Source organism: Balaenoptera ricei, chromosome 19 (genome assembly GCF_028023285.1).
Source record: "Balaenoptera ricei isolate mBalRic1 chromosome 19, mBalRic1.hap2, whole genome shotgun sequence".
Lineage (NCBI taxonomy): Eukaryota > Metazoa > Chordata > Mammalia > Artiodactyla > Balaenopteridae > Balaenoptera > Balaenoptera ricei.
In genome coordinates this window covers 150,477-392,399 of record NC_082657.1, presented here as the reverse complement: position 1 = coordinate 392,399, position 241,923 = coordinate 150,477, and the positions used below count along the sequence as shown (strand labels likewise).

Here is a 241,923-nt window from a genome sequence, read left to right as displayed (position 1 = left end):
TAACAGGAGTGAGGTGGTACCTCATTGTAGTTTTGATTTGCATTTCTCTAATAATTAGTGATGTTGAGCATCTTTTCATGTGCTTCGTGGCCATTTGTATGTCTTCTTTGGAGAAATGTCTATTTAGGTCTTCTGCCCATTTTTGGATTGGGGTGTTTGTTTCTTTGATATTGAGCTGAATGAGCTGTTTATATATTTTGGAGATTAATCCTTTGTCCGTTGATTCATTTGCAAATATTTTCTCCCATTCTGAGGGTTGTCTTTTCGTCTTGTTTATGGTTTCCTTTGCTGTGCAAAAGCTTTGAAGTTTCATTAGGTCCCACTTGTTTATTTTTGTTTTTATTTCCATTACTCTAGGAGGTGGATCAAAAAAGATCTTGCTGTGATTTATGTCAAAGAGTGTTCTTCCTATGTTTTCCTCTAAGAGTTTTATAGTGTCCAGTCTTATATTTAGGTCTCGAATCCATTTTGAGTTTATTTTTGTGTATGGTGTTAGGGAGTATTCTAATTTCATTCTTTTACATGTAGCTGTCCAGTTTTCCCAGCACCACTTATTGAAGAGACTGTCTTTTCTCCATTGTATATCTTTGCCTCCTTTGTCATAGATTAGTTGACCATAGGTGCGTGGGTTAATGTCTGGGCTTTCTATCTTGTTCCATTGATCTATGTTTCTGTTTTTGTGCCAGTACCATATTGTCTTGATTACTGTAGCTTTGTAGTATAGTCTGAAGTCAGGGAGTCTGATTCCTCCAGCTCCATTTTTTTGCCTCAAGACTGCTTTGCCTATTCGGGGTCTTTTGTGTCTCCATACAAATTTTAAGATGATTTGTTCTAGCTCCGTAAAAAATGCCATTGGTAATTTGATAGGGATTGCATTGAATCTGTAGATTGCTTTGGGTAGTATACTCATTTTCACAATGTTGATTCTTCCAATCCAAGAACATGGTATATCTCTCCATCTGTTGGTATCATCTTTAATTTCTTTCATCAGTGTCTTATAGTTTTCTGCATACAGGTCTTTTGTCTCCCTAGGTAGGTTTATTCCTAGGTATTTTATTCTTTTTGTTGCAATGGTAAATGGGAGTGTTTCCATAATTTCTCTTTCAGATTTTTCATCATTAGTGTATAGGAATGCAAGAGATTTCTGTGCATTAATTTTGTATCCTGCAACTTTACCATATTCATTAATTAGCTCTAGCAGTTTTCTGGTGGCAGTTTTAGGATTCTCTATGTATAGTATCATGTCATCCGCAAACAGTGACAGTTTTACTTCTTCTTTTCCAATTTGTATTCCTTTTATTTCTTTTTCTTCTCTGATTGCCGTGGCTAGGACTTCCAAAACTATGTTGAATAATAGTGGTGAGAGTGGACATCCTTGTCTCGTTCCTGATCTTAGAGGAAATGCTTTCAGTTTTTCACCATTGAGAATGATGTTTGCTGTGGGTTTGTCATATATGGCCTTTATTATGTTGAGGTAGGTTCCCTCTATGCCCCCTTTCTGGAGAGTTTTTATCAGAAATGGGTGTTGAATTTTGTCAAAAGCTTTTTCTGCATCTATTGAGATGATCATATGGTTTTTATTCTTCAATTTGTTAATATGGTGTATCACATTGATTGATTTGCGTATATTGAAGAATCCTTGCATCCCTGGGATAAATCCCACTTGATCGTGGTGTATGATCCTTTTAATGTGTTGTTGGATTCTGTTTGCTAGTATTTTGTTGAGGATTTTTGCATCTATATTCATCAGTGATATTGGTCTGTAATTTTCTTTTTTTGTAGTGTCTTTGTCTGGTTTTGGTATCAGGGTGATGGTGGCCTCATAGAATGAGTTTGGGAGTGTTCCTTCCTCTGCAATTTTTTGGAAGAGTTTGAGAAGGATGGGTGTTAGCTCTTCTCTAAATGTTTGATAGAATTCACCTGGGAAGCCATCTGGTCCTGGACTTTTGTTTGTTGGAAGATTTTTAATCACAGTTTCAATTTCATTACTTGTGATTGGTCTGTTCATATTTTCTATTTCTTCCTGGTTCAGTCTTGGAAGGTTATACCTTTCTAAGAATTTGTCCATTTCTTCCAGGTTGTCCATTTTATTGGCATAAAGTTGCTTGTAGTAGTCTCTTAGGATGCTTTGTATTTCTGCAGTGTCTGTTGTAACTTCTCCTTTTTCATTTCTGATTTTATTGATTTGAGTCCTCTCCCTCTTTTTCTTGATGAGTCTGGCTAATGGCTTATCAATTTTGTTTATCTTCTCAAAGAACCAACTTTTAGTTTTATTGATCTTTGCTATTGTTTTCTTTGTTTCTATTTCATTTATTTCTGCTCTGATCTTTATGATTTCTTTCCTTCTGCTAACTTTGGGTTTTGTTTGTTCTTCTTTCTCTAGTTTCTTTAAGTGTAAGGTTAGATTGTTTACTTGAGCTTTTTCTTGTTTCTTTAGGTAGGCTTGTATAGCTATAAACTTCCCTCTTAGAACTGCTTTTGCTGCATCCCATAGGTTTTGGGTCGTCGTGTTTTCATTGTCATTTGTCTCTAGGTATTTTTTAATTTCCTCTTTGATTTCTTCAGTGATCTCTTGGTTATTTAGTAACGTATTGTTTAGCCTCCATGTGTTTGTCCTTTTTACGTTTTTTTCCCTGTAATTCATTTCTAATCTCATAGCGTTGTGGTCAGAAAAGATGCTTGATATGATTTCAATTTTCTTAAATTTACTGAGGCTTGATTTGTGACCCAAGATGTGATCTATCTTGGAGAATGTTCCGTGCACACTTGAGAAGAACGTGTAATCTGCTGTTTTTGGATGGAATGTCCGATATATATCAATTAAATCTATCTGGTCTATTGTGTCATTTAAAGCTTCTGTTTCCTTATTTATTTTCATTTTGGATGATCTGTCCATTGGTGTAAGTGAGGTGTTAAAGTCCCCCACTATTATTGTGTTACTGTCGATTTCCTCTTTTATAGCTGTTAGCAGTTGCCTTATGTATTGAGGTGCTCCTATGTTGGGTGCATATATATTTATAATTGTTATGTCTTCCTCTTGGATTGATCCCTGGATCATTATGTAGTGTCCTTCCTTGTCTCTTGTAACATTCTTTATTTTAAAGTCTATTTTATCTGATATGAGTATAGCTACTCCAGCTTTCTTTTGATTTCCATTTGCATGGAATATCTTTTTCCATCCCCTCACTTTCAGTCTGTATGTGTCCCGAGGTCTAAAGTGGGTCTCTTGTAGACAGCATATATATGGGTCTTGTTTTTGTATCCATTCAGCCAGTCTATGTCTTTTGGTTGGGGCATTTAATCCATTCACGTTTAAGGTAATTATCGATATATATGTTCCTATGACCATTTTCTTAATTGTTTTGGGTTTGTTTTTGTAGGTCCTTTTCTTCTCTTGTGTTTCCCACTTAGAGAAGTTCCTTTAGCATTTGTTGTAGAGCTGGTTTGGTGGTGCTGAATTCTCTTAGCTTTTGCTTGTCTGTAAAGCTTTTGATTTCTCCGTCAAATCTAAATGAGATCCTTGCCGGGTAGAGTAATCTTGGTTGTAGGTTCTTCCCTTTCATCACTTTAAGTATATCATGCCACTCCCTTCTGGCTTGCAGAGTTTCTGCTGAGAAATCAGCTGTTAACCTTATGGGAGTTCCCTTGTATGTTATTTGTCGTTTTTCCCTTGCTGCTTTCAATAATTTTTCTTTGTCTTTAATTTTTGCCACTTTGATTACTATGTGTCTCGGCGTGTTTCTCCTTGGGTTTATCCTGTATGGGACTCTCTGTGCTTCCTGGACTTGATTAATTATTTCCTTTCCCATGTTAGGGAAGTTTTCGACTATAATCTCTTCAAATATTTTCTCTGGTCCTTTCTCTCTCTCTTCTCCTTCTGGGACCCCTATAATGCGAATGTTGTTGCGTTTAATGTTGTCCCAGAGGTCTCTTAGGCTGTCTTCATTTCTTTTCATTCTTTTTTCTTTAGTCTGTTCCACAGCAGTGAATTCCATCATTCTGTCTTCCAGGTCACTTATCCGTTCTTCTGCCTCAGTTATTCTGCTATTGATTCCTTCTAGTGTAGTTTTCATTTCAGTTATTGTATTGGTCATCTCTGTTTGTTTGTTCTTTAATTCTTCTAGGTCTTTGTTAATCATTTCTTGCATCTTCTCAATCTTTGCCTCCATTCTTATTCCAAGGTCCTGGATCATCTTCACTATCATTATTCTGAATTCTTTTTCTGGAAGGTTGCCTATCTCCACTTCATTTAGTTGTTTTTCTGGGGTTTTTTCTTGTTCCTTCATCTGGTACATAGCCCTCTGCCTTTTCATCTTCTCTATCTTTCTGTAACTGTATAAGTAAATATTTTAAAATAAATAAATAAATAAAATGATACAAATGAACTTATTTACAAAACAAACAGATTCACAGAGTTCGAAACAAACTTGTGGTTACCAAAGGGGAAACGTTGGGGGGAAGGGATAAATTTGGAGTTTGGGGATTAACATATATACACTACTATATATAAAATAGATAAGCAACAAGGATCTACTGTATAGCACAAGGAACTATACTCAATATTCTGTAATAACCTATATGGGAAAAGGATGGATAGGACTTCCCTGGTGGCGCAGTGGTTAAGAATCCACCTGCCAATGCAGGGGACACGGGTTTGATCCCTGGTCCGGGAAGATCCCACATGCCGTGGAGCAACTAAGTCCATGAGCCACAACTACTGAGCCCACGCGCCACAACTACTGAAGCCCGTGTGCCTAGAGCCTGTGCTCCACAACAAGAGAAGCCACTGCAATGAGAAGCCCGCGCACCACAACGAGGAGTAGCCCCTGCTCACCACAACTAGAGAAAGCCTGCTCACAGCAACGAAGACCCAACACAGCCAAAAATAAATAAATAAATAAATAAATAAAGTAAAAATAAAAAAGAATGGATATATGTATAACTGAATCACTTAGCTGTACACACAACATTGTAAATCAACTATATGCCAATAAAAAATAAAAAATAAATTTAAAAAAAAAAACCTCCTTCCTGGTGACCTTCTTCCCCACCCATAACCCTGGCAACCACTGATCTGTTTTCCCCAGTATAGTTTTGCATTTTCCAGAATGTCATATAAACAGAATCATAGAGTATGTGGACTTTAGAGATTGGCTTTTTTTCACCAAACATAGTTCTTTTAAGATCCATTCAGTTCATTCCTTTTTATTGCTAAGTAGCATTGATGCTAAGGATATACCACAGTTTGTTTAAACATTCATCACTGAAGGACATTTGGGTTGTTTCCAAAATTTTGCTATTACACATAAGGCTGCTGTAAACATTTGTGTACAGGTTTTTGTGTGACCCTTCGTTAGTCTTCATTTTTCCGGGATAAATGCCCAAGAGTGCAATTGCTGTGTTACATGGTAAGCACATGTTTAGTATTAAAAGAAACTGCCACTCTTTTCCAGAGTAGTTGGACCATTTTACACTTCCACCAGCAATGTATGTGTGCACCTGTTTCTCCACATCCTTACCAGTGTTTGGTGTTATTGTTTTTTATTTTAGCCTTTCTGATAGATGTGTAGTGACATTTCGCTGTGCTTTTAATTTGCATTTCCCTAACAGTTAATAACTTTTTAAAAAATTTCATTGAAGTATATTTCATTTACAATGTTGTGTTAATTTCTGCTGTACAGCAAAGTGACTCAGTTATACATATATTTTTTTTCCCTTTCATATTCTTTTCCATATTATGGTCTATCACAGGATATTGAATATAGTTCCCCGTGCTATACAGTAGGACCTTGCTGTTTATCCATTCTATATATGCTAGTTTGCATCTGCTAATCCCAAACTCCCAGTCCTTTCCTCCCCACTCCCCTCCCCCTTGGCAACCACAAGTCTGTTCTCTTAACAGTTAATAATGTTGAGCATATTTTCAGGTTTATTTGCCATCTGTATATCCTCTTCAATGAAATGTCTGTTCATGTCTTTTGCCCATATTCTAGTTTTCAAAAACTGTTGAGTTTGGAGAGATCTTTTTATATTCTAAATATAAGTACTTTGTCAGATATATGGTCTGTGAACCTTTTCTCCCAGTCTGTAGTTGTATTCCCTTAACAGAGCCTTTAGCAGAACAAAGTATTTTAATTCAGAAGATGTCCAATTTATCAATTTTTCTTTTATGGATCATGCTTTTTATGTCAAGTTTAAGAACTCTTTGTTTATAAGTCCCAAGGACTTCCATTTTACTTTTTACATGTAAGTCAATCATCAATTTTGAGTTAATTTTTGTATAAGATGTGAGGTTTATGTTGAGGTTCGTTTTTTCCCCCTATTGATGTTGGGCATCTTTTTTCTGACACTAATTCCGACACCGTATGTGTAGTTTTTTTTCAACACCAACCAATTCTCTAACACAAAAGGTGCCCAACAATTCAATTCTGAGACTGACTGCTTACAATTAGCGCAGACTCCACAGGTCAAGGGCTCAGTCCCACAAGACTGTCCCCACTTCAGATGCCTGCCACGGGCTACGCACACTTCTGCTCAGCAGACTTCAAAATCAGTGGTTCCCACAACACGCAGGCCCCTCAGGTTGAAATTCACTAGAACTCAGGAAAACACTACTTAATGTTTACCAGTTTTATATAAAGGATGTAACTCAGGAACAACCAAATGAAAATAGGGCAGCGTTTGGAAGGGGGCAGTGTGCAGAGCTCCCACGCTTCCTCCCGGCATGCCACCCTCTCAGCACGACGATGTGTTCAACAGCCCAGAATCTCTCTCTCAGTCGTTAAAAAGACTGGGGCAGACATACATGCACACACGGAATGGCCTCCAGAACACACCGTGAAGAGAACAATCAAGGTAGAACACAAAAACCTACAACCTAGGTGTCCAGAGATCGCCCTTTCCCCTGCCCCCATTAAATGCCTCTAGAAGGATACACAAGAACACATCAACAACTGTGGTCTCCAAGGAGGGGCCTCAGGTGAGAAAGAGGCTCATTTTTCATTCATCTGCTTCCCTCCTTTTTAATTCTTTACCACATGCATGGGTTGCTTTTTCAACTAAAGTAAAAATATTTGGTCCCAAACAGAGAACTACAAAAGCTAGATTGAGGGACAGTTAAGGCTCTCTCCAATGACAAGCAGTGAGAACACACCTGGATGAGCATAGTGATACAGGAGAATCCACTGGCTGTCTATCAGGGCATCTCACAATGTGAGCGCAGCCTGACCCCCGGCGGGGAAGTGCCAGCCCTCCACCCCGTTTGTCTCAGCCACTCCTCTCTCTGAGGCCTCACATTCCTGTCTCTGCCCCCACCATCTGCTCTATTCTTATCCCTGCCCACACCAGGGAATGGCAGCCCCAGCCTCCAAGATGGCCTGTTCTCACCAGTCCAGCAGTCTCAGCTCACTGCTCAGAATCCTGGAGTCCAATCACACATGTATAAGGGAAGTGCCCACACTGGGGACCCCAGCTCCACTGGAAGGAAGTTAGGACACCAACTTGCTGCTCTTCCAGCACAGCAATCCAACTGAGGCCCTGGTCCTGACTGCCAAGAGGCACACAAGGCCAACCTTGTTCAAGCGGAGCAGGTCTCAGTCTTCACGTGAGCCCCAGGGAGGCACCATCTCATGAGAAGTCTTGCTCCAGACTGGACGGCACATGTGTGGCTCAGTTACCCTGGGAGCGGCAGTTACCATCTGACTGTGGTTCAGCCGCTGGGGCAGGGCCTGTGAGGAGTCTTGGGTGAGTGAGAGAAGCTGTGATTTGGGGCAGAAGTCCTTGTGATACTGAGTCCAGGAGCTTGAGGCCCAAACAGGACCAGGCTCTTGCAACTGCTGTGGGATGGACGTGTACCACAGTGGAATGAGCGCTGGGCAACATCTTCCTTCTCAGCACAGTATGCGCCATCACTCTGGGGCACGCGTGCCAGAGAGCTCGTCTTCACAGCACCTGGAGCCCCACCTCCACTCCGTTCAGGCCTCCGCACACAGCCCAGCTGCCATCATCCACATCCCGGAGACTCTAGCCCTCTCCCACGTAGCTCCTTCAGAGGCTTCCAGCCAATCACGTGCACCAGGGTTTGGGAAGCAGTGCCAGCTGTGAAGTACTGGCGACAGGGGCCCAGGGTCTACAGAGGTTGGGAAGGCTGCTGATGTCCCTTCTCTTTCAGTCTCCTGAGTCAGAGAGGAGTAACATGAACATCAGCAGCGGCAGCAACAACAAAAACATGGGGAGTTCCCTGGCGGCCTAGTGGTTAGGACTCCGGGCTTTCACTGACATAGCCTAGGTTCAATCCCTGATCGGGGAACCGAGATCCTGCAAGCCGCATGGCTCGGCCAAAACAAAGCAAAAACATCAATAACAAGAGCAGCAGTAATGGCAGGAGATGCAGTAATAGCAACAGGGGTGGGAGCCGGAGCAGCTAATCCACACTGAACACTGTCACGTCCCAAGCACTCTGCATACCTCACTTCTCCTACTCCTAATGAGGTAGGGCTTATCCACATTTTATAAGTGAAGAACTAAGGCACAGAGAGATTCAATAATTCACCTGAGATCACACAGCTACTGAGATGTAATCCCATGAGAAACCCAAGTCTGACTGAAGTCAAGAGATGTACTCCTAACCATGACACTAACATTCACGTGGTGCAGTCCAATGTTTTCATGCAATTTCGTACAATTTTTCTTTAACTGGGATTAACTTTCCTGTATAGGCCTTCTGAGCAGCCAAGGAATTGCCACTTGAATGAGCGTCTACTGACCATCAGGCACAGCGTTTTCTTTTATAACTAAAAGGCCCAAAGTGTGCACACACATATATACGCACAATACTAAACATAAAGATATTTTGATATATGAGCTAGAATAGAAGACCCATGAGCTCAGGAACTCTTTCCTGTCTAACCAGCTTGTTAAGAGCCTATGCACACTTCTGTGTTTTGCTTCCCTCCACCTCAAGAGAATTTTCAATCTTGTAATAAAACAATTACAGGTGATACAGGCTACAGGAAAGGAATAACACTTAATATGCAGCAACACGACAGGGACTACATCACCATCTTTTGTTCCAGCAGGTAGGTCGTTAATCATTATCTCAGCAACAGTCTCTTCCTTGAAAGTTCTACTTTCCTCAAATGAATGAATCTCACTAGTCATTTAATTCCTCCTCCTGATATTAGTTATTTTATTAGACCTAAGACACAACTGATGGTAAGATGCACATTTTGTGAAGACAAAATGCAAACGAGAAGACAAAAGACTACCAATTAAACTGATTTCTGAGATGTTACAACGTGAAAAGAATGTGCATATTAGAAAAAAATGGAATACAGTTGAGTCCTTAGGGTTCTATGTCAGGACTAACTTCCAGGCACACACTTTTTCTAGAAATGTGTCAAAAACCTGACTGTGGATTTGTAATGGGACAATTGCTCTATAGGGGGCTCCTCTCCAGAATTCATTCTCTGATACACTAGAGTCGTGCTGTCCGATGAAGTAGCAACTAGATGTGCAGTTACAGAGGATCTGAAATGAGTGAGTGTCATATGTTTAAATTATTAGTATTTGGAATATAGGTGGTAAAATAAAATGTTATTGACATTAATTTCACCTCTTTCTTACTACTTTTAAAAACATGTGGCCACTAAAGAATTTGAAATTATACATGTGGCTCACATTATATTTCCAGCAGACAGCATTACCCTGGAAGATCAGATCTCCAGGTGGAAGCTTTCCCACATCAAGTGTACGTTTTCTGTCCATCTCTAGTATGAGCTTTCTTTCACGATAAACTTAGTATCACCTTAAGGGACTTTCCTGTATTATCACTCCATATTGGCTAATTCAAAAATACGTTCCCTTTTACCTAAGAGTTTCAGCAAGGGTTCTTTTTGTTTGTTTAATATTTTATTTATTTATTTATTTGGTTGTGCCAGGTCTTAGTTGTGGCAGGCAGGCTCCTTAGTTGAGGCACGTTGGCTCCTTAGTTGCAGCAGTCAGGTTCCTTAGTTGCGGCATGCGTGTGGGATCTAGTTCCCTGACCAGGGATTAAACCCAGGCCCCCTGCATTGAGAGCACAGAGTCTTAACCTCTGTGCCACCAGGGAAGTCCCTCGGCAAGGGTTCTTACTGAAACCTCAAACTCATCACATTAACCAAATCTTCTTTCTAATGCAAATAAAAGCAAGAGTTCCAGTTTAAACGTTTCCCACGTTAATTCCATTCCTAGATTTTGATTTGCATATCATATAAAAACAGAGAGAAACGCCACGAGAAGTTTCCCCCTGCCATCCTGGTCCCCTCTCTCAACTGTGTCACCATCCTTCAAAAGGTTTCATGGTGAGGTGTCACAGTCTCATGTATGTTTAGCACAATCCCTGCAGGTTTTAACACATTTGTTATGTTTCTAGAGTTTCTTTCCAATAAGTTCAGCAAAGTGGCAGAAGAATTCTCCCAGCTTATTACACAAACACAACGTCTCAGGATTTCTGTTCCGAGGAGTAAGGGATGAGTTATACTATTTTCAAAGAACTGCTGTTCAATATGAAGTCTCTGACATGGCATAAGTAAAGAGAATCAGCCAGAGCCATCTTCCCATTCGCTGACTCTCCACAGGTGTCTCTCCAGTGAACTCTGATGTCCAGTAAGAGCATGGCTGCTCTGGAACCCTGTTTGACACACAGGTACAGGGGCTCTTGACCCTATATCCTCTGATGCTTGGTCAGACAGGAGCTGTCCCTGAAAGCTTTGCCACACTGATTACACTTGTAGGGTTTCTCACCAGTATGAATCCTCTGGTGATGGATGAGGCCAAGGATGTTCCTGAAAAGTTTCTGACACTGGTCACGGCCATAGGGCTTCTCTAGGGCCTGATGAGGTAAGCACTCTCAATGAAAGTTTTCCCACATTCTTTACACTCACAGGGTTTCTCCCCAGAATGGATTTTGTGATGCACAATGGGGTAACCATTGCAGGTGAAAGATTTTCCACAATCCGTACACTTAACAGGGTTTCTCTCCAGTATGAATTCTCCCATATTCATGGGTGGAATCTAAAATATGACACAAATGAACTTATCTACGAAACAGAAACAGACTCAGATACAGAGAACAGACTTAGGGGTACCAAGGAGGAGAGGGGGTGAGGGAGAGATGCACTGGGAGTTCGGGGTTAGTAGATGCAAACTATTACATATAGAAAGGATAAACAACAAGGTCCTACTGTATAGTACAGTGAACTATATTCAATATCCTGGGATAAACTGTAATGGAAAAGAATATAAAAAACAATGTATATATGTGTATAACTGAGTCACTTTACTGTAGAGCAGAAATTAACATAACATTGTAAATCAACTATAGTTAAAAAAAAATAAATTTAAGAAAAAGGCATTAGGGACAATTGGGAAAATTTGAATATGGATGGATTATCAGATGATACAGAGAATTATTGCTAGTTTTCTTAGCAATAACAGTATTATGGATGTGCAGAAGAATGCCCTTATTCTTGGAATTTATGTCCTGACATATTTAAGGGTAAAGTGTCATATCTGCACTTACATTCAAATGGTTATACATACACACATAAAGAAATACACATATTATACACACAGTAAATATACATGCACACACATAAATATACATAGACACACATACACTCATAAACATACATACATACACATATACCAATATACACATATGCACATATAAACACGTGTACATACATATATACACACATGCACACAAATACACAGATTAAAATACATATACACAAATATGCAAAAATATGCATTCACATATACACATATTATAAATACATACTATATAACTGTTATATATTGCATACATATAAATCTAGATGATGGGTGATGGGTGTTCATTATACTCTTTTTTCAACTTTTCGGTTAATATTTTAGAAACTTGTTAAAATAGAAAATAGGGGAAACGTTAATGCTCCTAAGGGAGAGGTACTACCTCAGGATCAGCATTCATTAACACCCAGGTGAGAATAAATTTATAACAGTTTTCCCAAAAGGTGTTCAAGAGATGGTTACAGGCATTCTAACGGGGAAAATATGATACTAGCTGGGACCTGTATGAAAACCATGGAGTTACCACCCTAGCAAAATGCTGACTTGTAAAATCCTTTCTACACAGTAGATTTTGATGCAGGAGAAAACAGGAAGGCTGGGGTGGTATGGACATCTCCACTCTGCCTCGAAGAACTGGGGTCGAGCTGTCCAAACCACTCAGTTCCCTCCAGCCAGCTCCAGAATCGCGTGGCCCTCCGGCTGCTTGCAACAGCTGGCAGCTGATCCAAATTGAAAGCTATTTTACCTCTTTGTTCTATGAGTTAAATATGTTTCTGAAAAGTTGCAAGTAAATGAAGTAGGGCAAACAATTCTATTTTAGATTCAACAGGGGAGCATCCTATTTAAATAAAACCTGTATCAAATTCCATTTAAATATTTTACTATTAAAAATGTCACTATAAAATTAATATAATGAATTAATATAATACACACTCAATATGGAAAACTTGGAAAACATAAAATACAAAGAAAATTGTCTTGGGTGCATTTACTTCCTGTTTTCTTCCTGCAGAATCTTTTACACATACTTAAAGTCAAACTGTACAGACAATTTCGGGCCTTCTTTTTGTTTTTCCCTGTTAACATTATATTATTGGTAGTGTCCATATCATTAATGTGTCTTTATTAGCATAAAAAAATGACACAGCCTCTTTGGATGATAATTTTGAGTTTAAATCAAAATTTAAACCACACAGCAGGGAATTCCCTGGCGGTCCAGTGGTTAAGACTCAGTGCTTTCACTGCTGTGGCTCAGGTTCAAAAAGTAAACCACACAGCAATGTAGTGAATCAACACTGGCTTTCTTTTTAAAATGATGTAAATTAAAATTCAAAACTAACATAAGAGGACCTCACACATAGTGTTGTTTCATCAAACTTTTCCTCCAGTTACATATGTATGGGGGTCATGATGTAAATGTGTTTCTTACAACGCCTGGGTTAAAAAACCTTGAGAACCACCAGGTTGAAGAAATCCTTACTCATTTCACAAGGACACATGTTCAAGATGCTCCCTAAGGCACTCTTGGGAATGTTGAAAAACCGTAAATTTACAAGATGTCCATCAACAGGTGGTGGGAAGGAACAAATAAATTGTGGCAGCCTCACAAGGTGGAATACTGTACGGCAGTGAAAACAGTATGTGCAGAAAGCTCCACTTAGTACACAATAGGTTGGTGAGAGAAGCAGGCAGCAGAGTTTCACACACTGAACATATCAATTTCAAACACACACACCATATTGTTCGAAGCTACGGATATTATAAACGGAAAAGCTGTAACGACAGCCTGGAGACAACAGATGAGTGTTTGCTAGATGTATACCACACCCCCTCTATGATCTCAAGTCTCTTGGACAAGGACTAGCTCCTTCCCATTGGCGCACAGGAACGGCCCTTTTCCACTCAAGCAAATGTTTACGGAACACCTACTGTGTGCCAGGCCCTGTTTAGGCAGGGATGATTCATCAATGGATGAGACAGATGAAGACCGCCACCTGGGGACATTTCCCTGGTGGCGCGGTAGTTAAGAATCCACCTCCCAATGCAGGGGACACGGGTTCGAGCCCTGCTCTGGGAAGATCCCACATGCCACGGAGCAACTAACCCCATGCGCCACAGCTACTGAGCCTGTGCTCTAGAGCCCGTGAGCCACAACTACTGATCCTGCGTGCCACAACTACTGAAGCCCTCATGCTTAGAGTCTGTGCTCTGCAACAAGAGAAGCCACTGCAGTGAGAAGCCCGCACACCCCAACGAAGAGTAGCTCCCGCTCACCGCAACTAGAGAAAGCCCGCGGGCAGCAACAAAGACCCAACGCAGCCATAAATTAATTAATTAAAATAAATAAATAAATAATAAATAACAATAAATAAATAATAAATAAATAAATGACAAAAAAGAGAGAGACCTCCACCTGGTGAAGCTAGCATTCTGGTGGGGAAGATGCAGACAAAGGACAGAATGCAAAATCTGTCGCTATCAAACACTCACTGCAAACTCAGGAAGCACACAGACCTGGGTCAGTTTTTGGAGTTACGGCTGGTGGCCCTGACTGCTCCAACTTCCAGCACTATCCACAACTCAGAAACCAACCAGATTCAGGGAACACGCTGCCCAAGGAAGCAGGCAGGGCTCTGATTTTCACTGTGATGCAAGCTCCTTACCACCCGGAGTCCAGGAGCAAAGAGCTCCTGGCCAGCAGCCCCAGTCCCTGAAGGATTCCGGCTGTTACCGAGCAAGGGGAGCCGTGGGGGACTTGGAGCAGAGATGGGACATGATGTGACACATAAGCTGACGGGCTCCTGCTGGGGAACTGACGGGGGGGAGGGCAGAGGCAGGGGAGCAGGGAGCAGTCCCGTTACAGGGAGCAGGGGTGGTGCAGGGGCTGAACTCTGGAACTATATTGGAGGTACAGGCATGGGACTTTCAGGCAGAGATGATGTGGGGGTTGGTGAAAGGGAAACATCAACGCGGACGGTGAGGAACGTGGGCAGAAGGCGGAGACGCCATTCACAGAGAGTGGAAGGACTGGCTTTGGGGCCCAGAGGTTCTGCTGAGGACCCCATAGTCTGAGGTGTCTGTCCCGGGGGACCGGGGGGGGGCGGTGAGGGTGGATGACAGCTTCAGGGGATTAGGGGCCTGTGGGTAAGGGCAACTCAGTCCACGACCGGGGTTTGGGGGTGAGGGAGAGTTCCCCGTGGGCAGGGGGGAATCGGTCTTTGGAAGAGCAAAGGGGGGCGGGCAGGAACAAGGCTGTTGGGTGAGGAAGACGAAAAGAGGGGAAAGCATCCTTGGGAGTGCGACACAGGAAACTGAACAGGTTGTGCAAGCCCAAACCTTGTGAGGCGGGGGTGGAGGCGTTTGCACCTAGGCAGGGGCGCGGAGGGCTGCGCACCTGAGAGGGTGAAGACAGGCAAGGACCGGGAGGAGGTTAGGGAGTCGTGCCCAGGGGGAGGGAGAAAGAAGGGGAATCCGCCCACGCGGGAGGAGAAAGGACGAAGGGAGAGGAGGGGGATCTAGGGGTCCGCGCCCCATGGGAAGAGGCGCATGGGGGTCTGCATATCACGGGGAGGAGCGAACGGGGGTCCGTACCTCACGGGTATGGGGGAAGACTGGGGGGTCTGCGCGCCATGGGAGGAGGGAATAAGGGGTTCGCGCCCCATGGGGAGAACGGGAGATAAGGGGGTCCGTGCCACTCAGGCAAAGGTGTTCCCCCCCCACTCCCGGGCACCCGCGCCCACCCCGCTCCCGCCCCGCCCGGAGGTGGCCGCCGCGCAGCTCCCAGTCGCCTTGGACGCCCTGACGCTCCCCACAGCCAGGCCTAGGGCTCTCTCCCCGCCCTGGGGTTGAAAACCGAGGCCCAAGAACCACCTGAAGGGAACTCACAGTGCCGGACACCGGACCGCCGACTTCCTCGTCCCTGTCAGTGCGCCACCTGGCTGTGCGCATGCGCAGGTTCCGAGCTGCGGCTTCGCCGGGCGCCGGGGGCGGGGCCGGGCGCCGGGGGCGGGGCCAAGCGGCCGGGGTTCCTTCCCAACTCTGTAGGGGGTCGTGGTGACTCACTGCTCACATTGTCTGTGCTTACCTGGACTATGTGTCTTTGATGAACTTTATGTACAATATCAGTGTATCATTTTGATGTACGTTCCTTTGTCCCGAAAATGTGTATGAATGTATCTTTGACTTCTAGTAGGTGGAACAGTTCTCAGAGCTTTTTTTTTTTTTCTTTTTTTAAAATTTTTTATTTATTTAATTTATTTATTTATGGCTGTGTTGGGTCTTTCATTTCTGTGCGAGGGCTTTCTCCAGTTGCGGCAAGTGGGGGCCACTCTTCATCGCGGTGCGCGGGCCTCTCACTATCGCGGCCTCTCTTGTTGCGGACCACAGGCTCCAGACGTGCAGGCTCAGTAATTGTGGCTCATGGGCCTAGTTGTTCCGCGGCATGTGGGATCTTCCCAGGCCAGGGCTCGAACCCGTGTCCTCTGCATTGGCAGGCAGACTCTCAACCACTGCGCCACCAGGGAAGCCCTCAGAGCTTTTTGAGAGTCTGTCTCCTGGGTTATAATCCTCAGTTTGGCTCAAATAAAATCCTCCTCTTTCTCTTCTTAGTTTGATTGTTCATTGAATTTTCATCGACAGGTTAAACAGAGTTGCCAAGTAACCCAGCAATTCCACTCCAAGGCATCTACTCAAGAGTACTGAAAGCATATATTCACAAAAAAAAATTTGTACATGAACAATTATAGTAGCCTTATGCATAAGAGCCCCAAAGCGGAAACAACCCAAAGGTCCATCAACTGATAAACAAAATGTGGTATAGCCATATGATGAAATATTATTCAGCCATAAAAAGGAATGAAGTACTGACACTTGCTACAACACGGATGAACCCTGACAACATTATGCTGAGTGAAGTCACAGCACCTGTCGTATGATACCATTTATATGAAATGTCCAACGTAGTGAAATCTGTAGAGACAGGAAGTATATTCGTGGTTGCCAGGGGCTGGAGGAAGGAGGGAATGGGGAGTGGCTGCTAATTGTGGGGGGGAGGGGGTAATGAAATGTACTGGAATTAAAGAATGGTGATGACTGCATGACCTCATGAAAATACTAAAATCCATTGATTTGTACACCTACAATTTTTTTCTACTTAAAAATTGTTTAATCTATTTTACCAGAAAGGATTCAGTTGAATTCCTTTGGTCACTCCAAGCCTAGACATTCTAGACTTATGTATTTGCTATTTTCTTCTGGGTTAAACACACTCTCAACCCATTCATCTCTTGGGGTCTTAAGTGCTGCCCTTGTAAATGTGGGTTTTTTTAATTTGGCAAAGTCAGCCTTGAACCCTATACCCACCTCTTCTCCAGTGAAGCCATTTCGCCAACTGCTGTTCACGAAGGGATTTCACCTATGGCCTTTTGCCCCTCCCACGGTGGAGGGGGTCTTTCCTCCCTAAATTCCATTCTCTCTTGGTCCATAACATCACCCACCCTTAGCTTCCCTCCTCCCTTCTTGGCCATTTCGTCTTCATCTGGCTGCCTCCTTTCCCTGTTTTTCCCATGGTTGCTTGCTTCCTGGGTCTCCTCCCTGAGTGTTCCCCTAACATAATCTGAGGTCTACAAGGCTCTACCTACCTCATCCTGCCCACTCCCCTCACCCCTTTCTCCCTGATGCCCCTACTTCCCCTCCCACATCAGCACATACCACTCCCTGTAGGGGCAGTCTTCCTTCTCTACCCCTTGGTTAATCACTCCTCACAGCTCTCTGCTGTTATTTTGTTTCTTTTTCCTATTCAAGTTCACGTGGATGCTTTTTTTTTTTTCATGTCGATGCTTTTGTGATAGTTTGATAAATGCCCATCTTGCTAACTAGCCAGTTCCACAAGGCTGGACACACTGTCTGTCGTGCTCCTAGTTAGATTCTACAGGGACCAACGTGCTGACATACATCGGAGATGCTCATCAAGTGTTTGTGGATTGAATGAACTGGAAGATGTTTTCCAAAACATGAATCATGATTGCTGGTGACAGCTGAGACTCTGGACGTGATTACTTATTTTCATATTTTTCCGGACATTGCAAGTCTTGGCTTTCAGTGAGCAAGGATTACTTTAGAATCAGAAAACAACAAAGACATGCACCCAAGGTGTGGCTGCCCACTGTTCACTTGTGCTGGTGTACCTCCATCTAGCTCTTTTAGTTCAACAAACACTTATTGAGTACTTGTTGCAGTATTCCAGCAGCCAGGGATAAAGCAGAAAGCAGAACAAGGTGTTTACAGTCCAGCAGGGAAAGTAAACAAGCACAATGCATCATGTATCAGTCGGATGGGTTGATGCCTTGGAGAGACATAAAGCAGGGAAAGAGGACAGAGTGTGACTGTTGGGCAGGGGCAGTTGCAGTTTTAAATATAGAATTTGGGGAAGGCCTCACTGAGTAGGTGCTGTGTGACTGATGAATCGCAGGAGGTGAGGACCTGAGCTAGAAGGTGTTGGGGGAAGAGGATCCCCATGGAGAGAACAAGGATTGCAGAGGTCCTGACATGAGAACATGCCTGGCGTGTATGAGGAAGAGCAGGGAGGCCACTGAAACTTGAACAGAGTGACCAAGGGGGAGATGGGAGAAGAGGGAACAGGGAGGTGACAGGGGCTATCAATTAAAACATTATGGGGCTTCCCTGGTGGCTCAGTGATTAAGAATCCGCCTGCCAATGCAGGGTACATGGGTTCCAGCCCTGGTCCAGGAAGATCCCACATGCCAAGGAGCAACTAAGCCTGTGCGCCACAACTACTGAGTCTGCGCTCTAGAGCCTGCGAGCCACAACTACTGAAGCCCGCAAGCCACAACTATTGAAGCCTGCGCACCTAGAGCCCGTGCTCTGCAACAAGAGAAGCCACTGCAGTGAGAAGCCCGCGCACCGCAACGAAGAGTAGACCCTGCTCGCCGCAACTAGAGAAAGCCCGCGCACAGCAACGAACACCCAACGCAGCCAAAAATTAATTAATTAAAAAAAAAAAAAAAAAGAGGCTATGCCCTGGGTCTCTCTCAGATTCAGCTGTTAGCTCTGGTGTAGAGAAGCCCAACATCCAGTTGCAGCATCTCCAAAGCAAGAGCTGCTCCAAGGAGAGAGTTTTCCTCTTGCATTGCCCTGAGGGGGGTGGGGGTGGGGTTGGTGTTCCTAATTTGTATGAAGGTGAGGTGTAGACTATCAGCGGCCCTGCTGCAGTCTTAGCCAGGAGCAGGCTGAAAGAGTGCAAGGAGGACCAGAAGAAAGGGAAAGGGCAGGCATGAGTTTTCCTTAATGCTTGTGCTAGTTTCTATTGTTGCCATAACAAAGTACCACAAACATAGCTTAAAACAACGCAGATTTATTATCTCATAGCCTTAATTAGCTCAGTGACCTTCCCTCTGACTCTGCCTCCATAGGAACAAGTCAAACTTCCAAGGGGAGCCACCCCGGGGCTCCGAGGCTATGCCAACCAGTGTGAGCAGCTCTCAGCCAGCCAGCACTGCAGGGCCTCAGGAGGGATGCTCCCAGGTCCTCCCAGACCTCTCTGTAGCCTCCTACTCCCCATTCCCGGAGACCCACCCTCTTCTTCACAATAACACCCTCTCATTATCCAAGTCCCAAAGAAAGAAGTTATTCTTAGGCCCTGAGCTGTGGGATGCTGATTCAGAGAAGTCTCTGCCGAGATGCCCCCATCCATGCTTACAACTGCCCTGCGACCCTGCCTTAGCCACTTCTGGTTTTAAAAAGGTCCAAAGAAAACCCAAACTCACCTCTTTTTATCTCCACCTCTTTATTCCTCATCAAATGATTATAACAATGTATGATTTGTGATAGAGGAAAAATCATACACAAGTAACAGTCACTTAGGAGACCCCATGTTTATTTCTCCATGATCAACTCCCAACCTACATCCGTATGTGTGCACACTTTACATGGCAAATCTTCTATTTTATGCTTTTGGTTGCCGGCCATATTATAAGCGTTTTCAATATGGCAACAAAACCTTTATCATCATGGTTTGGCATGGTTGCATGGAACAAATCACAAGTGTCTGAAATGAACAATGAGGGATGACAACGTAAACATAACAACTCAGTGTTTTTCTGTTTGTTTGTCTCAACAACTAAAGCAACGCATATTTATCAGCAGCAGCCCTTTCCTTCTTAGGAGAACCTGCTTTGTTCTCCACATTAAGAGGGATAACATCACTGTTCATTCACAAGCGACTTCCTCACCCAGGTGCCCCTGCTGAAACGAGTCCTCAGCACCTGGCAGGAATGTAACGCGGAAATACATTCAAATGTCAATCCGCTGTAATTCTGTGGTTGCTGTGAGCTGGAGCACTGTGTGGGGTTTCTCACCAGCATGCCTTTGCTACACAGCTAAGACAGCAAGGGCTCCTGCCGACAGCTTCCCTCGCTGGATTCCAGTAAGAGTTTGCTTACGTACAGTAAGGCAGACACTCCCTCTTAAAGGATTCTTCTTCCCGATTACACAGGCTCTTTCCAGTTTAAGGACCTGGATGTACGGATAGGTGAGTTCTCCAGGGAAGTATCTACCTGACTTTCTCAGGTTTTATTCCAGTGTATGCACTATCATGTTTGGTACAGGCTGAATCATCCCTGAAGCCTTTGCCGTATTTATTACTATCCTGTATCCTCTGCAAGAGTTCCCTAATGTATAGACTTAACAGGATGGCTAAGGAATGTCTCACATCCACCAGTTTGCTGGACAGCTCAGAGCAGTCTTTTCCACTGACAGGGAGGAGCCACCCCTGAAGACACTTCTCCCTCACATAGGTTTTTGAGAGCCAGTCGGAAGATGAGCGTGGCCCACGTTCATTAAATATCCACGGGTTGTTCTCCAGGGTGTGATCTTTGGTGTCGGATGAGGGAAGAGCTCCTTCTGAAAGTTTTCCCACACTGAGGACAATGACTGGGACCCTCCCTGCTGTGGAGCCTCTGATGTACTGCCAGGTGAGAGTTCTGCTTGAAGGACTTTCCACAATCTGGACACTGGTACGGGGTCTCCTTAGTGTGAATTCTCTGGTGTTTGGTCAGACAGGAGCTGTCCCTGAAAGCTTTACCACACTGATTACACTCATAGGGCTTCTCGCCAGTATGAGTCCTCTGGTGACGTATGAGGCCGGCAATGTTCCTGAAAAGTTTCTGACACTGATCACAGCCATAGGGCTTCTCACCAGTATGAATCCTCTGGTGCCTGATGAGGTAAGCACTCTCAATGAAAGTTTTCCCACATTCTTTACACTCATAGGGTTTCTCCCCAGAATGGATTTTCTGATGCACAATGAGGTGAGAGTTACGGTTGAAGGATTTCCCGCATTCCACACATTCAAAGGGCTTCTCTCCAGTGTGAGTCCTCTCGTGCTGGGTGAGGTATGAGCCATCTCGGAAGGCCTTTCCGCATTTGCTACATTCATAAGGCTTCTCCCCAGTGTGTATTCTGAGATGCACAGTGAGGTGGGAGATGTCGGTGAAAGGTTTCCCACACTCATTACACCTATATGGTTTTTCCCCTGTATGAGTTCTTTGATGCAGAATCAGGGATGAATTTCGGTTGAAGGTTTTCCCACATTCTAGACACTCGTAAGGTTTCTCCCCAGTGTGAATTCTCTGGTGTTGCGTCAGAGCTGACCCATCACTGAAGGCTTTCCCGCATTTACTGCATTTATAGGGCTTCTCTCCTGTATGTATTCTTTGATGCACAATTAGGTTATAGTTCTTGGAGAAGGATTTTCCACACTCATTACAGGTATAAGGTTTCTCTCCAGTGTGAGTTCGGTGATGCAAAACAAGAGAAGAGTTCCGTTTGAAGCACTTGCCACATTCAGTACATGTGTACAGTTTTTCTCCAGGGCTGTTCCTCCTGTTTTCATTAAGAGATGAACTGAGGGTAAAGATGTCCCCAAAGTCCTTACCTTCATACAGTTTCTTCCCTCTTTTCATTATTTTTTGTTCACCAAGAGGGGTAAAATGGTTGAAAGACTTAACACTTTCAGGGTATTTATAGGGTTTCTCTCTAGTTTGAGTTCTTCCAAATTGAATAACTTCCATGGAATGGTTGAAGGCTTTCCCACAGGTGTCACTGTCACCCGTTCTCTTAGCTACATAACTTTTCTGACAATTGTGTAAAGCTGGGTCACAATCCAGGCTTTTAACACCTGAGCCACGTACATGGAAACCATTTCTTGTGGAAACTCTCTGACGTCGTGGAAGGTCTGGGCTCACGCTCAAATGCTCCCCAAATCCGGGATATTCACGAATTGCTTCCTGAGCTCCTGGTTCCTCCTGAGTTAAGGCTGATTGCCTCAAATGTCCCTCCTGGTTCTCACAGTCCCAACTGTTACCTAGAATGGAGAAATGAGGACCCTCTCGTGTAAATCCTTCCACCTCCATGTCACAGGACAGTTCTTCCTCAGGAATGTTCTCAGCTGTCATTTTCAATCTTCTGTCCCAGGCTGGAAAGCAAAGAATGAAAAAGACAGACTTAAGCACATGAAGCCGTGTGTGGAAGAGGAATGAAAGATGGTGACAGGGCAAGTGTGTGGGTGTGTCTTTTTACTTGTTTTCTCTTTGAAATTCAGATCTATATGAGGGGGAGATACTGTGAGAGTCGAGGGATGGAGCCAAGAACAGGTTCAAGAAGAGCCACATGGCATTTCCACCCTCCTAGAGAACAGGCAGGGGGAATGGTGTTGGGGGTAAATATCACCAAAAGGATTAGCCTGAGACGTGGGAGATCAGAAGCCAGGTGTCACTCTGATCACACAGGAACACATCTCGGCCACTGTGTGCTTGTCTCCACCACCCACTTCCCCTACCAACAATCAGTACACACTCCGGATCCTCCACTTCACAATGGGCTTACAATAGCATTGAACGAGCAGTTTTCACCCCACCTTTGTGGTCAGAGTTCTGCCTTCGTGGATGGGACACAACACAGACCTGGTAACCTGAAAGTTCTGAAATTCCTAGATCTGTCAACGACCTTCCTGCAGGGTTATTATGAGAATTACGTCATGTGTAAGGCTGGCTCTGAGCTGGGGAACAGACAGTACTGTAAGTGGCTGCCAGCGTCTTCACTGTTATGGATCTTTCTCTAACCATGCTCCCACCCCTTTGACTTGAAGATATCAAGAAAACTGGCTCTCGGGCTTCCCTGGTGGCAGAGTAGTTAAGAATCTGCCTGCCAATGAAGGGGACACGGGTTTGAGCCCTGGTCTGGGAAGATCCCACATGCCACGGAGCAACTAAGCCCGTGTGCCACAACTACTGAGCCTGCGCTCTAGAGCCCACAAGCCACAACTACTGAGCCTGCGTGCCACAACTACTGAAGCCCGTGCACCTGGAGCCCGTGCTCTGCAACAAAAGAAGCCACCACAGTGAGAAGCCCGTGCACCACAATGAAGAGTAGCCCCTGCTCGCCGCAACTAGAGAAAGCCCGCGCGCACCAACAAAGACCCAGCACAGCCAAAAATAAAATTAATTAATTAGTTTTAAAAAATTTCTAAACAACAAAAAACACAGTAAGAGTCAAAATACAAGTGGCAGGTGGAGAGACGATACTATAAAGTATAAAAGAGACAAAGGAATAGTGCCGGAGATCTATAAAAAAATTCTTACAGAACAGCACATAAAAGGGAAAAAAATGGGTAAAGGATACAAGGAGGAACTTGATGGAGAGAAAATAGAAATGTCCTGAATTCATGAATTCTTGCTCATTTGCACCTAAAGGCATTTACAAACTGTAACTTTAAGAATACAAAATATGCACATTTCACACGAGTAAATGTAAAACAAGGCATGATAATATAATGCTTGAGCAGGTCATGCAAGAAGAGAGTTGGTGGGCACGTAAAGAGGTCAGTCCACTTGGCGGTGTAACTTGGTAGTGGCCATCAAAACATAAAACAGGCGCATTCTGCCACCTTGCAATTCCACTTGGTGGTGTCTTAGATTCAGAAAGCCTGAGTCCCAAGCATAACTGGACATCAAGCTATACCTAAGGAAATGGTCTTAAAGTCCACCAGGAAAAAGACCACCAGTGAAGGAATGAACAGTACTGTGATTAACTTGGTAACAAAAATAGAAACCTGATAGTAATGGAAGATTACCATCAAAGTGCCAAGGGAAAAAACTGTCAGATACATGATTGTTCAAGAGTGAAAGTAAGGGACTTCCCTGGTGGCACAGTGGTTGGGAATCCGCCTGCCAATGCAGGGGACACGCGTTTGAGCCCTGGTCCGGGAAGATCCCACATGCCGCAAGCAACTAAGCCTGTGCTCCACAACTACTAAGCCTGCACTCTAGAGCCCACAAGCCACAACTACTGAGCCCTCATGCCACAACTACTGAAGCCCATGCATCTAGAGCCCATGCCCTGCAACAAGAGAAGCCACCGCTTCTCACTGCCCGCGCACCACAACAAAGAGTAGCCCCCGCTCACCACAACTAGAGAAAGTCTACATGCAGCAACGAAGACCCAACGCAGCCAAAATTAAAGAAATAAATAAAATTTTTTAAAAAAAGAGTGAAAGAAAAAAAAAAAAAGAGTGAAAGTAAGATAAAGGCAGCTTCAGAAAAGCAAAAGCAGGGTTTAAATCCAAGGACACTTGCCAAAAGAATTAGAAAAAAACTGTTCTTCAGGGGAAAAAAAAAAACCAGAAGGAAGGAATGGAGAGAACATGTATTTAAATAAAATCCAGCGCTGACCACATAAAATGAAGCAATAACAATGACTCAGGGGTTAACAGTGGGATGGACTAAAATACTGAATGGCAGTGGCCTGTGAGATGAAAACAGGGTAGCAAAATTAAGTGTCCTTACATTCTTATCTTGTTCATGATTCATGTTAGACCTGGTCAAGTCAGGAATAAAAGAATAAATGTCATGTAAAACTTCCAAGCCCACAGAGCAGTGGTTCTCAACCAGAGACGCTTTTACCCTCAAAAGACACTTGACAACATCTGGGAACATTTTTGGCTGTCATGACTTGGGGTCAGATGCTACTGGAATCTAGGGATGCTGTGAAATACCTTTAAAACACAAGACAGCCTCTCACACATAGAATAACCAGCCTCAAAACTCAAATGTAAATAGTGCTGAAGTTGAAAAACCCTGTTACAGGAGAAAAGAATAATAAAGAAAAGGAAAAAAAACAGATCAATCCAGAAGAAGGTGCTAAGGGGGAAAGCTCAAAAAGGACAGGTTAAGATAGAAAGTATAAAATAGGACATTACCAATAACAATAAATGTAAGTGGCTTTGATGGGCAAGATAAACACTGTGTCAGACTGCATTAAAAAATGTGTTTGTAACAGACACCAAAAGCAAAAGGACACAGAAGACAAAAGCAAAAGTTTGGAACAGACAAATGCTAACCAAACAAAGATTGAATGGTGCTTTGCTAACCAACAATAAACTTCAAGGATGATAACAGGGCAACATAACAATGGCAAAGATGTCTACATTAACAGCATGCCTCCAAACACAAAGCAAAGTCAGCAAATCCAACCATACTGGGAGGGTTTATGAACCTCTATCAGGAATGGAAATGTAGAAAGACTGAATAGAGACAAGCATAAGAGAATGTAATTAGCCAGCCTGGTCACACAGCTGAATGAAGACCCACTACCAATAATTAGAGCCAAAGGCTTTCCAAGCACAAGTGGAACATTTGCTAACACTGGTCATAAACCAGGCCAAAGAATGTGGTCAAGTTACAAACCAGTAATGGAAAGAACGCCAAATACAAAAAATAATAGTAAGTTTTTTTTAAAAAAAACCCTATTTATTTGGAAAAATGAAAATCTTTTTCTCAGTAATTCACAGATCAGAGAAATCTTGATGAAAATTAGAAAGCATCTACTTAGAAAACACGGAGAACTGAACAACTGATGATGATGGCACATCTCAAAACACATAGCAAAGGAGGATGCAGCTAAAGAAGTTCCTAGGTGAAAAATGCTGGTCTTTAATGCATGGGTTTTTTTTTTTGGTTTGGGTTTTTTTTGTTATTGTTTTTTGTTTTTGTTTTGTTTTGTTTTTGTTTTTGTTTTTTGTGGCCATGCCATGCGGCTTGCGGGACCTTAGTTCCCCAACCACGGATTGAACCTGCGCCCTCAGCAGTGAAACCACAGAGTCCTAACCACTGGACTGCCAGGGAAGTCCCTAATGCTCGTATTTTAAAGAGAAGACTGAAAGTTAGTGAGATCACTGTTCGACTTCAGAAGTAAGGGAAAGAGCCACAGAGAAAACCAACAGAAGGTGAAAGGAAGGTGATAATAAAGGTAAGATCAAAAATTACAGAAACCGAAAACAAGGAAACAGCCAAGAATATGAAGAAAACCAGAAGTCTGTTATTTGAAAAGACTAATGAAATTACCTTTGGCAAGAGTAATCATAAAATAAAGAACAAGAAGGCATACATAGGTGATATTCGTCATAAAAAGGGGATTTAATTAAGAAACAGAAGAAAGTTATCAAAATGGCAACATTGGATTTATCCTACAAAAGAAGGCCTATGAAACATTAGAACATCTACTGATACGATTCCTGACATTTTCAAATTAAAGTAGAAGACAACCCCCTACATCCTATCTCAATAAATTCAGAAAGTAATTTGAACAAATCTCACCCAGACTCTTGATCAAAATGCTCTCAGATTAAAGTAGTAGACCCCTTTACCCTACGTCAATAAATTGATAAGGTATTTTAAGGAAAGCTCCAACTCATGATGAAAATTCTTATCAACTACGAACACAGGGAATTAAGGTAAACATCACATGTGAGAAAACATGAGAATTGTTCAGTCTGAAGCCAAGGCCAAGACCCCAGATGCCTGCTAGGTCCACAGCACTCAACAGTGATGCGGAGGGGCCAGTTGGCCAGGAGGACCATATCCCGAGCTGTCACTCCTGGCTGCTCCTACTTTTCAGACCTCCTGAGGCTGCCGTATTACCACGCTGCATGTTTCCTCTACTGAGCCTTCTGAGTAGACTGGGGCCTGGGTGGCCTACAGTTGTCCTGTGGAAACAAGAGATGGAGAGCACCTCCCTACAAGTCTGTAAGGGCAGGATATATGTGTGCACTTAAAAAATATGAGGTAAGTCAGACACATATAGGATGATACCACTTAATGAAAATTTTTAGACACACAAAGTATTCTCTAAGTAAAAATATTAAAAGGCCCTGGCAACACATCTACCAAAGCTGTGATCATGACTGTCTTGGGAGTGTGGAAGGGAACAGCCCTAGAGGAGCAAAGGGAATGTCCATTTCATCTATAATAGATACTTCCTTTATTGAAATAAGACTTACATACCACTAAGAGAGTGAAAAGACAACCTACCAAACAGGAGAAAATATTTACAGAGCATGTATCTGATAAAGGACTTGCAGAAGATATAAAAAACTCTTATAGCCCAATAATTACAGGACAACCCGAATTTTAAAAATAGGCAAAGGATCTGAATAAACATTTCTCCAAAGAAGACATACAGATGGCCAATAAGCATATGAAAAGATGATCAACATCATTAGTCATTAGGGAAATGCTAATCAAAACCCAGGCTTTCACTGCCATGGGCCTGGGTTCAATCTGTGGTCGGGGAACTAAGATCCCACAAGCCGCACAGCACGGCAAAAAAAAGGAAAAAAAAAGACAATAACAAGTGTTGTGAGCACGTGGAGAAACTGAAACCCTCACACACTGTTGGGGGGAATGTAAAATGGTACAGCTGGGACCTCCCTGGTGGTGCAGTGGTTAAGAATCCACCTGCCAATGCAGGGGACACGGGTTTGATCCCCGGTCTGGGAAGATCCCACATGCCATGGAGCAACCAAGCCCATGTGCCACAACTACTGAAGCCCGCGCACCTAGAGCCCGTGCTCTAGCCCCTGCTCGCCACAACTAGAGAAAGCCCGCGAGCAGCAACGAAGACCCAACGCAGCCAAAAAATAAATAAATAAATAAAATGGTGCAGCTGCTTTGGAAAACAGTCTGACAGTTTTTCAAAAAGTTAAACAGAGTCATCATATGACCCTGCAATTCCACTCCTAGGTATCTACTCAAGAAAAGTGTAAACGTATGTCTACACATAAACTTCTCCATGAATTATGAGTACATAACAGCACTATTCATGATAAACAAAAGCGGAAACAACCCAAATAAATGTCTACCAACCGATGAATGGATAAACAAAATGTGGAAATACACACAATGGAATATTCTTCAGCCTTAAGAAGGAGTGAAATACTGATAAATGCTTCAATAACACAGATGAATCCTAAAAACATTATACGCAGTAAAAGAACTCAGACACAAAAGACTCCATATTGTATGATCACATTTAAGTGAAACATCCGGAAGAGGCAATTCCATACACACTGAAAGTCAATTAGTGGCTGCCAGAAGCTGGGAGAAGGCAGTATGGGGAGTGATTCCTAATTGGTATGGGGTTTCTTCTTGGATTGATGAAAACGTTTTGGAAATATATAGTGGTGATGGCTGCACAACTTCGTGCATATACTAAAAAACCACCGAGTTGTGCACTTCGAATGAATGAATCATATGATATATGAATTATATCTCAATAAAGCTGTGATAAGTAATTTTACACCTATAAGGGGACAAGTTTCACCTAGCCTGACCTGCAGCGCTTGACCTTTGCAGTATTTCCCCTGGGGGCTTCCAGAAATCTGTGGAGGTGTCAGGTGGTCACAAAGATGGAAGCAGGGGGAACTGCTAGCATCTGATGGGCCTGGACCAGGGATGCATATTTGCTAACACACTTGGGACCGCTCCACGTGATGTTTGACCAACCTGTGGACCAAAGTCCCTGCAGGTATTAACCTGGGGTACTGAACTACAGAACAATACTTCATGTGTTACAAGACATCAGGGAAAAGGTGCCTTCATTTAGGGGAAGGAAGTTGAAAGGAAGTCCAGATACAGCCCTGAATTCATGAACTCATTCCCTATTTTGCATCTCTCTCCTTGACCAAAACTGGCCATTCCAACTCTATGCTCAATCAATGAGGGCCTGAGTGTCATAGCGGTTACTGCAGAAAGAACAAACAATCACAAGCATACAGGAGGACATTAGGACAGACATCAGGGAAATAGTATTAAATTAGGGTATTTAATGCAGGAACTACACTGAATTTCATTAATTAAGGTTGTTTTAAAAATCTCGTATTATTGTCCTCATACATATCTGTGTAGCTATTTTTGGCAGTACAATGATACCAAAACTATGTTGTAAAAAATTCACCTTGATGCTGTTCACAAATTTGGGGGGGGGGGTCTCTATTCCCCCCCACCCCACTCGTCCTCTGACCTCAGATATTCACAATACCACTTCTCTGGAGCCCCAGTATGACTCATTTTCCCCAGCCTGTCCTTCTCTACCCCATGGCCGCCAAAGAAGGTGGTCTCTAAGGCTTTCTATACACTGAAAGTTGCCCCAGCACATGATGAGACTTCAGGTCTGTTTGGAGAACTGTTTTCTGTGATAAATTGTCCTGATGTTGTTCCAGGTCATAGCAGAGGGGGTGACTGACCCTTCACTTGTCACCCCAGACCATCCAGACAGCCTGGGTTGCCTTAACTAAGTAAGTGCTTAGAACCTGCTTCCACCAAGGTACTTTCTTCCGTTCCTATTTAATACGCCTGGTCTGGATCCACCCACAACACTCACTGTTCCAGCAGTATCCAGCCATACCTCACCTCATTCAACTTCACTGAAGACAATGAATTCTGACTGTCCTATTTCTCTTAACCCAAACCTACAATCTCCAGCAGCAGACTGCTTCTTATGTTTTCAAGGTAGCTGTGCCAAACATTTAAATATAGAAATAATTTTTTTAATACAAATGCCTTTCCTTTTATTGATTCTTTACATTTAATTTTTAAAGTTATATGGATATTTAATATTATCTATAAAATTCTCTTCAGGACAGTAAAAGGCATATTGCAACTATTGATCATAAAGACTGAGCATTGGGCGTCCCTGTTGGCACAGTGGTTAAGAACCTGCCTGTCAATGCAAGGGACACAGGTTCCAGCCCTGGTCCGGGAAGATCCTACATGCCGCAGAGCAACTAAGCACGCAAGCAACAACTACTGAGCCTGCGCTCGAGAGCCCGTGAGCCACAACTACTGAAACCCACGCGCCTAGAGCCTGTGCTCTGCAACAAGAGAAGCCACAGCAGTGAGAAGCCCATGCACCGCAACGAAGAGTAGTCCCCGCTTGCCACAACTAGAGAAAGCCCGTGCACAGCAACAAAGACCCAACACAGACAAAAATAAATAAAATAAAATAAATAAATTTTTTAAAAAAGTAGAACTCCTCCTGTGGAAAGAGCAGAGACAGAATGACTTCAGATAATCCACCTTTAAAAAAAAAAAAGACTGAGCATTACACAAAAAATAACTCAAAATGTATCACAAGCTTAAATATATAAGCTAAAGCTATAAAACTCTTAAATGAAAAACATAGGCATAATTCTGCAGAAACCTAATACAACACCAAAAGCACAAGTGACACAGTAGATAAACTGGACTAATCAAAATTAAAACCTCTGTGCTTCAAAGAATGTTACGAAGAAAGTAAAATGACAATCCACAGGATAGGATAAAATATTTGCAAATCATATATCTGATAAGGCACTGGTATCCAGAATAAATAAACAACTCTTAGAGTTCAATAATTAAAAGACCAATAACCCATTTCATAAATGGGCAAAGGATCTAAATAGACAATTCTCCAAAGAAGATATACAAAAGGCCAATAAGCACAATGAAAAGAAGCTCAATATCATTAACCATCAAGGAACTGCAAATCAAAAACATATCGAGATACCATTTCACACCCACTAGGGTGGCTACAATCAGTTCCACTCCTAGGTCATCCAAGAGAAATGAAGACATATTTCCACAAAAAAAACCCCACAAAACTTGTATGTGAATGTTCACAGAAGCATTATTCGTAATACTCCCAAAATGGAAGCAACTCAAATGGCTATCAACTGATGAATGGATAAACGAATTAATATACTCATACAAGGGAATATTATTCATCCATAAAAATGAACCAAGTACTGATACACTGTAACGTGGATGAACTTTGAAAACATTTTTAAGTGAAAGAAGCCAAAACAAAGGACTACATATTGTATGGCCATTTATATGAAATGCCTACAATAGGCAAATGTAGAGACAGAAAGTAGATTAGTAATTGCCTGGGGCTAAGAAGGATGGAGGAAATGGGAAGTGAGTGCTAATGGGCAGGGGTTTTCTTTTGGGGGATGATGAAAATATTCTAAAACTGATCTGGGTGATGGATGCACCACCTGGTGAATATACGAAAAAGCATTGAATGGTATACCTTAGAGGGTGAATTATATGGTATATGAATTATACCTCGATACAGCTATTTAAACAATTAAGCACGTGTTGAATCTGTTGGAGTCAGAACTACTGGTCTAGACTCCACTTGGCATGTTTCTGGTATCTTGGGATTAAAGCTTGCGGAGAGGGCTTCCCTGGTGGCGCAGTGGTTAGGAACATGCCTGCTGACACAGGGGACACGGGTTCCAGCCCTGGCCCGGGAAGATTCCACATGCCGCGGAGCAACTAAGTCCGTGCGCCACAACTACTGAGCCTGCACTCTAGAGTCCATGGGCCACAACTACTGAGCCCACGTGCCACTACTGAGCCCATGAGCCACAACTACTGAGCCCACGTGCCACAACTACTGAGCCCATGTGCCACAACTACTGAGCCTGTGCTCTAGAGCCCACAGGCCACAACTACTGAGCCTGCACTCTAGAGCCCGCGAGCCACAACTACTGAGCCCGCGTGCCACAACTACTGAGCCTGTGCTCTAGAGCCCACAGGCCACAACTACTGAGCCTGCACTCTAGAGCCCGCGAGCCACAACTACTGAGCCCACGAGCCATGACTACTGAGCCTGTGGACCACAACTACTGAGACTGCTCTCTAAAGCTTGCAAGCCACAACCACTGAGCCCGTGCGCCACAACTACTGAGCCCATGTGCCACAACCACTGAGCCCATGAGCCACAACTACTGAGCCCGCACGCCTAGAGCTCATGCTCCGCAACAAGAGAAGCCACCACAATGAGAAACCTGTGCACCAAAATGAAGAGCAGCCCCCGCTTGCCACAACTAGAGAAAGCCCGCGTGCAGCAACGAAGAGCCAACGCAGCCAAAAATAAAAATAAATAGATAAATAAATAAAATAAAGCTTGTGGAGAATTCCACTCCCAGGCACTCACCTCTGAAGGGCTTTATACCCAGTCTCTATGACCCTGCAGAGGGATCCACTTAAGCCCAATGACTGGATGTTTGACATCAATGGTTGCCAGACCTCAGATGCCTGACCCCATCTGCATGGTTCTTGCCATCTCTGTGGACTACACATGATAATGTTTACTTCTTCAAATGATACATTCTTTAACAAAAATAAATTGTTTGCCACTAACTTTAGTCGTGTCCAAATAAAGTTACCCACCTCATTACCAATTGTGATTAACAGCCTGACTTCATTTTTGATGACTGACTGCTGACAGCTTTCAACCCCCCCGTTCTCACCACCACCTACTGCCCCTTCTCCTTCTGCAAACCAGGCAAACTAACAAGAAAGCCTGAGTGTTTTCTCCTTGGTGTTGGCAGGACGTTCAAACCATGCAAGCCCCAACCAGTGCAAGGCCACCCTCATCCCAACTCCATTAATCACTATAAAAGCCCAGTGAGCCTCCTTTTCCTGCTGTCTCACGATTTTTGTTTGTTTATTTGGTTTTTGGCCGCGCCACATGGCATTCGGGATCTTAGTTCCCCGACCAGGGATTGAACCCACGCCCCCTGCAGTGGAAGGGAGAAGACTTAACCATTGGACCACCAGGGAAGTCCCACTCACACTTTTTTGGATCATCATGGGAAGTCTGCCCTGCTCTCCAAGACAGTCTCATTACGTGAGTAATAAACCTTTTGTCTTCTTGTGGGAGGGTGTGTAAGATATAAAAAGATGTGTGTTTGAGGCAGGGAGAAAAGAAGGGTAAATCTAATGAGGCAAAGTATTAATAACTTGATAATCTGGATGGTTTTACAAGTGTTTATTGAACTATTCCTGCAACATTTCTGTAGGCGTAAAACTTCAAAATAAAAAGTCGGGTGCTAAGGGAGAGAAACAATCAATAGAAGGGAGAAAAGTTACTTGCTGTGGGTGGAAAAAATAACAAAGTCTTAGTGTTCAAAACATATTTTTACAAGCCCAAGTCGCTAACAAGCAATTTTTTAAAATTGGCAAATGATAAGGGATCTTTCTGGGGTGATGGTAATTTTGATAAAGGTTTGGACTGCATTTGTCAAAACTCATCCAGTGATACAATGAATATCTGTGCATTTCAATGTAAGTCAGTTTTCCCTCAAAAATTTAAAAAGCAATATTAAACTCTGATGTTAAGCATAGTAAGGTGTTTGAGGGGGGAGTGGAGTGATATCTGCCATTTACTTTGTATCCCAAAAAGGTTGGTGGGTGGCTAAAAGGGTGGACAAAGGGAACAAATATAGGGCATACACCAAGTAAAGCAGAGAGTTAATGAGTTGGTATAAGGACGCACAAGTGTCTCAACTTTTCTATATGTAGAAAAACTTTTATCATAAACTATTGGGGGAAGAGGAGCTAAGGAAACGAACCCACTAAACCAAGGAAGAGGAAAGCGAAGTGGCCACTAACAGTTGGAAAAACGCAGCCCTCATTGAGAACTGCAGCAAGATCTGATTTTGCAGCTATTAGGTGCGGAAAAAACAGGTGATCTGACACCTCCCGGTCTGCCGAGTGGTGGGAAACGGCACAGTCTGCGGGTACAACGCGGCCACCTCGGCCCGAGACCCACCGACGCCCACACGGGCCCTCCCACCACCCGACAGCAGAAGGGCGGCAGACCCAGGGCTCGCCCCAGCGGCCGGGCCAGGACACCCGGCAGGCAGGGGCAAAAAGGCCCCTATGGAAGGACAAGCGCAATACGAGCGCGGAACCGCCGGGAAACGCGGAGGAAATCGCTGGGGTGTCCTCACCCGAAGAGGGAGCTTCCACACCCGCCGAGGTACGTCCACACCCGCAGCGGGGCGTCCACACTCGCCGGGGGGCGTCCTCAACTGCATGGGACGTCCACACTGCTGAAGGGGGGCGTCCACACCCGCCGGGGGACATCCACACCGCAGAAGGGGGGCGTCTACACTGGCCGGGGGCGTCCTCACTCGCTAGGGCCGCCGCGCCTCGGGCGGACCCCTGGCCCTGCGAGTCGGACGCGCCCACTGCCCGCGGGAAACCCGCCGGCAGACGCTCCGCTCCTGCGTCACCAGGACCCAGCGGACACCGCCTCCCGCGACACACACACACCGCCCTCGGGGGGAAATCGGGGCACCGAAAGAGCCAGGGGCGCAGCGGACTCACCCGAGGCAGGCCAGCGGCACCTGCGGCAGCGGCGGGGGCTACCGCGGCCATGTTCGGTGCAAATGCGCGTGCGCGCGCCGGAACCCGGATGTGCGCGTCCCAGGAGACTCCGCGGCCACCGCTGGACCCGTGCGGTGTAGAGACCCGAGTGCCTGCCTTTCGCTTCTGCTCGGCACCGCGCCGGATCCAGTCCCCTAGCCCTGGGCGGGGGTCGGCCGCAGGGTTCCGGGCTCCCACCGCCCGCCCTGCGCCCAGTCTTCGCCTCCAGCCCAGGGACTTAAGAGCGGTGCTGTCAGGAAGAGCTGTCCCTTCGCCGCATTTACTTACTCAGTTATTTACTGATATCGATGTGGATTCGCTGACATTTATTTTCGCTTTATCCCAGGACATCATTATTCTGCAGCCTTATCTTTATGTACTGCATAGTTTGCTGAAATAATTCTATATCATCACATTTTTTTTAAGAAAAATATGTTAACATTCAGATAAGGGCAACTCATTATCCATTGACAATATAGTTATTTCCTTAGAAATCTAAACAGAAGCTACACATAAATCAATGTATGTGTTGTGGAAAAATCAGTATATAAAAATTAGCAGCAAGCAGTTAGAAAATGTGCTTTTAAAAGAAATAAATGTTCTCAGTTTTATGTATGTGTATAAAATAAAACAATTCCAAAAAGAAATAATTAGTATATGTACAAAAAATAATAAATACTCACACTTCCACTATCCAGCATGAATGTGGGGGGGGCAACCCCCAGAGGAGCCCAGGCAGCATATGTGTGAGGCCTAGGGTACCAGGCACAGTTCCTACACAGCCTAAGTCAAGGTGAAGGAGACAATTCTCAAAGAATCTCGCCCAATATATACACTTTTTTGTTTTCGTATTGGTGATTGTAGGTTTTTTTTTAATTGAAGTATAGTTGATTTACAATATTGTGTTAGTTTCAGGTGTACAACAAAGTAATTCAGTTTTTTTTCAGATTCTTTTTCCACTATAGGTTATTATAAGATATTGAGTATAGTTCCCTGTGCTTACAGTAATCCTTGTTGCTTATCTATTTTATGTATCATAGTTTGTATCTGTTAATCCCATACTCCTAATTTATCCCTACTTCTCTCTCTTTCCCCTTTGGTAACCATAAGTTTGTTTTCTCTGTGAGTCTGTTTCTGTTTTGTATATAGATTCATTTGTATTATTTTTTAGATTCTACATGTAAGTGATACAATATTTGTCTTTCTCTGTATGACTTACGTCACTCGGTATGATATTCTCTAGGTCCACCCATGTTGCTACAAATGACAATATTTCATTATTTTTTTATGGCTGAGTAATATTCCCTTACATATATATACACATATATGTATATGTAATGTGCACGTATATAATATATACATACCACATGTATATATGTAATATATACATACCATATCTTCTTTTTTTAAATATTTATTTTATTATTTATTTGGTTGCACTGGGTCTCTAGTTGCGGCAGGTGGGCTCCTTAGTTGTGGCATGCAAACTCTTAGTTACGGCATACACGTGGGATCTAATTCCCTGATCAGGGATCGAACCTGGGCCCCCTGCATTGGGAGCATGGAGTCTTAACCACTGCACCACCAGGGAAGTCCCCATACCTTCTTAAACCAATCGTCTGCTGATGGGCACTTGGGTTATTAGGGTTTTCCTCTTAGTCCCCTCCCAGGGGCACAGGTCCCATCGTGGCCGCTTTTCTTCCCTTCCTACCGGATTACTTGTGGATCTCTCTTACAGCCTTGGATGTACAGGAGTCCTTCTACCAACTTCCAGTTAGTTTTCAGTGAGAATTGTTCCACATGTAGATGTATTTTTCATGTGTTCGTGGAGGGAGGTGCGATCCATGTCCCTCTTACTCCACCATCTTGATCTAGCACCAATAATCTCCCTTTTGATTAGGTTAAGGTCAACTGATTTAAAACCTAAATTACATCTTCAAAATCCCTTCATCTTTGCTGTACAACCGAAACGAATCAGGGTGTAATACCAGGAGGTGGAAATCATGGGCGCCATCTTAGAATTTTGCTTACCACAATGTCCACTCTAGAAGTTGAGATGCATTGATTTCACTTGCAGGCCCTTGACAACCAGCAAGTCTGCACACTTCCTGTATGTCTGTTCATTACCTACCCAATCTTTTTCGGGACTGGTCACTTCATATTGTTTATCCATGTCTATGCTGGAGTCTATCTCACAACTGTGCATGAACTTCTATGTAGCAGCTCCCCTGCCTCCTTTTCCTCTGATGTTCCTGTCTGGCTTCTCCAGGTGTCATAGTCAGGGTCAGCATACACTGAGATGGAGTCAGAAGTACAAAAGGTTATTGGGGAATAACACTAGTAAAAGAATGAAAAGTGAAAAGGGGAGAAAGCAGGATTGGCCAGGAGGCACTGTGAGACCACCACGCTGCCCAGCAATAAGCTCAGGGCAGACTGCCGGTGAGAGGAGTCTTGTGTGGGGTGCAAACATCCAGGCCTGTGGACCATGGCCTTGTGTGCTTGGTGGCCAGAGGCTGCTGGGAAAAGAGTGTGACCTGGGCTCCGAAGGAGCTCACAGCTGACAGCAGGTCCCTCTTTGAAGGCAAGTCAGGGTAGCAGCCAACCAATAGTCTATCCTTGGTGCCTTGTCCTCTGTTGGTGCACATAGTGCCCTTAAAGAAAAAGATCCTTCACTCTGGTTACAAAGCCTTGCCTGGTCGAGTCCTGCCCCCCAGCTCCATCAGGTTCTAGCCCCTTGGTTTCTGTGGCCTCTGATCCTCTTTCAATTCCTATACTTCTCCATCAGGAACAGAAGCCAGAGTGCTCAAGATTCCTTAAGGGTCTGCCAAAATGGTATCATTCCTTTTAAAATTAGAGGAGAAAAATGAATGTAATCCAGTCTGGCTTATGTTCATCTTTATACCAATGTAGTCATAAAATGTATTTTTTTCTATTTTTTGATGGAGGAAGGAGCCCACGAAGGCCAAAATGCCTCAGGCTTGAGAAAGAAGGTCGGGATCTGCCCCTGCCTTGCCCCTCCTCGCACCAGGTTCTCCATTATCAGACTCCTCTGCTCTGCAGAGCACTCTCCTCTGTACTCCCTCTTCTGGTCAGTGCCTCATTTTTTAAGATTTTCTATTGCTGATGATCCCCAAGTACATCATACCAGCCCAGGCCCCTCCCTGTACTCCAGACTAAAACAGTCTCCTGCCTCCTTGACTCTCCACTGGAAGGCCTGATGAGCAGCTTACATGCCCCAAAGCGAAGGCCAGTGCTGCCCTCAATCCCAGCTGCTCTCACAGCGTTGCCTGTCTTGGTCACCAGCATTTCCATTCTTTCCCCGATAAAGGCCAAATCTTTTTTTTTTTTTTGTAATAAATTTATTTATTTATTTATTTATTTATTTATTTATTTATTTATTTTTGGCTGCGTTGGGTCTTCGTTGCCGCGCACGGGCTTTTTCTAGTTGTGGCGAGCGGGGGCTACTCTTCGTAGTGCTGCGCGGGCTTCTCATTGCGGTGGCTTCTCTTGTTACAGAGCACGGGCTCTACGTGCGCAGGCTTCAGTAGTTGTGGCACGTGGGCTCAGTAGTTGTGGCTTGCAGGCTCAAGAGCGCAGGCTCAGTAGTTGTGGCACACGGGCTTAGTTGCTCCGCGGCATGTGGGATTTTCCCGGACCAGGGCTCGAACCTGTGTCCCCTGCATTGGCAGGCGGATTCTTAACCGCTGAGCCACCAGGGAAGTCCCAGGCCAAATCTTCTTTGGTGTCTGGACTCTGCTAATTCATATCCTACCTGTGACTGGACAGCAGGTCCTGCCAGCATCATGCTCAAACCTACCCAGAATGCAGCCAACTCTCACTGCCTGCCTGACAGCCAGCATCTCTTACAGTGATCATGTCACCAGCCCCCCTGGTTCTATCCTTCTCCCCAACTAAATTTCCCCATAGCAGCCAGAGACTTCCCATGGCAACTTCCTCCTTTGCTCAAAATTTTTGAGGGCTCCCAGCTCCCTCAGTGGGGAAAGTCCACACACAGCCTGCAAGGCAGCCAGGTCAGCCCTGAGCTCACTGTCCACAGCTTTCTTTCTCTCTGCCTTACTCAGCTCCAGCCACACTCGTCCTCTCCCTGGTGCTCACGTGCATGATATGCTCCCACGTCAGGGCCTTTGCACATGCTGTTCCCCCCTTGCCTGGAATACGTTTCTGTCAGATATCTGCCCAGCTCATTCCTTATCCTCTTTAAGTCTTTATTCATACCTGGCACATACTAGGTACTTAATGAATATTCATTGACTGAAAACCAGTCAGTTGAATTGCTGGTCCCAATTTTTCACTGCCCTCCTTGAAGAAGGATTACATATCCTTACATGTTGCTAGTGACTTGCAAAGCCTCCCTGTGCAAGTGGGAAGGAGGCATATATATGTGATATATATGTATATGTATATACACACACACACACACACACATATGTCTATATTTGTATAATTATTTATATTTTTTCCAGGTTTGGAAACTGGATTCAAAAACAAAGAGTTAGCCAGAAATCAGGGCATTTCTCTTAGAATCATATGCTGTCCTGAAAATAGAAAGATTCACAAAGGCTGAACTACATCCCTCCACATTTGGCAGAGACCAGGAATGTGAGGCTCACTTAAAGAAGCAGCAGGAGAACCAGAAGAGAGGGGTGGAACACTTGGCCCTTGAGGAAACACTGATTCAGGACAGAGGCGGCAAGAATAATACATTTTGGGGAAAAGTTAATTAGAACTCAGTCCTTCCTTCTTCTACTACATAATGACATCAGAGAAGTCATACTCAAGAGAGATCATACCAATGTGTTGAGTGTACAGAAGTCTGAACAGAGCTCAACCCTTATAACCATGAGCAAATTCACTCAGGAGACAAATCTTACAAATGTGTTGAGTGTGGGAGAGTCTTTACTGAGAAAGATTGTCTTTCAGTACATTTTAGAACTCATATAGGAGAAAAATTCTATAAATGTATAGGCACAAATTATCCCTTACTCAGTATGAGAATTTATACTTATGAGACACTTCATATTTGCAGTGAATTCAGGAGCTTATTTTCAAGGTGTGATTGCTTTATGTTACATCCAAGGATCTATAAAGGAAAGAAACCCTACAATGTAATCATTCAGGGAAAAGTTTCGTGCTTTTCTCAGTTACTCAACATCACAGCACACACACTGCAGAGAAACCTATGGATATATTCCTTGTGGGAAAACCTTTAAACATAGCTCAGCACTTATGATGCTACATAAGAGAACTCATACTGGGAAAACCCTACACATGTAAATGGTGTGGAAGAGCCTTCAGGAGGTGTTCTCACTTTATCCAACACAAGAGGACTCATACTGGAGAACATTTTGAATAGAGGCAATGTTGGCAGGCTTTCGACTATGGCTTTCACATTATTTGACACCAGGAAATTCATATAGATTAGAGAAACTCATTGAACATAATATGGAAAAGCTATTGGTTGGAATTCCATGTGATTTGATATCAGAAATAAACCACAAAGGAGGCAGAATCCACAAGTTATTTTTGACCCATAAACAGGTACCTGAATGTAATAAGACTCTGCACTTGTAACTCCCTGCAGTCACAGATAACGAGATATGAGCAGTTATGCTCTGCATACGCCCTTGATTTCCCATAGAACGTCATTTAATGGGACTCGGGGTCTAGGCCTGATGGACAATGTCTCATAGAAATGACTGCCATAGATAATAAAATGTAAATGTTTCAATGACAACAGCATATTTTTTACATCATATAAAAATCAGAGAACCACCAAATTTGAAGTGTCACGCAGAGATCATTTATCTTATAGTATCATAGGGATCAATATATGTACAATTTTATAGTAGTCACAGAAGAGAGCTGAAAAATATGCCAACCATTTCTTTCTTGCATAGTCCTGTCACGTCAAACAAATTACAGACTTTTATAAAAACTCACAAATGTTTCACAAGTGGCATTCCACTACTAACTTTAAGAGAGGTATCATAAAGAGTTGCCTGCATCTTCATGTTTCTAGGGACATAGTCAGTGTTCAGGCAGAACTAAAAAGACATACCACACACAAAACTATGAAAACTCATCAATGAATTCTGTAAAGTTGCAGGATACAAAATTAATATACAGAAATCTGTTGCGTTTCTATACACTAACAATGAACTATCAGAAAGATAAATTAAGAAAATAATCCCATTTACAATTGAATCAAAAAGAATAAAATAACTAGGAATAAATCTAACAAAGGAGGTAAAAGACCGCACTGGGAAAACTATAAGACACTGATGAAAGAAACTGAAGATGACACAAACAGATGGAAAGATATACTGTGCTCATGAATTGGAAGAATTTATTTTGTTAAAATGACCATATTACTCAAGGTAATCTACAGATTCAATGTGATCCCTATCAAAATACCAATGGCATTTTTCACAGAACTAGAACAAATAATTCTAAAATATGTATGGAGACACAAAAGACCCCAAATAGCCAAAACAATCTTGAGAAAGAAAAATAAATCTGGAGGTAGCATGCTCCCTAATTTAAAACTATACTGCAAAGCTACAATAATCAAAACAGTATGGTACAGGCACAAAAACAGACATATAGATCAATGGAATCAAATAGAAAGACCAGAAATGAACCCACACTTATATGGGCAATTAATCTACAACAAGGGAGGCAAGTATATACAATGGGGAAAAAGATGGCCTCTTCAATGAATTGTGTTGGGAAAACTGGACAGCTACATACAAAAGAATCAAACTGGACTACTTTCTCACACTATGCACAAAAATATATTCATAATGGATTAAAGACTTAAACGTAAGACCTGAAACCATAAAACTTATAGAAAATACCATAAGCAGTACACATTTTGACAATGGTCTTAGTAATTTTTTTTTTTTTTTTTTTTTGCTATGTCTCCTCTGGCAAGGGAAACAAAAGCAAAAATAAACAAATGGGACTATGTCAAACTAAAAAGCTTTTGCACAGCAAAGGAAACTATCGACAAAATGAAAAGGCTGCCAACTGAATGGGAGAAGATATTTATAAGTGATATATATGATAAGGGATTAATATTCAAAATATTAAAAGATCTCATAGAGCTCAACATAAAAAAAAAACCCGATTTTTAAAAGGGCAGAGGATCTGAATAGACATTTTTTCAAAGGAGACATACAGATGGTCAACAGGCACATGAAAAGATGCTCAAAATCACTAATCACCAGGGAAACGCAAATCAAAACCACAATGAGATATCACCCCACACCTGTCAGAATGACTATTATCAAAAAGACAACAAATAACAAGTGTTGGCAAGGATGTGGAGAAAAGGGAACCCTTATCCACTGTTGATGGGAATGTAAATTGATGCAGGCACTGTGGAAAACAGTATGGAGGTGCCTCAAAAAATTAAATCAGGGAATTCCCTGGCAGTCCAGTGGTTAGGACTTCGCACTTTCACTGCTGTGACCCAGGTTCAATCCCTGGTCAGAGAACTAATATCCCACAAGCCATGCAGCACTACCAAAAAAAAAGAAAAAAATTAAATCGAACTGCCATATTATCTAGCAATTCTACTCCTGCGTACTTATACAAAGAAAATAAAAACACTAATTTGAAAAGATATACGCACCCCTATGTTCACTGAAGCATTATTTACAATAGACAAGATATGGAAGAAAAACTAGTGCCCATCAGTAGATCAGAGGATAAAGAAGATGTGGTATATATACACAATGAAATATTACTCAGCCGTGAAAGAATGAAATCTTGCCATTTGCGACAACATGGATGGACCTAGAGGTATTATGCTAAGTGAACTAAGTCAGACAGAGAAAGACAAATACAGCATGATTTCACTTATATTTGGAATCTAAAAAACAACAACAACAAAAAAGAACAAACATAACAAAACAGAAAGAGTCACAGATTCAGAGAACAGGTGATTGCCAGAGGGGAGAAGGGTGGGAGGAGGAGAGAAATAGGTGAGAGGGATTAAGAGGTACAAACTTCCAGTTGCCAAATAAATGAGTCATAGGTATAAAATGTACAGTGTGGAGAATATAGTCAATAATTATGTAAATCTTTGTACGGTGACAGATGGTAACTAGACTTACCATGGTGAACGTTTTCAAACATATAGATATATCAAATCACTATGTTGTGTATCAGGAACTAACATAGTATTGTATCGTAGGTCAATTATACTTCAAAACAAACAACCAAATAAACTTATAGAAAAAAAGATCAGATTTGTGGTTACCAGAGGGGGAATCGGATGAAGGCAGTCAGATGGTACAACATGATAAATATACTTAATGCTGCTGTATGCTATATAAGATGTTAAGAGAATAAATCTTGAGTTCTCATCACAAGTAAAAACAATTTTTTCTATTTATTTAATTTTGTATCAATGTGAGACGATCGATGTTCACTAAACTTATTGTGATAATCATTTCACGATGCATGTAAGTTAAATCATTATGTTGTACGCCTTAAACTTATACAGTGCTGGATGTCAATTATATCTCAATAAAACTGGAAGGAAAAAAAATAAAATGTTTATTTTTAAAAAGACATACCACAGCCTGGTGAAGTGTCCGTACTCCAAGGGTGATACTGGGACTGGGAGCAACCTCACCCATAGCTGCTCAAAAGGGTATATGGTTCTGGGGAAGGGATGAAGGGAAATGTCCCACACATGAACTCTGAAGACCTTCCTCTCCCTCTCCCTTTATGAGAATCCTTTGAAAATCTGGTTTTCCTCCTAAACCCAAGGGAGAGCTCCTGCTCTTCCCTTATACTCCATGGAATACCACCTTTCCTTTCCAGCACTACCATCAAATCCTCCACCAAGGTCCCCATCTCCTTGCTGCTCCCTGGATGTTGTTCAGTTCCAGATCTCTGCTGGTAGCAAGTCCAGAAACTTCCAGCACCAGCTGCTCTCAGATGGGGCATATGTCCTTACAACTCAACTTGAAGAGAGGCTTCTGGGGCAGATGAGCTTCACCCAAGCTGGCTTTTGTGCCAGCCACTGTGGAGGGGTCACCTTCAGATGCTAAAATGTGAGCCACTCTTTTCCAGCTTTTGTCACAGCCAGGACACGGACACTTGTGTCAACCTGAGCCAACAGGGCCTGAGGAAGTCTACAAGAAAGAGTGCTTCTGAAGAAAATGTATTCCTTTGTTGAGGTAGGCAGAGTAATGGCTCCCCAAAGCTGCCCACATCCTAATGCCTGGAACCAGTGACTATGTTATCTTACAGGGCAAAAGGGGCTTTGCAGATGCAATTAAGTTAAGGATCTTGAGATGAGATTATCCTGGGCCTAATGTAATCACAATTGTCCTTGTTTTAAGAAGAGGCAGGAGAAGTCAGAGTCAGAGAAGGCAATGTGATGAGGAAGCAGAGGTCAGAGCCAGAGAGAGACTTATATATGCTACACTGCTGGCTCTGGTGATGGAGAGAGAGGCCATGATCCAAGGGCTGCAGGACGTCTCCAGAAGCTGGAAAAGGTGAGGAAATTGATTCTCCCCTAGAGCCTTTAGAAGGAAGGCAGCCCTGCCAATATGTTGATTTTCGCCCAGAAAGACCCATGTTGGACTTCTGACCTTCAGAGCTGAAATGATAAATTCGTGCTGTTTTAAGCCACAAAGTTTGTGGTAATTTGTTACAGTGGCAAGGAAACAAACACACTCTCTGACGGCTATATCTTCAGCCAAATGTTGTATGGCTTCACGTGATGCGTGAAACTGTGACAACCTCCTTGAGGCCATGAGGACACGAGCCTTGGGAATAAGCAAGACAATACACTGAGGAGAGCTGAGCAGAAGATGCAGAGCACCTGAAACCATCCTTGGAAGCCCTTGCTCTGGATTTCACGCAACGAGATAGTGAATGGTGGCACATTCTGTTACTCATGGCCCAAAAAAAAAAAAGAAAAAAAAAAAAAAATCTCACATGATAACCCTTTCTTGCTCCCAACCAGCTTCTGCTCTCAAGTCTCTTGTTTAATCATGCTGAGACACAAGTCAGGGACTCCTAGGAGCAGCCATCACAGGTAATAAGGTTCTGCAGGCTCAGGCTGACGCTTGCTTACCTGACTTAGAGTCACTCCTCGGGAGGTGGACACCCCACAAGGAGCAGAGACCCACTGTGGTCAGCAAGAAGGGCCAGCTGCAGCCTGAGAGGCACTGCCAAGGGGCTACAGAGGAGGCAAAGAAACATTCCAGAGTTCCAAGGATATGATGTGAAAACACACAGGACCAAGGGCATATGGTGGATTCATCAAATTACACATGCAGACATGGGTACACTCTCCCCCTCAGTCTTCATAGTCCTGTGTAGAAAAAAAAAAAAAAAAAAGGTGCTTGAAGAAAACCATACCTCCATTTAAAAAAAAAATTGTGTCAACTTGCTGAACAAGATGAATCCCCTGCCACCACACACACACACACAATTCTATGATTATTACTGCATGCTATTGATGGCTTTGAAGTCTAAATTTATTGGAAAGAAAAATAATTTTTTGAACTAGTACTTTCTGAGGGCATTTCTCCTTAAGATGAGTTTGAATCCAACTTGATTGTTCTTGTGAAGATGGCAGTCAGTTCCTTCCCTCACATTTTAAAGAGGAAGGAAGTACAAAGCAAAGTCAAGGGCCCACTGTAATCCCGTAATCCCATTTGTTGTTGTATTGAGCCTAGTGATGATTTGGGATTTATTTGGGATTTATAGTTGGCCTTCCCAACCTGGAACATAATACTCATCTTCATTTATGCAATTTTACTTGTAATTCTTTCCAGAAACTTATCTTCCTGTAGGTTCCTTGCATTTCCCAACAAATTAATCCCAGACAGTTACGTCTTTATGCTTCTACTCTGAATCTCCTTTTCAATATACTTGTTAAGGTTATACAGATTTTGTGTGTACCTGTGTGTTGATTCATGTATCTTTATTTCTTATTGTCTGGTTTATTACAATCTTATGGATTTTTAAAAATTTCCAATTGGATTTTTAAAGTATTCTAATGTTATCTATTTTTTAAAGTATTTATTTATTTATTTAGGCTGCACTGGGTCTTAGTTGTGGCATGTGGGAGCTTTGTTGCGGCATGTGGGCTCTTAGTTGCAGCATGCATGCGGGATCTAGTTCACTGACCAGGGATCGAACCTGGGCCCCCTGCACTGGGAGCGGGGTGTCTTACCCACTGGACCACCAGGGAAGTCTGTAATGTTATCTATTAATAGAAGCATTTTTATATTTTCTTTTCTAATAGTTACAGCTCTTACGTCTGGTTCCTATCTTTTTTGTGGTAACAAGGACATATAGAAATCTTAAACTTCAGATTGCTGAAAGCAGATATCCTTCTATTCTGGATGTGTATATCAATCCATGGTTATTGAACAGAGGAGTGAATAAACAAGAGAATGAAGAAAGATGGGCGTCAATTTTCATCAGAGAGGAAAAGGTCAATTTCCTAAGGCAGAGAGAAATATTGAAATGGGTTGTATTCAGGACCAGCAGTAAGCAGGTTGCTGGCTTATCCCTTGTCTACATCCTAGTGGCCAAAGGATGAGACACTCCTACACTTGATGATACCAAGAGGGAAAGTAGGAGCCTGGTCCTGGATGACACTGGTGGCAGCTTAACCAGTACCAGGAACCTCCTACTTGTAGACATTCATTTCAGTGAGGAAATGGTGTTTATTTATGGTAGTTGGATTTTCAGTTATTTACAGCTAAACACACCCTATAGGATACAGGGTACAAAGCTTTGAACTGGATTATTCCGAAGTCAGCTTACTGGTTTGTCCAGTATTCTGTGGACTTCCTACACTCCTTTTTGAAACAGATCACTTTCTGGAAGCTGTATGTGGTCTGTCTCTGCTCAGAGCTCAGGTTCTTCACCTTTCCCCCATGTGCTACATCCAGTCTGGATTATCGTGATTTTGAACTTATTCTTGATGTGTGGGAGAACAGGCGAAGGACAAATGTGTAGCAGTAATAAATAGACCCCAAAGCCTATTTTCAGGAAATAGTTATGATACTAATAATTTACAGGTAAAATGCTGATTAATTTATTCCTCCTTCTCCAACCTGAAGTTCTTAAGCTCTGAGGAGTTGAGAAGTGTCCTAGAGGCTCATGTTTTAAAGACAAAAATATACGTCTTTCTTCGTTTTCTTGTTTTTTAAATGACTTTTAAACACGTGTTCCCCTTCACATGGAACACTTTGAGATGCTATGTGTGATGAAATAATAACGGTGAATGGAGATCAAATTGTAGGTCCATGATTCAGTCGATTGAATGCCACCAGCTACCATAGTGATTTGGTCAATATATAGTTTTATATCTCTTATTCTTAGTCATATATTGTTTAAATTAAACCAATAGTGGACTACTGATTTTAAAAAGCATATGAAAGAATGTTAATATATTTCAACAATTCAGTACCTCAATAAACATGTTTGTCAGACTATACTAAGAGAGGAAAAGGGCAAATTAAACTTTGCAATTGAATGAAACAATTATTACTGCTAATCCAGCAATTTTCATAAATGATCCACAATGCCTTTTCTGCAATTCTAAATTCTAAAACGTTTTCTAATGAAAAGCTTCTTTCTCTAACTTAGTGGGACTCCTCATATATTTTGATACAGATATACCCAGACGGTGCCCCAGACCTGTTGGGATGTTACATATTGAGCAGTGTATGCACCTTACTATACTGCTAAAATCCAAATGCTTGTGAATTCCAAAATACTTCTGGACCTGAAGGCTTTGAACAAAGGATTAGGGTCCTGTATGCAAACAGGATGCATAACATTTTTGACATTTTACATGCATAATAGTTAACATTTGTTCAGAAATGTTTTTTAATGTAATCAAATTACAGTAAATTAAATAGTATGCTTAATTTGCTAAATGGAAAAAGAACATGCAATTTATTAAAAGTTGTATTCAAGTGGGTTTCATGAATCAATCTGAAATAATATACTTATTTAAAAACACTTTTTAACCTAAAATCATGTTTTTATTCTATACCATACAAACAGAAAAAATTGAACTTCCAAGAAGGCTTTCTTTCTTAAGATGTTAAGGCCTCCATCAAACTTGATGGTGAATCACTGGAAGCATCTCTAGTCACATCCAAAACAAAACAATAATATGGCTAATTAATTGCCCAGTCCCACTACCTAGGGCTATAGAACATCAATTTTTTTAAAGTCAAAGTATGGAAAAGAGGCCTAAATTATTTAATGAATGGGATGTTGTTTTATCAACAGCCAAGTAAAATCCAGGGAAGTGCTGTTAGAAGTAAAGACATCTGCATAGTCTCTAAATACTAATATGCAAAAGTCAACAGATATACTGTCTTAATTGAAACAAATAAGATGAACAATGTGCAGCCTGCACGTGGATATTCTCCACAGTGGCCATAGAAATGAACAACTCCTGGAACAAGTTTAGCATGCAGTGGACAGGATGATCCAAACAGAGGCACAGGGCTGCTGAAACCTGCTAGGAAACCCCAGGGAAGGGGAGAAAGAGTACACTGAGCCCTGGGTCAGAGTAGGATAAGAGAGCCCCAAGCACCAAGGAGGAGAGAGGACATCAGAGCCTGGGCCTTGGAACCTGAGGAAGATGAAAGGACACCAGATACTGGACTCTGAGGAAGACATGAAAATAATTTGCCCTGGGCTCCCAAGAAAGATGAGAGTGGGCTTGGTTCAAGGAAGAAGAGCACACACCAGGTCCTGGGCAGCGAAAGACTTCTCCCACTTCCTAGATATGGGCATCTCGCTCATAGAAGAGGACACGGGGCAGAGAATTCTGTCCAGCCCACTCCAACTCCCTGATTCTTTGCTTAACCAAACATCAGACAGGCTACCCTGAACCTTCTCCCCAGTAAGCCCCATACGTGTACTTCCTCGTAGAATCCCATTTTAGCAAGAATCCTAAGTCAGTTTATCAAGAATTCCTTACTCTTGATATCTGATCAAACTCCTCATCCCCACTCTCTATCCCAGGTGATACCCCATCACCTGGGCCTGCCTTCAGTAAAAAAGCCTATTATCTTGGTTCAGCCAGAATCCCCCCCAGACTTGATGTCTCCTTTTCTTCATTTTCTATCCACCAGTATCCCACTCCCCCAATCCTAGGCCATAAATCCCCACTTATTCTGGTTGTATTCATAACTGATCTCAGTTCTACACTGGAGTCTCCCTTCCCCGGTTGCAATAGTTTATTGAATAAAATCTACTTTCACCGCTTTAACTTCCGTCTAGCTCTGGTTAACCGTAGACAACAGCCACCCCCCCCCCAATCCCTGTGCCTTGGGTCCACTTAACCCTGCCCTTCGCACAACTTGAGTAGACAGTCCTGGCCCCACTCCCCTCCCTGGGCATGGAGGACATTTAGTCTCACCCTCTGCACACTTTGGGGCAGGCCCGTCCCTCTTTTCCTCCCAGGACCTCTGGCTGATTTCAGTCCCGCCTCCAGAACATTTCCCACCCTCCCAATCCGCCCCTTTTTCCTCTCCATTAGACGTGGACGCACCTTTAGCACCGCCCTCTTCCCGGAACTTGGCAGGACTTTAGCCCCGCCCCTCTGCACTTCCGGCCCGCCCCGCCTCCCCCTACGTTGGGTGTGAGCAGAAGCTCGCCCCGCCCCTCAGCACTTCCGGCCCTGCCCCTCCCAAGCTTCCCTTTCTCCACTTCCGGGCGGCCCCATGCTTTGCAGCCCTCGTGGCAGGGCGTGGATCCCTCCCGGCCTGCGTCGCCGCGCACCCAGGTGCTGGGGCCCAGCGGCCTGACTTGCCCCTCCCAAGGCCTTCTCCTGCCCAGCGGGACTGCCGAGGGCGCTCTCCGCCGCCTGGGCTTCGCCTGCCGCCCCGAGTTGGCCGGCCAAGATGGCCACCGCCCGCGAGGTGGGGGCGCACCGCGCCGCGGGGATGCCTGGGAGTTGTAGTCCAGGCCGGCGTGCTGACGCACTTCGCCGCGGGCCGACGGGCGCCATTGTGCGCCGGGCGCGGGGTGAGTGCGGCGGGAAACTTGCGCCCGTCGGGGGCTCAGTTCTAGGGCCGCTCCGCGGGGAGCGCCCAGCTGCGGCCCCTACCACACCAATCGTAGAAGCCTAGAGCCAGCCTGGCCTGCCGTCCTTCCGCCGTGTGGCCTTTAGGGGCAGTGGGAGTCGGGGACTCGGGGGCCCAGAGGACGCGGGGTGGGCAGGCCCACCCCCTCCCGGCGCTTGCGGGCAGGTGGTGGTGGGGGGCGACTCCCTCTTGGTGAGGAAGGTGGGAAACCGTCCCTCTGCGTGTTCAAGAGCAGGTGGAGACTTTCCTTTAGGGCATCTTCCGAGGTGGGGAATGGACTTGTCATCTCTCGTTGATTGGGCCGAGGGGGGCGGGGGGCCTTGGCGTAGCACTCACGCCCCTCCCACCTCCCAAATTCGACCTTCTCAGGACTCTGCCCACTCCCACGAGACACGTTGAGGAAGAGGAAGGTATGGCCACCGGGCTTCCGACGGCCTGGTTCCGTGTGAGTAGAGGCTTCTTTATGAGTTTCTGAGTCTACCCCTGGATTTGGGAGCGGGGGTGGCGGGATGATGGTGGGACACCACCTTCCCTGAGATGCCCCCGGGCCCCGTGGCATCTCGGGAAGGGGAGGAGGATGGGAAGAGGAGACCCTAGTGAGTGGAGGGATAGCAAGTTACTTTCCAAGGGAGTGGTTAGAATAGAGGTCCAAGTATGGGGGATACTAATTTACCGTTTAAACTGCGGGTGGGGTGGGGGTATGCATTGTCAGGTCTAAGCAGGGCTCAGGCTTATATTTAAACAGTAGTTTGGCATTAGAGCTTAGTCCCTGAGAGAAGAGAGCTGAGGATGAATCCTTGACAGGTGAAGGAAGTAGAAGCAGTATGGGCAGTGGGTGGGGGCTGAAGGCTCGGGTTTGATGATTCAGCTCACGCAATCTCCTAGCAGGAGGTATACACACTGATACAAATGTTGGAATCCCCAGGTCAATAAAAAATGGAGAGGTTTTCAGAGAATGAAAAACCTTCTCCAGCCTCATGGGTTGTCTTCCTTGCTGTGACCTGATAGGGTCAAGCTTGGGTTTGCTGTTTCAGACAAATGCAGGAACTCATGATGAGACACATCTGGAATGCTCAGGTCACCTTGTTGATTGTGCCCACATGTGCTCAGTCAGCCTCCCCCTCCTGTCAGCATGGGTGACAGCAGGCCCTGGCTGAACACGCACCTGTGGGTTTTAGGAACCAGTGACCTTTGAAGATGTGACCCTGGGTTTTACCCCGGATGAGTGGGGAATGCTGGACCTCGAACAGAAGTCCCTGTACAGGGAGGTGTTGCTGGAGAACTACAGGAACCTTGTCTCAGTGGGTAAGGATGGCCTCTGTGTCAATAAAGATCTGCGCTTTGCAGCACGAATGTGGTGCCTCTGAAGTGTGTGTCTGCTTCGGCTCAGCCTGCAGGGATCCGAGTTCAAGTGTCAAGGCCCTGGAGCCTGAGGGAGAGGGCTTTACTTTGTACCCTTTGGAAAAGGGCAACTTCACATATAACTTCTGAAGCTTTACCTAGTCCATCCGTCAGAGGCATTGAATACCAGGGAGGTGGGTCTATCAGGGATGTTTCCAGCTGCCGCAGTGGATGTTTACTATGTTTGTAACAAGAATTTCAGGATGTGGTGTCTGTCTGACAGCTCAGGAGTATCATCAGAGATCCTGATCCTTTCCATCTCCCTATGGTTAGTGTGAAGTTTTCCATTCTTAGGTTAGTATATGCATGGCCATGATGCCAAGCATCACGTCCATGTTCAAGGCAGAAAGAAGGAGAGACGGCAGCCCTGGCTAGTTCTCTTTCTACAGCTGTCATACTTACAAAGAAAGAAAAATGCCTTAGGCCCCCAGCTGACAAACTTCCCTTTGAGTCTTGCTGGCCAAAACCAGGTCCCAGTGCCTCCTTTACTGGCAAAGGAGTCCAGAAAAGCAAGCAGCTGGCAAATGGGATGGGTGGGGTTATTAACACTGCCCTAGACCAGAAGTCATACCCTAGCAGGGGAGAACACAGGGACAGAATTGCTACAGCAGGAAAGTATTTTCTCCCGAACACAGACCCCCCCCAAGCACTGTCTCTTTTCCCTTGGGCAGAACATCAGCTTTCCAAGCCAGATGTGGTATCTCAGTTAGAGGAGGAGGAAGAGCTCTGGTCGGTGGAGAGAGGAATTCCTCAAGACACCTTTTCAGGTGAGAACCAGGCACATGGGAGTCCTGGCACGGGAGTCCTGGTTAGTGAGGAACTAGTGTCTTAGAAAAGGAGGTGGATGGGGAAAACCCCAGTGGGGTGTTGTGATGAGTAGCTGCAGACATGCTGAATCAAGCCCTGCATTTTCCTCTGGCTTCAGAATCAGGGGTGTACTGCTTGGTTGACCGTGAACCTGTTGCCGGTGCCACATTGGCAACAGGGGCTCCCTCACCCTGCTTCACTCATTGTCTGCCCTTCCATCCTGTAATCTCCAGTAACTGGTGTGTGTCTCTGGCTAGACTTTTTAGATACGTTTACATGTATGGATATATGTTTGCTTTGGGGGGTGTTTCCATACTCAGTGCACACAGGTCTGCATCATTCATTTTGACAAATGCAATGTAGTCCACATTTGATTTTTTTACTCTTGATGGACATTCAAGTTGTTGCAAAAAACTTCCTTGCATACTTTTTTTTGCAGTCAAGTTGGATTTTTGTAGGTAAGGATTTCTAGAAATGGAACTTAGAATCAACCAAGATGTAACTGAAAAAAATCTGGTAGCAACAAACTGCTAAGATCTTTTAAAATACATATAGCTGCTCAAGAGCATGAGAGCTCCTTTTCCTTTTCATAATAAGATACCAGTGATTTATAGTCCTCTTTTAAGATTTGCAGATCTGATGGGAAAAGATATGTTCAGTTTAGTTCATATTTCCCTCATGAAGTTGCACGCATTTTCATAAGTTTACAGATCATTTGTATTTTTGCTTTTGTGAGTTTATGTATTTTCCTTTTTTTCTTCCTATTGGTTTGTCTTTTGTGTGTGTGTGGTCAGAAGGACTCTATATACTATATGTTATGGATGTTAATACTGCAAATACCAGTCCAACATTTATCTTTTACATTTAGTCTCCATAAAGAAGTTTTATGATTTCAGATATTTTTTCTTTCAAATCTCTTTACTCCTATTCTAGGTTTCATGTCATACATAGGCAGGTTGTACAAATACTTTTGTCAATTCTGGTATTTTTGTGGGGGGGTTTTAGCTGTTTCCTGTAACTGGGTTTCCTTGTGTATATGATGTGGGGCACAAGTTTTTTCAACACCGTTTTCTGAGTTGGTTCTTCTGATTATTGGAAACGCCATCTTTATCATAGACTTAATTCCCATAGTCATCACCATGTGCAGGCCTTCTTGGCCCCTTATGCTCCCTTGGTCTCTGTCAGTGTCTGAGTAAACACCATATTGCTGTACTTACTGTAACTTTACAACAAACTTGGATAAATGGTAGTTCCTCTCATTTAAAAAAAAGAAAACACACCTATTATCTGTTCTCAACCAAATGAACACTCACCATCAGCTTGTCAGGATTCATTGAGAAAATCTTGTTAGAATGTGTCTTAACATTTGATTGGATTCAGACATTCCTTGATGCAGAACTGGTCTCAGTTGAGTTTTGGCACAGGTGTCCAGAGGGATCTGCTCACCTCACTGTGCTAGTCAGGCCTTCCAAGTGCTGTTGGGAGTTCACTGTAGTTGCTGTTAATCTGCTCAGGTTAATCGTCCCTTGCAGTCTTGCGTAGTTGTTGCAGATGAACCTGTCATGCTGCTAAATTCTCTTATTATTTGTAACAGTTTTGTTAGAGTCTCACTAATTTTCTCAGTACAAAGTCATCTTACTGGCAAGTATAAAGGAGGAGGCAGTTGTATTATTTTACTTCATCTGCACGATCATGTAATTGCATTCATCTTATCTGGTACTTCCAAAACACTGGGCTGAGTGTGTGATGATTTCAGTATCTGGTCTTAGACTTAAAAGGGCAAGTCTCTGGGTTTTGACAAGCATGCTGCTGGATTCTGTGATTCAAATCAGTTTTTATCTGGATAAAGAAATAGTCACCTCACCCTTTCTAATAAATGAAAATTAGTAATAGCCCCAATTTCCCCCCTCCAAAGCGACCATGGGGATTTTCTCATTTGAACAATTAACAGTGACATAATCATAGAAGTGTCCTTGTTGTAATGTGTTGCTGGTGTCTGTTAACTTATTTCTTTAGGGTTTTTGCATCAATATTCATAAATTAGGTTGGGGAGGTGGGTGGTTTTCTTCTTTGTGTTTGTTATTTTTGGACACTTCTGTATCCGAGTGTACTGGCTTTGTAAGGAGAACTTTGGGTGTTCTCCCCGCCTTTGTTCTCTGCTCTCATGAAAGTGGCTTCGGAGCAACCTGGCAGTCTTCAGCTGTGAAGCCTGCACCTGGCCCCATCTTTGGTGATGACGTTCTGTTTGCCACAACATAGACTAGAGCCTCCACTGACTCTTTGTCCCCCTTTCCTGGACTCCTTTGTTAGTCTGATGGCTCAACATTAATAATTTGTTTTTCTTTTCCATATTCATGTCATTCCTTTCATTCTCTACAATGAAAACCTCCCTTCTAACCATGAGCACAGGTCACTAAACCAAACCTTACCTGGAAGGTCCCCAGCAACACAAGCACTTTGTATCCACCCAACATGGTTTCTGTTCCCCCGGTTGATCCAGTCTCCTAAGGTCTCCTCCCATCTTTGTGGCTCTGGCTTAGGTCTGTGTCTCATCCTTTCTGGAACTTAAGTCCCATGTGGGCAAACCTCCCAGCCATGCAATTCTGGATGGTCTAGTAGTTTCCTAAATCTAGCTGCTGTCAGGGGGGCATTGGGCGCCTATGGTTCTGCACATCTCAGGGGAGCTGGCTTGACAGGTGACAGGAGATTCAGGGGTGGTGCCCCAGAATGAGAGACCTTGTGCAGGGAGGCTTACCAGGACACTTGCAGGCTAGGCCTGAGGTGACAGGTGCTTAACACGTTTCTGCTGTGTCACAAAGATTCCTTTATGTGATTTTTTTCCTCCATTGCCTCCCCTTTACTTCACAAATATTTGTGGAAGGCCTCTTGTGTCCTATGCAATATAAAAAACAAACAAACAAAAAAAACTGTACACTTAGGTAGTAAGCCAAAGAACTAACATAATTCCTGCCATTGTAGACTCCTTAGTCCAATAGATGACAGCCTTCTACAAACAAGCTACACAGATACAACTGTGTAAACACAAATAGTGGTAAGTACTGAGAAGAAAAAGAACATGGTGTAAAGTAGGGAGCAATGGGGAATTACTCTAGAGGAGTTGGTCAGGTGACAATGCAGGGGTGAGATTTAAGCCGATTCCTGAAGAAAAGAAAGTCAGCAGACGTGTAAGAGTGGTGGGGAAGAGCTTCCAGATACAAACCCCACTTGAGGTTACTGTGAGAGTGGAGCAGGCTTGGCATGTTCTGGGAATGGAAAGTCACCCACTGGGCTGGGAGGAGGTAACCGAGGTGTACTGACGTGCAAGTTAAGTTTGGCAGAGCACACAGGGCTTCCACTGTGAAGGGGGTTTGATTTTCATGGAGTACGTGTGTGGTGTGCTTTTCACAGCTCACTCCGTGAAGATGGAAGGGCACAGATGGAAGCAGGCAGCAGGCTGTGGTAGCATGTAGGGAAGAGGTGGCAATACCTGGCCTGCGAGAGTAGCAGCAGGGTTGGGGAGAAGCTGGCTCCTCCCCATTCGTAGGTGGATTCAGTGGGGCTAGTTGAGTAATTGACCCAAGAGAGCAAAGGAAAGGAAACTGCCAAGAACTGCTCATAGGTGAAAGCTTCAAGGGATTTCCTGTGACTATTCTTTGTAACATATGTATTTACTATATACATTTTTTTTTAACGTATCAGTATTTCATTTTAAAAATACAGTAACAGCGATATTACGCCTCTGGAATTTTTGGCATTAGTCAGTGACGTGGTAAGTCTGATGAAGGCAGAGACTTTTGAAGGGTGGAAATAGAGGTTTTCTTTGGTTTTTATTTTTATGTTGAAATAATTTTAGGCAAACAGTTGACTAGTACAAAGAACTACCTAATAGCTTTCACCTAGATTCAAATGTTTTTGGAACTCTCCCATGTCTTGACTGGTTCGTTAATGAAGTATGAATGACAGGACTTAGAAACACCCAGGTAGAGGTTTGTGAAACCAGCTGAATGTATCTGCCTGGACCTCCTCCTGAGGCAGTGCATAAAAACATGGGAGTCATAGGTGTTTGGAATGGCCTGCTTTACTATTAAGAGAACCATCTCCTGCAGTGGTCTCTTTCTCCCAGCACTAACGTAGCTGTGCCTCTCCTCAGTGCAGAGAACTGGAACTGAATGAAAGCTAGGCCTCTCTGATGCAGCTCATTTTGCATGTCTCTTCAGCTCTCCATGACAGTAAAAATGGCAGCATAGGCATTGGTTGAAGTAGAAGGGAAACTGGATAAATGCTGAAGACAGGTATTCATCTTCAAGAAGGCACTAATTTGAAAAGAGGCTATGAAGATAAGGAATGTGGAGAAATATTTGATGGCACTCAAATCTTCTGCCTTCTCACTCAGTGTTCTTCAAGAAAGTATTACTATATGTGTGGTTTGGGTGGAAAACTTGAGACATAATCTAGATTTAAACATTAGGAAAGCAATAAAGACACTATTTTGAAGGTCATGATTGTAGGAAAGCCTGCAGGATATTTAACTTTTTTTGACTGGTTAAGAATTTAAGCAGGAGAAGAGCCCTGCAAATATGAACGTGGCAACTCTCAAATTAGTACAAACATCAGTAGAAAAAAATAGCTTGTACAAGAAGATTTTTTTGTTGGGAGGAAGAGAAGGAAATTCTTCTCCAGATTTCATCCTTTGTGTAGCCTGAGAGGACTCACATGGGCTATATAAAACCAACGTGTGGGGGATGTAGGAAATCAATTGTTTTATACAAAGGATAATTCTTTCAAGAACAAGACTAGTGTGAGAAAGCCTATTCTCAGCTCAGCCTTTAAGAGAAAGCTCACACAGGAGACTCACATGCAGACTCACAGAAGACCCTGAATGGAGGAAGTCCTTTTCATCATGAGTTTTCCAACATGAGAACTCAAACATGGAAGAAATCTCAGGAATATAATCATAGCAGGAAAGGCTTCTGGCCTGATATAGTCTGATTTGAGAGAATTCATACTGGACAAAAAATTCCAGTTCTGTTCAATTTGGAAAAATTCTTATACCAAATAATTATACCTGAGAACTCTGAAATCATGGGAACATGATTGCTATGGAAAGGTTTCATGAATACCTCTCTTTTTCAGCATCATGGAAGTCATAGTGGAGAGTGTCTGAGAAAATAATCAGTGTTAGGAAGGTTTCAGGAGTCACAGAACCCACCGGCAAGAAGCCCTTCAGTAGGAGTCCTCGTTGTGTTCAGCATCAGAGGACTCATATGAGAGTAGACTCTCAATGCAATATGCGCAGGCAAATCATTAATCTTAGCTCTCACCTTATTTGACAGAACAACAGAAAAACTTACACTGAAGAGAACCACACTTAATAATATAAATGAAATGTCTCGTTCTGTTTTTATATCAGATAGGTCATAAGGAAGGCAAACCCTGCAAAACTTTGATCATATAAGGATAGCCATCCCTTGGTATCCATGGGGGATTGTTTCAGACTCCTATGGATACCAAAATCTGTAGATGCTCAAGTCCCTTATATAAAATGGTGTAGTACAGTGCTCGCTTTGGCAGCACATACCCTAAAATTGGAACGATACAGAGAAGATTAGCATGGCCCCTACATAAGGATGACATACAATTCATGAAGCGTTCCATATTTAAAAAGAAAGTGGTGTAGTATAGTCAGACACGAAGGGTCAACTGTACAAATATATAGTAAAACATTCTGTTTTTCCAATTTGGGTTCTATTATCTATCTGAACTGAACACCTAGAACAAATGTTAAGTAGCATGGGTGAGAGCATGCATCCTTATTGCAGTTTCCCTTGCAAGTCCCCAGTTGCTAGGACAATGACTGACTTTCTAGCTCAGGAAACTGTTGAGAGAATAAATGGTTGGAAAATTTTCAAGAGACAAGAGGGAATCTTCAAAGAGGAGACTGAAGACTAGGCCAGGCTCTGAGACAAGAGAGTAGGTAAGGGATGATAAAGGGAAATCTTAAGATACTGCTACAAAGAACTTAGAGGGTCACATCCTTGGGGACGGGGCAAAAGTCTAGAATCTTGAGTGACCATCAAACATGTTTTGGCAGGAATCCAGCCTATCAGGGTGTGGTCACGTACTGTGCAGTCTTTATTCAAGAATACTTTATGTTCTCTGTTACCATCCATCTATGTGTTCTCTAGGACCATGTAATCTTAATCCTTTTATCTGAGGACCACTCTCTCTGGTGTCCAGATACAGTCCCTGGAGTAATTTCAAAGCCTGAAGTGCTTTAAGTGTTAATTGAATAAGAAGGAAAATAAATGAACTAAGCATTTGACTCAAACCTTTTTTGGCAAAAAAATACTTCCAAAAGTCCTGAGGGAAAATAAGATAAAAGCAGGAATAAATGAGTCAGAAATGAAGAAGAAAAAAAGCCCATTTTCTGGATAGACAGAATAAATAAAAGGCAAGCTAAAAACCTATACAGGGAAAAGAAACTCTATTCAGATATTCAGCAATACATGTAGTTCTCATTATAGTACTTTACCCAACTGTCATAAAGAATAAACCAGCTCTATGTACTGATATGAAACAATCTCCAAGAAATATTTCTTAAAATATATATCTTTTAACATACGTATCTTCATATATATATAGATGTACATGGTTTTTTTTTCCTTAAAAATATACACACAAACACACACCAAGTATTAATGTGTCAATTGGTTATCACTGGGAGAATATAGAAACTGATAGGATGTAACTGTCTCCCAAGAAGGAAACTGGGTGGGAGGGTGACTTTCCATTTTTAGAGGTGCTGCCAGTAACTATGCTTATAAAATGGAAACGACTGTCTTCTTCCTGCTATGTCACCAGTTCCTGCCACAGCGTAGGTGCTCAGTAATTATTTGTTGAGTACAGGAATGAACCAACAATAAGATGGAAAGATTTCTGGAAAAGTGTAAAGTTGGCAAAATTGGTCCCAGGAGAAATGTTAAAACCAACTTTTTCTTAGAACAAAGTGGCCACTTAGTTGTGTTTCTATATTGACCTGGGCAGTGAATATTTTCCAGCTTCCTGTTAAAAGACTGTTTCCATGGAACATGAGCTACTCAATGACAACACAGGGTGCTATGTTAACAGGTTCTTTCTGCAGTGTATACATAGCATCATTCTCACCAAAGCACAAAATGAGAAAAATATTGAAAAGGAGGAAATATTTGTAGCTTATAACAATTAACACCTTTCAAAAAAAAGCTAATCCTCTGAAATAGTTATAAGAGTTGAGCAGTTGCAACAGATCGCAAAGTACAGAAGCGAATAGCTCTGGCTTAAACCAGGAATAACCAATTTAACACAGAGGAAAGATTTTGTGAGTGATACTTTTTTGAAAGGGAACCTAAGAATACATTGTTAATGACCAGGCTCTCTTTGGAGAAAGTTATGTTCGAATGCCATGGAAGACTTAAGTAAGTACTGTAAAAGCATTGACTTCTTTTGAGGGCTTACAAAGGCTAGAAGTGTGTGAAGTCCCTTTCTTAAGTCCTATAAGTCCTCCACAGAAGTGCTGCTGTGGGAGCATGAATGCAAGTCCCCGACCTGGCTGGTCTGGGAAGAAGCAGGTGGGGTGCAAACCAAGTGTCCTCTTACCCCATGGCCTGCTTAGGCTCCTGAGTAAAAGATGGGAACTTTGTAGCAGCAGCCATCCTCCCATGATAACTTCAGATGGGACACTCACAGTGCCAGTGAGATTTCCTGAAATTTGAAATATGGGTAAATCCTGACATAAGGCTAAAAGGCCCAAATGTCTTGGTGAACCATTCACCAAGGCACTTAGTAGCTGTGTTGTGTCAACAAATACTGCTTGAGCACCTGCCAAAATGCCAAGTACTGTTACAGGGGTGGGTCACCACGATGAACAGGGTGGAAAGGCCCCCTGTCTCACTGGGCTTTCATTCATTCCAGAGTAGCCACTAGCACATGTGGCTGATTAAATGTAAACCGACTAAAATGAACTTACCAGTCAGTTCCTTAGTCGCACTGGCCAGCTTTCAAATGTTCACTGGTCACCTGCAGCTAATGGCTACTATGTTGGACAGTGCAGATCTAGAACATTTCCTTCACCAAAGAAAGTTCCACTGGGCAGTGCTGTTCTAGAGAAGGTGGAGAGAGAAATTAGTGAGCCAGATACTTTAAGGTTGCAATCGGTGCTATGAAGAAAAATGAAACAATAGGATATCTGTCGGGGAGTGGGGAAGCACGGGTGGGCAATACTAGTTTAGAACTGGGCGGGAAGATAGCTCTGAGATGATGACATCTGAGCTGAGAGCTGGATGGGGAAGGAGAACCAGGTGGAGATGCTAGGAGAGACTTATCAGACAGGCAAGTGCAATGTCTTCTGGATGAGACACATTTGGGCACGTTTGAGGAAAAGTAAGATAGTTGCTGTGTGAAGCCCTCTTTGGTGTAAAGGGCATAAAAGAAGAGGGTTTGGATCCCAGCTGCTCCCTTCCCCAGTGTGTGGCCTTGGGCAGGTTCCTGTCCTCTCCCAGCATGGAGTTCTTTTGTGTAAAGGTTGGACGCTATTGCTTAGTGGGGCTGTGGTGGTGTAAAAGCCCAGGTCCTGGGGGGCCTTCATGAAATGGTAGCTACTGTTACCGACTGAAAGACTTGACCTGATGTAAAGATCGTCGTAAGTGGCTTTGGCAGATCCTCCTCTGGGTCTGGCCTAGGGGTTTCCGATGCACGAGACCCAGTTAGCGGACTTAGCAGTGCAGCGGGGGAGACACGTTTAGAAGGCGATATAGCAGGGTGCCCAGCAGAGCTGAAGAGCGTGGTGGGGAAAGGAGGAGACAGGGTGAGAGCTGGGGGCATCCTGGACAAGGAGGAAGAGGGACAGGGGAGTATGCAACAGGGGCGAGGGGAGCTGCCCCTGCCCCCCACAAGCTGGTAAAAGATCACTGTAATTAGTTACTATTATATTTGTGGACTGATAGCCCTAGTGTACCTGGTTCATCAGTCCGCGTTCACTAGGAAGTGGGCACCATGAAGGAGACAGCTTACCTGGAGAGGAGGCAGCAGAGAGAACATGAGAGAAGAAAACAGCAGCTCACATCAGCCTTTACTGTTGTTCGTGCAGTATTGGCTTTAGGTCCCTAATCACTTAGGACTTAGGGGAAACTGAGGCCCAGAAGAATTAAGCCCCTTGCCCAAAGGCTCAGTGAATTTGTTTAATAGCCCCCTAGCTAGATAGGGAGTTGCAGGGGAGGGGACTAAATTGCCCAAATTCCCCCCAGGGTCATTAAGCTGGTGGGTTGAAAGCCAGTACTTGGAGCTGCAGCTGATAGGGATAATTTTATGCAGCCCCAGGCAGGTAGGTGGGCAAGTGGGTGGCTCAGTCAGCCCTGCCTCAGTGAGGTGGGGATCCAGTTTCAGCCTTGTTAGCTGGTAAACACAGCTGTCAAGTGGGGCGAATACTTTTCTGGAACGGACAGCCGTGAGGATTACCTTAGAGGTTTTGGGGAGTGGTCCAAGAGATGAGACGGTTAGAGGACTGAGGTGCCTAGGATGACATTTACCCATGGGTTTAGAGGCTTGTGGCCATCTCACGTACTGCAGAGCACCCAGTAGGTGCTTTATGACAACTGCAGAACCAGTGTCCGCCTGAAGGGCTGCTACAGCAGGGAGAGGGCGGATACACTGGACTCCCAGCACCAAAAACATCGGCAGAGTTCCTGACATCCAAACCCAGACAGGCTCTACAGTTTAAAACAGTTAACATTTTAAGTGAGCATTCAATGCAAGACTCTAAGAAAACACCCTGGTGCCCCCGAGGATAAGAGGAGGAAGTAAATATTTGATCAAGATTAAAGGAGAAGGGGAGGGGATAGAGGGGATGAAGTAGAATAAAAAGAACCCAACGTGTTTTTTTTAAAGGAGAAAGCATTAAATAAAAATTCCTTTGATTAACCAAGGAGTACAAAACGGAAATTTCATAAGTTAAAAAGCTATGAAGCAATCCGGAGAACTAAGTTTGTTCTTAAGTGTCATGCATGATTATTGCTCAAAATGGTGCCTGTGGCCCAGCACGGAGCCGCTAGGGAGCCCCACGCCCACCCCTTGTGGGGGCTGCTTCTCAGGCCAGTGTTGCTGAGATTCTGGTAAACTATCCCCGGCTTCCCAAGTTATCCTCAGAGAGAAATTCCAACCAAGCCTTAAGAGCTGTTAAGAGCTGTAAGTGAAAGAAAAGTGAACTAAGATTTCAAATCAAGAATGACTGGGTGGGGGTCGGGTGGGGGTCGGGTGGGGGGGGGTGGAGATAACCCTCCAGAAATCCTAAGGAACAGGAAGGGAACTAAATGCTCAAGATAACGCAGATATGAATTGGGCGGGCAAGCCTCCCGATGAAACTAACTCAAAACCTCGTTTGGGAGGAAGTGGGGGGAAGAAGTTAGAAATGGGAGATCAAATGCCTGTCACGATTTTTATCAAGGAAAAAGTCACTTTAAACCTAGGAAAGAAGTGACTGGCAGCGGCCGATAAGTCATAGTATAGCCCAGGACCTGTTTTTCAACCCTGGAGCGCCCAAGGCCAGTCTGGGGTGGCGGGGCGGCCCCACCCGGCACTGGGCGACTCCTGACCCCGAGCTGACTCACTCCTCGCATCGCGCGCCAGCAACGGGCGACGCCCGTGACGTCCGTGGAGACCGCCGCCGACCCGAAGTGTGTAGTCAGGAAATTCCGAGAAGGGAAGACAAAGCCGTAAGGAGACAGGGGAAGAATGTGGAGGCGGGGGAGGAAAGTGGGTGGGGAACCCGGGTGCTCGTTGCTCTCGGGGAAAGCGGCCGCGCTCCCCTCACCCCGCGTCACCCAACGGGGAAGACCTGTAGCTCGGGAAGGTGTGTGTGTGGAGGCTGCGCCGGCGTCGCCCCAGGACGCGTCCACCGTCGCCGGGGAGGCCGGGAGAGAGAACGCGAGTGGAGGCCAGAGGCGAGAGCCCCACCACTAGCCGAGCGGCCACCATCCTGCCAAGGGCCTCAGGCGAACCCAAACCCTCAACATGGCGGGGCCGGAAGTCTGCGGCGTGGAGGCTCCTGGGAATTGTAGTGAGGAGGGTGCCTGACGCGCTTCCGTGCAGGCCGGAAGTCGCGGCCCCGCGCTCCTGGAGCTCTGAGAGGAGCGAGTGAGGCTTCAGGGGGGGTGGGGGGGGCATGGGCTTTTTCCCGCTTCACCCTTTGGAGGAGGGGCCGGACGCGCTCCGCGACTCTGCCAAAGCCGGCTCCCCAGCAGCCAATGCTGTCTGATAAATGCGCCCGGTGGCCGATGTGGCAGGTGCTTGGGAGGCCGTAGACGGCGAGGAAAAGCACAGAGACGGCGTATGCAGGGAGCCGCTGCTCCTAATCGCTTCCTGAATTTTTTTTTTTTTTTTTAACGCAATTGCAATTACTCCACAGTAGTGTGAGCAAAGTTGCTTCTGTGCTCCAGGCATAGAAAGCCAAATTCTGACAGCAGTAGTTTGCAGCAAAGTAAGGGTTTATTGCGTGGAGGCAAGTCTCAGATCCACTCCAACTTGGTCTTTGACTTAGGAGTGTTTTAAAGGAAGAACTGGGAGGCTAGGATTAATCATCGCTTTGTGACATTACTTAATTGTGGTTTTAGAAGTCATCATGTCTCTGGTTTAAGATTCTCTGGCCAGGTGGTCCATGGTTCCAGGATCTGTTAGCTCATATTACTGTGAGGAGACAACTTGAATTTGTACTTTAATGATGTTATCAATCACAGCAGTCTTGGTCATCTGACACTGGTTGATTGATGTTCAGTTAGCGCAGGATTGAGGTCAGCAGGGACAAGAAAGGGGATAAAGTTTTGGATAACAGAGGTTAATCATAAACTCGGCAGGGGAATCGGTTTTAGGGGGACTCATTCAATAGTAATTTCCTGCTCTGCTTTTTATTTCATGTGACAGGAACATTTCTATGTTGTCATAATCTCCCTAAAACCAGTGTATTAATTTTTTTAATGCTTACATGGGAATCTTTCACAATTTTCTTGACCTGTGTTTTAACACTACCTGTGTCTTCCAGTTTTATTCCATCATTTACCACATTGCTAGGAAGTGAGTGTTTTGGAAATAAAGACCACTCAGAGGAGGACATGCAGAGGCTTCTTACTCAGAGCCCACCCTAGCAAGGGGGTCAGCCACCGTCCCTTATGTTTGGTAGAGACTAAGGCAGGCTGGGAGTGGGAAGATTCATAGTGGAAAAAAGGAGAAGGTTCTGATTGGAGATTATTGGCTTGGGGTCAAAAAGAAAACTCTATAAAACAGAAACCTAACCAAAAATAAATCATAGTCTGTGTTATTTACTTTTTTTTAATTTTATTTTTTAAATCTCTAAGTCATTTAGAATTAGCATTTCTTCTTGGAGTTATAGAGAGCTTTCCTTAGCATTTCAGGACCATCCTGGAGTTCTGTTCAGCAAATGCTCTGTGGACTCTGTGACAAGACCCAGCGTCCCTGCCTTTCCCGGACATCCTTGTTCTTGGCCCGCATGGAGGTGGGATCAGGTTCTCTTCCCCTCATGGCTGCAGGCATATACAGCATAACAATTCTTGTTATCTCTTGGTCTTTTTTTTTCTTTCTATGTGGAGATATAATTTATATACCATAAAGTTCACCCTTTGAAAGTATACAATTCAGTGGTTTTTACTATGTTCACAAGGCTGTGCAACCATCAGTATGACCTAACTTCAAAACAGTTTCTACATCCCAAAGAAGAAACCCTGTATCCATTAGCCATCACCCCAAAGCCCTTCAATTCCCCCATCTCCTGGAAACCACTCATCTGCTTTCTGTCTCTATATATTTGCCTATTTTGGGCATATCATATAAATGGGATCATACAGTATGGGGCCTTTTGTGTCTGGCTTCTTTCACTTAGCATAATGGTTCTTTTTTTTTTTTTTTTTTTTAATTAATTAATTATTTATTTATTTATTTATTTATTTATTTATTTATGGCTGTGTTGGGTCTTCGTTTCTGTGTGAGGGCTTTTCTTTCTAGTTGCGGCAAGCGGGGGCCACTCTTCATCGCGGTGCGCGGGCCTCTCACTATCGTGGCCTCTCTTGTTGCGGAGCACAGGCTCCAGACACGCAGGCTCAGTAATTGTGGCTCACGGGCCCAGTTGCTCTGCGGCATATGGGATATTCCCAGACCAGGGTTCGAACCCGTGTCCCCTGCGTTGGCAGGCAGATTCTCAACCACTGCGCCACCAAGGAAGCCCCCACTTAGCATAATGTAGTCAAGGTTCATCCATGCTGTATAGCTAGACCATATTTTGTTTGTCCATTTGTCGTTTGATGGACATTTGAGTTGTTTTCCCTTTTTGGCAATTATGAATAATGCTGCTGTGAACATTCTTGTACAAGTTTTTGTGTTGACACATGGTTTCAATTCTCTTCGATTGAAACTCCTGGATCATGATATAACTCTGTGTTTAACCTTTTGAGGAGCTGCCAGACTGTTTTGCAAAGTAGTGTAGCATTCTGTATTCCTACTAACAGTGTACGAGGGTTCCAATTTTTCCACATCCTCACCAACAGTTGTTAGCACCCATCTTTGATAACAGCCATCCTAGAGAGTGTGAAATGGTATTTCACAGTGGTTTTGACTTGCATTTTCCTGGTGGCTAACGACGTTGCTCACCTTTTCATGCATTTTTTGGCCATCTGTCTTGCTCTGCTTTTGACTTACAGAGTGTCCTGAGGCTCAGTTGGACCCTCAGTTCCATCCTTTTCCTGCTGGGAATCCCCTGATGAAGATCGAGGTTGTTGAAATCCTCACACTGAACGAGGAGGTGGCTCTTCCCCGGAACGCCCAGATCCGCGCCCTCTATGCTGAAGATGAGGGCCTGAGCCCAGACATCCTCAGGGAGCCCACTCAACATCTGGATAAGCATCTAACTGACCCTGAGACCGCTCGCCAGAGGTTCCGGGGGTTCCGCTTTGAGGAGGCGGCAGGGCCCCGCGAGGCGCTGGCCCGGCTGCGCGAGCTGTGCCGCCAGTGGCTGCGGCCCGAGGTGCACTCCAGGGAGCAGGTGCTGGAGCTGCTGGTGCTGGAGCAGTTCCTGGGCGCGCTGCCCGGGAAGCTCCGGATGTGGGTGGAGTCGCAGCACCCAGTGGACTGCCAGGAGGCAGTAGCCCTGGTGGAGGATGTGACCTGGATCTCCGAGGAGGAAGGTGAGTGCAGTGGAAGAGCGAGGAGACAGCAGTTCCTGGGAAGGCATCTTGGAGGGTGGGGGCGAAGGAACCCCAGGCCTCCTGGGAGGGGTAGGGGAAGGCTGGTGCCCACTCCATCTACGCCAAGGGCATCTGCTTCCCCCCTGTCCCCCCAACCCCAGTTCATGAATCAGAGCTTTAGATACTTGCTTGCTGACGTACCTGTCGCTACCCCTGCGCCAAGGCTCTGAGAATGGCCTCCTCTCTGGACCCTTTTGTGGAAATGGAAGGTCTCAGGCCCCACGTCAGAGCTGCTGAAACCCTTGGGTGCGGCCTGGCACTGCGTTCTTTAATGAGCCCTCCACACGTTTCTGATGGAAGCCAGCAGATAATGTGCTTCATTTTCATCCCTCTGGGATCCCTGCCATATCAATATCAGTCACACAGGTTTTGTATTTCTGGTACGCCTTCTCTTTTTTTTTTTTTTTTTTTAATATGTATTTATTTATTTTACTATTTGGTTACACTGGGGCTTAGTTGCAGCAGGTTGGCTCCTTAATTGCAGCTCGTGGGCTCCTTAGTTGCGGCAGGCGGGCTCCTTAGTGACAGCATGCGAACTCTTAGCTGTGGCATGCGTGTGGGATCTAGTTCCCTGACCAGGGATCGAACCCAGGCCCCCTGCATTGGGAGCGCGGAGTCTTAACCACTGTGCCCCCAGGGAAGTCCCCTGGTGTGCCTTCTAACATCATACACTCAGTGGAGGCTGTGGATAAAGTGGTGACCGAGATAGACAGGACTCATGGACTTATGAGCTCAACAAGCCTCCGATCTAGCGAGAAAGACAGGAGTCTGACAAATGAACGTGTATTTGACAGTGGTGGGGTAGAGAGGGTAACGGTGGTGGTGGGCCAGGGAGACGGCACAGGTTCGGGATGTATTTGGGAGCCAGCCTCCATGAGGCTTGATGTCCATTAGGCTGAGTTCCGTGGAGCACGGACACCACTTTCTGTGTCTGTGACGGGTACCTGGAAGATGTTTCTTGAGTGAATGAATGATTGACTGATTGATTTTGATGCTTGAGGAGGAGGGGGGAATCTGAGGCTGGATGGTGGGATTCAGAGAAGAGGGCTTCCTGGAGAAGCAGGTGCGGGGAAGGAGAGGGGCAGGCGGCAGTGGGAGTGGTCTCTTCCACAGGCACCGAGTCTGGGGTGCTGTTGTCTGCAGGGTGAGGGCCCCAAAGTTATCCACATTGGAACCCCTTGAACCTCACATGGCAAAAGGCACTTCGCATGTGTGATTAAGTTAAGGATCTTGAGGTGGACGGATTATCCTGGATTATTTGGATGAGCCCAATGTCATGAGGGTCCTTATGAGAGGCAGGCAGGAGGGTCAGAGTCAGAATAGGAGATGTGAAAACTGAGGCAGCGGTGATGCAAGGAAAGCATCACGAGCCGTGTATTTTACATAGCCTCTAAAAGCTGGAAGGAGCAAGGAGTATGTTCTCCCCGAAGCCTCCGGAAGGAATGCAGCCCTGTGAACACTTTGATTTTAGCCCTGTGAGGCTTGTGTCAGGCTTCTGATCTCCATAATTGTAAGACAGCAAATTTGTGTTATTTTGAGCCACTGGCATGGCAGCTTGTTACGGCAGCACCAGGAAACTAATATAGGTCCCAAGGAGGCAGTTGTCGAGCTCATTGAGATGAAAGGCAGTGAATCCGTTTCACACCTTGGGGGTGAATGAAACCAATTAGTGTTACAGGGGACGATGAGGCCTTCCAGGGAACCCTGTGAGTCCTGCGTTTGTGGTCAGCATGTCCATTGAACCTCTTGGGCATAACTGCCACAGGCCTTACACAGAGTGGCCCAAGGGAGAAGGACAATATATTGAAAAAATCCAAGGGTGATCCAGCTTCAGGCATGGCTAGACCCAGCAGCTCCACTCGTCTTCAGGACTCATCCTCTCTGCTATATCATACTTCTGTTGGCCTCTGATGGCTTCACTCAAAGGCACTGTTTCCATGTAGGGGCTCCCAGGATGGAATTTCTCTTTCCTAAATGTTCCAACAGATGCCCCTTTGGCTCTGATTGGCTGGCTGGGGGGCCCATGTTCATCCCTGATCCAATCATTTTGGCCAGGAGGAAGCAACGGCCTGGTGGGCCAGCCTGGGTCACATCGTGTGTCCTCCTTGATAGTGGGGTGGCATCATCATTATAGAAGCCCAAGGACCATGTGGGGACACATAAGGAAAGTCAGATATCAAAGAGCCATGGGCAAGAGGGGCCATAAAGCCAGGCAGAGCTGTTTTCTGAGGTGGAAGAAACTTGGTAAAATTTGCATCAAGATGGGTTTGGTGGAATGAGTCTGGTCCTGGGGGCCAGGGGAAGTTCCCCACTCCGTGGGGCAGCAGGAAGGAAGGAGGAAGGGGTGGAGGATGTGGAGGCCAGAAATGGGGTCTTTGTCTCTGAGGAGGAGGCGTGAGGCCAGCTGCTGAGGTGAGCGTGGAGGTGAGGCAGCTACTTCAGTGGAGGGACTGGGTCCAGAACAGTCCTTGGAGGGGGAGTGGGTGGGACCCGCAGTGGGGACAGTGGTGCCCTGTGGTCACACACGTGGGGATTTGGGCACAGGCTTTGAGAGGAGAATGGGGGGCACAATAAGCTGTGCGTCCCGGAGACAGACGTGGGCTGTCCTTGCCCCGCCTAACCCTGCGCTGCCATCTCTTCCCAGCACCACCCACCCAGGGCCCCACCAGCTCTCTCCAGACCACAGCTCAGCAGCAGGAGGACATGGCCACCAGGCTGGCGAAGGCACTGCCTGAGGTGAGTGGGGAGTGTCACCCTCTCCTTCTCTGGTCCCAGCATCCCCGGCAGGCCTGCCCTCTGGCGACTGTGGTGTCATTGGAGACCGCGACAGGGCACAGTGACCAGGAGTCAGGAAATCTGGAGGGAAGAGGGGGAGGGGCCGGGCGTTCGCAGCCCCGGGCCCAGGCGTCCAGATCAAGGCTGGATCCCGGTTAGAACAAAAGAGGCTTCATCCTTCAGAAACGCAGAGCTGGGTGTTTATAACTGAAACAAAGCCTGGGATTTGCTTCAAAATAATCAGAGCTGGGGTGTAGACGAAATAGGCCTGGCCCTGTCTTGCTGACTGTTGAGGCTTAGAGAGCAGCCAGTGATGGTGTCTATGTGACCTTGGTCGGGGCTTACATCTGGCTTGAGCATAGGAGTGAATTTATCAGCTCTCTTGTAATGAGTGGTCTGGTGCAGGCTTCAGGCACAGCTGTATTCAGGGGCTCCAGCCTCTTGCTTCTCAAGCAGGCTCTGCCCCTTTTGGGCAAAATGCCTCCCAGGTCCAGACAGAGGGCAGTGGGAGGCCCCTTCCTCCCGGAGTGCTGGTCAGCTCCTCGGAAAGAACTCATCACCGTGTGGCCCAGGCAGCCACCCCACCCCCAGGCAAGCCCTGTCCCCATGGGGAGGGGCTGCTCCAGAATGGGGTATGCCCAGGGAGGGGCGAGGCTGGCCCGAGAGGTGGTCTCCGGTGGGAAGTCATGGGGAAAAGGTAGAGGCAGTTTGTTTGTGGCACTTTGTAGTTCCTTGTGAAGTAGGGCTCTTCCTCCAGCCTGGGCCCCAGACTCTGGTTTTGTGAGAACAGACCCATTGGACTTTTTACAGGCCCCAGTCAGTGTTTCCAAGCAAACCCCCAAAGCTGGGGCATCCCCAGCACAGCGAGCTCTGTCGGAATGTCCCCGCCAGCCCCTCTTCTGTCACCACCAAGGACTCCCTGACCCTCCTGCTGAAATACAAGGTGTGTGACATTGCAGGAACCGGTGACCTTCCTGGACGTGGCTGTGGACTTCAGCAGGGAGGAGTGGGGGCTGCTGGACCCGACACAGAGGACCGAGTACCACGACGTGATGCTGGAGACCTTTGGACACCTGGTCTCTGTGGGTAAGGCCCCTCCACGCTTCCGGGACGGGGATACCATGGGGGCTCTGAGTCAGGGCTTACACCCTCTCTGGGCCCTGCACATGCACTCGAGTCCCCTGCACCGTCCGGGGCCTTTAGCTGACACTGTAGGTCTGGAGGGGTGGGGCTCGTATGAACAGAGGCAGCCTGAGGTCCACTGAAGGACCGATTTGCTGTCCACCCTGCGGGTGAACGAGAACAGGGTCTCTGAGGGCTGGGAGACGCTCGCAGCCCTTGCCCAAGCTCGGTGTGCCTCTCGTGGCTGCTTCACTGCCTTCAGTCTCCCTCCGCAGGGTGCATGACTGTACTTGGGGGAAGACACAGCTTCTGGATATTTAATTATGTCGTACTGTCCACCCGTTTCAGCACTTTCTGTTTACAGTATCTGTACCTCTGTTTCTTTCAGGGTGGGAGACTACTCTGGAAAGCAAACAGTTAACTCCAAACCCCAACACGCCCGAGGAAGAGCCAGCCTGCCACCTGAAAGTGGAGGAATTCTCGAGGGATGGCGCCCAGCCCTCTGCCTCAGGAGACACCTTGCAGGCTGGGGCCCCAGAGGTCTTGGACACAGCGTTGAAACCAGTGGTGCACACTCAGGAAAAAACCCTCCCTCAGAAGCCAGCCGGTGAAAGCCCCAAACCCCAGGCAAGCACAGGTCCCGACACAAGCCACATCTCCCTTCAGAAGAGCATTCCTAGAAAACGCTTGCGCAAGCGGGACCCCAGGGTCAAAAAGATGACACACAACCCCTGTGTAAAACTTCATCAGAAGAGCTGCAGTGGGGGAAAGGCCCAGGAGAGTGGGAGCTGTGGGAGAACCTTACCCCGGAGTGCTCAGCAGATCACGTTTACGCGAATTCACAAAGGGAGCCAGGTGTGCCGATGCAGCGAATGCGGGAAAACCTTCCGGAACCCCAGGTACTTCTCCGTGCATAAAAAGATCCACACGGGAGAGAAGCCCTATGTGTGTCCAGACTGCGGGAAGGCATTCGTGCAGAGCTCCTCCCTCACGCAGCATCAGAGGGTTCACACTGGGGAGAGACCCTTTGAGTGTCACGAGTGTGGAAGGACTTTCAATGACCGCTCGGCCATCTCCCAACACCTGCGGACTCACACCGGGGCCAAGCCCTACCCATGTCAGGACTGCGGCAAAGCCTTCCGCCAGAGCTCCCATCTCATCAGGCATCAGAGGACTCACACCGGCGAGCGCCCCTACACCTGTAACAAGTGCGGAAAGGCCTTCACCCAGAGCTCGCACCTGATAGGGCATCAGAAAACGCACAGCGGGGTGAAATGCAAGAAGAAACAGCCTACCTCGTAGCCCTCAAGCCGGGTGAAGAGACATCGCCTTTGCAGTCTGATCCTGCAGTGCCACATGAGCGAGCCTGGTTGGGATTTGGGACTGAACGTGGAAGGCCTTGAGTGATGAAGTTCTCAAGACCAAAGGATGACCAGGGAGACCGCCCTGCACATAAGTCAGTAAGAAAAGCAGTGGGGAGTATCGCTAATGAATGCATCAGTTGGAAAAACATTTAATTTTTCGCTCAGTTGATTTGCCATTTTAATTTGTTTGTTCGTTGGTTATTAAAAGTGATATTAGTGAAACCTGAAAATGCTTATAATCTAAGTTTAAAAAGCCAGGTACCAAAAAGTCTGTGCACTGATATTATATTTGTGGTAAAGTATTTATGCATATGGACAAGGATTGAAAGAGAACATAGATAAATAAACTATATATTTCTGTGGTAGGATCTCTGTGTGTTTTTTCCCACCTATTTGATTAAACGTCTTTTCACTAATGACTTGATTAAAAGAAGCAATGTTAAAACAAAAGGGGTGGGCCCTGGGTAGACCTGGGAAGTTGTGCTGGGGTAGATAAGGGGAGTGGGGGCCGAGGCAGGTGAAGGAAATGCTCTGGGAGCATGATTGGCAGGTGTCAGGGCAGGTGGTTGCACGAACCTCCTTCAGGTGAATGGACATCTGTCAGGATTACATGAGGAGCCTGGATGATTGCTGACTGTTGAGGCTTAGAGAGCAGCCAGTGATGGTGTCTATGTGACCTTGGTCGGGGCTTACATCTGGCTTGAGCATAGGAGTGAATTTATCAGCTCTCTTGTAATGAGTGGTCTGGTGAAGCTGGAGGATGATCAACCAAGGGAATGGTGGACGACGCCACCAGGAGGGCCAGCAGTGCCCTAGTCTCATGGCAGGAGCCTCTGTACTCACCACTCTCACTAAAAGAAACCTGAAGGTAATAAATGCTGAGTTAGGAAAGATTTAAGACTATGGATAACTTAATATCATAAGTTGACTGCTTCAGGAGGTCAGAGAAACTCATCTCTTAGGTGAATGGAAGAGTTTCCACTTTCCTTAACGTAGGATGAAATGATGCAGGATTTGAATATACATGCGACTTCCCTGGTGGTCCAGTGGTTAAAACTCCACACTCCCAATGCAGGGGGCCTGGGTTCGATCCCTGGTCAGGGAACAAGATCCCACATGCATGCCGCAACTAAGAGTTTGCATGCCACAACTAAAAGATCCCCCATGCCACAACTAAAGATCCTGCATGCCACAACGAAGATCCTGCGTGCTGCAACTAAGACCCGGCGCAGCCAAATAAATAAATAAACTGGTGGCTCCTAATCTTTCCCCAACCCCACGTAATTCACACTTGTACCACCCAGCATTTCAGTCATAAATTTGCCATCAGGGCTCAGGATGTGTCTGAATATCCTGGGTGGAGGGTTGTGAGTGGCAGAATGATGGCCCCTAAAGATGTTCACTGCTAATCCCTGGAACCTGTGAATATGGTACCTCACGTGGCCAAAGAGACTTTGCAGATGTGGTTACATTAGGATTTTGAAACAGGGAGATTATCCTGGATCATCCCAGCGGACCCAGTATCATCACAAGGGTTGTTACAGGAGGGAGACAGGAGGATCTGAGTAAGAGAAGATACGGTGACAGAAGCAGAGATTTGAGTGACGCAGGACCATAAAGGAATGTGAGGGGCCTCTAGAAGCTGGAAAAGGCAGGGAAATGGATTCATTCCCTAGCTCCTTCAGAAGAAATGCAGTACTGGCAACACCTTCATTTTAGCCCAGTGATAGACTTCTGATCTCCAGAGGGTAAAATAATAAATCTGTATTGTTCAAGCCACTGGATTTGTGGTAATTTGCTTCTGCAGTAATAGCAGGGGGTGTACATGATTTGAAAGTTTCCACCAATGGATACTGTACCCAAAGGGATGGTGTATCCCTCCAGGAAGCACTGGATCTGGGAAAGGGAGAGAGGGCAGGCACTCTGCCTAGGGTTGGCAAACCGCAAGGAACTAGGGGCTTGGAATTGTGTGGAATGGTTCTCTGTTCTCACAGAAACATGGAGATTGTGTAGGAAATTCCAACAGTCTGGAAGAGTAGGCTGCTCAGACTGTTTGGTGAGCCTGGGACTTAGACTTTTGTCTGGTGGAAAAGGGTGCACATGTATCCTCTGGGGCAGAGGCAGCTGAACTTGTAGAAATAGATGAGGACAGTAACTGGGAGAATTACAATGAGTCAGCTGAAAGCTGGAGAAAGTGGAGAAGGGTCCCATTCACAAGGTAAGATGTGGCTTTCCGCTGCCTCAGATTCCTAGATCACAGAACATAGAAACAGCCACCATTACGGTTCCTTTGGAGCTGGAATTTAATGAAAGCCAACCAGCGGATTCTTAACCACTGCGCCACCAGGGAAGCCCACTGTGGTAAATCTATTAAGTGGAGTTCTCATCTGGTTGCACATTAAAGAACTCATACCTAAGAAAAACTGTATAATGAAATCAATGTGGGAAGTCTTTCACCTGGTGCTCCCAACTTGTTGACATTACATAATTTGTACTAGAGAGAGACTCCATGAATGTCGTGAATGTGGGAGAGCTTTCAGCAGGAGGTCTTAACTAATTAGGCATCAGAAAACTCACACTGAAGAAAAACTGTTCTGTTGTATTCGATATGGGAAGTTTTTCAGTCACATCCTTGATTTTAATGTGTATCAAAGAAAGAATAATGGAGGGACTTCCCTGGTGGCGCAGTGGTTAAGAATCCGCCTTCCAGTGGAAGGGACATGGGTTCGAGCCCTGGTCCGGAAAGATCCCACATGCTGCGGAGCAACTAAGCCCGCGCACCACAACTACCGAGCCTGCTCTCTAGAGCCCGCGAGCCACAACTACTGAGCTTGAGTGCCAGAACTACTGAAGCCCGCGCACCTAGAGCCCATGCTCTGCAACAAGAGAAGCCACCTCAATGAGAAGCCCGTGCACTGCAACGAAGAGTAGCCCCTGCTCACTGCAACTAGAGAGAGCCTGCGTGAAGCAACAAAGACACAACGCAGCCAAAAATAAATAAAATTTTAAAAAAACAATAATGGAGAGAAGCCTTATGAATGTAGTTAATATAGGACGTGTTTCCTTCAGAGCTCTGGCTTTATTTCACATCAAAGAACTCACATTGAAAAGAAAAAGCCTTATGAGTGTAATCAGTGCGGGAAATGCTTCAGTTGGAGTTCTCACTTTGTTACTCTTCAGAGAACTCACACTGGAGAGAAATCTCATGAACGCCGAAAGTGTGAAAAGTCTTTCCACCAGAACTGTCACCGTATTGGACATCAAAGAATCCATATTGGAGAGAATCCGTATAAATGTAATCAATGTGGGAAACCAGACGGAGCTTTTATCTTATTGTGAATCAGAAAATTCATAAGGGTGAAAAACCACATGAGGGACTTCCCTGGTGGTGCAGTGGTTAAGAATCCGCCTTCCAATGCAGGGGACACAGGTTTAGTTCCTGGTTGGGGAACTAAGATCCCACATGCCTTGGGGCAGCTAAGCCTGCACACTGCAACTACTGAGCCTGCGCTCTCTAGAGCTTGAGCGCCACAACTAGAGAGAAGCCCACTCCTGGCAACAAAGATCTGGTGTGCTGCAACTAAGACCCAACGCAGCCAAATAAATAAATGTTTAAAAAATTTTTAAAATAGGGGCTTCCCTGGTGTCACAGTGGTTAAGAATCTGCCTGCCAATGCAGGAGACACAGGTTCGAGCCTTGGTCCGGAAATATCCCACATGCCGCAGAGCAACTAAGCCTGTGCGCCACAACTACTGAGCCTGTGCTCTAGAGCCCACAAGCCGCAACTACTGAAGCCTGCATGCCTAGAGCCTGTGCTCCACAACAAGAGAAGCCACTGCAATGAGAAGCCTGCACACCTCAACGAAGAGTAGCTCCCACTCGCCGCAACTAGAGAAAAAGCCCGTGCACAGCAACAAAGACCCAACACAGCCAAAAAGAAATAATAAATAAAACAAATTTTTTTAAAAAACAAAAAACTTGAATGTACTGTGAAAAAGCCTTCAGCAGACCATCTGACTTATGGAACACCAAAGAATTCATAGTGAAGGAAACCTTATGAATGTAATCAGTGCAGAAAGGCTTTCAGATGGTGCTCTCCCCTTGTTGGACATCAGAGAACTCATTCTTGAAGAAAACTGTTAACAGTTTTTAGTGTAATGACATATGGTCAATCTCTGCTCTTATGACACAGTCCTACAAAAGCTGATCTGCTAGGCAGTGTTCTTAATAGCACTGAGGCCTAAATCTGAGAAGGAACAAGAACACGAAAATGAATAATATAAGCACTGAGGTGGGGAAATTGTTTCCTCAGATGGTGACATTATTTGTACAGAGATTGAAACAGTTGATGGAAATGTAATATCAATGTTCTTTTTTACTTAGATATTTTACCATTTGGGGACATTTGTGTAGTTTCTAATCTGTTTTATGCAGATTCTGTAAGACATTATGATGTGAAGTGAAAAATGCATGATGTGCATGATTGTGCTGTCTTATTAAAATATGTTTGTACATGAGCGAGAATAAAAGTGGAATGGATAAATAGTTGATTTGATTTGTCCCACTTAAAAATATTTAAATGTTCCTGTGATAATTACTTAACAACAAATTTTAAAAGTCCAGAACAAAAATAGAATCCTGTGGACTATTTACCTCCTTTGAGGATATCAGGAGGAAGGAGGACAAGGAACTAAGAAGTTAAGTGCTACCTGGCTTCTGGGAAGTATTTCTAGAAAAGTGTGTGATGGCCACACCTCCTGTCATTCTTGGGTTCCCCAGAGAGTCACCATAGAGGACCCAGTAGTTTCTCAGGAGGTGACTTGAAATCCATCGGAGAATCTCATCACAGAAGTGAAAGTGCCTGGGCAGCACAGAAGGTATGTATGCTCAAATCATTGTACTCACTAGTGCCATTTACCCAGAACGTCCTTACATCCTTCTGTGTTCAGCCTGGGGAGAGTGACCAGTGATGCAGGAAACCTAGAAAGGGGAGTGCTACCACCCAGAGTTCTTGGCCTCCTTAATCAATAGAAACTGATAAGAGGCCAGCTAAGAAATTCAGGTAAGTCTTGATTAGGACTCATGCTGCAGTACAAGGAAGCAAAAACAAGTAACAGGTGCCCTTTCTCGCTCCATGATGGGGAGCCAGCTGGTTCCTTACATGGAGTGAGTGTAGGGGTGAGTCCAGCGGTTGGCCCGGAGGGGTGGTTTAGGTGGTCTGCCCGCCCGCTTGGCGGTGGTGTGTGCAGGGTGCATGTGCGGTACCCTGCTCTTGCTCCCAACACCCTGCTTTTGCTGAGTTTTTGGTCTTTTTGTATCTTGTCTATAATTTGCCCCCACTGCACATGCATGCAGCTATTTTCAGTCCCTTATAGTTTCTTTGCATTTTGTTGCTCGAGGAGACATTTGTCCAGGTGCCAGCCCTGCAGCAGAGGATCCTAGGTCCCAGGTTTCAGGTCCCAGCCTGTCTCAGGAGGGAAGAGCTTCAACCCATTGCCCATCTCCTGAGTCTATCTCACTTGAGTGTCTGACATGAAACCAGAGTGAGATTCATTCCATAAGCTGGCTGTAGTTTTCCTAGGGGTCAGTGTTTGCTGCTTTCCCTTAATGAAAGAAATTTTATATTTTAAGGCAGGATGAGAAAAAGTTAAACATAAAATTCTCTGTTTGTTTGCGCCTCCTCTCTTCCTCCCTAATGTGCAGTGTGCATTTGCATTACGCATTAACCAGAGCGCCTCAAAGATGGGAATGCCTGCTCAACCATTCTTCTGACACTAGCAATGAAACTTCTTAAGAGAATGGCTTTCATTCCCGGCTTTGTAGGGGGTCTAAAAGATCCTTCCCTACACTAAGCCCATAGGATCTTGTTTTTCACTGAAATCAAACCCTCAGCAACAAGAAGCCCTCGGTCAGGTTCACTCTGCACCACCCCGAGGTGCATCTTAGGTATTAAGTTAGTGTGAGGCTCTGACTTTCAAATTCTGTTTAAATAAAACATGTAGGTGCTTCCCTGGTGGTCCTGTGGTTAAGACTCCACACTCCCAATGCAGGGGGGCCAGATTCGATCCCTGGTCGGGGAACTAGATCCCGCATGCTGCAACTAAGACCCGGCGCAGCCAAATAAATAAATAGAACATCTAGCAGAAGCCTGTAATTCCATCCCAGGCATGGGGCTTCTGGCAACCACGGTCTTCTGGGGCTTTAACAAAGGGAACTCTCAGGATCTTGCAGGTGTCAAATGAAAATAGCTCTGACCACAAGATCTGCGTCTCAAAGGTCAGGCAGAAAAAGGCTTTGCTTTTACAGGGATGCTAGAAGGAACAGGCATTGGGCAGTTGATCAAACAATTTTTTTTTAATTTTGTTTTGTTTGTCAGCTGATTTTCTGGAGGAGTTGTTAAGGAGGGGAGGGGCTGATCAACATTCTGACGCTGGCCCAGGCTGACGTCAAAGTTCACGGTCCTGTGGGAAGGACAGAAGATTAACTAAAACTTGGTCAACAAAAGTTCCAACTGACCAATGGGACAAACAGCTCAGTTAATCATGTGTGAGACAAAGAATGGAAAAGTGTCTGGTCTTATCCTAGATGAACAAGGGGGTTATCTGCAAGTCTTACCTAAGTCAAGTGTGGAAGGGTGGTTCTTTGCAGTAAGAAGTTTCCAGGAGCACAAGGTAGAGAGGCTTCTTCTACTGCTGCTGTTTCCCTGGAATACAGGGCTGGGTAGCAGGGTCAGCGTTCTCAGAAGTATATCATCGGGGCCACACTGGTGATAAGACAATCAATCAGAATTAGAGACTTTACTTAGAGGTTAACGTTTACTCACACAGGGGATAGCAACAGCTCCTATAGTCCAGGTGGCTGACAAGTCTCCTTACCTCTGCAAGGTGATCCCCTGATACAGCAGCGTAGCTGCTGCAGCTCTAGTGGCAGAGAATATCCCTGCTGTCTTCTCGCTGAGAACAGCCAAAGGCAGGAATTCCTTTCCTTTCACGACACCAAGAGAAAGAAAAGCTGGTTTGAAAAGCTAAACACCCACAAAATGGGAAGGAAAGGGATGTGTGAGCAGTGCGTGGGAGTGGCGCCCCCTGGAGTTTTGTGAGGGGCTGCCCAATGGGGCAATGTTTTGTTCCTGGAACTAGGAGCACACCCAAGCCTGCGGGGGCCCAGCTGATGGAAGGTGAGCTGGTCAGCAGTGTTCCGTCTGGTCCTGGGTGGGGTGCTGGGCCTCTTCCGCCTGCAATATTCCCTCATCCATGTGAGGCAGAGTGGTTCCTGACAGTGGCACCAACACTCAGCTTTTACACCCCAACTTTGAGGGCTCCCCCAGTAGTAATGAGGAAATTGATCTTCCAGAGAAGAGGAGACATGACTTAGACCAAACCAGGAGTTGAGGAAATCTGGGATTTCCAAGTCAGTCTGGTCTAAAACTGGCAGATATTTGAAAACAGACAAACAAACAAACAAACAAAAAACACAAGCTCTGCAGCAAGATGGCCTCGGTTCAAATCTGGGCTTTGCGTCTTACCAGCTGTGCCCTTCGAGTTAGTTACTTAACCTCTCTGTGCCTCAGCTTTCCTATCTGTTCTAAGGAGAAGTTCATATAGAGTCTATCTTATAGGGTTGCTAAAAGGAGAACTGAGTCAATACACACGTGCGCTTTACCATGCTGGTAGTCAGTAAGCCCTTAATCTATTACTATTGTTATTACTATTATTACTAGCTCCTCTTTCAACACTTGACAATTTGTAAGCACTAAATAATAATAGAGAAAAACCAGAAACACCCTGAAAAAAAAAGGCAATGAGGGAGGACAAGCAGTCCTCGATAGTAAACTGTATTGTGAAGCATCTATAATTTTAAAGTTGTAGTATTGGCACATGAGTAGATAGACATATTCAACAGAAAAGAAAATCCAGAAAATAGACTCAATTACATATGGAAAGTTAGTGTATGATAAAAGGAGCACCTCAAACAGTGAGGAAAAAGTAGACAATTTTGCTAAACTACTTAGTCTACCTGTGGCAAAAGATAAAATGAAATTCATTCCTCACACCTTACACTAGGATGAATTCTGAGTGGATCAAAGATTTAAATGTAAAATATGAAGCTATACAAGTACTAGGAGAAACATGGGTGAATGTCTGCAAAACTTGAGAATATTTCCTACCCATGAATCAAAATCCTGAAGCAATAAAGGAAAATACTGATAAATTTGATGGTGTAAAAATAACCATTTGCATGAAAAAAACCCCAACAACACTATTAGCAACATAAAAAGATTACAAACTGTGAAAAATTGCAATTTGCAAGGTTAATATTGCTAATAAGGAACTTCCAAAGCTAGAGTAAAAGACCAACAACAAAAAAAAATGGCTAAAATATGAAGTTCACAGAACAAGAAATGTAATAGTTCTTAAACATATTAAAAGATGCTCATAACTAGAGAAATTCTCACTCATTAGAGAAACACAAATTAGAACTGTATTGAAATACCATTTTTACCTATCAGATTGGCAAAGATTCAAAAGTTTGGTGCCATACCCAGCTGATGAGACGGTGGGGAACAGGTCCTACCATACATTGTTAGTGGGATGCAAAAGGTATAACCCCAAAGGACAGGAATTGGGCAAAACTAAAAACACATTTACCTTTGACCCAGTAATCCCACTTCTAGAGATCTATTCCAAATATACACTGTCAAAAATGCAAAATGACGTAGGCACAGGAGTATCCATTGCAGCACTGTTTGTAATAGTAAAACACTCAGTACAGCCTACATGTCATCAGTTGGGGGCTGGTGGAAGGAACTGTGGTCCTGCAACACAATGGTGCCCTAGCAGCTGGCAGAGAGTGATCGCCCACCAAATCATTAGGTATAAGCAACGAAGTACATCAGAGCACTATGTGTGGTATGGAATATTTTACCCAAGGAAGAGTGTGGGATACACATGCAGAATGTATTTGCTTAGATACTTTTTTAAATGGAAGGATAATCCAAAATTAATATAAATGTTACCAGTGGGAGAGGGCAGGGATAGAGGGAGGAGCAGCCAAAGAGGCTAGGCTTCTCTAAGTGTAATTTTGCTTTTGTAGTTTTCATTTTGGAACCATGAGAGTGCTTTGCATAATTAGAAATTAGTTAAGTTTTAAGTGATCTCTAAAAATTGAAAGTGTTCAGTGAAAAGCTTATCACATGAATAATTTCCATTAACTTTAAAACACAGCAATTTCACTGTAGAGATAGATCCTAAGGACAAAAAGAACTGCAAATAACTCTTGAACTGTCAGTAATAAGATTGGAGGTAATTTGAAACACAAAGCAACTAAGTAATTCTGCTGATGTAATTGGGAGCCAAGATTTTCAGCTTTTAAAAAAAAGATCAAAGCATAAAATAAATAATTAAAGCCCTGTCACACTAAATTTGATATAGAAATATCAGGATAAATCTAAAATGTTTCTCTTTAAAATATATATATATGTATCCCAATTTTTAAATGTCCACTGAAGAGGTTTTTAACAATAACTACCATAGTAGCAATGAGTACTACTAGTACCCAGATTGTGGTCTCTAAAACACATTTCCCATTAAAAAGAAGCAGGGTTCCTCAGCAAAATGGCCAATTCCAAGGATGGGACTGGAAATTTACAGAATGATCCTGTAACGTCTTCTCAGACAGGAAAGTAAATAAGCTATCAAAGGCTACTGAGGTCATGTCAAAAGGACACAGGAGCCAGACTGAAGGAGCTGACCTTGGCCAAAGTTTGGTTAATTGAAGCATCAAATTGTTCACTGAAATAGGTTAAAACACAGAGAATATGTTTAAGATCCATGTATATAAAACAAACTCACTGGCCACCTTTGAAGGATGCTAACACATCTCAGTTTTTTCAAAGCAAAGGGAAAGAATGAAGCATTTATCCTCTCTCTCCTGTACATCTTAGGGAAACCAAAAACGTTGGTAAGGGAAAATTTTTCCTTATGGAAGAATTCCAGCAAGTAGACACAGAAAGAATGATATAATTAGAAAACCACTATTTTGTAACTCCTAATGAAATAATGGGTGTAAGGCAACGATCATCAATGACTGCTAGAACCCATTCTGTGAAAAATGTTGGAGAACTTTGTAATAGACGGATCAGGCTGTCAAAACCTGAATGATCAAAATAAACATCAAAGAAGCACGCCAGATATCACGTGCCTTCTGATATGATGCAAAAGGAAACGTGCACCACCTATGAAAGACTGTCAAATATACATACAAATTTGAATCTAATTAAGCCTCTAGATCCAACTACCAGTTTACAGGAAAAACAAGGGAAAGAGAAATGACACCATAAGGATACCATTACCAAAATCCAAAATGTAGTAAAAATTTACAGGAAAAATTTACCTGGTTTCAACAAATAAATGGGGCTTCCTTGGTGGCGCAGTGGTTGAGAATCTGCCTGCCAATGCAGGGGACACGGGTTCGAGCCCTGGTCTGGGAGGATCCCACATGCCGCGGAGCAACTAAGCCCGTGCGCCACAACTACTGGGCCTGCGCGACTGGAGCCTGTGCTCCGCAACAAGAGAGGCCGCGACAGTGAGAGGCCCGCGCACCGCGATGAAGAGTGGCCCCCGCTCACCGCAACTGGAGAAAGCCCTCGCACAGAAACGAAGACCCAACACAGCCAAAAATAAATAAATAAATAAATAAATTTATTAAAAAAAAAAAAACAAATAAATGGAAATAAAAGGAAAAAGCATTTGTGGAGGAAATCCATAAACTATAAGATTTAAGCACACATTAACCAAATGCAAGGTGTGAACCTTTTTCAGATCTCAATTTGAATAAACAAAAAAATTTTTAGAAAGACACAGTTTGGGGTAATTTAAACACTGGATATTTGACATTAAGGGATTATTGCTAATATTTTTAGGTGTGTTAATGATTTTGTAGTTATATATTTAAACTCATTTTTTCCCATGATATCTTTTTTTTTTTCAATTGCTCAGACATCCCAGGAAGTTGTGCCATCATTAGCTCTTTTTTCTTTTTTATAACCTTTTATTTATTTATTTAAAAAAAATTTTTGGAGTATAGTTGATTTACAATGTTGTGTTAGTTTCAGGTGTACTATCTTTTTTTTTTAATTAATTAATTTATTTATTTTTGGCTGTGTTGGGTCTTCGTTTCTGTGCGAGGGCTTTCTCTAGTTGTGGCAAGCGGGGGCCACTCTTCATCGCGGTGCGCGGGCCTCTCACTATTGCGGCCTCTCTTGTTGCGGAGCACAGGCTCCAGACGCGCAGGCTCAGTAGTGTGGCTCACGGGCCTAGTTGCTCCGCGGCATGTGGGATCTTCCCAGACCAGGGCTCGAACCCATGTCCCCTGCATTAGCAGGCAGATTCTCAACCACTGCGCCACGAGGGAAGCCCTGTACTATCTTTTTTCTGATAGATATTGGTAATCTTATGTACTGATTATTAACAGCTTTATTGAGACATCATTCACATAAAATTCACCCACTTAAACTGTACAATTCACCCATTTAAACTGTATAATTCAATGGTTTTTAGTATACTCAAGAGTTTTACAATTTTAGAACATTTTCATCACCCCCAAAAGACACAGATATCTATTTAGCAGTCACTCACATCGCCTCTAAAACTCCTCCAGCTCTAGGTAACCACTAATTTACTTTCTCTATGGATTTGTCTATTCTGGAAAAAATCATTATCTTTTAGAGATATGTTCTTAGGCATTTACGCGTGAGATGATGTGTCTGGGATTTGCTTCAAAATCATCCAGCAGTGGCTGAGAGCAGGTAGGGATAGATTAAATTTAAAAAGCAGAATGCTGACAGTAAATGCAGCTGAACAGTGCGTAGAGGAAGCATGGGGTTTCATTATACTATTCTCTTTACTCTTGTATGTTTGTAATTTTCTGTAATAAAAACAAACAAGGTCGTCTCTTTTACCATAATGAAAAGTCCCAAGGTAGGCATAGGTAATATTGATTCAGTGACTCCGGGAGGATCCCATTACTTATTCTGGTTCTTTCCATCTTTCTGCTCTGCCATTCTCAGCATGTTGACTTTGCCTCTTGGGCTGGTTTCCTCATGGTGCTGGCATGGCAGTACTTTTCTATACATCACATGCAGACAACACTGTCCAGAGGCAATATAAGGGGACACACTAGTGTCTTATGTCCATTTTTAAGAGAGAGGGAAACTGCCCCAGAAGCCCCCAGCAGACTTGTCATTTCTCCTTGGCCAGAATGCCCCTGACTAATTCAATCGCAGGGCAAGAGGCATGAAACCACTCCATCAAGACTCTCCTTTGGGAAGTTAGGTTCCAGACATTCTGGAAGAATACACAAATTGCAGGGTCATGTGAGCAAGTATGAAGTGTGCAAATAAGAAGCGATGGCCTTGGGTAAAGCAACCAAGAAGGTCAACTCCAGGAGAGTCAAGGCAAGGAAGACTGGTCACAGGAGCAACCCAGACACAAGAGCACAATCCAGGAGCTTAACGATGCCTGAGGTTCAAGTACAGCCAGAGTGGTTCCCACCAGAAGGCAGGCCTGGGAAGGTTTCCTGTGGTCTCTCCCTCCCTGAAGAGCCAGGGCAGGTTAGCAGGTCTGTGGGTCTTAGCCCCACAAACAATGGCCAGACCACATATAACAGAACTCTCTGACCCACAATCTCTGTAGCAACAGGCCCAAAACAGGACTTGGTCACTAACTGCCAGCTTCCCTATTTTTTGCCCCTGTCCCACTTACGACCCACGGGAGAAAGCCAGATAAGCTCCCCTGAGCAATCACATAAGATGGCCCACTACTAGTTAGCCGGCCTCCAACTTCCATACGCCACACTCAGGACACACCTGAGGCCATTTCTGTTCGTTGCTGTCAAGCTTTCCCTCTCCTGTGCCGGCCTTTGAGCCTTTGCCAAACGCAAAGACTGTGGTGGACTCGCCTGCTCTAGCGGGCTCTGAAAAAACGTCTTCTGTGGTCCTCATCAGGTGGTCTCCCTTCACTTCCACGGCAGGTCTGGCCGTTGCAAAGGCCCACGAGGAAAGCACGAAGCCGTGCACGGTTCAGACACGAACGTCGCGCCCTCGACCTGTGTCGCAAACGCCCATGAGGAGAATCAGAGTCGTCCATTAACTCGGGGCCGAGGGGCAGAGCTAAAGGGGAGCAACATTCTCAGCCACAACCCGAGCTGTTGTAAGAGATAAAAAGTTGGGTCGCCGACGCCCAGACACCAAAGATCTCGACGCTGCCGCTGCCGCCGCCGCCCGGAGCAACGGCCGCAGCAGCAGCTGGAAAAACTACCACCGAAGCGAGAAAAACGGCCGCTAACCCGCGGCCTTCTGGGACTTGTAGTTCGTTGCGCCGAGCGCGCGCACTTCCGCCACCCACCGGAAGTGTCGCCATTACCCGCGCGCGCAGGTGAGCCTGGCCCGGGAACCCGCGTGGGGGGTCCGCTGTACCCCCGAGGCCACCCCAGCCCCAGAACATGGACACGTTTTCTTCCACTGGTACGCGGACTTTGAATTCAACTTGAAGAGAAAGCGTATGTTGTCCAGATGAACAAAGAATTAGGGGTAGTCCTGGCAGAGCAAATGGCATCGGGCAAACTCCGGACCAGGATGTTGGGGGCCTGTGTTGGTTGTGTTTGGAGATGCCCCAAGTTAAGGGCTCGGTGTGAGAAGGGGCTGTATTGGTGAGCAGGACTAGTGGTGTGGAGAGCAGGGACACAAATTCCCTTGTGCGTGAGGGCTGGGGTTTGGATTACAGAGCCTCAGTAAGTAGACGCGTCAGGCGGTGGATAACTCAGTGCAAGGGATAGTGCCAAGGGAGTAGAAAGAATGAGGAGGACTCTGACTTTCCATGTCTAGTGAGGAGCCAGGATGGAGGCCGCAGTGCAAGAGATGAGGAATCCGTGGTCACTCTCAGCTGTGTTGAGTCCAGGAGTCTTGTCAATGATAGAGTTAATCCATGGTTGATCTAAGAAAGGAATGGAACTTTAAAAAAAAAAATTATTTGTTTTATTTATATATTTTTGGCTGCACTGAGTCTTCGTTGCTGCGCGCGGGCTTTCTCTAGTTGCAGCGAGCGGGGGCCACTCTTCGTTGCGGTGCGTGGGCTTCTCACTGGGATGGCTTTTCTTGTTGCAGAGCACAGTCTCTAGGTGTATGGGCTTCAGTAGTTGTGGCACGCAGGCTCAGTAGTTGTGGTTCGTGGGCTCTAGAGCGCAGGTTCGGTAGTTGTGGAGCACGCACGGGCTTAGTTGCTCCACGGCATGTGGGATCTTCCTGGACCAGGGCTCGAACCGGTGTCCCCTGCAGTGGCAGGCGGATTCTTAACCACTGTGCCACCAGGGAAGCCGAGAAATGGAACATTTTATTCAAGCAAACCTGAGGATTATAACTCAGGAAATAGTCTCTCAGAAAGCTCTGAGGACTGTTCCATCCTAGAGGTCAAAGCACAGTTATATACCTTTTTGAGACAAAGGGTCATATATCACATGATGAATTGACAGTTTATGTAATCCAGAGCTGCAGTACAAAGCCAGTAGTGGGTCACTGTGACCCCTTACAAAGAAGGAAGTTTGTCTTCTAAGGAGATAGGATTAATGCAGATACAGGATACACACTAAATGGGAGGGAAGAGACCCAAACAAGCAGAGAAAAAGTTTATGTTTAAATTTTTCTTGTCTGGCCATAAAATATGAATTTTATTTCATCAAGTCTTTAGAGGCATGGCTGGATGTGGAGGAGGGAATGGCAGTGGCAGGGAACCTGGGAGGGAGGTCTAGGCTGGACATAAAGCCTGGGGCAGCCCTTGAAACCCCACCCCCTCACAGGCAGGGAAAGAGGAAACTAGAAAAGGAAGGAGAAAGAGAGGCCTCTGGAAAGAGGGACCCCTGCCAGACCAGCCGCCTCCTGGGTCCAGCATGAGGAAAAGAAGGGGAGTTTTATGTCCAACTATAACCAATATAATTAAATCTGCTGTGCCCCTACTGTGTGTCAGCACAATGTTAAGCAATTGTAAATGCAGCTCACATAATCATCACAGCAGCACCACAAGGTAGGGCCTGCTCTTCCCCCGGATGTCTACAGATGAGTCCTGGTGGAACTAGGACTTTGAAAGCAGGCAGTCTGGCTGCGGAGGGGAGGTGTTCCCAGCCCTCACCCTGGGGTGTCTCCAGACTAGGAAGAAGAGGATCAGAGGGTGGAAATGGACACGGGTGGTAGGAGATTGCCTGTGGACGGACGGGAATGTCAGAACAAGCTAGCATCATATAGAGTCTTCAGCGGCCTTCTTAGGTGTGGTGAACATCTGTGTGTGTGCATGGCATGGGTGTGCTTTTGAACAGGCAGGGTGAGAGGGAGTCAAACATAGGGAAGGGTTTGGGGCAAGATTCAGGAGGATTTTTGCCTGGCAGTCTCAGTGGGACTGTCACGTGACTACAGCCAAGATACTAGGTGAGCAGAGTATGGGAAGCAACAACAGTGTTAAGTAAAGCAGGGGATAATAGGTGTGGCCCACGGGCAGTGGGGCAGCACCCAGCAGCTCCAGAAGGATGATACCCGCCTCTCAGCGTGCCCTTAGCTGTCCTCCTGGTGATTTTCATTTCCTCCTTGCCCCCATCCCCCACCTCCATTTTTAGAAACCAGCTGATGTTTCATTGGGATTTTTTTAAATTGTACGATTAATTGTTTTGACACTGCCTCCACTTCTCCCTATTTAGCGTCTTGAAATAAGAGGAAAAACTGGTCCCTCCTTTATTTGAGTGTTGAGGGACTGCTGTGTATCTTTGGGCTCATGGTTCAGACACCCCAGCATGTGCCTCAAGGCATTTACCTTGAGTCTGGGGTAGCCCAGGCCCGGACCCAGGCAGACTGGCCCTCTCCGCAACTGGAAAGCTGGCTCGGCCACCTCAGCTGACCTCAGAGCCTTGAACAGGAAGAACACGTGGTCAGAGCCCCGCCTCCCTGCCCCTCACTCCCCAAGGGGTGGTCCTCAGCTGGCATTGGCCACCCTCTCCTTTGGGGATGGGCATGGACTCGGGAGCGTGGAGATAATGAGGTGGGGCTGAATCCCTAATTGTTCCCCCAACCCCAGCCCTGCCTTCTGAGGACCTCTGCCCTCTTCAGGACAGCTTCTCCAGGTATGAGGAGGAAATGGAGGCATATTCTCAGCAGATCCTGTCTCAGGTGAGTTGGGGACCTTCGCTTTCATTACCTTAGTCTCCTCGGCTGTAAAATGTGTCCAAGGATAACACCCAACTCCTCAGGCCAGCACACACGAGAGTTCTGTAATGCTGCCCAATGCCTTGGGGTGAAGTCTACAGGCTCCCTGCGTGAACAAGCCAGGAGCTCCACAAACCTGGTTCCCTGGGCCAGGTCTCTGCCTCAGAGTTTTTATTTGTGGTTTTTGCTCAGTGGGCCCTTGAGGGCAGGCAGAGCTGAGCCTCCGTAGACATGCAGGCACTCTGGGCCCACTGATCCTCGCTGAGACCACTCAGGAGGGCAGCTGAGAGTGTCCCTGTAAAGAGCCAGAGTCGCCCTTAGACGGCTCACGGTGCAGCACATGGCGGGTGGAGGTGGGTCCCTGACCTCCTTCAGGGTCCCAGCACCATACACTTGCCTGTGCTTCCTGGGTGCCAGGGGTCAGTTGCACTCATGTCCTGTGAGACTCCCCGGTGCAGGAGGCTGTCTTCATAGTCGCATCAGGGCAGCTCATGCCGAGAAGTTCAGGGACACGTCCAGGTGTCCAGCTAGCAAGTCGTGAAGCAGAGAGGCCAACTTGGCCTGGCCCCCAAGGCCAGGGCATGTGGCCCCTTACCTCCTGGCCTCCCTTGAGCATAGGCTTGACCAGCCTTTTCTGTAAAGGGCCAGGTGGGGACTATTTTAGGTTCTTCAGGCCACATACAGCTTCTACTTCATATTCTTTTTTTTTTTATGTGGTCCTTTAAAAACAAAATCCTTTCTCAGCTCTATTAGTCTACTTGGGCTGCTGTAACACAGTACCACCCGCTGGGTGGCTTGGACAACAGCCATTTGTTTTCTCACAGTTCTGGAGGCTGGAAGTCCAAGATCAGGGTGCTAGCAGGGTTGGTTTCTGGTGAGGACTCTTTCCGGCTTTCAGATGGTGCCTTCTCTATGTCTCCACATAGTAGAGAGAGAGAGAGGCCTCTGGTTTCTCCTCCTCCTCTTGTCAGGACACCAGTCCCATCACATTAGAGCCCTGCCCTATGATCTCCATTAGCATTAATTACTTCCATAAAGGCCCTGTCTCCAGATAAGTCACATTGTGGAGTAGGACTTCAGCATGCGGATTCATGGGGGAACAATTCAGCTCATGGCATTAGCCTTCTAAAAACACACCACAGCCCTGATTTCTCCCATGCGCCACTGTGTGCTGACCCCTGATTTAGAGCATCCTCTTTGACTGGCTTCCAATCTGTGATTCTGTAGAGAGGCTGGGGACGGGGATCTCCAAGAGGGGTCCCCGTTGTTTTCCAAAACAGAAAATCGGGATCACTGGTGTGACCAGCGGTAGATGAGATACCCAGGCAGAAATGAAAACGCCACGGGCCTTAGTCTGAGTCTGATCTGAGCAAGGGGTTCTCCCTCCCCTGTACTGTCCTGTCCCCCCAACCTCCTCGTCGAGAAAGCAGGGTCCCATGGTAACACCAGTGATGTTTCAGCCACCTGTGAGCTTCAAGGACGTGGCTGTGACCTTCACATGGGAGGAGTGGGGACAGCTGGACCTGACCCAGAGGATGCTGTACCGTGAGGTGACTCTGGAGACCTGCAGTCACCTGGTCTCCCTGGGTAAGGCAGGCACTGCCCATCGCAGGACCCAGAGTGCGGCTCATCTAAAGGGTGTGCCCAGGCTGGGCCGAAACGTGCTGGAAGTGGGTCCCTTTGAGATTTGGGTCCTGGTATTGCCGCTCATTCCACCTCCAGAGCAGGTCTGTGGCTTGTGGTTCAGGGAGTGGGAAATCTCGGGAGGGTGCGGGCGCCCTCCTAGTCCATTCACGTCTGACCCCAGGGGTGAGGGCTGGGCCTGTCACCAAGCAGAAGACCAAGCCCTCTGTTTTTCCTCCATTGACCAGGGCTTCTGCTTTCAAAACCGGATGTGATCGCCCGACTGGAGCAAGGGGAGGACCCATGGAGGGTGGAACAGGGACCTCCCCGAGGTGAGAACAGGCCAGCGGCCCAGTGGTTAAGGTCCGAGGAGCAGGGAGGCCGTTTGCTCAGTTGTTCTCTGCTGCCTCGTCGTCTCCAACAAGGCAGCTATGTTCTCATCCACATCAGCGTGTCTCTGTGCCCAGCCCACCCATGGAGAACACTTGTTGCTGTCGTCAGGACCTGTCTCACACATGGGTTCATTTCTGTCCCCGTCTTCCTCTGGTCTTCACCCCTCTGCTGCCGCATCTTATTCCCATGTCCTCATGCCCCCTCTTTTCCTCCATCCTCTCATCCTGACTTCTACCCAGGGTGGAAGCTCCTCAGCCCTCCCCTTCAGGCTGGTCTTTGCTCTGCCATTTGGGTGATCAGCCCTCCTCCATGTTGGACGTTCCCATGTCTTCAAGATGATCCCAAGGTGTGGTAAAAACTTGTGCATCCAAGCCTTCCAGAAGGATTCCTACTAAATCTTCCTGGACCTGCTTTCCCACCTCCCCTCATCCCATAGGCCCACCTCCTACCCTGTGTGTCAGCCTAATTGGAATTTTTTCTTTTTCTTTTTTTCTTTTAGAGCTGTATCAAAATACAGTTTACATACCATACAGCTCACCCATTTAAAGTATGCAAAGGCTCTTAGTATATTCGCAGCATGTGTATCCATCACCACAATCTATTTTAGAACATGTTCATCATACTGACTAATTGGGCTGCTTCTGATCTTTGGTTGTTTTGTTTTAATTCATACACTTTATTTTCTTATTTAATTTATTTATTTATTTAGCTGCGCCGGGTCTTAGTTGCGGCATGTGGGATCTTTAGTCATGGCATGCGAACTCTTAGTTGCGGCATATGGGATCTAGTTCCCTGACCAGGGATCAAACCCCGGCCCCCTGCATTGGGAGCACGGAGTCTTAGTCACTGGACCACCAGGAAAGTCCCCATTGATAGATTTTATTTTTTAGAGCAGTTTCATGCTTACAGAATGTACAGAGTTCCCGTATACCACCCCACCCCACACAGTTTCCCCTATTATTAATGTCTTGCATTCTTTGGCACATTTGTTACAGTCGATGAACTTATATTGATACATTATTATCAACAGAGATCAACAGTTTACATTAGGTTCGCTGTGGTGTTGTATGTTCTGTGGGTTTGGACAAATATATAATGTTATATATGCACCACTATAGTATCGTACAGAGTAGTTCCACTGCCCTAAAAATCCTCTGTGCTCCACCTATTCACCCTCCCTCCACCCTAACGCCTGGTAACCACTGATTATTTTACTGTCTCTGTAGTTTTACCTTTTCCAGAATATCCTATAGTTGGAATCATGCAGTACGTGTTCTTTGCTGAGTGACTGCTTTCATTTAGCAGTAAGCAACATGTTTGTCCTTTATAACACCTTGCCCCAGCCTGGAGGTGTTTAATTTATCTCATGTGTTCCTGCGCCTTTTTACCTTGTTACTCTCTTGCCTGCAGCTTCTGTTATTTCTTACTTCTGAACTCTTACCTACTTTTACTTACCTGTGGTTCTCAAATGACATCATTCTGAATTTAATTTACCAGCAGTGTCTTTCTTCTCTTCTGTCAAAGATGTTACTTTCTTGCTGACCCGCACAATCTGTCTTCCTCATTTCAAGATCTTGGTGCAGATGCTACTGTAGAATTTTAACCTCCTTTGCCCAGTTTCCAACAGCCAGGCAAATCTTGGACATATCTTAGCCACTCAAAGATTTCTTTCCTTTCCTCCACTATCCCCAAATACCCTTTCACTCCCCTTCGTGGGGCTGTTGTTTCATTTGAAAAGTTCTCATCATCAGAGATTCCAAGTCAACACCCCAAAGGAACACAGCAGAGTCTTGGGAAGGAGAACAGTGCTGGTCGTGGGAGGGGTTGGGCATAGATAAGGACCTTCCCCAAGAGGGAAAGAAGGTCTTTGTTGGGCAGAAGGGAAACGTCCTCCTGGAAGTCAAAGGATAGCTGGAGAGTGTAGGTCATACTTTGCCAAATGGAGGATACTTATCTCCTTGGCAGCCATAGGGAGAGAAGCATGAGACCCTGGGCAAAGGCCTTGATATTACTGGATGTGGGTGGCTACCCGACTGAAAAGGACAGTATGTGGGCAAAGTGACAAGTAAAAAGGGAATCCTGGAGGACGCAGGCGAGGATCCTGAGCTGGGAGCCTGTGGCACTCTTTGTTAAAGGCCCAGTATCTTCAACAGGCGGAGGAATCCCCTTTAGAACAATAATAAGGGTGATGACATCAACAGTACCGTGTATAGCAGTGCACCGTGTGCCAGACATGGTGGGAGGCTCACATGCTGATTCGTTTACGCCTCGAAGTAACCCTTGTTAGCTAAGCATTCGTATTCCTGGCTTACTGCCAAGGAAATCGAGCCTCAGAAGTCGCCAGCTGGTGGAGTCCACTTGTGGCCCAGTCTGGCCAAGCACCCTGCTTCAGGGACCACAGCACTTTTCTGGGGAGTCTGTGACATCAATTCTGGAGTGGTTAAAGAGCCTTTTTTTTCTCTGTGGGCAGCCTGAAGCGATGGTAGAAATGGTGCATTAAGAATATTAAATTAGTGTTGGTATTTGGGATCTCGTTTCAAGATCCAGCACCAGGAAATGGATAGACTAAGATTGTGGATCATAAGGTTGAAGCACATGTTAAGATCCTGTTTCCTGTGACTGCTATTACAGATTACCAGCTTGGTGGCTTAAAACAACACAAATTGATTCTCCCACAGTTCTGGAGGCTACAAGTCCAAAATCAGTATCATTGGGTTAAAATCAAGGTGCAGCAGGGCCATGCTCCCTCCGGAGGCTCCAATAGGGAATCCATTCCTTGTCTCTTCCAGGTTCTGGTGGCTGTGGGATTCGTTGGTCTGTGCCCACATCACTTCAGTCTTTAAGGCCAACACCTTCAGATCTCTTTGCTCTGTGTTCAGAATGCTTTCTCTGTGTGTATCAAATCTCCTTCTGCCTCCTTCATATAAGGACACTTGTGATAACATTTGGGGCCCATCCAGATAACCTCCCCATCTCAAATCCTTAACACATCTGTAAAGATCCTTTTTCCAAATAAGATATCATACTGACAGGTCCAAGCAAAGAGAATGTAGGTATCTGTTGTGGTGATTGAGGGCTTTATACCTTCAGACCCAAATTTTTTGTGTGAATTTCTCCTTTAAGCTTCACCCTTCCCTGCTTATTTTATTCCTCTGCTCCCTCTTTGGGGACCAGTCTTCCTGAGTCATCTCTTCATTATCTTTGCTTGCTTTTTTGTATTTTACCACTGATTTCCTCTTTGCTGAGCCATCCCTTCCTTTCACACCCTGCATGAAATTACAGTCCATGGATTAGAAACAGACCCAGAGATACCTCTCATACTTGGTGGTCTCCTTCATCCCAGTCTCCCCTTCTAATGCTTCTCCAGTAATTCAGGCAATTTGGATTTCTTTCAGACTGGAAGACTACACTTGAAAAGAAAGAGTCAGCTTCTGAAGAGGGTATTGCTGTGGAAGAGCCATCTCACCACATGGAAATGAAACACTGTGTACAGGAGGAGGGCCCCTGGTTGGTGTCATTAGGAGAAGTGCAGCATTGGAGGGACCAGCTAGGGAAGCACCAGGAGGACTCTCTGAGTCAAACAGTACTTACCTCAGAGAGACTTTTTGCTCAAGGGGGTAGTTATCTGAGTCTAAGCCTTCTACCTCCAACATTACCCACAAGAACACATTTCCATAAGCTCAACTCACAGGTTAAAAGGTTGAAACAGAACTCGGTTTTCATTAATCATCAGAAAAACTGGGCTGATCTGAAGTCCTGTGAAGATCATCAAAGTGCTAGAGCCTTCTGTCAGAGCATTTACTTGAATAAAATTGCAAATGTTGAAACGGGAAATAAAAAACCTTATGATTATACTGTCAGTAGTGACTCTTTCAACTGTGGTACCTCCCTTCGTTTTCTTAATAGAATTTTTTCAGCAGAGAATGGCAATGACAGTAAGGATGGAAGCAGCATTAATCATAGCATGTCTCTGAATGAACACAAGCCAATGAATTTTGGAGAAAGTCAGTACAAGTGCGATGAATGCCTTGTACAAACCAAAATAAGTGATCCTGGAGAGGCACCATTCAGATGTCAGGAGGACTGTGGTGCCTTCCACGTGGCCTCATCTTTTCCTGACTGTGACATCATTCAGACTGGAAAGAAGTCATATGCATGTAATCAGTGTGCAAAATCTTTCAGCTGTTGCTCTAAGCTTGTTGTACACAAGAGAACACACACGGGAGAAAAGCCATATGAATGTACTCGGTGTGGGAAGTCTTTCAGCCAGAGCTATGACCTGGTTGTACACCAGAGAACTCACACTGGAGAAAAGCCCTATGAATGCAACCAGTGTGGGAAATCCTTCACCCAGAGTTCCAAACTTATTAGGCATCAACGAACTCACACTGGAGAAAAACCATATAAATGTCATGAATGTGGAAAATCTTTCAGGTGGAACTCTAACCTTACTGTTCATCAAAGAATTCATACTGGAGAGAAACCTTATGAGTGTGCGCATTGTGGAAAGTCCTTCAGTCAAAGCTCTGACTTTGTTGCACATAAAAGGACTCACACTGGAGAGAAACCCTATGAATGTAACCAGTGTGGAAAATCTTTCATTCGAAGCACTCAGCTTATTAGGCATCTGCGAATTCACACTGGAGAGAAGCCATATAAATGCAATCAGTGTGACAAAGCCTTCACTGGGAGCTCTCACCTTATTGAACATCAGAGAACTCATACTGGAGAGAAACCGTTTGAATGTAATCAGTGTGGGAAAGGCTTCACTGGGAGCTCTCACCTTCTTTCACATCAGAGAATTCATTCTGGAGAGAAACCGTATGAGTGTAATGACTGTGGGAAAGCTTTTCGGCAGCGATCTCAGCTTGTTGTGCATCAGCGAACACATACTGGAGAGAAACCTTATGAATGCAGTCATTGTGGAAAAGCTTTCAGCCAGAGGTCTCCCCTCATTGTGCATCAGAGAATACACATTGGAGAGAAGCCCTATCAGTGTAACATGTGTGCTAAAGCCTTCAGTCAGAGGTCACGCCTTATTGAACATCAGAGAACACATACTGGAGAAAAGCCCTATGAATGCATTGACTGTGGGAAAGCCTTCAATGATCGATCAACGCTTACAAAACATGAGAGAACACACACTGGGGAAAAACCCTATGAATGTAATCACTGTGAAAAGGCCTTCAGCCAGCGGTGTCAACTTACTAGGCATCAGAGAATCCATACTGGAGAGAAACCCTATGAATGTAATGAGTGTGGAAAAGCTTTCAGTTATAGTACATCCCTTATTCAACATGAGAAAACCCATGGGAGAGAAACCCTATGAATAATCAAGATGGAAAAGCTCACTGCCAGACTTTCTTTACTAGACATCAGATGACCAAGGTATGATTCTCAGAGTGTAATCTAATGACCACATACATCAGAATTGCTTGGAGTGTGTGTGTTGAAACTGCATATTACCAAGCTTACCCTCATTTTACTACATCAGAATATCTAGCAGTAAAACCCAGGAGCCTGCAGTTTCCAAAAGGAGCACACGTGATTTGTATGTATACTAAAATTTATATACTTCTGCATTTAGGTCATGAATATGACCACTGATGAAAAACGTTCAGTCAGAGCTCTCAGCAGAAGTTAGAAAACTCAGAATGGAGCTGTACCCACCAGATAATCTTTTTAGTGTATACAGCCACCCAAACTCAATCAGACGTTGTCTCCACATTCATGGAAATGATGGGGAACTGAAAGATACTCTTTACACAGAGCCCCAAACACTCAACCTAAGAAGAAACCATTGCATGAGGAAGTTGGTGTTTGGAAATGAAATTTGAAGCCAGCCATGTTCAGTGTAAACCACTAATTAAAAACACAAATTGGGGAATTTTTTGGTGGTCCAGTGGTTAGGACTTGGTCCTTTCACTGCCGGGGCCTGGGTTCTATCAACGGTCAGGGAAATAAGATCCCGCTGTGTGGCATGGCAAAAATAAACAAACAAAAAACAAATTGAAGGAGAACTAATGATGGGAAGTCTTCTAAAATGATTTTTATTGGAATTAAAAGTAGACTCTGAATCTTTCAGGGACTCTATCATGCTCTAACTTAAGGTTGTTGCTCAGTTAGGTTGACTAATCAAAAGATGTCAAGTGAAGTGAAAACAGGGCTCAAAACAGTATATACACAGAATGTTACAACATATAAAATCATGTGCACAGATGGTTGGTTAAGAAGGTCAACTCGGCAGCATGTTCAAAAAAGGCTGAAGTGTAAATCAATGGTGAAGCAAGTAGGAGAGGCCATTATTGCAGGTTTGAGCAAGGTGAAAGCAGGTGAGAGCATCGCCTGGAGATGCAGAGTGGGAAAGGCTGAAGCTAGGAACTTGCAAAGAGGGAGCTGCTGGAGTGGAGGTCACAGCCCCCCTGTCAGAGCTGTAGACTGACAAGTGGGGCAGGAAAGCAGGGTTCATAGAAGGTCTGTCCGTGAAACTCCCTAATTTGCTCTCCCTTCTCTTGCATTAAGTATCTGGCCATGGGTAAGCAAAAAATACAGTAGAGAATGAATTATGTGCTATAAAAAAAAGTCTGAGGGACTAGGGAATCTGGTGTATTATGCTCCAGAACAAGTGCTGCCTTATTTTGGCATTTCAAGGATCTTCATCCTAACAGCTGGTTCTTACTCTTTTAATCCTAAAGCAAAGTGTGCCATTTAACCAGCCCCACCCCTCTGTGGAGCTTACCCTCTGCTTTCTGATAGCTTCTTCAGTATCATGAGAGCTAGGGAGTGAAAGATTAAGAAAGCCTCCAACATGAATGAAAAAATATCTGGGACTTCCCTGGTGGTGCTGTGGTTAAGAATCCGCCTGCCAATGCAGGGGACATGGGTTTGAGCCCTGGTCCGGGAAGATCCCACATGCCGCAGAGCAGCTAAGTCCGTGTGCCACAACTACTGAGCCTGCACTCTAGAGCCCGCGAGCCACAACTACTGAAGCCCACGCACCTAGAGCCCATGACCCGCAACAAGAGAAGCCACCACAATGAGGAGCCCCCGCTCACCACAACTAGAGAAAGCCCACGCACAGCAATGAAGACCCAACGCAGCCAAAAATAAATAAATTAATAAAATTATTTTTTTTTAAATCTAAGATAAAACAGAAAAAAAACACCACCAAAGAGAACAAATATTCAAGAGAAATAAATATTTTAAATATTTTATTCTAGGAGTGAGTCAAGAAATAATTGCAAATGAAAAATAAATCCAAGATGCTCTTTTAAAAAGAATAGACTTCCTGGGCTTCCCTGGTGGCACAGTGGTTGAGAATCTGCCTGCCAATGCAGGGGACACGGGTTCGAGCCCTGGTCTGCGAAGATCCCACATGCCGCAGAGCAGCTGGGCCCGTGAGCCACAACTACTGAGCCTGCGCGTCTGGAGACTGCTCCACAACAAGAGAGGCCGTGATAGTGAGAGGCCCGCGCACCGCAGTGAAGAGTGGCCCCCACTCGCCACAACTAGAGAAAGCCCTTGCACAGAAACGAAGACCCAACACAGCTAAAAATAAATAAATAAATAAATAAATAAATAAATAAATAAATAAATAAATTTAAAAAGAATAGACTTCCTGAAATTAAAAGTAAGACTGTTGGGCCAAAAAGAAAAGAAAAGAAAGAAAGAAAAAGGGAAACTTCCAGAGCTGAAAGATCTTCATATCCTGGATAGATCCATGTAGCATGAGAAATTGAGAACACAATTAAAAAGACATCACAGACTGGGACTTCCCAGGTGGTGCAGTGGTTAAGAGTCCGCCTGCCAATGCAGGCGACACAGGTTCGAGCCCTGGTCCGGGAAGATCCCACATGCCACGGAGCAACTAAGCCCGTGCACCACAACTACTGAGCCTGCGCTCTAGAGCCTGCGAGCCACAACTACTGAAGCCCGCGTGCCTAGAGCCTGTGCACCGCAACAAGAGAAGCCACCATGAGAAGCCCATGCACCACAACAAAAGAGTAGCCCCTGCTTGCCACAACTAGAGAAAGCTCACGCAGCAACAAAGACCAAAGACAGCCACACACACACACAAAAAAAAACACACAGAAACTTCTGGAAAGAATTTTGAAAGTAGAAAAGGAATATTTTTTTAAGAAAAAGGAATGTTTCTTCTAATTAAAAAAAAGTTAATCAGAGACTTCAAAGTAAGCAAATTGTTTGAGAAAATGTACAGATTGTACAAGACAATTGCAGTCCAAATGTGAAGCAAACTTTTTCTTTTATAAATTTATTTATTTACTTTTGGCTGCATTGGGTCTTCAATGCTGCACGTGGGCTTTCTCTAGTTGCGGCGAGTGGGGGTTACGGGCTTCTCATTGCCGTGCAGTGCACGGGCTTCTCATTGCCGTGGCTTCTCTTGTTGGGGAGCATGGGCTCTAGGCTCGCGGGCTTCAGTAGTTCTGGCACTCGGGCTCAGTAGTTGTGGCTCTCGGGCTCTAGAGCACAGGCTCAGTAGTTGTGGTGCACGAGCTTAGTTGTTCTGCAGCATGTGGGATCTTCCCAGACCAGGGCTTGAACCCATGTCCCTTGCATTGGCAGGTGGGTTTTTAACCACCTGCACCACCAGGAAAGCCCCTGAACCAAACTTTAGAAAGGAGTATTCATTTGACCCTTGTGTTAATAATTCTTCCTGGAAGAGGCAGAGGACTCAGGAAATTGGAAAAAAAGAGGGGGAAATATAATCGTTGTTTTGATTGGCCCTTCACTGAACAGTGTTTGCATAGCTCTGATATAAACAGTAGATACTGTTTATTTTTATTTTTATTTTTCAATTTTAGGAAGAAACCCAGATCTATGACAGAATAGATTTCATAATGGCAACAGAGTGGAGTGCCATTGTCCCCAGTCCTGTCACCAATAGTAATGGCACAGCCTGTGACTGTTACAAAGTAGAAAGGGGAAGAGAAGTAGAAAGGAGGGAGTGTATCCCTGTATCATCATCTTAGGAAGCAGGCTTTTAAATACAATACTTTAGGTTACTTAGGAGACCAAAACTAGAGCTCAAAACAGTAATATAACAAAAAGTTGGAAGCAAATAGAGGAGCAGTGACGTGAGTCAAATCTAAATTCCTTATCAGAGCAGGAAGCCAGTAAAGTCTATAGACTGAAAGATCAGAATGGCAGAGGTGGCCTCAGGAAGAACCAGAATAGAAATGGCTAAAAGTGGTTGATGGGATTTGTGGCTGTTGGGTAAGGTGGGGCAGGAGACAACTGCTTTCCATTTTAAACCTTCTGTAGTGTTTTATTCCCTGGTGGTACACTTCTTATTTGAGTAACAAATTATTTCAAATGTGTACCTATAGGTGAGCAAAACTACAGTGCATGAAGACACCTGCAGTTGATTTGAGGGTTATGTACATGTTTCCTTTTGACTCAGTGTCACTGTAAATTGAAGATTAAAGAAACAAGAGCTTAAAGAAAAGATGTCAGGCTCTTCTGTTTTTGCCAATCAGAGTTGATTCCAGTAGAGTAGGAAGGCTCCTTGGCTTCTTAGAATTCCTTGGAGTCCTTTTAAGGCTCTAAGACTTGATTTTCCAGAAGCCTTATCACCAGGAAGTCAGTGGGTCCCAGAGAGGTGCTGGTATCCTGGGACACCTGGGTGGACAAGACAGGTGTGTGAATTTGTATAACCACCAAATACTGAATGTACTCCCCCAAGGTCACTCTGGCAGTTACCTGGTATTTACTTTCCATAAGACCCTATAAGTAACGGCCCGCATGATTCATATGAGACTCGGAGTTTGAGACAGGGAATGCCTTCTTACAGTGGCCTGGACAGAACAGAGGGGACTTTGCTGCCTGGTTAGGCAGTTGGTCCTGCTGCTGAGACCAACCTTGTGTAGCTTTCAGAAGATGCTGGGGCCTGGGAGGAAGGACTTGCGCAATGGATCTAGCAAAGTGAGTGTTGTTTGACAATTCTTGTTGACCAAACACCTGAGAGACATTTCCATTCAGCAAGTCTTAAAAGTAGCCTCGTTCGGTGAAGGCACTATTTAGGGACTCAGTACGGAAGATGCGTGTGATGCCGCAGTGCCCTCAAGTCCCTTCTTCCCAAGATGGGGACGCCACACAGGAGCATAGGGGTTATGGGTTCCTGGAGACCACACCCTGTGGGAATCACACAAGAAGGATGCATGTAGGGGGCGGGGGGGAATGGAAGACGGAAGTTGCTGTGTACACAGTGAGTGCTTCAGGCCCTGCTCTGAGAGGGGTTCTACCCTTTCATAAATCGGAAACCGGAGGCTCTTAAGGACCCAAGAAGTGGGCTCATTTGAAATAGGAACCTGAGACCTTTCCGCCCAAATGATTCTCATACCCAGTGGTTCCAAATCAAAACGTGCATAAGACCCACCTGAAAGGAAGTGTTAGAATTACGGCTTACTGGACCCATCTTAACATGTTGTGAAGAGTAATCTCAAAATTGTATATCCATATATCTATTTCCTCTTTGTTGGTTTCACTTACATTTGTGGCTTAATTTTTAGAAGACCCTAAACAGATACCACACCTGTGTTACATGTGACCCAGGGGCTCCTTTTAACAGAAATCCATTCTCCCTGCCCACCCCCCCACCCCGCTTTTTAAAACACAGATACCAAAATAATCATAATGTATTTTTGATACAACCAGTAGTGAATCTATTGGTGGCCCACAGGACCACTCCCACATCTAGAGATTTTTCTAGAATTCATGGGGCTCAGCATCTAACTGTACTCACGGCTGAGATTTGCGGCAGTGGTGTATTAAGGATACACAGTTGTTGGGACTTTCCTGGTGGTCCAGTGGGTAAGACTCTGTGCTCCCAATGCAGGGGGACCAGGTTCGATCCCTGGTCGGGGAACTAGATCCCACATGCATGCTGCAACTAAGACTCCGTGTGCCACAACTAAGAAGTCTGCATGCCACAAATGGAAAAAAAAATATCCCGTATGCTGCAACTAAAGATCCCGCATACTGCAGTGAAGATCCCATGTGCCTCAACTAAGACCCAGTGCAGCCTAAATAAATAAATAAATGTTTTTTAAAAAGATACACAGTTGTAGGACTTCCCCAGTGGTCCAGTGGTTAAGACTCCACGCTTCGACTGCAGGGGGCACGGGTTCAATCCCTGGTAGGGGAACTGAGATCCCACATGCCATGTGGCACAGCCAAAAAATTAAGAATAAAAATAAAGGATACGGGGCTTCCCTGGTGGCGCAGTGGTTAAGAATCCACCTGCCAATGCAGGGGACATGGGTTCAAGCCCTGGTTTGGGAAGATTCCACATGCCATGGAGCAACTAAGCCCGTGCGCCACAACTACTGAGCCTGTGTGCCACAACTACTGAAGCCCGCGCACTTAGAGCCCGTGCTCAACAAGAGAAGCCACCGTAGGAAGCCCGTGCACCACAACGAAGAGTAGCCCCCAGTCGCCGCTACTGGAGAAAGCCGGCGCGCAGCAACGAAGACCCAACACAGCCAAAAATAAAATAAATGAATTTATATATTTAAAAAACTTTACTTAAAAAAAAATAAATAAATACAAGAGCTGTTCCCAAGGAGAAGATAATAGACTCAACACCCCACCACCACCTTCTCCACCCTCTGGGGGGCTGCTGCTAAGGGGAAGGCAATAGATCCTCCTGGGACCTCCTGGGTCTCTCCTGGGACCTTCTCTGCCCACGGAGAAAGGAATACCACCAGGAAATTTTGTTGGGCTCCCAGTATAAGCCAGATTCGGTCTCCTGGAGGCTGCCTGATCCGTGGTTCCCACAGCCACGGCGAGTGGTGAGTGAACACATGCTCCTCCTGGTACCGCAGACCTGGTGGGGTTGGGTCCTGGGTGGGGTTGCAGGCGAGATGCCCAGCATATTGCAGAGCGGTGGTTGGACTGAAGCGGAGAGATGCAGGAGCAGCAAAGGGGCTGACAGGGATGGGAGTGAGTGCGGGAACCGCGCGCCCCTTGGAAGCCGGCTGCCCCATCCCCGCCGTGACCACGGTCATTCACCCCTTTGTCATGTTTGTGGTTTACTGTCTGTCTCTCCCCACTATACCAACAGCCCCGTGGGGGCGGACGAGTATCTCTGTTCTCTGCCTTGCTGTGCCTGGTTCCTAGCACACAGTACATGATCAAATAAATATTTGTTCTGGTTCGACTGCATCCTGGTAAACATCTGCTTTTCCTTTCTTCTTTTCTAATAAACTTTTTAATGGACTCTAACAGAACCACAGATATGACCCTTCGCAAAGGGAATACCCCAAATCGAGAAACAGAACGTGATCAGCTCTCAGAACCCGCCTGTGCCCCCTCTGGGCCACTAGCCCCCTAAACCTATTCTATTAACAAAATCTTTAAACGTTCATGTAATTGTAAAGCATAGAAATATTTTAAGCACAACGGCAGTATACGATCCACAGACAAACAAGGAAAGCCCCAGGCCTCCTCCTGCGCCTTTCCAGCTGGGAAGAGCAGGCCCAGATTTCAACCCGGGCCGTGGCATTCCAGGTTGCAGACTGGCTTTCCGATGCCAGGCCACAGGGCGCAGACTGGCATTTGGAAGCGGGGCCTCAGGGCGCGGACTGGCATTTGGTCTGGGAGAACGATTCCCCCACCACCGGGGTCCGCAACACCATAGCGACTGGCGCTGGACCCCCGCCCGCCTAGGCCCACAGCGCGGCGGCCTGAGGGGCCCCATTGGCCGAAGGGCAAGCGAGAGGAAGTCCCCATTGGTCGAAGGCTCGATGAACGAAGGCTTTCATTGGCCGGGGCTGCAGCGCGCTGCACAGCCTTCTGGGAGCTGTAGTTGCAGCGTCGCCGGCGCGGCCGCCATTGTCCGGCGGGCGGCGAGTCCCGCGGTCCCGGTAGCGGGAGCGGCTCTCTGGTTCAGGTTCACATCGGGCGCCTGTCCTCGACCTGTCGGCCCAGGATGGACCCCGAGGAGGAAGCGGCGGCACTGGAGATGGCTACGGGGCCGCCGGCGGAACGGCTCCAGGTACGGCGGAACAATAATAGTAACAATAACAACGACGGCAGCGGGCCCCAGGCCGGGCATCTCCCTCAGATATTGACCCTTTACCCTTCGCAGCGCACGGTGCGCAGGGTCGGGCGTTATCCCCTGGTCATACGGGGAGACTGAAGCCCAGGTCGGGCGCCCCGACTAGCCCAGCTGGTGAGGGGTGGCGTCGGGAATCGAACCCAGGCCTTCCAGTCCCCGAGTGCGCATGCTCCGCAAGTCCTCCCGCCTTTCCGTCCCGGCCTAGAACTTGGGGTCATTCCCGAGGACCGGGCTGGCCCCGCCCCGAAGGCCGACCACCGTGAGGATGGATAATAGTAACTGGAGTAGAGATGCTTCAACATGCGGAGTCAACCGACATCCACCCAGAGCCCCGCTCCCCGAACCCCCTGGCCCGCGGCCGGGTTCAGCCTCTGGGGTGAGGACAGGTGACCACACACCGCGTTAATGGGGCGGGAGCGACCACCGGGTCTGACCCCTGCGGGGCTGTGGGGGACTGCAGTACAGGCTAGTCTGCTTGCAGGGCCGTCTGGGAAGGCGCCTGATTCAAAGCTCCAGCCTTTCTAGACAAAGTGGCCTCTGTTCTCCATGTAGTGCTGACTCCACGTAGCGGGAACCAAAAGAAATTCATAATTCCTGAAGCTCCGGGTCTTTGAAATTACAGACTTTCTGTCTTTTTGTGGTTGTCTGCGGGGGTTTGCATTTATTTCACATTTGGTATGCAGAGTGAGACTCTTGACAATCCTAGGTGTGCATGTGTTCAGAGACGTGTTGTTGCAGATTGGCAGGAAATGCAACCACGCTTTAGTTTGCTTTTGCTGTGGATGGCAGGGAGTGAGCAGTGTCAAAGAATACCAGAGCTGGACAGTAGTTAAAGCAGTAAAAAACAGATTTTATTTGGGAACTGTTGCAATAGGGGGAAAGAGACTTCTGTATAGAACTGGGCTCTATTCCGAATACAACAGGGAAAAGTGGGTATTTATAGTGGCGGGGGGGTGCGGGGGTAATTCTTGCTAAACTGACCTAAAACAGGATTATTGCTGAAGCACCCAAATGAGGGGATGTTATCTGGAGGATTGTGGGGGATGAGGACTTTGAAAAGATATCAAGAGTGATCAGATATGGAGGGTGGGATTCTGGCTAAATCAGTGGATTTTTGGTAAAACTGAGTGATGCGGAAACGGACACAGAAGCCCAGAAGTCAAAGCTTAGTTGGGAAGAGGGTTGTGAGGAGCCAGACTAAAGTTTGGTCAAGGAGAGAGTCTTTGTCAGCAGTGAGAGGCTTAAGAGAAAGTGTGTTCATTATCGGTTGCTGTGTAACAAATAATGAAAAACGTAGTGGCCTAAAACAACAATAAATATTATCTCAGTTTCTGATGATAGGAATCCTGGAATGACTTAGCTGGTGGTTTTGGCTTGGGCTCATGGCAGTCAAGGTGTCAGCCTGGACTGCTGTCACCTGAGACTTGACTGGGTCTGGAGGATCCACCTCCAGGGTGGCTCCGTCACATGACAGGCAGGAGCCCTCTGTTCTTCTCACGTGGGCCTCTCTGCGGAGCTGCCTGGGCGGCCTCACAACATGGCACCTAGCTTCCCACAAAGTGAGCGATCCAGGAGGGAGCTATGTGGCAGCTACGGTGTCTTATGACCTGGGGTCAGAATTCACACTCTACTATATCCTATTGGTTACGTAAGTCAAGCTTGCTCGTATAGGAGGGGGCTACAAAGGGCTGGGGATCCTTGGGGGCCATCTTGGAGGCCAGCCACCACAGGAGGCGAGGACCAGAAGTGGAGGGCTTTGAGGTCCAGTGTATTAGCGTCCTCTGGCTGCCATAACATTACTACAAATGTGGTGGCTTAAAATATATACATTTGTTCTTAGAGTTTTGGAGGTTAGAAGTCTGAAATCACCTTCACTGGGCTGTGATCCACATGTGGGCAGATCTGCCCTTCCTGTCAAGGCTCTAGGGTAGAATCTGTTTCCTTGCCCTTTCCAGCTGTTAGAGCTGTAGACCTTGCATTTTTTGGCTTGTAGCCCTTTGTCCATCTTCAAAGCCAGCAGCATAGCATTTACTTTAGTGGTCACGTTGTCTTCTGCCTTGTGTAGTTAAATCTCCCTCTGCCTTCCCTTCAGAAGAACATTTGTGATTGAATTTAGGGACCTCCTGGATAATCCAGGATAATCTCCCTATTTTTAAAATCCTTAATCACGTCCACAAAGTCCATTTTGCCATTTATGGTAACGTTCACATGTTCCAAGAACTAGGACCCAGATACCTTTGGGGGCCGTTTTTCAGCCAACCATAGCCAGGCTAAAAGGGGTCGTCCTGTATCCAAAGATGGAAAGGAGCCATTCAAGTGTTTTAAGCAGGAATGGCATGGGTTTGAGAAAAACATTCAGGCATCTCGGGGGTGGGGGTAGGAGAGACACTGAGAGCTAACTAAGGCACTGGGTGAGAGGGGAGGAAGGGGTCTGACAAAGCCCATCCCTCCAGGACCCAACAGTGCAGAGGAGGAGGAGGTTTGCGAGGGTCTGAAGACCTGGTGGCTGGGCTGTCACTGGTACCCCATGCAGGTTAGGTGGTGTGGGTGGGGGCAGGAGGCACAGGGAGCATGTTGTCAGGATTGGAGGACCTTCTGAGTGGGAGGTGAGGATATGAGGACAGGAGCGGAGACCTCCGTTCCCAACCAAAGGGTTCTGCATATTTGCTGCACAATTTTTGTCAGAGCCATATGCCACCTGTACTATATTTCTTTAATATCTTTAATATTTTTAAATCTGACTGTGTTTTCCTTAAAAGAAAATACAATTTTAAAATTGAAGTATTTGGTATGTGATTTTGACTTGCATTTCCCTGGTGGTGAATGATGTTGAGCGTCTTTTCATGTGTTTATTAGCTATTTGTATATTCTTTTATATCTTCCTGAAGAAATACCTATATAGATCCTATGCCCATTTCAATTGGATTGTCTTCATTATTGAGTTTTAAGAGTTCTTTATATCTTGTGGGTACAAGTCACTTATCAGATATATGATTTGCTGTTATCATCTCCCGTCATATGGGTGTCTTTTCACTTGCTTCATAATGTCCTTTGGAACACAGAAGTTTTTAATTTTGATGAAGTCCATTTTACTTATTTTTTTATTTTATTGCTGGTGCTTTTGCTGTTATATTTAAGAATCCTTTGCCAAATACAAAGTTATAAAGATTTAGCACTATGTTTTCCTCAAAGAATTTTTTTAAAAAATATTTATTTATTTATTTAGGCTGCACCGGGTGTTAGCTGCAGCACGTGGGATCTTTAGTTGCGGCATGTGGACTTCTTAGTTGCGGCATGCATGCAGGATCTAGTTCCTGGACCAGGGATCGAACCTGGGCCCCCCGCATTGGAAGCACAGTCTTACCCACTGGACCACCAGGGAAGTCCCTTCTTCTAAGAATTTAATAGTTTTAGCTCTTACATTTATGTCTTTGATCCATTTTGAGTTCAATTTTATATATGGTGTGAGGTAGGGGACCAACTTTATTCTTTTGCATGTGGCTATCCAGTTTTCCTGTAAGAAGTGTTTTACAGCCACTTAATCCCTATCACAGCTCCCAAGGAGTGATTCTTTGTAGACAAGGAAACAAGGAGGCAAAGGTGGGTACCTGCTCTCTGCCTCTCGAGGAAATGGCAGAGCCAAGCCTTTGATTCAGCTTTTAATCATGGCCACAGCCAGCCCACAGAAGGGTTTCATTTGTGGGAAACATTTTAAACACATTGCATAAACTTACCAAAATTTAAAGTTTTCACTTCATAAAATGTGACCGAATTTTCAGCTTCTCACCAGAGATCGGGAATTCTGACCACATGGGGCCTGTGTTTCCCCACAGTCAACTGATTCTGAGTCCCAGCCACCCCTTCAGACAGGTCACACATATTACTCATCACTTCCCGTGTCACCTCTTATAGGTTAAACCCTCGTAAGCTCTTACGTGGGCCCACTTTAGTCACTTGTGAGCCTGCCCAGTCTCTCAAGGCCAGGGAGTTTCTGACCTCAGCTGCACATCCCTCTTTTCAGGGAGGATGATAAGCCTTGCTTTGAATCTGAGGATTTCTTAGTGTGTCAGTTAGTTGTTGCTGCACAACAGACTATCCCAAAATTTAGTGGATTAGAACAGTAGTCATTTCTTTAGCCCACAAATCTGCAAGTCAGCAGTTTACACTGGTCTCTGTCGGCACCGGCACCTGTCTGAGATCAGTTGTAGGTCAGCTGTGGTGGGCTTTGATCTTGCCTGGATACTTTCTCATGTCCTCGCCATACAGCCCACCCCCGCATGAGGCAGCCCAGTAGGTGCCCAGTGAAACCTGACTTGCATCGCTCAGAATGTGCCCTCTCTGGACACTGGCCTGCTTGTCTTCACCTTCTCCTCTCCTCCTCCTCTTCCCGAGCACGTTGATGAGGACAGTCCGGCTGATTGAGAGTGTGTGTGATGTTTCAGGAGCCGGTGACTTTCCGGGACGTAGCTGTGGACTTCACCCAGGAGGAGTGGGGGCAGCTGGGCCCTGCCCAGAGGACCCTGTACCGTGACGTGATGCTGGAGACCTTCGGGCACCTGCTCTCTGTGGGTGAGGCCCACTTCCCAAGCTGACAATCAGATTCCTGTGGTGACCTATTCTTCATGGGTTATGGGTCGTAGGGCCTCTGGTGTGAGGACTTGACCTGGGCTAGGGATCAGAGACCTTGAATTCTCATTTCCTGTGGGACATGCGGGTGGGAGGGTGTCTGCCCTTTTCTGTCCCAGTGCAAAAACTCATGAGGCGCCCCCATGTCCTGACGGACAGCAGTCTAGGGCTGGAGCCTGGGCTGGTTCTTTTTCTCCGGAGCAGGCTCCCACCTCCTTTGTCTTCCTCTGTTTCCAGGGCCTGAGCTTCCCAAACCCGAAGTCATCTCCCAGCTGGAGCGAGGGGCTGAGCTATGGGTGGCAGAGAGAGGAACTGCCCAGGGCTGCTGTCCAGGTGAGAACCCGCCAAGTGGGAACCCCTAACAGGAGCAGTTGTGCTGCTTGGAAGGGGTGGTGTGTCGGGATCCCCGAGAAAGGATACAGAGGAAAGTCAGCAAAGGGAAGAGGCCAGTGGGGCCGAGTCCAGAGGGAGCTTCAGAATCCCTCCCTGGACGTGCAGTGAGTTGTGGCAACAGGGGAGAAGTGTTGGCTGCCGGGGAGGCTCAGTATAGGCTCTGTGCCAGGGGGTGTACTGGGGGCTGATCACGTGGGCACCCCCCACCTGGCACAGACCGAGACTCCAGGCTCCCAGGAGGAAGCAGGTGTTCACCCTAAACCGTATTGTTGTCGCAAAGCTTGGGCACAGTGAGCCTCTCTGACCAGTTAGGTCTGTGGCAACCCTCCCCAACTCCAAGTTCCCAGACCCAGCCAAAGACCAGCCTTGAAAGCTGGCCCTCTTAGGATGGCAGCCTGGGGCCGGCCCTGTAGCTCTTTCCTGCACGGGCAGTCTGGGCCTGTCCTCCCGTCCCCTGCCTGGAGGGCTCCCGGTGCTCTGAGGCCTCCTCACCCGTGCTCCCCTTTCTCTGAGCTCAGAGACCTCCCGCCTCTCCTCGAGGGGTCAGAACGCACCACTTCTTCCCTCTCTCAGCAACCTTCCCAGCGTGCCCTTACCACAGGATCGTTTCTGATGTGTGAACTTGCCCTTCATCCTCTCCGTTTCATTCTTGCACGTCCACAGTCTGTGAACCTCTTCCCTACACCCTTCTGTTCTCTCGGGAAAAGGTGTTCAGCCATAAATACCTGACAACTGGGCTAGAGCACCTCAGAGCAAGAGAGCAGCATTTTTCTCACGAAGCAGGAACCCAGGGGTGGCCATTGCTGGTGCTGGCTTGGCATTCCAGGAATGCCAGGGCTGATGATTCTGATTCTCCTGGCGTTTCCTTGGGATTCAGCGTGGCTGCAGCAGCTTTGGCCGTCACATCTGTGCTCCAGACAGGGGCAGGAGGAGCTGGGAAGAATGGCGCCAATTACATTTGTCCCCTTTTATCAGAATTCCAGATGTTGTCCATTGAGGTCTCCTTGGTCAGGAGGGGTCACCCCAGCTGCTAGGGAAGCTGGAAGGAGGGAGTCTAGATTGTCATCACTGGCTTATCCATCCCTTCCCTGGGGCTGGTGCGTTGGTACCCTGACTGCTTTCTGAAAGAAGTGGGCTCTGGCCACGGGATACGTAACCAGCTGTACCTGCAGCCCAGCCTCCCACCTGGAAGCCTCTGACACCATCTGTAGGGAAGCCCAGGTACCTCCACAATAGGGTGTGGCCCATCCCCCGGGGGCAGGACTGACAAGTACCCTGTCTCCTCTGAGGCCACGGAGCCTGTCTGACGTCTTCCAGCCCCGAATGCTGGCCTTCACCCCCAGGCCCTGAACTAACTCTCATCAGGCCAGCCCCCTTCCAGCTGCCAGGTCCCAAGCATGCCATAAAATTCACCCATGTAAGGTGTACGATTCCATGGTTTTGAGCGTATTCACAGGTTGTGCCTCCATCGGCAGCGTCTAGTTCCAGAACATTTCTGCTGCCCAGAAGTTGCCCATTAGCAGTACCATGGTTGGTTTTTACCCACAGAACACTCCTGGCACCAAACGTGTGGGGTTTCCACATCAACAACCAATTCTCCACCCCTCCAGACACTAGCCGCGTGTCCCAGCGATTCAGTCCAATTCTGACACTGTCTCCGTGGAGCTGGTGCAGACCCCACGGCTTAAGGACTCAGTCCCATAAGGCTGCCCCCACTTCAGACACTGGCCACAAGTCAGGGCCTCCCATACTTCTGACCGACTGGCTGTAAATCAGGAGTTCCCCACGGCCCCCTCAGGTTCAGTAATGTGCTGTAACAACTCACAGACCTCAGGGAAACACTGCTTACATTTACTGTTTTTTGTAAATGATAATATAAAGGATACAAATGAACAGACAGATGTCAGGGGAGAGGGGCTGAAGCTCCCCATCCTGAAGCTGTCCAGGGGCCCACCAAGAGTCACCTCGTTAGCATAAACTCATATGGTTGAGGGGGACTTATTACAATTAAGAAAAGACACTCCTGACCCCACTCACTAAGGAAATCCCAAGGCTTTTAGGAGCTGTGTGCCGGGGACCAGAGATGAAGACCAAATACATATTTCTCATTAAATGACAATATCAAAGGCAGTCACTCTATCGCCTCATTCCTCCCAGCCCCCGGCAACACTAATCCACTTTCTGTCCATGGATTTGCATATTCTGGATATTCCATTTAAATGGAATCTTACAATATGTGGCCTTTGGTGTCCAGCTTTTTCTTTTTTTCTATTTGTGTTTGTTTTGTTTTATTTTTTATTTTTTTATTGAAGTATAGTGGGCATACGATATTATATAAGCTACAGGTGTACAATATACTGATTCACAATTTTTAAAGGCTGTACCCCACTTACAGTTATTATAAAATGTTGGCTAAATTCCTTGTGTTGTATCAATACAATATATCCTCGTAGCTTATTTTAATACCTAATAGTTTGTATGTGTCTAGCTTCTTTCAGTGAACATCTTGTTTTCAGGGTTCAGTCATGTTGTAGCGTATGTCAGTACTTCATTCCTTTCCATGGCTGAATCATATCCCATTGTATGGATGGACCACACTTATGGGCATTTGGGTTGTTGCCACTTCTTGGCTCTTGTGAAAAGTGCTGCTGGAAACATTCCTGTAGAGTTTTCTCGTGGGCTGGCCGGTGTTTTTGTTAAGTACCCTCTGGTTACTGTGCATGGAGTCCGGTTTGGGGGGCTGGAGGTGAGCGAGACAGGCGCCTGCTGCCTGGCCAGGTTCCTCTCCTCCAGGGTGTCCTCAGACAAGAGGGCACCTGCGCTTGGGGATCTGGCCTGTCACACCTGGGTTTTCTGTACTGAGCTACTCGTTCCGCACCCAAGCCTGCTTCTTCTGCGCTTTGTTCAGTGTCTGCCTCCCCAGCTCCGGAGGGTCACTGCCTTGTCCCCAGCATCTAGGGCCAGACGGTAGATATTTTAGGCTTTGCGGGCAACTTGCAGTTGCAGTGTTTGTTTTCTGTCACTGCTGAAACAGATTGCCACAAACATGGCTTAAGACAACATACGTTTATTATCTCCCAGTTCTGTCAGACCTGACTGGTTTATCTGCTGTGGGGCCCACGAGGCCAAAGGCAAGGCGTCAGCGGGCTGGGGGTGGGGGTGCTGATTTACTGGGAGGCACAGGAAGAATCCGCATCTAGACACAGGCAGGATCCAGTTCCATGCGGTCACAGGACTGAAGTTCCTGTTTCCTTGCAGACTCAGCCGAGAGCTTCCCTCAGCTTTGAGAGGCACCCGCATTCCCTGGCTCATACCCCCTGCCCAGCCAGCCTCTCCCTTCTACCTCCTTCTGTTTTTTTTTTTTTTTTTTTCCTCCTTCTGCTTTTAAAGCTTGAGGGGATTGCTTTGGGCCCAGCCAGCTAATCCAGCATCATCCCCCTATTTTGAGGTTTAAGGTCAGCTGATGAGTAAACTTCATGTCACCTGCAAAATCCCCTGATAGCAGTACCTGGATGACTGCCTGAACAGCCACCGACAGCTTCAGAATCCCGCCCATCTCTGTCACATATTTTTTTCCTACAGCCCTTTAAAAACATAAAAAGCATCGGTCGCTTGGGGGCTATAGGTGGCCATCTCCTGATCTAGGCCAATATCTGGCCCATGGCAGGTGCTCAAGAAGTTTTTGTTGAAAGGATGAATGAGTGAAGCTGTGTTTGCAGACAGGGCACTGGGGTCAATGTGAGAGCAGAATTGAGAGGTGGGGCAAGAGGTTAGGTCACAGGCCCAGGGTGTGTCCACCAGCCCCTCACAGCTCTTGGGTTTTCTTTCAGGCTGGGAGCCTGGACCTGAGGGCCGAGCACCGCCCCAGGAGCAGGGCCGTCCTGAGGAGAAGGGGCGGGAAGGCTTCCTGGGGGAGGCTCCATGTCCCGCTACACCGGGGGAAGACTGGGAACGTGAGGGCCGGGTACAGGGGCCCGAGAAGGACCAGGGTAATTTGAGGCAATTGGAATTCAGCCTCAAGGAAGCACTGGTTCAAGATGGAAGCCACGAAAGTCTCAGACTTGGGGAAAACTGTGTCCTGCGTCCAAACCCAAATCCCCTCGCAGAGACTTCCAGGACAGAGTGTTTGTGTGCTCCCGACTCAGGGCTTACAAGCTCGCAGCAGAACCCGAGTCCAGCCGGTGAGCGGATGGGCTCCTCGGGAGGACAGCCGCGTGACAACAGTGACCGCAGCAACTCTTCTGGTCAGGCGGTTCTGGAACCAGAACCCGAGCCTGCGCGCAGCCAGGTGCCGGACAAACCCTACAAGTGCGCGGACTGTGGCAAGTCCTTCAACCACAACGCGCACCTCACGGTGCACCGGAGGATCCACACGGGTGAGCGGCCGTACGCGTGCAAGGAGTGCGGCAAGGCCTTCAGCCAGAACTCCTCGCTGGTGCAGCACGAGCGCATCCACACGGGCCACAAGCCCTACAAGTGCGCGGACTGCGGCAAGTCGTTCTGCCACAGCACGCACCTCACAGTGCACCGGAGGATCCACACCGGGGAGAAGCCCTACGCGTGCCAGGACTGCGGGCGGGCCTTCAACCAGAACTCGTCCCTGGGCCGCCACCGGCGCACGCACACCGGGGAGAAGCCGTTCACCTGCAGCGTGTGCGGCAAGGCCTTCTCGCGTACCACGTGCCTGTTCCTGCATCTGAGGACGCACACGGCCGAGAGACCCTACGAGTGCAGCCGCTGCGGCAAGGGCTTCCGGCACAGCTCGTCCCTGGCGCAGCACCAGCGCAAGCACGCCGGCGAGGGCCCCTACGACTGCCGCCAGAGGCTGGCCTTCGAGCCCACGGCGGCGTGGCCGGAGCCCCTGACCCCTGGGGAGGGGGCTCCCCGCAGCGACAGGCCCTTCAGGTGCGGCCAGTGCGGCAAGTGTTTCACGCAGAGCTCGCACCTCATCCGACACCAGATAACGCACACCAGGGAGGAACCCCGAGGCCGGGGCCGGCGGCGTCCGCAGCCCTGCGGCCGGAGCCCGCACCTCGGGCGGCACCAGCTCGGGCCCACGGGCGAGAGCCCCGGGGCCGGGACGAAGGCAGGGCAGCCCGCAGGCAGGGCACTGGCCCTGTTTGACATCCACGAAATCATGCAAGAGAAAAACCCAGTGCACGTTATTGGGGTGGAAGAGCCTTCTGTGGGCACGTCCGTGTTGTTTGACATCAGAGAATCCACCTAGGGGAGAAACTCTGCGGATGACTTTTGAACCACAGGTACAAAAATGTGGTAAGTCCTACAAGGTGTATTTATGGAAGGGGGACTGGGGTAGAAATGCCCTCTGATTTCCTAAGGAAATGACGCTTCCCAAACACCTGAGATCAGTGGTTCTCCAATCTGTCAAGCCCAGTACCCTGAAATGAATTCACAGGTAATGTAACCCACACACGTGTAATGTTGAAAAATCCATACGTGCCCCCATTTTGTAAAGGATAATTAAAGCGAAAGTAATTTACAGTAGGGTAACGTGTGCTGAGTTGGTGGTATCTCTCCCTGTGACCTTGTGGCCATTGTGCCCGGAGACCTGGGGCATTGCCTGTTGCCGTCCGGTACACGGGGTGTAGTGTTGACCATGGAAACATTACGAGAGGCGTTCCTGTGTGGGTGTGATTTCCCAAAGTGGTGACTAACTCTTGGAAAAGGTTTGAACAAAACAAAATGCGAGTGCATTTCTGGAAGGTTTATGTGTAACATTTAAACTTGCAGGAGTTAATTGGTTTGTACATGGAGTCGACCCAGGGTCTCAATTCATACATTACAGACAGGTGGTTTCACACATACATACACGGTCCCTGGGGGCCAGTTCTGCACTTCAGAGTCATTAGAGCATACGTGGCAGCCACACTCATGCCCAAATCAAGTGTCAGAGGAGCCCCCGTGAAATTCCACAGCGTTCCCTGGGGGTGTCACAGCTCCCGCTGGAAACCATCGCCTTAGAACAGCAGTGTGGCCTATGATGGAGGTTCTCACTCAGAGTGCTTTTGTTCCCCAGGAGACACTTGATGATGTCTGGACGAATTTTGGTTGTCATGACTGGCGGAAGGGAGGGGTGCCCCTGGCATCCAGTAGGGGAGGCCAGGGGTGCTGCTGAACATCCTATAAAGCCCCAGACAGCCCCTCAGCAAAGAATCACATGGCCCTGAGGTGGAGAAACCATGCCCAGCACAAGAGCCGATTTCCCCCAGACTCTGTAAATTGATTGATCAGGGCTGTATTAACAATCCTATACATTTGATTTTAGCAAGTGATATCATGAGCATGTGCACAACATGTTTTTTAGTAATTTTTTTTCACTGTTTTGTAGCATTCGTAGTTGGTATGAAGGAAAAGAATCCACTTATTTTTCTGAGTAATCTAAATTTTAGCATTTTATTTTGGACATTCCATGTAAAACGTGGATAATACATTTTCACTGCCACCCCTGCGTGCCACGGGATTATTTTTACATCAGCCCCAGAAATCTTGTCATTTCATCCATTTTTCTGGATATCTCTAAAAAGCATGGACTTTTAAATATGTATATAAAATCATGTTAGCCCATGCTGACAGAAACCATTTTCATAATCATTCTGAGGCATCATTTGCCTTTTTCACCAAGTTGATGTTTGCACTGATAGTGCAAAAGCAACAGTGGGTAAAATTGCCAGAGCCTGAGTGGGAATCAAGGAAGTGGTCCCAAGGTCATTGTTCATATTTTTCCTTCCCCGGCATTTCAGTAAAGGAAAAAAAAATGTTGGTTTCATTTAAGAATGTCTGTGATGAAGCAGGAAAAATGATTAATTTCATTAAATCTCGAGTAAAGCTATATTACCATTTTCACATCTAAACAGAAATAACAGTAATTCCTCAATATATTATTAAATGTCTAGTGTTCAGATGGTCCTGGTTGCCTCATAAATTTTGTTTTGTTTTCTATTTGGTTTGTTCTAATTATGATCTAAACAAAAATCACACAGTGCCTTTGCTTAATATTTTTCTTAGGTCTCTTTTAATCTATAGGTCTCCCTTCTTTCTTTTTCTTTTTTAGTCTTTTATATGTTGGGGGAAACAAACAACAAGATAACCTAAATTTTGTCCCCATCCCAAGCCTGCCCATCAGACCCTCCTTGGCCTGGTGGAGTGACTTCTGATTTGGCGTCAAGTCACCAGGCTGTGCTGAGGGGCTGTGTGAATGGTGTGACTCACTGTTCTGTTCTCAAAGTTCGTCTGCCCCATCTCAAGCACGGCTCCCCATCTTGCTGGGGTCTCTGCTGGAAGACCTTCGGAAGACCTTTCAGCTGTCAATGCCCAGGAGAGAGAGACGTCTGAGAAAGTGGTTTATTTGTATGCGATGCAGAACATTCTAACACGACCATTTTCATGTCCACAATTGGAAACTTCATCGGGATCATCTTTTTGCTTTCCTCCAACTTTACTCCTCAGGAAAGCAAAGCCTTGTGACCTTTGTCTATGCTGTTCTTGACATAAAGAAGAACATTGTGTTCGAGATGTGATCCTTGGTATCTCATAGCAGAAAGGATGTAAAAACCAAGGATTTAAACCTGCCTGCTTTCTAACCTACACTGAAAGAGCGAAATGCCCATCCCACCGGGACACTATGTCGTGTGCTCCAGTTATACAGCACGGTTGCCTCTTTTTGTTTGTTTGCTGTTCCCACTGCAGCTGAGTTCTAGTGAAGTTAAACACAAACCATAAACATCAGAAATTGGAAGGAAGGAAAACTGGTCATGGCACATCTCAGCTTGTGGAAATTGTTCCTAACAATATCCACAGAAGGAATGTTGGATTGGCAGAGCGTCAAGCGGAATGGAAGAAGTATCATCGTGGAAGGACACAGCGGCAGTTCTGAGACCTCTGTCAGAATGACAGCACCAGAACTCTCACTGCCGAGACGTGATGGCTGAGTGTCAGGACCCCGTCAGAACTTGCTCGTGTCCGTTTCTGTTCTTTGGGGGCTGTGGGTGTCCCAGCAGCGGGGTCTCCATCCCGGCAGAGCTGGCCTCCAGGACGCTCAGAGCCAGCCTCCCTGCTCGTCTCCAGGGCCCCACAAGAGCCCTCGAAGCCGCGCGTTTGCTTCTCTGCGCTCACCTGTCCTCTGGGCTTGTCCTCACGGACTTCCCTTGTCAGCTCTCCCTGTCACAACACCTCTGTCCTCATGGCTTAGCCTGCACCACCTGCCACTTCATTCTTAGCAAATAACCTTCTATTTCCATGGCTCAGAAAAGCTGTGTTTTCAGACAGGCAGTGCCTCACAGTTCTGTGAGGCGGTGCCATTTTACGTACAAGGAAAATGAGGCACAGGACCAAAGCAGCCATGGCCAGCTCGCACAGCTTAGGAGCCAGCACTTGAAGTCGGCATCCGGTTAACAGCGGCTTAAACAGACCATGCTGCGTCCTCAGGGCCTCAGCTACGTCAAAGGCAGTGTCTTCTCTCCCACCCCATCCCTCCTCATCGCAGGGAGACTGCTGCAGCCTCAGCAGCGCTTGCGTCCACAGTCAGGACTGCAGGACGGGGGAAGGGCAGGCCTGTGCTCATCTCTCCAGTGAGGTTTCAAAGAAAAGCCTTTCCCCGAAGCTTCCAGCCGGTGCTCCTTATGTCTCATTGGCCAAGCCTGGGCCACAGGGCGCCGCCTAACGACGAGGGCGCTTGGAAAGCTAGTGTTCAGCTTCTCTAACCTCTGTGGCTGAGACTGCACCAGAGGAAGGTCTCGGGAAGCGGGTAGTGGATAGGCAGCTGGCAGCGCCCTCAGCCCTCCTCCTCCAGCCTCTTCTTGGAGGAGTCGCTCGTGCTCCCCACTTCCTGATCAGATGCCGCCACCGCCTCGCGGCTCCGCCTCTTCATCCCCTGGATTGTTCAGCCTGCCGGCCAGGCCCCCTTCCCTGTAATGCTCGGTCCCCTGGCATTCTGGAACACGCCACTCTTCCAGATCCCCTCTACCTCTCGAGGGGCTTCTTGCCCTCCCCTCTTAAATGTTGGGGTCCCTGGGGTGTGGTCCCCGAGGCCCCTTGCGTGCGCCGCTCACTCCCAGATGTCCTCGTCCACACCCATGGCTCTGTGCTGCTCACGCCCACGTCTTGGTCTCTGAGCTTCAGGCTAGAACAGCACCTGCTTGCTGCTGGGCAGTTCCCCTAGATGTCCTGCGAAGTCCCGGAACACAGCCTACCTGGAGGGAAAGGCCACTTTCCAGGCCAAACCTGTTCCTCCTCCCCTGGGCCCTTGCACGGGGATGGTTGCCACCCGCCACCCCACCCCTCAAGCCAGAAGATAGATATCCTGTTGGTTTTACCATCTAAACACCTCAGCCGTCTTCATTCCGTTCCATTCCCACTGCCACCACTGGTGCAGGATGGCCACGAGAGGGGGAGTGACATGACACCAAGTGGCCTGGCCACCAGAGCCCTCCCCACTTCTGACTTTCCCTCCTCACGGCCCCATCAGCGGTGTGGGGTGCAGACTCGGAATGCTCCCCCCACCAGTGTGCTCTGAGGAGGGGAGACCCCGCGGTAACTTCACAGCTCTGGACAGCTTGGAATCCAGGCCTGCATTTGCCCCGTTCCCTCCGCCTTGGCCCGAAAAATGGCAGCTGCCGAAGGGTCATGTTTCCACAGTTCTCAGAGTGGACACTGGGTGGGCTGAGGCTACAGTGGCCTCACCAGGTAAGCCTGGAACAAGCTTGTCACCGTTGCCATTTGCCGCCCTCTCCCGTGCACTGCAGATCTTTGGAAATTTTCCATTTCTCTTTTCGGGTCACATTTTCTAGGCATCATATTCCTACTGATTTCCTTACAGATGCTTTGAAACCAAGTCAGATAAGAAACTCCTCAGGGGAAATTACTATAAACTAGGGAAAATATATGGTTTTATCAGTTTGTCAAAGTAATGCAAATTCTTTGTAGCAAAACCTGTAAAATGCACAAAAGTAAAATACACGTAAGTATGGAGATTTATTTAAAATTTAATTCCTCATACTTCCACCATCCAGAGACGGTCATTACCTTAAGATTTTGTTAATTTTCCTTGTAATTTTTTCTTGAAATATACATGTGTGTATACATAGAGTGAACACTAAATCTTATACACACAACAAAAATATTTATGTGTAGTTATCTTGTGTTTAGAAAATTAGAATCCCTTCTGTTTCTCTTGTAACATGTGCTTCTTACTCTATCTTGAACATTTTCCTCTGAAAATGGATTTCATGTAGCTTTTTAAATTACCTTTCAGGAGGATCGTAACAATGTGACCTCCACCCAGCATCTTACCAGCCTTGACTTTTAGCCAAAAGGGGGAGGAGGGATTCATACACATTTCTGAAGGAGCATGAATTGATACAGCCTCTGTGAAGGGCACTTTGTTGGTTGCTGTCTAAATTACAAACAAACACTTTGTCTCAGCAAGCCAGTTGCTGATGATGAATCCCACAGATATATTTGTACCCGTGCAAACTGTTTGTATGTAGTTTTAACCGTGGCATTGATCTCAAAAGTGAAAGTTTGGAAACAACCTCAGTGTCCGCCACATGGAACTGGCTAAGTGATGTATGGTGAACTGGCTGCCTTTTACACAGCCCTTAAAGTGGGGGCTGTCTTTATGAACTGTGGAAAAGAGCACCAAGATTGTTAAGTGAAAAGGTGTAAAACAGTTTGTATGGTGTGTTTCCATTTGTGTAAAGAAGAAGCCATTGCTTACGCACAGACACACACACACACTATATCTGAAGGGTATAGAGTGAACATACTACCATACTACTTGCTCTTGGGGAGGAGAAGTGAGGGGAAAAGGATGAGGAATAATTTTCACTCTATATCTTTTGATATTTTTGGAATTTTGAAACATGTAAAAGTATTACCAGTTCAAAAAATAAATTTAAACAAAACCTTAATTCTTTCAAATTAAACTAAGTTTGTTCATTTGTTTCATTGTTCACTGTCTGTCTCCCCGCAGTTAAATGTCCCCATGACTGTGTGTCTTGGCCACACCTGTTCTGTATATATGCACACGTGTGTGTTGAGCTAACAGGACCAACTGAGTGTAAAACAGCCTAGACTCCATAAAGTTTCCTGCAAGCTAGTTGTAGCACATACATTTCCCATCAATAAACCAATCTATAGTAGGAATAGAAGAAAGTTTTATTTGAGCCAGACTGAGGACTATAGCCTGGAAGACAGCATCTCAGATAACTCTGAGGAACTGCTCCACTGAAGCAGGGTTTTCAGTGCAGTTTTGTATCTTCTCAGAACAAAGAGCGTCAGACAAGTCAAGGATACCTTCCTTCAAGGTTTCAAAAAACATAAACAAAACCAATCAGATCAACAGTGAGTCAGGGGGCTTCCCTGGTGGCACAGTGGTTAAGAATCCGCCCGCCAATGCAGGGGACACGGGTTTGAGCCCTGGTCCGGGAAGATCGCACATGCTGTGGAGCAACTAAGCCCATGAGCCACAACTACTGAGCCCGTATGCCTAGAGCCCATGCTCCACAACAAGAGAAGTCACCGCAATGAGAAGGCTGCGCTCCGCAACGAAGAGTAGCTCCCGCTCGCCGCAACTAGAGAAAGCCCGGGTGCAGCAACGAAGACCCAACGCAGCCAAAAATAAATAAATAAAACATAGATTTAAACAAACAAACAAAAAACAGTGAGTCAGCATGGCCTTGGCACTTGGGAAGGGAGCCTTATTGAAGGAGGACCGGCATTGCTGTCCCAGGAAGGAAGGCATTTAATCTTTATTTTTAACATGGACATTCTTTACTTCTGGTCAGTGCACCCTTTTCTTTGATGATTAAAGCAGATGTACAATATGTGTGTGATAGGCTGCAAACAGGCTTAAGTTTTAGTTAGCAAAAAAGTAAAGTTAAACCGTGTGCAAGCCAGAATGACTTCCCCGTACCTCAATACATGAAAATTTCTTCCATTAATACTTATACACGTATATGTGTGAGGAGGAAGAGGAAAAAAAGTACCTACGTTGCATATCTAAAAGGACACAGGAAACTGTGCCTGTCACTGTATGTCCAGTCCTCCAGCCTCCCCCCCCACCCCCGGGGAAGACGGACTGACACGTCCCCACGCTCTTTCTTTGGCGGTGCACTTGGACTTCATTTCCCAGAAGGCCCTTCACCCTATGCCGGCTGTTTCCAGGCACGGAGCGCGCGGGGGCCGCTGGGAGATGAAGTCCCCAACCACCGGCGCTGGGCGGAAGCGGCCTTAGTGAGCCTGCACAGGGCGGCATGCGCGAGAGTGGGGGCGCCCTCCCACTCTGTGGTGAGTCCGCGGTCCCAGCGGGTTGGCGGTGCGAGTGTGAGGAAGGGGGAGGCCCGTGTGTGCAGGCGGTGGGGCCCAAGGGGCGTGGACCGGGGCGGCCGGGCTGTGGGGGAGGGGAGAGAAGAGGCGGTGATGCGCGTGCCAGGCGGTGGGGGTGGGGGAGCGACCTGTGCTGGCAGTTGAGACCTCAGGTATGCAGCCGAGCGCGACCCCGCATGTGTGACACCGCCTATGTACGCAGGTGTGACCTCAGGTGTGTGCCTATATGCCCTGAACCCGTAGCCACCACTCCCCCGTTCACCTCCTCCCCAGCCCCTGGCAACCATTAATCTACCTTCTGTCTCTGTTCTGGACATTTCATATAAATGGGGTCCTACAATATGTGCTTTTGTGTGTGTGCTTTTCTCACTGAAAGTAATGTTTTCCAAGTCCGTTCATGTTGTGCTGTGTATCAGTACTTACTTAATTTTTGTAGTTGAATAATATTCCATCGTATGGAAAAATAGACCAGTTTGTTTACTCAAGCGTCGCTGCTGTGAACATTCACACACAGGTTTGTGTGCGGACATATGTTCTCAATTCGGGGGACTGAGGCAGTTGGTCTGTCCCAGGGGAGCCCATGTGTCTGGCTGTGGCCACACCCACTTCCTGCTGCCTGTGCCCAGCCAGCAGTACTTCATTTACCAGAATCCCAGCCCTGGGCCCCAAGGTTCAAGCCAGAAGCTTGGAGCCCTGCTGCTGTGTGAGAAGTAGACTCTGGGGACAGGAATCCATCCCTGCCAGTGTCACCTACAACCTGGCTCCTCAGCCTGAGACCAAGACCACTGTCCTGTATCTGCTGAGGCCAAGCAGCCCAGAGACGGAGCAGAGTGGCAGGTGATGGAGCCCGAGGCACCAGGTGAGGCAGACGGCAGGGTGGTGGTCACAGGGCTGGACATTTTTCAGAAACCAGATCTCCCTCGAAATATGTCCTGCTCCTTGCCTTCCTCTGCCTGGTCCAGACCACCCCCCCCCTCACAGGTCTCTGCCACCCTTTGCCCCTTCCATCTCTCTCCACATAAGACTGGAGGGGTCTTTAACCCTGAATGGTGAGGCCACCCCTCCCCTTAAACCCTCTGTCACTGCCCAAGTCATCAGAGCAGGGTCAGCAAACTCTCCCTGTAAAGCACCAGATAGCAAGTATTTTGAGCTTTGCAGTCCAAGAGGCAAAATCATGGAGGTCATATAGGTTCTTATCTAACAAGAGAGAAAACACACATCCACACTGTTTTCTTTTTTCGTGACGAAATCCACGACTTTGTTGATGGACACTGAAATCTGACTTTCATGTAACATTTGTCTTCTTTTCACCTTTCCCCCCCAGCTGCTTAAAAATGTAAAAACTATTCTTAGCTCATAGACCGTACAAAAACAGGCAACGGGGCTGTGTTTGCTGACCCCTGATTTGAAACGAATTCACACTTCTTTCCATGCCTTCCAGGCCCTGCATGACCTGACTTCTACCTGTTTTCCAGGCCTTCCCTATGGCTCTCCCTTTGCCCATCATTCTCCTCCTCCACCCCACCGGCCACTCGATAGGGTATAAGCTTAGCCATTCAGAGGCCTTCCCTGGCCACCCAAACCCACATTACGCTTTTATCTCTTACCACGTTTGAACACTTTACACTTGTTCCCATTCATCACAGACTGTAAATTTCATGATGTGGTGCCCAATCCGTGGAGTACTTGTTAAATGAATGAATGAACAAACAGCCTCCCACAAAAGGTACTATTACCCCATTTTACAGATAGAAAACTGAGGCCCCAGGGGAACTGAGCAGCCCAAGGTCACCCATCAGGGAGTGGTGAAGGTGGGTTTGATCCTAGATCTGACAGACTCCACTTACCCACCTCTCTCGCTGTCCCCAGCTTAGCAATGACACCGGGAGGAAGGAAGGGCGCACTGGGCCCCAGGGATCTGCTCACCACTCTCACCCCTGTGGGGAGGGGCAGAAGGCCTCAGTCAGCCGTTCCCTCCTGGGAGTCTCTGTCAGGACCTGAATTCAAGACAGCTGGGACTACGATTTTCAGCCCTCTTGAGTACTCGCCCACCTGGTAGCTCCGCTTCGTCCCCAACCGTCCCGGTAACAAGGGATCCTGAAATGTGCCTTCTGCCGCTGCCACCCGTGAGCCTGAGAGAGCTTGGAGCCGAGACTTCAGACTGTTACACAGCACATCATTCACTTTGTACGAAGTTCAGGAATAGGCACAACTCATGCGCTGTCAGAAATCCCAGCAGTAACCACCTCCTGGCTGGGGAGGCATTGCCTGGAGGGGAGCCAGGAGGGGCCTGTCCATGGTGCTGAAACGCCCCAGGGCTGAACTTTCCAACTGGTATCTTTGAGCCACGTTGTACGTATTGAAATCTGAATTAAGTAAATAAACTTAAAAATCACAAATCTAGTTTCTCAGTCACACCACCTGCGTTCCTACTGCTCAGGAGCCACATGGGGCTGACGGCTGCCAAATTCCATCCTCACAGAAAGTTCTAGAGCTTGATCTGGACGGTGGTTACACAGGTGTGTGCATTGCTCAGCACTCATTGAGCTGAGCCCTGACATCTCTCTTTTTAAAAATTACTGTTTTGAAGGCACAGACTCAAGTCTGACTGCCTTGTTTCAAATCCCCACCTACCCATTATTTGCTTCACAACCTTAGATTTAACCCCTCTGTGCCCCCGTTTTCCCCCACCTGTATAACAGAGGGTAGTGACAGTACCTGATTGTCCCCACATTAGGGAACTGGGCCAGTGTGGCACAGAGAGCCTTTGAGAAGCTCACAGGCTGGGGGTGGCATGGGGCTGCAGCTCAGGGACTCAGCCTAGGCTCAGGGACAGGTGAGGCCCAGCCCCCAAGCATCAAATCAGAGGGCTGCTTTCTATGGAGCCCTGAGCCCCATGACCCCTTGCCCAGCCTAGGAGCCAGGCGGGGATGCAGGGTGTAAAAGCGGTGTGGCCTTGGGCAGCAAAGGCCCTGTGAGCTGTTCCTGTGTTGTGTTTCATTTCACAAAGACTTTTCACAGCGTAATGCTGTCCATCCTCCCGGAGACTGTCCCTGCTGTACCTGAGAGGAAACAGGCCCAGAGGTTCAGGACTTCCTGGTCCAAGTGTGCATCTTCCCCGGGTCACCCTGGATCCATGGTGGCTGTGCAGACCCCTGCACCAGAGCCGAGGTGGTGTGCCACATCCCCAGACTAATTCCAGGGGCACAGATCACCCCATCTGTCCATGTGAACTCAGGCGTCTTCCCCTCTTGATGCCTCAGTTTCCTTCCTGTCAAATGGGTCAGGTAGTGTTGCCTCACTCGTAGGGGCAGAGTGACGATCAAGCAAGCTGATGGAAGGTTCCCACAGCGCGCCTGGCACAAAGCAAACGTTGGGGGCTGTGGTTCCGTGAGCCCTGGAGGGCGAACAGGAGGGAGCAGGCCGAGGGCAGGCAGCACAGGAGCAAACGCCTGTGGGAGGGTCTGGACTGGGAGGGCCAGGGTCCCTGGGAAAGGGGCCACTGGCTGGCAGGGCTTCTGGGTGACAGGACTTTGAGGCTGCGGTCCCTGGGGTCTGAGGGCAGATCTGGCCTCCCTCAAGCCCCTGCCCTGCCCTCCCCCAGCTCCTCCCTCTCAGGGGAGGATCGAGGACCATAAGCCTGAGGCCCAGGACTCCACACTCCTGGCAGATGCCGTCCACGTGAGTCTCCAAAATGCCAGTGTCCTCAGCAGGCACACCCGTTTCTGTTCCTGCTTCTGTGCCACTTCACCTCCGAGCTGAACTGGAGCTGCAGCCCCCAGGGAGCGTGGGTCCTGGGGCAGGGCCAGCCTCCTCCTCTCCCTCCATCAGCCAGTGCATGCCTCCAGACGGTGAGCCCTTAGGGGAATTCAGGATGGAGAAAAACAGGAAGCATTCTGTGGATAACACAGAATGTTATCCATTCCGTGCTTTGGATACTGGCCCTGGATAGTTAAGATACATATCTAAGGAATAATTTCAATGAACCCAGACTCTTGCATCCTCCCATACATAGAGAAGCACTAACGTTATTAACTTGAGGTGTCTGTTCTTTGCGATTAGCAGTGATCTTTTGATGTTCGACTACATGTTTTGTTGTTTGTTTGTTTTTCCAGCAAAAAGACCTTCTCTATATCCTGGCTCCTCCCTTACCTCTTTGAACAATGTTACTGCGAACATTTCTGTACAAGATTTTGTGTGGACCTATGTTTTCATTTCTCCACTAAACTGTTTTCCACAGAGGCTGCATCATTTTACGTTTCCACCAGCAATGTATGAGGGTTCCTCTTTCTCCACATCCTCACCCACACTTGTTACCTGTCTTTCTGATCATAGCCATCCTCTCCGGTGTGAAGTGGCATCACAGTGTGGCTTCGATTTGCATTTCCCTGATGACAAAGGACGTTGAGCATCCATTCATGTGCTTATTGGCCATTTGCATGTTTTCCTTGGGTAAATGTTACTGTCTTTGCCCATTATTATTTTATTTATTTATGTAGCCACACTGTGTGGCTTGCAGAATCTTTGTTTCCCCACCAGCGATGGAACCTGGGCCCCCAGCAGTCCTAACCACTGGCCCACCAGGGAATTCCCTGCCCATTTTTAAACCGGGTTATTTAGGGGCTTTGTTGTTGGGTTATTTGAGTTGTAAGAGTTCTTTATATATCCTGGATGCAAGTTGTGTGTTTGTGTGTCTGTGTGTCTTTGTGTGGGTCTGCATGTCTGTGTGAGCCTAGGTGTGTGGCTGTGTCTGAGCAGGTACAACTCTGCCTCCCACCATGGACATGGAGAAGCAGAGGGCATCATGATCATCCGCGAAGACGGGAGGGTTTATTATCTCCGTGTTACAGAGAAGGAAGTAGAAGGCCAGATAAATGAAGTCATTTGCCCATAAAAGAGTTACGAGGCAGAACTGGGAATTGCAATCAGCTGGGTCCCTCTCCATAGCCTTTGCTTCCTACTGCATCATGCTGTTTCTTATCCAGTGGCTCTCAGCCTTGCCTGCACGTTAGAATCATCTGGAAACTTCTAAAAGTCTGGATGGGGGCTTCCCTGGCAGTCCAGTGGTTAAGACTCCACGCTTCCACTGCAGGGGGCACGGGTTCGATCCCTGATCGGGGAACTAAGATCCTGCATGCCGCATGGTGTGGCCAAAAAAAAAAAAAGTCTGGATGCCCAGGCCAAACCCAGACCAATGAAATTAGGATCTGTAATAGGCAAAATAATGCCTCCCCTGCCCCCCAAGTTGTCCACATCCTAATCCTCAGAACCTGTGAGTATGTTACCTTACATGGCAAAAGGGAATTTGCAGATGGGGAAAGTATCCTGGATTACCAGGTGAGTCCAGCGTAATCACAAGGGTCCTCATAAGTGAAAAAGAGATGCAGGAGGGTCAGTCAGAGAAGGGGATGGAATGACGGCGAGGCAGGTGCACAGAACAAGGAATGAGGGCAGCCTCTAGAAGGTGGAAGAGGCAAGGAAATGGATTTCTCCCTTAGAGCCTCTGGAAGGAACACAAATGCCAACATGGTGATTTTAGCCCAGTGAGACCCATTTTGGGCTTCTGACCTCCAGAAACCTAAGATAATAGATTTTTGTTGTTATGAGCCACTGCACTTGTGGTAATTTGTTACAGTAGTGTGATAGGAAACTAATACAGCCTCTTTAGACACAAACCAGACCAGTTAGCAGAGCCAACTGCACCCACGTGTATAATAGGAAGAAGGACATGACGGTTCATAGAAGTGATGAAATAGGAACCAGGAAAATCCGCGGTTCCCTTCACTGGTGGGAGGCAAGTTAGGCTTGGAGGCGGGGAGGTATCAAGGCAAGTGCCGCAAGACATCAGTGACGTGAAGCTGGGCTTGGTGGAGAGGGCAGGGCTGGAGGGTGGGAAGCAAGAGCTGCCAGAGAGAAAGCCTTTGGTGGTGCAAAAAGGGAGCAGATCATGGGCAGAGTTGACAATCTGGATGAATGGACTAGGCTCAGTAATTGCCTGGTGTGCAAACGGGGCTCAGTGCAGATGTGGTTTATTGTTGTGATTATTGGGGGTGGGCATCATGGGGCTGTGCCTTTGACAACAGAAGTGGGACAGCAGAAGGCAGAAGACCACAAAGAAGGCCAAGAAGACCCGAAGAAATGAAGGCCACCAGTGCCACCCACAGGCCAAAGCCCAGCACTTGATGGGCGAGATGGGTCTTTGTCGGGGAAAGTGAAGTATTCCTTGGATTAGGGTGCCCATGGTGTGCCTACCAGTGGTCAGGAAATGCAAAGGGACCATTTACATAAAATATCCAGAACAGACAAATCCCCAGAGCCAGGAGGCAGATTGGTGGTGTCAGGGGCTGGGGGCAGGGGGAATAGGGAGTGACTGCTAATGGGCATGGGGTTTCTTCTGGGGGTGATAAAAGTGTTCTGGAACTAGATAGTGGTGATGGTTGCACAGCCTTGTAAAGATACTAAAAACCACTGAAAACCACTTTAGAAGGGTGAACTGAAGGTATGTGAATTACAGCTCCAAAAAAATGGTAAAAATTTTTAAAGGGGAAAGAAAATGGAAAGAGGACCAGGTAAAGAGGCACTGTGACCACATGGTTGCAGTGGGCCACACACATTACATACATGATACACACCTTCCCCCAGCATCCACACCCCTCACACCCCCTCAACACCTCACTTCCTCACACACCCCTCACACCTCTCACTTCACACCCCCCTCACCTCCTCACATGCCCCTCACCTCCTCACACACACCCTCACCTCCTCACACACCTCTCACCTCCTCACACCCCCCTCACCTCTCACCTGCTCACACAGCTCTCACCTCCTCACACCTCCTCACCTCCTCACACCCCCCTCACAGCTCTCACTTCCTCACACACCCCCCTCACCTCCTCACACCCCCCTCACAGCTCTCACTTCCTCACACACCCCCCTCACCTCCTCACACCCCCTCACACCTCCTCACACACCTCTCACCTCCTCACATACCTCTCACCTCCTCACACACCTCTCACCTCCTCACACACCCCTCACACCTCTCACCTCCTCACACACCTCTCACCTCCTCACACACCCCTCACACCTCTCACCTCCTCACACACCTCTCACCTCACACACCTCTCACCTCCTCACACACCCCTCACACCTCTCACCTCCTCACATACCTCTCACCTCCTCACACACCTCTCACCTCCTCACACACCTCTCACCTCCTCACACACCCCTCACACCTCTCACCTCCTCACACACCTCTCACCTCCTCACATACCCCTCACACCTCTCACCTCCTCACACACCTCTCACCTCCTCACATACTTCTCACCTCCTCACATACCTCTCACCTCCTCACACACCTCTCACCTCCTCACACACCCCTCACACCTCTCACCTCCTCACACACCTATCATCTCCTCACACACCCTCCACCTCATCACACACTCCTCACACCCCCCTCACCTCCTCACACACCCCCCCTCACCTCCTCACACACCCCTCATACCTCTCACTTCACACCCCCCTCACCTCCTCACACACACCCCTCACCTCCTCACACCCCCCTCACCTCCTCACACACCCCTCACAGCTCTCACCCGCTCACACAGCTCTCACCTCCTCACACCCCCCTCACCTCCTCACACACCCCTTACACCTCTCACCCCCCACGCACCATGCACGGTTCCGCCTCCCGCACACCCTCCGGCCGGATCATCCACACACCGCCACCACTGCCCCACAAAGTCACGGCCGCTGTCCCCACGGCCCACGCACCCTGCCGGACTATAACTCCCGGCGTGCCCCCCAGGCTGCTGGGGTGGCCGACGCGGCGCCTTCTGGGAATTGTAGTCCAGGCGGGCGGGCAGTCGCACGAGCCGGGGCGCCTGAACGCGGCGCGTTCTGGGAGCTGTGGTCCCGGCTGGCGCGCGGACTCCTCACTCCAGCGCCGCCGCGTCGCCTCCCGGAAGCGTCCGCCCGCGCGCCAGCGGGTGAGGTGGGTCTGGGTGGGGGGTGGGGGGTGGGGTCCCCCCGGGTGGGGTCCCCCCCGGGTGGAGTCCTGGTGGGGTCCCCCCCGTGGGGTCCCCCCCCGGATTGCCGGAGAGAAACTGCGGGAAAGCCCGAAGCGGCGAACGCCTGCGGTGGTCTAAGCGAGATGTGTGGGACCGACACGCGCGGATGGGGAGCGAGGGAGGGGCTGACCTCGAGCCGCGCGTGGACCGACAGACGGACAGACCGAGTGTGGAACTCTGTTCCAGTGCGGGACCGGCTGACTGACCAGTTGTGTGTGTGTGTGTGTGTGTGTGTGTGTCTGGTTGTGTTTCTGTGTCTGACTCGTTTTGGTGTGTTTCTGACAAGCTGGGAGCGTGTGGTCGGCTGATAGGATGTCTGACTGACCCGATCAAGTGTGCGACTGACAACGAAGTTGAGATTTTGTCAGAGGGTTGTGTGTTGTTGTGCGTGAGAGGGTGTGTCTGTGACTGACTGTGATTGCAGGCGTAACCGAGAGTCTGTGTATGTGAGTGGCTGAGACAGTGACTGATGATTATGAATGACTGGCGGTGCTGTGAGCTCCTGTGTTTATTGGGCTGACTGTGAGTGACGCTGGGAAAGTTTGGGCGCAGGGGTATATTTTGGGATGTGACTGACAGACTGTGCCCGAGGTAGGGTGTATGCATGTTAACTACGTGATTGTCTGGGATTTGTCAGGGGGACTATATTTGGATGATTTGCGGGGAGTTTACCAAGTATGTGACACAGAATTTGTCTGCGGCTGAAATTATGTGACCTGCAGTCACCCAGCTGGGTTGACGTCCACTCGCACCTTCTGTGGGCTTAAGCCTGGCAGGGCCTGTGGAGTCGTCAGATTGGGCATCTACTGCATGTCTGCTGTGTGCCAGGCCTGCTGTCAGGTCGGGTACGGTAAGGAGCAAGAAATGAAGGAACTGCTCTCCTAAGCTGGTTAAGCAGCTGTGGACAGGGGACCTCGACCTGATGTGAGGTCAGCACGTTGGGGGTGAGCTGAGCATGATTCATGCCCCTGTGTCTCAGAGACTGTCCTCAGGGATTTTCCAGAACAGCAGTTTCTGGGGTACGAAAGGGAGCTTGGAAACTGTCGCTGTACTTATTGTCAGTCCTGCCACCCCTGTTCCCCCTCCTCTGAACAATGATTCCCTGCCTCAGACTCCGCCTCTCCTGGTGCCTCCGTTTTCTCAGCACCTGTTGTCTGTGCACTTGCTATAGGCACTGCGGCTCCAGCATGCCCAGGCTCTCTGGGGAAACAAGGTTAGAGCACAGAGCTGGGGGAGGGTGACCCGGGGCACTCAGAAGGATACGTAGCCTGCTGCCAGGTGGTGGGACAGCTCTTGGAGAAGATGACAGCTCAAGTGGGGCCTGGAGGACTAGGAGGAATTGCTCAGGTGCAGAGAGGGATTTTAGGACGAGAGAGTAACAGGGACAAAGGAATTCAGGAATTGGGATAATGGCAAAGGCAAGGTTGCAAGAGGCCCAAGTGAGCTTTACAGTGGAGTTAGGGGCTAGAGCACAGCTTTGCCAGAAATCACCAGCTGCCACTGAAAGGTTTCAGGATTGAGGTCTTGTTTTATTCGTGTTCACTTCTCCCTGTGCCCAAGGTCATGGCTCCAGTGCCAACAGTTGTTATCTGTTATTTTGAGTATTACATCCTCACAGGTGTAAAGTGATATCTCCTTGTGCTTTTGATTTGTAATTCTCTGGTAGCTGATGATGTCAATCATCTTTTCATGTGCTTGTTGGCCATTTGTATATCTTCTTTGGAGAAGTATCTAGTCAAATCCTTTGCCCATTCTTTAATTTGGGATTGTCTTTTTATTACGGAGTTGTTCTAGATACAGGTCCCTTATCGGATATATGATTTGCAAATATTTTCTCCCATTCTGTGGGTTGCCTTTTCACCTTTTTTTTTTTTTTTTTTTTTGCCTTGTCACACAGCTTGCACGATCTTAGTTCCAACTCCTAACCACTGGGCTGCCAGGGAATTCCTCTTTTCACCATCTTGACGGTGTCCTGCAAATCACAAAGGTTTTTAATTTTGATGAAGTCTAGTTTATCTATTTCCTCTTTTGTCACTTACCTAAGATGGCTTTGCATTATTTTTGAGTGTATGTGGAACACTGACCACAAAACCATACACTGGGTCACAAACCAAGTCTCAAACCAGCAAATATCAAAGGATTAAAATTGACCAAAGCACATTTTCTGAGCACAACAGAGTTAATCTGGAAATCAGTAATAAAAAGACTATCAGAAAACTCTGAATTGTTTGGAAATGAAGCAGCAGAGTTCTAAGTAGCCCATGGTTCAGGAAGAAACCAAAAGAGAAATTAGAAAATATTTTTAACTAAATGATAATGAAGATGCAAAACCAAACTTGTGGGTGTACAGCTAAAGCTATGTTTATAGGGAAATTTATAGCCTGAAATACATGTATTAGAAAAGAAGAAAGGCTGAGTGTCAGTTGTCTAAATATTCATCTCAGAAACTACAAAATAATTAGCAAATAAAGTAAGGGAATGCCCCTGTGGCTCCCAGGGGAGTGGGGTGTGTGTGAGATAGAAGACAGACCCACTCTGTGTGGGAGGAGCGTAGGCCTGAAGCAGACTGGCCATGGGGTCAGGCTACTGGGGTTTGTAGCTCAGCAACCGCCCTTCCTTTCACTATCTGGGAAACTTTGGGCAAATCTTTTTCTCCTGTCTGTTTTTATACCATATAATGAAAGAAAGCTCCCACCTCCTGAGTTTGTTGTGAGTTTTAAACGAGTTACTATATGCAAGCATTTAGAAAGGTGCTCAGCACCAAATGGGCGCTGCCCTGATTATTTTGATCATCTGTGACTCTGTGAGAGTGAGTCACATCTCACAGGCCCCAAGCCCGCATCTGCCCTACTCGGCAGCCACAAGGCAGGGCCCCAAGTTCACAGGATGACCAAGTTCTGATCTTCCTGCAGACCCAGTTCCAAGGCTCCAGCCATCCCATATCTCACTGGAGGTCTGCTGCCCGATGGCCATCCCCAGGAGCCTTGTGAGCCCGGTGCCCTAGGAACAGGATGACTTTCTGCGAGTGAAGGTCGAGGATGAGGAGGCCAGCTTCTCTCAGGCCCAGGAGTCTAACTTTGGCCACCCCTCCCACCCTGAGGCTGCCCATCTGCGCTTCCGACACTTCTGCTTTGAGGAGGCATCCAACCCACGTGAGGCCCTGGCCCGGCTCCGGGAGCCCTGCCGCCAGTGGCTGCGGCCCAAGGTGCGCTCCAAGGAGCAGGTGCTGGAGCTGCTGGTGCTGGAGAAGCTCCTGGGCGCGCTGCCCCCCGAGATCCAGGCCCGCGTGCGGGCTCGGTGCCCCGAGAGTGGTGAGGAGGCTGTGGCGCTCGTGGAGGACCTGACCCAGGCACTGGACGAGAGAGGTGAGGGGGTGACAGGCAGGTGCCCACGGCACACAGGGCAAAGCCTGGACGGAATGTTGGGGGTGCAGGTTTGCACTTGGGGGCACTCACCCAAACCCTCACACGCTGCGGTAAGCAGGTCTGTTTTGACGGCCATTGACCAAAAGCCCAGCTCAAACTGACAGAAGCCAAGGAGGGAGGCTTCATGGCTGTGTATCAGGAGCTCAGGTGACGGCATCAGGATTCTCTCGTTCTCCTTTCTTTCTCAGTTGCGTTTTCCTACGTTAGGTTCATCTTTAAGTAGCTTCTGTCCGCAAGGGAGACACAGTTGGCCCAGCAATCTCATGCTTGCGTCTTATCAATGTAGAAACCTCATGGGGAGAAGAGCGAAAGATCCCCGAGCTGAGCTTCACTGAGCTGAGCTTCACTGAGCTGGTCGGGGTCTTGTGCTTGTCTTTGACTGACCAAAGCCCCAGGGCCTGATGTGAGCAAGGGAAGTTCCCCAAAGGAAAACCAGGCTGCTGCTGCCAGATAAGGGGGCTGGATGCCTGGGGCTGGGGAGGGGGCAGAAACGCCCTGTGTCCCGATGCACCCCCTTGGAGCCCTCCCTATGCTGACCTCCAGCATCTGGGTGAGACAGACCTGCCCCAGGCCAGAGTGGGCACCATTGCTTAGAGACCCACTCAGATGTCGCAGCCCAGGGAGATCCGATGGGACACCAGGAGGACCCAGCCCCACCTGATGGGAGCGTTTGGTGGGGTGGGTGTGCCAGCAACCAGGGCGGAGGTCGTGGGCGGGGAGACCATGGAGTTTGGGCTCAGAAGAATCATCGAGGCTTGGTACGTCCAACCACTGCTCTGCCGCCTCCTGGCTGTGTGTTTCTTTCGTGCCTCAGTTTCCCTGTCAGTAAAATGGGGATTGTAGTCCTAATACTTACCTCAGTGTCATCGAGAGGTGTGAACAAGGCAGTCTCTGCGGCCTGTGAAACGGTGCCTGCATGAATCAGACAGGTGGTAACTGGAGCTGTTCGGAAAATTTGTTCTGCTCCCTGAGAAACGAACCTTTCTGAAAGAGCTTGTCAGATGCGCTCCCTTGGCCCCATCAGCCATGCCGAGACATGGGCATCACAAGGACGGGGGAGGAGGGAGGGCGCGGCCCCATCCTTCTGTAGGGTCAAGAGAGTCTTCAGGGAAAATGCAAAACGGCACTGAAACAGCAAGAAAGAACCACACTCCAGGCAGAGGGAATGGTGAGAGGCAAAGGTCCCTGGGGTATGATATGCACTGGTGCATTCTGGGAAGAGCAGGTGGTGCCGTGTTTCTGGAATAGAGGAAAAAAGGGTGGTCGGGACCCAGCATGTGGCTAGGGGGGTTGAGGGACTTAGGGAACACCTGTGGGTCTAGAGGAGGAGGAGAGTCTAGAGCTGAAATCCCGACTTGGCCACTAGCTAACTGTGTGATCTTGTACAAGTTACTCAACCTCTCTGAATTAATCACGTGGTCTTGTACCAATTACTCAAGACCTCCCCTCAGCTGGGCCTCAAGTTTCCTTGCCTGAAACACAGTTGTCAAAGTGCCCCTTTCTGAGAGCAGAATGAAGCTGAAACGAGGCAATGGGAGTTACCCATTGCACTTGGAGCCGAGCACAGAACAAGAGCCTAACAGTGGCCAGCAGCCCTGGGAGGCAAGCAGAATAGCATCCCCCTCTTGCAGATGAGGAAACTGCGGCCCAAACGAGGGCAAGACTACCCAACCCTTGGAGCTGGCGAGCGGCAGAGCTGGGGCCCCATTGTGGACTTAACCAGCAGTTATTCCGGCCACCCCCCAACCACTTCCTGGAATCTGTCCAGTAAACGATGTCCAGTCAGGCGTCCTAAGGTGCCCTGTGTACCCGTCCAGGGCAGGTCCGTTCAAGAATGCTTCTACCTCGTACACAAGCCAATCTCCAGCTGCCACTCAGCCATGCTCTGCCTTCACAGCGCATTATAAAGAGCAGGCCTCAGGCTTCCCGGGGGCTCAGGGAGGCCAGGTAGAGGCATCACCCACCCACCCACAGCAGCAGGTGTCTACCTGGGGTTCAGGGTAGAGTCTACTGCATCCTGGATTGATTCCCTCATTCAGCCGGTATTTACTGAGCATCTGCAGATGCGTCCAGATCCAGGTGGCAGGGACAGAGCTCAAGCCTGCCCAAGGGAGCAGGTGCATAGGCGCCTGGCGTGCTTGCTCTCTCACTCTCTCCCTCACTCTCTCTTTCAGATCCATTCAACCTCAGGGTTTTCCTCCTGACACTTGTGACAAAATCAGGAGCCTTAAAGAATGGAGAGTTTGCGGTGGGTGGTTTGAGGGGTGGATGGAAACATGTGATGCAGGGTTTTGTTTTTTTTTAATTGAAGTATAGTTGATTTACAATGTTGTGTTAATTTCTGCTGTACAGCAAAGCGATTCAGTTATACACATGTATACATTCTTTTTTATATATATATAAATTTATTTATTTGTTTATTTATTTATTTTTGGCTGCATTGGGTCTTCGTTGCTACGTGCGGGCTTTCTCTAGTTGTGGAGAGCAGGGGCTACTCTTCGTTGCAGTGCGCGTGCTTCTCATTGTGGTGGCTTCTCTTGTTGCGGAGCACAGGCTCTAGGCTCACGGGCTTCAGTAGTTGTGGCACGTGGGCTCAGTAGTTGTGGCTCGCGGGCTCTAAAGCGCAGGCTCAGTAGTTGTGGCACACGGGCTTAGTTGCTCCGCAGCATGTGGGATCTTCCTGGACCAGGGCTCAAACCCATTCCCCTGCATTGGCAGACGGATTCTTAACCACTGTGCCACCAGGAAAGTCCCATACATTCTTTTTAAAATTCTTTTCCATTATGGTTTATCCCAGGATATTGAATATAGTTCCCTGTGTTATGCAGTAGGACCTTGTTGTTTATCCATTCTATATATAATAGTTTGCATCTGCTAATGCCAAACTCCCAGTGATATCATATGGTATTTGTCGTTCTCTTTCTGACTTACTTCACTTAGTATGATAATCTCTAGGTGCATCCGTGTTGCTGCAAATGGCATTATTTCGTTCTTTTTTATGGCTGAGTAATATTCCATTGTATATATGTATCACATCTTCTTTATCCATTCATCTGTTAATGGACATTTAGGTTGCTTCCATGTCTTGTCTATTATGAATAGTGCTGCTATGAACATAGGGGTGCATGTATCTTTTTGAATTATAGTTTTGTCTGGATATATGCCCAGGAGTGGGATTACAGGATCATATGGCAACACTATTTTTAGTTTTTTGAAGAACCTCCACACTGTTTTCCACAGCGGCTGCACCAATTTACATTCCCACCAACAGTATAGGAGGGTTCCCTTTTCTCCACACCCTCTCCAGCATTTCTTAGTTGTAGACTTTTTGATGATGGCCATTCTGACTGGTGTGAGGTGATACCTCATTGTAATTTGGATTTACACTTCTCTAATAATTAGAGATGACGAGCGTCTTTTCATGTGCCTATTGGCCATCTGTGTGTGTGACGCCGGTTTTGATGGTGTGGGAGGACAGCACTGTGCCCTTTTGTCATCCAAGACACCAAATGAGAAACTTTCCTTTGGAAATGGGCCAAATATCAGGAGTGGCCCACATCTCCCCTTTCAGAGTGAGGCCAGGGCCCAGCAGAGAGGGGAGGCCTGGTATGGAAAAAGTGGTGACACTGTGGTTCGGATTGTTGCAGGCTGGGTGCTGGGATCTGAGCTCTCAGAGGCGAGCTGTAAGCAGAGCAATTCGGACGAGTCAGAGCCGTCAGACAGGGCCACTGAAACCCTGGTAGGAGGGCTTTCCCCAGGACCCACCTTTGGTGATGCCCGCGAACCTGAGGGCAGCTCAGAGAGGCAGGCCGGACTCTCAGGGAAGATGTGGACAGAGTCTGTCACCCAAGAGATGGATTTCAGGAAAACTTCAGGGCCTCACAGGGGCGCCCTCACAGACCAGCCTGGCTGTGAAGCTGGTGCTTTGGGGGACAGTCCCAACGTGTGGCCAGACTTCACCTCCCAAGAGAAGACTCCTTCCAGAGAGAAAGTGGATCCACTGGATGGTTATGGCACAGAGCCTCCAGGCACATACTTGGGGAGGAAGCCCTCCAAGTGTGGTGAGTATTGGAAGACGTTCCGGAGCCCCTTGGCCCTGGAGGCCCACCAGAAGAGCCGTGCTCAGAAGATGCCCCACACCTGCAGTGAGTGTGGGAAAGCCTTCAGCCGGAGTGCACACCTGGCCCAGCACCAGGTGGTCCACACGGGGGCCAAGCCCCACGAATGCAAGGAGTGCGGCAAGACCTTCAGCCGGCACACCCACCTGCCCCAGCACCAGAGGATCCACACCGGGGAGAAGCCCTACGCGTGTGAAGAGTGCGGCAAGACCTTCAGCCGCAGCACCCGCCTCAGCCAGCACCGGTGTGTGCACACGGGCGAGCGGCCCTACGCATGCGAGGAGTGTGGCAAGGCCTTCCGCCAGAGCACCCACCTGCCCCAGCACCAGCGTGTGCACACGGGTGAGCGGCCCTACGCATGCGAGGAGTGCAGCAAGGCCTTCAGCCAGAGCACCCACCTGACCCAGCACCTGCGCATCCGCGCAGGGGAGAAGCCCTACAGGTGCGACGCCTGCGGCCGAGCCTTCAGCGACTGCTCGGCTCTGATCCGGCACCTGAGGATCCACTCCGGAGAGAAGCCCTATCAGTGTCAGGTTTGTCCAAAGGCCTTTGCACAGAGCTCGTCCCTCATCGAGCACTAGAGGGTCCACTCGGGGGAGAAGCCCTACAAGTGCAGCGACTGTGGGAAGGCCTTCGGCCGCGTCTCAGCCCTCAGGGTTCACCTGCAGATCCACATCACCGTCCTGCAGTAGCCGAGGAAGCCTCCCCACAGCGGCTCAGCATCGAAGAGAAACCTGAGTTCTGAAAGAGCTGGGAGGGACGGGGCGGGTGACTGATGAATCCCCCCCAAAGGACCGGGTGCTAAAGGGCAAACTCTGGGGCTGTCCGGGAGCAACTCTTCATTCTGGGACCCAGATGGCGGCCCCTGATGAACATAAAGCTATTCAGGTCAGCTGGCGAAGCTTCCAGAAGGCTCCTGCTGCCCTCCATACCCCACTCAAGCCCATCTCAGAGAGAGGACAGCTGAGCTGAGGATGTGGATTGGTCCTCGGAGCCAAGGCAGTCAGGGTCAAGTTGCTCTCAGGACAGTGGTCCCTGGATGCTTGGGGCGGGGAGGCTCCAGCTTCACATTCCCACATGGCGTCTCTTCTTGCCCGTTCCTCTGCCGCGTAGCCCAGGAGGGACACCTGCCCGTGCCCACTTCTGTGCCTTCGCACGTGCTGTTTCCCTCCACCTGTTCACGTTGACTCCAAGGCCAGCTTGTGAGGCTGCCTTTTCCAGACCCTCAGCCTCTATCGCATTTTCCGTGTCCTGAGGGTACGGCTGGCCACTTGCCAGGCATCCGTTTCTACCCGCCTCTCCTTCCACATCCCACCATCAGTCAGCCCTGTTGCTCTTGCTTACAGCCACCTCTGCTCCATCTTCTCCACCACTGTTTCCTTATGCGAGCCCACATCACCTGTCACCTGGATTCCAGCAGGGGTCTCCTTCCTGACCCCTCCCTGCTTTCATCACACACACATGCACACACCACACACGTCACAGACCACACGTCTACACGCACCACACACATAATACACGCACCACACACATAATACACCACACCACACATAATACACCACACACATAATACACCACACACATAATACACACACCACACATAATACACACACCACACACATAATACACACACCACACATAATACACACACCACACACACCACACACATGCACCCCCCCACACCACGTACATACACACACCACACACATACACCACACATGATACACACACCACACACATAATACACACACCACACACATAATACACCACACATTATACACCACACACATACCACACACCACACACATGCACACACCACGTACATACACACACCACACACATACACCACACATAATACACACACCACACACATCACAGACCACACGTCTACATGCACCACACACATAATACACACACCACACATAATACACACCGCACACACACACCACACACATGCACCCACACACACACACGTACATACACCACATACATACACATACCACACACATACACACACTACACACATACCACACACCACACACATACACCCCACACACACACACCACGTACATACACACACCACACACATAATACACCACACATAATACACACACCACACACATAATACACCACACATAATACACACACCACACACATAATACACCACACATATACCACACACCACACACATGCACACACCACACACAAACACACACCACACACATACACCCCACACACACACCACATACATACACACACCACACACATACACACACCACACATAACACACACACCACACACCACACACATCACAGACCACACGTCTACACGCACCGCACACATAATACACCACACACATAATACACACACCACACACACACACCACACATAATACACCACACACATACCACACACCACACACATGCACACACCACGTACATACACACACCACACACATACACACACCACACACATACACACACCACACACATACCACACACCACACACATACAGCCCCCACACACACCACGTACATACACACACAACACATGTACACACACCACACATAATACACACATAATACACCATACATATACCACACACCACACACATGCACACACCACGTACATACACACAAAACACACATACACACACCACACATAACACACACACCACACACCACACACATCACAGACCATACATCTACACACACCACACACATAATACACACACCACACATAATACACACATCACACACATACACACACCACACACATGCACCCCCTCACACACACCACGTACATACACACACCACACACATACACCACACATAATACACACACCACACACATGCACCCCCTCACACACACCACGTACATACACACACCACACACATACACCACACATAATACACACACCACACACATGCACCCCCTCACACACACCACGTACATACACACACCACACACATACACCACACATAATACACACACCACACACATACCACACACCACACACATACACCACACACATGCACCCCCACACACACACCACATACATACACACACCACACACATACACACACCACACACATAGTACACACACCACACATAATACACCACACACATACCACACACCACACACATACCACACACCACACACATACACCACACATAATACACACACCACACACATGCACCCCCACACACACCACGTACATACACACACCACACACATACACCACACATAATACACACACCACACACATACCACACACCACACACATACACCACACACATGCACCCCCACACACACACCACATACATACACACACCACACACATACACACACCACACACATAGTACACACACCACACATAATACACCACACACATACCACACACCACACACATACCACACACCACACACATACACCACACACATGCACCCACACACACAGCACGTACATACACACACCACACAATACACACACCACACATAATACACACACCACGCACATACCACACACCACACACATACACCCCACACACACACCACGTACATACACACACCACACACATACCACACACCACACACATACCACACACCACACACATGCACCCACACACACCACGTACATACACCACACACATACACACACCACACACATACACACACCACACATAATACACCACACACACCACGTACATACACACACCATACACATACCACATACCACACACATCCCAGACCACACACACACACACACACCACACACAAACCATCGTTTTCTTTTCCACACCAGCCTCCAGCAGGCTCTTTCCACAGCCTGAATCTGATTGTATCTCTCCATGTGGGAAGCTCTCCACCGCGTCACCTTCTACAGCAAAGCTTCCTGAATGGGTTACAAGCTTGCCAAGATATAAGTTGCTTTGGGTGCCAAGCCGTCTCTCCAGTTACCTTCCTATGTGTATAGGAATACTGTCGTTTTTCTGTGTGTGCAGTGGAGTGAAGACGGTTTCAAAGTACTGCCCTGTGTAATAAACCTCAGATCCGTCACCTGCTGTTCACGGTCATCCGTGACTGGCCCCCAGCCTTTGTCTCCCGTGGCCACACCTCCCACACACCAGCCACACGGAACAACGTGCGGTTCCTGAAGAAGCCACCCTTTTTCCCGCGAACGTGCCTTTGTGCCTGTGCCTGGAACCCGCCTCTCTTCTTCCCTCTAAGATGTTTCCAATATCCCTCCCCAGCCACCTCAAACAGACTCCAACTTGCCCCCTCTGCTTCCAGAGTGCCTCCCCCTTACTCCTCTTAAACCTCCTATCATATTATAGTTCTCCTTACAGAGCTTGGAGACGGTGTTTCCCAAGGACACTGTGAGCTTCCAAGAGCACGGGCCATGTCTTATTCTCAGCATCCACAGCACACAGGGCAACAGGCCCTGACCCATGTCTGCTGAATGCATGACCGATGCCTTCATGGTGGCGGTCACCACGCTCTGCCCTACGTCGTCCTTATAGATGTTTACGTGGCTCTCTCCCCCGTGCCAGCTGTGGGCCCTACAGGGCAAAACAATCCAGTTTCTCCAGGGCCCCAGCACTCAGACCAGCCTGGCACGCAGCAGCCTCAGTAAAATGTTCCTGTATTGAGTGCACCCTTTCCGTGGCCCCAGAGCCCCCCTGGTGCCGTGGGCTCTGGCAGCCAGCATCCTGTCACTGTGCTCTCTGCCTTCTCTCACAATGCTGTACCCCTGCCCCTCTTGCAGGGTCCAGGTCTGTAACTGGATGTCGCAGCCTCTGTTCCTAACTGCCAGGGCGTCGGCCTTCTTTCCTCTGTTTCTCTGATGACCCCATCGCGTGTGAACCATCTGACACCACCCCCCATACTGTTGTGTACTGGTCATCGTCACCGTCTCTCCCTGTGTTTCTCCCTCCATATTGGATTCGTTCCTTCTGTGTCACGAGTAAACAAAGACCGACCGACGTGGGTGGTTCAGAACAGGAAGGCTGAGACCCAGGGAGATGGAGATCTTGTGTCAGCATCTCCGAGAGAGTCCCAGGTACACCTAGACACAGGTCGACTTCCACACAGAGTGCGGCCGAGGCCGAGGGACTGAGAAAGTTGACAGATATGGGGGGAAACTCAGAGGCAAGAGATGCATGTTCCCAGTGCCCCCAGGCCTCCAACAGGCTGCAGGGAGTGGCCCTGAAGTCAGGCTGCTTTGGGGGCGTCGGATAAGTGACCTCCCTGAACCTCAGTGACCTGCTCAGCCTGGAACGAGGGGATGACAAGACGTGCTTTGTGCAGTACCTGATCCAGGGCCTGGCCACTTGCGCTGACCGGTGGCATTTGACTCCGCCTCTCTGCCCCCACCCTCCCAGTCTCTGTCGCTGAGGAACCAAATCTCCTTCCCCTCGGCGCTCTGAGCATCTCTGACACCCACTCTGCCATGAGAAGTGTGTCTGCCCATGTTTGTCTAAAGGGGAAGGAGGTCAGGGGAAGAAAGGAATCTTTATTAATGGCCTGCTTGTGTTGGTCAGTCTGCCAAATAATTTATATACAGCATCTCATTTAATCCTCACACAACACTCTGAGGGCAGGACAAGCATCCCCATTTTTAAAAAAATTTATTTATTTATTTTTATTTATTTTTGGCTGCATTGGGTCTTCGTTGCTGTGCGTGGGCTTTCGCTAGTTGCGGCAAGCGGGAGCTACTCTTCCTTGCGGTGCGCGGGCTTCTTATGGCGGTGGCTTCTCTTTTTGCGGAGCACGGGCTCTAGACACGCGGGCTCAGTAGTTGTGGCACACGGGCTCAGTAGTTGTGACTTGCAGGCTCTAGAGCGCAGGCTCAGTAGTTGTGGTGCACGGGCTTAGTTGCTCCGCGGCATGTGGGATCTTCCCGGACCAGGACTGGAATCCGTGTCCCCTGCATTGGCAGGCGGATTCTTAACCACTGCGCCACCAGGGAAGCCCAGCATCCCCATTTTATAGAGGCAGAGAGGGCTCAGAGAATGTAGGATGGAGGGATGGAAGCCCTGGGATTTGAGAGCACATCCAAGTATGTCAGTGATTTCAATAAGCATGACTATACTCCACACACCAAATAAGACAAATGCTAACAGACTGGATTTCTTTCAAATCCAGGCATATGTTTTCTATTTTTGTATTTTTATGTTTTTGGCCGCACCACGGGGCTTTCAGGATTTAGTTCCCCGATCAGGGATCGAACCCATGTCCCCTGCAGTGGAAGTGTGGAGTCCTAACCGCTGGACCGCCATGGAATTCCCCAGGCATATGTTCTTTAGAAGACACACACCTAAAACAAGGATATGGGAAAGTTGAGGGTAAAGGAACACAAAAGGATATACAAGGGATGCATGAAGCTGAAGCCAGCTGATGGAGCTGTATTAATTTCAGACAAAATAGCTGTTAATGCAGAAAAACATTATTAAGATCAAAGGATCACTGTATTTTTATAAAAAGAACAATGCATTAGGATGACATAATAGTTTGAAACCAGGAAGGTTATAACAGCCTTGTTATAGGACAGAATCACAATGAGAGACTCATGAAACCATAAGTATAGTCGGATATGAAATCACATTCTTTGTGATGATGGTGGAAAGAATATTTGAAGAAATAATGGCTGCAAAGTTTCCCAATTGGCAAAAGGTATAAACGTACAGGTTCGGAAAGCTCAGTGAACCCAAAACAGCAGAATCTCAAAGAAATCCATGCCCAGACACATCCTAGTCAAAGCTGAAAACTAAAAACATTTAAACTTTTTGAAAGCCACCTGAGAAAAACTATGCCTCACATAAAGATTAATACAAAAGATCATAGATTTCTTTTTTATTTATTTAGCTGTGCCACGTCTTAGTTTCACAGGATCTTCGTTGCCTCGTACGGGATCTTTAGTTGTGGCATGCTGGATCTAGTTCCCTGACCACGGATTGAACCCAGGCCGCCTGCATTGGGAGTGCAGAATCTTAACCGCTGGACCACCAGCGAAGTCCCGTAAGATCATAGACTTCTTATCAGAAATCATAAAGGCCAGAAGGCAGGGAAACAACATTTTTAAAGTGCTGAGAAAAAGAACTGTCAGTCTGAATTCTATACGCAGTGAAAATGCACTTCAAGAATGAAAGCAGGGGCTTCCCTGGTGGCGCAGTGGTTAAGAATCCGCTTGCCAATTCAGGGGACACGGGTTGCAGCCCTGGTCCGGGAAGATCCCACATGCCATGGAGCAACTAAGCCCGCAAGCCAGAACTACTAAGGCCACGTGCCACTACTACTGAAGCCTTCGTGCCTAGAGTCCGTGTTCCACAACGAGAGAAGCCACCACAAGGAGAAGCCCGCGCACTGCAATGAAGAGTAGCCCCCGCTCGCCGCACCTAGAGAAAGCCTGTGCGCAGCAACGAAGACCCAACACAGCCAAAAATAAATAAATAAAATGAATTTTTAAAAAAAAAGAAAGAAAGCAAAATAAAGACATCCTCAAGTGAAGCAAAACTAAGACAATCTGTTGCAAGCAGGCCTGTTCTAAAAGAAATGCTAAAGGGACTTTAGATTGCATACATTTGATCTTTAAGATATGTATGATGGTCGAAAGTAAAATTTATGACATTTTCTGGTAGGGTTTTCAGTGTATGTTAACGTGGTATATATGACAACTGCAGCACAAAGAGAGGAGGGTACCAAAATTCATTCAGTGATATATTTGAGATTTGTACATTTTACTGTCTATAAATTATATCTCAAAGAAAACCATTAAGGTACAAGATTTTTTTAAAAAAATTTAAAAAGGGGGGGCTTCCCTGGTGGCACAGTTGTTGAGAATCTGCCTGCCAATGCAGGGGACACGGGTTCGAGCCCTGGTCTGGGAAGATCCCACATGCCACGGAGCGACTAGGCCCGTGAGCCACAACGACTGAGCCTGCGCGTCTGGAGCCTGTGCTCCGCAACGTGAGAGGCCCACAATGAAGAGTGGCCCCCGCTCGCTGCAACTGGAGAAAGCCCTTGCACAGAAACGAAGACCCAACACAGCCAAAAATTAAAAAAAAGAAAAAAAAAAAAGAAAAAAAAATTTTTTTAAAGGGGAGGAAAAAGAGACCTATATAAAGTTTCTAAATCCCACTTTAAGTGGTAAAATATTAATTTTAAGTTGACTATGAAGAGTTAAGCATGCATACTGTAATCCTTAGAGAAATCTCTAAAAAAGACTATACAAAGAGATGATCAAAAACTCAGTAGATGAATTAAAATGGAACCTGAGAAAAAATAACCGAAAAGAGGGCAGGAAAGGGGAAACAGACGGAAAACAGAAGGAACAAACAGAAGAGAAAAAGGTGGACCAAAACCCAAGCATATCCATTGTTACATGTAAATAGTCTAAACATACCAATTAAAAGGAATTTTTTTAAAAAGAAAATAAAAAACCTACTTTAAATATAATGATATAGTTAAGCTGAAAGTAAAAGAGTGGGGAAAGGTATATAATGTGAAAACTCCATCAAAGAATGCTGCAGTCACTATATTAATATCAAACCAAGTAGACTTCAGAAAAAGGAAAATTACCAGGGATAAAGAGAGAAATTACATAGTAATAAAGGGCCAATTCACCAAGAACACAAAACAATTCCAAATATGTATGCATCTAACAACAAAGCCTTAAAATACAGGAAACAAAAACTGGTAGAGCTGAAAGAAAATAACAGACAAATTCACAATTATACTTGGAGACTTCAACACCCCTCTCTCTAGAGTCAGCAGAACAAGAAGACAGAAAATCAATAGGGATACAAAAGACCTGAACAACATATCAACCAACTGGATGTAATGGATGAACTGCCAATAGTCGATCTTTTTTTTATCCACAAAGAAGTAATTTCCCATGATTTAAAGTAACACAAACCTATTTTTAAGCCTAATATTAGGCTGTTACTAATGTTTAACCCCAGAAGCCAATGATCTAAGTTTTCACCTGAAGAAAAGGAAAAAGAAGAAATTAATTCAGAAGTAAGTAGAAGGAAGGGACCAGTAACGATACAAGAAGAGATTCACAAAGTAGAAAAGAGACAGTACAAAAATGAGCAAAGTCAAAATGTAGTAAGTTCTTTGAAAAGATTAATGCAGTTGATGAGCCCCTAGCTAAACTGACAGAGAGAGAGGGAGAAGGGACACCACATCAGTCATGAAAGAGGTGACGTCACTACGGACCCTGCAGGCACTAAAAGAATGCAGGAGTGTTATGAGCAACTCCATGCCAGTAAATCAGACCTCTCAGAAGAAATAGGCAAACACACAGTTTATCAAGTATTAGTTGATAATGCTAGCCTAATACACAACTGCTGTATGCCAGCACCTCGAGGGCCAAGCTCCAGGCAGGGGTTGGGCAACAGTCCAGGAGGGCGTCGGGTGGGGTAAACGGGGCTCAGGATCGAGGGACAGTGGGGAAGGACAGGACTCCCACTCCTCCCACAGCTCCAAGCTCGGATGTGGGAGACCTGGCCTCTGGTTGGAGACACAGTCTGGCACCACCACCTGGTGGCCACTCAGACTGGGAAGACAGAACTACACAATGCAGCCTCTGAACTGCCTCCCAGTTCAGTCAAGGTATGTCTGGAGCCTCAAGCTGCCCACCCACACCTGCTGGGGACTGGGCAGAGGTGACTGGGGAGTAGCTTAATGGAAGAAGGCAGAAGAAGGCAGTCTTGAAAAGTGGGGGCCCGGAAGCCAATCCTCGGCACGCCTACCCTCAGGATCCAACCCGGAGCCCATCCACCTTCAAGACCCAGGATCCCAGCCCGCTTCCTTCGGCTCTGGGACTCCAGCCCCACTACACCGGGGCTGCCATTGGCCAAAGACACATTTTTAAAGTCTGTCTTCACATTTATTGATTCTGGCATGGTTGAGGGAGAGCCGTCCCTGCCCTCTCCCCCCAGGGCAAGTCCAGCTTCCAGCTGCAGGAAGAGGGATCAGAGCCAGACTGGAGAAAGGACTTCCCAAGGATACCAGCAGCAGCCTGGGTCTGCAGCTGGATCAGCTTCCTAGACAAATTTGACAGAAGAGAAATGCTAGGGGGAGGAGGCTCCCTGGTGAGTCAGGGCAGACCTCACTGAGACCCCCCAGGAAGGATGTGGCTTGGTCAGCTGCCAGCTAGGACCCCCCCACACACACACCTGGGCCTCCCTCCAGGTGCTCCAGCTGGCCACGCCACTCTCTGCCTTAGGGCCTTTGCCTATGTGGTTCCCTGCCTGCAATTCCCCCCACGCACCCCAGCAGACTAGGCCAGTGTTAGTGCTGGGAGGAGGTGCGGGGAAGGGCACTCCTGGAGGAGGGTACAATCCGGGCAAAGGCCGGGAGCCTCGACGCGCCCACGGAACCGAGCTCCACCTGCCACTTGGAGCTCCACCGGGTCGCTGAGCTGGGACAGCAGGGAGTGGGGCCAGTTGGAGCGGTAGCCGCAGCTGTAGTTGCCGGCGTGTTGGGGCCCCACGTAGGTCAGCACGAGGTCCGCGGAGGGGTGGGTGGTCCAGACCACCGCCGAGGGCTCCTCTTCGCCGGACCGTAGCAGCAGGAAGGAGACGTCGGGCACGTGGCCCTCGCAGCGTAGGACAGCGTCGCGGCCCGGAGTCACGGCCCCCGTCCACAGGGGCCGGAGCCGCGGCCTGGGCAGGGGTCCTGGGCGAGAAGCGGGTCGGTCAAGTGAAGCCCCTCGCCCCAGGCAGCAGCGGCCCAGCCCCGCTCCGCTGCCAGCCCCCTTCTCCAGCCCAGGTTGCTGGCCTCACACCGCGGTCACTGCGCTGTAACCGTAGTGTCTCCCCATACACGCCCCCGCCCCCAGACCCGGGCCTTCTCTGAGACTTCCTGGGGTCCCCAGCGAACGGCACTCAGGGCTTCAGGACAGGTGAGGAGAAGGAAGACAGGATCCAGGGGAACGGGTTCCCGCAGAGGGCACAGCGCAGTCAGTGGTCTGGCGGTGGACGCTGTGCCGGGGGCTCTGCCTGACCTCCGACCCCAGGAGATCCGGATGAGGAAATCAGAGGAACACACAAACCCCAGGGCCGGCGGGGGCTCGGGGAGAATTACAGCTCAACCCTCCACCGTGGGCACCTGGGCGCAGGCAGCGGTGCGGTCATAATCTGACTACAGCCGACAGGCGTGTCGCACAGGGAACCTGAGGCGTGAGCCAGTGCAAAGCCGTTAGCACTCTGAACCCTAAGTTCTGGGGCCTCTCTCCACGACCACCACCAGGGCGCTACACGTAGCCCCGGTGCTCACGTCGGTGGGAAACAGGCCGAAAGGCTGGGTGTCCCCGGGCCCTGGCGGCCGACCTCGCGCTCCCCTAAGGAGCCGACTCCGCGGGCAGGGCCGAGGCCCAGAGCGCTTCCCTTCGGCGTCCTGGGACAGGCGGGCGCCCTCGTGTTGCGCACGGGCAGAAGGAGGCTCCGGGCCGCTGGGCCCGCCGCTCACCGTCCACGCGCAGCTCCACGGGCGCGCTGGGCGCGGAGCCCGCCAAGGGCGGCGCCGTGTCCGTGTAGACGCAGCTGTAGTTGGCCGAGTCGACCGCCGAGACGTCGCGCAGCTCAAAGTGGGCCTCCGTCCCCGCGGGGCTCAAGAGACCGTGCACCCGGCGCTGGCCCGCGCCCTCGCGCACCAGGGCGAAGCGCACGCCGGCGCGGGGGGCCCGGCACCGCAGCTGCACCAGCGTCCCCGGCTCGGGCCTCAGAGTCGCGGGCTCGGCCGACAGCTCCGGCGCCGGGAGCGTCCCTGCGGGGAGGACGCGGCAAGGCTGACGCCCAATGCCGCATCTTTCCGCCGGAAAGAGTGCGCCCCGCTGCCTCTGCTCCCTCCCGGGAGGCCCGCCCGCACCGCCCTGCGTAAAACCGCGCCATCCGCCCGACGTCCCGGCCCCCGTCCTCCCTGGACGCTCACGCGCGCTCCTACGCTGTGCCTAAGTAATTTGTGTGCCCACCAAATGAGAGGCGTGTGGGGTCGTGTTTTGTTGGGGGAGCATCCGCGCCGGCCTCGCCCGCCGGCGTCCGCTCCTGGGGTTTACGCCCCTGGTCCGAGTCCTTGGCGGGTCCTGCAGCCCCAAACCGGCCACCCTCAACAGACAGGCCTCAGCGCCCACCCGGACCCCGGAGGCTGGGGGCCCCCGTGCATGTAGCGCCTGCATGGCCAGACTTGCGCGTGGACCCAATTATTCTTCGCGGGGCCACGAGGCTGGGCTCATTTTTCTATCCTCAGCTGGGGAAACTGAGGCCGGGCAGATGAGTCGGGATTGAGCCGTGCAGTTACGGGGACCCTTCCCTGGGTCTCCTCCCGCTGCCCCGAGGGCAGAGCGCCCCCGCCCTCCCTGCCCGCTGCCACACCCCCCAGGCTCACCATCGCTCAGCACCAGCTCGGCGGGCGCGCTGTCCAAGGACCAGGGCGCTAGCTCGTCTCGCAGCCGGTAGCGGCACGTGTAGACACCGCCGTCTCCCGGGGCCAGCGTGTTCAGCTGGAAGAAGACGCGGTCTGGGCTGGTACTGGCCATGGGTACCCGCAGCACCTCCTCGCCCCGCCGCAGCTGGAAGTCCACCCCGCTCAGGGGCGCCACGCAGGTGAGAGTCGTGCGCGAGCCGGGGCGCAGGAGCCCGGCGAACCCGCTGTTCAGGGTCAGCGTGGGTGGCGGCGGCGTGGCTGCAAGGCAGGGACACTCACTGGGCGGCCAGAGTCCCAGCCACCCCCGCTGTGGGAGCGTTCCTTGGGGCCCAGCCTCCAGACCTCGGCCCCCGGAACAGCCTTCCTTGTGGCAAATTCCCACGCCACTATCAAGGCGGGGCAACTGCGTGGCCACTGTTTCCCAGACCCAGTCCTGGGCAGGGGTATTCAGGGCCGGGGGTCAGGGTAAAAGCTACTCTGTCTCCAGGAGCCTCCGCCCCCAGGAAGCCCTCTGGGATGGTCCACACACTCACCCAGCTCCTCTATGGTCACAGTGGCACTGGGCTCCGAGGGGGCGCCTGATGCGTGGGTCCGGTAGCTGCAGCTGTAGTTGCCAGCCCGGTGGACTGGGAAGGTGGCCTGCGTGTCCTCTGGGGCCTCAGCCACCTCCAGAAACTGGTCGTCGCCTTCCCGCCTCAGCAGGAAGGTCACACCGCGAAGTCCCCCGAGGCACAGCAGCGTGGTGTTCAGGCCCCGTGTGATCCAGGGCACGGGCTTGGTCGAGAGCAAGGGTGGCGGCAGGGGCTCTGCGGCGGGGGCGGGGGGTGGGGCGCAGGGGTCACGGGTGGTTCTACCTGAGTTGGAAGATACAGGGCCCCAGCCGGACCTGGACCTCCACACTCATGGGAATGTGAGGGAGCCAGGAGATGGAAGGCATTGGCGGGGGTGGAGGGGTGGAGGGGTGACAGGCCGAGACGGGGACAGGGGACTACAAGGGGAAGTCGCGTTCAGGGCCCACCTGTGGCCAGGCCTGCCCTAACCGCTTCCTGGGGATTCAGTCATTTATTCCTCACAGCCTTCTAGGGTTGCTACAAACATCACCCTCATTTTACCAGTGGGGAAACTGAGGCTCAGAGATGTCACCTGACTTGCCCGAGGCCACCAGCCACTCGGGGAGGGGGCCGGAAGAGAGCAGGGAGAGTGAGGAGTGGAGGAAGGGAGGCCTCTCCAGCGGCCTCTCTTCCGGCCTCGAGGCCCGTGAGCCCTCCACTCACCTGCTCCAGTCACCTCCACGAGGTTGCTCAGGCTGGTCCTCCCACTGTCCATGCTGTAGCGGCAGCGGTAGAGGCCCCGGGTGTCACCGGTCACTGCTCCCAGCGGGAACCTGTACTCGGTGGCAGGTGAACCCAGGTGCACCAGTTCCTGGGCCACCCCATCCTTGAGGAGCTGGAACTCCAGGGTCCACAGGGGGCTCTGGCATGTCAGCGTCACGTTGGCCCAGGGTTCCAGCAGCGATTCGACCTCTGCCCACAGGGTTGGCCTTGTGTCGAAGACTGCGTGGGGATGGGTGTCAGACCTGGGTGCCCAGGCAGGGGCTCACCCCGCAGCGCCCACCATGCCCAGGCCCGGCCCACTCACATATGGCCTCCTCGGTCACTGGGTTCAGGGCGAGACCTGCGGAGACCCACCACCTGTGAGGCCCCATGGCTCTTCCTTCCCACCCCTCATCCCGGCCCCGGGGACCCCAGGCCAGACGCCTCACCCCAGAGCAGCAGGAGGGCCACCCGTGCGGACATGGTCAGCCTCAGTGCAGCCCCAGGAGTGTCTGCCGGGTGATAAGGCCCAGCCAGGGCGGCCGGGAGGGTGGGGCGGTGGAGGGAGGGCGCGGGGCACTGACCTCGCAGCTCATTCGTATTTCCAGGAAAGCAGGGCTCCAGGGGGTCGGGACAAAGGGCAGATGTGGCCTCAGGAGTCTCAGCTATAGCAACAATCAATACTTACATGTATTTGTTATTATTTATTACATTACTTGGTTTAGTATTTATTTTATTTTATTTTAAAAATTGTACTTATTTTTCTATTTACATCATTTTATTATTTATTAATTTTCTTCACTTGTTATTGTTTACTGTTATATCATTTATTTTGTTATCTTTACTCTTTATTATTAATTTAGTTTATTCATTCTGCATAGTTATTGATTGTTGCTATAGCTGAGACTCCTGAGGCCACATCTGCCCTTTGTCCCGACCCCCTGGAGCCCTGCTTTCCTGGAAATACGAATGAGCTGCGAGGTCAGTGCCCCGCGCCCTCCCTCCACCGCCCCACCCTCCCGGCCGCCCTGGCTGGGCCTTATCACCCGGCAGACACTCCTGGGGCTGCACTGAGGCTGACCATGTCCGCACGGGTGGCCCTCCTGCTGCTCTGGGGTGAGGCGTCTGGCCTGGGGTCCCCGGGGCCGGGATGAGGGGTGGGAAGGAAGAGCCATGGGGCCTCACAGGTGGTGGGTCTCCGCAGGTCTCGCCCTGAACCCAGTGACCGAGGAGGCCATATGTGAGTGGGCCGGGCCTGGGCATGGTGGGCGCTGCGGGGTGAGCCCCTGCCTGGGCACCCAGGTCTGACACCCATCCCCACGCAGTCTTCGACACAAGGCCAACCCTGTGGGCAGAGGTCGAATCGCTGCTGGAACCCTGGGCCAACGTGACGCTGACATGCCAGAGCCCCCTGTGGACCCTGGAGTTCCAGCTCCTCAAGGATGGGGTGGCCCAGGAACTGGTGCACCTGGGTTCACCTGCCACCGAGTACAGGTTCCCGCTGGGAGCAGTGACCGGTGACACCCGGGGCCTCTACCGCTGCCGCTACAGCATGGACAGTGGGAGGACCAGCCTGAGCAACCTCGTGGAGGTGACTGGAGCAGGTGAGTGGAGGGCTCACGGGCCTCGAGGCCGGAAGAGAGGCCGCTGGAGAGGCCTCCCTTCCTCCACTCCTCACTCTCCCTGCTCTCTTCCGGCCCCCTCCCCGAGTGGCTGGTGGCCTCGGGCAAGTCAGGTGACATCTCTGAGCCTCAGTTTCCCCACTGGTAAAATGAGGGTGATGTTTGTAGCAACCCTAGAAGGCTGTGAGGAATAAATGACTGAATCCCCAGGAAGCGGTTAGGGCAGGCCTGGCCACAGGTGGGCCCTGAACGCGACTTCCCCTTGTAGTCCCCTGTCCCCGTCTCGGCCTGTCACCCCTCCACCCCTCCACCCCCGCCAATGCCTTCCATCTCCTGGCTCCCTCACATTCCCATGAGTGTGGAGGTCCAGGTCCGGCTGGGGCCCTGTATCTTCCAACTCAGGTAGAACCACCCGTGACCCCTGCGCCCCACCCCCCGCCCCCGCCGCAGAGCCCCTGCCGCCACCCTTGCTCTCGACCAAGCCCGTGCCCTGGATCACACGGGGCCTGAACACCACGCTGCTGTGCCTCGGGGGACTTCGCGGTGTGACCTTCCTGCTGAGGCGGGAAGGCGACGACCAGTTTCTGGAGGTGGCTGAGGCCCCAGAGGACACGCAGGCCACCTTCCCAGTCCACCGGGCTGGCAACTACAGCTGCAGCTACCGGACCCACGCATCAGGCGCCCCCTCGGAGCCCAGTGCCACTGTGACCATAGAGGAGCTGGGTGAGTGTGTGGACCATCCCAGAGGGCTTCCTGGGGGCGGAGGCTCCTGGAGACAGAGTAGCTTTTACCCTGACCCCCGGCCCTGAATACCCCTGCCCAGGACTGGGTCTGGGAAACAGTGGCCACGCAGTTGCCCCGCCTTGATAGTGGCGTGGGAATTTGCCACAAGGAAGGCTGTTCCGGGGGCCGAGGTCTGGAGGCTGGGCCCCAAGGAACGCTCCCACAGCGGGGGTGGCTGGGACTCTGGCCGCCCAGTGAGTGTCCCTGCCTTGCAGCCACGCCGCCGCCACCCACGCTGACCCTGAACAGCGGGTTCGCCGGGCTCCTGCGCCCCGGCTCGCGCACGACTCTCACCTGCGTGGCGCCCCTGAGCGGGGTGGACTTCCAGCTGCGGCGGGGCGAGGAGGTGCTGCGGGTACCCATGGCCAGTACCAGCCCAGACCGCGTCTTCTTCCAGCTGAACACGCTGGCCCCGGGAGACGGCGGTGTCTACACGTGCCGCTACCGGCTGCGAGACGAGCTAGCGCCCTGGTCCTTGGACAGCGCGCCCGCCGAGCTGGTGCTGAGCGATGGTGAGCCTGGGGGGTGTGGCAGCGGGCAGGGAGGGCGGGGGCGCTCTGCCCTCGGGGCAGCGGGAGGAGACCCAGGGAAGGGTCCCCGTAACTGCACGGCTCAATCCCGACTCATCTGCCCGGCCTCAGTTTCCCCAGCTGAGGATAGAAAAATGAGCCCAGCCTCGTGGCCCCGCGAAGAATAATTGGGTCCACGCGCAAGTCTGGCCATGCAGGCGCTACATGCACGGGGGCCCCCAGCCTCCGGGGTCCGGGTGGGCGCTGAGGCCTGTCTGTTGAGGGTGGCCGGTTTGGGGCTGCAGGACCCGCCAAGGACTCGGACCAGGGGCGTAAACCCCAGGAGCGGACGCCGGCGGGCGAGGCCGGCGCGGATGCTCCCCCAACAAAACACGACCCCACACGCCTCTCATTTGGTGGGCACACAAATTACTTAGGCACAGCGTAGGAGCGCGCGTGAGCGTCCAGGGAGGACGGGGGCCGGGACGTCGGGCGGATGGCGCGGTTTTACGCAGGGCGGTGCGGGCGGGCCTCCCGGGAGGGAGCAGAGGCAGCGGGGCGCACTCTTTCCGGCGGAAAGATGCGGCATTGGGCGTCAGCCTTGCCGCGTCCTCCCCGCAGGGACGCTCCCGGCGCCGGAGCTGTCGGCCGAGCCCGCGACTCTGAGGCCCGAGCCGGGGACGCTGGTGCAGCTGCGGTGCCGGGCCCCCCGCGCCGGCGTGCGCTTCGCCCTGGTGCGCGAGGGCGCGGGCCAGCGCCGGGTGCACGGTCTCTTGAGCCCCGCGGGGACGGAGGCCCACTTTGAGCTGCGCGACGTCTCGGCGGTCGACTCGGCCAACTACAGCTGCGTCTACACGGACACGGCGCCGCCCTTGGCGGGCTCCGCGCCCAGCGCGCCCGTGGAGCTGCGCGTGGACGGTGAGCGGCGGGCCCAGCGGCCCGGAGCCTCCTTCTGCCCGTGCGCAACACGAGGGCGCCCGCCTGTCCCAGGACGCCGAAGGGAAGCGCTCTGGGCCTCGGCCCTGCCCGCGGAGTCGGCTCCTTAGGGGAGCGCGAGGTCGGCCGCCAGGGCCCGGGGACACCCAGCCTTTCGGCCTGTTTCCCACCGACGTGAGCACCGGGGCTACGTGTAGCGCCCTGGTGGTGGTCGTGGAGAGAGGCCCCAGAACTTAGGGTTCAGAGTGCTAACGGCTTTGCACTGGCTCACGCCTCAGGTTCCCTGTGCGACACGCCTGTCGGCTGTAGTCAGATTATGACCGCACCGCTGCCTGCGCCCAGGTGCCCACGGTGGAGGGTTGAGCTGTAATTCTCCCCGAGCCCCCGCCGGCCCTGGGGTTTGTGTGTTCCTCTGATTTCCTCATCCGGATCTCCTGGGGTCGGAGGTCAGGCAGAGCCCCCGGCACAGCGTCCACCGCCAGACCACTGACTGCGCTGTGCCCTCTGCGGGAACCCGTTCCCCTGGATCCTGTCTTCCTTCTCCTCACCTGTCCTGAAGCCCTGAGTGCCGTTCGCTGGGGACCCCAGGAAGTCTCAGAGAAGGCCCGGGTCTGGGGGCGGGGGCGTGTATGGGGAGACACTACGGTTACAGCGCAGTGACCGCGGTGTGAGGCCAGCAACCTGGGCTGGAGAAGGGGGCTGGCAGCGGAGCGGGGCTGGGCCGCTGCTGCCTGGGGCGAGGGGCTTCACTTGACCGACCCGCTTCTCGCCCAGGACCCCTGCCCAGGCCGCGGCTCCGGCCCCTGTGGACGGGGGCCGTGACTCCGGGCCGCGACGCTGTCCTACGCTGCGAGGGCCACGTGCCCGACGTCTCCTTCCTGCTGCTACGGTCCGGCGAAGAGGAGCCCTCGGCGGTGGTCTGGACCACCCACCCCTCCGCGGACCTCGTGCTGACCTACGTGGGGCCCCAACACGCCGGCAACTACAGCTGCGGCTACCGCTCCAACTGGCCCCACTCCCTGCTGTCCCAGCTCAGCGACCCGGTGGAGCTCCAAGTGGCAGGTGGAGCTCGGTTCCGTGGGCGCGTCGAGGCTCCCGGCCTTTGCCCGGATTGTACCCTCCTCCAGGAGTGCCCTTCCCCGCACCTCCTCCCAGCACTAACACTGGCCTAGTCTGCTGGGGTGCGTGGGGGGAATTGCAGGCAGGGAACCACATAGGCAAAGGCCCTAAGGCAGAGAGTGGCGTGGCCAGCTGGAGCACCTGGAGGGAGGCCCAGGTGTGTGTGTGGGGGGGGGTGGTCCTAGCTGGCAGCTGACCAAGCCACATCCTTCCTGGGGGGTCTACAGTGAGGTCTGCCCTGACTCACCAGGGAGCCTCCTCCCCCTAGCATTTCTCTTCTGTCAAATTTGTCTAGGAAGCTGATCCAGCTGCAGACCCAGGCTGCTGATGGTATCCTTGGGAAGTCCTTTCTCCAGTCTGGCTCTGATCCCTCTTCCTGCAGCTGGAAGCTGGACTTGCCCTGGGGGGAGAGGGCAGGGACGGCTCTCCCTCAACCATGCCAGAATCAATAAATGTGAAGACAGACTTTAAAAATGTGTCTTTGGCCAATGGCAGCCCCGGTGTAGTGGGGCTGGAGTCCCAGAGCCGAGGGAAGCGGGCTGGGATCCTGGGTCTTGAAGGTGGATGGGCTCCGGGTTGGATCCTGAGGGTAGGCGTGCCGAGGATTGGCTTCCGGGCCCCCACGTTTCAAGACTGCCTTCTTCTGCCTTCTTCCATTAAGCTACTCCCCAGTCACCTCTGCCCAGTCCCCAGCAGGTGTGGGTGGGCAGCTTGAGGCTCCAGACATACCTTGACTGAACTGGGAGGCAGTTCAGAGGCTGCATTGTGTAGTTCTGTCTTCCCAGTCTGAGTGGCCACCAGGTGGTGGTGCCAGACTGTGTCTCCAACCAGAGGCCAGGTCTCCCACATCCGAGCTTGGAGCTGTGGGAGGAGTGGGAGTCCTGTCCTTCCCCACTGTCCCTCGATCCTGAGCCCCATTTACCCCACCCGACGCCCTCCTGGACTGTTGCCCAACCCCTGCCTGGAGCTTGGCCCTCGAGGTGCTGGCATACAGCAGTTGTGTATTAGGCTAGCATTATCAACTAATACTTGATAAACTGTGTGTTTGCCTATTTCTTCTGAGAGGTCTGATTTACTGGCATGGAGTTGCTCATAACACTCCTGCATTCTTTTAGTGCCTGCAGGGTCTGTAGTGATGTCACCTCTTTCATGACTGATGTGGTGTCCCTTCTCCCTCTCTCTCTGTCAGTTTAGCTAGGGGCTCATCAACTGCATTAATCTTTTCAAAGAACTTACTACATTTTGGCTTTGCTCATTTTTGTACTGTCTCTTTTCTACTTTGTGAATCTCTTCTTGTATCGTTACTGGTCCCTTCCTTCTACTTACTTCTGAATTAATTTCTTCTTTTTCCTTTTCTTCAGGTGGAAACTTAGGTCATTGACTTTTGGGGTTAAACATTAGTAACAGTGTTACTTTTTAAAAATAAATTTATTTTACTTATTTTAAAATTTTTGGCTGTGTTGGGTCTTCGTTGCTACGTGTGGGCTTTCTCTAGTTGCGGCGAGTGGGGGCTACTCTCTGTTGCGGTGCACGGGCTTCTCATTGCAAGTGGCTTCGCTTGTTGCGGAGCACAGGTTCTAGGCGCGTGGGCTTCAGTATTTGTGGCACGTGGGCTCAGTAGTTGTGGCTCACGGGCTCTAGAGCGCAGGCTCAGTAGTTGTGGCTCAAGGGCTTAGTTGCTCCGCGGCATATGGGATCCTCCCAGACCAGGGCTCAAACCCGTGTCACCTGCATTGGTAGGAGGATTCCTAACCACTGCACCACCAGGGACGCCCTGTGTTACTTTAAATCATGGGAAATTACTTCTTTGTGGATAAAAAAAAAAATCGACTATTGGCAAGTTCATCCATTACATCCAGTTGGTTGATGATGTTGTTCAGTTCTTTTGTAACCTTACTGATTTTCTGTCTTCTTGTTTTGTTGATTATAGAGAGAGGGGTGTTGAAGTCTCCAAGTATAATTGTGAATTTGTCTACTATTTTCTTTCAGCTCTACCAGTTTTTGTTTCCTGTATTTTAAGGCTTTGTTGTTAGATTCATACATATTTGGAATAATGTCTTCTTCGTGAATTGGCCCTTTATCACTGTTGTAATTTCTCTCTTTATTCCTGGTAATTTTCCCTGTTCTGAAGTCTACTTGGTTCGATATTAATATAGTCACTGCAGCATTCTTTGATGGAGTTTTCATATTATATACCTTTCCCCACTATTTTACTTTAAGCTTACGTATATTATATTTAAGGCATGTTTCTTATATTCTTTTTAAAATATTCATTCTGGCACATTCCTTTAATTGGTATATTTAGACCATTTACATGTAACAATGGATATGCTTGGGTTTTCATCCACCTTTTTCTTTTCTGTTTATTCCTTCTGTTATCCATCTGTTTCCCCTTTCCTGCCTTCTTTTGGGTCATTTCTTTCTCGGTTCCATTTTTATTCATCTACTGAGCCTTTGATCATCTCCTTTTATAGTCTTTTTAAGGGGTTTCTCCAGGGATTAGAGTATTCATAACTCTTCACAGTGTACTTAGAATTAATATATTACCACTTAAAGTGGATGTAGAAACTTTAGCACTATATAGGTCTCTTTACCTACTGCTCTTAAACATTTTTTTTTAATTTGGTACACTAATGGTTTTCTTTGAGATATTTATATACAGTAAAATGTTCAAATCTCAAATATATCACTGAATGAATTTTGATACCCTCCTCTCTTTATGCTGTAGTTGTCATTTATACCACATTAAAACCCTGTGGTATAAATGACATTTCATTGTCAAGAAAACCCTACCAGACAATGTTATAAATTTTTCTTTCAACAATCATACATATATTAAGGATCAAACGTATGCAATCTGTTACTCTTCCTTCATTCCCAAGGTTCAAATTTTCCTTCTGCTTTCATTTCCCTTCTGACAAATGCTAAGCTCCCTATTTAGCATTGCTTTTAGAACAGGCGTGCTTGCAACAAATTGTCTTAGTTTTGCTTCATTTGAGGATGTCTTTATTTTGTTTTCATTCTTTTTTTTTAAATAATTTTTTATTTACTTATTTGGTTGCATTGGGTCTTAGTTGCGGCACGCAGGCTCCTTAGTTGCAGCTTGCTGGCTCCTTAGTTGCAGCACGTGGGCTCCTTAGTGGTGGCATGCGAACTCTTAGTTGCAGCATGCGTGTGGGATCTAGTTCCCTGACCAGGGATCAAAACCAGTCCCCTGCATTGGGAGCGCAGAGTCTTAACCCCTGCGCCACCAGGGAAGTCCCTATTTTGCTTTCTTTCTTGAAGTGGATTTTCATTGTATATTGAATTTGGACTGACAGTTCTTTTCTTCAGCACTTTAAAAATGTTGTTTCCCTGCCTTCTGGACTTCATGATATCTGATAAGAAATCTATGATCTTTTGTATCAATCTTTATGTGAGGCATAGTTTTTCTCAGGCTGCTTTCAAAAAATTTAAATTTTAGTTTTCAGCTTTGCTTATGATGTGTCTGGGCATGGATTTCTTTAGGATTATGCTGTTTTGGGTTCACTGAGGATGCCCCCTACATCCACAAGGGTTCTCCCTAGCAGGAAGTTAGAGAGAGAGGGATTTTGACTGGGCTCACAGCCCTCCTTGCCCACATGGACTGTCTGGTGCTTGATGAAGCTGAACCACCAGCAGAAGCTTTTCCACATGCTTCTCACTCAGACAGTGTAGTAACCAGCCTTCGAGACAACTGCTAATGACCCTCATCTCCTGGCCTCCACACCCTTGTTTGCATATTCTTCTCTGCATTGAATCCGGGGTGGTCTGTGGCACGAATATTATACGGCATGAGTGACAGTGTGTGACCTGGACTCAACTCACTCGCTCTGGGGAGAGTCAACTGCTGTGTCATGAGGACACTCAAGCAGACATGCACAGAGGTCCACATAGAGAGGGACCACCTGCCAACCACACTAGCAGCCAGCCATGTTTGACATAGTGGCCGCTCCGTTGTCAGGGGCCCTGGTGAGTGAGTGGGGGCGAGTGTTGCCCTTGCCAACCCACAATGTATGGTGGGAGTGGGGGGTTAGTTTTAGTGTTTTCAGTCGGTAGGGCATCAGCGTTGTCACCGCAGCGGAGCTGAGCCCACCTGGTCACATTCCTAGGCTCTCTCCAGAAAGACTCCCCTTGTGTTCAGGCTTGATGGAAACTGTCACTACACTTGCATATCAACCGGGTTCCTCTTTGGTTTGAACGTGTTTAGGTCTATCACGACGACTGACGGGTGTGCATCACCCGTGACACACTGACCACACTGGGAGTCTGCCTCCCTCATCAACCCCCTCGCGTCCACCAAGGATTGCATTCTCAACAACAGAACGTCGCTTCAGAATAAATGTCCTGGGTGTCTGTAAAAGGTTGAGCTGTCCTTGGGGGTACCACTCTAGTTGGGTTTCTCCTCAGGATGAATTGTGTGGACAGTAAAAAGAAAAACCCCAAGTTCCACTTTTGCCTGAGGTGCTCCATTGGCCGCAGGGGTGGGGAGACTTCCAGGTCTCCTGAATGGCCTCTTCCACTTGCCCCACCGCACTGCTCTCTGGAATGAGCTGTCAGGTGTGCCATGTGGGTGGCAACTGCAGCCTTCCTCACAGTCTTGCACTACCCAGGGTATCTGTCCAGCACGACTTTGCTGGTGTTTAGTAAGTATACAAGGAAGTGTAAATGCGCCCCTAAAATGCTGAGAATAGAACGGCAGGGGCATGTGTTTTCATTTCTGCTGGACTTGCGAAGAGACCAGCTTTGCGAATTTTAGCCTCTACTCCCGGGTGGAATGTGACGTGGCCAGGATAGCTGCAACTTGGGAGAAACCTCTGGAAAGAGTACTGGGTGACTGGGTCCTGCCTCATGGGGGCAGGACAGGGGAGGGTTTCAAGGAGACCACCTGGCAGGACACAGTGGGCTGGGCTTGCCTCAAGAAGGACGGCTTGCCGCAGAGCATGGGAACTCAAGCCCTCGGGAGGTGAGTCCTGAATTAAGCAAGACACAATAAAGGGCTGGATGGTGTCCTGCAAGCCAGGCCTGGGAATGGAGAGCCAACAGCTTCCTTACCCCAGGGGACCCACACATCCTCCCTTTCCCAGGCGACAGGATTTCGGGACAGGAGACAGAAAGTGAAGGGTGATTCACCAGGGCTTTGCTGCAGGGTCCATGGCCACATTCAGGGAACCCCTTTGGAAGCACGGAGGCCCAGACGGTGAGGGACTTGGTGCTGAGCCCAGCTCTGCCCTCCCTCCAGGAGGCTCTGGCTGGGCCCCCCGCCCATGGCCTCTCTGGGCACCCTGATATGGTTGACAGTCTTCCCTGCCCCCCACCCTCAGTTAAGGTGAGGATCCAAAGGGGTGATTAAGGGCAGAGTGCCCAGCACGGTGCCCGGCCTGCAATGAGTGTGCGCAAACGTTGGCTTCTGGAGTGGAGAGTCCTCGGAGTTTCACTTTGGAAAGAGTGTGGAGGATGGGGTGGGGAGTAAATTAGAATCATATACAAACATAACCATACATACAGCTAGGAAAGAAACATGCTGCTCCGGGTCTCGGCTGGACTCCACGTATGTGATGGCCTCGGGCAGGTGTAGCCACACCTTCAAGTCGCCCTCCTTGATTGCGCCCACGCCGCAGGGGCTTCTGGGAGACGTAGTCCAGCCTGGCGTCCCGACAGGAGGAGACGAGCGCTCGGGGTGGGAAGGACCCCCTGGCTTTGATGTAACGTGACATCCCCACCTGCCAATCACAGACCAGCCCAAGGTTGCCAGGGAATCCCCCCCCCCAGCAGAGCCCTCTCCACGGCGACCACTGAACCGCCGGGCGGTGGGCAGGCAGAGTCCCAGCCCCAGAAGCCCCCGGCCAGCGGCCTCGGGTAGGTGCACGAGGTGTGCAGGGTCCCACTCCCGAGGCCAGGGAGGTCAGAGGCGGAGGCCTCGCCAGATCTAAGGGAGGTGGGGGGCCCAGCTACACCAGAGGGTGTGCAGACACCCCTGAGGCGACCGAGGGCTACTGAAGCCCCCTAGGAAGCTTCAGGTGGGGGACACCTGTGGACGCCGTGTGCGCGAGGCGAGGTTTAACGCGCCGCCCGCGGGCCGCTGCTGGTACTCGTGGAGGTTGGAGCGCTGGCTGAAGGCGCCGCACGCGTAGGGCCGCTCGCCGGTGTGCGCGCGCCGGGCGCGCGAGGCTGCAGTTGCGCACGAAGGCCCGGCCGCAGTCGGCGCGGATGCAGGGCTTCTCCCCCGAGTGCAGGCGCTCGTGCTGGTGCAGCTCGGAGCAGCCCTGGAAGGTCTTGCCGCACTCGGGACAGCCGTAGGGCCGCTCGCCGGTGTGCGCGCGCCGCCGGTGCTCCGCCAGGTGCGAGAGCAGGCCGAATGCCTTGGTACACTCGGTGCACTCATGGGGCTTCTCCCCGCGCAGCGAGCACCTCGGCCGGAAGGCCCGCGTGGCCAGGGCCGCGGCGCGGTTGCGGTGCTCGGCCGAGTGCGTCTTCTGGTGACCCTGGAGGCCGGAGCAGCGCACGAAGGCCTGGCCGCGTTCAGCACACATAGGGCCGCTCACCCGTGTGGATGCCCTCGGGCTGCAGCAGTCTTGAGGTGCACGTGAAGGCCTTGCCGCACTCGACGCAGGCGTACAGCTGCTGGACCGGGCGGCCGGGCTCATGGGGGAAAGGACCCGAGGCCTGGTCGCACCTAGGACACATCGGGGGGCCCTCGTCCCATCCGCTGCTCATTGGGGCCCAAGCGCTTTCCGCACCAGGCACACGGAAGGGGCTCCTCTGCCGCCTGCATCAGCTCCTGAGGGGCCAGCGGGGACATTCGGGTACAGGCCTCTCTGTGCCGGCCCGCGGCAGGAAGCTCCACGAAAGGACTCTGCTGGAGAGAGGCCGGCGGCAGGGTCCTGGGACAGGGATGTGTGCGCGGGGGGCAGTCCGAGCGGACCTCGCACAGCGCAGCGCGGGGGCAGCTCCAGTGCAGCACCTGGGCCCCACGGTGGTCACACGCGGGGGCCTTCTCCCCAGGGGGTGTCCTGGGATGCTGCACCAGGAAGGAGTTCTGGCTGGAGGCCCTGGCACCCGCTGGGCACGGACAGAGGCCCTGCCCGGCATGCGGCCCCTGGGGATGACCAGGTCGGGGTCCGGAGAGGAGGTGGGGCCACGCGGCTCTTGCACCAGGCGTCCAGCTCCTGCACTCTGACAGTCCCTGCAGTGGGGCTCACACCCAGGGGAGCTGTCCTGCCGGCCACGGTCCCTCCATGCAGGTCTCCCCCACTGAGAGGGGTGTCCTTCGGCTGGGTCCTCCTCCAGGGGCCTCAGCCCTGTCTTGTGCCTCTCCGCCTGGCCCCTGTGGGCTCCCTGGGGGTCTACCTTGGGGCTGCCTTCCTGCCGAGAGCTCTGGGCCCAAGGCTGCGTCCCGAGGCCAGCCCACAACACGGTGTCCAGGTTGTGGGATCTGGAAGAGCAGAAGAGAATGAAGGTTTGCAGTTCCCCAAGAATGCTGACCCCAGGATGGATGCCTACCGAGTGGCCCCCACTCTCGGCAGTCCAGGGAAAGGGGCAGGAGGAATGACACCGGCCATGAGAACACTGGAGCCTCCTGTCCCTACGCTCAGCACCCACGACACTCCAGAGACCTGCTTCCCTGCCTCTCTCTGCTCCCCGGCACCCTCCCTCCTCCTCGCCACTGCTGGAGTACCTTCACCCCTGGCTTGGGACCTCAATGGCCCCTCCCTCAAGCAACGGGGACACCCCAGTTGCTCAGCTGCCCAGTCCCCAGGATCCCTCCTCCACTCCCGACCACCAGGCCCCCGGAGCCATGCCCTGATGGCTCCCTGCCTCGGTCTGGCCCAGGCCCGTCCACCTGCCATTAGCCAGCTCTTCTGTAAGGTGTGAGATGCGACTCACCTGGCAGCAGGGCTGGAAGCCCAGTGTGCCCCTCCCCACTTCTACCAGGCAAGCTTGGTTCTCAGGACTGCCAGCCTCATCTACAAAATGGGTATGATAACTGTAAATGTAAACAGCTGAGCACGGGGGCCCCCGCTCATTCCAGTGACGGCCAACACCGGAAACGGACTGATGTCTGCAATTAGAATTTCCAAATTCATCTGTGGCCATTGTTGGTTTCCTACTGCTGCTGTAACAAATTACCACAAGTTTAGTGGCTTAAAGCAATGCAAATTTATTATCTCAGTTCTGGAGGTCAGAAGTCCTCAATCAAGGTTTCGGCAGCATTGCTTCCTTCTGGAGGCTCTGAGGCTTGGTTTGCTTGCCTTATCCAGCTTCTAGACACCACCTCCTTCCCTGTCTTGTGGCCCTGTCTTCCATCTTCAAAGCCAGCAGTGAAACATCACTCTCTGTGTATGTCATCATATCTCCTGCATATGGACTCTGACCCTCCTGCCTTTTCTTGTGCAAAGACGCCTTGGGCCCACCATGAATCTCACGTATCAAGGTCCTTAATCACACTTCATAGTCCTTTTTGCCACGTGGAGTAAATTCCCAGGTTCTGGGGACTAGGACGTGCATATCTTTCGGGGAAGCGGGGAGCATTATTCTGCCTACCACAGTGGCCTTTTCTGAGCTTTTTATATGATTTACTGGGGGAAAACAGTAAATGCATCAAGATGCCATTTCGGTGAAACAAAACTATAAATATTTAGCCTGGAATCTTGACGGATACTCAGAACCATCCCATCTGGGGAGGGGCTCGCTCGGTGGGGCGTGGCTGCAACATGCAGCTGCACCCCGCGAGGAGGGGCAGGACAGAGGAGAAGGCCCACCCGGTGGGGAGGAAGATGGAAAGAAGGGGAAGAAGAGGACGTGCATGTCAATCAGGTTCCTGGCCAGTGACAGTCACTGATGACCAGAAAACTGACCTATTAAAGAGCCCATGGGTAAGGATGAGAATTTTCTCTAGGTTCTTGTTCCTTCCAGAACAAAGACAGATCTGTCCAGTGCAGCCTCTGGGTTATGAATGTGTGACCACAGTAAATCACCACCTCGCTGAGCGCCAGGGCTCAAGCTCGCCTCCTTTTGCTGTGTGGAAGGCAGGTATTCCTCCATCAAACATTCCAGAGCTCCGAGTTTATTTAGGGAAATTGCTTGCTCCAACCTTCTCCTTCGACCCACTGTTGCTTTCCCATCAGTTTTGCAAATTTATAACAAGCAGTTGCCCAGGAACTAAAAGCAATCAGGACGCATTTAACCAGGACGCTACACATTTTCAGCCAAGGACACATCAGAATGGCTGGATGTGGGTTCTTTTTAGGATTCTGCTGCCAGCCATCAATGGTGGGTTATTTTGCCTTGGATATCTCAACCACAACGGCAGAGATGCATCAATGGTCTGCGCTCTGGGAGAAAATGTTTTTGAGTGGAAATTGGACACACTGAATTGGTTAAAGGTGAAAATGCAGGGGCTTCCCTGGTGGCGCAGTAGTTGAGAGTCTGCCTGCTAATGCAGGGGACACAGGTTCAAGCCCTGGTCTGGGAGGATACCACATGCCGCGGAGCAACTAGGCCCGTGAGCCACAACTACTGAGCCTGCGCATCTGGAGCCTGTGCTCCGCAACAAGAGAGGCCACGATAGTGAGAGGCCCGCGCACCGCGATGAAGAGTGGCCCCCGCTTGCTGCAACTAGAGAAAGCCCTTGCACAGAAACGAAGACACAACACAGCCAAAAATAAATAAATAAATAAATAAATTTTTTTTTTAAAGGTGAAAATGCAGAGGAAGGCATGTCCCGCAGATGGCGAGGGGCCATCTCACCAGCCGGTGCCACTGCTCTGCTCGTCAGGGGGCTGCTTGCTGGAGCCCGGGAAGCTGAAGGCCCAAGGTAGGGTTATCTTGTCTGGTCCTGTGTTCAGCAAGTAACTGGTCTGGTGCATTTTCCAAAAAAACAAGGATGGACTTCCCTGGTGGCGCACTGGTTAAGAATCTGCCTGCCAATGCAGGGGACACGGGTTCGATCCCTGGTCCAGGAAGATCCCACATGCCGTGGAGCAACTACGGCTGTGCGCCACAACTACTAAGCCTGCGCTCTAGAGCCCGCGAGCCACAATTACTGAAGCCTGCGTGCTTAGAGCCCGTGCTCCACAACAAAGAGAAGCCACCACAATGAGAAGCCCGCACACCGCAATGAAGACTAGCCCCCACTAGCTGCAATTAGAGATAGCCCACACACAGCAACAAAGACCCAAGGCAGCCAAAAAAATAAAAAAGTAAATTTAAAAAAAAAGAAAGAAACAAGGATGACAGGAAGGACATTCACAGAAAGATAGACAAAATGAAAAGGCAGAGGACTTTGTACCAGATGAAGGAACAAGTTAAAACCCCAGAAAAACAACTAAATGAAGTGGAGATAGGCAACCTTCCAGAAAAAAATTCAGAATAATGATAGTGAAGATGATCCAGGACCTCGGAAAAAGAATGGAGGCAAAGACCGAGAAGATGCAGTAAATGTTTAACAAAGACCTAGAAGAATTAAAGAACAAACACCTAGAAGAATTAAAGAACAAACAAACAGAGATGAACAATACAATAACTGAAATGAAAAATACACTAGAAGGAATCAATAACAGAATAACTGAGGCAGAAGAACGGATAAGTGACCTGGAAGACAGAATGGTGGAATTCACTGCTGCGGAACAGACTAAAGAAAAAAGAATGAAAAGAAATGAAGACAGCTTAAAAGACCTCTGGGACAACATTAAACGCCAGAACATTCACATTATAGGGGTACCAGAAGGAGAAGAGAGAGAGAAAGGACCCGAGAAAATATTTGAAGAGATTATAGTCTAAAACTTCCCTAACATGGGAAAGGAAATAGCCACCCAAGTCCAGGAAGCACAGAGGGTCCCAGGCAGGATAAAGCCAAGGAGAAACACACCGAGACACATAGTAATCAAACTGACAAAAATTAAAGACAAAGAAAAATTATTGATCGCAACAAGGGAAAAATGACAAATAACATACAAGGGAACTCCCACAAGGTTAACAGCTGATTTCTCAGCAGAAACTCTACAAGCCAGAAGGGAGTGGCATGATATATTAAAGTGATGAAAGGGAAGAACCTACAACCAAGATCACTTTACCAGGCAAGGATCTCATTCAGATTCGACGGAGAAATCAAAAGCTTTACAGACAAGCAAAAGCTAAGAGAATTCAGCACCACCAAACCAGCTCTACAACAAACGCTAAAGGAACTTCTCTAAGTGGGAAACACAAGAGAAGAAAAGGACCTACAAAAACAAACCCATAACAATTAATAAAATGGTAATAGGAACATACATATTGATAATTACCTTAAACGTGAATGGATTAAATGCTCCAACCAAGACACAGGCTTGCTGAATGGATACAAAAACAAGACCCATATATATGCTGTCTACAAGAGACCCACTTCAGACCTAGGGACACATACAGAATGAAAGTGAGGGGGTGGAAAAATATATTCCATGCAAATGGAAATCAAAAGAAAGCTGGAGTAGCAATACTCATATCAGATATAATAGACTTTAAAATAAAGAATGTTACAAGAGACAAGGAAGGACACTACATAATGATCAAGGGATCAATCCAAGAAGAAGATATAACAATTATAAATATATATGCACCCAACATAGGAGCACCTCAATACATAAGGCAACTGCTAACAGCTATAAAAGAGGAAATCGACAGTAACACAATCATAGTGGGGGATTTTAACACCTCACTTGCACCAATGGACAGATCATCCAGACAGAAAATTAAAAAGGAAACACAAGCTTTAAATGACACAAGACCAGATAGATTTAATTGATATTTATAGGCCATTCCATCCAAAAACAGCAGATTACACTTTCTTCTCAAGTGCACATGGAACATTCTCCAGGATAGATCACATCTTGGGTCACAAATCAAGCCTCGTTAAATTTAAGAAAACTGAAATCATATCAAGCATCTTTTCCGACCACAGCGCTATGAGATTAGAAATCAATTACAGGGAAAAAAAACATAAAAAACACAAACACATGGAGGCTAAACAATACGTTACTAAATAACCAAGAGATCACTGAAGAAATCAAAGAGGAAATCAAAAAATACCTAGAGACAAATTATAATGAAAACACAATGATCCAAAACCTATGGGATGCAGCAAAAGCATTTCTAAGAGGGAAGTTTATAGCAATACAAGCCTACCTCAAGAAACAAGAAAAATCTCAAATAAACAATCTAACCTTACACCTAAAGAACTAGAGAAAGAAGAACAAGCAAAGCCCAGAGTTAGTAGAAGGAAAGAAATCATAAAGATCAGAGCAGAAATAAATGAAATAGAAACAAAGAAAACAATAGCAAAGATCAATGAAACTAAAAGCTGGTTCTTTGAGAAGATAAACAAAATTGATAAACCTTTAGCCAGACTCATCAAGAAAAAGAGGGAGAGGACTCAAATCAATAAAATTAGAAATGAAAAAGGAGAAGTTACAATGGACACCACAGAAATACAAAGCATCCTAAGAGACTACTACAAGCAACTCTATGTCAATAAAATGGACAACCTGGAAGAAGTGGACAAATTCTTTGACAGGTATAACCTTCCAAGACTGAACCAGGAAGAAATAGAAAATATGAACAGACCAATCACAAGTAATGAAATTGAAACTGTGATTAAAAATCTTCCAACAAACAAAAGTCCAGGACCAGATGGCTTCACAGGTGAATTCTATCAAACATTTAGAGAATAACTAACACCCATCATTCTTAAACTCTTCCAAAAAATTGCAGGGGAAGGAACACTCCCAAACTCATTCTATGAGGCCACAATCACCCTGATACCAAAACCAGACAAAGATACTAGAAGAAAAGAAAATTACAGACCAATATCACTGATGAATATAGATGCAAAAATCCTCAACAAAATACTAGCAAACAGAATCTAACAACACATTAAAAGGATCATACACCATGATCAAGTGGGATTTATCCCACTTGATCCCAGGGATGCAAGGATTCTTCAATATACGCAAATCAATCAATGTGATATACCATATTAACAAATTAAGGAATAAAAACCATATGATCATCTCAGTAGATGCAGAAAAAGCTTTTGACAAAATTCAACACTCATTTATGATAAAAACTCTCCAGAAAGTGGGCATAGAGGGAACCTACCTCAACATAATAAAGGCCATATACGACAAACCCACAGCAAACATCATTCTCAGGTGAAAAACTGAAAGCATTTCCTCTAAGCTCAGGAACAAGACAAGGATGTCCACTCTCACCACTATTATTCAACATAGTTTTGGAAGTCCTAGCCATGGCAATCAGAAAAGAAAAAGAAAAGGAATACAAATTGGAAAAGAAGCAGTAAAACTGTCACTGTTTGCAGATGACATGATACTGTACATAGAGAATCCTAAAGATGCCACCAGAAAACTACTAGAGCTAATCAATGAATTTGGTAATGTTGCAGGATACAAAATTAATGCACAGAAATCTCTTGCATTCCTATACACTAACAATGAAAGATCAGAAAGAGAAATTAAGGAAACAATCCCATTCACCATTGCAACAAAAAGAATAAAATACCTAGGAATAAACCTACCTAAGGAGGTAAAAGACCTGTACTCAGAAAACTATAAGACACTGATGAAAGAAATCAAAGACGACACTAACAGATGGAGAGATATACCATGTTCTTGGATTGGAAGAATCAATATTGTGAAGATGACTATACTACCCAAAGCAATCTACAGATTCAGTGCAATCCCTATCAAATTACCAGTGGCATTTTTTACAGAACTAGAATAAAAAATCTTAAAATTTGTATGGAGACACACAAAAGACCCCGAATAGCCAAAGCAGTCTTGAGGGAAAAAAATGGAGCTGGAGGAATCAGACTCCCTAACTTCAGACTATACTACAAAGCTACAGTAATCAAGACAATATGGTACTGGCACAAAAACAGAAATATAGATCAATGGAACAGGATAGAAAGCCCAGAGATAAACCCACGCACTTATGATCAACTATCTATGACAAAGGAGGCAAGGATATACAATGGAGAAAAGATAGTCTCTTCAATAAGTGGTGCTGGGAAAACTGGATAGCTACATGCAAAATGAAATTAGAACACTCCCTAACACCATACACAAAAATAAACTCAAAATGGATTAGAGACCTAAATGTAAGACCGGACACTATAAAACTCTTAGACGAAAACATAGGAAGAAAACTCTTTGACATAAATCACAGCAAGATCTTTTTTGATCCACCTCCTAGAGTAATGGAAATAAAAACAAAAATAAACAAATGGGACCTAATGAAACTTAAAAGCTTTTGCACAGCAAAGGAAACTACACACAAGACAAAAAGACAACCCTCAGAATGGGAGAAAATATTTGCAAATGAATCCACGGACAAAGGATTAATCTCCAAAATATATAAGCACCTCATGCAACTCAATATTAAAAAAACAAACAACCCAATCAAAAAAATGAGCAGAAGACCTAAATAGACATTTCTCCAAGGAAGACATACAGATGGCCAAGAAGCACATGAAAAGCTGCTCAACATCACTAATTATTAGAGAAATGCAAATCAAAACTACAATGAGGTATCACCTCACTCCTGTTAGAATGGGCATCATCAGAAAATCTACAAACAACAAATGCTGGAGAGGGTGTGGAGAAAAGGGAACCCTCTTGCACTGTCGGTGGGAATGTAAATTGATACAGCCACTATGGAGAACAGTATGGAGGTTCCTTAAAAAACTAAAAATAGAATTACCATATGAGCCAGCAATCCCACTACTGGGCATATACCCAGAGAAAACCATAATTCAAAAAGACACATGCACCCCAATGTTCATTGCAGCACTATTTACAATAGCCAGGTCATGGAAGCAACCTAAATGCCCATCAACAGACGAATGGATAAAGAAGATGTGGTATATATATACAATGGAATATTATTCAGCCATAAAAAGGAACAAAATTGGGTCATTTGTAGAGACGTGGATGGATCTAGAGACTGTCATACAGAGTGAAGTAAGTCAGAAAGAGAAAAACAAATATCATATATAAACACATATATGTAGAACCCAGAAAAATGGTACAGATGAACTGGTTTGCAGGGCAGAAACAGAGACAGATGTAGAGAGCAAACGTATGGACACCAAGGGGGGAAAGTGGCAGGTGGGGTGGGGGGCGATGAATTGGGAGATTGGGATTGACATACATACACTAATATGTATAAAATAGATAACTAATAAGTTAGTTATCTGTATAACTAAGTTATAAAAAATAAATAAAATAAAATTCAAAAAAAAAAAAAAAGGATGACAAGACGGACAGGACCCGAGGTTTCTCAAACAGCCCTCACTCATCACACATGTGATAATTGCACAACGCTTCCATCCCCTCTGGGCCTGTGCAGGACTGGCCTTTGACCCAGGGCAGGTGAAGCCGACACCACCCCCTCCCCTTGCTGGCTCTCCTTCCCCCACCGGTGGCATTGATCAGGGCTAATTCCTCGGAAATCCAACACCCCCCCGCACTGTGGCAACTGCCACTTTGTACCTTGGTTTCTCCACCTGACAAGTTAGCCAGCTGGATGTCGAGACCAAAGGGTGGGTACTCGGAGCCCCTTCTCCAAGCAAGTGTGAGGACACCTGGGTGGCAATGAACACCGGCCCATCTCGCCCCATGCCAAACTGCCCACGGGGCCCTGACAGAGTCACCAGCCGTCACCACGTGAACAAATGGGAGGATGTGAGAGAGGAACATCTCTTCCCCAAACACCTGTGGGCTTGAGTCCCAGGATATTCTTCCCAGGTGGGAAGTGGCCTGGCTGCAATCCTGCCTCTCCACCTGAGACACTGACTGTGCAGCTTCCTGAGAACATGGGTGGGGGTGACGTGGGCACACTGGGGAACAGGCAGCTGTGGGCCCCACCTGCCCACCAGCGTGATCATCAGCAGGTGGGGACAAATCTAACCTACAGCGGACACCAGCTCAGGGCTGATGGAGCTGGGCTCAGTGGCCGTGGCTCCTGAGGGGCCCTGCCTGGGGGAGGTCAAGGGAGGTGCTTTCTCTAGAATGTGGAGCCTGCTGTGCAAAGCAAGTAGACAAGTTGGAGGGTCCAGGTCCCAAAAAGCGTCACTTGTCCCCCAGGACTGGCAGAGCTGCCGGCAGCAAGCCCTGTTGTGCATCACCCACTGCAGGTAAACTGCTCAGACTCATCCAGCACTCTCCACAGGCAGCGTCTGCCCCAACAAGGACAGATGCGCAGGAAGAGCTGGCAGAAAAAGGCAAGTGCAAAACGCACTCCCACACGGCTGATGGCAATGGAAAAGGACGCGGCCAGCCACCGTGGACAGCAGCCTGGAAGTTGCCCCAGATGGTTAAACATGACACCGCAACTCCACTCCTATGTATCTAGCCGAGAGAAATGAAGACAGGTGTTCAAGCAAAAACTTGTATACTAATGTTCACTGCAGCATTCTTCATAACAGCCAAAAGGTGGAAACAACCCAAATGTCCATCAACTGATGAATGGATAAACAAATTGTGGTCTAATCCATACAATGGAATATTACTCAGCAATAAAAAGGGATGAAGTACTGATACCTGGTTGGACCTCGGAAAATATCATGGTCAGTGAAAGAAGCCAGACACCAAAAGACCACATAGTGTATAATTCCATTTATATGAAAAATCCAGAAAAAGCAAATCCAGAGACAAAGGGTAGATTCGTGGTTGCCAGGGGCTGAGGGGAGGAAGAATGGGGAGTAATTGCTTAATGAATATGGAGTTTCACTTTGGGGTGCTGGAATTAGTGATGATGACTGCACAACACAGAAAATACATAAACTAAAAAATACACCAAAAACCAACCTGAACTGTACACTTTAAAATGGTTCATTTATGTTATGTGAATTGTATTCCCCCCCCCCAAAAAAAATGGAATGCACTCATGCCACAAGGTGTTCCTGCCTTTGGCGTGCCGGTGTGTCTGCCCAAGGCCGCCTGGGCCAGCCCACCCTGCCACATCCGGGATGTCATCTGAGCCCCGGCCACAGGGACAATACTGCATGGAAAGGAGGTGTGTGTGTGTGTGTGTGTTTAAACAATACTCTTGTAGTAAGAAAAACAAGGTCTTCAAAATTGTTAGGTAAAAATAAAACATCAACTTCTTGCCCGTGGCCAAGCTAACTGCACACCAAGCAGTTTTCACATCAGAAGCTTAATGCCGGGTTGACAGCATTCTCCCACAGGGCACAGACGTTTCTTCAATCGGGTGTCTCTTAATCCACTCGTTTCAAGAAGAAAACGCTTTGTGGGAAGATGGACACAGCTGCTGGGAATAATGGGTAGCATGCTGGGCACAGGGCGATGCCTTATGGTGGCTCCAGCCCCAGGGCACTGCTGTCACCAATTCACAGATGGCAAGCTGTGATTCAGCGAGAGCGAGACTTGGGCAGGACGTGGAGCACGTGCGCTCATGCCGAGTCTGTCTGACCCTGGAGCCCTGTCTCCGCACCCAGGGGGCCCACTGGCTCCTACCACCACCCACGGCTTTCAGCATCTGCCTCTCACAGGTGTGGGCTCCACCCTCTGGCAGGTGTCTGCCAGCCAGAGAGCTGTGCAGGGCAGGCCCATGCTGCCATCACCCCAGCTTCCCCTGTACCCCTGAGTCTCTGCCTCTGGGCGCTGCAGGTTTTGCGGATTTCCTTGGTCTGCCTCCGAGAAGCCAGGCTGACCCTGCAGCGGGACCAACTGCAGAGCTGCTGGTGCTGCCACCAGGACCCTCTACTAATGGAGATCAGTCCAAGGACACTACCAGGCTAGGATCTGAGGTCCCCACACACAAGAGAGTGGGGGCTCCCCAGCCACGAGTGCTGATGTGGGGACCCTGCCACCCCTTCTCCTTGTACAACTATAACCCCAGGGGGAGCTCCAGCCCCTCACACAGAGGAGGGGACGCCACATGGGTGCTGAGCAGCAGGAGGGCAGGCGCCCAGGTGTCTGTGCATCAGCTCAGGAGAGGGACCAGACTTCTACAATGTGCATCCTGGAAGCCCCACAGCCGGGTTCCAGGTCCCTCTGACACAACACCAGGTCACCTGTGTGAAGGACACTGGGACCTGCCCCAAGGCTTCCAGTGAATGCTGCCCCCGTGGGGTCATGACTGCTGGCCTCACATCCCGGTTTGCACAACCGCTGGCAGTCAGAGCAGGGCCTCAGGCCACCCCGAGTATGACTTCCTGGACCCCCAGGGACCCAGAGGCCAAGGACCCACAGGATGAGAGGAGACGCCAGGGCAACCTGGCCAACCCAGGACAACCAATCACCGTGGAATCAGTGGACATGAGGTCACCTAGGACTGAGCAGGTTCCACTGAAGGAGGCTGTAGTGGATTGAATGGCACCACCACCCCCAAAAGATACGTCCACACCCTAATCCCTGGAACCTGTGAATGTGACCTTATTTGGGGAAAGGGTATTTGCAGGTGTACTTAAGAATCTTGAGGACTTCCCTGGTGGTGCAGTGGTTAAGACTCTGTGCTTCCCTATTTACAATAGCCAGGTCATGGAAGCAACCTAAATGCCCATCGACAGACGAATGGATAAAGAAGATGTGGTACATATATACAATGGAATATTACTCAGCCATAAAAAGGAACAAAATTGGGTCATTTGTAGAGACGTGGATGGATCTAGAGACTGTCATACCGAGTGAAGTAAGTCAGAAAGAGAAAAACAAATATCATATATTAACGCATATATGTGGTACCTAGAAAAATGGTACAGATGAACCGGTTTGCAGGGCAGAAATAGAGACACAGATGTAGAGAACAAACGTATGGATACCAAGGGGGGAAAGTGGCGGGGTGGTGGTGGTGGCGGTGGGATGAATTGGGAGATTGGGATTGACATATATACACTGATATGTATAAAATAGATAACTAATAAGAACCTGCTGTATAAAATAAATAAATAAAATTAAATTTAAAAATTAAATAAATAAATAAAAAATTTAAAAAATACTCTGTGCTTCCACTGCAGGGGGTGCGGGTTTGATCCTTGGTTGGGGAAGTTCCACATGCCGCTGGGTGGGACCAGAAAAAAAAAAAAAAGGGATCTTGAGATGAGATCATCTTGAATTCCTGGGGTGGTCCCTAAATCCAATGACAGAATCTTTATAAGAGGAAGGCAGACAGAGATGACCAAGATTGGAGTGAGGCAGCCACAAGCCAAGGAACACATGGAACTACCAGAAGCCACGACAGATGTACAGGATGGTTTCTGCCTCAGAGCCTGCCGAGGGCATGGCCCTTTCAACACCTTGATTTCAGACTTCTGGCCTATAGAACTGAGAGAATAAAGTTCTGTTGTTTTAAGATGCCCAGTAGGTTGTAATTTGTAGTAGCTACAGGAAACCAATGCAGAGACCGGCCCAGCACCCTCGACAGGATGGGTGGGTTGCACAGGGGGCTCTCCTGATCCCTGGTGATGCAGAGTCAGATGACTGCTCAGTGCCTAGACAGAGGGTCAGGAAGACTGGGTGGTCCCAGGAAGCAGCAGCCCCCGTCTTACAGGAAGGGACCCTGAACTCACAGGAGGCAGGGGCTGAGGGCACCCATTAGCCATTTGCACAGGGCACCTCCAGAACTGTCCCCAGACACCCTGCTCCCACCGTGGCCCCTCTGCCCAACTGCTTCCCAACACTGGACTCAGCAGGGGGAAGCTGCAGACCATGGCTGCGTCTCTCTGCCTCTCCTGCCCTGCTCCTAGCCTGCACCATCGAACTCCCTTACCTGCAGCTGGATGACCTTCCCGCCATGGACCCAGGATCTGTGACTGAGCTCGGCAAGGGCTGCCAGGAGCCTGTCCCTGGCCCTGAACTGCAGCTGCTCCAGGTGTTCTACCGGTAACCTCCCGTCTGCCCTGGGTAACCATGACCTCCACTCTGAGTGCTCGCCCAGCTTTTCTAACTGTCCCCGGGGCTGCTGGTGTATGGGAATAGGGCACGAGGCAGCCACCTTTGGGCAGGGAGGCGGGGTGCTGAGAGGTTAATATGACCCAGGCCGAGTCGTGCAGAACCGCATGGCAACAGCCCATGGAAAGGAGGTTAGTGAGGGTGAACGTTCTCAGAACCTGGACATGGCCCACTGAGGCTAATAAGAGGCTTTTCAGGGAACTCAAGAGAGGCAGCTTTGAGGTGAGGAGGGCACAGATTCCGTGCCGAGGCCGGGGCGGCTCCACCACCCTGAATCACAAGCCAAGCTCACCCCCACTGACAGCCCCAGAGGACGCAAATCCTAGCGCGTCTGTCCTATTCTACACCGTACACCCAATGGGAAGGCAGAGCATGACACACAGTAGGGCGAAAGGAGTACCCTCTGAGTGCGGGCTAAACTCCCTTCTAGGCCTGTCCTCCCGGTGCTGCCTCCCCTCGTGGGCCTCAGCCTCCACGATCGGGATGGGGGACGCGGGAGCCAGATCTACAGAAGTCAGACCCGCCCGGACCTGAAGGACCCACGTGCGGCGGCCAGCCCGGGCCCATAGCATGCGGACCGGAAGTGCGCATGTCAGGCCTCCGCCGGGGACCCCGCGTGCGGGGATGGCGGCCGCGCCGAGCGCCCCGAGGCCCCGCCTCGCTGGCTGGGGTCGTGGGTACGCGCAGGATGCCACTTACTCGCTGAGGGCTGCCGGCACGGGTCCCCGGCTCTCCGTCCGCCCCAGGACTCCGGTTGTCGTGGTAACCGAGGCCAGCGAGGCGTGAGCCTGCGTCGTCGCCAAGGAGATGGCGACCCGGACGGGGCAGTCCGGCCCACCCGGCCGGGGAAAAGCGGGTGAGTGGCCAGGACGGTGGTTGAGAGCCCTTGCCCCCAGTCAGACTTCTGGGAGATCTGGACAGGGAAAGGCGTGGGAGGGTCGCGGGTGGGAAACACCTGGGCGGCTCTGAAACGTCCCGGTGAGCGGGTCGCTCGCCAGAGCTGAAATCAGAATCTCTGGGAGTGGAGCTCGAGCATCTGGGTTTGAAAGCTTCAGGGCAGATTCCGCGGCCCCCGGGGCCCCAAAGGTGACCTGAGCCGGCTTGCTCTCCTGGGCGGGATGCGCTGGTCAGGCCCCCCCCCCGCCCCCTATGTCAACCCGCATCTTGTGCCCACCTATCCCGTGGCCCCTGCACCACAACCATACAGACACATCTGATGTTGTTAGCCGACGCGGCCCCCGTACGGCACTCAGCAGCCGGCTGTGACGGCCCCAACGGTCTGCTCCCACTGTGTGTCCCTTTCTCCATCCTATGGGTGTTTGCACATCAAACGCCCTGCCTCGGTGAGGTCTGTCTCCCTGCCCAGGGGCAGTGTTAGGGCTTGGTTGACGCTGTTGGTGGGGCTTACCACGCTCAGTGAGGTTGGAGCGGTGGCTGAAGGGCACTCGGAGGGCCGCTCGCCTGCATGCCTACCCTGATGGAACACGGAGGCTTGGCCAGGGTTGCTGCAGAGGAAAAAGTGTGGGTGCGCGGGTGTGCCGGCGTGTGGGCGGCTTCCACCTCTGGCAGAAGGCCCTTGTGCACTCCCTGGGGCTTCTCACTGCTGGCTCTCCCAGGGCTCAAGAGGCTTACAAAATTGGGACCTCTCATGTCTGTGGGCGCACTGCTGCTGGAAGAGCGTGGAGCTCTTGTGAAAGGACCTCGCACTCTGGGTGCACAGAAAGGGCCACTCCCTCTCGGGTGAATTATCTGGCGCTGCCACAGGCCCGCCTACCAAAGGCCTTCTTGCTGTCAGGCAGGCCTGGAGGTTGGAACTCCGACTGAAGGCGGGCGCCAGTGTGCGGGGCTTGTCTGGATGGGGGCCGGCTGCAGCGTCTGCTTTTACAGAAGCTTGTTGCATAAGATGCTCTCCCCCTATCCCAGCCCCCTGCCCCCTAGGGCTTATGCTGGGAGCAGCATCAGAAAAGCACCTCAGTACACTCACGGGGTGCGGGGGGGGGGGGATTAGGAGCAAGACCCCTGGTCACACAGGACACTGGAGAGGAAGTGGGGCTCCCACACGGGGTTCCTTGAAATGTCAGGTCCTGGACTGGGGCTCATACCAAGGCCACAGCCCGGGCAGCCTTGCTGCCCACCACCCCTCCACGCAGGCCGCCCTCCTGAGCGGGGGGCCTCTCAGCACAGTCCTCAGCCGGAGTCCTAGGCTCCACCTCAGCCTCTCCTGACATCCCAGGGCAGCTCATTGGGAATCAGCCTGCTCAGTGTACTGGCCCGAAGAGCCGAGAAATGGAGAGGCTGGAAGTTTCCAAGAGGGGAAAAGGTGCCAGGAGCCATGAAAGCAAAGCCCCATGGCTGAGGCATCCCGGATGGCTTGGCCAAGCTTCCTCAAGAGTCTTGAAAGCTGTAAAAAGGGGAGAACATAAAGAAAGGCGTTTCAGCAGGAGCTTAAGCAGCCAGCTCAGTGGGTGAGGTGGTCAGGGGTAACTCTTTTCGTCTCCAGGCTTGGCTCTGCCCCGCCCCTCCACTGTCCTCTCTCACCTGTCTGACCACTGGCCCCCGGCTGACCTCTGCTTCTCTCAGACCCATCCCCTTCACCAGCTGCTCTGCACATACTTCCGGACTGCCCATCTGACAGCACTCACCCAGTGCTGGCCATTTGGTGTCTGCGCCAGCCCCACGATGGAAACTGCTGCTAACTAGGGATTAAAGTGCAATGTATACGTGTGCTCGACGGAATAACAGACTCCAAAGAGGTCCACATCCCAATCCCCAGAGCCTGCGGACGTGCCACCTCGTACGGCAAAAGGGACTTTGTGGATGTGATGAGAGACCAGGAGATAGGGAGCGTGTCCTGGATCAGCCAGGTGGGCCCTAAATGTGGTCACGATGCTCCTTATAAGAGGGAGAGCCAGAGTCAGGGGAGGAGGAGGTGTGATGACAGAAACAGAGGTGAGAGCGGTGCGGCCACAGAAATAAGGAATTCGAGCCGCCTCTGGAAGCTGGAAAAGGCAAGGAGCCTTCAGGAGGAATGCAGCCCTGCCCACACCTTGATTTTAGCCCCTAAGACTCACTTTGGACTTCTGACCTCCAGAATTTTAAGATAATAAACATGTGTTACGTTTGTGGTAATTTGCTGCAGCAGCAGCAAGCAGGAAACCTCCATGAGGCACTGGGAGGTCTTTGACATTTCCACTCTGGCCTCTCTCTCTCTTGTCAGAGCGAGGGCAGGCCTCAAGCCCGGGGCCTCTGCTTTCAGCATCATCAAGCACAGTTTAACCAAAGGAGTCTGTCCAAGAATTTACACTTCGAGTTCCCTTCTTCTTCTGGCTGTTTTTATGTTTTGGTGGATGCCGTCAGGTTTCCTTCTAAGCAAAAACAAGTGAGTTGATGTAAATCAGCAGTTCTCAACCAGGGAGAGTTTTGCCCCCCAGGAGGACCCTTGGCAATGTCTGAAGACAGTTTTGGTTGTCACAACTGGGGGTGAGGGTGCTGTGACATCCACTGGGCGGAGGCCAGGGACCCTGTAACGCTCGGCACAGCCCCACCCCCAACCCCAGGACAATGCGTCAGTAGTGCTGAGGTGAAGAAACCCTGGTGTAAAGAAAACCATGAAGCACAGGAGGCACGTGCTGGAGGAAAGGGTCGCTTGGACAAAGTGGAGCTGGGCTTGGAGCTAAGTGAAAAAGCCAGACATGAAAGGCCACGTATTCCATGATTCCACTTTTATACGATGTCTAGAATAGGCAGATCCATACGGAAAGTAAGCTAGTGGCTGCCAGGGGCTGGAGGGTGGGGGGAATGGGAGTGACTGCTAATGGGTATGGGGTTTCTTTTTGGGGTTATGAAAATGTTCTGGAATTACAAAAGTGGTGATGGTTGCATGACTTTGTGAAGATACTAAAAACACTCAATTGTGCACTTTGAAATAGTTTTGTGGTACATGACTAATATCTCAAAAAAATTACAGTAAGTAGAGTAGTCAGTGAAGGCCTCATGGAGAAGGTGGGATTCAAAACAATACCTGGGGGGACTTCCCTGGCAGTCCAGCTGTTAAGACTCCGTGCTTCCACTGCCGGGGGCATGGGTTCAATCCCTGGCCGGGGAACTAAGATCCCACATGCCACATGGCATGGCCAAAAAATAAAAATAAATAAGTAAAAGACATGTGAAAGTCATTTAAAAAAAAATTTTTTTTTAAAGAAAATAAAAACAAGACCTTGGGGCAGGGGCAGAGTGAGCCATGAGGCTCCCTGGGGAAGAGCATGTTCAGTGAGGGAACAGCACGTGCAAAGGCCCTGAGGAGGCCTGTGTGGCTGGGACGGAGCTGAGGGGGAGAAGAGAGTGGAGGGTGACAGGGGCCATATCCTCTGGGCCTAGCAGGCCACTGTGTGGATTGTTTTTTCCCGTGAGTGACACAGGGAGGATTTTGAGCAGGGGAGGGATGAAACCTGACTTGGGTTTTCAGAGGCTCCCTCTGGTTGCCATGTGAGAATGGATGTTTTCCTCTTTGGGGCCTAGCCCGAACCGCTAACTTTCTGCAGGGTTGAGGAGTGTCTGAGACCCCATGGCTACGCCTGACTCCCAGACACAGGGAGCCTCACATGTCCCAACCCACGTCAGAGCCCCATTCCCCCGCTTCCCTGGAAACCCGGGAGATGGCCTTGCCCCTGGCGCCACCCAACCTGAGTCAGGGGGCCACTCACTTGGCAGGGTCTGCTATATGTCTGCCCCATGTCTTCATACTAATAACCTGGTGGTGGGGCCTCTGATCTTTCCCTCACCATTCAGCCTCCTTGCAGATACTTGAGGGACCTAAGATTCCACACTGAAGTTGCCAAGTGGAAACAAAGGATGCAAAAGTGAGCTCACAGGGAAAGTATTTCTGGCATTCAACTCCCGGTGGCTGCCTCTGGGGGGGTCTGGGACTGCGGGCCATCTCTTTACACCTCTGTGATCATACCTTTCCTGTATTTTGTCCAGTAAGTAGGTATTATGTAATTGGAAGGCATCACGTTTTTGCTGTTACATTTCAGCGGCCCACTTGTCCTGACACCTGGGCTGAGTTACCTACTGTTGAGTAACAAACCACCCCAATATATGCATCCCCCGCTTTTCAAAAGTTTGCTTTATGCCGCTTTGCTGTTATGAAAGACCTACATTAGCACCTATTTTATCTAAGTGAAAGAAATTTTCATTTTGAAGAAAAAAGTTAAAAAGCAAAAATAGTGTTCAGCATTTGTTTCGCAGTGAGCTGAGTGATAGAGGAAGCACACACCCCAGTCAGGGGGAGAGGCATCGCCGAAGGAGCTCCTTCCCCAGAACTACTCTCACCACCTCAGCATCAAGCTGCCATAGCTTTGAACTGTGTCTTTGAGCATCTGTGCTTTATTTCTATTTATTTTGCGCATCTATTAGCAAGATGTGTCCTAAGGTAATTGATTCTTCGCTGTACACCATTTTGACTTAGGAAAGGTTTCATAGAAACGCTCTACCTTTGGCCAGCAGGGAATACCTGTGCTTTATTAGGCTGTGTGTGGAGATCGAGATTCCGGCAAAACTCCATTCTAACCAGATCCTCAGGGGATGTAGCTCCAAAAGCTGGAGCATCAGGAGCCTGTAGCACAGCAGAGTTTCATAAATGTCTGCTGAATGGATAATCCATTTCTATTTATTTTTTGGCCGTGCAGCGAGGCTTGAGGGATCTTAGTTCCCTGACCAGGGATCGAACCCAGCCCCTCAGCAGTGAACGCACGCAGTCCTAACCACTAGACCGCCCGGGAAGTCCCTGGATCAACCACTTATTACTAAGCTAAAAGCGGCCACAATTTTGAGTGCCCGCTAGGCACCACCTGGCCCTGTGCTAAGAGTGTTACACACACTGATTCTTTAGTCCTCATGTCAAGTCTAGAAAGGCGGTGGCAGTACCCCACCCATTTTACAGATGGGGAAATGGGGGCTCAGACAGAGGAAGCCAGGCGTGGGCCAAATTCTTAGCCTTCAGATCTCCAGGAATCTCCAAACTTTAGCGCCCAGTGCAGGGCTTTAAATGCAGTTCTGGGGCCACCTGGAAAGACTGGAGCTCACACCTCTCCATGAGGTGGTTGCACGTGTCATCCCCACTTTACAGATGGGAAAACTGAGGCCCAGATAGGAAAGCCGCGCATCTCGGGCAGAACCCATGCAGCCGGACTCGCAGCCACCGTCCACGACACAGTCCAGGGCTCGACCTGCACCAACGCTTCACCTCAGCCCCGCGAGCCGCGGGAGGATCGTGACCCCGCCTCCATCCCCAAGGGCGGAAGGGAGGGCCCCGGGGGCGGTATCCAGGCGCCCCCACCTTCACGGAAAATGGGTGGCTCCTCGGGAGCTCTAGCCGGCCCTCTACTCAGACCTGAGGCTCCTACGGGGCAGGAGGCTCAGGCCGGTCGCCCCTCTAGGCCGCGGACTTCCGCACAAGCCCGAGGTAGAGCCCGCACCGCCTCAGCTCCGGAACCAACTAGCCGACCCCGCCGCGGCCCCGCCCGGACCGGAAGCGCAGGAGTCCTGGCGTTCGGCCTTCGGGGTGCCCTGAGCGGTCGGCTCTTGGCGCCCAGAAGACTGCCATCTCCGTGGTTCTCCGGGCCGGGGCGGCGTCAGGGTCCCTTTTCTCAAAAGTGACCAGAGGAGGCCGGTACGGACAGGCTTGAGAAAATGAGGTTCTGCCCCGGGTCCGCCCCAGACTCTGCTGGGTAGTTCAGCGGCGGAGAACCTGGCGGGAGGGGAACCGGCGATCTTGTTCAGGCTTGACTGGGCCTTAGGGTTACCATGGCGACCCCTCATTCCCCCGCCCCCGCAGGGGGCGGTGAGAACTCCAGCTTCCGGGTGAAGCTGGAGCCTTCCTGCGATTCGCCATCGTCTTGGAGACGCATTACGTCATCCAGGCAGGCACTCACTTGGATTCTGGTGATTGGTCGTTCCCAGGGAAGGGCGGGGCTTCCGGCCTAGGTCCAAGCTGTCAGTCGGTTCCAAGTGTAGGACTGAGGTAGGCCGGAGCGTCCCCCCAAAGGTTTAGGCCGTGTCCTTAGACCCCCGCAAGATCCCCATGGCCGGGTCCTCCCGCTCCGTGACCAGTAACTTAAGTTCCCGCCTCTACTTCCGCCCAATCCGGATGCCTGGTTCTCCCCCCAATTCCTGCCTCTGAGTCCCCCCCAAATCCAGGTCTCTGTTTCTCTTGCAGGTAAGGCCTTAGATTCCCCTTCGAGTCCAGGTCCCCGTTTCTCTCCCAGTTTGTGCCTCGCACCTCCAAATCGCAGCCACCAGAATCTGTATCTGTGAGACTTCTGATTTCATATATCTGGTCTCCAAGATTTGAGATCCTGTACCCACTAATTCTGGATATTTGGATGTTCAAAATGTGTTTCTGGATTTATCCTTAACCCAAGCCTCTGAGACCCCTATTAATACCCTGTCCTAAGGTTTCCAAATCCAGCCCAGTTCCTCCTCCCCTCTATTCTTTACCCCAAGTGCTGCAAGTGAGAAGACAGGTCCGGATTTGATCCAGCGTTGCCACCCCCGTCCTGCACATTCTGCCCTGTTGCCTCACTCCTGCCCCCAATTCCAAAGAGCCACCATGAATGCATGGTCCTAATTTACAGCTAAGCAAACTGAGAATGGGGAAGGGGCTTAGGCTGGCCCACCTAGCAGGTGAACTGGCCCAGGCACCTCCCTTGCCTTGAGGTCTAGACCTTCCGCTCCTGTAGCACGCACCCAGGCTAAGCCAACCACTCCTGTGAGCCCAGGTTTAGACTCATGGTCAGTGGCCAAGGCAGTGAGAGGCCCAGGACAGTGGGAAAGATAAACTTGTTCTCTGCCAGGCAGCTGTGGGAGGCGGAGACACAGTCCTGCAGGAGTTAGAGGAACAATAAATATGCTTATTTGTTCGCATTCACTTGTTCCTTTGTTTGAGCAGGTTTGGAACCAAAGAGACCATCTTTCCTCAGTAATTACATGGTTACTGGCTCAGCAGCCTTTTCTTTAAAAAGGGAGAAGCCTAAGGCACAGGGAGAGCCCCTCTCTGGATCATGCTAGATCCAGTGGAAAGGCCCAGAGTTGACTGAACTCATTTGTTTATTGGGCACTTTGTATGTTCAGAGATCGGCGGCACTGGGGGAGACATGAAGCAGAGATGGTGGAGAGGCCAGCGGAGGAGGGAGAGAGAGGTCAGGCTCTGGGGCCAACCACCTTAGAATCCCAGCTCTGCCCCCTTTTGCTGTGTGACCCTGGGCAAGTTACTGCACCTCTCTGGGCCTCCCTGACTGCCTAATCAAGTTGTTCTGAAGAGCAAATGGTCTGATTCCCAGACTCCTAATGCCTACCTGGCATTAGGAAGGGTTTTCCCCAGGCTGTGGCCAGGAAGAGGGGCAGACTCAGGTAAGGAGGTGTTCTGAACAGGAGACAGCAGGACTCTGGGTCTGGAATTGGTGTCTGGTGGAGGAGGGAGGCCCAGCCGCTCGGTGTCTGCCTGAAGCCCAGAGAGGGAGCAGCAAGACTAGGGAGAACTGCCCCATCCATCCTTCCATCCATCGTTTTTTCAGCAGTTACTTGTGAGCAGATACTGTGTGCCAGACTCAGTACTTCCAGCTGGGGACACAGTGGGGAAGAAACCAAACAGCCTCTACCCTCATGGAGCAGTTAGAAAATCAGGGCAGAGGAGATGGCCAGAGCTGGTCAGCCCAGAGTGAACATGATGCACCAGGAATGCAAAGGGGCTTCTGCAGACTTTCCCCCTCCAGCCTGAGGAACACAGCACCAACATCCCTAGACTTATGGGATCAGACTCCGGATTTTGTGCCTGTGTCCTGGGGACCTGGGGAGGCTGGACTGTCTCAGGCCTGGCAAGTAGTGTGTGATCGTCAGCTATGCAAGGTGACCCCCTACCCTGCACCACATAGGGCTTTACTGCAGGACCTCTCTCCTGCCCTCCCATGCATGGTGGGTCACTCCTCTCAGGTCTATAAAGATGCCCATTATCAAGTGACCACTGACAGTCAGGCCACAGGCTCCAAACTCACCTTGTCTGATTTAGTTCTCATTTCCACACTGACAGGGGAAACTGAGGTTCAGAGGGGGTGGGCCCCTGTCCACTTTTGAGGAGAAAGAGGCAGGGTTGGGGGGCCCCTCTGGATCCTGCTGAGTGTGAGGGTGCCTGGTGCCTACTCCCAGCCTCCCTGTTTTCCCCCAGTCAGCACCTCCCCAGCTGTGTCCCCCAGGACCAGGGAGGGCCCCCAATGATCAGAGAGGGTCCCTCCAGGTCCAGGAAGGAGCCTACTTAGCTCCTCCCCATCCCCACAGACCCCAGTAAAAGGCCCGAGGCTGCTGCTCTGTACATACCAGGGCAGAGGCCAGGGATAAGGCCACAGGCTGCAGTGGCTGGGGCCCTTGGCCTCTCTGGGTGCGGCTCCCAGACTTCAATCCACCAGAGCCTGAGGTCTCACCCGCTGCCCAGACCAGCTTCAAGGCCTGTGTCCCCCTTAGCAGTGGCATGAGCCGTGACTGACGACGACAGTCCAAGGGCGCCCAGAGTTTCTGGTCTGAAACGCTCCTGGAATTGGGATAGGGATAGGGCCGAGCCTTTATAGTCAGTCAGTATCCTTTACAATCAGTGAACAAACATCGCGGCTGCTGAGCAACTGTAATGTGCATGCCCCGAAGGTGGGCAAGTGGGGTTGGTGCGGACAAATGAAGGACCGCCTGGGTCATGTGGCTGGGCCCCTTCGGGTCTGAGAAGGGGAACTCCCACCCTTGGAGGTTGAGGTGGGCACCTGGAGGTGAGGAGCCTCAGGCGCCTTGGAGACCAAGCTCTGCCAGATGCCGCTCCCTGCCATCTGCAGCCAGCATGGGTGTGCAGCTACAGTGGTCGCTGCCTCTGCGAAGCCCGCCGAGGAGGCGTCCACAACCCAGCTCGGCTCCAGAGTCTAGGCGGGGGATGTGAAGGCTTGGCACGTGCTCTCCACGCAGACCACCGGGGTCACTGGGTGCGGCTGCAGAGTGGGCAGGGCACGCACCACCGTGCCTACCCTGCACTCGATCAGTGACCTCGGCAGCACAGACCCCAGCTGGATCAAAAAGGGCGGGGGCTGGCTGTCCCCCAGGCTCCTCCTCCAGGGCCCCTCCCTGACCCCCTCCCGCACGCGGTAACGGGGCAGGAGAGGCGGGAGCCAAAGAGAGACAATGGTCGGTCGGAGGCTCAGGCCCCAAGCAGCCCAGAGCGCGCGAGTGTTGGGGAGGGGGACCCGCGAGTGGTGCCCGCCCACGCGCGCGGGGCCCGGACCACAGCGGACAGCAGTCGCGACCGACGCCCTGGCTTCACTGAGCCGCCGGGTCCTGCAGCGCTTGCTTGTATGGGCAGCGACGAGCGCGCGCCAGACTTTTGCCCTCATTAGACATGGCGGCGTTGACCTCATAGAGACCTCTGCGCCTGTGCAAGCCCCCCCCCCCCCCCCCGAACTGGCAAGTGCTGGAAATTGGACATCCGCCAGGCACAGCCTTTGGGCCCGCTTCTGCAAGTACGCATGCGCCGGGGGTTTACGGTTTCCATTTGGCCCAGAGGGTGCCTTTACATGCTCGCTCCGGATTGGTCTGTAAATACGCCTTGTTCTGCGCACGCGCCGCCTTCGGTGACCCGGAAGTTCTCGCCTCCCTTAAAAGCGTCGGCCCGCAACGTGCGGCCTTTTCTTGTCTGTGCCAGGGCGTCGCGTGGTCCACGCCGAGCGACCGAGACGTCTCGGCTGCGCCTTAAGGTGAGGCTGCCGCGGAGTCGGAAGTCCGAAGGCCGATTCAGGGTCTTCCGGGAGCCGTGGGTGGGCCCCGAGACCAGGGGCTTCCCTCGGGCAGGGGACAAGGATGGAAGCGCGGGGAAAGTTACTCTCGCCCCGTTGCTGATGCCCCGCCGCCGCCGTAGCCTTGCCCCCAGCGGACTGGGGAATGTTGGTCTGGTGTCTGTAGTTGTACTTTATTAATTATAAGAAGTTTCCGTTATCCTTACATGCACGATGCACACTTTGGTCTGGACACGCTTTCTCCTAAATAGCAGCCTCTAATCCCCCCGTCGGGGTCGGACACCAAACTCGACCTTTGCACTGGTAAAGCGCAGAATTCATACCATTGATCCTTCTGTTTTACCGATGAGGAAGCTGAATCCACAGCGGCTTGTAGACTCTCCTAGGGTTGCAGAGCTCTTGAAGAACAAGGTTGGGATTTGACTTCGAGCGGATGCAGCGTCAGGGCATTTGGCATCTCCTGCCCGTCTCTGGGCCGCCTTGCAGCCGTTGAGGGGGTGCCTGCCAGCTGTTGGCCTCATAGTTCCTGGGTGAGAGACCGGTGTTTCTTGCTGACAGATGAGTGGTTTTCTTAAGGTTCCACAAGGTGGCCTCAGATGTTCACAGCCTTTCTCGGTTCCTGGTAACTTCCCAGTTCTCAGGTTGTGCGCTAGCCTCGGAGTCCGTGGTGAGTATGCCTGGGCTTTGACAGTTTCTGTCCCTAGGATGACGGAGTGGGAGACAGCTGCACCTGCAGTAGCAGAGACCCCCGACATCAAGCTCTTTGGGAAGTGGAGCACCGATGATGTGCAGATCAATGACATTTCCCTGCAGGTGAGGGGGGTGTAATGATTGTGCTCCCCAGCTGGGGGTGGGTCACTTGAAACTTGTAGCTGTCCCACTAAGTAGAGTTGAAGATGGAACAGGTGAAGGAGGGATCCCTGGACCACCACCTCCATCGTGTCTGTTTTTCCTTGTATCCTGTTAGAGGTTGCTACAGTTTTTGTCAGGAGATGATGGTTCCTTCCTCAGGGGGAGTATCACATCCCACAAGTTGTTTAGTTAATTGTTTTGTAGTGAAATACACATAAAGTTCACCATGGTACCTTTTATTTATTTATCTTTTTAGTTTCATATATTTTATTTTTTAAAGGTTATCTATAAGATTTGAGTGTTTTTATTTTACTCAAGTATTGAAGATGACAAGGACAATATTTCATTCAGGTTATAAAATTTTATTTAAATTATATGTTTTAGAATTAAATAAAAATGGGCAGTATTCTTCAAGTTCAGAAGTTGTGCCTTGGAGAGACGAGTCAATTAAATTATAAAGATTCAAATGCCTAAAAATCTAAATGCCTTACCGTTGTTCCTCAGTATCTGAGGGGTGTTCTTTCTAGGAGCCCCCAAGTTTACCAAAATCTGCAGATGCTCAAGTCCCATAAAGTGTAAGGGCCTTAAATGTAGGCAATAAAACGTAACTTCAGTCTCATTTATACATTATATGTATGTGTCCCAGCACCATTTGTTTTTTTTTGTTTGTTTTTGCAAGAAAACCCTTTTATTATGATTAAAGGGTCAGTACACCAAGATGACATAGCAATCCTATATGTGTATGCACCAAACAACAGAACTTTGAAATACATGAAGCAGAAACTTACAGAACTTGTAAGAGGAATAGCCAATTTCTCAATTATACTTCAGGACTTCATTATCCCTCTCCCTGCAACTGCGATAAATACTAGACAGAAGGTCAGCAAGGATGTAAAAAATCTGAGTAATAACCCAACCAAGAGGATTGTGAAAACATTTATAGAAACTTCACCCAATGACAGCAGAATACACATTCATTTCAAGAAGCCTTACAGAACATTCAGCAAGATATACCACACCCTGGGTCATAAAACAAACATCAGCAAATTTAAATAATCAAACCAAACGTGAAACAAATAAGAAATCAGTGACAAAAAGATACCAGAAAATGCTCCAAATAGTAGGAAATGAAACAATATACTTCTAAATAATACACGGGTGACAGAGGAAGTCTCTAAGGAAATCAAGGGATATTTAGAACTGAATAAATTGTAATGAAAACTTGTGGGATAAAGCTGGAACAGTACTGAAGGAACTTTATAATACTTAATGATTTGTTAGAAAAGAAAAAAAAGTTTCAAATCAATAATCTCAGCACCCCTCAAAAAATAAAAAGAGCAAAATATAAGCAAAGCAAAGTAGAAGATAGGCTATCATAAAGATCAGAACAGAAATCAGTGAAATTAAGAACAGAAAGGTAAAGGGACTTCCCTGGTGGTACAGTGGTTAAGACTCTGTGCTCTCAATGCAGGGGGCATAGGTTCAATCCCTGGTTGGGGAACGAAGATCCCACATGTGCAGCACCATTTGTTGAAGAGAGTATTTATCCCATTGAATGGTCTTGGCACCCTTGTTGAAAATCAGTTGAGCAAGGATGTAAGGGTTTGTTTCTGAACTCTGAACTCTATTTCATTGGTCTCTATGCCTATCCTTTTGCCAGTACCACACTGTCTTGATTACTATAGCTTTGTAATAGGTTTTGAAATTGGGAAATGGGAGTTCTCCCACTGTATGTTGCCCCCATACTGTTTTACACTTGGCCTCATTAGGACTTTTGTGGGGCCTTCATAAAAAGAAATTTATGTTTTGTGACTGCATTGGTATAATGACGAATAAAATTCAGGTTTGATCATATTTTTTCCTTTCTTTTAAAAGAAATTAAAACTTTTTGTTGCCTCTAAATATATCATGGTACCTAGGCACTGAGCCTAACAGAGAATTCAAACCTGTTTCTCACTCTGAATGTCTTGCAGAGCTGTTTTCCGTCATGGGTTTGTTGGGGGAGAGGTCTGTAAACTTAAAAGGACCAGTTAGTAAATGTTTTATAAAGTCTTTGTAGGTCACATGTGGTCTGTCACATGCGTGTTTGCTTCCTTGTTTTCTTTTTCTTGCTTTTTTTTGTACAACCCTTTAATAATGTAAAAACTATTCTTCACTTTCCCCTGGTGCTCTCCTAGGGTCTGGGAAAGCAGAAGTCAGCATGGTATCAGAGTTCTCACTCTCTTGAAAGCTGTGTTGGGCTCTACCGTGGGGCCCAACAGCTCAACCAAACGCTTGCTGGGGCATTTGGTATTCGCAGGTTTTTTTCTGGCACAGTGTGAGTCTCTGCATGGACACCCGTCTGTCTACTTGCCTGTTTGTGTAAGTGGTCCTCTCCAGGCTAGACACCAGACTGTCGTGCCTACATCAGAGTCCTCTGTGTTCTTTTCCTGTTAATCCTTGTATTTGTAGAAACTCACTGTTTGTACATGTTCTCGTGTGTGTGGTAGGATGACTTGGTGTAGGTTTCATACTGGAAATATCAGAAGTAGTCCCCACATGCACAGTTCCTCTGACTCAGCCCCCCCGAACGGTTTAGTGTTTCTAGACACTGTCTTGGGATATGTATGTATATATAGGCAGGATTGTTGAATGATTGTTTGAAACACTGGTTCTCTGGGTTAGTTCCCCCCACCCCTACCCCTTTAGGGTACATTTTTGGGTGTCAGCAATGAGGAGTGCTACTGGCATACTACAGTGCACGGGACAGCCCCTCCAGAACAGAGTTATTTGACATAAAACGTCAGTGCAGAGTGAAGAACACTTTTAAAACAAGACTGGTATCGTGGGTGGTTATCTACTTAGTTTTCCATACCCTTCCTCCCATTAGAAAGGAAGTACTCTTTTTAGTGGCCTGGTAAAGTCACTTGCTTCGGTTTTACTTTTCTGTGGCAGGCCCGTGAGTGGGCGCTACCCTGAGTGGGTGTTCAGTCTCTGTGGTCCCCTGCCGAGATCCATCCTGCTCCTGACCGTGGTCCCTTCACCCCCTCTTCCTGCTGCCCCAGGATTACATCGCAGTGAAGGAGAAGTATGCCAAATACCTGCCCCACAGTGCAGGGCGCTACGCGGCCAAGCGCTTCCGCAAGGCGCAGTGCCCCATCGTGGAGCGCCTCACCAACTCCATGATGATGCACGGCCGCAACAACGGCAAGAAGCTCATGACGGTGCGCATCGTCAAGCACGCCTTCGAGATCATCCACCTGCTCACGGGCGAGGTAGGGCCCTGAGGCCAGGCGGGGCAGAGTGCCCCTGCACACCCTAAAGCCAGCGGCCGCCCCGCCGTATGCGCGCCAGGGTCCTCCAGGTTTATGGGGTGGAGGGTCGGGGAGGGATGCCTGCCAGGTATCTGGCTCAGGGCCCCTCTCTCTCTCAGAACCCCCTGCAGGTCCTGGTGAATGCCATCATCAACAGCGGCCCCCGGGAGGACTCGACCCGCATTGGGCGAGCCGGAACAGTGAGGCGGCAGGCCGTGGACGTGTCCCCGCTGCGCCGTGTGAATCAGGTGGGCTTGGGGCTTTGGGGCACACGTGGGTGGCCAGGAACGGCCACCAGGCTCTGGCAGAATCCTGCCTGGCGCAGCAGAGGCTGGCAAGTGGGAATGTTCATCTCCGTCTGCATGTTTACCTGAGGGTCAGGTAATGAAGGGTTCCTGGATTCCCACCCCACGCAGAGCAGGTCCTAGCTCTGGGCCCTCTCCTGGGCAGCATTTGATTGAAGGGCCAGTTTCATTTGAGTATATGTTTTTACACTGTTTTTTTTTATTTTCTTGGACCATTTGAGAGTCAGTTGCAGGTGTTTTGACCATTTCCCTGTTAACATTTCAGTGGGTGTCTCCCTAGAATAAAGATGTTCTGTCCCCACCGTCACCCCCAAGGAATTTAACAGCAAACTAACATTTGACATTACATCACTGTTCCAGTTTATGGAGCTGTCCCCAAGCATACCCTTTATAGCTGTTCGTTTTTAGTCAAGGGTTCCAGGCCAGGAACACATTGCATTTCCCTGTCACGGCTAGTTTCAAGTCACCTGTCATCAGGGACCCAGCTTCAGCCTTTGTGTCCGCACACTTTTTTGTGCCCCTCAGTCTGATCCCAGATCTAGCAGCATGGCACCTGGGCAGCGCTGTGGGCTCCCACTGTGTCTTGCCTCAGTTGGCCTGCGGATGGCAACGTGGTAGGCAGCATTTGTTGGGTCCCAGGGTACTGGAGAGCCGTGTCCCTGCGTGGTGTAGGGGCAACCCCTACTTAGCACAGGGACCCCTGTGCTCCCTAGGCCATCTGGCTGCTGTGCACTGGTGCCCGTGAGGCCGCCTTCCGGAACATCAAGACCATTGCCGAGTGCCTGGCAGACGAGCTCATCAACGCTGCCAAGGTGGGTGAGGACACCTGGGGGGGGTGAGTCTCAAGGGGAGGGTCCTCCAACATTGGAGCTAACCATCCCTTCTTGCAGGGCTCCTCCAACTCCTACGCTATCAAGAAGAAGGATGAGCTGGAACGTGTGGCCAAGTCCAACCGCTGATTGCCTGGCCGCAGCTGCAATAAACCTGCTTGCCCTTTGGGGTGGCGCCACCCACCTGTGCCGCTGTCTGTGCTCAATGGGGAAGGGTATCTGGGAGCAGGGGCTGAGGGGCAGGATGACTGGTGTTTTGGGGGAGCTGCCCATGTCCCTGGTGTGTCTTCTGGTCTCTCGGGACCTGGACTCACCAGGGGAGTGCTTGGCTCAGGAAGCGCCACTGACTCAGAACCATGGCACCTCGGGCTGCAGGCCTGGCTGCCTGGACTGTGCCAGCAGGTGTTGGAAATGAGGGGGGTGGGGTTGTCCTGGCAGAGATGTCACTGGTCTGGGGAGGGGCGTGGTGGCTGCAGCCCACCACCTTGAGAGGTGTGTTGCCAGGAAGCAGCCCCAGGGGGAGGAAGCCAAGGCCTGGGCTCTGGACCAAGACAGTTTCTAGCCCCTTGTCGTTGGCTGGACAGGGCTGGTCCGGTCCAGTCCACTGTGGGGTCAGCCTGCCTTCAACCCCCAGGACTCCAGAAGTCCCACTCTTCTTCCTGGACACGCTGCCCCCACCCAGAGCCACTGACACCCCAGGTTGCACTCACCCCACCAGTGGCTCTAGGTGGAGGATTCATGAGGTGTTGAAGGCTGGGAGTGGTGGTGGGGACCCCCTCTCCTGATGAGCCTGGACCGTCACTGCCCTGTCAGCCTGTGCCTCCTTCCTGGCACCCCGGACATCCGGCCAAGGTCAGGCTTGGTGTTCCCTGTCCTGGGGGCGGGGAGGGCAGTGTGACAGGTCTGGTGGGAACCTGGCATCCGGAGGGAGTGGCCCCACCACAGGCACCCTCCCATGGGGAGGAGCACTTCGCATCCAGCTGCAGGTAGGGCTAGGGTTGGGGTCAGAACAGGCAAGGAAGCGCCAGCCAGAGGGAGGAAGCACCAGCGGGTGGGAAGAGCCTGCTGGCCCGCTGGGGTCTGTCACTGCGGAAGTCGACTCTTGGGCTGCTGGCCACCTATCCTGAAGCTTCCGTCCTCTCCTTCATCTGCCTTTCCTGTCTGTCTTCTGTGGTCTCCCCAGGGTCTGTCTCTGCCCAGCTCTCCTGGGAGTCCCTGTGTCTCCTCTCCATGCCTGTCTGGGGTCCTTCCTGGGGTCACTCAGGTCCACCTGGCTCTTGGCTGGGGCGTCCCCCAAGTGTAGCTCAGAATCTGCGGTGCTCCCTGTCTGTCCCTGATGCTCTTCAGAACCCCTCTGGGTCTCACCTGCCTGTGTGCCTGTGTGTCCAGATCCTCTACCTGCACGCTCCCCTTCTCGGTCCCGATTCCCAGTCTCCTTGCCTACTGGCCTCTGCTCCCCTTTCTCTGGACGCCGCTGCCCTGTGTGGGGTGATCCTTCCAGAGCCCAGCCCCTGACCCTCCCCAGACCCCCTCTGCCGTCTCCCCCCGGCCCCTTCGCTGCCTGACCGCCTTTCCCCGCAGGCCGGGTCCAGATGCCCTGCTCTCGGCCGCCCTGGCTCCGCCGCCCCCGGGTCCCCCTGGGCTCGGAGCCCAGCATCCCGGGCTCGCCGTCCACACCCCGGTCCCCCGGCAGGGGGGAGGACGAAGACGAGGGTGATGAGGAGGAAGGGGACGGCAGCCGGGGACCCATCCTGCCGCCCGCGTCCCCCGTGGAATGCCTCATCTGCGTGTCGCCCTTTGACAGCGTATTCAAGCTGCCCAAGTGCCTGGACTGCAGCCACGTCTTCTGCCTCGAGTGCCTGGCTCGTCTGTCTTTGGCCACGGCGGGCGGCGGCGACGCGGTGGCCTGTCCCGTGTGCCGCGCGCCCACGCGCCTGGCCCCACGCCGCGAGCTGCCCGCGCTGCCCACGCAGCTCAGCCTGCTGCCCGGCTCCGCACGCGCCCCGCCGCCGCGCCAGGGCTCCGTGCGCTTCGACCGCCGGCGCGGCCTGCTCTACCTGCGGCAGCCGCCGCCCGCGCCCGGACCGCGCAAGGCCCGCCCCCCGCCGCCGCCGCCGCCGCCGCTGCGCCTCGGCCGCCCGCTGTCGCGCCGCCTGACGCTGGCCCGCTCGGCCTGGGTCTTCCACGCGGCCGTCGCCGTGGCCGCGCTGGTGGCCGCGGGCCTCGTGGTCACGGGCCTCTACATCTTCTTCCTCATCCCGCGCGCCACCACCTCCAGCCCCGCGCGGCCCCAGCTCGTGGCGCTCGCCCCGGCGCCCGGCTTCTCCTGGTTCCCGCCTCGGCCCACGCCGGCGGCACCCTGGACCTCCGGCTGGAGGCCGCGCCCCGTGGGCCCTGACCTGGACGCCGCCCCGCCGGGGGCTGCGGAGGACGCGCTGGAGCCCGAGGGTGTTCCCGAAGAGACAGAGACGCCGGACGGGTCCTTGGACCGCAGGTGGGGGGCGGAGGCTGGCCCTGGCTGGGCCCCGCGGGCACGCGGCGGGAGGAGGCGGTGGGGGCACAGTAAACGCGTCTGCGCCGCAGGCCCTGCCTCAGGCCTGGGGACCCCGGTGTCATCCTGACGCTCGCCATGATTCCCGTGGAGGCCTTAGAGGGCGCATGGCAAGCACGCATTTCTCTAGAGAGGCCTGGAGGGATCATTCCTGGCATCATTAGCACGGAGCAGGGACCCTCTCAAGGAGCACCCGTGACACCAATCCCTGTGGGCATCCAGCTGTGGGACCCCCATGTCTGTAAAGGTCCTGCTGGTAGGCACTCATAAACCAGCTGGGGGTACCCTCGATCCTCAGCTCTTGTGGGAGCCCAGCCGCAGAGTCCCCCTGACCAACATCGTGCAGTGGCCCTGCTAGGGGTACCCCATCCCTGATCCTCGTAAGGGTCCTGCTGAGTACACCCCAATCATCAGAGCTCCAGGAGAACGCTTATCCTTGGCTGGCACCAGAGCTTAAGTCTCTGATTTACTCATCCTTTGGGCTTTCTGCAGGTGCTGGAGGCCCCCATCTTTGGATGGCAGACTATTCCCTGGCCACACCTGTGAGTGGCCCACTGCAGGACCAACCACCCCACTCCTCCCCAGGCTGTGGAGTTGCTGCCTGCAGGCTGAGCCAGGGTGGGATCCAGCCATCTCCATGCTGGTCCTGCATTTGCTGCCTTACACACCTGGCTGGGGCTTGGGCTTGAAGGGGGAGGTGTGGCCTGGCCAGGACTGGGGAGAGACAGACAGGGCCTGAGCCTCAAAGACTGGCTCCCACTTGGGTCCTGAGTATCAACTTGCAATGGGGCCTCGACTTCCCCTATGGCTAGTGGCCTCTGGGATTCGCCTAATATGCTGAGGGGCAGCTGTGGTCACTGAGGCTCAAAGAGGCCAAGGTTGCCCTCTGGGTCAGCCAGTGTCATGTGATTTTGGGTGAGGGGTCGCTCCTGGACATCCCTGGCCCCTCTCCTTAGCCACTAGAGCCCTCATCACCCCCACCTCCACTCGTTAAATACTCAGCGTCGGTTACTTCATCTCCTCCAGGGCTCCATCAGCATTTTGTGGCAACCCTGCTGTACGCCAGGGTGAATGAAGCCTCAGCCCTCCCTCAGCAGGGAGAGTGGTCCTCCTCTCAGAAGCCTTCCTGGGTTAGTCACAGTGGGGTAGATAGCAGCCACCTTCTGCACAAACTGAACATGGACTTTCTGTCTCCCCCCAGGCCCTGGAGCCCCGAGTCTGCCTCACTTCACCCCAGGTTGGGATGCTGTGTGTGGCAGGTGGGCATCCAGCATTTTCCAGACAGAAATGTGACTTCTTTGGGGCTAGAGGCTCCTGTTTGATTTGTTTACATGTGTGTCCTCAGCACCTGGCATACAGTGGGTGCCAAGTAATTTTGTAGGGAGTGACAGCATTGCCGGTAACCAAGAAGCAACCCAGGAATGTCTGCGGGCATCCTAGGTTCACCCGGCTCCCAGCCACCTTGACCTAGGCATGTCAGCGGAGCTCCTTCTGATGGGAGCCGCTGCTTCCAGGTGGGAAGCAGGAGGAGGAACGTCAGGGTGTCCTAGGGAGTGTCTTCCTGGACCAGTTCTTGTCCCACTTGGGGCCCATGACAGGTACAGGGGCCAGGACCAGTGTGCTGGGTCACTGGGCAGGCACAGCCCAGCCTGACAGGGAGGAGACCTGGTCAGGCAGGAGCAGGATTGACTGGTGGTCTGTATTGGTTTTCCCCGGCTGCTGCAACAAATTACCACCAAATCAGGTCCTTAGAACGGCACGTGTTAGTTATCTTACAGTTCTGCGGGCCAAGGGTGTTGAAATCAGTTTCACCAGGCTAAAGTGGAGGTGTCCGCAGGGCGAGTTCCTTCTGGCTGCTCTGAGAGAGGATTTCCTTAGCTTTTCTAGCTTTTCTATCTGCATTCCTTGGCTTCCTCCTCTGTCTTGAGAGGCAACAGTGTAGCCTCTTTCAATCTCTTCCTGACTCTCCTGCCTCCCTCTTTCACTTATAAGGACACTGGGATTGCACTGAGCCCACCCAGATAATCCAGGATAACCTCTCCAACTCAATATCCTTAATTTAATCACATCTGCAAAGTCCATTTTGCCATGTGAGGTAACAGATTCACATATTCCAGGGATTAGGATCTGGATACCTTTGGGGGCCGTGACTAGGCTTACCAGAGGGTCTCCAATATGCCCCTCCTCATCCCTTCCCTCCTCCACCCCAGGCTGGGGGAATTACGGTGAGGGAGTAGAACTGGCAGGGATGGGCCCAGCCAGGGGGGTCAGAAGGGGCCCTTGGCTGGTGGTGCACAGAAGAGAAAGATGATACTTTCTGCCTGAGGGTGTTCAAGGAAGGCTGCCTGGAGGAAGAGGCCTCGGGGCTAAGGGGTAACACCAGCTGGCATTGAGGCAGGGGGCCCTAAGCAGGGAGCTGGTGGCTGAGGGCAGTGGGCAGGGCTGGCTCCTCCCTGTCCTAACGTGCTTCCTCCTCGGGACTGTGGGGAAGGGTTGCTTCTCCACCCTCCCAGCTGGGAGCCTGAGACCTCAGTCACTCTTCCTGTAAAATGTAGCCTACCTCGATGTCTGCCCGCCCACTGCCTGCCCACGAACAAAGGGGCTGCCTGAAACCACCCCGGGGCCAGGATCACAGGGGACTCCTCCCGACACTTGCCTACCAGCCTCTGTGGCCACCTGGAGCTGTGCTCTCCCGGCCCTCCCTCTGCCCACTCCATCCCTGCCGGACGCACCCCCCCACGAATCTGCCCCAGACTTGCTCCTCCTTCCACTGGTCCCAATGCCTGTGAACACCCAAAGTGTGGGAGTTAGCTTCAGTGCCTGGCATGGGTGCCCAGGGACGCCTTTACTGGCCAGACTTTGGTTCTCGCTTCTGTAAAACGGGAGACAATAAACTATTTGCAGGAAGAATTCGTTCATCCACAAGTATTTATTGAGCGCCTGCTGTGTACCAAGGGGGGACTCGGGGCACCTTGCGAACGAGGGAGTTCGCATGGCAGATGATGTCCAGAGGGCTGAGGAGAGGAGCCATCATCTTGGCAACACTGCCTCCCCCTCCACGCTCGTGGGGCCCTCAACTCCCCAAACCTTTTGCAGGCCCTCCGCCAGGTCTCCTGCATTTGCCCCCGAGGGGCGCCAAGTGCTCCACTCTACCGGGATCCAGCCAGCCTCTCTCCTCACGAGGGTCACGGAAGCCTCTGCCCACACCACACTCGTCTCCTGTCATTGGGGCCTTTTGTGTTCAGGCCAAGGGAACAAGGCCCACGGGGGGCCCTCGCTGGACCCTGAGAGCGGAAGTGTCCAGCTTACAGATGGGGAAACTGAGGCTGGGCGGGGCAGGGCGTGGATTCGAACAGGGACTAGAGAGCTTTCTGCAAAACACCTCCCCTCAACTCCACACCCTGGCAGGGCAGCCTCGCTTTTCCTTCCTCCCCGGGCCCCTCTCCTCCTCTCATCCTCTGAGTCTTTCCCGCTCACAAACCTAAGCGGTGTTCGAGGCGGGGAAAGCTAGGAGGTTGTCAGCTACGCGGACCAATCGGAGGCCGCATTCCGGGCTGGGGTCGTGACCTTAATTGCCATAGCAACCTGGCCCGCCTTCGCCCCGCCGCTCTGTAGAGCTGCGCGCGCATCTTGCCCCTCCCGGAGCCTGGTGGGAGGGGCAGAGAAGGCGCGCCAGCACTGATAGCCAATCAAAAGCTTGAGACTGTCGTTGCTATGGCGATTTTGTCCGCCTTCGGCCTGTCGCGCGCATCGCGTTCAGGCCGCAGTCTAGTGGGAGGAATTGGGGGAGGGGTGCGTGTGTGTGTGTGTGTGTGTGTGTGTGTGTCCGACCAATCAGGGGCCCGAAGCTGAAGCGAAGGCCGACCTGGGAAGTGCTGGGATCCTCCGTCCCAAGGGGGAAACAGGCTCGAATGGGGAACGTCTCCCCTAGGGGCACACACCTCGGCGGGGCAGAGCTGGGCCTGTCCTCCTAAGCTGCGGCTTCCTCTGCCCTGTCAGTCTCTGCAGAGGCTTGGGGCCAGAGGGGCCAGGAGAGACCTATGACCTGCGTCCCTCTTTCTGGGGCATGGATGTTTCCATTCTAATGGCCGTGGAAAACTCCACATTGGGTATGGGACGTCTCCCAGGAATCTTCCAGAAATCTACTCGTTTTTATTTTTAATAATAGCTTTCTTGAAATGTAATTCACACACCATACAATTTGCCCATTTAGAGTGTACAATTCATCGGGTTGTTAGTATGATCACACAGTTTATGCAACCATCACCACTATCTAATTTCAGAACATTTACAAAAAGAAGCCCCATACCCTTTCGAGTCATGTCCCATTTCTCCTTTTCCTCAACCCCTGGCAACCATTAGTCTACTTTTTGTCTCTATGGATTTGCCTATTCTGGACATTTCGTACCAATAGAATCATACAGTTTGTAGAAATCCACTCTTAAAAACAACAGTGTGTGGATTGTTCTTCCCAACCGGTGGGGCCAGCTCAGCCATGGGTGTGGACTCTGGAGCCAGAGAGATATGGGTGTAAATCCTACTCCTATTATGGCCTTGTTCTTAGCCCTTCTGAAACTCACTCTCCACTTGGAGAGTGGTGGGGTGTACTCTTGGCCTTGGGCTCTCCTGGCTTCACTCAGGCCGTGCTCCCTGCTCTCAGGTACTGGTGGGCTGTGACAGGGCTGAGGGTCTCTGCTGGATTTTGAGGAGCCACAGGAGGCCAGACACAACAGGAGCAGATGGGCCCTGGGGGCTTGTCCTCTGGCCAGCCTTGCTTCAGGCCAAGCATTTGTCCCAGTGAGCCATGGACCTACTCAATCTCTGTCGCATGCTGAAATTTCATCTCACAGTTCTTTCCTTATCTCAAGGGGCACCTGTGATATTTGCCAGGCTCTGGGCTGGCTGCTGAGGTTGTAGCAGTGAACAAGAAGGTCACAGATGTTCTTATTTCTCTCTTCCTTAGAAGTCACGTTCCAGGGCAGAGCTGGACAGTCCACAGCCAGACAAACCATTCATAGTATTCTTTAGGTCAAAGCTAAGTGTTCTGTGGAAGACAAAGCAAAATGATGTGACAAAGACTGTCGGGGGCCCAACCTCGATGGTGGGGTCAGGGAGTAGGAGCACAGATGCCCAAACAAGGCAAGCAGAGGCCAGGGAACAGCCTGCAAGGCTGAGAAAATGGCAAGAGCAAAGGCCCTGATGCAGGGACAGGCTTACTGGTGCCACCGTGAGGAGCAGAGGGCCATTGGAGGAGGGCTGGCCAAGACGGACAGGAGTGTGGGAGGGTTGATGTTGGTAAAGAGCACTTAGTGATACGTGGGTTCTTTTGTTTCTCTTTCTTTCTTTTTTCTTTTTGTTATTTATTTATTTATTTATTTATTTTTGGCTGTGTTGGGTCTTCGTTTCTGTGCAAGGGCTTTCTCTAGTTGTGGCAAGCGGGGGCCACTCTTCATCGCGGTGCGCGGGCCTCTCACTATCGCGGCCTCTCTTGTTGCGGAGCATAGGCTCCAGACGCGCAGGCTCAGTAGTTGTGGCACACGGGCTTCGTTGCTCCGCGGCATGTGGGATCTTCCCGGACCAGGGCTCGAACCCGTGTCCCCTGCATTGGCAGGCGGACTCTCAACCACTGCACCACCAGGGAAGCCCTCTCTCTCTTTCTTTCTTAAGGTATTATTTAGGAAGCCAGTCTAGGTACTTTATGAGCTTCATGTTCTCATACTTGAGGTATCCCCAAGATAAGGAGGCAGCTTATTCTTGAGAGATTCTGCCTGTTTTCCAGGGGGTTTAAAGCCTCATCGTATTTTGTGCTAAGAAGTAGGCTACAGTTGGGACCTCCCAGGTGATCCAGTGGGTAAGACTCCACGCTCCCAATGCAGGAGGCCCGGGTTCAATCCCTGGTCAGGGAACTAGATCCCACATACATGCCGCAGATGAGACCTGGAGCAGCCAAAATAAATAAATATTTTTAAAAAGGGGGGGGGCAGGAATAGAGACACAGACGTAGAGGACACGGTTGGGGGGGTGGGAAGGGGAAGCTGGAACAAAGTGAGAGAGTGGCATGGACATATATACATTACCAAATGTAAACTGGATAGCTAGTGGGAAGCGGCCATGTAGCGCAGGGAGATCAGCTCGGTGCTTTGTGACCACCTAGAGGGGTGGGATAAGGAGGGTGGGAGGGAGACGCAAGAGGGAGGGTCTACGGGGATATATGTATACGAATAGCTGATTCACTTTGCTATAAAGCAGAAACTAACACCATTGTAAAGCAATTATACTCCAATAAATATATTAAAGAAAAAAAAAAGAATTAGGCTACAGTCTTGAAGAAGACATTGATCTTTCTGCCTGTATTAGTTTCTGCCTCAGCCTTTTCTATTGTCATATATTGTTGCTGGGAGAATCCGGCACTGCACTGGGAGGGGACACCTGGAAGCTTGTGCCTGGTCTCTCCTAGAACCTGCCCTGTATGCCTCTTTCCTTTGCCAATTTTAATTTGAACCTTTTCATTGTAATAAACTGTAACTAAGAGTTTGAAAGATTTTCTGAGTTCAATGTGTCAGTCTTCGGAACCGAGGGCTGACACATTGTCAGTCAGTCTTAGTCAGTCTTCGGAACTGAGGGCTCTGAGGTAGCTCCTAGCCGTCTTGCAGGGCTTGGCATGGCCGCCTCCTTCCAGCTGCTGACTTGTGATGGGAGGGCGCCCTCGCGATCTTCGATCTTCACCTGCAGGCAGCGCTGGAGTCAGTCGCACTGCAACTGCTGAGTGTGGCCATCCCCATCCTCTCCTCCAGCAAATTCCTTCCAGCCACCTTTGTTTTACATGCCGCTCCTCTGGTTAAATTCTTCAGCTCTATGACTTCCTAATCAGGGGTCAGCAAACTTTTTCTGTAAAGAGCCAGATAGTAAATATTTTCACCTTTGCAGGATGTGAAGTTTCTGGTCACTGCTCAACTCTGCCACCATAGAGTCAAAGTACCATAAACAATATGTAAATGCATGGCCGTGGCTGTGTTCCAATAAAACTCTATTTATGGACATGGAAATATGAATTTCATGTAATTTTCATGTCATGAAATAGTATTCTTTTGATTTTTTTTTCAATCACTAAAAAAAGTAAGAACTGTTCTCATTTTGGGGACGAGACAAAAACAGAAAATGGCCTGTATTTGGCCCACAGGCTGTAGTCTGCTGAGCCCTGGCTTAAACTACTCACGACTCTCGACTTTGATTTCCAGGTATCCCCAGAAGCGAGTGTCCTTTCCTGACTGGTTGTGTGCATGTGGTCTGAGAAGCATCATTCACGTCTGCACCAGGCTGGAGTATGGCTCTTCTGATCCAGCCCGCTCTGGGTGGTCCTCCCAACCTCCATGGGATACAGACTTGGCTCATCAACACAGGTGGCCCCTCCCTTGCCCAGAGGCCAGTCCAGAGCTTGATGCTCCCAGCAGTTCTGGACTCCCCCCCAAGCAGAGTGAAGGGCTCTGTAGTGGGAAGAATAATGGCCCCCAAAGATATCCATGTTCTCATCCCTAGAATGTGTGAATGTTACTTACCTTATATGGCTGAAGAAACTGCAGATGTGATCGAGGATCTTAAAATGGGGAGATTATCCTGGATTCTTTGGGTAGGCCCTCAGTGCAATCACAAGTACCCTTCGAGAGGGAGAGAGAGGAGACAGAGAAAGAGATGTGACGACGGAGGCAGAGATTGGAGTAATGTGGCCACAAGCCAAGCAAGGCTGGCAGCCACCAGGAGGTGGAAGGGGCAAGGAACAGATTCTCCTCTGGACACGACGGAAGGCACGTGATCCTGCTGACACCTTGATTCTGGACTTCTAGCCCCCACAACTGTCAGACAATAAACGTCTGGGTTTTTTGGTTTTGTTTATTTATTTATTTATTGGCTGCGTTGGGTCTTCGTGGCTGCACGTGGGCTTTCTCTAGTTGCGGCGAGCGGGGGCTAATCTTCGTTGTGGTGCGCGGGTGGGCTTCAGTAGTTGTGGCACACGGGCTCAGTAGTTGTGGCTCTCGGGCTCTAGAGCACAGGCTCAGTAGTTGTGGCGCACGGGCTTAGCTGCTCCGTGGCATGTGGGATCTTCCCGGACCAGGGCTCGAACTCGTGTCACCTGCATTGGCAGGCGGATTCTTAACCACTGAGCCACCAGGGAAGACCTGTCTGTTGTTTTAACTCACCCAGTTCCTGGTCCTTTGTTATGGCAGCCTAGGAAATGAATACGCCTATTGTTCCTTCCCTTTCTGGACATTCCACCCTCTTGCCATTTCTTTTTTCTTTTTTTGTTTTTTTTGGCCACGCCACACGGCTTGCAGGATCTTAGTTCCCTGACCAGGGATCGAACCCAGGCCCCCGGCATTGGAAGCGCAGAGTCATAACCACTGGACCACCAGGGAACTCCCAGGATTGCCATTTCTAGTCTGACTTCCTCCCCTGCCTGTTTCCCACCTCTCTGTTCTCTGTCCTCTGCCTCTTATCTGCTCCTCTCTGCCATGCTCCTTCACTCTTCACCGCTCCTTCTGCAGTGCTCTCCAAGTCGGCCTGCACTTAGTGTGTCATGAGGTGTGCACATATGCTTGAATAGCACTTGAACACCAGCTGCTCAGTTACAGTTGGATTTTCCTGGGCCTGAACACATCCTTCTACACAATGTTCACAGATGAAACCTATTTACAGAGGAGTGTGTTTGAGAGTCTACCTTCAAGCGGACTCTCCATCTTCTGTACCTCATCCCTGTCTCCGTGCCCTTCATGAGGAATCCTCCACTCTGTGATCTTGCACAGTAGCCCTGACTCAAGCCTCCTCAACGGACATATTCTGGGTGTCAGACACATGTGTGATGGGGCTGTCCTCTCCTATCAAAGTCAAGATGCACTTTTGCCAGCATTTCTTGGCTTTCCAGTTGTTGACTTGGAGTGCGGGATGAGGAGGCACCTTTCAAGCAGGGTGTTTCTGTAAGAGTGTCACAAGTCCTCAAGGGAGGTCCTTCCACCCAGAAGACCACCCCTGTGACACATGTAGCCCAGTCTTTTTTATAATCTAAAATGTGTTTATTAGGATGGTTTCCCGTTCATCTTGATTCAGTGTGCTTTTAGTGCCTTTTTTTTAAACGTGTGGTTCAGTCTTAAAAGACTTACACTTAGCTGGGCATTAAGAAATAATCCTTGGGTAGGAACCATACATATGTGGGGCATGTGGGAGAGGATTCTAGTTCAGTGCAAAATTTCACCAGCACCCATCTTCCAGTAATAATAATGTGTTAATAACCATGGTGGTAATGAAGTAATAACACTTATTGAGAGTTCACTGAATTCCAAGCACTATGGTTTGCCTGTCATACCTTTTATTTGAAGCTCATAACACCTCCACAGATAAGTCCTAGAGGTTGTGAAGAAGCTAAGGACATAGACTCCAGAGCTAAACTACGTGGGTTCACATCCCACCCCAGCTAATAATAAGCTCCATGCTCTTGGACAAATAATGTAAGCTTTTTGTGCTTCAGCTTCCTTAATTAAAAAATGGGGCCAATAGGGAATTCCCTGGCGGTCCAGTGGTTAGGCCTCTGCGCTTCCATTGCAGGGAGCACGGGTTTGATCCCTGGCTGGGAACTAAGATCCCGCAAGCCGTGCATAGCGTGGCCAAAAATAAATAAATAAATAAAAAATAAAAATGGGGCTGATAATGGCACATGATTTCTTGGTGTTTGAGAGGCTCAAGTTGATATGGGTAAAGGACATCAAGCAGAACTCAAAATGTGCAGTACTTGCTACTATCTCTGTATCATAGGTGAGGACACCAGAGTTCACAGAGGTCCAACTGCCTGCCCCAGGTGACTCCTCCTGTCCCCAGTGAAATTATGCTTGGGTTGGGGTTTGAACCTGGGGATACAGGACTGTTGTGTGTGCAGAGGAAGATGTTACTTTTCTTATTTCATGCCCAATTTACTAACATGGATTTGTCAAACAATTAGCATTTTAAAACATTAAGCAATCCAAATTTCTAAATAATTATAGGTGGAATGAGTAAAAAAGCTTATGGATTTAAGAAACTAATTGTATCCATGCTGATTTCATCCCACTCCTAGGTATTTACTCAAGTGAAATGAAAACTATGTTCACAGGCTTATGCAAATATTCATAGCCACTTTATTCAAAATAAATAAAAAGTAGAAACAACTCCAATATCCCATTACCAGGGTGGATAAACACAGTGTGGTGCATCCATAAAATGAAATCCGTTAAGCCCATCAGAAGCAAAAAATTAATGATCTATGCGCAACACTATGGGGAAAAAATCTTAAAAGCATGAAGGTAAGTGAAAGAAGCCACGAAAAAAAATGATAACCTGTAAGACCCCCACATATGAATTCTAGAAAATACAAAATTATAGTTTCGTACATTGGCTGCACTCACAAGGTGACAGCTTTATGAGCTCCTACAAGAAAAGGTATGCAGGGCATTTTTTTTTTTAATATATAAATTTATTTATTTATTTATTTGGCTGCGTTACTTGTGGCTCCTGGGTTCTAGAGCGCAGGATCAGTAGTTGTGGCACAGGGGCTTCGTTGCTCAGAGGTAGGTGGGATGTTCCCGGACCAGGGCTCGAACCCGTGTGCCCTGCGTTGGCAGGAGGATCCCTAACCACTGCGCCACCAGGGAAGTCCTGTAGGGCATTTTTGACTGAAGGCTTTCCGCAGTGGTTGCCCGAGTAGAACTCTCTGGTGTTGAACTTGCTGCTGCAGACTTCAGAGGTGGGAGATATGACTGAAGGCCTTTCCACACGCCTTACACACACGGGATTTTGCCCCATCATGTATTCCTCAGTGGTAAAGAAGGGTTGCTTCTCCTCGAAGGCCTTTCTGTAAGCCATGCATGCATAGGGCGAGTTTTCAGCGTCCGTTCTCATGAGGTTCTGCAAAAGGGATTGTTGAGGTCCCAGCTGCTGGAGACAGGTACGCACTGAGCAGTGCAGCACAGGCTCTGGGACATCCACACCTCTGCCCACGTCCAACTACTGATCTTCCCGACACCTCCTCAAACTTTGCACTTGAAATGAGTGCATTTCAGTTGCACCTCTCTACGGCCGGGGTCACCTCGGCTCGGTCACCGCGGGTACAGGGCGTGGTGGGACCTCCCCGACTCTCGCGCCTCGCCCGCTCCGCGGGCCGCGGGCCCGGGGAGCCTCCTGGACGCCATGCCCCGCTGCAGCAACCCACTCTCTCCGCCCCGGCGCGGGTCCAGAGGAACTAAAGCCGACACTGGAAGTCCCTGCCCCGCCCACGAGGCTCTCCCGGAAACGCCCCCCTCCTGGGCTGTCATTGGCTACGTCGGCACGGACGCAGTCTGCGACGTCACTTATGGGAAACGTAGTTCGCGCCCGCCCCGAACGAGGTCGCGGGTGACGCGGGCGCAGACTTAACGGAGGCGCACGGGCGGGGCGGGGCGGAGCGGGACTTCCGGCGTTGCCCTGTGGTACCCGTTTTGCCGCCGCCGGTGGTCGATGCGAGCACTTTTGAGGGCAGCGCTCGCACCGCAGAGACCACCCCGGCTGAGAGAAGCGCAGGTACCCTCGCCGCGCCTTTGCATGCGCCGTGACCCCCGGGCATGACTCCCTTTTCCTGAGACTCGCTGTCGTACCCTGAGAACGTCCCGAGGTTGCTCCCAGTCCTCGGGCACATTTTCCTCGGTCGGCCGGAGGCTCCAGCGCGCTAGGCGGGGTGGCGGGTGCGGATCTCAGCTGCGTCCGCTGAAACTCTCTGCCCACAGGTTCCAATGGCAGAGGAGGCGCAGGTGAGTGGGAGGTGCGCCCCAGGCTCTCACCACCCGGATCCCCACCCAGCGGGTCCGGACTCTGAATGAGCCCGTGACAGGTGAGGAAGGCTATGACAGGTGAAGGGACAATCTATGCAGAGATAGAGAAGAGGAGGGCCGGGGGTCTCGGAGCTCCGTGTGTGGATCCCGGCGGCTGAGGGTTGAAGGGTGAGGAGGTCCTCTGTGCAGAGCTGGGGGTTGTCCTTGGCTGTGGGCCATTGGAGGTGTGGGGTGGACGAGGCAGGATGGGATTGAAGATGCTCTCTGTGGTAGCGCACTGGAGACACACACCACTGTGCACAGTGGAACGCGGGAGTTGCCAGTGGGGTGGACTGGCGAGGCTGTGGTGAGGGTGTGGAGTTGTACCATGCTGCGGTACAGTTATGTGTCTGGCATGCAGGAGGACAGACTGGAGGGCCCTTGGATGATGTACTCAGGCCTAAGAGAGAGAGGAGAACATAGGGGTTTTTCCTTATGAAAGGTGATCTCTGGGACACGGACGGAATTGGCTGGCAGGAAATAGGGTGGAGCCTGAGTGCTTGGCGGGGTACGTAGATGGCATCTCTCTGGTCACCAGCCTGTTGTTGTGGGCTGGATGCAGAATTTAGTAGCAGCATGAAGAAAGAGGCACCAATGGTACTGGGGGCCCTGGGAATCCTCTGAGATAGGGGTGTTAGGAGGAGGGAGGTATGAGGGTATGTTTGGGGTGCGGGCTCAAAGGGAAAGATGATGTCAGTGAGAGATGTGGCAGGACCCTGAGACACAGGTCAAGGGCATGGATGTGTTTCTCTGTTCATATTTTGGTTGGCTTTCTGCCCACTATTGACCCTAAGGCTCAGTTGAATTCATCATTACAGGCCCCGGTGACCTTTGAGGACGTGGCTGTGTATTTCTCCCGAGAGGAGTGGGGGCTCCTTAATTTGACCCAGAGGAGCCTGTACCGTGATGTTATGCTGGAGAACTTTGCACTCATTGGCTCACTGGGTAAGTCTCTCACACTTTCCCTCAGCAAACTGACCACCTCTGCCTTTAATCCATGGGAAGTTCTGTGTATCTTAAAGCCCACAGAGGCTGTGTGCTCTTCCCCTGCCTCTCTCTGAGGAGCCCTGTTGGCAGCCTCAACACCTGTTGCCCTACAGGCTCCTGGAGTAGGGCTTGGGGTTCAGATGTCTACAGTTTGCCTAACAAATCCTATCCAGCTCTTCCTCTTTCTGGCCGCGTGACTTTGCTGAAGCTGTGGGCCCTCTCTGCTCTAGTTTTTGCCTTCTTCCTCCAAAAGAAGTTTTGTAGGGGCCTCCCTGGGCCAGGTGTGAGCCATGAATTTAAATCAGTAGATCAATTTGGGCAGGATTGCTGTCTTTTTTTTTTTTTTTTTTTGTCGCGCTGAGTGGCTTGTGGGATCTTAGTTACCCGACCAGGGGTTGAACCCGCACCCTCGGCAGTGAAAGCGTGGAGTCCTAACCACTGGACCGCCAGGGAATTCCCAGGATTGCCACCTTAATGTATTTCAATCCATGAACATGGGTGTCTTTCTATTTATTTAGCTCTGTAATTTTTTAAAGTGTTTTCAGTGTACAAGGCTAAATTTATTTCTAAATATTTTATTCATTTTGATGCTCTTTTAAGTGGAATTACTTTCTTAATTTCATTTTAGATTGTACATTGCTAGTGTATAGAAATATAATTGATTTTTGTATACTGATCTTGTATCCTGCAACCTTGCTAAACTCATTTATTAGTTCTAATGGTTATTCTTTTTGGTGGATTCCTTGGTATTTTCTCTATATATAATGTCATGTCATCTGTGAGTAGAGATATTTTTACTTCTTCCTTTGCTTAACTGACTTGGCTAGAACCTCAGTACTTTATTGAATATAAGTTGTAAGAGTAGATATCCTTGTCTTGTTCCAGATCTTATGGGAAAAGCGTTCAGTCTTTCACTAATAAGTATGATGTTAGCTGTAGGTTTGTTGCATATGCCCTTTTCAGGGGAGGAAGTTCCCTTCTCTTGTTTGTTGAGGGCATTTACAGAGAAAAGTCGTTAGATTTCGTGCAGTGCTTTTCCATGTCTATTGAAATGACCATGTGATTTTTGTCCTTTATTCTGTTAACATGGTATATTACAGTAATTGATTTTCTATATTCATAAGAGTTATCAATGGTGTAGTTTTCTTTTCTGGTTATGTCTTTATTTGGATTGAGTATGAGGATAATTTTGGCTTCAGTGGATGAGTTGGGAAGTGTTCCCTTCTCTTCTTTTTATGGCACAGTTTGTGAAATATTGGTGTTAATTCTTTTTTAAAAAAAATATATTTATTTATTTATTTTGGGGTGCGTCGGGTCTTAGTTGTGGCACACGGGATCTTTCCTTGCGGCACGTGAGCTGCTCTCTAGTTGTGGCACATGGGCTCAGTAGTTGCAGCATGTGGGCTCTGTAGTTGTGGCGCCCAGGCTTAGATGCCCTGCATGTGACATCTTAGTTCCCCGACGAGGGATCCAACCTGAGTCCCCTGCATTGGAAGGTGGATTCTTAACCACTGGACCACCAGGAAGTCCCCTGGTGTTAATTCTTATTCCTGTGTTATTATTAATCTGTGACGCCATCTCGGCCTAGTTTTTTTTTTTTTTTTTTCCTGTGAGGGAAGTTTTGTCTTTTTTTTAAAGTCTATTCAGCTGTTCTGTTTCTTCTTCAGTCGGTTTATCTCTGCTCTTTTTTATTGCCTTCCTTCTTCTAGTTTTGGGTTGCTTTTTTGTTGTTGTTGTTCCTTGAAGTATACAGTTAGGATATTGGTTGAAGATTCTTTTTAAATAATTTTTAATTTATTTTTTAATTGAAGTGTGGTTGATTTACAATGTTTCAGGGGTACAACAAAGTGATTCAGTTACACATATAGAGATCTTTTTTTTAATATGTGTGTTGTGACATAAGAAATATATACTTTGTCTTTGTTCCCAGTTCCTTGGCATGCAGCTCCTAAAACCTTTGGAATCTCTGGAGTGATAAGAGAGTCTTTTGTATGCTAATGGGTTGACGGTGGCTGGGGACCCCTAGATGGTTTCAGGATGGGGGATGGTCACCAGAAAGACCAAGGCATGATTGTAAGGTTGGATTTTCAGCTACTCCCAACCCCTCCTCTCCACTTTCCTACCCTGACCTTTGGGGAAGGGAGAGGGGCTGGAGATTGGGCCAGTCATCAATGGCCAATGATTTAATCAATCATGCCTATGTGATAAAACATCCATAAAAACTCCTAAATGACCAGTTCGGAGAGTTTCTGGGTTAGTGGACACAGCGAGATCCTGGGAGAATGGTGCCATCAAGGGCATGGACACTTCTTACCCCCTATGTCCTCAATCCCCACCCCTGGCATACCTTGGCCTTTTCATCTCTTCCATTGGGCTGTTCCTGAGTTGTATCCTTTAAAATAAATTGGTAATAGTAAGTAAACTCTTTTCCTGAGTTCTCTGATCTGTTCTAACAAATTATTGAACCTGAGGAAGAATCAATAATTGTGAGAATCCCAGATTTATAGTCAGTTGGTCAGAAAGTACAGGAGGCCTGGGACTTTCCGTTGATGTCTGAAGTGGGGGCAGTCTTGTGGGACTGCGTCCATAACCTGTGGGATCTGATGCTAATTCCAGGTAGTTGGTGTCAGAATTGAATTGAATCCTTGAACACCCAGTTGGTGTCAGAGAGCTGGAGAAATGGTATGGAAAAGCCCCCATGCATGTGGTGTCAGAAGTGTTGTGAATAAGACAGCTCAGAGATGTTTCTGTAATTTTCCCTCTAAGCAATACTTTTCCCAATAACTTTTGGTATGTTGTGTTCTCTTTTTCTTTCATCTCAAAATGTTTTGTAACTTTCCTTGTGGTTATTTAGGAGTACTTAATTTAAATTCCATAAATTTGTGAGTTTCCCAGACTCACTGACATAGAGAATAGATTTGTGGTTGCCAAGGGAAGGTGGGGGGGCAGGGGAGGGATGGATTGGGAGTTTGTGACTAGCAGATGCAAACTATTACATATAGAATGGATAAACAACAAGGTCCTATTGTGTAGCACAGGGAACTATATTCAATATCCTGTAATAAACCATAATGGGAATGAATTTTTAAAAATTTGTGGGTTTCCCAAATTTCTTTCTGTTGTTGATTTCTGTTTTAATTCATTTGTAGTTAGAGAACATTCTCTATGATTTCAATTGTCTGAAGTCTACTGAGTCTTGTTTTATATCCTAGCAAATGGTCTATTCTGGAGAATGTTCCATGTGCATGTGAGAATGGAGGAGAATATGTATTCTGCTGTTGTTAGGTGGCATGTTCTATAGATGTCTTGGAGGTCTAGTTGATTTTAGTGTTATTCATGTGTTATATCCTTTTTCATTTTCTGCCTAGTGGTTCTATCCATATATGAAAGTTAGAAATTGAAGTCTCTAAATATTATTGTTTGTCTATTTCTTTCTTTAGTTACGTCAGTTTTGCTTCACAGGAGGGTCTTTTTTTAAAAATTGTGGTAAAGCAAATAAACCATGAGATCTACCTTCTTAACAAATTTTTAAATGTACAGAAGAGGTTCCAACAAGTATCTACTGTATAGCACAGGGAACTATATTCAGTATCTTGTAATAATCTATAATGGAAAAGAATATATATGTATATTTATATAACTGAATCACTTTGCTGTACACCAGAAACTAATACAACATTGTAAGTCAACTATATTTCAATTTAAAAAATAAATTTTACAAAATGAACATTACAATTGCTTCTCTGACAATTTTTTTTTTAAAATGTACAGAAGAGGTTCATGTTCTAATACTTGGTTTCCTTCCTGGTTGCCATGGTGACGTGAGATTCCTGTGGTACGTGTAGGGATGGGTCAGCCTTGATTTGGGCTGGCATCTTATTACCTTTCTACCTCCTAGGCTTTGCACCTTTGAGGTCCCTATGAAGGGTGAGGTGGCCCAAATGAAGGGTGAGGAAGAGCCCTGGGTGCCCAACATGGTGGACATGACTGTGGTCAGCAGAGCAGAGGCCAGGATGGGTCCTGGTCTTGGTGAATGGGGCTAGGGGTTGCCTTGGTTTCAGTGATGGGTATCTGAGTACACTGGCATTTTGGTGCTGGGGCCAGTGACCACACCTTATTCCCACCTTTCCTCTCCCCTCTTGTGGAATCACTGTGTGGTCTTGCTATCTCTACCATGGCTCTGGATGACCCACCTCTCTGGCCTCTGTGTCTTGTCGTTTCCTCTCCTCTGTGCCAGTGCAGAGCTGTCCACTGTGACCTCCTGTGTGTGTGATTTGAGATGCGTACATATCCCTCAGTAATACTTGAACACCAGCTGCTGTGTTACAGTCATGTTTTCGTTGGAGTAGACACAGCCTCTTCACAGTGCTTGCTGTCCCCAGCAGCTAAGGCCCTGCCGATACCCTTTGCACAGGAGTGACTTGGAGGCCCTGAATCCCTTCCCTGCACTGCTCCCATCTTTGTGTCCTGGTCCCTGTTGAGGTCTCCCCTATTCTGGGCTCTGGCAGAGCCCTGTTCCACTGGGCCAGCCCTTCCTCGTCCAGACCTTTCCTTGCAACCTCCTGGCAATTCTGTGGACTCCTTTATGGGTGTGTCCGACATGCACTGGTGATGAAGGTGCCTCTTCCCTCTAAGCCAGCTCTCAGTGACTGACTCTTCTGTCTCAGGTTTTCTGTGTAGACTGCGGGATGAGGAAGCCCCTCCCGAGCAGGTGAAGAGCCGCAGAGTCCGCCTGTCAGAGACCCCCTTTCTGTGTGGGGTGTCTGGGAAGGACATCCCTGCCACCTTAGGCTTCCTCCAGCCCCAGGCCACCCACAGAGAGGTGACACCACACAGAAGCACCGAGCGCAAGGCCTTCCCACCCAGCTCCACTCGCCAGCAACAGCAGGGAGCCCATGCCACACAGAAGCCCTTCAAGTGCAGCGACTGCGGGCAAGCCTTCCTGAAGGCCTTCACGCTCCTCGACCATCTGATCACTCACGCCAAAGAGAGACCCTTCAGGTGCCCAGCAGGTGGAAATGCCCCCAAGGAGAGCTCAACCCTGGTTCATCACCGAAAAACTCACACTGGAGAAACATCCCATGTGTGTAGTGAGTGTGGGAAGGCCTTCAGTTACCCATCTAAACTGAGGAAGCACCAGAAGGTTCATACTGGCATAAAACCTTTCAAGTGTAGTGAGTGCGGGAAAACCTTCAACCGCAAAGATGCACTTGTTCTGCACCAGAGAATTCACACTGGAGAGAGGCCTTACCAGTGCAGCGAGTGTGGGAAGTCCTTCAGCGTTCTGTCTACCCTCATTCGGCACCGGAAAGTTCACATTGGAGAAAGGCCCTATGAGTGCAGGGAATGTGGGAAATTCTTCAAATACAACCATAGCTTCATTCTTCACCAGAGAGTTCACACTGGAGAGAGGCCCTATGAGTGCAGTGAATGTGGGAAAACTTATGTGACCCGCTCTGGGCTGTATCAGCACTGGAAAGTCCACACTGGAGAACGTCCCTACGAGTGCAGCCTGTGTGGGAAAACCTTCACTACCAGGTCCTACCGGAATCGGCACCAGCAGTTCCACACTGAAGAGAGGGCTTATGAATGTACAGAATGTGGGAAAGCCTTTAAACATAGTTCTACCCTCCTTCAGCACAAGAAAGTCCACACTGGAGAAAGGCCATAGGAGGACGGGGATGTGGGAAAACCTTTAGCCATGGCTGGCACGTTGTTCAACATGAAAGGTCTCACTCCAGAAAGGAGATTAAGGAGAGTAGCCATTTGAAAGCTAAGCATGTCACACCCCGGCACCCACACTGGGCTGGCGCCAGGTATGTGGGAAGCGTTCAGGAGCTGTGTTGCACTCTCACCTGCCCAGGCTGTTGGCAGTGTTGAGTCACTGCCAGTTTCTGTGACAGAAGCCATCCCACTTCTACCACCTGGCAGGTCCCCTTGGTGTGCATCAGTCACTGTGTGTGCTCAGGGAAGCTGACCTCTGTGTTCCCCACTTGATAAAGGAGAGAATCATGAGTGGTGGAGCCCATAATGGGTCTTAGTCCCTCCCTCTCCAACTGATTTAGGTGTGGACATGACCTAGTTCTGGCCAAGAGTAGCTGAGCAGTGTCTGCTGGGGGCTTCCAGGGAAGGTTAACCATTTTCATGGACACTGTTGACACTACATTTGGTCCCTGTCGTGCATTTATCCAACCCTGGAACTGGCTCACACTGCTCTGGAATGTCTGGTAATAAAGGCCTTTTTGTTTAAACCACCCTTAATCTTTGCGATCTGTGTGTGGAAGGATTGAGAACAAAATTGGGCTCATGGATAGAGGGAACAGTTTCTGTGGGGGTCCCTGACTTTTGTCTGCCTCAGTGGGGACAGCAGGATGGCAGAGGACAGCTCCAGTCAAGGTTGGCCTAATTTGCACTGGTGCCTGAGACCTCCAGGGAAAGACTGAAGGGCTCTGTGGATAAATCTTCAGCCTAGATGTCAGGTTTACTTGAGGATCCAGAGCTCACCTGAAGAATGGGGTGGTTGGCATAAGATCCCCGTGTGACTAGGGACAAGCACCTGGGTTCCTTGTTCCCAGGGAATGTTCTGCAATCTCCAGCATTGGTCAGAAGAAGCTGTTTCCAGAATCAGCTCAGAAGCCATGCCCTCTGAAATCGAGAACGTGGAGGTAAGTTCTAGACTGGCCGTAAGTCCTACAGGGGACTGTTGGAAAGAGTAAGTGGACACAGAAGCACTGAGTGAGGTCATGTGGAGTGGGGAGTCTGGTAAACAAGAGGGTTTGAGCTGGTTCTAAAGAGGCATCCACAAATGTTCCAGGAACCGTGGTTTCACAGGGTGCGGCATGCAGAATTTCTCAGGAATTGCAAACCTTTTCCCTGTGTCCAAGGTCACTGTCAGCAAATAACCTACAGGTTTCCTGGATTCTCAGAGCCTTTCCGGGCATATTCACCTCATGGCCATCACCCTGGGACTGAAAGAAGATCCTGTAGTCCTAGGATGTGGCTTTTGTGACCCAGCTAGTGTTCCTGATGTCTCTGCACACCATGGCTTTGGCTGCTTTGGCTGCCGCTGTCCCAGGGCTCCAGGGAATGAAGTGGTTGAATCAACATATGGATCCAGATCTCTGTTTAAAATTTTGGAAACTTTTTTCAAAAGGTAAATAAAATGTCAGTTCAGCGAAACTTGTTATGTGGTTGTAGCTGTGTCCCTGGTCTAGAAATCGTGCTTCATGTCAAGAAGGAAATGTTAGCTGAGAGGTATGTTTGGGGAGAGAGCCACCAACCCCAGACTTGAGGGGCTTTGGGCCATGGTGCTCAGCCAGTACTGTGGGTTGGGGTTGGAAACTGCTGCTTCCTTTAGCTTCAGTGATTCCTCTCAGCCACCCCGATGGCAGGAGGGGTGGTGGCCACGCGGGGTGGGACCCTACGGAGTTCTCGCCAGTCTGCTCAATGTCTCTCCAACACCATAAGGCATACACCCACCCCCAGGCCTGCTCGGGCCCTTCTCCCTGTGTGTAATACTTGTCTGCCCCTGGCGTGGCGGTCTGTGTGGGAGCAGAGTTAGAGTCCAGCTGAGCAGAGTAGGGCTCAGATGACAAACAAGTTGGGGTAGGGTAGACTGAACCAAACTCCTCACCCCAGCCAAAAGGGCCGGCATGATCTGTTTCCTGACCTCTTGGCCTTCTTCTCCTCTTCATGGGCCACTGGGTCTCCTCATTGTTCATTCCTGCCTGGGGCCTCTGCACTGCGGTTCCCTCTGGCTGGAATACCCTTCCCCTGGAGTCACCTCCTCAGCTCTTCCCAACCAATCTGCAGTAGCAGCTATCACTTTGTCACCTCTGCTTCATTTCCTTCATAGCTCCAGCCACCCTGCAATGACGCTGCTTTAGTCTGTTTGCATGTTAAATTTCTGTACTGCACATCAGATGGAGATGAAATGTATCTACCACAGAGCTCAGGCAAGAGCCTGGCACACAGTAGGACCCCAGGGAATGTTTGGCTGCTCTGAAGGACTGTGCTGGGCCCAGACCACAGCCCCATCATCAGAGCTGACTCTGGGGAGGGAGAAGGTAGGACAGCACAGGGAAATAGTAGTACGTCCCCCTTCCTGCACTCCCTGAGTGCTTACACACCTACCCCAGGCTGTGTAAACTGCTGCTGTGCTCTGGAGACTGAACTCACCCAGCAGGGTCAAAACCCATAGGGGCCCTCCTGCATGAAAACTGACATTCTAGTAGGTGATGTAGACCAAATGTTGTGTCCCCCCAAAATACACAGGTTAAAACCTAACCCTCAATGTTTTGTATTTGGAGGTGCGGGCCTTTGGGAGATGATTAGGTCATGGGGGAGGAACCTTCATGAATGGGATTAGTGCCCTCATAAGAGACCCCCCCCTGAGAACTCCCTCTCTCCTTCCACTGTGTGAGGACACAGAAGACAGCTATTAACCAGGATCCTCACCAGACACCAAATCTGCTGGCACCGTGATCTTGGATTTTCCAGCCTCCAGAACTGTGAGAAATTTCTATTATTTATTAGCCACCCAGTTTATGGTATTTTTGTTCTGTCAGTTGGAATGGACTAAGACACGGGGAGACAGACATCCCTTAAGAAACCACACAACTGGCAACTGTGAGCAGGGCTGTGGAGGGGCCCCAAGTGTGTCGATGAGGCCCCTCCGGATGTTCTGCATTTCTGTCTCCTGGGGGCTCAGATGACCTCTGCAATTGGCTTTTACCTTTTAGTGAAGGGAATAAGTTATCATGGCTTGTATTCGTCATGGTTGATCCTTTTGTTGTAACTTTTTAAAAATTGAGCATTTAATGATTCTTTTTTACACTCTAGGGCTTATTCATATTTCACCAGTATACATGGAGACACACACACACACACAGATATTTCTCCCTTGGTACTGTTTTAGGTATATTCCACATGTTGTGATACGCTCTGTTTTCATTTTCATTCAAAATACTTTCTAATTTTTCTTTTGATTTCATCTTTGACCATGGATTATTTGTAAGTGTGCTATTTAGTTTCCAAGTGAGGGTTTTCCACACATCATACTATCCTTGATTTCTTATTGAATTCTCTCATAGTCAGGGTCCATACTTTGTATTATTTCAATTCTTTTCCATTTATCAAGCCTTGTTTTGTGGCCCAGAAGATGCTCCATTTTGGTAAATGTTCTATGTGCCTGTGAAAAGAATGTGTATTCTGCCTTTATTGGACAGAATGTTCTATAAATGTCAATTAGGTCAAGTTGGTTGGCAGTGTTGTTCGTCTTCTATGTCCTTACTGATTATCTGGGATGGATGTGGACATCTCCAACTATAATTGTGGATTTGTCTATTTCTCCTTGCAGTTCTATCAGTTTTTGCTTCATGTACCTTGAAGCACTGTTAGGTACATTAACGTTTAGGACTGTCATGTGTCTTGATTAATTAATCTCTCAACTGGCATGGGGTTAGTTCATTCCTTAACCCTCTCAGAGGCAATGGGAATGAAGCCATTCTAGTGAGCCTAGGACAATCCCAACACCCTCCAGGAAAGGAGAAGGGAGGCACAGGGAGGTGTTCTCTCCATGTATATGAAGGTGACTGCTGCAAATATTTGGATCCAGGCAGCTAGAAAGAGGTTTATGCTCCAGAGGCGAGACAGTGCTGCCTGGGTTCCTGGGCTGCTCAGAAAGGGCAGAGTAGCTTCTGAAGGCTCTTCCACATTAGTGACCCATTAGGTAATTTCTCTGTGGGTATTCTGCTGCATGAAGTTTGACGTGGCTGAAGACTTTCTCACGAAGATCATTTCTACAAGGCTCCACTCAGGTATGAATCCTCTTATGCTGAGCAAGGTTGCAGAGGCGGCTGAAGATTTTCCCACAGTGGTCACACTCGTAAGTCCTTTCTCTGGTGTGAACTATCTGGTGTCGAACAAGTGTGGATCTTTCACTAAAGGCTTTCCCACATTGGCTGCATTCGTAGGGCCTTTCTTGTGTGTGAACCCTCTGGTGACGAACCAGGTGAGAGTTATTGCTGAAGGCTCTCCCGCATTCACTGCACTCATAAGGCCTTTCCCCGGTGTGAACTCTCCAGTGATAAATGAGGCTGGACTTGCGGCTAAAGAACTTCCCACATTCAGTGCACTCATAAGGCCTTTCTCCAGTGTGAACTTTCTGATGTTTAATAAGAATGGAGTTTTGGCTAAAGAATTTCCCACATTCACTACACTCATAAGGCCTTTCTCTTGTGTGAACTCTCCAGTGCTCAATGAGACTGGAACTGTGAGCAAAGGCTTTTCCACATTCGTTGCACTCGTAAGGCCTTTCTCCAGTGTGAATTCTCCAGTGCTGAATCAGGCTGGAGTTGCGACTGAAGGCTTTTCTACATTCACTGCACTCATAAGGCCTTTGACCAGTATGTACTTTCTGGTGCTGAATGAGGGTGGAGCTATTGCTGAAGGCTTTCCCACATTCACTGCATCCAAAAGGCCGTTCTCCGGTGTGAACTTTCTGATGTCGAAGGAGGTGAGAGCTTTGGTTGAAGTCTCTTCCACATTCACTGCATTCAAAAGGCCGTTCTCCAGTGTGGACCTTCTGATGCTGAGCAAGGTTGGAGTTATTGTTAAAAGCTCTCCCACATTCATTGCACTCATAAGGCCTTTCTCCAGTGTGAACCCTCCAGTGCTGAATGAGAGCAGAGCTGCGGCTGAAGGCTTTGCTACATTGATTGCACTCATAAGGTCTTACTTGGGTGTGCACTTTCTGGTGCCGAAGGAAATTGGAGCTTTGGCTGAAGGCTCTTCCACATTTGCTGCACTCAAAAGGTCTTTCTCCAGTGTGAACTTTCTCATGCCGAGTGAGGTGTGACCTGTTATTGAAGGCTTTCCCACATTCACTGCATTCATAAGGCCTTTCTCCTGTGTGGATTCTCTGGTGATGAACAAGTGTGAGTTTGTGGCTAAAAGTTTTCCCACAATCACTGCACTCATAGTATTTTACTCCAGTATGAAATTTCTGGTGCTTCCTCAGCTTAGATGGGTGACTAAAGGCCTTGCCACACTCCTTACATATGTGAGATGTTTCTCCAGTGTGAAACTTTTGGTCATTAACAAGAGTTGATTTCTCCTCTAAGGAATTTTCAACTCTTGGGCATCTAAATTGTATCTCTTCAGAGTGAGTTCTCAGGTGGTTGAGGAGGACAGAACTCTTCTGGAAGGCTTTTCCATAGTCACTGCACTTGAAGGGCTTCTGTGAGGCATGGACTTCTAGGAGCTGCCCAAGACTGGAAGGATGTGGTAAGGCCTCCCTGCACTTTGTGCTGCTGTGTGGCTTCCCACTGCCATCTGTGTTTGGGTGCTGGAGGAGGTCATGGCCATCCGAGACATCCTTACCACCTAACCCACATGTAAAGGGCTTCTCTGATAGACAGACTATTGAGCTCTTCACAAACAAGTCCCTGTCCTTGTCCCATTTGAAGGGCTTTTCTCCACTGTACTCCTTCTGATGCTGGTGAAGGTTTGCACCAAACCAAAACTCTCTGCCACATGCTACACGTGTGTAGGGAGTCTCCTCAGCGTGTGTTCCTTGATGTACATCCAGGTGCAAAATGTCTTTCAAGAATGGGTCACACGTGTCACAACTGTCAGCCTTCTGGGTGGAAGGATGTGCACTGAAAATCCTGACCTGTGACACCACATCTACAGAAGCATCCTGCTTGGAATGTACCTCCTCATCTTCCACTCCATGCCAACAACCTGAAAGCCGAGAAATTTCTGGTTACTGAGTGTTCCACTTAGTGGAAAGGGTAACTTCATTAGAAATATGTGATTGACACATACAGAAATGGGCCCAAGGGTTTGTTGATAGGCCAAGGGGGCCAGAGTAAGAGTGAAAGGCTCACTGTGCAGGACAGGGCCCAGCAAGCCACAGAGTAAAGGGGCCTCACCGGAGCCATGGACACAGAGGCAAAGAACTTGAAAAGACATTTCTCAAAGAAAGATAAATATACACAAATGGCCAATAAGTACGTGAAAAAATGCTCAACAGCATTAGTCATTAGAGAAATGCAAACTCAAACCACAATGAGATACCACCCCACTAGGATAGCTATAAGAAAAAAGATAGTAACAAGTTGTTTATGAGGAAGTAGAGAAATTGGAACACTCATACACTGCAGTGGGAATGTAAAATGGTGCTGCTAATTTGGGAAACAGTTTGCGAATTCCACTGCTATGTATCTACCCAAGAGCAATGAAACATATCTACACAAAAACTTGTACCTGAACGTTCATAACAACCATAATTTTTGTAACAGTCGAAAAGTGGAAACAAGCCAAATGCCCATCAACTGATGAATGGATTAAAAAACTGGTATATCGATACAATGGAATATTATTCAGCCATAAAAATGAACAACATATTACTGATATGTGCTGCAACATGGATAAACCTCAAAAACATTATGCTAAGTGAAAGCCAGTCACAGAAAAATGTATATTGTATGATTCCATTTGTATAAAATATCTAGAATAAGCAAATCTATATAGTCAGAAAGTAGATTTCTGGTTGCCTAAGACTCAGGAGGAAGGGATGAGGGGGGATGGAGAGTGACTGCTAAAGGCTACAAAGTTTTACTTTAGGTAATGAAAATGTTCTAAAATTAGAGTATGGTGATATTTATTTATTACCTCTAATTTTTAAAAATTTTAATTGAAGTATGTTGTGTTAATTTATGCTGTACAGCACAGTGATTCAATTACACATACATGTACAATTCTTTTTCATAGTCTTTTGCATTATGGTTTATCACAGGATATTGAATACAGTTCCCTGTTCTATACAGTAGGACCTTGTTTATCCATCCAATATGTACTAGTGTGCATCTGCTAATCCCAAACTCCCAATCCATCCCTCCTCCAACTCCCACCCTTTGCAACCACAAGTCTGTTCTCTATATCTGTGAGTCTGTTTCTGCTTCATAGATATGTTCATTTGTGTCGTATTTTAGATTCCACATATAAGTGATATCACATGGAACTTGTCTTTCTCCTTATGACTTACTTCATTTAGTATGATAATCTCTAGGTCCGTCCACGTTGCTGCAAATGGCATTATTTCATTCTTTTCTAAGGCTGAGTAATATTCCATTGTATATATACACCACATCTTCTTTACCATCTGTTGAGGGACATTTAGGTTGTTTCCATGCCTTGGCTATTGTAAATAGTGTGGCTGTGAACATTGGGGTGCATGTATCTTTTCGAGTTTTCTCTGGATATGTGCTCAGGAATGGGACTGTTGAATCATATGGCAACTCTATTTTTAGTTTTTTAAGGAACCGCCATACTGTTTTCCATAGTGGCTGCACCAATTTACATTCCCACCAACAGCGTAGTAGCGTTCCCTTTTCTCTACACTCTCTCCAGCATCTGTTATTTGTAGACTTTTTAATGATGGCCATCCTGCCCAGTGTGAGGTGGTACCTCATTGTAGTTTTCATTTGCACATCTCTAATAATTAGTAATGATGAGCATCTTTTAACGTGCCTATTGCCCATCTGTATGTCTTCTTTGGAGAAATGTCTATTTAGGTCTTCTGCCCATTTTTCGTTTTCTTTTTCTTAATTTATTTTATTTTTATGTATTTTATTTTTGGCTGTGCTGGGTCCTTGCCACTGCACATGGCCTTCTCTCTGGCCGCAGCGAGGGGGGGCCACTCCTTGCTGCGGTATGCAGGCCTCTCATTGCGGTGGCCTCTCTCCAGCTGCGGAGCACGGGCTCCAGGCATGCGGGTTCTAGCATTTGTGGCACACAGGCCCAGCAGGTGTCTGCCCATTTTTCAATTGGATTTTTTGTTGTTGTTGTTACTGAATTATATGGGCTGTTTGTATACTTTGTAAATTAAACCCTTGTCAGTTGCATCATTTGCAAATATTTTCTCCCAGTCCGTAGGTTGTCTTTTTGTTTTGTTTATGGTTTCCTTTGCTGTGCAGAAACTTGTAAGTTTCATTAGGTCCCATTTGTTTATTTATTTATTTTTTTCTATTGTCTTGGGAGACTGACTTAAGAAAACTGGTACGATTTATGTCAGAGAACATACTGCCTATGTTCTCTTCTAGGAGTTTTATGGACTATGGTGATATTTATACAATGAGAACATACGAAAAGCCACTAAACTGTACACATTAAAAATGTGAACGTGGGACTTCTCTGGTGGTCCAGTGGTAACGAATCCACCTTCCAATGCAGGGGAGACGGGTTCGATCCCTGGTCGGGGTACTAAGATCCCACATGCTGCGGGGCAACTAAGCCCGTGTGCCACAACTACTGAACCTGTGAGCCTCAACAAAACAGCCTGCGTCCCATAAACTACAGAGCCCACATGCTCTGGAGCCTGCGTGCCACAACTAGAGAGAAGCCTGTGCACTGAAACAAAGAGCCTGCATGCTGCATCAAAGATCCCACTTGGGCTTCCTTGGTGGCGCAGTGGTTGAGAGTCTGCCTGCCAATGCAGGGGACACGGGTTCGAGCCCCGGTCTGGGAAGGTCCCACATGCCGCGGAGCAGCTGGGCCCGTGAGCCACAGCTACTGAGCCTGCGCGTCTGGAGCCTGTGCTCCGCAGCAAGAGAGGCCGCGACAGTGAGAGGCCCGCGCACCGCGATGAAGAGTGGTCCCCGCTCGCCGCAACTAGAGAGGGCCCTCGCACAGAGGCGAAGACCCAACACAGCCAAATTAAAAAAAAAAAAAAAAAAAAAAAGGTGAATGTTATGATTTGTATCAGTAAAGCCATTAAAAAAAAAGTCTCTGGGGGAAGGGGCAGAACCTAGGCATGGCCCCACACTAGGTCACCCCGCCAGGAACTGGTCAAGCTCAGTGGGATCCTTTAGGCAGACCAGAATGCCTGATCCCCAACCTCTTCTCCCACAAGGCCTCTGTGGGACATAACAGCTATTAGGATTGCTCATCAGGCTGCTCAGGGAGAAACAGGGGGAGTGCATACAGCTCAGTCCCAGCACTCACAGCACCTACAACAGGAAACCTGAGAAGGAAGCAGTGTCCATGGTCCAGATTTGGGATGAACAGAGCTTTCTATGGGGAGAAGGCATAAGGCAGATGCTGGCCACCAGGCTGGGCAGGGCATAAGGGCCTTACCAAGTGAGGTCATGAGCTCCAAGTTCTCCAGCATCACGCTGTGGTACAGCTGCCTTTGGGCTGCATCAAGGAGCCCCCACTCCTCCTTGGAAAAGTGCACGGCCACATCCTCAAAGGTCACCAGACTCTGCAATGATGAGACAGCTAAGCCAGGGGGCCAATAGGTAGGCTGAATAACAAATAGTCAAATGGGCACATCCAGGCCCTTGACCTGTGACTCAGAGTTCTGCCACATCTACCACTGGCATCTCCTCTTCTCATGACCCCCTCAGTCCATCCTCCCCTCACCTACCTGCAGCTCACCCCCCTCTTCAGGCCCTCACCTCAGAGAAGACAACAGGTGCTGGCACCACTGGTGTCCTTCTCTCCTCATAGTCCCACTGGCCACTTTATCCAGACCAAACCAAACAAGAGGAACAAATGGAAGGTGGATAGATGGATGCTGTTTCAGCTCTAGGTTGGCACATAGCCCACTTCCCCCATTGGACAATTTCCCTTGTGTCCTCCAGGTCACACCTCCCAAATATAAGAAAATTTGGGCTCTCTTTTTTTCCTTAAGCCTCTAGTACCAGGGCTCATTCCCTTACCTTGTACACATAGGACCATACCTTCCTCATATCTCCACTCCCCACAGCCCACAATACCATCGCCCCTCTCCCTGGCCACACCACAAGCATCTCCCTAGTGTACCCATATACCACTATGTACATAGCTTGTCGACAAAGGCAAGCAAAATCCAATACTAACCTTGCACTGCCCTTGATTGCCAAAACTTCCCACTGACAGAGACAGCCCTCACTCCTCTATTTAATGCCTCCCTTCTTTGCTCTGTTGCTTCAACCTTGCACCCCAGAACCATGAGTAAGATCTCAAACACCCTTATTCTCTTCCAGCTCTGACCTTGCACATGCTGTCCCTTCACCAGTCATAGCTGTCCTTGCCCTTCCTAATACACGAATCCCAGACCCGTTGGCCCCCACTCTTGGCTTAGGAACTCTTAGCTTGGGCTGACCCTTTATGTCCCTGCTACTCCAATAGTCTGACAAAACCCCCTGGACCCAAGGAGGATGGCCACAAAAACCTGGTGAGCTGTAGAGAGGTAAAACAATCTAACCTCGGGCCCCTCTGTTATCCTACCTGTTACTTCCATGCTTCATTTTTTCATCCCAAGTCTACACTCTACTCAGAGGCTTGGTCATAATCCTGAACCCAGCTCACAGCTGCACACAGTGTCTAAGCACAAGCCTCCACCCCTTAGATGTCTCCAGCCTGGACCCGGCAGAAAGCACACTTGGCACCTCAATTTGGCAGTCTCTGGGACATTGTCTTTTAATATTTATTATTTATTTAGGCTGCGCCGGGTCTTAGTTGCGGCACGCGGTATCTTTAGTCGTGGCATTTGGACTCTTAGTTGTGGCATGCGGACTTCTTAGTTGCGGCATGAGGACTCTTAGTTGTGGCACACATGTGGGATCTAGTTTCCCGACCAGGGATCGAACCTGGGCCCCCTGCATTGGGAGCACAGAGTCTTACCCACTGGACTACCAGGGAAGTCCCTCTGGGCCATTTCAAATACAATAAGGCCAAAACCCAACTCTTTATCTTCCCTCTGAAATCTACTTGCACCAACTTCCACATCTGGAAAACCTATCAGGGTCAACCAAGATACCTCATTGCCACACATCAGGAAATCTAGTCCGTCCTACTCAAAAAGCACATCCAGGAACCAACCACTTGTCCTACCTCACAGGCACCTCTAAGAGCACACACCTGGACTACCGCAGTCTCCTCCTCAATGGTCTTCCTGCCTGCAACCGCACCCCACCTCCCAGTCTCTTCTCCACCCAGCATCCAGAGGGAGCTTGTTAAGATCTGAGTCAGAACACCTCCCTCCTCTGCTCTACACTTCCTGTGACTCGCATCACACTGCGAAGAGAGGCCCCAGCACCTCACTCTGCTATTCCAGGCCTGCCTCCAGTTCCCCTGCTCGTTATTTCCACCAGACGAAATGGAGACCTGTGGTTTCCCTGAACACTTCCACCTTATACTCACCTCCAAGCAACTGGCACATACTGATCCCTGTGCTAGGGGCACCTTTCCAGACCTTATCCCACGTGATCCGCTCCATATAACCTCTGACCTAGGTTCCGGATGCTAGGACAAAGTGACTCTCATGGCCCCAGACTCATGTGCAGGTGAAGAATTTGGGACACCACCATTCTCTAACGGGCTCCAGGCTCAGGAGGGCGGGGATCCCAGCGGGTGAGGACCTGTGCACCCGCCACTCACCTGCGCCGGGTCCATCTGCGACGCTGCAGGCCCGGTCACAACCTGTGGGCTGGGCGGGGCCCTGCCAGGCGGCGACCGGGACAAGCCCAGCGGGCTCATTCAAACCCCCACACCCACTGGGTGGAGTGACCGCAGGCTGACGGTCTCACTCAAGGCCTTTGTTTTCCCCAGTATGATATAGGAGCTGTCTCCCGGGAATGTGGGACGAAAGCGGGGCGCGGAGACTCTCTGCGTCCGTCCCACTTCCGGGAAAACCGAGGCTCAGGAAGGAAAGGCCGTCAGCCGAGGGTAAAAGTGACTGCCAAGATGCGATGACGGTTCCAGCACGTCCCCCCCACCCCGGCCCCCTTCGCCGCACTTCCCAGCGACGGTCTGCGCATAGCCCCACCCGCCGCAAAACGAACACTGCAATGGCCGCGCCGGAAGTCCCGCCCCACCCCCTGCAGCCAACGCGAAAACACCCAAATCCTGACCGTTCACTGGTTCAAGGCTCGCGGCCTCCTATGGCGCTTTTCCCGGAGCCAATCGCGGTGCCTCCTAGTCGTTGCCTAGGTGATCAGGAAGGGCGCACGTTGCGTCACGGCTCACGAGACACGAACTACATTACCCAGAAACGCCCTCGCCGTGCGACCGCACCCAGTGTTGACCAATGAGAGCCCAGGATAGGGACCAATGATAACCTAGGGGAGGGGCGATTCCGGAACGGCCGCGCCGGTGGGGGCGGGACTTCTGGGGTCGGACCATTGCTTGATTGTACTGCCTTTATGTCGGCACTTCGTGGAGGGACGTAGTTGCTGGGCTGTGGACAGCATCCAGGAGGCTCCCCGCCCGCGGAAACGGGAGTAGGGTAGGTACGAGAGCCTGGGAGGTCCAGCCGCTGTGCCTTGTACGCCCCATGACCGCAGCGAACGTCCCGCCTCCCCGAGCTCGTGTGTCCTCGGCTGTCGGGGGACCGCCTGGCGCCGGGGTGCCTTGCGGTTATCTCCGTCAAGGCCCGTCTGTGTCCGTGGCCGCCCCGGAGTCGTCGCCCTGTACGTTGTGTCCGCTTTACGGAGAAGAAGACCCAGGCTCAAAAGCCAGCCATTCTGAGGTCTTGACCCAGCATGTAGCTGGACTGCGGGCGTGATAAGCGAGCCGATCGACTAGGCACGGATGAGGTAGAGTCTCCTGACCTCCACCTGGCTGGACTCCGAACCCCAGTGCCCCAAGTCCCTGACTCAGCCTCAGGCCTGGGTGTTCAGGACAGTGGAACGTTCACAGGTAAGGGGTCTCCTTTTCAGAATCCAGTGTGATAAAATGTGGAGCGTGCAGGCGGAGGAATGTGCATGTGCGAAGACTCGGAGGTGAGACTGACCTGAGAGCATTCAGGAAAGTTTTCCAGTCTCCGTTGGTAACCGAGGGCGTGAGGGTAGGAGTCCTACCTCTGTTGACGGGCTGAGGATGCTGGGAGCCACAGAAATTTTTCATTAGAAGATGGATGGCCGTGATCTGAGTTAGGATTTTGAAACTATCCCAGTGGAGCCCGCGTAAACACACTGAGCAGCCTTGTGGGAGAGGGGTTGTGGTGGGGCTGAAAGCAGGCAGCTTCATGAGGTTGCTGCTGCAGGTATATGTCGGGTGACCTGCGCAGAATAGAAGCAGGAGAGGTGGGAGAGATACTCAGATTCTGGATGTGTCTTTCAAAGTGGAGTTGATGGGGCCTCCAGTTACACGTGGAGAGTGAACGTAGTGGAGGGTAAAGGGCCACCCAAAGTGTTCAGATAAAGAATGAGATGGAGATCGGAGGTTGGCAGGAGGAGTACGTTTGGGGGAAGATTAACAGTTGGATTTTGTACGGGTAGAGACTGAGTTGTCTGGAGGCCTCTAGGTGGAGGTGACACATGTGTCCGTGAACAGATAGGGGATTTTGATTTGGCCTCCTGATTTCCAGACTGCAGTGCACTGGTGGCCTGGACCAGGGAAGATGCTGAGAATGGGATTTTGGAAGGAAACTCTTAGGTTGTTACAGATAGGCCTTGAGGTGAGTGTGGGGTGTCCAAACTAAGGACCAGTAGCTGAGTAGATGAGGTGGGTGCAGAAAAAGAGAAGCATTGTCCAAACACCAGTGGGCATGGGGAGAGTGCGTACCCAGGAGGACGGCCCATGCTCTCAGATACGAAAGGGTGGGCAGGTGTGTCAGGGGACAGGGTTTGGGAGACATAAGGGGAAGTGTGTGGCAGGACAGAGACTGGCGTGTCAGGTCCAGTGCCCCATGCTTAGAGCACATTCATGTGCTCCTTGCCTGCTGTTGCAGGACCCAGTGACCTTTGAGGACAAGGTCGTGTGCCTTTTTTTCAGAAGAAGTGGGTCTCCTTAGTGAGGCCCAGTGGGGCTTCTGCTGTGATATGGTGCTGTCTTCACCAGGTCAGGCTGCCAGTTTCCCTGTGAGAGGTGCTGCTGGCCCTAGTGCTGTCCAATGTTCTGCTACCTCTCCTCCCAGACTACTGTATAAACAACCCCCAACACCTTTTGCCTTGGGACCTTGACAACTGTGGTCCAAGGTCAAAAATATCACAACCCGAGTAGCCGATCACATCCAGCTTGGTTATTTTCTGGTCCGATGAACCAGTCAGGGTCTGTGACTTTTCGGTCCCTCTATCACACCTCCTCCAGTGGAAGTTTCCTGCCAGCTGCCCCTTGTCAGCGCCTTTACTGGCTTTATGGGCACTAACATGGCCATTGATTCAGGGGCCACTGAGCATTTCTAGTGAGGCCTTCCCGGGATGTTCATTTTGTGAGGTTCAGTTCTCCCAGATGCGTAAGTAATCCCCATCCACCTTGGTCTGTCATGGGGCGAATCAACCCTGACCTGGGGCTGGCTGACCTCTCACAAACGCCTTGATCCCCCTTAAGAATTACTGTCTCCACCCACCCCAGTGCAGTCACCCAACTTGAACATCGAAAGGGGACCTGGCTGGTGGACAGGGTGGCTCGAATCAGTTCATGACCAGAGACCCACGGAAGACCAGTCCTGGTGAGTGCAAGACAGGTGTGGAAGGGCCTGTGGCAGTGGGCTGATCTCTTACCTGGTGCCTGACCTGTGTCTTCTGTTGCCCTGGCATCAATGTGAGCACCCATGCCTCTTTTCTATCTTTCTGACACCCCTTCCTAATTTCCTCTGACTTCCTGTCCCCTGGCTAACCCCTCTTGGTCCTTTGCCTCTCAGCCTCTCTCTTTCTCCCCTCTTATGGCCAGGTCCTCCATCACTGGCCTCCCCTTCACATATCCTTAAATAGTTCTTGAAAACCTGTTCTTCCATGAGCCTGACTTGTTCCCTCTGAGGAAGGTGAGCACAGTGTCAGGGGTCCCAGGCCTGGACTCCGCTCACTGCACAGCACCTGTCTGTCACCAGACACTGAGGCCCTGCCAGCTCCCCATTCTGCAGAATCCACAGAGAGCTGACACTGAAAGAGACACCTGATCAATGCACAGCAAATGGAGAGGTGTTCAAGGAGAGGTGTTCCCTTTTCTACCACCAAAAAAAACCTTAAGAATGGGAAAAAAAATCCCAAGTGCATTTTGAAGGCCTTCACCTTTGTCTCCATCCTGAGAAAGCAGGAGTACATTCACACCTTTGAATGTTACATGAGAAAGCCTCCAGCCAGACCTCTATTTCCATTGAGCACCAAAATATTTGCCCCATAGAAAGCCCTTATGAGGGCTTCCCTAGTGGCGCAGTGGTTGAGAATCTGCCTACCAATGCAGGGGACACAGGTTTGAGCCCTGGTCTGGGAAGATCCCACATGCCGCGGAGCAACTAGGCCCGTGAGCCACAATTACTGAGCCTGCGCGTCTGGAGCTTGTGCTCCGCAACAAGAGAGGCCGCGATAGTGAGAGGCCCGCGCACGGCGATGAAGAGTGGCCCCCACTTGCCGCAACAAGAGAAAGCCCTTGCACAGAAACGAAGACCCAACACAGCCATAAATAAATAAATAAATAAAAATTTAAAAAAAAATGTCTCTGCTTAGGCTTACTAAATACACTGAAAGGAAACACAAAATCAATGTTAGCTGAAAAAAGAAAGCCCTATGAGGGCAGGGAGTGTGGCCCAAAATTTTGAGCAAAATTTTGCACTTCCCCCTGTACCAAAGCATTCACACTGATAAAGGACTCACAAGTGTGGAGAACGGGCATCTCCATTCAGAGCTCCACTCTTGTTAGCACCAGAAAATTCACACCAGGCAACAGTTGTGCAAATGTAGTAACTACATGAAAACTTTCAGGAAAATATGAAACCTGTTTCATGCAGTCACCATCGGAGAAAGGCATAATGAGTACAGCTCGTGTTGGAAAGCCTCCTCTCAGAGTTAATCCTGTTTTGCAGCAGCAAGTTACCACATTGTGAGTGAGGTAAGTAGGAGAGCAAAAAGCTGCAGCTCCTGCCTGTTCCACGTAGAACGCTTCACACTGGAGAAGGACCCTGTGTGTACAGCTGACCTGGGAGAGGTGTCAGCCACACTTCCTCCTTCCCAACGCCAGAAACCTCACTCTGGAGAGAAGCCTCCTGAGGGCAGGGAATACAGTAAAGTCTTCAGCTCTCCATCCCCACCCCCCCTTTTTTAACGTTTTATTTAAAATAATCAGCCTCTTTTTTTAACCTTATCAATATAAGAGAATTAACACTCAAGAAAGAGCCTACATGAGTAGCCTTCAGGCAGAAGCTGGACCTTGTATAGAAGGACCGCCACCAGAGGAGACACTCCAGGACTGCCCTGCGCATGGGGAAGCCTGAAGGGGCAGTGTTGTAGTTTGTGACTTGTTGGGGGACTTTGGGAGAGCTGTTGCACCACTGGCTCTTAGGGAAGAAGCCCTTCTGTGTTTGATGGTCACCTCACAATTGCTCAGCATAAAGCAGCCCCTGTTCCCTGCTTGCAGTGCCCTGGAGGGTGATGGCCCTGCACCCATTGGCATGGCATCATGCTGCTTTCCCATGACTGAGTAGGGCATGGACTTCACTCCTGCTCTGAGCAAGGGGCCTGATGGGATGGTTTCTGGGGGCCTTCTGGGTAAGGTTCCCATTATTCATGGACATTGTGAAGTCTGCGTTTGATATCAGTGATGCCTTCATGGAGCTGCTTCAAGTACTCATAACATGATGGTTTTGTGCATTCCTGTCATTCAGCCCTGGTACTGTTTGACGGTGACTACATCACCAATTTACCTTTGATATTGGAGTCCTATTTAGTGGATGGAGTGAATTGAGAACATTGAATTGAGAGGTGCTCCCAAATTAGCCATTGGGGCCCCATAACACCTGAAAAAAGGCACAGCAGCAAGGCATGGAGCATCTGTGTCCAGCTGTGACTCAATTTGCATTTCTTCCCCATGTCCCTGTGAAATGTAAGGATGGAAGCCTCTGTTCTGAAGCTTCTGACCTGGAGTTCTCCTGGGGAAGACAGTGTTTGGTCTGGAAGAAGCAAGATGATGGTCTCTGTTCCAGGGAATACCTCCCTCCAACAATACACCCAGTATAAGTATACAATTTAATGATTTTTAATTAATGTAAAGAGTTCTGCAGCCATTATCTTACCCCATTCCCATTGCCCCAAAAGCTCCTTTGGGCACTTTTATAGTCAAAACTCCCTCCCACCCCACCTCCCAAAACCTGGCAATCACTAAATCTACTTTATGTCTCCCTATGGTTTCCTTTTCTGGATATTTCAGGTTCATGGAATCATACAGTATGTGGCCTTTTGTGTCTGACTTCTATCACTCAGCATAATGTTTTTGAGGTTCATTCATGTTATATCATGTATCAGTATTTTATTCCATTTTATTGCTGAATGATATTCTCTTGTGCAGATATACCAAATTGTGTCCATCACCAGTTGATGGACTTTTGAATTTTTTTCAGTTCTTGGCAATTATAAATAATGCTTCTAGGAATATTTGCTTACAAATCTTTGTGTAGACATATGTTTTCACTTCTGTTGGGTAAATGCCTAGGAATGGAATTGCTGAGTCATATGATAATTTTATGTTTAACTCTTTAGAAACTCCAAAGCCATTTTCCAAAGTGACTGTGCCATTAACTGTACAGTACAATGGCATTAAATAAATTCACACAGTTGTGCAACTGTCACTCGTACACATCTCCAGAAGCTTTTCATTATCCTAAACTGAAACTCTCTACCCATTAAGCAGTCATCTTACTGGTGTTTTAATCCACATTTTTTTTGTGAGTAATGATGTTGGGCATCTTTTCATGTACTTATTAACCATCTCTTTATCTTCTATGATGATAATTGGGTTGTCTTCTTATCATTGAATCGTAAAGTTCTTCATAGATTTTATATTCAGAATCCGTATATATATACACAAGTATTTTCTCTCAGTCTGTGGCTCATCTTTTAATTTTCTTTTTTTTTAAAAAATTATTTATTTATTTATTTGGTTGCGCCAGGTCTTAGTTGCGGAAGGTGGGCTCCTTAGTCGCGGCTCACCAGCTCCTCAGTTATGGCACGTGGGCTCCTTAGTTGCGGCATGCGAACTCATAGTTGCGGCATGCGAACTTATAGTTGCGGCATGCATGTGGGATCTAGTTCCCCGATCAGGGATCAAACCCGGGCCCCCTGCATTGGGAGCGCGGAGTCTTAACCACTGCGCCACCAGGGAAGTCCCTTAGTTTTCTTAATGGTGTCTTTTGAAGAGCAAAATTTTACATTTGAAGTATAATTTATTAGTTTTCCTTTTATGTATTGTCATCATGTCATACCTAAAAAATTCTTTGCCTAACCAAAAGTCAGAAATTTTCTCTGTTTTCTTCTATAAATTTTATAGTTTTAGCTCTTATATTTATGATCTTTTTTGTGGTAACGTTTACATATGGTATGAGATAAGGATCTAAATTCATCTTTTTGCATGTGAATATCTAATTTTCCCAGAAGCACTTGCTGAAAAGGCATCTTTCCACATTGTACCTTTGTTGGAAATCAATTAAGGGCATTTTGGTACTCTCAAATCTATTCTGTTGATCTGTATGTTTGGCCTTATGCCAGTACCACATTGTCTTGATTACCTTAGCTTTATAGAAACTTTTTTATTTTTATTTATTTTTTTTTTTTAAATTTATTTATTTATTTATTTATGGCTGTGTTGGGTCTTCGTTTCTGTGCGAGGGCTTTCTCTAGTTGTGGCAAGTGAGGGCCACTCTTCATCGCGGTGCGCGGGCCTCTCACTATCGTGGCCTCTCTTGTTGCAGAGCAAAGGCTCCAGACGCGCAGGCTCAGCAATTGTGGCTCACGGGCCCAGCCGCTCCGCGGCATGTGGGATCTTCCCAGACCAGGGCTCGAACCCGTGTCCCCTGCATTGGCAGGCAGATTCTCAACCACTGCGCCACCAGGGAAGCCCCTTTTTTATTTTTTAATTGGCCTTGTTTCGGCTTGCGGGATCTTAGTTGCCTGACCAGGGATCGAACCTGTGCCCCCTGCAGTGGAAGTGGGGAGTCCTAACCACTGGACCACCAGGGAATTCCCAGCTTTATAGAAACTTTTGAAATTAGGTAAGGTAAATCCAACTTTGATCCTTGTCAAAATTGTTTTGGCTGTTGTAAGTCTTCTGCGTATCTATGAGTTTAGAATCAGCATGTTAGTTTCTACCAAAAATGTCAGCTGTGGTTTTGATAAGGATTGCATGGAATCTATGCATTAATTTGGGAGTATTGTCATTTTAACACATTGAGTCTTTTTTTTGTTTTGTTTTGTTTTTTGGCTGTGTTGGGTCTTAGTTGCTCCATGCGGGCTTTTTTTCCTCTAGTTGCGGTGAGTGGGGGCTATTCTTCATTGTGGTGCACAGGCTTCTCATTGCAGTGGCTTCTCTTGTTGTAGATCATGGGCTTCAGTACTTGTGGTGTGTGGGCTCAGTAGTTGTGGCGCACGGGCTTAGTTGCTCCACGGCATGTGAGATCTTCCTGGACCAAGGCTCAAACCCGTGTCCCCTGCATTGGCAGGCGGATTCTTAACCACTGTGCCACCAGCGAAGTCCCACACATTGAGTCTTCTAATCCATGAACATGGAATGTCTCTCAGCAGTTTCTCAGCACTGTTTTATAGTTTTCAGAGTACAAGTATTGCACTTCTTTTGTTAAATTTATTACCATTTTAATCTTTTTTAAGGTACTGTGAATGGAGTTGTTTCATGAATTTCATTTTCAGATTGTTGCTAATATATTTTGGGTTTTATCCTGCCCCTTGCTAAACTTATTTACTATAGAGGTTTTCTTTTTAAAATGGATTCCTTGGGATTTTTTTACATACAGGATCATGTCATCTGCAAATAAAGACACTTTTACTTCTTCCTTTCCAGTGGGTATCCTACTTTGCATATCTGCTCTCCTGGGAAAGGCTGAAAGATTCTATGTTCCAAATCTTTTGATTTGGCTGCTAAGAGCTCACCCAGGGAAGGGAGAGAGGGCTCTGAAAACATACCAGTGGTCTAGGAGGCGAGGCTGCTGCTTTCTTGTTCTAGAGGATATTTCACATCACACACCCAGCCACAATGACAGGAAGCTCTTTTCCTGGGCTAGAAGTCATGTCCTCCGGACACCAGACCCTGAAAGGCAGGGTCACCTTCTTGTATTCCTGTAAGAGCCAGGTGGGTATATTAAGTGGTAAAGGAACACTGGGTATGAGGAAATAGGGAGTGGGGGAGACTGGCAGCCTGGAGTGACTCTTCCCTTTCTGTGGAGCAGTCATGAGTCTGCTTTGATGACTGAGTCCATGTGGAGTGAGGGTGTGCAGACTTTCTGAGGATCTGCAGACCTGCACCTCTGCCAAAGCCATCAATTCAGTATAGGGGAATCGGGACTTCCCTGGTGGCACAGTGGTTAAGAATCCACCTGCCAGTGCAGGGGACATGGGTTCAAGCCCTGGTCCAGGAAGATCCCACATGCCGCGGAGCAACTAAGCCCATGCACCACAACTACTGAGCCTGCACTCTAGAGCCTGTGAGCCACAACTACTGAGCCCGTGTGCCATAGCTACTGAAGCCCACGCACCTAGAGCCCGTGCTTCACAACAAGAGAAGCCACTGCAATGAGAAGCCCACACACCACAACGAAGAGTAGCCTCTGCTCGCCGCAACTAGAGAAAGCCCACGTGCAGCAACGAAGACCCAACGCAGCCAAAAATAAAAATAAATAAATAAAAATAAAAATAATAAATATAGGGGAGTCATTATCAATAATCTATTATAGGGCTTCCCTGGTGGCACAGTGGTTAGGAATCCTCCTGCCAATGCAGGGGACACGGGTTCGAGCCCTGGTCCGGGAAGATCCCACATACTGGAGAGCAACTAAACCCGTGCACCACAACTACTGAGCCTGCACTCTAGAGCCCGCGAGGCACAACTACTGAGCCCGTGTGCTGCAACTACTGAAGCCCGCGCACCTAGAGCCTGTGCTCCGCAACAAGACAAGCCACTGCAGTGAGACGAAGAGTAGCCCCTGCTCGCCGTAACTGGAGAAAGCCCGCGCACAGCAACAAAGACACAATGCAACCAATAAATAAATAAATAAATAAATAATCTCTTACATATAGGGGGAACTGAGACTTTGGAATATGTCCGTTGGCACACAGCTAATTATCAGCTGTGATGTGTAGCTCCAGATTTTGTGTCCTTTACCAGCTCAGTATCTCTAGAACACCTATGGGGGTGCCGTGAGCTTTAAATAAATAACACGTTTTACATGGAAGCCATGTGCTTATTTGCCATCCAGATATCTTCTTTAGTGAAGTGAGTGTTCAAGTCACTTCTGCCCATTTTTAAAAATTAGGCTGTGGGAGTTCGCTGGTGGTCTAGTGGTTAGGGTTTGGCTCTTTCACTGCCGTGGCCTGGGTTCAGTCCTGGTTGGGGAACTGAGATCCCACAAGTCCTGTGGTGTGGCCAAAAAAAAAAAAAGTTGTAAGAGTTCTTTATATAGTCTAGATTCAAGTCCTTTGTTAGTGTTTGTTTTACAGATAGTTTTCCCAGTCTGTGGCTTACATTTTCATTTTCTTGAGAGTGACTGTTGAAATACAAAAGTTTAAAATTTTGATGAAGTCCAATTGATTTGTATTTTTCTTGTTATTCTTTTTATGGTATATTTAAGAAATTCAGCAAATCCAAGGTCACTATGCTTCCTTCTAGAACTTTTATGGTTATAACTTTCATAGGTATGTCTATGATCAAGTTTGAGTTAACGTTTGCACATGACTTGAGGTATGGGTGGAAGTTTGTTGTTGTAATATATGGCTGTCCAATTGTTGATGGTTGGTTGAAAAAATTACCTTTTCCTCTGTGAATTGCTTTGGTCAGTTTTGGTACATGGAACCCAAAAGTCCACTTGGCATCTGGCTTCAGGAACTAAGTGGATCTGGGGCTCAACTAACGCTGCCTTCCTCCGTGGCTCATTCACAGATCAACCTTCCCGTAGAGTCAAGACAGATGTCAGTAGCCCCAGTTCATAGATGCTCAGAGCCGTAAGGGCTTTATTTTGGATGTTCTGGCACATGCACATGATCATGTACCCACAGACGCACGTGCATGCACACACAAACACCCCCCACACACACGCACACACCCCTGCAGGCCAGCTGCCCTGCACAGAGCCCTGTTGGGGAGACCACAAGGCAGGTTCAGGTCAAGGGCACTTCACCAAATCAAGGACTCTTCACCAGAAGTCTTCATTTTATAGGATCTACACATCGCAGACCATTTGGGGTACAAAGGATTCAGCTCTGATGACAGGTGTCTGCCCTACCTTGCTTGGAGGCCTGAGTCCCACATGTCTCAGCTGGACTTTAATTCTGATCCCAAGCCACTCTTCCATGTTGGTGGGAGGCAACTGATGCACCCAGGAGAGTGGGCCTGAGCAGGCCAAGGGTCCCTGGATATCTTGTGATGCTAGGGATGAATTGGTACTCTGGGGAATCAAACGCTCAGAACCAACACACCTTTGTTCAGTATGTTCTGGCATCACCAGGGAAATATTAAGGTTCCAGTAAGTTGGCTGGTGTGACAGAGCCCTGGTGGGGAGAGTAGAAGGTAGGTGAAGGGCTTCACCCATGCACTGGGGGCAGTGTTATGAGGCCTGTCTAACCACAGCTGACGACAAGGGTTCAAGGACTTGAGCCATTGATGATGTGTCCACCCTTTGCTAGGAAGCCTGAGGCCCCAAGGTTCATCTGAATGTAACTCTGATCCCAAGCCTCCCAAGTTGGTGGAAGACAATCATTACACCCAGAAGGGATGGTCTGAGTTCAGGGGATTCCCTGACACCTTGGGATGCTGGGGAGAGCTCAGGCACATCTGCCACGTGCTCGGCTGACCACAAGCCTGCCAGGAATGCCATCCCTCATATGGTCAGTTTCAGGGAACTGGCGGAGGATTGGGGGGGGCGGGCAGAGAGTCATCCTGAGTGGAGTATCAGCAGTACCACTGTCCCTGCTACATGCTGTGCAGTAAACATGGCCAAAAGCCTTCGTGTCTGGGGACCCCCAGGGACCCTTGGGCTCCCTGAAGCCTGGTTTGCTTATTTTCTAAGAGTCACAAGTGTTGGTCCAGGAACACATATGGAACACATATATATAGTTTGCATTTATACCTATAAACTTTGAAGTTTGGGGAAAATAGTTTTCAACCTTTATAAAATCAAAAGGCTCCACATAAAAACATGGATCTCTCACTCCTCTTGGAAAACCAGAAAATGGGGCAACCATATGTTGATTCCACCGTCTCTGACCCCTATACCTGGGGACAGCTGTGCCTCAGTGGCAGCAGAAAACAGGAGATGATAAGGCCAGTGGCCACCACACTCGCCTGGAATACTGACTGGGCCACTAAAATCCTGGACTGCAGGACCTCCCTTCTGTCAGTCCCAGGGTTCCTGCCTTTGCAGTGTTGGCCTTGAAGTGAGCAGCTCTGGGAGGCTGTAGGAATCCAAACCACCTCAAGATTATTGTCTGGCAGTGAGCACCTCACCGCTGGTTACACCCCTCAAGTGGCATCGCACTTGTTCTGGAGGACAAGGCAAGAGCATGCAGGACTCCCCTGTACAGCTGAGCCTCTCCTGTGGCCAAGGTCACTGTCAGCAAGTTTGGCAAACACTACAAATCAGGTTTTCTCAAGTGTGTTGTTATTTTTTCCCTGAGAGCTATTATTTGCTAATTTCTGTGGTATAAATTCCACCATGGCTATTTCAAGCCGCCCACTTGATGTTGAACACACTCAGCTCTTGTGAGTGGGTATGATGTGCGTGGCCCAGGCACAGCATCGGCCACATCTCCTCCGTTTGTCACAGTCTTCCTGAGCTCAAACCCAGTGTGTCCACACCCACTTGTGCTTTTACCTGGCCCCTGTAGATCTTAAATCCAGAGATACCTACCTACAGATTCTGGACATCAGGGGCCTTACTGGACCCATGGGCAGGTCCCAGGAGACATCCGCCCCTCAACACTTTTGAGGGATGTGGGATATTCCCAGGAATGCTGTGCAGGAATTACTGGAGATTCCCACACCAGTACTCAAACCCCAAAGCTCTGGGCCGAACAAGTAGTCCTGGCACCAGGATATAAGATTTGGCCCAGAGACCTTAAGTGTGTCCCAGGAGGCCTTGGGCTGCAAGGCAAATTAGGTTAAACTAGACTGCACACTATTCCTTGCCATCCTATCAAAGTGTGGGCCCCCACAAAAGCCCTTCCCTCTCTTGGCACCATTAGAGCCCAATTCTGTTCTCCATCTTTCCCCATACACAATGGACGGAGTCTCAGGATTAAAGATGGCTTCAGCAATAAGGTCTTTATTATCACACTCTGCAGGCAGGCAGTTCCAAGGCTGGGTGATTTGGAGGCTGGACCAGTTCACTGCAGGCATCATCTGTAGACTCAACAATGCCCATGAAGAAGGAAGCTTCCTCTGGACATCATCAGACTCCAGTTCAGATCCTCCTGGAGAGAACTACGTCAGGGCAACACCTGAGCCACTGGGGACAGGGGAGAGGTGGAAAATGAGGCCACCCCAATGGGCTCCCAACGTTTATGGCTCCCTCCAGGGAATGAGAACACAAGCCTGCATTCCCTGAGTATGTTGAGATGACAGGCACATGGTGTGGGGACCTGCCAGCTGGTAGAGGTGAGAGGGCATCTGGCAGTGACATAATCTGGCAAAGCACCTGGACAGGTTAGAAAGTGCAGCATAGCTCCTGCAAGCTTCCCACTTACCACTGGCACTACAGCCAATCTCCCAGTAGGGGTGTGGGATGCGCAAGTTTCAAATTTTGGCTGATGGCTTCCTCACAAAGGTTCCTTTCATAGGAGTTTCTCAGGAGTGAGTCCTTTTATGGAACAAGGAGAAGGTCCCCACTAGTGCTTATCCATTCTTGCCACATTCCTAAGGCCTTTCTTTGATGTGACCTTTCTGGGTTGAGGGAGGCTGGAGCTCTGGCTGAAGGCGATCCTATGTCCACTGCACTCAGACAGCTCTTTTCCAGTGTGACCCTTCTGGTGCTTAGAGAGGTTTGAGCTGTAGCGGAAAGCTTTTCTGCATTTGTTACACGCATAAGGCTTTTCTCCAGTGTGAACTCTCTGGTGCTGATGGAGAATGGAGCTTTCGCTGAAGGCCTTCCCACACTGGCTGCACTCATAAGGCCGTTTTCCGGTGTGAACTTTCTGGTGCTTAACAAGGTTAGAGCTGTAGCTGAAGGCTTTCCCGCATTCAGTGCACTCATAAGGCCTTTCTCTGGTGTGAACTTTCTGGTGCTGAATGAGGGCAGAGCTTTGACTGAAGGCTTTCCCACATTCGGAGCACTCGTAAGGCTTTTCTCCAGTGTGAATTCGCTGGTGTGGAATGAGGTTGGAGAGGCAACTGAAGGCTTTCCCACATTGGTTGCATTTATAAGGTCTTTCTCCAGTATGGCTCCTTTGATGTAGAATAAGTTTGGAGGTTTGCTGGAAGGCTTTTCCACATTCACTGCACTCAAAAGGCCTTTCTGTGTTGTGAACTTTCTGGTGCCGGACAAGATGGGAGGTGTTAACGAAGGCTTTTCCGCATTCGCTGCACTCATAAGGCCTTTCTCCGGTATGTATTTTCTGGTGCTCGACGAAGTTGGAGATACAGCTAAAGACTCGCCGACACTGTCTGCACTCATAAGGCCTCTCTGTGTTGTGAACTTTCTGGTGCCGAACAACGTGGAAGCTACGAGTGAAGGCTTTCCCACACTGGTCACACTCATAAGGCCTTTCTCCAGTGTGAACTCTCTGGTGCTGAGTGAGTGAGTGTTTGCGGGTGAAGACTTTCCCACATTCACTGCAACTGAGATGCGCTTTTCCAGTGTGAACTTTCTGATGCGTCCTCAGGCTAAACAGGTGGCTGAACACCTTCCCACATTCCTTACACACATGGGATGTTTCTCCAGTGTGAGTTTTTCGGTGTTGAACCAGGGTTGAGCTCTCCTTGGGGGCATTTCCACCTGCTGGGCACCTGAAGGGTCTCTCTTTGGCATGAGTGATCAGGTGGTTGAGGAGTGCAAAGGCCTTCAGGAAGGCTTGTCCGCAGTTGCTGCACTTGAAGGGCTTCTGTGAGGCATGGCCTCCCTGCTGTTGCTGCCAAATGGAGCTGGGTGGGAAGGCCTCCTTACACTCGGTGCTTCTGTGTGATGTCCCCTCTCCGTGGGTGGCCTGGGGCTGGAGGCCATGGCTGTCCAGGACAGCCTTAGCACACTCTCTGCATGTGAAGGGTTTCTCTTCACTGTGCTCCTTCTGGTGCTGGTGAGAGTTTGCACTGAGCCAGAAACCTCTCCCACATGCCTCACACGTGTACGGTTTCTGCCTGGGGTGTATTCCCTGGTTCTCAGCCAGGTGTAATATGTCTTTTAACACTGGGTCACGCACGTCACAGGTGTTGGCCTTCTGGATGGATGGACCTGCCTTGGGGGTCCTGGACTGGAGCACTGCTACATAAACACTCTGCTCATAAGATGCCTCCTCAGCCTCCGCTCCACACCAATAATCTGAAAGCAGAGAAATGCCGGTGACATGTATGTAGGCTTTGTTGGGAGAGGGCAGCCCCTTCACAGATGTGTGTCTGACACATTCAGGAATGAGTCTGTAGATCAAGTCAGGGTGAGGTAGAGCCAGTGGTGCAGGACTGGGCCCAGGAAGGCCACAGAAAGCGAGGGCCCATCACCTGTGAGAACATGGGTGAAGTTCAGGCTGGGAGGAGAAGCAGAGATTCCAACTCATTCCTCAGCTTTCATCAGGAGAGAGCTCTGCCAGGAAAAGAGAACACAGAGCCATGTGCACGAGCTCAGGAAAACCCAGGGCACCTGGTGCTCTGAGTCTACATGAAGATACACACACATGTCATGACACATGGACTGTAGGCTAACCTGGGACAGCCCTGCAAAAGGAGGAAAGGCAGGGAATGGGGGAGAAATGGAGATCAGAGCAGTGAGGCTGTCCGTCATCAGGGCCTAGGTACAAAAGACAAATGGCAAGTAGGTAGTCTGTCCTCAATGAAGAAGGAAGGTGGGGGTAGGGTGGGGCTACTGGCTCCAGCAACAAGCTCCAGTGGACACAGGGGAAGTACCCAGTATAATGTGAGCCCACCACAATGTCACCTCTGCCCCCAGCTCCCACTTACCAGAGCCAGGCCCCCTCCCAGCCTCTCTTGCTGTGGCTGCAGACATGGGCACCCATGGTCCTTTGCCCTGTTCCTGTGGTTGGGCAACCACACAGGACATGGAAGATGCAAGTCCTGGCAGAAAGAGCGGATAAGGGGGTGGCCTAGCTCAGGGCAACCTATCCGGTGACAGACCAAAGGGAGCTCGTGTCATCTTTGCAACTGGGAAGAAAACCCAGTGTTACAAAATCAGCCCCTGAGGAGCGGCTCCCAGGAACAGCCCTGTGGTCTCCACAAGCAGTGACCACGTCGGTGTCTGCAGTCCACAGCACAGCCAGGCACAGAGGTGCCACCGATCCAGACAAATTTAGGCAGCCGGATTGAGACTCCGAGCCCTGAGCCCTTCCCCAGAAGGCTTCGGAAGCAGGTGTTCGGGCTCCTCAGAGAAAGGAGCAGGCAAACACGAGGCAGGTGGTCCAGGGGAGGAAGCAGCGCCCACGCTCAGCTGCGGGAAGACAGAGCTGCTTCTGGGAGAAAAGGAAAGGCAGAGCCTAGGAGGCTGGAAGGGCCTTACCCAGTGAGGCCACAAGTGCCAAGTTCTCCAGCATCACATCACAGTACAGGTGCCTCTGAGCCTCGTCAAGGAGCCCCCACTCCTCCTGAGAGAAGTACACGGCAATGTCCTCAAAAGTCCCCCAGCCCTGCCATGATGAGGACAATGAAGTCAGCTAGACCAAAGGGTGGTAGAAAAACGAACAAAAAACGAACAGTGCACAGATGAGCCCATACGGACCTAGATCTTTCACCCTGCATCATACACCTCTGCGGTGGGCAGTCTCTGACCCCTAAACCATCCTCCCCAAACACTCCAGGTCACCCACTTCCCCCAGATGCAATGTCATGGGTGCCGCTGTCTCCTCATGTCCCATCGGTCTCTGTCCTTCAAAGAGCAGGCAGGTAGATAGATGCTATCTAAACTCTGAGCCTGGCATGTAGGGCCCCACTTCCTCCTGCTAGGTAATTCCCCTGGGTCCCCAGATCCCGCCACCCAGAAACACCAAACCGGAGGCCCCCTTTCTCCCAAAGGGCCCCCAGTACCAGATTCCAGTCCACTGACTCACCTCCTCTGCATGCACACATCAGGCTTTGTATTGCACATCTCCAGACCCCACACTGTTCCCTGGCCCACACAGTGGGCATCTCCCAGCCACCCCACATGCCACTGTGCAAATGGCGTCCAGAGCCTGGCTACTTGGTGAGGTCAGCGAGTACCCCATCCTGACCCAGACTTCAAAGAATTCCAACTGCCAGGGGTGGCACCCAGAGTTTCCTTCATTGTTTCTGCAACTGGACCTATTCCTACCTTTGACCCTCAGCCACCAAGGCCAGACATGGATCTCTGGCATGTCCTGGCCTCTGACTTTCTGCATGCTGTCACCTCCCCAGCCACTGTATTCTCTCCTAATGTATACTCAAAGTCCAGGCCCACCACCTCCCACCCCAGGCCTGCGACACTCCCAGTTGCCTGCCTGCCACTGAGCTAACCTGCCATCCTAACTGAAACTCACAGGCCCCACAGAGGGGGCCAAGAAAGGCTGGTGAGCCATAGAGAGGTGAACAGCCACCAGCCCCGGTCCTGCTGTCATCTACCTCCACCTACAGTACGCCTCAGCCTCCACCCCAGCGACCGGGGGCCCCTTCTGGACCCTCCTCTCCACACACCCCTTCCTTTGTGGCTGCTCCTCCCTTCACCTGAATTTGTGACCCCACAACCCCTGTCCAGGTACCCAAAGAGCCACCCAGTCCTCAGCTGCCCCCTTGGGGCGTCCATCACCATGCCCTAAAGACGCTCCCTCCTAAATCTGCTCCTGAGTTCCACCTCGCTTCACAGGCTGGCTACTGCCAACTGGATGTCTCCAAGTGGAATCCCTCAGCATAACGTAGACCTGCACTCAGAAGTCTCTGGGACACCTCAGTCTCAACGTGGTCAAAATCCACCTCCTGATCTTCCCTGAAACCACTCCACCCACCAACTTCCCCATCTCAGCCGAAGCACTTCCACCTTCTAATCGCTGAGGCCCAAAACCCACGGGGACATCCCCACCTCCTCGTCCTCTCTCTCTCCCCCTCCACCTAAAATCAGGCTGGCTTAACTTAAAAGACAGATCCAAGCTCCAACCACTTCCCCCAACTCCAGTCACCGCTCTGGCCAAGCCACTGCTGTATTAAGGTAGCATCCTTGTGTGCCTCCTTTTCTCTTCCCTCACTCTCACTCTCCTGTCTGTTTTCCACTCTGCAGCCCGAGGAAGCCCGTGAACACCTGAGTCAGATCACCTCCCTCTTCTGCTCCAAACCTTCCGTGGCTCCCACCACCCTCAGATGACAGGCCAAGCTCTTGTCCACCAGGCACCAGGGAGACCTTCAGTTCCCCGAACACTACCAACTGAGCTTCACCGCCAAGCACGTGCACATCCTGGCCCCTGTGCCTGAAACTGCTTTGCACGCCTTGTCCCACTGGATTCCAGAATGAGAACCTTTCCACAAAAATCCTGGCCAGGACTCGGCACCTTGGGCTTTCAGTGACCCCAGGGTGCCAGTAGCGAAGATGGAGGGGCAGAGTCCGGGAGCACCCCCTCCCCTCTGTCGGGGGTCCCGGGCCACATGGGTAGGGGTCCGAGTGAGTGGGGGCTGCGGGGACCCTCCACTCACCCGCAGCGGGTCCCTCAGCGCCGCCGCCATCAGACCCAGGCGGGCCCTGCCGCTCCCTACACCCCCCGCCCCAGGCCGGGGGCCTCCCACCGCCCGTTGCACGCGGGGCCTCTGTCCCCACGGTGTAAACGCCGCCTCCAGGGACCGTGGGGACGCAGAACACCGCGTTACAGGACACTGCGGCTCGTACGGAGTCCGGAGGCCGGTCCCATCCGCCTCACTGTCCACCTCGGCCGGGTCCCGAGGAGGAGCCTGGAAAGCGGCCACAACCCAACACTCGGGTCCCCAAGGGCAGTGGAAAACGACCTGTCAAGAACAGAAGGAATGCCAACAATGGCGACACCGGAGGTTCCGCCCCCGCCGACCGAGCAGCAGGAAACAGCCCTTGTTCTGGGCTGTGATTGGCCCAGAACCCGCCGCCCCCGATGCCTTGTGGTCAATGTAGTTTCAGTCCTGCATTTCCACCCCACCCCCACCCCCCAGCGCGGCGCCCACACGTTCTCCATTCTCCATGGCAACGCCAAGCTACCTCTGGAGGGGCGCTGGGAAATGAAGAGCTGAGAAAAAAGACTGGCAGGGGCGTGTCTTTGCTTCCTCTTAAAGGGGCCGCTCCCAGGTTTCCTCCCGCAGAGATAGT

At 49.1% G+C, this 241,923-nt stretch overlaps 14 protein-coding genes, 4 long non-coding RNA genes and 1 other non-coding gene across 42 annotated transcripts; 12 read left to right on the top strand and 7 right to left on the bottom strand.

Annotated features, from left to right (window-relative positions):
- Positions 1-15,879: 15,879 nt before the first annotated feature.
- ZNF329 (zinc finger protein 329) lies at positions 15,880-34,161 on the bottom strand. 3 transcript variants are annotated; one of them, XR_009498917.1, is made up of 2 exons: positions 34,107-34,149; positions 15,880-16,289 (listed from the first exon to the last, which is right to left on the bottom strand). XR_009498917.1 is itself a non-coding variant. In XM_059903842.1 (2 exons), exon 2 carries the CDS (start codon positions 22,062-22,064, stop codon positions 20,448-20,450), a length of 1,617 nt encoding a protein of 538 aa, XP_059759825.1. In that variant the 5' UTR covers positions 22,065-22,084; positions 34,107-34,161; the 3' UTR covers positions 19,465-20,447. The 3 variants fall into 3 exon arrangements, 2 of the variants coding, with proteins under 2 accessions (XP_059759825.1, XP_059759824.1); XM_059903842.1 differs by lacking the exon at positions 15,880-16,289 and adding an exon at positions 19,465-22,084 and having other exon boundaries at positions 34,107-34,161; XM_059903841.1 differs by lacking the exons at positions 15,880-16,289; positions 34,107-34,149 and adding exons at positions 19,465-22,084; positions 33,728-34,043.
- Positions 34,162-48,870: 14,709 nt separating this feature from the next.
- Positions 48,871-71,365, top strand: ZNF274 (zinc finger protein 274). Of its 5 annotated transcripts, none has more exons than XM_059903834.1 (8): positions 48,871-49,202; positions 49,631-49,706; positions 50,440-50,566; positions 51,334-51,429; positions 65,206-65,688; positions 68,393-68,484; positions 69,483-69,609; positions 70,034-71,365. In XM_059903834.1, the coding sequence occupies exons 2-8, from the start codon at positions 49,674-49,676 to the stop codon at positions 70,945-70,947; spliced, it is 1,872 nt and encodes a 623-aa protein (XP_059759817.1). In that variant the 5' UTR covers positions 48,871-49,202; positions 49,631-49,673; the 3' UTR covers positions 70,948-71,365. The 5 variants fall into 5 exon arrangements, with proteins under 5 accessions (XP_059759817.1, XP_059759819.1, XP_059759818.1 ...); XM_059903835.1 differs by lacking the exon at positions 48,871-49,202 and adding an exon at positions 49,209-49,527; XM_059903836.1 differs by lacking the exon at positions 51,334-51,429.
- Positions 52,369-62,558, bottom strand: LOC132353022 (uncharacterized). Of its 7 annotated transcripts, none has more exons than XR_009498922.1 (6): positions 62,017-62,549; positions 60,962-61,212; positions 60,462-60,517; positions 59,475-59,607; positions 54,225-54,362; positions 52,369-53,308 (listed from the first exon to the last, which is right to left on the bottom strand). It is a non-coding gene; the product is annotated as an uncharacterized LOC132353022 (long non-coding RNA). The 7 variants fall into 7 exon arrangements; XR_009498924.1 differs by having other exon boundaries at positions 62,110-62,549; XR_009498926.1 differs by having other exon boundaries at positions 62,337-62,548.
- LOC132354431 (U6 spliceosomal RNA) lies at positions 57,025-57,130 on the top strand. Its single transcript, XR_009499297.1, has one exon. It is a non-coding gene; the product is annotated as a U6 spliceosomal RNA (small nuclear RNA).
- Positions 71,366-77,341: 5,976 nt separating the features above from the next.
- LOC132353021 (uncharacterized) lies at positions 77,342-84,341 on the bottom strand. 3 transcript variants are annotated; one of them, XR_009498921.1, is made up of 4 exons: positions 83,876-84,341; positions 77,886-78,034; positions 77,626-77,773; positions 77,342-77,471 (listed from the first exon to the last, which is right to left on the bottom strand). It is a non-coding gene; the product is annotated as an uncharacterized LOC132353021 (long non-coding RNA). The 3 variants fall into 3 exon arrangements; XR_009498919.1 differs by having other exon boundaries at positions 77,886-77,994; XR_009498920.1 differs by lacking the exon at positions 77,886-78,034.
- Positions 84,342-84,425: 84 nt separating this feature from the next.
- Positions 84,426-96,905, top strand: ZNF544 (zinc finger protein 544). Its single transcript, XM_059903823.1, is given in 6 exon segments — positions 84,426-84,532; positions 87,123-87,214; positions 88,711-88,837; positions 89,122-89,205; positions 92,662-94,576; positions 94,578-96,905. Coding segments are annotated over 6 exon segments (2,262 nt in total). The 5' UTR covers positions 84,426-84,510; the 3' UTR covers positions 94,600-96,905.
- A 5,215-nt stretch (positions 96,906-102,120) lies between these two features.
- Positions 102,121-118,291, top strand: ZNF8 (zinc finger protein 8). 3 transcript variants are annotated; one of them, XM_059903844.1, is made up of 5 exons: positions 102,302-102,720; positions 106,787-106,913; positions 107,208-107,303; positions 111,194-112,637; positions 114,436-118,291. In XM_059903844.1, the coding sequence occupies exons 1-4, from the start codon at positions 102,610-102,612 to the stop codon at positions 112,588-112,590; spliced, it is 1,731 nt and encodes a 576-aa protein (XP_059759827.1). In that variant the 5' UTR covers positions 102,302-102,609; the 3' UTR covers positions 112,591-112,637; positions 114,436-118,291. The 3 variants fall into 3 exon arrangements, with proteins under 3 accessions (XP_059759828.1, XP_059759827.1, XP_059759826.1); XM_059903845.1 differs by lacking the exons at positions 102,302-102,720; positions 114,436-118,291 and adding an exon at positions 102,121-102,281 and having other exon boundaries at positions 111,194-112,868; XM_059903843.1 differs by lacking the exon at positions 114,436-118,291 and having other exon boundaries at positions 111,194-112,868.
- Positions 118,292-119,634: 1,343 nt separating this feature from the next.
- On the top strand, positions 119,635-139,375 carry ZSCAN22 (zinc finger and SCAN domain containing 22). The gene is given in 3 exon segments (XM_059903851.1): positions 119,635-119,669; positions 130,687-131,139; positions 134,847-139,375. Coding segments are annotated over 3 exon segments (1,650 nt in total). The 5' UTR covers position 119,635; the 3' UTR covers positions 136,010-139,375.
- LOC132353025 (uncharacterized) lies at positions 119,832-122,107 on the top strand. The gene is made up of 2 exons (XR_009498932.1): positions 119,832-120,567; positions 121,578-122,107. It is a non-coding gene; the product is annotated as an uncharacterized LOC132353025 (long non-coding RNA).
- A 6,229-nt stretch (positions 139,376-145,604) lies between the features above and the next one.
- Positions 145,605-149,544, bottom strand: LOC132353876 (alpha-1B-glycoprotein-like). Its single transcript, XM_059905375.1, has 7 exons — positions 149,511-149,544; positions 149,387-149,422; positions 149,023-149,301; positions 148,282-148,554; positions 147,710-148,006; positions 146,795-147,091; positions 145,605-146,002 (listed from the first exon to the last, which is right to left on the bottom strand). The coding sequence occupies exons 1-7, from the start codon at positions 149,542-149,544 to the stop codon at positions 145,605-145,607; spliced, it is 1,614 nt and encodes a 537-aa protein (XP_059761358.1).
- Positions 149,545-150,143: 599 nt separating this feature from the next.
- Positions 150,144-154,083, top strand: LOC132353875 (alpha-1B-glycoprotein-like). The gene is made up of 7 exons (XM_059905374.1): positions 150,144-150,177; positions 150,266-150,301; positions 150,387-150,665; positions 151,134-151,406; positions 151,682-151,978; positions 152,597-152,893; positions 153,686-154,083. The coding sequence occupies exons 1-7, from the start codon at positions 150,144-150,146 to the stop codon at positions 154,081-154,083; spliced, it is 1,614 nt and encodes a 537-aa protein (XP_059761357.1).
- A 5,958-nt stretch (positions 154,084-160,041) lies between these two features.
- Positions 160,042-174,927, bottom strand: LOC132353874 (zinc finger protein 835-like). Its single transcript, XM_059905373.1, has 2 exons — positions 174,715-174,927; positions 160,042-161,483 (listed from the first exon to the last, which is right to left on the bottom strand). The coding sequence occupies exon 2, from the start codon at positions 160,693-160,695 to the stop codon at positions 160,042-160,044; it is 654 nt and encodes a 217-aa protein (XP_059761356.1). The 5' UTR covers positions 160,696-161,483; positions 174,715-174,927.
- Positions 174,619-181,916, top strand: LOC132353015 (collagen alpha-2(IX) chain-like). Its single transcript, XM_059903869.1, has 2 exons — positions 174,619-174,871; positions 180,143-181,916. The coding sequence occupies exons 1-2, from the start codon at positions 174,823-174,825 to the stop codon at positions 180,670-180,672; spliced, it is 579 nt and encodes a 192-aa protein (XP_059759852.1). The 5' UTR covers positions 174,619-174,822; the 3' UTR covers positions 180,673-181,916.
- A 2,764-nt stretch (positions 181,917-184,680) lies between these two features.
- RPS5 (ribosomal protein S5) lies at positions 184,681-190,295 on the top strand. 2 transcript variants are annotated; one of them, XM_059903866.1, is made up of 6 exons: positions 184,681-184,793; positions 185,537-185,645; positions 188,729-188,938; positions 189,097-189,225; positions 189,996-190,094; positions 190,173-190,295. In XM_059903866.1, the coding sequence occupies exons 2-6, from the start codon at positions 185,538-185,540 to the stop codon at positions 190,239-190,241; spliced, it is 615 nt and encodes a 204-aa protein (XP_059759849.1). In that variant the 5' UTR covers positions 184,681-184,793; position 185,537; the 3' UTR covers positions 190,242-190,295. The 2 variants fall into 2 exon arrangements, with proteins under 2 accessions (XP_059759849.1, XP_059759851.1); XM_059903868.1 differs by having other exon boundaries at positions 184,714-184,793; positions 185,524-185,645.
- An 89-nt stretch (positions 190,296-190,384) lies between these two features.
- Positions 190,385-200,553, top strand: RNF225 (ring finger protein 225). 3 transcript variants are annotated; one of them, XM_059903860.1, is made up of 2 exons: positions 190,385-192,606; positions 199,902-200,553. In XM_059903860.1, the coding sequence occupies exons 1-2, from the start codon at positions 191,705-191,707 to the stop codon at positions 200,197-200,199; spliced, it is 1,200 nt and encodes a 399-aa protein (XP_059759843.1). In that variant the 5' UTR covers positions 190,385-191,704; the 3' UTR covers positions 200,200-200,553. The 3 variants fall into 3 exon arrangements, with proteins under 3 accessions (XP_059759843.1, XP_059759844.1, XP_059759845.1); XM_059903861.1 differs by lacking the exon at positions 199,902-200,553 and adding an exon at positions 193,156-195,573; XM_059903862.1 differs by lacking the exon at positions 199,902-200,553 and having other exon boundaries at positions 190,385-193,248.
- Positions 200,554-204,103: 3,550 nt separating this feature from the next.
- On the top strand, positions 204,104-211,769 carry ZNF584 (zinc finger protein 584). 3 transcript variants are annotated; one of them, XM_059903857.1, is made up of 4 exons: positions 204,104-204,240; positions 204,444-204,467; positions 205,346-205,472; positions 210,182-211,769. In XM_059903857.1, the coding sequence occupies exons 1-4, from the start codon at positions 204,178-204,180 to the stop codon at positions 211,183-211,185; spliced, it is 1,218 nt and encodes a 405-aa protein (XP_059759840.1). In that variant the 5' UTR covers positions 204,104-204,177; the 3' UTR covers positions 211,186-211,769. The 3 variants fall into 3 exon arrangements, with proteins under 3 accessions (XP_059759840.1, XP_059759841.1, XP_059759842.1); XM_059903859.1 differs by having other exon boundaries at positions 204,168-204,240; positions 204,444-204,547; XM_059903858.1 differs by lacking the exon at positions 204,444-204,467.
- A 2,561-nt stretch (positions 211,770-214,330) lies between these two features.
- ZNF132 (zinc finger protein 132) lies at positions 214,331-223,256 on the bottom strand. Its single transcript, XM_059903829.1, has 3 exons — positions 222,945-223,256; positions 220,656-220,782; positions 214,331-217,259 (listed from the first exon to the last, which is right to left on the bottom strand). Exons 1-3 carry the CDS (start codon positions 223,041-223,043, stop codon positions 215,329-215,331), a joined length of 2,157 nt encoding a protein of 718 aa, XP_059759812.1. The 5' UTR covers positions 223,044-223,256; the 3' UTR covers positions 214,331-215,328.
- A 427-nt stretch (positions 223,257-223,683) lies between these two features.
- Positions 223,684-227,291, top strand: LOC132353028 (uncharacterized). The gene is made up of 3 exons (XR_009498936.1): positions 223,684-224,204; positions 224,875-224,964; positions 225,861-227,291. It is a non-coding gene; the product is annotated as an uncharacterized LOC132353028 (long non-coding RNA).
- An 8,440-nt stretch (positions 227,292-235,731) lies between these two features.
- Positions 235,732-241,413, bottom strand: LOC132353000 (zinc finger protein 132-like). Of its 3 annotated transcripts, none has more exons than XM_059903839.1 (3): positions 241,287-241,413; positions 239,152-239,305; positions 235,732-237,966 (listed from the first exon to the last, which is right to left on the bottom strand). In XM_059903839.1, the coding sequence occupies exons 1-3, from the start codon at positions 241,314-241,316 to the stop codon at positions 236,321-236,323; spliced, it is 1,830 nt and encodes a 609-aa protein (XP_059759822.1). In that variant the 5' UTR covers positions 241,317-241,413; the 3' UTR covers positions 235,732-236,320. The 3 variants fall into 3 exon arrangements, 2 of the variants coding, with proteins under 2 accessions (XP_059759822.1, XP_059759823.1); XM_059903840.1 differs by having other exon boundaries at positions 239,152-239,278; XR_009498916.1 differs by lacking the exons at positions 235,732-237,966; positions 239,152-239,305 and adding an exon at positions 238,054-238,224 and having other exon boundaries at positions 241,287-241,371.
- Between the last annotated feature and the right edge of the window lie 510 nt (positions 241,414-241,923).

Bases quoted from the DNA above. Each gene is read 5' to 3' on its own strand.
- LOC132353015 (XM_059903869.1), top strand. From the start codon at position 174,823: ATGGCGACCCGGACGGGGCAGTCCGGCCCACCCGGCCGGGGAAAAGCG. The intron at 174,872-180,142 runs GTGAGTGGCCAG...CCCACTTTACAG, and splicing joins ACCCGGCCGGGGAAAAGCGG to ATGGGAAAACTGAGGCCCAG.
- ZNF584 (XM_059903857.1), top strand. From the start codon at position 204,178: ATGCGAGCACTTTTGAGGGCAGCGCTCGCACCGCAGAGACCACCCCGG. The intron at 204,468-205,345 runs GTGAGTGGGAGG...TCATCATTACAG, and splicing joins CAATGGCAGAGGAGGCGCAG to GCCCCGGTGACCTTTGAGGA. The intron at 205,473-210,181 runs GTAAGTCTCTCA...CTTCTGTCTCAG, and splicing joins TGCACTCATTGGCTCACTGG to GTTTTCTGTGTAGACTGCGG.
- RNF225 (XM_059903860.1), top strand. From the start codon at position 191,705: ATGCCCTGCTCTCGGCCGCCCTGGCTCCGCCGCCCCCGGGTCCCCCTG. The intron at 192,607-199,901 runs GTGGGGGGCGGA...TTTGATTTCCAG, and splicing joins GACGGGTCCTTGGACCGCAG to GTATCCCCAGAAGCGAGTGT.
- ZNF8 (XM_059903844.1), top strand. From the start codon at position 102,610: ATGGATAATAGTAACTGGAGTAGAGATGCTTCAACATGCGGAGTCAAC. The intron at 102,721-106,786 runs GTGAGGACAGGT...GTGATGTTTCAG, and splicing joins GGCCGGGTTCAGCCTCTGGG to GAGCCGGTGACTTTCCGGGA. The intron at 107,304-111,193 runs GTGAGAACCCGC...GTTTTCTTTCAG, and splicing joins TGCCCAGGGCTGCTGTCCAG to GCTGGGAGCCTGGACCTGAG.
- LOC132353874 (XM_059905373.1), bottom strand. From the start codon at position 160,695: ATGAGCCCGGCCGCCCGGTCCAGCAGCTGTACGCCTGCGTCGAGTGCG.
- LOC132353876 (XM_059905375.1), bottom strand. From the start codon at position 149,544: ATGTCCGCACGGGTGGCCCTCCTGCTGCTCTGGG. The intron at 149,302-149,386 runs GTGAGTGGGCCG...ATCCCCACGCAG, and splicing joins AGTGACCGAGGAGGCCATAT to TCTTCGACACAAGGCCAACC. The intron at 148,555-149,022 runs GTGAGTGGAGGG...CCCCCGCCGCAG, and splicing joins CGTGGAGGTGACTGGAGCAG to AGCCCCTGCCGCCACCCTTG.
- ZNF274 (XM_059903834.1), top strand. From the start codon at position 49,674: ATGGCCACCGGGCTTCCGACGGCCTGGTTCCGT. The intron at 50,567-51,333 runs GTAAGGATGGCC...TCCCTTGGGCAG, and splicing joins CAGGAACCTTGTCTCAGTGG to AACATCAGCTTTCCAAGCCA. The intron at 65,689-68,392 runs GTGAGTGCAGTG...ATCTCTTCCCAG, and splicing joins CTGGATCTCCGAGGAGGAAG to CACCACCCACCCAGGGCCCC.
- RPS5 (XM_059903866.1), top strand. From the start codon at position 185,538: ATGACGGAGTGGGAGACAGCTGCACCTGCAGTAGCAGAGACCCCCGAC. The intron at 185,646-188,728 runs GTGAGGGGGGTG...CTGCTGCCCCAG, and splicing joins TCAATGACATTTCCCTGCAG to GATTACATCGCAGTGAAGGA. The intron at 190,095-190,172 runs GTGGGTGAGGAC...CCCTTCTTGCAG, and splicing joins AGCTCATCAACGCTGCCAAG to GGCTCCTCCAACTCCTACGC.
- LOC132353875 (XM_059905374.1), top strand. From the start codon at position 150,144: ATGTCCGCACGGGTGGCCCTCCTGCTGCTCTGGG. The intron at 150,666-151,133 runs GTGAGTGGAGGG...CCCCCGCCGCAG, and splicing joins CGTGGAGGTGACTGGAGCAG to AGCCCCTGCCGCCACCCTTG. The intron at 151,979-152,596 runs GTGAGCCTGGGG...TCCTCCCCGCAG, and splicing joins CGAGCTGGTGCTGAGCGATG to GGACGCTCCCGGCGCCGGAG.
- ZNF329 (XM_059903841.1), bottom strand. From the start codon at position 33,863: ATGTCCCCCGGCGGGTGTGGACGCCCCCCTTCAGCAGTGTGGACGTCC. The intron at 22,085-33,727 runs GTGAGGACACCC...TTTGCTTTCCAG, and splicing joins TGTGGAAGCTCCCTCTTCGG to CCTGGGACAGAAGATTGAAA.
- LOC132353000 (XM_059903839.1), bottom strand. From the start codon at position 241,316: ATGGCGGCGGCGCTGAGGGACCCGCTGCGG. The intron at 239,306-241,286 runs GTGAGTGGAGGG...CCTTTGGTCTAG, and splicing joins CGCTGAGGGACCCGCTGCGG to CTGACTTCATTGTCCTCATC. The intron at 237,967-239,151 runs GTAAGGCCCTTC...CTCTGCTTTCAG, and splicing joins GGCACTTGTGGCCTCACTGG to ATTATTGGTGTGGAGCGGAG.
- ZNF132 (XM_059903829.1), bottom strand. From the start codon at position 223,043: ATGAGCCCGCTGGGCTTGTCCCGGTCGCCGCCTGGCAGGGCCCCGCCC. The intron at 220,783-222,944 runs GTGAGTGGCGGG...TCATCATTGCAG, and splicing joins CGCAGATGGACCCGGCGCAG to AGTCTGGTGACCTTTGAGGA. The intron at 217,260-220,655 runs GTAAGGCCCTTA...CTCGGCTTTCAG, and splicing joins GGAGCTCATGACCTCACTTG to GTTGTTGGCATGGAGTGGAA.